The sequence below is a fragment of the Cyclopterus lumpus genome, chromosome 11 (assembly GCF_009769545.1).
Source record: "Cyclopterus lumpus isolate fCycLum1 chromosome 11, fCycLum1.pri, whole genome shotgun sequence".
Classification (NCBI taxonomy): Eukaryota; Metazoa; Chordata; class Actinopteri; order Perciformes; family Cyclopteridae; genus Cyclopterus; species Cyclopterus lumpus.
The window spans coordinates 11,100,161-11,388,518 of NC_046976.1; the positions used below are offsets into that span (position 1 = coordinate 11,100,161).

General features: G+C 42.3%; 17 protein-coding genes across 30 annotated transcripts in view; 12 read left to right on the top strand and 5 right to left on the bottom strand.

Annotated features, from left to right (window-relative positions):
* The window catches only part of sesn2 (sestrin 2), a 9,449-nt gene extending 3,478 nt beyond the window's left edge, over positions 1-5,971 (top strand). For all 3 annotated transcript variants that reach the window (XM_034545187.1, XM_034545189.1, XM_034545188.1), the window contains exons 4-11: positions 2,693-2,875; positions 3,390-3,626; positions 3,722-3,854; positions 3,943-4,058; positions 4,175-4,258; positions 4,835-4,941; positions 5,031-5,175; positions 5,393-5,971. In XM_034545187.1, coding sequence (XP_034401078.1) covers positions 2,693-2,875; positions 3,390-3,626; positions 3,722-3,854; positions 3,943-4,058; positions 4,175-4,258; positions 4,835-4,941; positions 5,031-5,175; positions 5,393-5,479 — 1,092 coding nt within the window. In that variant the 3' untranslated portion in view covers positions 5,480-5,971. The remainder of the gene's footprint in view (positions 1-2,692; positions 2,876-3,389; positions 3,627-3,721; positions 3,855-3,942; positions 4,059-4,174; positions 4,259-4,834; positions 4,942-5,030; positions 5,176-5,392) is intronic.
* An 837-nt stretch (positions 5,972-6,808) lies between these two features.
* On the top strand, positions 6,809-22,065 carry yrk (Yes-related kinase). Of its 5 annotated transcripts, XM_034545948.1 has the most exons (14): positions 6,810-6,986; positions 7,145-7,214; positions 12,788-12,831; positions 13,676-13,936; positions 14,891-14,993; positions 15,411-15,509; positions 15,685-15,788; positions 15,953-16,102; positions 18,111-18,266; positions 18,848-19,027; positions 19,646-19,722; positions 19,818-19,971; positions 20,086-20,217; positions 20,724-22,065. In XM_034545948.1, the coding sequence occupies exons 4-14, from the start codon at positions 13,699-13,701 to the stop codon at positions 20,930-20,932; spliced, it is 1,602 nt and encodes a 533-aa protein (XP_034401839.1). In that variant the 5' UTR covers positions 6,810-6,986; positions 7,145-7,214; positions 12,788-12,831; positions 13,676-13,698; the 3' UTR covers positions 20,933-22,065. The 5 variants fall into 5 exon arrangements, with proteins under 5 accessions (XP_034401838.1, XP_034401839.1, XP_034401842.1 ...); XM_034545947.1 differs by lacking the exon at positions 7,145-7,214 and having other exon boundaries at positions 6,809-6,986; XM_034545951.1 differs by lacking the exons at positions 6,810-6,986; positions 7,145-7,214 and adding an exon at positions 7,223-7,482.
* An 11,820-nt stretch (positions 22,066-33,885) lies between these two features.
* On the top strand, positions 33,886-40,626 carry ahdc1 (AT hook, DNA binding motif, containing 1). Its single transcript, XM_034545353.1, has 4 exons — positions 33,886-35,082; positions 35,206-36,914; positions 37,271-39,005; positions 39,444-40,626. Exons 1-3 carry the CDS (start codon positions 33,886-33,888, stop codon positions 38,997-38,999), a joined length of 4,635 nt encoding a protein of 1,544 aa, XP_034401244.1. The 3' UTR covers positions 39,000-39,005; positions 39,444-40,626.
* Positions 40,627-42,194: 1,568 nt separating this feature from the next.
* On the top strand, positions 42,195-46,608 carry LOC117738962 (methyltransferase-like protein 24). Its single transcript, XM_034545169.1, has 5 exons — positions 42,195-42,637; positions 43,467-43,565; positions 44,378-44,514; positions 44,708-44,975; positions 45,656-46,608. Exons 1-5 carry the CDS (start codon positions 42,317-42,319, stop codon positions 45,959-45,961), a joined length of 1,131 nt encoding a protein of 376 aa, XP_034401060.1. The 5' UTR covers positions 42,195-42,316; the 3' UTR covers positions 45,962-46,608.
* Positions 46,609-47,564: 956 nt separating this feature from the next.
* On the top strand, positions 47,565-54,483 carry wasf2 (WASP family member 2). Its single transcript, XM_034545517.1, has 9 exons — positions 47,565-47,704; positions 49,105-49,268; positions 49,452-49,586; positions 49,774-49,927; positions 50,781-50,898; positions 51,190-51,311; positions 51,904-52,062; positions 52,346-52,803; positions 53,068-54,483. The coding sequence occupies exons 2-9, from the start codon at positions 49,136-49,138 to the stop codon at positions 53,223-53,225; spliced, it is 1,437 nt and encodes a 478-aa protein (XP_034401408.1). The 5' UTR covers positions 47,565-47,704; positions 49,105-49,135; the 3' UTR covers positions 53,226-54,483.
* Positions 54,484-55,582: 1,099 nt separating this feature from the next.
* On the bottom strand, positions 55,583-56,584 carry gpr186 (G protein-coupled receptor 186). Its single transcript, XM_034545981.1, has one exon. The coding sequence runs from the start codon at positions 56,582-56,584 to the stop codon at positions 55,583-55,585; it is 1,002 nt and encodes a 333-aa protein (XP_034401872.1).
* A 4,529-nt stretch (positions 56,585-61,113) lies between these two features.
* On the top strand, positions 61,114-62,720 carry cd164l2 (CD164 sialomucin-like 2). The gene is made up of 6 exons (XM_034545462.1): positions 61,114-61,192; positions 61,584-61,670; positions 61,992-62,084; positions 62,167-62,196; positions 62,419-62,578; positions 62,699-62,720. Exons 1-6 carry the CDS (start codon positions 61,114-61,116, stop codon positions 62,718-62,720), a joined length of 471 nt encoding a protein of 156 aa, XP_034401353.1.
* Positions 62,721-64,773: 2,053 nt separating this feature from the next.
* sytl1 (synaptotagmin-like 1) lies at positions 64,774-71,716 on the top strand. Of its 4 annotated transcripts, none has more exons than XM_034546009.1 (16): positions 64,774-64,998; positions 65,205-65,299; positions 65,900-66,033; positions 67,140-67,291; positions 67,401-67,515; positions 67,597-67,654; positions 67,736-67,772; positions 67,856-67,896; positions 68,309-68,425; positions 68,624-68,790; positions 68,887-68,989; positions 69,221-69,382; positions 69,714-69,792; positions 69,874-69,973; positions 70,284-70,489; positions 71,309-71,673. In XM_034546009.1, the coding sequence occupies exons 4-16, from the start codon at positions 67,264-67,266 to the stop codon at positions 71,449-71,451; spliced, it is 1,356 nt and encodes a 451-aa protein (XP_034401900.1). In that variant the 5' UTR covers positions 64,774-64,998; positions 65,205-65,299; positions 65,900-66,033; positions 67,140-67,263; the 3' UTR covers positions 71,452-71,673. The 4 variants fall into 4 exon arrangements, with proteins under 4 accessions (XP_034401900.1, XP_034401897.1, XP_034401899.1 ...); XM_034546006.1 differs by having other exon boundaries at positions 64,783-64,998; positions 65,900-66,026; positions 71,309-71,716; XM_034546008.1 differs by lacking the exon at positions 67,856-67,896 and having other exon boundaries at positions 64,796-64,998; positions 65,900-66,026; positions 68,313-68,425.
* Positions 71,717-72,287: 571 nt separating this feature from the next.
* LOC117739061 (zinc finger and SCAN domain-containing protein 22-like) lies at positions 72,288-74,837 on the top strand. The gene is made up of 3 exons (XM_034545336.1): positions 72,288-72,428; positions 72,914-73,061; positions 73,736-74,837. Exons 1-3 carry the CDS (start codon positions 72,411-72,413, stop codon positions 74,626-74,628), a joined length of 1,059 nt encoding a protein of 352 aa, XP_034401227.1. The 5' UTR covers positions 72,288-72,410; the 3' UTR covers positions 74,629-74,837.
* Positions 74,838-75,282: 445 nt separating this feature from the next.
* efcab1 (EF-hand calcium binding domain 1) lies at positions 75,283-77,488 on the top strand. Its single transcript, XM_034545167.1, has 6 exons — positions 75,283-75,422; positions 76,334-76,492; positions 76,629-76,733; positions 76,822-76,973; positions 77,137-77,241; positions 77,335-77,488. The coding sequence occupies exons 1-6, from the start codon at positions 75,356-75,358 to the stop codon at positions 77,377-77,379; spliced, it is 633 nt and encodes a 210-aa protein (XP_034401058.1). The 5' UTR covers positions 75,283-75,355; the 3' UTR covers positions 77,380-77,488.
* On the bottom strand, positions 77,399-79,244 carry rbm48 (RNA binding motif protein 48). The gene is made up of 5 exons (XM_034545165.1): positions 79,115-79,244; positions 78,775-78,965; positions 78,534-78,679; positions 77,743-78,299; positions 77,399-77,629 (listed from the first exon to the last, which is right to left on the bottom strand). Exons 1-5 carry the CDS (start codon positions 79,241-79,243, stop codon positions 77,567-77,569), a joined length of 1,086 nt encoding a protein of 361 aa, XP_034401056.1. The 5' UTR covers position 79,244; the 3' UTR covers positions 77,399-77,566.
* Positions 79,245-79,384: 140 nt separating this feature from the next.
* Positions 79,385-89,946, top strand: pex1 (peroxisomal biogenesis factor 1). 2 transcript variants are annotated; one of them, XM_034545860.1, is made up of 24 exons: positions 79,385-79,586; positions 81,036-81,182; positions 81,350-81,433; positions 81,636-81,750; positions 81,930-82,609; positions 82,731-82,850; positions 83,017-83,137; positions 83,255-83,361; positions 83,500-83,579; positions 83,687-83,819; positions 83,980-84,076; positions 84,189-84,359; positions 84,495-84,649; positions 84,733-84,919; positions 85,051-85,217; positions 85,744-85,878; positions 85,958-86,022; positions 86,149-86,291; positions 86,893-86,996; positions 87,154-87,330; positions 87,695-87,937; positions 88,596-88,790; positions 88,983-89,113; positions 89,619-89,946. In XM_034545860.1, exons 1-24 carry the CDS (start codon positions 79,479-79,481, stop codon positions 89,701-89,703), a joined length of 3,750 nt encoding a protein of 1,249 aa, XP_034401751.1. In that variant the 5' UTR covers positions 79,385-79,478; the 3' UTR covers positions 89,704-89,946. The 2 variants fall into 2 exon arrangements, with proteins under 2 accessions (XP_034401751.1, XP_034401752.1); XM_034545861.1 differs by lacking the exon at positions 79,385-79,586 and having other exon boundaries at positions 81,065-81,182; positions 81,350-81,437.
* A 7,192-nt stretch (positions 89,947-97,138) lies between these two features.
* On the bottom strand, positions 97,139-191,681 carry elmo1 (engulfment and cell motility 1 (ced-12 homolog, C. elegans)). 4 transcript variants are annotated; one of them, XM_034545009.1, is made up of 23 exons: positions 191,556-191,639; positions 189,531-189,609; positions 162,423-162,585; positions 156,474-156,514; positions 156,169-156,241; positions 156,019-156,069; positions 155,721-155,890; positions 152,627-152,662; positions 150,937-151,036; positions 150,139-150,290; positions 149,880-149,958; positions 148,427-148,477; positions 147,824-147,946; positions 147,046-147,171; positions 145,133-145,237; positions 144,017-144,125; positions 129,216-129,352; positions 110,877-111,040; positions 107,223-107,335; positions 103,161-103,268; positions 102,090-102,172; positions 99,554-99,631; positions 97,139-98,956 (listed from the first exon to the last, which is right to left on the bottom strand). In XM_034545009.1, the coding sequence occupies exons 3-23, from the start codon at positions 162,498-162,500 to the stop codon at positions 98,756-98,758; spliced, it is 2,178 nt and encodes a 725-aa protein (XP_034400900.1). In that variant the 5' UTR covers positions 162,501-162,585; positions 189,531-189,609; positions 191,556-191,639; the 3' UTR covers positions 97,139-98,755. The 4 variants fall into 4 exon arrangements, with proteins under 4 accessions (XP_034400900.1, XP_034400899.1, XP_034400901.1 ...); XM_034545008.1 differs by lacking the exon at positions 189,531-189,609 and having other exon boundaries at positions 191,556-191,681; XM_034545010.1 differs by lacking the exons at positions 189,531-189,609; positions 191,556-191,639 and adding an exon at positions 188,746-188,897.
* A 3,585-nt stretch (positions 191,682-195,266) lies between these two features.
* rp9 (RP9 pre-mRNA splicing factor) lies at positions 195,267-201,105 on the bottom strand. Its single transcript, XM_034545905.1, has 6 exons — positions 200,790-201,105; positions 200,518-200,548; positions 200,307-200,436; positions 198,607-198,698; positions 198,071-198,132; positions 195,267-196,200 (listed from the first exon to the last, which is right to left on the bottom strand). Exons 1-6 carry the CDS (start codon positions 200,933-200,935, stop codon positions 196,011-196,013), a joined length of 651 nt encoding a protein of 216 aa, XP_034401796.1. The 5' UTR covers positions 200,936-201,105; the 3' UTR covers positions 195,267-196,010.
* Positions 201,106-201,891: 786 nt separating this feature from the next.
* Positions 201,892-219,650, bottom strand: c11h18orf21 (chromosome 11 C18orf21 homolog). The gene is made up of 5 exons (XM_034546114.1): positions 219,275-219,650; positions 215,275-215,297; positions 214,741-214,955; positions 203,376-203,557; positions 201,892-203,057 (listed from the first exon to the last, which is right to left on the bottom strand). Exons 1-5 carry the CDS (start codon positions 219,367-219,369, stop codon positions 202,898-202,900), a joined length of 675 nt encoding a protein of 224 aa, XP_034402005.1. The 5' UTR covers positions 219,370-219,650; the 3' UTR covers positions 201,892-202,897.
* Positions 219,651-242,706: 23,056 nt separating this feature from the next.
* poc1bl (POC1 centriolar protein homolog B (Chlamydomonas), like) lies at positions 242,707-257,385 on the top strand. Its single transcript, XM_034544971.1, has 11 exons — positions 242,707-242,893; positions 245,734-246,167; positions 248,212-248,381; positions 249,573-249,762; positions 249,911-250,096; positions 250,405-250,522; positions 252,075-252,251; positions 254,078-254,209; positions 254,964-255,074; positions 256,229-256,381; positions 256,461-257,385. The coding sequence occupies exons 2-11, from the start codon at positions 245,740-245,742 to the stop codon at positions 256,590-256,592; spliced, it is 1,797 nt and encodes a 598-aa protein (XP_034400862.1). The 5' UTR covers positions 242,707-242,893; positions 245,734-245,739; the 3' UTR covers positions 256,593-257,385.
* A 2,214-nt stretch (positions 257,386-259,599) lies between these two features.
* Positions 259,600-270,085, top strand: galnt12 (UDP-N-acetyl-alpha-D-galactosamine:polypeptide N-acetylgalactosaminyltransferase 12). The gene is given in 12 exon segments (XM_034545392.1): positions 259,600-260,291; positions 260,293-260,458; positions 260,461-260,554; positions 260,858-261,027; positions 262,990-263,179; positions 263,329-263,514; positions 263,722-263,839; positions 264,347-264,523; positions 267,107-267,238; positions 267,476-267,589; positions 268,348-268,503; positions 269,108-270,085. Coding segments are annotated over 12 exon segments (1,731 nt in total). The 5' UTR covers positions 259,600-260,201; the 3' UTR covers positions 269,246-270,085.
* Positions 270,086-288,358: the final 18,273 nt, after the last annotated feature.

Sequence of the window (288,358 nt, forward strand, 5' to 3'; positions counted from 1 at the left end):
AGAATGCACAGGACTCTGGGGAAGAAGCAAAGTTAGTAATGTGCATTAGTGGGATATGAATTCATACAAACGGAGAGAGAAGAGGAGAGAGGAGCTCGGTGTCTCCGAGGAAGCCGCCCAGACGTCTAGGCCTATAGCAGCATATCTAGGGGCGGGACCAGGGCAAACCTGATTCGCCTGATGATGAGGATCTGTGGTACATGGCCTGTGAGTAAAGACATATTGATCCTATGTAGAAAAGAGGTGCTAACTATCTGTAAGCAGCCTAGTCTGGATAGGGTCTAAGAGACAGATAGATGTAGAAATTGTTGAAGTCCATTGGTGAAGGCTATGTTTTACAGATGTTTCTAAGTTTACTGTGTTTGAGGATAGATCGGTGCTGGTTGAGGGCAGTATTCTCTAATAGTTAGAATCTTATCATTAAAGAAGTTCATGAAGTCATTACTACTGAGGTCTATAGGAATACACTCTATCTGCCTGGCTACAGTGCTGAAGAGAAACCTGGGGTTGTTCTAATTTTTCTCTAATAATTATGAGTAATAGGCTCCTCTGACATTACGGAGGGACTTCCTGTATGTTTTAAGACTATCACGCCAAACTAACCGAGGTTCTTCCATAATGGTGAAAGCCATATACTTTTCAAGTTTTCCCGATGTTTACGGGTCTAAGGGTTATACAATGGGGCGAACTTCCTTTTTTTAATTGTCTTCCTTTTTAGAGGGGCAGTAAAGTCTAGTGTCATTCTCAGTGAGCCTATCGACAAGATTATCAATCTGGGACAGACAAAAGTTAGCATAGTCCTCTGGTATTGAATATTGAATTAAATGCAGATGGAATTGCTTCTTTAAATTCAGCTAAAACACTATCAGACAGACATTTATTGTAGAAACTTGGTCAACAAAACAAAACAATATAGAGTCCATAATGGGATGCATGTCCTGCATATTGATTCACTGATTGGTACATTGTTCTGCACGGTTGCTCTGCTCGCCTCTTAATTTATATTTCCTCATATATGTTTCTCCCACGTAACAACAGATATAAAAATATTATTACATTACATTACATTTCATTTAGCTGATGCTTTTATCCAAAGCGACTTACAATCATGTTACATTCATACACTGTAGACACAGCTACAGGGAACAACTCAGGGTTAAGTGTCTTGCTCAAGGACACATCGACTAGGGCGGGGATTGAACCACCAACCCCCTGATTGAAAGACGGACCTGCTAACCACTGACCCACAGTCGCCCCATTATGTTAATTGTTATTCTTATTGTTTCTTAAAAGTAAACGATTTGATCTGCTCTAGATCTATATATGCACAATCAACATTTTGGACTAAGTAAATACAAATGAATCCAAGTAATATTAGTACACATTAATTTTTTTCTTTACTTTAAGCAGATGATATTATTATTAATATTATTATTGTTAGATTTTCCATCATGGTGGAGTTAAATCCTGGAAGCTGCAAATCATAACCGCAAAACGTGTTCTGATCTATATTCATAGGCCTATGAGTAGACATTTTAGTGGTACTGACCATGGGTTAGTCTTGTATTTATTCTATATTAATTTATTTATAGGTCTAATGAGGTAGCTATGAAAACCGGTATAAAAGCCTGTAATTAGGTGCAGAGAGTATCCGTTTCATGTTTAGGGAGATATTGCTTGACTCACAGTTTAGACATTCAAAGTAATGTCAAACTCCCCCGCTATTATTTTTTATTTTTGTGACCAAGTCATGTGTGCCAAATTGTTTTTATGATTTCATTCTTTTATCTTAATGTAATTCTGAATTAATTGTATTATACTAATATTGCTGTTTCCACTGAGGCCCACTTACAGTCTGTTCTGCTGTAGTGACCAGTGAATGAATGCATTCACACTGAGTCATGTGCTGAAGCGGACCTTTTACTGAAGTGGTATAACTATACTATAACTAACTTCCAACGGAAGTGAAGAAAACATCTGCAGTGAATACAATTAATATAGTTAAGTTTGAGCTATACGTGCCAGTAGCGGTAATCTGACTCAACGGATGTAGACTTTGAACTAAACTTGAACCAGATATTTATATGTGATGTCTTTTTGATGTTTCATACAGGTTATTGCCTCATTAATGTTTCTGTGCTCATTACATTATTGGCTGAAATTGAGATCTCTGAAAACTGACTGATATTACTGATATATCAATGAATAGTTGTAGATACATTTACAGATACTACAGTGGTTTAAGTTAACTATTGCACAAAAACGCACAATTTGAAAGCAATAGAAAAGTCAGGAAACAAGATAAATCAGGATAAGTTAAATTATCTTTTCCAAAGAGGAAGATGACAGATGCAAAATGGACTTGGCAGGTCCTTCCCTGCTTGAGGGTTTTTCAGCTCCTGTATCCTAGTGAGCCACTAACAGGGTCTGCCAAGAGACTGATCCTCACATAAACATTTAATGACGCTCATCGCTCAGATATTCATCACATTAGCTGCCCTTTCACTTCAGACATGCCATGTCATTAGACTCAAAATGATCTATTTGTGGAGAAATGTAGTTGTGTTGCTTTAACCTCTGAGCCCTTTTTATATTTATGAGCATGGGCAGTTCTTATGCATTATGACATTGGTATACGCAGACCAGTGATTTAAGCTTTGCTTCTAATGGATGGGGTGATTATGTTTCACAGGCTGCGGCTCGACATCACTGCTTGTACCTGGTGCAGCAGCACAGCGCCGGCTTCCTCGACGCTGGAGGGGAGGAGAGCTGGCTGAGCGGCCTCAAGCATGCTTCCACCAAACTCCAGAGCCTGCAAACCCTCAACAAACTGCTAGCGCACAGACCCTGGCTCATCACGCAGCAGCACATCCAGGTCAGAGACAACACTCGAAGGTTCAATGTTTCTTTATTGTGCCGAAATGTTGCAGCCAAGATTCATACAAAACAGTTTTAGTCTCCTCTGTATTCGGTGGTCATAACTAAACAACAGGAAGTCTCTGCGCTCCGTCAAAAAATCTAATTTGATCATATTTACTGAAAAAATATATTGTAAATTTAACTCTTGTCACTTTATCAGAATTAACCCAATTCCCAAGGTCTCGTGCAAGTTTCGAGGGCTTCATATCGACACTCTCTTTACGCAGTCTGCCATGTTGCACCGCCATGTCTTTCACAGTAGCCTGCCGTCTTTCTCAGTCACGCTTGTGGAACTGTGGTAACGTGAACTGTAGAGCACAAAACTCTGGTGCCACCGCCTGGTTTCCATGTGCAGCTGAGGCTGACATAAATGTCCTTAGTTTTTCAGGTATTTGGTTGTGAACCAAAGTATGAGACAAATCAAATTTTGCAAGCAAATTAATTCCAACGCTTGCCCCTCTACCCATCAGGAGCTGGTGTCACCCGGAGCAGAGCCTCGCTGGTCATTGGCTGAACTCATACACACTGTGATCCTGATGGCACACGCTCACTCACTCTGCTCTTTTGGGTGGGGATGCGGCTTAAACCCTGAACCCAACCACATCGGAGGTTATACTTTCCAACCTCCATCACCCAATCACCTTCCTCGAAGCCCCCACAGCCCTCAAAGCCCTCGTAGCCCCGCTCACGAGGATGGCAGGCAAGAGGTGAGTCAAACAGTCATTTTATACCACAGGTCTTGCATCGGTTTTGTAACAGTAGAAGATCATTACATATTGTTGATGTGCTCTCTCTACTCCAGTTGGGTGACGGGGCGATGGAGGTGGAGGTGTTGATGCAGAGGATGGTGGAGCTGCAGCAGCAGGAGGAAGAATGCACACAGGAGGAGATGGTTACTCGCTTTGAAAGGGAGAGGAGCGAGAGCATACCAACCAGTAAATACATATGTGTTCATCCCATGCGTCATTCACATTGTTTGATGTTTGTTCACTCACTTTTTCCTTCTTTGTCGTGTTTGTCCAGCGGTTGTGCGAGAAGCACCACCTGATCTGGTGCTGCGTCTGGTGGAGGATCCACAGTTCAGGTACGAGGACTTTGCCCCTAAAGGAGAGCAGTCGCCACCCACCATGAGAGCTCAGGTAGTGTGTTCAAGTTTAGGTCACAACATACATTCCCAATGTGTACACTATACAGTGCCTCTTGATTGTTTGTGCATAGACCGCTGTTACTTGATGTTGGCGTCTGATGTGCGCAGGACTATTCATGGGAGGACCACGGCTTCTCTCTGGTCAACAGACTACTGCCAGACATGGGCCAGCTCCTGGATGAAAAATTCCAGGTACCCTCACCTTTAACCTTGTAGAAGTTAAGGTTACAATCGGCGTTCATTCCATGGACAAACGACTCGGCTGTAGTGAAAGTGATTTATCATTACACCAGGGTGGACACGCTAATTTGTGCTCCTTTTCCGGTGCTTTCTTTGTCTTCGTACATCCTTTACGGTCCACCAAAGAGATCAGCAGCACACACTGGGAAATTATTATGACCAAATTAAGTAGAATGTGGGAAAAAAATAAATAAAAAATCAACCAGAATTTGGCTGCGGAACAGATATATATCATCAAATAACGGGCCGGGGGTGCTTTGGTGTTCTTTGTGGAGAAACAACTACAATCGATTAGTTGATAAAATTGTGTTGGTCAACTAAGAATTTCTTTAGTTAAGGACAACCCTAAATATTGTTGAAATTATATGGAAATGTAACCCTTTTTATTTGATTGACGTCTAGGTATAACAGATTTCATAAACTGGACCTCTTTGAATTTTTATTGAATACCCATGCTATGTGTATATATAGATTAATTTATCAGATTGATTGAGCATATTATATTGAGATTTACCGATATTTTTGCAGGTTGTGAGCAACTTGACCTACCACAGGATGGCCATGCATGAAGATGTGGACACTCACACTCTGAGAAAAGCTCTGTGGAACTACATCCACTGCCTTTACGGCATACGGTCAGTGCTCTTAGAAATCATGTGGTCAACAAAGTTTTTATTTTTTAGTCTCTGCTGTGTCTTATATGTATTTGATTGTGTTTGTACAGATACGATGATTACGACTACGGCAGCGTGAACGTGCTGTTGGAGCGCTCGCTGAAGGTGTTTGTTAAAACCATGGCCTGTCACCCCGAACAGACCACGGCTCGCGTTTATCACGCATTCTGGAGACGCTTCAGACACTCCGAAAAGGTACAACGTTTTCAAACACGCACCTGACCCGGCCTCCTCAGCCACAATCAAGAAATCATTTGACATTTTAACACAACATCTCTCTTTGGTACCTTCTCAACAAAGAATGAATCATTTGACATTTCAGCGTGGCCTCTTTCTTTCTTCCTTTTTGAGAAGGAGTATATCATCTAATAACCTGAAGGTAATGACAGTTTTTTTTGTTTTTGTATTACAGGTTCATGCAAACCTGATAGTGATGGAAGCCCGGCTACAAGCTGCCCTTCTTTATACCTTACGAGCCATCACACACTACATGAGATGACACACTCACTCGCACACGTTTTTGCAAATGCTGAGCCAGCTGTGACGTACGACAACCCAAAGCAGAACACAACATGGACACACACGCACACACACACACACACACACACACACACACACACACACACACACACACACACACACACACACACACACACACACACACACACACACTACAGTGAATAATTGTTAATGCATATCCCCAGTTTCAATGTTAATGGATGATGCTGCTTTGCGAACTGGGATATCTGATATTTAAAACGTGTTACTTATTTGCACTGAAATGAATCGAGTTTTGTTTCCCCCAGTTGAGCCTCAGGTGTTGCTGTGAATATCTTGCACAGGCCAATAATCTGTCACCCACAGATACCAGCTGTTTACCCCACTATGACTACTCGTGCCTCTGTTTGTAGCACACAGAGACTGAGATGCAAACAAAAACAAATAACTTGTATTTTTATACACAATAAAAAGTGACTTTATCAAAATGTAAACAGTGTGTTCGCTGGATCTGTGTTCTGCCAAAAAACATCGGACTGAATCATCTGCTTTTTAAATTTGTTATTCTATTTTGAAGGCATGTTTAAGAGACTGTTTTTATGATGAGATTTACATTTCTGTGTATATAATTCAAGACACACACACCCCACAAGCCCAGACTTCTGGATGTGTTGCAGCGGGAGTTACCGTGACTGGCCACAAGATGGAGACAAAGACTTAAAGAAATGTGTAATGACGCCAGAGTTCACTTTGCAAAGTCACTCTTCAAGGTGATTTATAATATTAGTATGACAATATACAGATGTATGTGCATGACCTGGTGTTGATCAAGAGTAATGTCAACACGGGAAGAAAAGTACAAAAGTGCACCTATTTTTACGGATGTCGCACGTTTCATTGCGTCTTCCTGTAGTTCACACCCACACCGCATCAGCACCAGTTACTGTTGGGTTTCTTGGTGTTTGAGTGCTGCAAGCTGCACGTGGTTCCAGTATAACAAGAGTTGGTGCTTTTTAAAAAAAATATATGCTTACAGCTAAAACATCAACTTTAATGTCAAAGTCGCCTTATTCAACAATGATTTAGCAATGTAGCCTGGTGTGGTGTTTTTCTTTGTTATTATGATGGCTCTCAATTATTGTAAAAGCTAATTTCATGTTGTAATGTCCAGTATGATAGTTTAACGCCATTTGTCCTATTTCACGGAAGAATAATTCTTCTTAACTAAAATGAAGTGGGTGGTAGTCCACATTTCTACTAGGTAGCCCATATCGGAATCGTTTCTAATATCTATCAAACATCCGTTTTCTACAGTCTACGCGCGCGCGTTCCTCTGGGTGGACTTCATTGCGCGCTTGAAGTCCCTTCCCGAAGCCTTCCGGACGAGGCGCGCGCGCACTTCTTTTCACTTGCTCCACGAAGGAGCTCGCGGCTTTTTCTCCGTGCGAGCCACTGGACACAGCTGACGCGCTCCTCGGGACACAAGGATACCCGGGACAACGACGCCGGTATGTCTTTTGTTTGTTTATGTAATATCTGAAAACGTGATACACGTCAAATGTAAGTAGGCTAATATTAAAGAACGAGGGGTTGGTTGTGTTTGAAGAACTGCCGTTGCTTTGATGAAACACTGCGTATGAAATGCTTTTTGCTTTGAACCTTTCAGCTTTGTTTTATATGAGTGGAGGAAAGTCACCTCTGACAGAGTGAGAGACTCAACTCTAAATTGAACCCAGGTAGGTAAAAGGAAACAAACCTGATGAACATCTATAGCCCAGACCCCTCTATACCTTTTTGTTAAATGAATATAGTCTGAACCCGGTTGGGTGGTTTCAGTGTTTCTGAAAATTGGGTAACTTTGGAGTTGATAAAAGGAAGTTTAGAGGCTTTGAAAAGTAAATGAAGTCAGCGACCACTAGTTCCACTCTTGCTGGAAGGATACCGCAAATATTTAGAAATCAAGCAGCCTACATTGCAATAATGAAAAAGTGGAATTTACCAGAGGTTAGTCACAAGTGGGACATCTTGCTATCAAAAACCTTCATGGTTGTAGTGAAGGTTGTACATGTATTGTTAAATTGAAAAGCTCCCAGTACCAACCAGTAACTTATAGGATCTGGATGTGTGGCTGACTGCATCTTGTTGGATCAACTGGAGGTTTTTGTCAGTGTTCTACACAAACTTTTTGAGAGATGAATTCTGAAAGTAATTTAGGCTGAAAATCTTTTTGTCTGTCAGTTTATGTCAAGTTTGCTCCAGAGGCTGAATATTCCTTTAGTAAACGTGATTTATTTGGCAACACATCTACAGGAAACCACCTTGAGGAAAAGGCAGGGCTGTATGTTTCCTGAACATGTCCATCTCGCTGACGGGTTTCTGTGGCTTTAGCTGTAGCTGTTTATTTCTTCATCATGACGGGCAGCAAGGAGGATCACATTAATCAACATTAAGCTTTGTTTTACCACTGATTTCATGGCGGCGTGTGTGCTGTGTAAAGTTGTGGAATTTTGAGGGTTGGAAGGGGGAAAGAAGCGAAGGCCGTCCAAGGCCGAACTTCATCACTTCCTGTTTCTTTACGAGGTCAGTTCCTGTCTTTAGTCTCGGGGACAGGCAGGAAGAAGGGAGGCGTGGATATGTTGTTTAGTTGGTGGGGTTAAGAAATGGACGTCAACATCATCACAGCTTTACCACCAAGCAGCTGAGGGCTGTTACGGTGAAGCGCTTGTCCAAGGTGAGCCTTACAGACTGATGTTAGACATCTGGATGGAGGCTGCCAGCTGTATCTCTCATTTTGAACTGGGGCTTTGCTTTTGTCAGCCACCCCTTCTTGTTGAACCCATAGGAGCAGGCCCAAAGCCTCTTGAAAAACAGGATTAGACTGTTGAATTTAAATAATTTAATTCATGTACGCCTTCTAACAAGCAACCTCGGCCACCTGTATCTGGAGGATACGATGACTTCATGTGAAAACAGGACGTTCCGATGACCGGGACACCTTACTTTTCCATTGCCCCACCTCCAGTTGGTCTCCAGTTCCTCTCTGAGTGTGTGTGTTTATGCTCTTTTTGAATGTGAGCTATGCGTGTGAGGGTTCAGTGACAGCTTGCTTCCCATTGTCCTATCATTCCTGCTCCACTCACCCTCTGCATCCTGGAGGGCTTCCTGCTAGTGAGGGGCGATTCAGAGAGAAAAGAGAAAGGTAAGAAAAGAGCTGGTGAAACGAGAAAAGAGGAGGATTGGAGAAAGTCTGGAAAGATCTTGGAGAAAAAATGTACAGAAACTCGACAGATCTGAACAATTGTGTGTGTTTCTCTGTGTTCCCGCAGTGAATTCCCTGCTGGGAGCAGCTTATCTGCAATCCACTGGGCAGGAAAGGGCGTGTCATTTGGATCTGGATGTTTGCGAGTGTGATGATGAAGGTTGACGTTATTGTGATTTTATAAGAGGGCACTGAAAGCGTGCGAATGCTTTGCTTATATTGTTAACAAATATACTGAAATAAACCATTGAGCAGTTGTTGAAAATAACTAAGTATATTTACTCAAGGGCTGTATGTACATTTTTAAGGTTTATGTTACCTTATAATTTCAGAGGGAGATATTTTACTTGTTATACCATTAGGTTTATTCCACAAACATGGGTATGTGTTGCTTGCTTTTCAGATTAATATTTTAAAAACAAACATGATGGATTGTCCTACAAGCTCCACCTTGCATCAATTAGAATGGTCCAACAATGTAATAATATGACACTGAAGGGGCATTTCACATACTCAGTGCTTTTACTTTGGGTACTTTAGTGCACTTCACTGATAATGCTTCTATATTTGTACTTTTGTAATGGAGTGAAGTTCTGATACTTTTACTTAAGCAATTAACCAGAATGCATTTTTTCATTCCTGCTGTTCTGTGATTATCTTTTCTCAAAGGGTCAGTTCTCCTAATAAATACATAAAAAACTTGCAGCTATGCAGATAGTTTTGGTTTAATTTGCCAAAGTTTCGAGATATCCATCTCCAAGATCTCTGCCTCCAACCCGATATTTAACATAATTTGTGTTGCTCGCAGCATTGAGAGATAACAATAAATATTCAGCTTCAACAGTGACAACTCCGTTTGCCCGTTAGATGATCCACTGATTTTACAGAGGAAAGTTCTTTATAAGGTCAATTGAACTGTTTTGGTGTTGGAAGTCCGCAAATTCCAGAATTGAATTCACCTTCATTGTTTTGGGTGGAGGCGGAAATGTCAAAACCTGTATGGTGAAAATAATTCAATTATTTGCTTGTCTTCAGGCCGTTAGCGATGGGCAAGATTTTTTTTTATAGCAACCCTGGAAAAACGTTCAATAACACAAACATCGGAGCTTATTATCTAATGAAGATGGACGTTTTAATCCATGCTGTCGTTGCAGAGAGACTTGTAGTCACAAACCAATAGCTCACTACTCCCCACCAGAGAAAGCTGCTTGTATTCTAATTATTTCTTCCTGCCAGTTGCTCTGAAAATCTGCTGTGAGCGTCAGCAGTCAGTGAAGTGAAGATTTGAAACAGCTAATGGAGGAAATACGGTTATCTCCGTAAGATGAATATGATTGAAAGCTGTTTGTTTCTGGGCTCTACTTGTGGCAAGATGCATTAATGACAGTTACATGATGGAGAAATATTGGCCGTGCCATGTTATTTTTACACCATATGCAACTACAAAAGGCTAAACATATTTTGTGTAAGGTGACTGAAGAGTCAGCTTGATTATTCATTTTTTTATGTACACAACGATATCAATACAGCTCTCATTAGCTTTAATTTAAAATTACATATTTTAAACTCTTTCAAAACCATGGTGCACATGGTGTTTGTTCGCCTCGCATTCTGTATCTCATTTTTTAAATTTTGCTTGAAGAAGCAAAGAGAAACTCACTGTTCTTAATTTACTCTGATGTAATTCTCAGTACGTATGCAGACTTGTTTTATACACACACCTAAAAAGTAGCAACTAGTGTGCCAATTTGAATGTGCAACCCAAATGTTGCACACACACTTTGCTCTACATACCTTTTGGATTTGTGGCTGATTGAAAGAGAAAAATAGGAAACAGATACATACATGTTGGCTTGTGTTTCATTTCACACCTTGGCAGGTTATATGGGGCGACTGTGGCTCAGTGGTGAGCAGGGTCGTCCTTCAATCATAGGATCGGCGGTTCACCCCAAAATTGCTCCCGTAGCTGTGCCTACGGTGTATGAATGTTAGCTACTCCTGCAGGTGGAACTTTAGCCCCTCCCATCAGTGTATGCATGTGTGTGAATGGGTGAATTATGTCATGTAGTGTTAAAGCGCTTTGAGCGGTCAGAAGATTAGAAAAGTACAGGTCCATATGTGAGTGCACAAGTGTTTGGCTTTCTGTGCATGCTTGATTGTTGAAGTCTTTGTGACTTTAGTGTTTGTTTCCTCTATTTATAAAAAACCTCTGGTCAACTGAATTATCAGGTGTTAGAGCAGCTTCTGTTTGCAGAGAGGAAGACAGAAATTTGATCAACAGGAACCCAACGGAGAACAATGACTGTATGGCCGTCAGGCAAACAGTCCTGTGTGTGTGTGTGTGTGTGTGTTGTGTGTTGTGTGTGAGACTACACATTATTGTGCTGTTGATCCTGTCTTTGGTCATCTGCCAATCTTAGAAAAGCAGCAAAAGAAGAGAGGAGAGAAAGGGCAGAGGGGAGATAAAGATGAGGGAGGAGGCCTCTTCTCTCTCACTCCTCTTTTCTAATGTTCATCATAGAGAAAGTCAGCAGCATTGGTCCAGTGGAAGGCTGGATAGAGAGAGTATGAATGATTATTGTTGGAGGGGTGTGTGTGTGTGTGTGTGTGTGTGTGTGTGTGTGTCAGTGGACTCTGTCCTCAGTTTCCAGGAAAAGGGGGGAGTGATCAGAAGGGTGGACAGGAAACTCCAACAGGGCTAACTTCCTGTAGCTCTCCTGATGGCCGATCTGATACAGTGAATGAATGTGTATGTGAGGGAGTGTGTGTGTGCATATTTTGCTCTCCTGGATACAGCCCATAATAACCACTGTTGCTTTAAAGATTGAGAGGAATTTTGTGGGAATTTGTGGTGTGGACGAGACATACCTGACGGTGTTCACTGGGAGCTTTGATGTGTTTTCATAATGAAAGTGAATTACTTTTGTTTTTTTCATTGCTCCCTGCCATAACCTGTATTGATCTTCCTGTGTGTGGCTTCGCTCACATTCCTCAGTAGGTGGGGATGTTTGAATCCTAAGGCTGCTCTAATAATAAATATTAAATATTAAAAACTACAGTGTCCAAAATGACCATAAAGTTCAATCTAGGGCTGTAAATTAAGAGTATTTTCATTATTGGTTATTTTCATTAAGCTGCCAATCAATTGAAATATCTATATAAAATGTTCACGATCACATACGACAAAGAAAAACACCAAAAACCTTACAATTACGATTCTGTAATATTAAACAAAAAATGTATAATAATAATATAATATTTAGTTACAGTTGGTCTTGCTTTTCTCCCCATACCAGTGATCATGCTAAGCTAACTGGTTGCTGGCCGTAGCTTCTCATGAGACGAGAGTGGTATCAATCTTCTCATCCAACTCACTGATAGAAAGCAAATAAGTGAATTTCCCGAAATGTTTGACGTTTTTCCTTCAGCTGTGAGCCGAGTAAACTGTCGACTGGTGCTCTGAGGAATGTCCGTTAGAAAGGCGCTTCGCATATTTGATTTCCTGAAGAAACACTGCTGAAAGAAAATACACTCCTGTTGATCAGGAAAGCCAGTGTTCTCTACCATTACAATGTTTTACAGTTGTCTCTGTATGTAATTTCCTCTTCAAAACTGGAAGTCAGGATTGCGTATAGATGTGCACATCTACTCTTTGTGAAACACATTTCACTTTGTGTCAGTTAGCTGTGTCTAATGATGACATTTACAGGTCCATGTTTACCACAAACGCCACCACACACACATACATGCACATTCGCACACAAACACACACAGCTGCTGTCCAGATAATGACTGAGTACCCTTCTCGAAACTGCAAAGCAAAAAGGGAAGTGGCTAACCTCACATCTCTCTCTGTCTCCTTTTTTTCTCAAACTTCTCTGTATCCTCGTGTCTCCCTTCATGCATCTCTTTATTCACGCTTTAACGCTCTTGAGCCTTACCTTCACATTCTCTAAAACCTTTCCCCTCTCCGGTTCTCTGCCACTCATCCTCTCTTGGCCTGCTCTCTCATTCCGCCACTTGTCACTCCCCCCTCCCCCCTTTTTTCAGTTGCGATGGTGATTGACAGATGATCTGACAGAGGAAGACATCAGGTGAGAAAAAGTTAACTTCTCCTTCTCCCCTTACTGTAGCTCCAACCCCACTTCCCCATTTATAAGTTTGTAACTTCTCTCTGGACAGTCTTCTTAGGTTTAGTGACCCCCTGCATGCTGTTTATGTGAGCTGCTTTCACTTTCTACAAGCTTGTGTTTGAAGTCCAAACGCTTAAATGTACTTATTTATTATGTTGAATCTTGTCATAATCCACACGTTTTATTTCATTTTGTACATAAGCAGTGATAATATATTTAATTAAGTTGGTGAGAAATTATTTAGTTTAGGGTCAATCCACTAGTTGCACACATGAAGTCCAGTACTGCTCAGCCTGTGAAGGCACTTATGTAATTACTACAAAATAATATATATACAAATAACCCTGATGATGTCATAGTGATGGCAGGGTTATCGCAGCTTGGACTTGAGAATTTAAACTACTGTGACAAACTGGAGGTATGGAGTTTGAAAAGTGCTCTCAGGAAAGATCAAGTTGCATCGTGGGAAATCTAGGATCTGGTGGTTTTGGGGCATACCCATACTAGGCACAAAAAGTCAGGATAGCTTGGCCTCTGCTTCAATTTTGACAATTGTTTTTTATGGAAGTGAAATACTAAATCACTAGAGTATTAAACAGGTTAATTTGGCATTTATATATCCTATATTTATTCAAAACCTTGTTTTGTTATCTCTGTAAACAAAGATTATTATATTGTACTTGTACCAGGTAAAAACTGCTTTCATAAACTGCATACAACTTCAATCACTAAAGCATCAACCAAATTGACATTTACATATTTAAAAAGTTATGGCATGTTTCTTTAACTCCGCTTGCTTTCACAGACGTCGTCTCCGTGCTGGTTATCATGGGGTGTGCCTGTTGCAAGCAGAAGAAGTCCGGCAAAGCAGCAGCGGCAACATCAGCAGCAGTAGACATTACAGATCTGTCTCCTAGCAACGCAGATGGAGGGTTGGCCGCTGCCTTGACTCAGGGCCGTTACTGTCCCGACCCCACTCAGACCATCCCAGACTTCAACCAGGGCTTCTCATCCAGCACCATCTTCTCCAACACCAACACACACCAGAGGCCTGGAGTCATAACAAGTAGGAGTGTGTGTGTGTGTGCCCCAATTAAAATAGTATATTAGAATATTAGCTTCTAGAAGGTGAAAATCAATCTACCTAATAACATATTATATAATAATAATAATAATAGAGCAAAGTAAACCCAGCACTTCTTCAGTGATGTTTGTTTCTATCCTAAAATGATCTTTTGCAATATAAAAATAAGCAAATTCTTTATTGTGAGTGTCGTGATCATGTTTCTCTACCAAAACGTTATATAAACATGGTAAACGTGTGGTGTGTTTGTACAAAGTTATCCTTCTTGAGTCCTTCTCTGCCTCAACACATTTAGAGAGGTTAGAGTGGAGAGGTTTAAGTCTGTCTTAAAATAATGCTCACATGTACATCGAAAGAGTTATTATTCTACAATAACAAAATCAATAAAGAGTTATTATTCTACAATAACAAAATCAATACTACTTGTTTTGTGCCAAAATGCATTTTAAATTCAGGAAGTCAATGTGATGCTTCAGTCATCTCATTTAGACAAATCAAGTAGTTAACTGTCAAAGTTACAGTCTGTTTCATTATTAAGATGCAGTTAAGAGACGGTAATATAAAGAGGAAAGTTGGCACGACAAAGACTAACTTTGGAAGATGGACATTTAATTTGTAACTCAGACTCCTGCAGGCTCATAATAGCTTCTTCCTAACTATAAAAGGCATCTTTGCAAAGAAAGAGGACTTAGATGTTGTCCATTAGCTTTACATTCTCATCATGATATCACGACATCTCTTCACAGACAGTTTCTGTTTTTAGTTCGGTGGTAGAAACTAGTGTGTATAACTGGAAACTGTTAACTCCTCTGTCCCTCTTGTGTGTGTGTGTGTGTGTGTGTGTGTGTGTGTGTGTGTGTGTGTGTGTGTGTGTGTGTGTGTGCGCGCCTACGTCTGTGTGTGTGTGTGTGTGTGTTTGTGCGAACACGTATGCAGGTGGTGGAGTCACCCTCTTTATAGCTTTGTATGAGTACGAAGCTCGCACCGAAGATGACCTCACTTTTCAGAAAGGAGAGAAGTTCCAGATCATCAACAACACGTGAGCACAAACACAACTGTATTTTAGTAACATCTGTTTTACAGATGTTGCTAATTTGATGGAAAACACCCCTGATTGTAATAACGTTTTGTCATAAGGTATTGTCATACAAACATTTGAGAAAATGCATCAAGAAATGAATAATTCTGTGTTAAATGTCTTAAATCCCAAAAGGTAATGTTTTGTGCACACATTACATCACATGCCACATGACCTGTCAGAAGTGTCAGCTGCTGCTGGCGATATTGACAAGCTAATTATAATTTTTTGCCACTGTCATTGTTACTTTTAATTTCAACATTTAAAAAAGTATCATGACCCTCCATCCTGTGCCATACCAAACTGTGAGCTGACTCTCTTTGTACCGTATCCCTGATTTTGTCACTAAACTGACTTTTAGTGTGTCTTTTTTTGCAGAGAGGGTGACTGGTGGGAGGCTCGCTCTTTGGACACAGGCCACTCAGGTTACATCCCCTCCAACTACGTAGCTCCTGTCGACTCTATACAGGCCGAAGAGTGAGCACACACACACACACACACACACACACACACATGCGCACACGCGCAGGTCTGCTGCAATATACGTACAGTTTACGTTGAAAGATCAATGATTGACATGTATTCTGAGGGCAGAGATCAAAGGATGCTTGGTGTTGCTGCGGTGACCTGTGTGTTGTTGTCATGGTGACAGGTGGTATTTTGGGAAGATGGGGAGGAAGGATGCGGAGAGACAGTTGCTGGGTAATGGCAACCAGAGAGGAACTTTCCTCATACGAGAGAGCGAGACTACCAAAGGTAAAGATGCCACGCACGCACGCACGCACGCACGCACGCACGCACGCACACGCACACACACACACACACACACACACACACACACACACACACACACACACTCTTCATAGAGATTTTCTGCTCTGAATATATGAACACTTTTCATTTCTTTCTCTTTCTATCAGGTGCTTACTCTCTGTCGATCCGTGACTGGGACGATAACAAGGGAGACCACGTCAAACATTATAAGATCCGCAAACTAGACAATGGTGGCTACTACATCACCACGAGATCACAGTTCGACACAGTGCAGCAGCTGGTAGAGCACTACACAGGTAACATACATAAACACACACACACACATGGACACAAATTCATCCTCTTTATTTTGATTCTACTTCGAAGGGAAAATTATGTTTGTGTTGCCATTTTCTGATGGACTTTCATGCTTCAAGCTGCTGCTTCTATGAACTTCATTTGTTTCAACTCGTTGCTCAATCCTTCTGCCCAGCTGCATGACAGACTTTAATTATGTTACTCTACTTGATGCATACTGTAATTACACTATTACCAGTAGGGAGAAGTAAATACTTTTACTGTACATAACTTAACCTCAATTTTGAGGTATTTTCCATTTCCATTTAATGCTACTTTCTGCTTCACTACATTTCAGAAGGAGAATTGTACTTTTTACTCCGCTACATTTAATTGCCAAATTCAGATTTTACATTGAAAGAGTATGATCAGCTTATAAAATATGATACATTGCTATCAAACTCAATAGTAGACCAATTATCTATAAAGAGTTCTACCTCGACCAACAACACATTACAATTACAGTACATGTCAATACATCAGAAACAATAACATACTGATCCAAAATTATTCTTATGTTAAAGTACACATTAGAAAAACTACCACAAGTATCATAAGTAAAAGTGCTCTCAGTTATGTATTATTATACATATTACATAACTGAAAGAACTACTTTTGGTAGATTTTTCTAATTTGTACTTTAACATAAGAATCATTTTGGATGCAGAACTTTTACTTGTAATGGACATACATTTTCAATTTTAGTTTAGTAAAGGATTTGAATACTTTTCCCACTAAGTTTTTAAGTTAGATTCAGAGCTGTTCAACAACAAGCAGCGTTCACACCCTTCACTTCCTCTACTCTCTGTCCGTGTAGATCTGCCCCCTAGTGGCAAGGAGTTGCTACAGCAAGAATTATTCACTTGACACAATCATCAAAAGCAATAGAGATTTGTCCAGATGTATTTGTTTTACTTATGATCTGTATTGTCCCCGTATGTATTTTTTGTATCTGTACATGATGCTGCTCTGAATGTGTGTTTGCGTCTGTTTTGCTGAGTTTTCCTTGCGCCTTTGTACTTTAGTATTTGGTTAACTTGTCAGTTGCATAAGCGCATAAGCAACCTGTCTTGTTCTTTTTTTTATCTCTGCATTTGCTGCTTTTCCCCTCCGTTTTCTTTCCCTTTGTTTCCTTTTTCCTTTGCCTGCTTGTTTGTCTCTCCTCTCTCTCTCTCTCAGAGAGAGCGGCGGGACTGTGCTGCCGTTTGATTGGCAGCTGCAAGCGGGGCATACCTAAGCTGGCCGATTTATCAGTGAAGACCAAGGATATGTGGGAGATTCCCCGCGAATCCCTCCAGTTGATTAAAAAACTGGGCAATGGCCAGTTTGGAGAAGTCTGGATGGGTAGGAATGGTGGGACTGTGTTGCAGTGGGGGAAGGTGACAGCGGGAGCACACCTGGATAAAATAAAGTATTAAAAAGATGAGCAGGTACATATAATACATTTAAGTCTCAGTTGTGTACAGATGACAAGAACTTCAGTAACACTTCTGGTGTGAAAACACCTGCACTCTCACAAACATACATTGTGAAGCCCTGTATAGCTGTATGTGTTGCTCAGTCTGCAACACAAACACTTATAGATTGGAGCACACAAACTCCAAAGATACACACACAGTTTAAATATGTAGTCTGGACACATTTTTTTAATGGTGTGTATTGAGTCTTAAAACTGCAGCAGTGAAACAAACAAATACATCCCTGTGTGTGATAACAACTGGAGAGGCAGCAGTTAATGCATAGAAATGGCTTTGTTTTACAACCAGGTGTGCACAATTGTTCCCCTCTCCCCTGTTGTTGCATGTGCATGTGTCATCATCTCACCTCACCTATTTGTCACCCCCCCCATCTCCTTTTCCATTTTTCCCACCATCACATCACCCTTTTCTCCCATTCTTCAATACACTTCCACTCTTTCCTTTCTCTACATCTCAACCCTCCTTGACTCCCACTTCCTCCCCATAATAGGCACTAATGATGGGCTGTGTTATTACCTGACTATGCCCTGTCCCAACTCAACCCCACTCACCATGGGCCTTGGGCGGGACGCCTGGGAGGTGCTAAGGGAAACTCTGTCCCTGCAAAGGAAGCTGGGACAGGGCTGCTTCGGGGACGTTTGGATGGGTGAGACTGACACCACCAACCTCTGACGCCCTCTGCAGGCTCAGAGAGAGAACTGTTTGTCCGTAGTGTCCGTTAATGTCCTGTATTGTTAGTCATGCTTAATGTCATTTATTTCTGTTTATGTTAGTGATGTTTTATGTTTTTCCCAGTATCACTTGGTATTCCCATGTGATGTATTTCCAATTACATGTCTTACCAATTTGTTTAGAACATGTCGTACAGATTCTCTGACTAAATGCGAGTGTGTCCGGTTTTCTGAGCCGGGCAAAGTTTCTCCCTGAAGGTGTTGATGTAAGGCCAGAAAAATCTCCCTCCCTCCTAACATCACTCTGTCTCATGTCATGCATGTTCTCCAAAACAGCAATCATGTGCATGCACCAGAAGTATAACCATGTGTGTATTCGTTACAGTCTGTGCATATTGTGTACCATGTTCTTCTAATTTTTACATCTGTATGCATGTACATGTAGCCATCACCATCAGTATGCCAGACAATGTTTGTGTGTGTGTGTCTGCGCCGTATGTCTTTGTGTGTTTCCATGTGCTATGTGTGCATTAATATCTCCTTGTCTCCATGCCAGGCATGTGGAACGGTACCACCAAGGTAGCGGTGAAGACTCTGAAGCCAGGGACCATGTCCCCCGAGGCCTTCCTGGAGGAAGCTCAGATCATGAAGAGACTCCGCCATGACAAGCTGGTGCAGCTCTACGCCGTTGTGTCTGAGGAGCCCATCTACATTATTACCGAGTTCATGAGCCAAGGTATCAGGCTGAGTAAACTGTCATGCCTGTGATGAAGTGTAGATACACAATGAATCCCTCCCGTTGGTTGGAAACCTCACTGACACTGAAAAGTGAGCTCCCCTCCCCCGAGTGTTAGTAGTAAGTGTAGTCGCCGCAGAGAAAATATAGAACATTCTTGGAAATGCCCTATCTTGCATTGAAATTGCAAACATTGGATCTGCCCCTGTCCTAACTTTCAACCATTTTGAGATATAATCACAGACAAACAAACTAATTACATGAAATAAAGAACTAGAAATGTGTCATTTGGAAGAGCAGGGTTCAAGCCACCATGCCTCCCATATTGGGGAAAAAACAAAACTACAAACTCCACGGATTATCTTTCCTCTTTTTACTCTTTCTGAGCTTTGACCTCCATGTGGAGGTGGCCTTGAGGCAGGTAAAATATTAATTTAGTATTCACTAAAAACTAAAAAGAAAGAGAGCAACATTTTGAGTAATTTTGATTCTACAACAAATCTATCTGATTGTGATTGAATTTATTATTTGTACCCGCCATAATACACAGCAGATATGAATTAACTAGAGGATGCAAAAGGTCTGGCCAGTCATGACGCAACAATCTTGGTTTTTCAGGAAGTTTGTTGGACTTCTTAAAAGATGGGGAGGGGCAGAGTCTCAAGCTGCCTCAACTGGTGGACATGGCTGCACAGGTGAGTGACACACATACACACAATGACAGACTTAAAGGAAACTCTTTTACTATCTTTCTGAGCTGTTGTTGTTGTTGTTTCTTTGTTTTTTTCAGATTGCAGCTGGAATGGCATACATCGAGAGGATGAACTACATCCATCGTGACCTGCGAGCCGCTAACATACTTGTTGGAGAAAATCTGGTGTGCAAGATTGCTGACTTTGGCCTGGCCAGGCTCATCGAGGACAACGAGTACACGGCCAGACAAGGTAACAGCATGAGCTATTCAGTGCAACGAGTGTCTGCCTCCGTGCCTATATTTTTATACATAACCTATCCTAATTATATGATTATGCATCTTCACTGTGTTGCCATGGTTTCAGGGGCGAAGTTCCCTATCAAGTGGACGGCTCCTGAAGCTGCATTGTACGGACGCTTTACCATCAAGTCAGATGTCTGGAGCTTTGGCATCCTACTAACTGAACTCATCACGAAGGGACGTGTGCCATACCCAGGTACGGGATGATACCTGCTAGTTCACCCACACATTCCTGATTTTACTGTGTTCTTATACCACAATGATTTCTCGTACAATATGTCACCAAGTATTGCTTATTTGAGACAATTTCTTTAATAAGACTTTTTTTTATCAAATCAATATTTTTCTTTTCGGTTTAAACTTACTATAAATCAATTTGAAGTTCATGTTCCGTTACTCCAGATGTCATATAATAATATATCTTAGTTTATTAATTATCTTTTACAGTAGTGTAATGCCAAAGAAAGCAGCACCACATACAACAAAAGATTTGAGTCTACAAAACATAGACAGACAGACTTAAGATGAATGAGGGTGATAAAGTGTCAGAAAACACATTTAAAAAAAGATAACTTATTACTGGGTTTTTATCCATATCCAATATGTGTGGATTTTTAAAATCAGTTTTATCTGTTTTTCCATCTCTCCTTCTCTGAACCCTCTCACGCATCCACACCCCCCCTCCCTCCACCCTCCCTTTAGGCATGAACAACCGCGAGGTGTTGGAGCAGGTGGAGAGGGGCTACAGGATGCCCTGTGCCCCGGGCTGCCCCGCCTCGCTCCATGAACTGATGGTGCAGTGCTGGAGGCGAGAGGCTGATGAGAGGCACACCTTTGAGTACCTGCAGTCCTTCTTGGAGGATTACTTCACAGCCACAGAGCCGCAGTACCAGCCCGGAGAAAACCTGTGACCACACACGTGTAGGACAGATGTGGAGCAATGAACGGACAAACATAAAGTGAATGACAGACAAACACAAAGGCAGACGTGGATGTATACATGCAGATATACCGATATGCCTTCATTGTATTTGTATTTCTACTGTGCACACACACACACACACACACACACACACACACACACGCACACACACACACACACCACACACACACACACACACACACACACACAGACACACACACACGCACACACACACATGCACACGCACATGCACATTAAGATACATATCATTGCTTTGTTTTATTAAAGACAGTTTCCTCCTTTTGGTTATTGATCACTGCAGTGCAGCTCATTTAGGACAGATCAGTCAACCATGTTGAAGAGTCGGATCTCTGCTGATCAGGCCTTGCAGTAATGTTGCTTTACTCTGTAACCATGACAACAAGGAACTGAAAGAAGATGTAGATGGTTGTGTTGAGGTGGGGGGGAAGTTGAGCTGGTACATGATTTGTTCAGCTGCCATACATTTCCAGGTCTTTTTGATTTCTGTTTCTGAGAAGAGCAGCTTTGAAGGGGAACTGGTTGCCTGAGAAAAATATGTGAAATGATAGAAGGTGCAACAGGTTTCAGACAACATTAAATGATCATTGTGAACTTGATAGATTATGTATGCAGACACTGTAAGATATGACTTACAATCATCTAAAAAGGCTTTTGAACTGATCCATGTCATCACCTAAAGGGGGGAACTGATTACAAACTTGCTCCAACATGTGCCTTTAAGTGGTCAAATAAGGGCTGTTTTAGATTTGAAGTACCGTGCTAGTAAAGTCTGAGACGAGAGATGGTATGCTCTTTGTTTGTCTGATCATTTGAATGACAATTTTGTATGAACTGTCTCTTTTTCTGTTTTAATTTAACTCAGATATATCTGTGCAACACAAAAACTTCTATATTAACATGTATTCAGTTGTCATCCATTGGGAGGACTGGGTGAAATATTACACATCAAGGGGATCAATGTCAGTGGTCTCTGGAAGTAAAATGTTTTAATTCTGTGTTTTTTTTGACAAAAGAGTGTAACCTTTATATGATTTTATGAGATGCCTTGTTATGTTATTGTAATAAAAATCTAATATCTTTTCCTGGTTAAGACATGTCTCTTATTCTATTTATATTTGGATGCTATTTTTCTCACAGGTAATGTCAAAGAGACAACATAGTACATCTGTGTAAACAAATGTGAATTAATAAATTAACCTAAACAGAAATTGCTTTACAGTAGGCCTGACATTTTCCCACTTAATGTGTAGCTTTAACTTTGAGCTATTCTAAAATATCATATAGGATATTCTTAATGTTATTGCGATCCTTGGCACTGGAAACTATTAGCAGAATTCCACCCACTCTTGTCTGTCTCTCGCTCTCTTCACTGACTCCCCCATTCATGCTCGATCTTCAGTAAACTACTTTTCCCACAATTCCACAGGTGTAAAGTGAGGCCAGCTACGGATGCCCGGATGGTTCTGACAGCCAGGCACGTTGGAGAGGCACAACGGAGACTGGGGCGCACGAGAGATAGAGAGCTGGAATTGCAGAGGCAGAGACGCACGGGCGCACGGTCGATTTTCGCCTCCCGCATACTGGGGAGTCCCGTGTCTGTCACCAAAACCGGAGCACAGGGCTCGAGCGCCGTTATGTCAGCACCTTAATTGGGGACAAAACTGTCCCTGCTCACCATTTTTATTTATTTTTTCCCCCTCCTATTGTGTTTTTGCTTTCCCATTTTTGCGGGTGCAGATATTGATGTGAGCCAGAGGAGCGGTTTTTCCATTGAGCCTCACGAGACGGTGGCGCGCGACGACAGGAGGAGACAACGTTTACATTGATGTGGGAGGGCTATCTCCCTCCGACGCGGGGAGCCCAAATGAAGGGGACATGCTGCTCGCCGACGGCTGCAGCCGTCAAGGCAACGGCTCCGTGACCCGGGAGAGGAGACGAAAGCAGCTCCGTCACCGACAGCCGTGCGAGCCTACATCCCCGCCAGCCAGCCCCGCCACCGCAACAGCAGGCAGCGCGAGCCCCCAGACTCTCTCCCTTGGTGAGTGCGCGTGCAGCGTCTTGTGTACACAACACCAAAAATTAGATTACTGTCCGCTCAGCCAGTGGTGCTGCGCACCTCTGGCTACGTTTCCTTTTGAGTTTTTTTACATTAACCTCATCAATGCCGCTCACGGACGGAGCTCTTCATTAGCACTGCTCGTGCCGCTGGGTCATCTGGACTTCACTGTGGGCATGCAGCGTGTATGATGATGCTCCGACACAAACAAAACGCACGCACACATAATGTGGTAAAATGTGCACGCAATGAACCCTGTTAACCCCAATATATTTTTTTTAATTTATTTAATCTAAAATCTTCTTACCTATTACCTTTTTATTATCACTGAATTTACATACAGTGTAGGCAGGGCAGCGGGATACAGTACCTCCCCAGGTAATGGCACACACACACACACACACACACACACACACACACACACACACACACACACACACACACACACACACACACACACACACACACTTGTCTTGTTTATTTGCTGTTTCCCTAGATCTGTGGGTGGACTTTTCTAATACTAAATTTACATGCCAGTGACATACCAGAGGTTTGACTGTGAGTCCAGCTCCTGATGATGGACAGGTGTTTTCTTCACATATAAACAGGAAACCACAAGGTTGGCGTGAGCGTCCGTCCAGTCCCGAGGTTTCCATCCCGGCAGCCCCCTGAGTTGTCAGGGCAGTTAGGCAGGACACAGCACCAGCACATCCTGCAGTGGCAACAGGGCCAATGTGCTGGAGAGACAAGGCGTGCTCATGGTGGTGATTATCAGCGTTCGTCTGTGAGGGGGGTGACAAAGAAAGAAAGAGTGCATGAAGAGAGGAGAGAGAGGATGAGAGAGAAGTCAATGTCGATGTCTGGGCAGTGACAGTTCGTTATTTAAGGGCCCCTCAGAGACGTGCACAGGCTACCCGCAGGTGCCGTTAGTATGCAGAGTGATGCTTGGTCTGTGTGTCTATCTGTCTGTCTCACACTCAGCCAGTCTCACTCTCTCATTTGCTGGTTAAAGAGTGAGTTCTCTTATTGGCTGGCCCACTTGGACATAATGAATAATTTCAGCCCTCTGAATGCTGGAATTCAAAGGAAATGGCCTTACCTTGGCATTCAGCCGCTGTCTGTCAGACTTGTCTTGAGTGCATGGCCCTGTGTGTGTGTGTGTGTGTGTGAGAGAGAGGGAGTGAGAGAAACAGAGAATGTGAACATATAACAGCTTAAGCCTATTGTGCTTCCTACCTGTGTGAGCGGGGCTAGTTGTCATAGCAACGGCCTTGTAGCTCCGTTGATGTTCCTCCTGTCCTCATTGGCAGGGTCAGCGCACCTAACACTCCACAGCTCGTCCCAAAGCTGTGTGTGTGTACTTGTGTGTGTGTGTGTGTAAGTGTGCATGCACTTCCGTGTGTGTGTGCACACTGTGGAAGTACCTTTTGTTTGCGCCTTGCTGCAGTTCGTAGGCATGTGGGTTGATGGCATGACAAGCCTGTGTGTGTGTGTGTTGCAGTGTCACAAAGATACACCCTGCCGATATGACAGCCGACAGCTCAACCAATCACCTGTCTTCTCTCTGTGCCTATCAGCATGTGCGGTTGCTGTAGTCAGATGTCCTCTTGATATGGAGGTCGTCATGGAGATGAAGAAGACATAGTGGACATAATTTACTGTCACTGATGTCCTGGTGTTTCGGGACATTTTCAGTGATGTTCAGGAAGGTGCAACCTGTTGAATGGGGTGTAGTGGTTTAGAGGCAGTTTAAATAGACTAAATCATTTGAGGCTCTTTGTGGTCTTATAAGACCACACAAACCTGCCACCAGACAGAGCTTCAGTAATCTAAATCAGAAAGGATCTCTGACCAGAGACTGAGTCTGTTCAAATGCTGATTCTCCAAAAACAATCTCAGGCTTCTCCTCACAACTACAAATAATCTCATTTGAGGAATGAATTTGGCTTCTAGCTGTGCGCAAGATTTCTCAAATGCAACAAAGAGATTTATTTGGGGTTACAGATGTTTTGTCAAAGTCAGTTGAAGATCATTCTGGCACCCCCCCAACATATATATTACTGCCATTTAAGCAAAGGGAATTTACACCACCGTTGTGATTGAGTCAGGCCATTATTACTCAGAACCTAAAAATGCCTCCCAAAATACACACAAAATTGATTTTAGGTCACAGATTCGCATAAACAATCTATTCATAGTGACAAAAGCTGGTTTACTAGTGCTTAGAGCTATATTCTGATGGCTTAGAGCGATTAGAGGATGGCTTTAAGCATAATATTTAAATGCTATTGATATAAATGTTTCCTCTCTGCTGCTGTTTCCCAATCAGAGATGTTTCCATTGTCTTCTGTTAAAAACATCTTTATATCCTATTAAACCTCTTATTTTATTATTGAGTAATTGGACATTTCAGGAATATTTTACAACTTTTAATATGTACCTCTATGCAACTAGCAACTGGTTTAGAAGAATAAGTCATTACTTTGTCCTTGGAGTGAAGGGTCCTGTCTTTTACGACTCCAATTAATCTAATCGTCACCTGAAGTGAAATAGCTTTCGCCACAGGCAGGTAAACGTGGTTCACCTCCCACACACACACACACACACACACACACACACACACACACACACACACACACACACACACACACACACACACACACACACACACACACACACACACACACACACACACAGGTATAGACACACAGATGCACCCACACACCATTTAGCATTTGTGTAAGCAGTGTTTGTATGCTCCATTCTGTCACCTCCCACACAATACATTCATAAAACGGCTCCTCCGCGTCAAAGCCACTGACTCAATAGAAGAAATCTCCCCTTCTCTTTTCTCTCGCCTCCTTCCCCTTTAACCCCCCACCCCCCCCTTGTGTTTTTTGTCCTCCAGTCAGTCCCTTCTTCTTTTTCCACTTCCATCTCCCTCTCTCCTGCACCTTTCCTATGTGTCCCTCATCATCTACCTCCTCATTCTCCTCGTCTCCCTCACACCAACCCCCCACCCCTCCACAGGGCTGGTTGCAGCCGGTTTTAGTCTGACAGTGGAGAGGAAGCTTCGACCTCTCACCTCCAGAGGATGGAGAGAGGGAGACAAGAGGAGAGGGATGATGGAGGGCAGCAGGGTGGAGAGGGTTGGAGGGGGTGGGAGGCGCTGAAACTGCAAGAGGCGAGGGAGAGGTCAAAGAACAGGAGGGATTTGCGGAGAAAGAGGGAGAGTAGAGCTGGGGGAAGGGACTGAGAGTCGGGAGGGAAGGAGTGAGAGAGAGAGAGACAGAGAGACAGGACGGAGGGGTCAGGAAGGAAAAAGAGTGATAAATGAAGGGAGAGCGGCAAGATGGAAGGATGAGGAGGGAGAGATGGAGCGCATGAGAGAATGAGAAGGAGAGAAAGACAGAGTGTGAAGCTGCTGTGTACCTCCCTAACAAGCTGGACAGAATCAGCTCAATTATTAAAGAGGAGCTAGAGATGGGGAAAACACGCAGACGCACAGATGTACACGCACACACAGACACACACGCAAAATCTCTCTCGGTGTCTGGCACACAACACACACATCTATCTGCAGATCAACATACTTACCCATGTACTATGTGTCTGACTTCCTATGCTTGTGTGTAAGAGTTATCTTTGTTTTTAGCAGCGTGTGAGTGTGCATACATGTGTGTCTGGGTATGTGTGTTAAAAACAGTGAGTCAGAGGATAAGACTTGTTAGTGATTCTCCTCAACACCCCCCTCCGCCCCCCCACCCCACTCACTCAATTTGGCTTCAGCACCGTCTCAACGTTCCACCAGCGTGGCTTCAATGTCGTCCCATCAATATGAACAGATAATCAGAGCACTCAGGGGTCTGTCTATAAATCCCTGCCGTGAATATAGTTTTCACCCTCTTCCCTCCTATCTTCTCTCTCTCCCTTCCTCTCCTTCCTTCTCCTCTTCCCCTCTTGCCCATTCTACTCTATTTTTTTAATTTCCTTTCTTCTTTGCCTTTTCCCTCCTTCTCTGAGGAAGTGTATGCCCCCAAGGGACAAAAATATTCGCTACCTTCCAGGAGAGAAAGAGATTGTGTGTGCCTCTCTCTCTGTGTGAATGTGTGTCCTCCATGTGTGTGTGTGTGCCAGGATGATAGTGTGTGTGTGTGTGTGTGTGTGTGTGTGTGTGTGTGTGTGTGTGAGAGTGAGAACACACACTTCCTGAGACAGAAAGGGAGAGAGAGGCAGGGATGAGCAAGTGAAGAGCGAGTGAGAGAGTGAAAGCAGGAGGCTGTGGAGGGGGAGGAGAGAGAAAGAGATAAGAGAAAAAGACAGAGAGTAGTCGGGGAGAAGGGGGAAGATGGATGAATGTACTGCGCACTGTGTGTGTGTGTGTGTGTGTGTGTGTGTGTGTGTGTGTGTGTGTGTGTGTGTGTGTAAGAGAGAGAGAGATGGTCGAGAGATGCAGGCAGAAAGAGAGGGAAAGAAGGGTTTCTTATCCTCTCAGCAGAAGTCATAATTTCTTAGAGCGTGCACAGATGTGTGTGTGTGTGTGTGTGTGTGTGTTTTTTGTGCATGTCTTATTGTGTTTGTGTGTGAGAGTGTTACCTCTTTCAGGCGTGAGTCCAAGAATATGAGCGGTACAGTACAGTGGCATGGTGTCGGTGTGTATTGTGAGCAGCATGTGTGTGTCTACATGTGCTTTTTGAGCGCTGTGGATGTTGAAGCTGTGGCTGATGAGCTGTCAGTACCTACAGTTGGAATGTTCACAAGGCGGCCATTGTTGTTCAAACAGCCAGCAGCCTTCTCCTTGGCAACGGGAGCTGCAGCAGCGTCTCCCACAGCAACTGTGGAACAGGAGTATGGAGAGAGGAGAAGGAGGAGTCAGGAAGTCAGGGCCGCAGCACAGAGGCCCCTCTCCAAAACACTGGCCTCAAGGTCTAAGTGTGTGTCGGGGTCCAAGCATCTGGTTTGTGTGTCCTCTGTGTGTGAGGTAGATATGCGTGACTGTGTGAGGTTTTTAAGTGCGTCTGTGAGTTTTCGCCAGCGTGACTACGTGGAGTGTGCGTCAGTGAGTGCGTGCAGCTTTGCTTGCAAATGTGTGTTTCTGCCTATTTGTACATGTCATCTCTGTGTGTGCGTGTGCACACCTGTGTGAACTGTAAGTGGGAGATTTTCTGTGTTTGCACCTAAGTGGTTGGTTTCATCTTCCTGTATTTGCATGTGTTTCTAGACGTATTCTTGTTTGTGCGCAATCCCGTATGTGTTTTTGAGTGCGCACATGTGCACACTCCTAGCTGTTCCCAGCTGGCTTGGTTAGTCACATGACCTGACGCAGGGGCGGCCATCAGCAGCGCCAGGAAACTGCCTGCCTGAGTGAGAGAGAGAGAGAGAGAGAGAGAAGAGAAGAGAAGAAAGAGAGAGAGAGAGATTTAGCTGGCAATGAGTTGGGGAATGGGAGAGTGTGTTGTGGGAGACAAACTAGGAGTGTGTGTGTGGATGGAGGGGTTGCTGAGAGATGAGAGATGGAACAGTGAGGAGGGGGTGAAGAGGAAGGGGTTATACAGTCCTCCTCATCTTAAAATAACTACAACATGTAGGTTCCTGCAGAAACAACAGGAGAGAGACAGTCAGAAGGGGGTGGGGGGTCCTGGTTTTTGTTGACTAGTGTTCTCGAGCTACTTCTCCAGTCCCCTGTGTACATCATTGGCTGAGCAGCCACTGTATCTGGTCTGTGTGAAGTATGTTTACGTCAGATGTGTGTCTGTCTGTCTGAACGTCTGTCTGCCTTTTTGTTTGTCTGCGCATATGGTTTATGTGTTGCTCTCTGCTCATTTATATGCTTTGTATGTGTGTTTGTTGCGTATGAGCGTGCATGCACATGCTTGCTCTTGGCAGGAGATACAGCACGCACACTGATGATGGAGATCATTAGGAATTTCCTGCAGCTGGGGAGGTGGGAGTGTTTTTTGGGGGGGGATGGTGGAGGAGAGGTCAGAGTGAAGGAGAGTGTGAGTGGGTGGGGGTGAGAATCTGTGTGTAAATGCAAGTGTTAGTTGGATTGTCTCTGTTTGACTGACGTGCGTGTGCATTGAGCTGCAGCCCACCAAAGCCCAAAGTTCAGCGTTGTTTTTGAAGGTTGCTGTTGGTAATTTGTGTGCAAGCATGCTGGCACCAGTAGTGCGATATATGTGTATAACATTCCTCGCCCCCTTTGGCACACTAACACACACCTCAAGCTCTCTAAAAACCAGGTCTGTTAAGTTTGGATGTGCTTAAATTCTAGCTGTTCAGTTTTATAGCCTGTTGGGCTACAACCCACTGCAGTCAAGGCAAGAACATATATCCTCAACTTTGCTTATTTCTTTATTTTTATTATTTTATTTTTTATTTTAGTTGAATTAAAACTTTGCACCGTAAATATAGAAAACTTTCTCCCCACAGTGGGAAGAAAGATAAAGTATTTAAATACAACAGTATCAGTTTAAGTTAATGTTACTCAAGACTTTTTGAATGTCTCGATCTCGGACAAAGAGACCTTTGAACTCTAGGGATATGATTAAATTGCCTGTACATTTTCTGATTTATTTGTTATAATTACTGTGATTGGTTGTAATAAATGCAACCAATATCTTGATGCATTTGAATTATTTGTTACTATTATTGGCTGACATCTCTCCTTGCCGCCCTTCACACCTACTCCAACAAAGTGAACGTGGGTGACAGGAGATGGAGATGTCAGAAAAGTCTTTACTGTATATTTGAAACGTACCTGAACCACAAAGACTTTATTTGAAAAACAGCTTTGAAAAGGAAATACACAGCAGTATGTAAATTCTGCAATGCAACACTGATTGAGACATCTGCATGTAGAAAAGAAGCATAAAGAAAGAAAGTTTAGTGGAAAGTACGCAGTCTGCCTCGATACCAAAACGCTCGCTTTCCGTGTTCTTGTGTTCTGTAATGCTGCTGGAAATGAAAAATTACATTAATATGCATTACAAAGACATTTCTATTTCTTTATCTATTTTTGTCTACACATATAGGAGCTATATACATAGAACAAGAGTCCTTTGGATTCATAGTTAAGTATTTGATTTGACATTCACACAGTGAGTATTTACATGCTGTGTCATGTCATGTGATGTGTAATGTTTCAATGACAAAGTCAGACAGACGTTTATTACCAGGAATAAAACATGCCACACTTGTTCCCACTGAAAATCCCTCACAGATAACTTGAGAACAGTTTGTCATCAAGTTGTCAAACAGTTTTGTTGATTTAAAAAAAATTATTTTTGGAAGAAAAAGTTGTTTTTTGTTCAATGTAGGTTTGAGGCTGCCGGTGCTGCAGGTTGAGAGGCGGATGGTAGTTGAGTTTCTGCACAGTGTCACTCAGTCTCTGTGGACCCTCCTCCCCACCTCCTCTTCTCTCTTGGCCTCACATACACTTTCTCCATCGCGCTCTGTTTTATCCCCTCTTCTTCTTATCTGTCTAAACCTCTCTGTGGAGCTCCCCCCTCCTCCCCTCACCACCTCTCTCTCTTTTGGTCTCCCCTCCATGTCCCCCCCCCCCTTACACCCCCCCACCCCCCATGCTTGTTTCGGTGCTGCTGCCTGTCTCTTAGCAACAACTGCACACCCGTTAGAGCTTGGTGAGTGCTTTTACAAACACACCCAGGAAGACACACTCATACACGTGCACTCGCAGAGACACACATACGTGCGAGCACATACACATTTCCACTCTCTCTCTCTCTCTCTCTTTTCTCTCACCCCCTCTCTCTCTAACACTCACAATCTCACACACACACAGACACAATCACACACGCGCACACACACACACACAGGCACGCACGCACGCACGCATGCACGCACTCTCACACACACACACACACGCACACACACACACACACACACACACACACACACAGGGTCTAGTTGCTGCTGGCAGCCCTGTGAGTCTGCAAGCCTTTGTGGCAGTGAGATGGATGGGGAGAGAATAGATATGCTGCTCAGCTACCATTTACAGAATGATTGTTCCTCTCAGACTATGCACAACAGGGCAACTTCCCAAACTGGACAATGACAAGTTCTCATCTCTGATTTCCCACTGGCATGAGTGTATATGCATAATAACTCTGTGGTGCATAATAGCACCAACAACTTTAACGTGCAGATAAGAAATATACAAGATCAAAATGTTCAAACAATAATCATAGGAGGCCGGCTCTTTCTAAAACAGATTCAACAGATCATCGTGTGGGAGCAGCGCACACCATCGACTGTTCTCACAGAGACAATGCCACTGAGCCATTCACAGTAAAATGCACCAAACCGCATTTGCTATACGTATGAGGTTGAATTTATTGGAATGGCAGTTGATGGATGCCAGGAGTGTTTGCTTAAACAATGAATCATAGTGGGAGCGTTTGATTGGCTGGTATCTAAGCTCTGTAAGAATACCCCCCGCCGAGCACAGTAGAGAGATATTTGCATGTGTGTCTTTGTTTTGTGTGTAATTGTGCATGACTACATATGTGTGTGTGTGTGTGTGTGTGTGTGTGTGTGTGTGTGTGTGTGTGTGTGTGTGTGTGTGTGTGTGTGTGTGTGTGTGTGTGTGTGTGTGCGCGCGCGCGTATGTCTTTATGTGCAAATGGATGTGTGAGTGTGTGGGAGGATGAAGCTGTGGCGGCATATTTGCATATGTCTTTGTGTGTCTGTGAGTGACAGGGTATGTATGTACTGTATGTGTAGGCACATGTGCAGCAATGTTTAATTAAAGCATGTGTTCTTCTTCCTCTCTCATACATCGGTCAGACGGAGCCTTAATTAAGGCATGCTGTTAATTAGACGGGAGAGAAAGTAAGAACAAGAATGGGAGAGAAGAGAGGCAGGGAGACAGCAGTGGGCACGAGAGGGAGTGGGTGAGGAGGTTAAAGAAAGTATGTGTTGTGAGTGTTTATCTTCTTGTGTGTTTGTCCTAGTTGTGTCATTCCTCAGAGCAGCAGAACCTTGAGTTTGGTCTGCTCCATGTGTGCAGCCCTAAACTCTGCTCCAGCAAAACTCTCTTACTCCACCTCATTCTCTTCCTCTATACTCTTTCTTCCACTCGCCTCCATCAACTTTACTACCTCCTTTTTGTTTTTCTTAAGTCTGTCTGCCTCTGCCAGACTTACCATCCTTTCCATGTCTCAATCGCGTCTATCCCCTCTCTGCTCTTCTTCTGTCTCTTGCCCTCTTTCATACTTTCTCACCCATTCTTGGACTTATTCCTGTCTTTTACGCCCTCCCCTCCTTGTCCCCCCTCTTTCTTTCTCTGTCCCTCTCCCTCCCTCCTAATCAGAACCATATTTTGGAGAGGGAGGCAGAGAGATCTGAGGATGGACAAGATTGTTTTGTATGTGCAGAGTGTGGTACAGTGTTGGAGGCAGCCGTGCGTGGATATGTGTGCGAGTGTGGCACGCATACTTGTGTTTGAATGTGTGCATGCATGCAGTCATGTGTGAGTCTGATAGCAGATTTCATAAGACTTGTGTGTGTTCTGGCAATCTGTACTTCCATTTCCCCTCTGCTCTGGGTTTCCATAATCCCTCTATAGTTCCTGTCTTTCTGTCACCTTCATCTCTCCATCCTCTCAACACCTCTATTCATCACCTCTCTGCTTCCCCCTGGTGGCTGCGATTATTCACACATTCTTGTTGCACCCTCAAAGTCTTGTGCTTTGTAATGTATTTCAATAGTTTGGCCGAAATGTGGCATGCTGTGTGCTTTTCACCACTACTCAACTACTTATAATTTGCTCACACACACATGGTGAGCTACACAGCTCTGTGAGCATGGTCTTCATCATGTAGTGATGATCCTCAGTGTTTGTTATGGAGCACGTTGAAACACAGAATAGCTGAAGTGGCCCTGGTTTACATGTGTGTGCCTTCAGTCTGCTGGAACACATGGAAATGAATTAGTAACCACAATTAGAGTATACAAAAAGGTGTATTGCAAGTCATCCTCCAAAATAAATCTGCTGTGAGATGGTGCAGCCCTCACCAAAATACTGATTATAGTCTGGTCTGATGATGCATGCTGTGACATCATATACTAATCTCTTATTCTCTTTTTCTTTCTGCTCCACCCTCCTCCTCCTCACTCCCCCACCCTCACCATTTCTCCCACTTTTTTCAACAAACTATCCCTTCCTCTGTCTGCCTTGTCTGTCTCTGTCTCTCACTCTAGCAACCATGGGCAAACGACAGGAGCAGAGGGTGAGAGAGAAGTATGTGAGCACTCCACTGCAGTATTGATGACCCAATGATCCCCTGCAGAACAGAGCCAGTCAGGCAGACAGATTGAGGCTCAACTCAGAATCAAAATCCGAATCAGCGCCGTAACCATACGGTAAAATCAACCAATTGAGCAGGGTATGAATGGTAAATGTAATCTAATGTTGTAAAGCTGCTGTGTGGGTGGCACAGTTAATAGAATAGAGTGCATTACGAATTAGGTGTATGGCCCATTGCCAAAAAACCTAACACACAGCCACAATTTTATATGTGCTGCAAATGTTAGATTTGTATTTGTATAGTATTTGATGACCAATATGTTTAGCAGCAAGGAGTTTAGATGAAATGTCTTAAATGCAACAAGGACATGTTAACACATTTGTGTACTTCTCTCCAGTTGGTGATATTGTTTTTATAATATACTACAATATTTCTTGACAATATTGTCTATATTTCTGTCCTCAGTTCACTGAACTTTCCTGCTGTTAGAGGAAAACGACGCTACACCCTAAGTTCTATACATCAGAAAACATCCCTCTTTCCTCACTCAGCATCAGCAAGACTGTCCACTGAATGAGTGGCTTGTCAGCTCACCTACATTCAGGCCAAACTGGGGCTCCAGTAGGCTGTGGTGGGACTCAAGCAGAGGAAAAAGCGTGTGTGGGGGAGCTGGAGGGGCTGGCTGTGCCTGAGCTCTGGAACAGGGAACTCGGGCTCCAGGAGGGGTCCCAGGATCCCTCTAAAAATGGATTGGCACCAGTGACCTCCAACCTCTTTCCCTCCTCTCCTTCAGCCGTGGCGAACGGACTACATCAACATAGAAGGCTGGGGCACAGCACCTGCCCGCGCAGGCAGACGGAGACTCACACTACCGCTGAGACACATACATTTGCAGAGACAATTAGGGACATGCAAACGCACATTGACCCAGATGTGCACACACAGGCTGTTTCGCAAGCACACATGGATAATTGTGAACACATGGAAATCAACCCACCTACAGGTTCTGTAGGACCTGAACACTCCAGGACTATCACACCAGAGGCCATACGCACAACCTCACATCAACCCCTGTCTTTGGAACATGGCAATCATCCTGCCGCCACCAATCAGCGGGCTGCCCCAGTTCTACCTGCAGAGACAGACAATGCCTCAACCTTTTGTCCAGTCCCCGTTGGTCCAAACCCAAACACAGGCTCTTCTCCTCTTCCTGTGGAGGCAGAGAAGAAATATGCACTCCGCAGCTCTGGACGTCCCCGCTTTCCCTGTCACCTGCGCAAATCCTCCCGCCTCCGCCGAAGCTTAGAGGATGGGGAGAAGAAAACAGGACGGGAGAGGGGCGTAGAGGAGGAAGATGAAGTATTGGAGGAGAAGATCTGGAGAGTTAAAGAAGAGCAGGTTGCGGTTGGAGAGAAAGAAGAGCATTCCTCTGTGGAGGCTGTTCTCCCCACGGCACCCTGCCCTACAGAGATTGCTCTTGCTCTAACTGTACCCAAACCTGTACCTAAAGTTATACATAAACCTGGGCCCAGACTTGGCCATAAACCTGGACCTAAATCCAGGTCTAGGCCTGCACCAAAACCTGTCCATAAAGCCGCTCCTAAAAGTGTGAAACAGCGTCAGGCAGCACGGTCCATGGCTCATTCTGCTACCCCTCATCTACCATTTGCAAACACATCCACCATCGCTGCACCTCTAACTGTAAAGCAGGAGCCTGTTGCAGAGGGGGTATCTCCTCCCAAAAACCGGAGACGGGGACGTTTTGTTGGTGTAAGTTAATTTATAGTTACATATCATTGTAGTTACTCTCTTGACATAAAAACAATGTAATTCCATATATGCCATAGATGTTAATACAATTTACAATTTCTCATGCTGTTTTCTGCATTACAGGTGAGGAAGATTGTTGTCAAGGTGGCTCGCATACCTGTCAGCCTGAGCCGCAGACAGAAAAGCTACAAGATTTCCAATTTGGAGACTTTTACAGGGACAGAAAAAGGCAATGATGGCAGTCTGGAAGGCTCAGATGTAGTTCGAGAGCCGACGGCACTTCTTCGAATGAAGAACAATGGAAAGAGTGTTATGGTGATGTTCCCTCCTGGAGAACTCCCGGTTATTCTCAAACGCAGGCGGGGACGACCACCTAAACAGCCTCTGCCAGGAATACCAGGCGAGCTTCCAAATGCTGGGAATGCTGGTGGTAATGGAGACCAGCCCAAGAAGCCCCAGAGGCGAAGGCGGGCTAAACTCCCTTCCCCTTATCCATCGTATGTTAACGATACTAATGATGTGAAAACAGAGTATGGGGATGTTCTGTCCAAATTGGCCTTTTTAAACCGCCAGCCCCCTGCCACTGGCCGCTGCTCTCCCCCGCGCTGCTGGACACCCAGTGAGCCTGAAAGCTTTCATACCCCCTTGGAAAATCCTGGAATATCCACCCTGCTCCACCGGCTCACTGGGTATAGACGCCCCCGAGGTGGCAGAGGAGGGGGCAGTGGAAGAGGTGGAGCAGGAGCAGGGGGGGTTGGAGGCAGTGAGCGCAATAAGAGCACATTCAGTGACTTCTTTGAATCCATTGGCAAGAAGCAGAAACCGAGCCCCATGTCTGAGCATGGATTACCTAAGAAAAGGGGAAAGGGTACAGGTGGTAGGGGAGGGGGAATCGTAGGGACTGAGTCTGGGGGAGAGAAAATAATCAAGAAGAAACGTGTGAGAAAGAATGGTGCTTTTAAAGGGGTGGGTATGTCCATGGGGCAGGACTGGCCCAATGGGGCAGGTGGCTGGGGGGAGGGGGGTAGAGACAAGGAGAAAGGTTTGGGTGGGTATCAGCTCTGTGGATCTCCAAGGGGAGGCTTTTCCTCCTGTGAGGTTGGAAGGGGAGGTGCTTACAGCAGTCCAGGAGGAAGCAGAGGGGTTGGGCCAGCTGGCGAGGACTCACAAAGCCTGTTTGCTGGATATTTCCGGTCACTCCTCGACTCAGATGATTCATCAGACCTGTTGGACATCTCCTCCTCGCAGTCAGACCCCCGAAAAGCTTCAAACACCCCTTGTTATGAGCCATCCAGTCCAGCTGCGGGTCACAGCTGGTCCCCTGCGTTCCCCAAGTGGACCTCCAAGGGTGCAAATTCTGTGGTGGATGGTTTATCACAGACACATTGCTCCTCAGCCAGGCCTCCATACAGCTATAGCAGCCTGGCCCAAACATCCCCCACCACTTCTACCTATCCCAAATCCACTCCTCCATCTCTCTCACATTCTCCTAGCTCCCCTCATCCTGCCTCTTTTGGCCACTACTCATCTGGCTACTCCTCCTCTTCTCCTGCAGTGCCACAGAGATCCTCAGATTGCAGCTTTGCATATGGGTCTGGACACAGCAGTGGCAAGGCCACCACTCTTGGTCAAATGGGTTATTCTAGCTACCAGGCAGCAGCCAGGCGAGGCTTTGGTGGATATCCTGCAGCAGGTCATTCCTCCATGTTGCGGGGGGACTCAACAGGACCCACATCACCAGGAGGAGGATACATGTCTGTGGCCAAAAGTAGCCCCTTCAGCTCCTCTCCAGAAGGTTACAAACAGTACAACACCAATCAGTGGAGCTACAGGTAAATTACTTGTGCGTCCTGTCATTACAAAAAAGTTCAAGAAGTGTTCAAGTGGCCTTTTCACACATATTCTGACCTTTATGAATGAATAAGGCATTAAATGTGTTCCTAGTGTTAAATTATTATACATTATTGTTTTACAAACTAAAGTCCAGTCACAGCAAGATCAAAGAGATGTGAATGACTTATTATAAATGTTTCACTACCTGACACTAGTGGACTCGGGGCTAAAACGTGCTCTTCAGGCTTCTTTCACTGCTTGGTGGAACTGGAACAAAGAGCAGTGGATATTCAAATATCTGCACACTTGAGTGCATTTCATAATTTGTGTTTCTATATTTATATTTCTTTTTCAGACAAGGTTACGGTGGTTGGTCAACAGACGGCTTTGGGCCTCAGTATCACGGCTACAGTGAGTATGGCTCCAGTGAGTCCAAAGACATCTTGGATATCTCCAACTACACCCCCCAGAAGGCCAAGCGTCAACCTTTTCCTGAAAGTCTCTCAGAATCCTCCTCTGACTCCTCACATCTCGGCTCTGCAGCCACTGGTAGTGGACCTAGCTCCACATGTGGCACGTACAAATTGAATGAAGCTGCTTCTGTTAGTGGAGAGGGGGGTCAATCAAGTCTGTCCAGCCTGGAGAAGCTGATGATGGATTGGCATGAGAGTGCTTCTGGGCCCTCGTATAACTGGAGCCAGAACGTTCTCTTCCAGGGCGGGGGAACCAGCAAACCCGGTCGAGGTCGAAGGAAACGGACGGAGACACAAGTCGAAAAAGAAGGAGGCTCTGCTTTACACTCTGATTCCCCATCCAGTCCCTCCCCAACGCCTACTCCTGGACCTAAGCGGGGAGGGGTTGGAGGACGGGGCAGAGGGTCTAGAGGAGGCAGAGGAGGTTTGTCTCCATGCCAGAGAGAGCGGCCTTCAGGGGCCAAAGGCAGGGGCAAGGCTGCCTCTTCATCTGGAGCAGTGACTGCTGGAGGTCCGGAGGGGTCTGGGCTGTTCCAGGAGGGGCTGGACTATTACAGTGGAGACAGTAGTAGCCTCTCTCCCCTGGCCACTCCCAATCCTGCACCACCTTCCAGCTACCTCCAGGACCCCTGTGAGTACCCTTCCCCTTATTCTGCCCACCCCTCCACACCTTCCTCTGAGGAGCGATATCCAGCCTTATACCCTGGAGAATCCTCCTCCTCCCTCTCACCAAGTGTCTCATCTCCCCCTTACCCTCCCAAGCCCACCCCTCCTCCACCCCAGTCTTACCACCCTGTCCCCTCCAGGACATTCTCCCCCTCCTGCTCTCCCTCACCACGGATAACACCCCTCTGCGCCACAGCACTGAGTCCCTCACATCGCCCTCCTCCAAAAGACCCACAGTTCTCACAGTATGACTCTCCCAGCTACTGCAGCTCCCCCTATTGGTACGGACAGACATCGCACAGCGGCAGCCCCAGCCCGCACACCCACAGCACACACTCAAATTCAGCCGTGCACATACACAGCAACCCGCACACAAGTCCTCATGGAAATACACACGGAAATCCGCTCGCTAGCCCAAATGCGAATACACACACACACATGATACCGACCCTCCATGACACACACCATCACAACACACAGCCGCACACCAACACCCATCCCACCTCACTGCTCCAGAGTAACCCCCTCACCCACTCAAACCCCCACACCAACAATCATCCCCACCACAATACACACACCAACCCCAACTCTCACCTAGCCACCCACACACACTCCAACCCCAGTACCAGCCTCCACTCCCACTCAACACCTATGCTTTATGAGGAGTGCAGCCCTCCCTTGACCTTGCCCCCCCACAAGCGGGATCTGACCACCCACAGTATGAGCACAGGCCACCGCCAGGGCCCCTTGCCTCACTCCCCATACCCCAAACCTCCCCTGGACTCCTCGCCCCATCAGGAGGACACTGGTGGCTACTCCTTGTCCCACCAATCCTACCAGGGCATTGGACACCGCTACCCCTCCCAAGCGGCTCAGGGAGGCGGGGTCCTGTGCCAGCTCCTGGACACAGCCAACGATGACAACTTCAGTGTCACCAGCCTGTAACAGCAGGTGAGTTTATTTAACTTTTGCACACACAATGAGGCCATCCTAGAACTAATTAACTAACCACGACTAGAGCTCTTATATGTGCAGAGGAGTGTCTGATTACTGATGACACCATACTTTTGTTTTGAAAACAGTTCTTTAATTTATATATTAAAGATAAGTAAAAGAAATACTTTACCGATGTATTAATCCATTTGCAGACACACCAAATTGTAAAGCTTATCATTACAAATGTACAAATATATAAATCAATAAAAGTAGAGCACAACAGCAACAATGCCACAGGGCACAGGTTACTTTTAGCACCAAAGCAAACGATTGGCTTCACTTACAGTCAAGCAAAGATTTGTAAAATATAGTGTCACGGTTCAACTGTCAGAAATATCACAGTCTCATATTATGCCATCTATCTTCACCTCTTTCTCTCTCCCTCTCTTTCAGGTGCACTCAATTCAAGCTTTTACAGATTTTCAAACTTTTCTTTCTTATTTTTTTGTTAAGGAGACTTCTTTGTGTAGAGTTTGTGAAATGAAGGGTGAGAATTTAGCTGCCAGCTTTGGACAGTAAAGCTTTAATTCTCCAGCATTGACAATCAATATCAACTGCAATTTAAACAGCCAAGCATGCACACACACACACACACACACACACACAAACATACACACACAAACACAGACGCGCATGTGCAGATTAATACACTACCTATACATGGGCACATAAAATCCTACATGTGAACACTCACTCACACTCTGCTGGAACAAGGGAATGGCCAAGAGGAGCTGACAGAGGAATACCAGACGCTGATGGACAGAGACAAACCTATTTCCTCGCCCCTTCAAGTCCTGCTTTGATACATAGAGGACTCCGTTTCCCAGAAGTCTGTATCTCGCCAAACCTTTCTGGTCCTGTTCTGTACATCTGCAATATGGACGAGCACACAACTCTCTTTCTCTTTCTGTTTCTTTCATCTGTTCGCTTTCAACCTACCCTCCTCTGCTAAACCAGCAACTATGTTCTGCACTCAACCATCACTAACCCTGCATTTCTGTCTTGTGCCCAAACGTGAACCACATCTGAGCCCAAATCAACTTTTTAAATACCATGAGCCTAGCAAATGTCCCACTCTGTGCACTCCTTGTGTTGTGTCCCATAAGAGAAAAGTGGACTGAACCAGTTTCTGCTCTTGAAATACCAGCATCTGTACATATGACTCCAGCTCCAAGCCAGAAGCCCCCTCTTCATTTTGAGGGTCCGTCATCAACATGCTCTCCTCAGCGTTCTGCCATGTTTTCTCTGCTCTGGGGGGAGAGCAGACTGCAGCATGGAGACCCGACATCCTGTGTTTTAATGTTTTAACTACAAGGGAAAGAGACATTGAAATCACACAGTGGCCCCAAAGAGACTCTTGTTTTCTGTGTGCGAATGTGAGACAGAGGAGGGTGTGTTTGTGTGACTGCAGTAATGCATGTACTTGTGTGTATGTGTGCATTTATGTTTGTGTGAGCGTGTGTGTGCGTGCCTGTGGGGTCAAAAGGAGTGAAGCTCCCCAGACACCAAAGTCTTGGCGGGGTCTCATTCTTTCTTTCACTCTCTCCCTTCTTTTTTCTGTGGTCTTGTGTTGTTTGGTGGTTTTTGTGATGAAAAAAATTGTATATCTGTCTGTTACATATCATGTACGTATCTGAGGTGCAAAATATTTAAATACACATTCTGTTCTTGCCATTGGTAATCTTGTCTATAGCATACTGCTTCTTTAAGAGATTCTGGTGTGCCTGTGTGTGTCTGTGTGTGTGTGTGTGAGCCTCCCTGAGTATTGGGATCTCTGGGACTGTGAGCAAGAGAGTTCAGTCAAGGACAAAACTCGACAGGGAGTGAAAGGGAGGGGAGAAGAGGACTGGATTGTGGGGAGGGGAAATAAAAGGAACCAGACTGAGGAAATCAAAAAATAGTGTCGGAGAGGTCCTAAAGCCACTGAAACAAAATGTACAAATATGTAGTGTTTCAAAATACTTCCAAATAAGGAACTGGCGTAGCAGCGTAAAGGCTGGTGGTAACCGAGAGCTGAGAGGAAGGGATCCCGTGCTCATGTTATGTCCTCACGGGGAAACTTGCTATAATAGAGCAAATAGTATACACAGACAGAGAGAGTGAGAGAGAAAGAAAGAAAGCGGATGGATGTGGGTGTGGATGTGGGTGTGTGTGGGTGTGTGTGTGTGTGTGTGTGTGTGTGGGGGGGGGGGGGGGGGGGGGGGTTACTGGCTGCGTATTGTGTACAGTTTGTCAACAGGCTGACTAAATAGACTCAGACATGTCTGGAGGAAATGTGTTTGCTGTGACATTCCACTGTATGGTGCAAGGGAACACACACTGTCAACAGCGCCACATGACAGACAGAGAGGAAGAAGATGCAGAGCAACAGCTTTCTTTCAGACTTCTTTTTTGTGTGCTACGTCACGTAAAAGCAGCATTTCATTTCAATGGATTCTTTTCAAAATTACAGCCAACTAAAATCCACAGTTAGTGAGTTTCAAACTGCCACACACTGTAATGTCATTTCTTAATCAGCAGTAAAAGTATTCAAATATTTTACTTGCTAAAAGTAGTAGTAGTAAAAGTAGAAGCCACAATGTTAAAATTAGCATATTCTAACCTGCATTAAAAAATATATATATTTTAATAATAGTATTATGAGCCAAATGTAGCCCCTTAAAGCAAAGTAGTCCTAAAAACTTTGTTATCGCAGGAGGCTCCCTTGAACCAATGAAGCAGCACATTTTAACAACTCAGTGTTCAGTTGGGTTATAGCTATAACCACGTGTCTTATTATGTAAACTAATCATATGTTTAGTAATCTATACAACACGTGAATCTCCTAAGTAACAAATACGACTAGCTGCATCAATAATGATAAATAAAGTCGGCTAAAGGTAAGTGATGTCACCAGATAGGAGTGTTTTAATGTAGCATTTTGCTGAGAAAAGCCTAACGCCTTACATTTCTGGTGAGACGTGTTATGGCCGAGAAGAGGATTTAAACCAACATTTGGGTTAATTTTAAACTGAATGAGTTAGTTATGGGCCGAATAAGGCGGCATTCAGTGTGTCTACAAGGCCGCCTTTGAACGAGGAATGCGCCTCGTCATCACAACTTCCCCCTGGGGGTAAGAACAAGAGGATGCTGGGGAAGGAGGTCGGGGAAGAAAGGGGAGGAGGGGTTGTTTCAGAGGGGACTTTCCTCTATTGCCCGACTGAAAAAGAAGTTGAATCACAGGGCACCGCGCCGGAGATGTCCCCCGGTGTCGCCACGGAGGAGGTATGCGGAGCTGTGCGCGGCGCTGGGGCCGCGGCCGTCTCCCCCTCTCGGGGATACTCCTGGTAATCCCACCGTTCCTCCTAGCACTCCAGCTCCTCGTCGTCGGTCCACGGTTACCTCGAACCACAAGGGCGGGGGTGGAGCAAGAGGTGACCTTTTCCGTTATCAGCATCGAACCGGACAGGAACTCAGGCCAACGGGGATCCCCGTCCCGGCGTCCGGGGTTGGAGGGGGAGGAGGAGGAGGAGCAGGAGCAGGAAGATGGGGAGAGAAGTGAGCTGGCACGAGCCTATGAGGATGAGAACGAGATGCACTCGCGCCAGGTATAACACGGGAGATAAGATTGTATTCAAATGTTTCTGAATAACATTAGCCTATTGCCACAGAACAAACAGCATATGTATCGATATGAATAGACTTCAACTACATATTTAATTTGACGTGAAACTATTTACTCACATCCCGCTTAATTTGCTGCTATATGTTGCGTACTTTAAACCCATTAAACCTAGTAAAAGGTTGCAGTAAAAATGCACTGAATTTGAACTGAGAGTAAGTAGGAGACAGATTATGTAATTCAGGAAACTACATGCTCAGTTTAGGAACACGGATTTAAAAAAGACTGCTGAAGTGGTGTCTTCATCCAGTTTATTCACTGTGGTCAGTTTGTGGATAGCTCTATGGAACAGGTGAAGGCAGAGGGGAAGCACAGTACTGACCCTAGATTAGAGAGAGGTGACAGCTGTTCTGTCTTTCCCCTTCAGTTGGAGAGAGCTCCAACTTTCATCTTTGTTTGTGTGTGTGTGTGAGTGTGTGTGTGTCCTCACCCCCTCTCTCTTTCATTCTCTTTTTCTCTCACTGTCTCTTTTTCTGCCCAAGGCTAAACTCTCTGACTCATTCTTGTGAATCATCAACCCTCCCCACTCCCTGCTGAGGTTACCATGGTGACCACAGGTTGAGTGTGATTTGGATGGGGGGGATTGTTACAGTGCCTCAGGCAAATATCTTACCAGCAGGACTGAGGTCAGAGGCTTTGACCTGCCTCCTCAGCATTCATACCTAAAGTATGGGGTGCAGCAGACACTCACAAACATTACTGTCATTCCTATATATATATATATATATTGATATGTATTGTGTGCATCTTCCCAGATGGGACCCAGAGCACTGGAGGTGCTGCCGTGGGCGGCAGACGAGCCATCCTTCACAGCAGAACTCAATCGTATCATCACCTATATTACCAGGCCACAGGTAGGCTACACAGAACGTCACCTAAAGCACAGTAGTGCTGTCAATGTCTCCATGGTCTGAATGTGCTTTTATATGCCACTAATATCATAAACAGTATACCTAACACAATTTGGACACTTCTAATGTGTATTTACTGTATATGTGAAACTGGCATTTTGTTAAAGAGTACTGACTATCTGTTGGAAACCACTGGTCAAATATTGGACCCTCCTTGAATGTCTCAAGAATACACTCTAGCCAACTAGGGACCTACAGATAGCCAAGAGTTAGATCTTGCTAAGTCTTAAAATTAATCAATAAAACTTCACTTTTTCAACTACTTCACTTCTTCTGCAGACTTCCAGCGTGGGGGTTAACATAGCAGTAATATGATCAGTCAGGCGCTGTCAGTATCCTGCAGCAGAATTCAGAAAAATATGAAGCCAGTGAGGACTTTCAGTTCCAGACTAGAAACTCATGTAACACCAGGTACTGGGGAACTGATAAGAAAAGGTATTAAACCAAGTATATTCTGTTGACTTTACTCCGTAATTATTCAATACCTGCAAGAAGTTGCAATGGCTCTCAAAGTTACTTAAGTTAATAATTATCATCAACTGAAACTCACATTCAAGAGTCTTTTTTTTTTATCAGCAAATAATTTGCATTACTTAATACTTGGACTGAAATGTTCTCACCAATTTTACCACAACTTCTTCTTTAACTTCCTCTCTTCTCAGGGTCAGTTGTATGATAATTATGCATGACTGAGACTGTTCTCAGACCTAGTCAGCCCATCTCATGTGACCCTCTCCTCTCCTGTCCATCTCCAGCTGAACTGCTCCAGGGTTTTGTCTCCAGGTCAGGCTCAGGCATCACAGCCCCCTGCGGATTCTCCCCACTGGCTGCTGTGCGCTGAGGACTGGCTCCTTCCAGCCACAGATAGGCCTTGTGTTGCATACTCTTTCAGGTGTGCCCATATGTCTGTACATTATGTCCATGTGCCTTTGCATGTGCTGTGATGCTTATGCTTATTACAGAATTGGAATAAACAGTGGAATTCATATTTAATCATGCATGCAATAATCTTCAAAACACCTTTTTTCTCCCTTGTCTATCTATCTGTCTGTTTTTTTGTTTTTTTTGTATTGTTGTCTCTCTAGTATGGATGGGTTAGATGCAGATTTTCTAAAAACGGTGTCTGGGCTGGGATGTGAAGTCCACAGTTTTGATCCCAGCAGCACCAGTGCATCTGGTGGTCACCATGGCAACAGTTTGGCAAGCAACCATGGTGATGGAGGCGTGGTCAGCCAGCACAAGATGTGGCTGGAGTGGCGAGCTCCAAGGAAGCACAAGCAGAAGACAAGAGGCAAACTGGGTAGTGTGTCTCAAACACTGGCAGACATCATGGCATCTCTGGGACACCGCACAGTAAGACACACATACAAACACACACACACACACACACGCACACACACACACACACACACACACACACACACACACACACACACACACACACACACACACAGACATTTGGAGAAACAGTGCTGAATAAACATACCGTAGAGTCTTTTCCCCCCAACATATCCAGAAAGCTCTCTTACTTGTATGTTCCCATAGCAACAGGGCTCTGCGCCATCCCTGGCTGCCATGGCAACAATTTAAGTAAGCGAATCACACACTGGCCCAGTTACATCCTGCAGCCACAAGAGGGACCCACATACCTACAGTTTGAGTATGAGTGGGCTGACTTTATAAAAAGTGGTAGAAGACTTCCATTTATGAAATAGTATTTGGATTTACTGATTATGTCTTTGATTCCAAACAGGAGGGGTATGGAAATCAGTAAGCCTTCATACAAGATTAGATGTTATTATTAACAGTGCAGACAGCATTATGATATTGTGCTGCATATGGACAACATTTTTACAATTTTTATCAATTCCAACAAACCTTTCTCTTGCAATGACAACAACAACAACAACAACAGATGCCTGATAAAAAAAATGTAATTAGCTTTTAAGTTCAAGAGCAACATGGTACAGTTTTCTGATATGGACATTTCTAAAAATAGTCTGTCTCTTGTCTATTTTCTCTATTCTCTTTAGGTTCATTTCCTGTATGCGGACCTGCTGAGTGCTGAGTGGCGAGTTTTCCAGAACTGGATCGAGTCGGGAACTCTGCAGAGTGTTTATCATCTGGTTGCCCAGGTTCACCTGCAATGGGCAGGGTTTGAGGTGGGCGGAACCAATGAGGAAGTGCTCCACTATTGGTTCACTGTCCTACAAGGTCTCCAAGCTTCTGGACTCAAGCTGGTTCACAGCTCTGCAGGAGAGGGTCACAGTGTCCTAAAACAGACAGTAGCAAATGGTCACAGCTCTTACATACTCAGTTGGGCCAACACAAGGCGATGATGACACATGAATGAACACAGGTGTACACACATGAACAGACATTGTGGATGGCCTCAAACAAGAAGGAGAAGGTCAAACTCTGCCTTCATATGACTCCACCCTCAGGAAATGCTGGTGCGACTGTCGATAAACTGGCTCATTTGACCAAATATGGAGCAGAAGTTGAACTTTCTGATGGGCTTTTAAAAAACTGGGCAACCATATAATAATTAGATCTACACATTTTATTTGATCTCATTTGGAACATAAATAACAGCAGATAAATGTAAATTGCAGGAATTGTTGGATTGTGTCTTAATTTGTTGTAAATATCAAACAGCTGTCTGGCAGGATTCCAACACATTTTCAGGTTTTTTTTCTTTTCTTTTTTCAGTTGAGTGATTTTATCAATGTAATATATTGCATTGATTTGATCCAGCTGTACTTTGAATGTCGATTCAGCAGATTATTAATGTATTTTTAAAATGTATTTGTGCACATCTCTTTAGGCCTTAAATGCTTTTATGTGCAATAATTATTTACATTTGAGAGAAGATTTAATTATAGTGAGACTATTAGTGCTTATTGTGTAATAAACAGTAAAGAAAACAGTGAAACCATGTTATACACGTGTATTGATACCACAATAAAATACCAAACAAAGCCAGAAGCCCTTGACTGCCATTTTGTGTGTCAGTTTTTGGTTATACATAACACATATACATTACAATGCCATTCGAGGCATCTGGCAGAAACAATGTTCTACACTTTTGTTAGATCAATATTGAGTAAAGGAAGTTTGATAAGTTAAGTATCTCATGTCCTCTCTAGAATGATTTATGTGATAACTAACCTGGTCTTAAATGTAGGTATATGTGTGTATCCACAACATTTTAAAGGTAGTAGTTCAATTATACAGTTTGCGTTTTCTTTTCAATTCAATTCAATTCAGTTTATTTTGTATAGCCCAATATCACAAATTAGGACCTCACATCGGATCAGCAAAAACTCCCCAAAAATAACCTTTCACAGGGAAAGCTCTGTGAAAGACTCACAGCTTTCAATATATTTGCACTTAATCGATAAAGCATAATAAAAGGAGTGTCTGTAAAGGTGTCTTTACTCTTTATTCCATCACATATAAGTCTAATATGTAGGCAGTGCTGAGCAAAACGGCTATAATTACTATACGCATAAAAAAAGTGTGTTTCATTACTATCATTTACCACACGTTCCTATGCTTGGATGCATGATGTAATCTTTACTGGAGACTGGTTTGCCTCTCCCCATTGCAGTGTACTTCCAGTTAGAATGGGCTGAGGTGAAGGATGCACTTAACTCTAACAAGGCAAGGCTCGCAGGACGGTGATATATCTTCATAAGTGCTTTTCTCAACATGCGTGAAGCTTAATGCCAGTCATTCCTCGGACGCGTTACAACTCGCTGGAGGCGGAATGTGCATCTGCCTCCACCCTCCTTTACGCAAGTGACGGACAAATGTTTGCCACTAGTCAGGGTGGAGTTGCGCTATTTACGTTGAAATCTCCACATCCTGTTTTCAGCTAAATCATGTGACAGGCGCAGTGGCCAATCGGCTGTGAGAAACACAGTCGGTCGACCAATCAGAAGTTCACAATCCCGGGACTTTAGAAATCTGTTGGGCTCGTCTGTGTACTGTACCGCCGAACATTTCATGTGGAAATCTGGACACAGGATAACAACCACACTGTATACGTAAGAGAGATTCTCCAGTTGCCATTTACGGTAAGTAAATGTATTTAGTCCGTGTGGTTTTCATGATGTAAAAGCTGTAAATAGATTCTAGATGTCAGCTTCTCCGATATAGAAGGCGCCGACAAGTTACTTCCTGCTTTGACAAGGCCGAGATCCCATGTCACACTGTAGCCCATTTAGCTAATGTGTACGTGACAGCGTAGCGGTTCCGACTGATTCGCTTTCTTATTATTGCATATCTTGGAAACACGTTTAGAGTTTATCCAAGACGGTTAGTTCATTGGTGAAACGTGTATCATTCAGTGTGTCTATTTGACAGAGAGCGGTTGACGTTACTGCCGAACATAACAATAACCTCACAGAGCGACGTTGTGTCAACTGGATACAAATGTAACAAGTTCCACTTTTCAATGAAATATAGTTACGTTATGCTCTGTTTCAAAGTACAATTAAAAATGTGCATGTCCACCTAAAGAAAAGTGCAGACTTTAATCCACCTATTGATGACATTTGTAGCATGGCCTCAGCATTCTTACTTACAGTAAGCTCCATTCTGCCTGCCTCCACTGCCTTGGTAGCAGGGGGAGTCTGCAGTCACTGCATTGCTTTGAGTACCTATGAGAGTTGTCATCTTAACATATTTCATAAGTTAACTTACTTCATTATGTGGGGAGTTTACTTTCTCACACACGCAAACACACACTGACTGATTTAATATTGACATGTCTATAAGCATAATTGTGCAGAAGTCATTACTCCACGGGGGAAAAGAGGACATCATGGCATCCTGACAGAGACAAACTTCAAACTAAAGAACTCATTGTGCATTGACATAACTTTATATGTAGCATTCATGAGTGCATCTCTCTCTCTCTCTCTCTCTCTATCTATCTATCTATCTATCTATCTATCTATCTATATATATATATATATATATATATATATATATATATATATATATATATATATATATCAATTATCTGGTCTTGCATACACTTGGTGGATACAGGGTGGTTTCTGGGTGACATGGCTTTAGGTCTGCTTCTGCTTTCGCTCTGTCTGGCTCAGGGTTTATTTATACATGTGTATCTTGATCACATGAGCATGTGACTCATTTACTGATGTAAGGAACACATGTTTTAGTATCAGGTAATCTGTTGATTATGTTATGATTAATTGCTTTGTCAATTTTATCTCATTTTCATAAACCCGTGGTTTACATTTCTGAGATTATTTAAAGTGATCTATTATCAAAATGGTCGTTGATTAAATATTTGCGAATAGACTAATTGAAATTTTAAAAAAGGTATAATTTAGACTTCTAAGTGTCACAGCTGTATGTAATAGATATCAATACATTTCAGTGCTCTTTTGATCCCTTCATGTTATATGTCTTTGCCTCAAATGACTCACCTCCTCTTCCTCATCAGGGTTGGGGCCCTCTACCCACAACATCCCACCATGCCTCTGGTTACGAGGAATATAGAGCCGCGGTATGTGTGTCGCCAGACCATCCCTTCCAACATCCGCAGTGAACTGGAATGTGTCACCAATATCAGCCTGGCCAACATCATCCGTCAGCTCGGCAGCCTCAGTGAGTGTTGGCTGTTTTGTGTTTATGTGTCATACAATATTATGTGAATGGTTAATGACACGTGAACATGTACATGACCTGTGTGTACTTATGAAAGGTTTTATTTTAATGGATTTATGAAAATGCATTTATTTCTTATGCGTGAGACAAATACTATAATCGAGAAATAATGTGTCTGCATAGGCAAATATGCAGAGGATGTGTTCGGGGAGCTGTTTATCCAGGCTAAAGCATTTACGCTGAGAGTTAATACACTGGGAGATCGAGTGGATCGTCTGCAGGTTAAAGTCACCCAGCTGGACCCCAAAGAAGAGGAGGGTAAGTACTCCCACATGTTTCTATTACTACTGATGTTAGTGTAATAGTTCATTATTTTGAATACGGCTAAATATAACATATAGTGTAACATTTTGTACACTGACTCACACAGCTTCCATATTAAAACCCCTTTCCCTTGAGCACAATGAATATTCAATAACATTTCATCTATCTGTTTCTCTCGCAGTCTCTCTGCAGGCCATCACTACCCGTAAGGCCTTCCGCAGCAGTCTGACCCAGGACCAGCAGCTGTTCACCAGGCCATCTCTGCCAATGCCTGTACAGGAAACCTACATAACCTGTAATCCGCCCCCACCACTCAACTACCTCAGCCAATACCGGTAGGGCTCAGCAGACTCACAGATGCACCTCCATGGCTTATGTTCATTCGTTGGAACATAACATGCATGGAATATTATATACATGCATGCTATATTTTGTCATGACATTATTTAAATTCACCTCTCTCTGATGAATATGCATTAACCCTCTATGGCATACTGTTGCCTGGGTCTCAAAAAGAAGGTGGAATATTATTATTATTTTTTTTTTTTTAAATGAAAAAATTTGAATGACATTTTTTATGATACTAGATATCATGAAAATGTAAAATTAGCTTGTACGTTTCACGGGAGGCATGTAATCCTCTTTTGCATGATCCTTGAGATTCATCATGCTGATGCAGTTCTCTTTTTTAGTGTATATTAGTGTGTCAACATGTGAAAGATAAATTTATTTGGACCAAGTTTGGTGTTCAGGCAGTTTTTGATTTGTTTTGATGGCAACTTGTGTAACCAACCAGCAAACAATTCAGTTAGACATAATTGTATTTATATAGATATAAATGTTTTTTTTGTGTAAGTATACTACTAAATATACTAAATCAAAGCAGCTCTGGGGCTGCAGGTTAAGTCTATATAATCAGTAACTAAAGCATTCTCATCAATGATAAGCAGAGCGAGTGTGTAAGCTTGTACAATTATGTTACAAAGACTCTGTGTGACTGGTCTGAATGTGGTGAGAGTTTCTTTTGTTGGGTTTAAAAGGGGAAGTGTTATTATGGCTTGTACTGATGCATAAGGAAGCTAAAGATATGTTAGCAGACACTGTGTGCTATGTATGTGTTTACACAAAATAACCTAGAGTGTATCTGAGACCCAAATGTAACTATGTTTGTAAAACTGTTGTTTACAGGGATGATGGGAAGGAGGCCCTGAAGTTTTACACTGATCCCTCCTACTTCTTTGAACTGTGGAAGGAGAAGATGCTGCAGGACACCAAGGACATCATGAAGGAGAGACGCAAACACCGAGTGAGACACACAGACTTCCTCATATCTAACTTGTTGTGCAACGCCTTTTTAGTATTTATGATCTCATTTTTGTTTGTAGCTTATTGTCTTGTTCTCCCGTGGCTGGTATCACTGAAAGTTGCCTTTTATGCCTACAATGAAAATAAAGTGACATATTATATGTGCATACACACAAAACAAGTAACATGACAGCGATTTGGTTGGAATGAGTGGACATCATAGGTCACACCAAGTAAAAGCATTTGCATCCAACCCTCTGTGACTCTTTTTCACTCTTTCCTTTCTGAGTAGAAGGAGAAGAAAGACCATCTTAACCAGCGGACACTCAATCCGCGAAAGATCAAGACCAGGAAGGATGAATGGGAACGCCGAAAGATGGGGGAGGAGTTTGTGGTGCCAAAGAATGATTTGATGTAAGTTGTGAGAGTCTGTTAAGTGATTGGGAAGTCTATGTGGTCCAGCAATAAGTAAAGAATGGTTACTTGATGAATGCAGTTGTTCTCTCAAGTTGACACAGTTAAAGTACAGAATGGGCACTTTCATGGTAAATTCCACTCTCTCCTGTCTTATCAACCAATCTGTACACAGTGATATGGTTGGTATGTCCTGTCTGAAAATGTTCTCAGGGGGTTGGGTGTAAAGTTGGCTGTCAATGGCAAATTGCAGTAAACAAATGTATGAGTCACAGCAGGCCATAGTGTTTTTCTACTCTAGGTTTTATATTTGTCAGTGCATTCTTATCAAATTAATAAAAAACACAGATCACATGAACAATAATCTGTTTTAAAGACAAGTCTTACTGTTGTGTAACTAACTATACGTTGTGCTATTTAAATAGCTGTGTGAACTAATCACCACACGTTTCCGTGTCACTATTTGTGTGTGCTATATACTCCAAATAGATCCACAACTTCTGTTAAGTTCTGTAAATGCTATTATTACCACAGTCCTTTCCATGTCAAGGTTTCAGAGAATCAAGATGACATGTCTTAAATTTGTTTGAAGGAATTCTTCTGAGGGCCTAAATGGAAGTATTGGATCTGGAGATGGCTTCAATTCTGAAGGCCTCGAGATGAGTACCAGCTCCTACGCTTATGAACCCGGCTCCCCTCTCTCTCCGCCTAGCACTGATGACTTCCTGCCTCCTCCACCTCCAGACATGGCGTAAGTACCATCTTGAACATAAGCCCACACATCCTGCCTCCCCTGCCAACATGTGCTGAATGTACAGTTACACAAATACTAGTACAATTGTACTGCAGTCCTAAACACATCCTCTTACAATTATAGTGTTCAACAATAGCAAAATAAATTTAAAACCTATTGTTCACTTTCAGCCTCTTCTTTAATGAGCTGCTGAGATTGCAGCTGCAAAGAAATTGAAGGTTGATTGTAGGCAAATGAAGGGTTCATTTTGGCTTTTACTCAATCTTTAACTCACTTTCAGGTATAATGACGGAGGATATGGAGTTCCAACCCCGAAGAGTCCAAACCACCCACCTCCTGATCCCCCCATGGCCTCTCCCCCTTCCAACTCTCGACCCAACCTCGCCCCTCCCCCTGCACCTCCTCCCCCTCCTCCATCCTCTGGCTATGGGGCTCCACCACCTCCCCCAGGCTTCGACAGCGCTCCTTCCCCTCCTCCGTTCTCCTCTTCCTCTGCATATCCCTCCCCACCTGCTCCCCCCCCTCCACCTTCTATGTCCACTGTTCCGCCTCCTCCACCACCACCTATGCCTGCAGGTGGTGATGGTCCTCCACCTCCTCCTCCTCCACCTCCCCCTGGCCCACCTCCCTCATCTTTTGACCACTCTGCTCCCCGTCCTCCCTCCGGTGCTGCTCCAAAACCTGAGCCAGAACCTGCTGATGATGCTCGCACTGACCTGCTGCAGGCCATCCGACAAGGTAAGACACCACAGGAAACAATATAGAATGGATTTATAATACAATTCTCAAAGTTTTGCTTGTAACAAAGTATTTTTACTTTTGCCTAAATATAAGGTAACTAATTACATTTTCCACCACTGCTTAGGTATGAAATATACTTTAAAATGTGCTTTTACTGCGAGCTAATTTGTCCTGAAAGTGGCCTACATACATGAAGAATAAAATTGCTGTTGTGAGGTGTGCACACACTCACTGTAACTGTTCTCACTAACACCTTTTTAGGTTTCAACCTACGTAAAACGGAGGCACAGCGGGAGCAGGAGAAGAGGGATCACTTTGGCAATGATGTGGCTGCCATCCTGTCCCGTCGCATTGCTGTAGAGTGCAGCGACAGCGAGGATGACTCCTCAGAGTTTGACGATGAAGAGTGGTCCGAGTAATAGTCATTCCCTTTTCACATTCACAGCCACCTCTGTTTCTTTCCTCAGCCTGAAACGACATCCTTGTGTTTCCATTCAAATCCCATTCTTAAGTACCAGTGAAGCAGAGGTCCTTGTTCTGTGCGTGTCAGAGTGTGTGTTATGCACATATTGTATGTCAAGTGACCCGTTACTAATCACATTCCTTGAACCAAATATTTTATTTATCCAACATTATTCCGATCAGTGCAAAAGTATAAAGTCGGAGCGTGAGTGTGCCTGGTTGTTTCCCCATTTGCTTTCATTGAATGACACACTGCTGTTATTGATGTGCGTGTCATATGACGTGACACACTGCTGAGTCTCTGTGTAAACAGATCAACTCTGTCTTTATCTCAGTGTCTATTAGAACCGGGTGCCTTTCAATGTCTGATTTCATCTGCTTTAGTATATTATGCCAAAGGATAATAGAGAGGGAGCACAGTATCTGTATGTGCTCAGTAGAAAGACATAAAAGGTTGACGTCAAAACATTCTCACTCATAGATTATATGATAAAGTACATGTAAAGTTTATGTAACATATTGAATCATATCTAAAGATAATTATGCAATCCTTTCATATCCCTTTAAAGCAGGGATCTTTTTTAATCACTTTTCCGTTCCTCACTTTTGAGTTCTCTTTTTTTCTTTCTGTGGTTGTTGTGGGAACAATTCACTTGTGGATGAAACATGGTTGTAGTTTAGAAACAAACTCATTAATTATCTAATCAGCGTGATGGGTAAGCATTGGCTCATGGCAGACACCTGAGGTGTTTGATGAGATCGCCATACTGAACATATGTAGACGTTTAACACAAATATGATTCATTTTGTGTTGTGTTTGAGCTCTGTGATGCATTTCTTCCTGCAGATTTCCTTGTTTTACTTTTTATGGGGATCAACTAGGCTCTGGTGCTTTAATCACTACTCTGTGTGTAGACTCAGGCAGCATTTGGCCAGCTGCCTGAGAAGTGCCTTTTTTATACTGCATTTTAGCATCAGTGCAGTTTTATGTTGCTTATCCACACTGGCCACAGATCAGCTTCTTCCAAAAATATGATCAGCTGTGATGATGGATCAAATGTGGAACTTACTTTAGTGTGGACCACATATTTGTTAAGTGCCTTTTTATTTTAAATCTGCCTGTGTTCAAATCATACAGCATGCTTTGCCAAAGCTTCTCCTGCCTTAAATTTCCATATGATTTATAGTTATTTCAATAAAGAGAGTGAATTACAATGATTGTTTGGATCTCTTTTCTGTGAGATTGAATAATGTGTATACTGCGATGTGTTGCATAACAAAGTTTCCAAACATGTCAAGCATTGGCATCCGCCTCCTCGTGCTTTATCCATGACTCATCTTCTTCATATCAGTGGTGGACACCTTTTCACAGTGCTCAGTGCCGACTGTGTATGGTGTGAGGAAATTAATCAATTGGATTAAGGTTCTAAAATTGAGTAGGGGAAGAGAAAATCCTCTTACATAATCACTTTATCCTCATACCAAGACTGCTTTGTAGGTTTTAAAGGGATGCAGAGTGACGGTAATAATGTGGAATGTTGCTTTAGTCACCAAATAATTTAGGATGCAGGAATAGAGAGCAGCAGTCTGCCTAATCGAGTTAAAGAGTGAGAGATAGAGAAAGACAAACATACTAAAAGCCTCTGCAGCAGTAAAGAGAAGAGTGCTGACATCGCCCAGTAGAGAAAAAAAGCATATTTATTATTCATCGATATAAAATATTCATTCATTTCAAAAAGGCTGTGCAACATGAACATATGGTCAGTACCTCCAATCTGCCTTTAACAGCATGTGCAAAATAGAATCTCAAAGATCTAGAACATTGTGTTTCCCGACATTCAAGTAAATAAAATTGGGCTTTGGATCACATTTCATTACACTGCGATAGGCCTCCATTTAAAATCCATCCCTTCCTCCCCTTATTAAAGTGCCAATGGTGATTAAATCCACTTTCTATGAGTGGGGTTATATAGAGCGTCTTTTTTGATTGTTTCAGGGATCCAGTGGAGCTACAATTGACTGAGGATGAGGCACAAAGTACACAAAAGACAGTATGTTTAGTCCCAAAATGGCTACCAGCCAGGACGGTTCAGAACATTCTGATTTGCAGAGGGACTTCATCTCCCGGAGAAGTGCTTCTTGTGTGTGGGAGTGTGTGTGTGTCTGTCTATCTGTCTGTGTGTGCGTGTGTGTGAGACTTCATGTACTGGATCTGGATGATAGTCAATGCAGCTATGTGTGTATCTTGGCACACAAACAGTGATATGTCTGGCATAGATTGTGTGGTGGTTTGAGTCTGGCGAGGTTTGGCAGTCTACACATCAACAGGGTAGTGTATGTGTGTGTTTTGTGTGCATCTGTGCGGGCAGCAGGCCTGGAGCAGCACCTTTCGAATGTCTTTGTTTCTTAGACTGTAGAGTATCGGATTCAGCAGTGAGCTGCCCGCCGCCGGCACCAAGGTGGCATAAGTGTACAGAGGAGGGCTGGATGCATCTCCTAGCAGCCCCCAGAGGGAGAAAGGCATCCAGCAGCCCACAAACACACTGAGGATCAGGATCAACCGCGAGAAGCCCCTTCCACTGCTGTGTTTGCTTGCATATGAGTGGTTGGCAGGAAGGAAGTGCCTCTGGGTAGCGATGGCGTGGGCATGCCGCCTTGCCACTTGACAGATCCCAGCGTACAATTGCAGGGTTACCATGACAACCACCAGGAATCCACCACACAGCAATGATAGGTATGTCCGGGTCAGAGGTCGCACTACAGAACAGGAGTTTGGCTCTCCCAGACAGTGCCATCCCAATGCAGGGCCCGCCCCAATGACACATGCGCACAACCAGACCAGCAGCAGGAGGACAGCGGCTCTGTGACGGGATTGGCTTGAGCCATAGGTGAGGGCGTGGCTTAATGACAGGTATCTGTCCAAAGCAACACCCATCAGGCTACATAGAGAGGCTGTTAGGGATGTTACCAGCAGTCCTGATGTCAGCAATTCTGACCAATCACTGGGCTCTACGCAGAACAGGAAGAGAAAGTGCAAGATCAAAGCAACACCTGCAAGGAGATCGGCCAATCCGAGGCTGGCAAGCAGCAGGAAAACAGGTGCACGAAGAGATGGGGTGGCCAGGATGGTGGTGACAACTACTGCATTTTCAGTAGCGATTAGAGTTCCTGATACACACAGAGCCACTCCCCACACTGTGAGGGGCGGGACTTCATATGTAGATGAGCTGTCCAGTTGGTCCAGTTGGTCCAGAGGGGAGAAGGGGTCTGCACCTGAGGACTCATCCCAGCCTAACTCAGAGGCGTTCAGGGTCATGGCTTTTTAGCAGTCACACAAACAACCTAAGAGGTAGGAAAAAGAGAGATGTTGGCATTAGCTCTAATGGGCCATTAGCGTCCCCATCTTTCCATTAAACAGCCTTTCCTTGACCAGAAGCTGTGTTTTCATTCTGAAGCTGCTGGAGGCAACATGTGGTATCCGGCAGAGCAGAAGAAGACTTAATGTGCTAATGGAGACTATAAGATGTCATACTCTTGTAATCTAAAGCAGCTGAGCTATATAATAATAGACTATCACTATGAGTGCTTTAAGTGGTAGCCTATAGAAATCGCTGACAAACCTAATACGCTATATGATTTTATTTCCAGTTAAACTAATTTATAGCCTAAAACCATCTTGTCCCTGGATGAGCTACAAAGATGATAATAATAATAATGATGATAATAATAATATTATTAAACTACACTGCAATACAAAATATTAAAGAACACAAACAAATACAACATAGAGATTAGGAGTTAGGAATTAGGAATTAGGATTTTCTTTTTAAATTGCACTTAATTGTTTTTCAGTCTGCAAATGTTTTTTGTAATGATCTCAAATATATATATTTTGTATAGTAATATAACTTGCTGGCTCCTAAGAAGTCACGCAAGTAATAGTCAATCAATATGAAGGCTCAATTCCAATTGATAGACAGAGTTACCAAAAGGATGCATAATTAGGCTGTTTTTTTAGCACTTCACTGTGAATCCTTGCATTTACTGGCGTTCACCCTTTGATTGTTCTCCTGGAGCATCAAACATCTTGAATATCATGATGTGGCTGGTTAACATAAAATCTGTCTGAATACAGTGAAGTTCTCGTGTTAATGTCCAAACATTATGTTCAAGTACACCCGGTGTGGTGTCCCTAGTGGAACATCATGTGTGCACGTGCAGACCTCCGACAGATTCTACATGTATGCTTCATTAAAGAGAGAGAGAGAGCTCGTGCGGTTAATTTGGCTATTTAAAGAATTCGCCCGTTAGAAGGTTAAGATGCCTGCGCTCTCTGGTATGGTATCTGCTTGTTCTTTAGCACATGTCAAACTGTACTGCACACCATACGTGTAAACATTAAGGATAATTTAAGACAATTTATTTGGGGCTTATAAAAGATATACAGGTTTAAAGGCATTATCGGAGGTATATCCTACTGCCCGGTGCGGAAGACCCTGTTGTATAATAGAGTCATTGCGCCACAGAGGATGTCCCCGACACACGCAGACATACACACGTATCGCACGGACACGTGCACATAATAGATCATTCATCTTACCTTATTAACGCGATTGTGTGATTCCCTTGCAAGAGTTAAACAGATGTGCTCTCTCCGCTTACAAGATCCAAGCCAAGAGATGGGGATGAGGTGACGCTGTTCGCAGGGATGCTCGGTACCAGTCTTAATAAAGATGAGAGTCCTTGTGTGTGACACCGCGCCGTGCTCCTGTCTTCATCAGAGTTGCGCCAAATTATCACTTGGCGTCTGTTGCATCTCCTTTTCTTCAATCTCTCATCTGCTCATGGGAGGCAGAATGGGTGCTCTTGCGCGCGGACTCATCCACATGAGAGCCTGTCTGACGTCATTGACTGGAAAGTTCGACCAATGAGCTCGCGACATTGAGGATGCAGGGAGTATAGGGAGGGGGTGTAAAGGGAGTAATTTCATTCAGAAAAATGCGGCAACTCTTTCGCCCCTCCCACTGCGGTTCACTCTTGCTCTCATTTCTTGTAAATAATGACCACCGATAGACCACCTCCCCCCGTACAAACACACAGGTTTTCTCAATAAGACCCAAGGGCCTGATTGAATGAGACGATATTGTTTTGAGTTGGGCAGGGCTCAGAGGTGTGGAGCTGCAGAGCGCAGGACCGGCGCTGTCCACGGTGCTGAAACGCATCAGGATGAGTCATGTGGAGATGTCTTGCAGAGCAACAATAATCATGTAGTTGACACTTCAACGGAAAACTATAGCCACCTAATTGAACCAACAAGGACCAAATTGCCCCCGTTCCATATTATTTGTATGATTATTATTTGTGTAGGCTACAAGTTTGTACACAGAGATGGGCAGCTTCAAAACTGATCAAAGACTTGAATAAACGCCTCATTAAAAAACAAAACATATATATATATATATATATCTAGTATATATTATTATTATTATCGTAACCTCATAATGTACAATTATACAATACATAATTGTACATTATTAGGTTAGTATAGTAATAATAATTCAAATAATAATGAAATAATATCCCTTAAATAATGTAATGTAACTGTGATTGTTGTCTATAGTATTGATTTATCTTTATATTTGAGCATCCTAACACAGGCCATCGTGCCTATCTACAGTATCTTGACAGCAGCAGGGGATTCAAGGCTTCCCCGGTTTGATAGTGAGCGTGGGTGCTGCAGGATGGTCTGAACGGTTGTCTGCGTGGTCGCGCATATCAATGCTCGGGGAATCTCGTCCTTCTCGAGCCATATTAGGACCCACTTCCTGCCAACACAAACCGCCTACGTCATTTAAAGGAACTGATGTGCAACACTTCTCACCTTCAAAATGTCGAGCAACTCTAAATTTCTCCAACATTACAGCTGTTTTTTTTTTACCTGAGGACCTACTTTCCTGCATGTCCAATTTCATGGTACATTTGATGATATCATACAAAAAAATGATATGTTATAACTTAAATAGGGAATATTGGATGTAATATTATTTATTTTATTATTTGCGATTTTCATGTATAAACAACATTGTGGTGGATTCCCATGGTATGTCCTTGCAGTAATGTCTTTTATTGTTATATGTGTATTCATCCTAATACTTACCTATCATTTTGCCACTATTGGCTTTAAATTGCAGCATTATTCGCAATTCTGACGCTTGTGTGCCAGTTTTTTTTTTGCCAGCAGTGGGAGCATCAGCGGAGGAGGAGATCGTGCTCAACAGGGATGCGGAATATCCCTTTGTGTTTTTTTTAGCATGTCGACACACAAAACAGCCACCCTGTAGCGCTGCACAGATGTATCCAGAAAATGTGTGAGAGAGCATATGAGATGTGGGAGGGGATGAGCTACGTCGGTGTGAGTGGAGGAGGTGATGGTGGAATTCATTGCTTAAAGCTACAAACTGTGTCGTGATTCTTTTGAGGGCTGGCGGCCAGGCTCTGACTCAGTGCACATAGATCACAAAGCAACACTTTGCAGTTTAGAGGGCTTGTACTTTTTTGTACTGGTGCATTTGCACACCTGTATACAGGGGTATAGCTGGGAGCTATCAAGCTTATAGGGCAGACTGAGTCACCCTTTTGTTGTCTTATTTCCATGTCACCATTTTATCAGTCAATATCAATAATAGCCGTTCAGACCTTCCGTCTTGGGTCCACATGCTGTATATTCAGATAATGTCTTGGTTGTCACTATTAATTTGTGATCCAATTGGTTGTGATCTTGTCAGATTTGTCAGATTTAGCTCTTGTCACATTTGTGCTTATAGGCAAAAGTATATTAGTAATTATTGAGTATCTTGTCTGAGTTGTTTGTCAAGTCAAATATTGATTGAGGGACAAGTGCGAGAGCAGCACTTCATCACATGCCAATGACACATTTGAGGTGATGCTGGATACTGACGCACAGGCTGTCTACTGTACGTAGTCGCATGCCAAAGTCAGTGTGCGTTTTGAAAGCATTCACACTGAGTATAAATGTAGCGGTCCTGACTGAATCACTGAAAAACATCAGATAAAATATAATGTTGTGTATCAGGGATATACTTTAGCCATGGTAGGTGGTGCACTATGGTCCACACGGATATATTTCACATCTTTGGTTGACACATTTGTGGTGCTCAGAGGATTGAACTGATTTAAATTTGATCCCCTAACGACCACCATGACTGTCTTTTTCTGTCTCCCTGTATCTCTTAATTGATCTTGTGTCCCTTTAGATTTCTCTTGGGGCCACTTGACGAGTCCCGGACCACCAGGTTTGGACCTACTATCTTAGAACATTCTGTCTGAGAATGTGAGTAGTGTGAAATGAAAATACTAAATAAGGGTAAAGATACAGAAGATATATATAAAGATAAAGAGCCACAAAAGTTAATTGATTGCAAATTATTTGTTCCTATGTGCATTTATTGTTCACATTTATCCCACCATTATTTATCTGTTTGTAAGGACATGTGTGAACGCAAGTGTGTGTGTGTGTGTGTGTGTGCCAGCCGAAGTAAACAGGTGTCACTCCCTCCAAACAGGTGTGTATTTCAGGAGGGTTGAGGTGGGCCAATTGGTTGCCAGGAAACCAGGTTTGGGTCATGCTCATGTTACACAGATCTCTGTGTCTCCTGTCTTTCTCTCTGTGTCCCAGCCAGGAGCCATATCTATACATTGGATAGCTTTTTGCGGACTTACAGAAGATATTTTTATTGAATTTATTTTTGTTGATAATAATTCCTCTCCAAGCACCAGACATCTTCAGCTGTCAGTTGCAGGTGTTGGTGATCTGTGGCTGTCAGGATGCAACAGTTGGTGACGAAGGTCCTCTTCTCCACACTGCTGCTTCTAGCAGTGGTTCCCTCTGTGTTCTCACAGTCAGGTATGGGTCCATCCACATGTCTTTATTGTGTTACTGTGTGACCATCTCAGTGTATTTGGTCTTGTCAGAAACCTGTGTATCCTCCTGGTTTCTTGTTGCCACCATTTGATCTCCTTCAAGAGTCTTTCCCTGATAACATCTGCTCTTATTAACTGTGAGGATAGCCTATTCTCCAATATTTCTCACAATAAGTAAAAATGTGTGAGATGAAGGAGAATCGGCTATCTTTTCTTTGGCATTACATGGCAATTTAGCTTTTGCCTATTGTGACATTGTTCAAACTGGCGGGACGTCTTACAATAATAAAGCTGTTAAAATGAGTCTGTGGGAAGATAATTGTGCATCGGCTACTTAACTGGTTTGAGTGACACTTCCATTTGATTGCCAACAGATTGTTCTCAAGCCGAGTCATGTGACCTGTGCGTTGGCGACTCCATGCTCAACCTGACAGGCTGTGTCTGGAGGCTTTGTCCAAATGGTGATGCGTGCATACTCACACACACACACACACACACACACACACACACACGCACACACACACACACACACACACACACACACACACACACACACAGACTCACACACAGACGCACACACCCCTGACATCTGATGGAAATTCAATCATCAAAGCTGCTGTAACATAAGCATCCCTGGTTTGTACAAGATGGCTGAATTATTTAGTATGTCAGGAACGTACAAATGATACAAGCACACACACACACACTCCCGCACACATGCACACACACACGCACGCACACACACACACATACTAAAAAAATGCTTGTTCTCTCTCGTTAAGGTAATGATACAGGCATGTGTTTGACTGATGAGGGCAACTTGGAAGACAATGGCAAGAATTGTAGCTGGACTAGAGTGTCTGAATTGTGCTCAGGTAGCGAACAATACATTCCAGAATTACCCCAACTTCTTTATCTGCAACCTCAGTAACTCTTTTCATCTTTTTTATTTCCCAGTTGTAGAGACTGAGGGAGAAGGTGACTCAGGTAAATTGTATCGACACCATCATCCACTCTCACCCCCTGCCCTCTCTCTTGCGTCAGACATTTATTATTCCTATATGAGCTCAGTAAAATGTTCCACAAGACAACTTCAATTCCACCAAATAAGAAAAAAAGCCTACATGCTCGTCTTTTCCCAGCACCACACACTGCTTTCATGTAGTTTCACCGTAAAGCCATCATCCTCCTCTGTTTCTTTTCCTCCAGGTGATGGAAGTAACACAAAATCGTCCCCAGAGTTCTCCCAGGCCAAGTTTGACATGTCCAGTTTCATCGGAGGCATCATACTCGTGCTGTGTGTGCAGGCAGGCGGCTTTTTTGCCATGCGCTTCCTCAAATCCAAAGAGCAGAGCAGCTACGACCCCATGTGAGTTTGTCCACGTAGGTGTGAGAGAACAGAGAATTTAGCATGACTGTATTAGTTTAAGTATGTGCACGTAAATGCAACTGTGTCACTGAGTTAAGTGACCGTCTGTTGGTGCAACAGCAGCCTCTGGTGGCAGGAGTGATCAACAGCATCCAATGTACAGCGTGATTCCAGTCTATAGATTGTATTTTGATTCTGATCACAAACACCATCTGTCCAAATCCAAATGATGCCTATCTTCATACAGAGAGCAGCCACAATGAAGACAAGATGTATGAAGGGCAAACAGGCGAATCTTGAGGACGGCGGAGCAGTGACGCATCGAGTCCTGACAACAAGAGTGTTTTTTTCCCCGAGGCCCTGTCATTAATTTGTTTAGTCCCCATGTGTACCCCTGGGGGATGGGTGTGTTTTTAAGAGGACACTTTTTCTCAGAATATTACACATTGTGTAATGAGTGTCTGTGCATGTGTTCACTGTGTTTGTATATTATTTATATTCTAGGGACATTTTGGCTGTAATAATACAATCAGAGAAATGAGAAACAAAAAGGCTCTAATTTTCTTAGCGAATCACCTTTGTGACTAAATCCACCATAAGAACATTGATTGTTTGTCCTGTTACAAACAACAAGCAACTCGCTGTATACAGTGAGCGGTTTTAACTGTCTAAATACAGTAGGTCAGACAAGGTCATCACAGTCAAGGTCACTTAGACTTTTTTATCCTAAAATAGACCAAAATGAGACTCTGAATGACTTTGTCCATCATCTCAGAGGACATCTGTGTTTCATGTGGAGCTGCATAACTTTCTAGTGTTTTATTGAAACCAAAATTGTAAAATTGATGTATATTATATCTTTTATATATATACTTGCAGTGAGTTAAATAATTTATCTGGGGACCCTATGGAAACATCTCTTTGGGAAAATGTATACTCAATCATCCAAGCAATAGTAGTAGGAACTGAATGTCTACTTGCAAAATAGCTTTAGCACTTCTCCTTTGATTTGTGAGTGTTTTTGTTTTGATTTTTCAATAGCTCAGAATCTTTTTTTTATAAATTAGGAAATTTCTGTTTTGTATGCTTATGTGTATATCATATAAATAGCAGCTTTAACCCTTTAATATGCTCATGTTTATATCATATACATAGCAGCTTTAACCCTTTAATAACAGTTAAAAGAGATGTGACCCTGTTTATTTGTAATGCTGGTTAAGTTTTAAATGAACTTGATTTGTTTTGTGATGCCATTAGTATGAAAATGCTTAAAAATGCTGGCAACCAGAATAAACTAAGAATAAATACTTGTTTCTTTGTGTGTGTGTGCTTACTGGCATTCAAATGAGGAGTTGGTATAATTGTTGTAAGAGACTGTATACAGTATACAGAGTGAGTGAACTGATTCTGCTGCAATCTGGGTGCAACCAGAGACATACTCAGTATCTGCAATACAAATCACCTATTAATTATGAGTGTCGTAAGGATCCCAGCATGCAGCAGGGACAGAGCCCCGGTGGAGGCCTTTAGGGGAGCAGTGGGATGGCTGGTTGGATGCACCAAGCGCCGTCTGAGCCAGGACCTAAGCAGGCTTGAATAAACTCACACAAAAAGGTTTCCCAACTGGGCAGTGTGTGGCTATCAGCCAAGTTTGTTGACAAAGGACAGGACTGAATACAAGTCTTTCACACTTTGAATGCACCCTCCCCCAACACACACAACACATTTCCAATGACAGAAAGGAAACACACACATGACACATTCAAGTTTAGGCAGGACTCATGTGCTGCTGGCTATACTCCCTTTAAAACAAGCATCGATCTTGATGTTTGCACATGTGTACATGTGTGTAGTAGGCTACACTATAGTAAGCCTAGGTGCAGCAGCAGCAGCTTTAGTATTCAGCCAAATGTGTGTTAAACAGGTGTGGACAGCGACCAGGAGGAACACGACTTCCCACCTCCACCCTGCCATTTGCTAAAACATCCGTGTGTGTGTGTGTGTGTGTATGTGTGTATGTGTGTGTGCGTGTGTGTCATAGCATCAAACAAACACACTGTATCAATCCATAAATCTAAAACACACACGCGCACACAGTGTAGGCTACTCTCCCTCTGAGTAGATTCCGTTTGTTCCGCCTCATGCTCGCCTCCCAGCTGACTGCAGCCTGCGTGCGGAGTAACTCACCAGGGCGTGTTCACTCCGTTTACTCTGCGCACTCACCTCGACACGCAACGCACTCTGGACAACTCTTGCGCACTTAACTTTTCACAGATGCAAGTGTCAGAGGCTCTCACGTAAGGTAGAACCGTGTTGGCTTGAGTTGTCTTTGTGTGTATTTACTCGAAGCGAGACGGGAGCGCGTAACCTTTGGTCCAAAAGGAGAGGCGACAGGTGTCTTCTCTCTCGCGCTGTTCATGGTGAGGAAACTGCTGCTTTTCTTTCTTAAGGGAAAGTTCATGTAAATGATCATGACCAGAAACTTCAATAATATTTAATTATCACAGCAACTATTTAATTATTGTAGAAGAGAACATACATTATTGTTATTATGAGAAAAAACCTACACCGTATGACATCAACTACACACTGGTATTATAATTGTATTCCTTTTGTGTTTGTTTAGGTTTTACGTTGTGAAAGCTGTGTTGCACTTCCATAATATCCTGTTTGCCAAACTCACAAGGAGGATCGTTTTGCGCATGCGTTAATTACTTTGAGGTAACTTGTCTCAGGGCAGTGGCCAACATTATTATATTGTGGTGCAGCAAGTTAGTTAATTTCATAATAGAAGTTTACTTTCCTCCTCCTCATTTTAAACATAATTATCCTCAGTGTCAAAGCAGATAGACTGTTTAAATAATGTTATTAAAATTCATTTTCATGCCTTTTGTAATTTTAGTATGTTAGAGAGTCTACAGTAGAGAGCACTTAGAGCAAGAGCAGATGAAAGATTGAAGCATACATAAATAGTCTACCTGACATAGCATGTGTCCTTCCCCACTGAGACACAAGAACTACGGGGGTCATGATTTCAAAGTGTATTGAGTAACAATGTGGAGGCACAAGATAAACTTGAGGGATCAAGAAACACTTTCACCTCATGAGGCCTCAATACTTATTCAAATTAAACAGTCTGAGAAGGGGTCATGTGACAAACAGGTTGGGAAGCACTAATAGCAAGCAAAATGTTCCAATATACAAGCCATAATTATCTGCAGCAAGACCATATATTGACTTAACTATAATATATAGCATATTTAAAATGTGATTAGATGAATGTCTGGTTGTTTAAGGTTTGTGGTTTTGCCTCTCACTCAGGGATGGAGGAGGAGCGGGTTGACTCTTCTCTTGACTTGAGCCACCTGACAGAAGAGGAGCACTCCACCATCCTGCAGGTCTTACAGCGGGACTTGGATTTGCGTCATCTTGATGAAGGACGTGTAAGGTCAGAGGTGACTGTTTATCCTTTTTAGGTGCTAGTTTTGTCCAGTTATTTAGTCTCTAAAATACAGACAGGTGAGAAATACAAATAAAATAAAACTACCTAAATCAAATAAATATAAATATAATTTCACAACATTTATTCATGAGTTCCTCTAATTCATCTGCTGTCTGTATGTTGTAGTTTAAAGTTGAAAAAGTAAGCTCAAAATCTGCTGAAATAATGGAGGTTTTGATACAGGGAACCTGTTCAATATGAGTCAAGGGTCTTGGTTGCAAACGACCAGTTAGTCAAATGACCACAAATCAGTTGTAACCCTGTGAACCTGCAGGGCTTTTGAGGGCTCTCAGGGGTCTGGGGCTCAGGGGCAGCTGTCCGCTTTGCCTGGTTGGGAATTCAGCCTTGCCTCAGTGAGGGAAGTCAAAGAACTACACAGTAAAATGTATTCTGCCTACGGAGCCAAGCAGCTCCTGCATCTGGGAAATGTTATTGATCACTGGTCACCAGCACAAGTTCAGAGAGCCCCATATCTCTGATTAAGTTAATACGGTCTAACAATCAACTTCTTGTCTGATGTTTGTGATGATTGTGTAGATTAATCTTCAAATTGGGGCCTCAGCTGGCAACAAAATTGTATTACTGTATTCAAGTTTTTTGGTTTATGAATCGATTCATTATTTAGTCTCATCACAATTTCCTAGAGTCAGTGATATGGAACAAAGGCTCACATTTGAGCTAAAACTACAGAATACTTTGCATTTTTGCTTGAGAATTGACTTATACAATTAATCTGTTTATGAATCACAATTGTTTCCAAGAAACCTTCTGCAAAATGGATTAATTGACTAATTGTTTCAGCTCTTCTATCAGGATGTCAAATGTATCAAAGAAAAGTGTACATGTTGTTCATGTAAATATAAACTTTCCAAGCATAATTTAGTGTTTGTTTTTAAATTAGTAGAATGGACATGTCTTTGTCTTTTAAACATTGAATACATTTGCATGACACAAGTGACGACAGTGACTGTTTAGTTTTTGTTGTGGGCCGACATCAACTGACTTTCACATAGTTCCGGTTTGTTTTCTTTTTAACTTGGCCCCACTTCAACGCTGCAGGGTCCTCCAGGAGACAGAGACAGATCCAGCACGTTTGCGCGTCCTGTCAGGATCATGGTTCGACGACGAGCGCAGCAAACGCCATCACAACCAGACGTCGGGCTCCACGCTCGTCCACGCCACCATGCGCCACAGGAAGACCAAGAACAGAGGTCAGTTTTCAGTTAATGCAGTTGTTACTATCACAGGACTTTGGAGCTGTTTTCTTGCTGTTATAGGGACATCCCATTGATGGTTCTGTGTGTGTTGCCATGGTAACAGATGTGCCCCTGGCTGGACTATTCAATGGAGAGAGAGAGGAAACCTCCAACAGCAGTAGCAATTCTCCTGAGGCAGAGAGAAGACTGGAGGACAGCAAAGACGAGGAGAGTGGAGGGTTAGCGTCTGTCACAGAAGAATCGTCTCACTTTTGTTTTGTGTGGAGCTGCGTTTTCCAATATCTTATTTTGTTTTTCAGGAGTCAAGGAAGTTTTAAACCTGTACCCACACCCAGAACAAACATTCCTGTGGTACAGGTCTGTGTGTGCATGTTTCTTTCCTTATTCAATACTTGAAATACAAATCATCTAATTATGAATAATCATCTTCAATTCCAGGGTCTCCAGCATATAAATAGTTTCTCTTCATCCAAAGGTATGAAAGTGTGTCGCTCAGTGTCATTTTTGTCTCTCTCTGAGTGTCATTATGAAGTCATTCTCAATGCATTTGTCTCATAGAGTGCGACAGGAGAAGTAATGGCCACTCAGAGGAACCTGAGGTGAATTTTATTAATGTCTAAATAAATCGCACCTTTCGCCTTTTTTGTTGTTGATGGATTGGTTGATGATTCAATTCAATTCAGTTTATTTTATATAGCCCAATATCACAAATTTGCCTCAGAGGGCTTTACAATATGTACAGATATGACATCCCTGTCCCAGGACCTCACATCGGATCAGGAACTCCCCAACAAATAGAAAAAACCCTTTCACAGGGAAAAAAGGAAAGAAACCTTCAGGGGGGCATCAGTAGGGCCACAGAGGCAGGATGATCATTAGTGATGCTGTATCTGAGAATAATGTGTGTGTGTGTGTGTGTGTGTGTGTGTGTGTGTGTGTGTGTGTGTGTGTGTGTGTGTGTGTGTGTGTGTGTGTGTGTGCGTGTGTGTGTGTGTGTGCATGTGTGTTTAGGAAGACTTCACCAGTCACAACGGGGACACCGAGTCTCTGAGCAGCTGCATGACAGAGCTGGAACAAGCGTCTCTGAAAACCAGCAGCTCCACCGGCAGCCTTCAATCGGGCTACACGGTACACACACGCACGCACACACGCACGCACGCACGCACGCACGCACACACCCACACACACACACACCCGCACGCACACACGCACGCGCACACACACGCACGCACAAACACATTTCATTAATTGGCTATCTAGCGAAGCAGGATGACTCAGCTGCAGACAATGTCGTAGGATCTGATCTCTGTTCTGCGTGTGTTACAGCTCAGTGGAAGCATGATGAGTCTGTTCAGCTCAGGCGATTTTGGAACGGTGGAGGTGAGGGGCCGTATCCAATTCTCATTGGTTTACGACACCCAGAAGGAGGAGCTGCACGTCAAAGTGTATCGCTGTGAGGAAATCGCTTCAGCACGCAAGAATCGCTCTGACCCGTAAGTGACGGTGAATGTGTGAATGTGCACCTTGCAGCAACAACGTCACATACAGAACCAGGCATAAAGGTACATGTGTGTGCGTTTTTTTCACAGATACGTTAAAACCTATCTCTTGCCGGACAAGTCGAATCACAGTAAGAAGAAAACTGCAGTGAAGAAGAACACACTAAACCCAGTCTATGATCAGACGCTCCGAGTGAGACACTCTCTCATTTATACATTATCATTATCATCATCACCATCTCCCATCTGTCCCTCTGCCTCTCTTCCAAGTGTCCTCCAACATGCACAGCAGTCTTTTATTTCTCCAGTAACCAAGACGCATCAAAAAATTACCAGAGTTTAAGTTTACATGTTGTAGCTTATGGTGGCAGAGTATATGCTCCTTTCATGTGCGGCCTGCCTGATTCTGGCCCTGATGTTGTAGTATAAAGTGCGGATTGGAGAGCTGCGGAGCCGGACCTTGAATCTGTCAGTGTGGCACGCTGAGCCCCTGAGCAGAAACGTGTTCCTGGGGGAGGTGGAGGTGTCTCTGGGCCTCTGGGACTGGACGTGCTCTCTGCCACTGTGGCAGGACCTGCAGCCACGGGTAGGGATACATTATTTGCCTTCAAATACAGTTATGTAAAATCAATTAGCATGTGAGCATGAATACTTATTATCTAAATAATATTAAATATTATATTTACTTGTCTATATTTGTTTAGTAGTGCAGTTTGGCAGCTTTGTCAGAGACAGAGTACAAGGAGTGTCTTTTGTGTCTGGAGGAGCTGAAGGGAGAGGAAGACATGCTGTGAATTTCAACGACGTTTTTATGTAACCTTAATCTTTTCCTGCTTCCACACGTCTGCCTCCCTCTCCCTGGCTTTTTCTTTCTCTCGCTTCCTGTGTCGTGTTCTCTTTTCTCACCCCCATTACAGATTCATTTGAATCCAGACTCCATTAGCAGCCGTGGGCTCATCTTGCTCTCTATTAAGTTCATCCCGGACGGATTTGAGGGTGAGCAGAGCACATACATAATAGATGAAAGTCATGTCCCACCGTAATCACGTGTGTCTCATACATTATGTGTGTTTTAAGGTGGTGGACTGCCTCTGACAGGAGAGCTTCACATCTGGCTTCGGGAGGCTCAAGGCCTCCTGACCAACAAAGGGGGGGCGATAGACTCCTTTGTCAGAAGGTGTGTCAGCTCTGCAACATGTTTCCTGATAATCAGTTATCTATCCTGGCAGTTTTATAGCCGTTTAATTTGTAGAAAAATATTGATGTATACTCATTCATAAGTTTGAAATCTCCACCTTCACATGCATATTTATGACTATTTATTTACTGTGTAAATTAAAGGTTTTAACACACAACATTATAGTCTGCATAGTATGATGTTGTGTGTTCAAATATATATATATATATATACTCACAATGTCAATACATAACTGAATCCTGGTTCAAATCTGAATTTATTGTCTCCTAATCCTTATCTACACCTCAAGCTATATACTCCCAGATGCCAGTCGGCAAAGCGGCCAGAAGACGCGGGTGGTGAAGCGCTCCTTCAGCCCTACCTTCAACCATACCATGGTCTATGATGGCTTCCACTCCAGCGACCTGAGGGAGGCATGCGCTGAGCTGACTGTCTGGCAGCGCGAGGGGTTAAAGTCGCACGTCCTAGGAGGGATTCGTCTGAGCTGTGGAACTGGTGGGTGTCTTCACACTAAATGACATTCACATTGACTCATGCTCAAAATCACACAGATCCTGTTTTTATGCAAATATTGATACCATGTGTGTGTGTGTTTTTGCTGGTTTCAGTATGAGTACACATACAAAAGAACATTTTCACCCATTTGTTGAGGCTCTTTCCAGTTTCAGTGAAGCATTCTGGGACGGATGATACAATAAGCAACCAGATAGGGGAACAATGTTCCTTTCTTTACCTTGTTCTGAAAGTATTGGTGATTAGGGACAGTGTTTGTTCTCCTGTACTGTGGTCCTTGTGGAGCCTGGTCTCTACGGAGACTCTTATCTTACCTCTTATCAAGTCACTCTCAGTTCCGGTGCTTTTTAAATGAACTCACTCATGTTTATCTTGGGCTGTCTTCTATAAGTCAATACGTGACTGTCGACTCAGTACAACTAAAGGTGTGTAAGGTCATGAATAAAGCTTGAGCATCTCCTGAGCAGTCATTAGAGAATCAATGCTATCTCATGGGTCCCTTGACATCTCATGCTTCTTCTACAGGGGTCTTTTTGGAGTGGTCTGGTGGTGACAGTATCCCCATCCAGTGCTTCACATTGCATTGCATTTTTTCCAGTTGGCATTTCAGGCATTTCAGATGGTCTTGTCATCAGAGCGGGGTCATTTCTAGGTTACCAGTGTTACCGTGTATTGCTAAATATCCACATATTGCTGAATATTAAGAGGTGCACCATTCATTGGTGTGTGGATTGCGGTGAGGATTTCTGTGGTAATCTCTTCAACTTAAATAATGAATAATGGTGTGTTTTTAAATGGCAGGTCAGAGTTATGGGGAGGCTGTCAGCTGGATGGACTCCACAGAAGAGGAGGTCACTGTGTGGACCTCCATGATCGAAAAGCCAAACCACTGGGTTGAAGCAATGCTATCAATCAGAACTAACCTTGCACAGCGGCCTGAGTGACTCAGAAACAAACCCACCTTGCATACAAACACTCGTTCAAATAATCGTTGGGACTGAAAGGACAGCATCAGCACATTTAACCTCTTTGTCAACTCTTTCTGTTTTTCATATACACAATACACACAAACACACAAACAGAAGTCGTAGTGGTGCAGTATTGGGAATTAATGCCGTTGATCAGAATTATTTTATGTTTTATTTGTATGTTTTTGGTTGTCTTGACAAAGGTGTTGTAATCCATTGTAGTTTATCAATAAAATATGAAACCTGAACTGATGAATCACACAGTGTTATTCTTCAATGTATTTATAATATATTACATCAATTAGATACATCAATTAGATACATAATTTCAAGTAGCCATGTATTGAAGTTTTTTTCCCCGGACCTCTTAAACTCTTTTGAACATGCCAGAAGAATACACCTATATTCCCTTGTCTTCTGATTAGTCTGATAATTGTAATTATTTTATTTTTAGGTGTCATTACTATAATTTGATAGTACAAAAAAAGGCTCTGTAGTTGCATGTATTCATGTTTCCCCTTTTAATGGATTACCTGACTACCACCTTGTGGTCAGACGTTATAATTACTCAAATTACAGAAGGGACACTGCAGACTAAAGTCAAGAGCACGAGAAGAGAAGGCTATGTCCTGAAATGTAACCTTGCTTTTTAAACATCAAAACAAACTGTTCTACATGTCCATCCTCCCACTCATCCTCCACAGGCAGTGGAGTACAGCACTGACCATAAGGGTTTGGACTCCTGTACAGCAGATGGCGATCTTAACATTCCTACTTCAAGATGGAATGACACCGGAAGTGGAGCCTTTTGGAAATAAAGTGTTTTGAGTCTGGCGTTTTAAAGCTTTAACATGTGCAATTCAGGAATCTCTTTTAAAATAAGGGCACATATGTTACAACTTTGTTCATGACTTGACACCAGACCAGACCATGCTATGCTTTGCTTATTCAAGGTAATGCTTACTATTATGTTACTGGACCTTGAGTCATTCCCCGTAGATCTGTACGTTATGTATTTACATTAACACTAATTATGTATTTACATTAACACTAAGAGCCTCGAGCATGATCCGCTATTGATCGTAGAGGGGGCTCTCAATGTACCCGATAAAGGGTCATTCTGGATCCTGTATTTGTATTTACTAATTTAAATGCTATTTTCTAATTTGAGGTAACCAGAATACCTTTGCTTTGCAGTTGCGTACTTTACCCATTCAGTTATGGGTTTATAGATATGCATATACCTTGTAAAATAACATAATCAATAACCATGTACACCACGGATTTCCAAAACAACTGTCGCGCAATATTACTTTTATTTTGTGATTGAATCCGGATGTAGTCGCCTCATTATACGGTATTGCCAATTTGAGTTTGACACAAGCCGACAGGGTGTATGGTCGTCGGTGAGCGTTGAAAGTTGATTAAAATGTCCCAGATGCAGCTGTTGAGGTTGTTCATCCGCGAGCGGCTCAGTGCGGCTGCGGAGGAGATCTTCTCTGCAGTGCAGAGGACGATAACTGAGCGCGAGGAAGAAGCTGCTGACCATCATGGACTTAAACAAGAAGTGCATGTACACAATGACGGTTTGTCTGTTTTCCTACTTCTGTTACGCCTAAATCAGTGTTAAAAGTCTCTTTACGGAGCTCCCACGGAATCCCACTGCATATGTGAAAGGTGATCCTAGCGATGTGTATACCTGATACACTGGAAAACGCTATAAGTGTGTAGGCCAAATCATTGTGATGCTAAATCAGTGGGAAAGTATGGCTATAAGTTAACGCAGTTGTCTGAGATAAAACATGTGCAGTTCCATGAACTTTGACATGCAGTTATTAAAGGGTCATAATAAGTATTACTGTAGTGGAGTCCAAAAAGCTTGCCCATTACCAAATGTTTACCTTTATCAAAGATAAATACACAATACACTCATAATCTCTGCAATTTAGAACCCATTCGAAACAAAGAGAGCTGAGAGAAATCAGGGCAGAGATGGGTGACATATGCAAAAAATGCCCCTGCACAAACTCAAGCCGGGGTCGTTGCGATTGCATGGTCGGCATCTTAAACCCCTCGGCCATCAGGATGCCTACTCAAACATTAAGTCAAAGAATTATGAAAGTATAGCGTTTTGGAAGTGGACTCCCTCTATAGCTCATCTCTCTTTCATGCAAATCAGACATGTTATTGATAATAACATGCTGAAATGAAAGGTGGCAAACCGAGTTGAAGCAACGTTCTCACCTTTTCCTCTCAACAGACACCCCACAGGTCTGTGCACATGAACAGAGACACTTTGAGTGCGAGTGGAGTCCCGCAAGCTGCCAAAACAACCCCAGTGTGGACCAGGATGACTCTGGCCTGCTGGTCCCAGAGCCTGCAGCAATCAAACAGGAACAGCCATGGAGCAGTCCGGATATGGAGGACTCTGATATCGACACTGTGAAAGTGACGCCCACCTACATGACAAGTTGCATTTACTCAGACATGACTGAGTTACAGACTCATGACACAGGCAATGAAGACAGAAAGCCTGTATTGGTTGAGGGAAATGCTCAGTCAAGCAGTGAATATTGGACTCTTTTGCCAGATTGTTCTGTGACTCTGAATAACATGGAGCCTGAGTTGGGTCGAGCAACGCTTACAGGCTACAGCATCGGTAAAGCCCACACACATAGCCCCACAGGGAGAAAGCAGCTGACTAAAAGTTGCAAACCACACAGCCCAACTCCACCAAATAAAGAGACAAAGAGCAGAAGCAGATCATACTGCTGTCGTTTCTGTGGCAAAGAATTCAGCCACAGCGCACATTTGGTCACACACACACAAATCCACACCAGTGATAAACTGTTCATCTGTGAGGTGTGTGGTAAAGAGTTTCGACATGGCAACAGTGTGACTGTGCACATGAGGATTCACACGGAGGAGAAACCATACCGTTGCAGGATTTGTGGAAAAGAGTTCCGCCATGTGGGCAATTTGAACGTACATACGAGAATCCATACAGGAGAGAAACCTTACACATGCACAGTGTGCGGGAAGAAGTTCAGTCGAAATAATTTGATGACGAAACACATGGCTGTACACACAGATGAAATGAGTTTGAACACAAAAAATGTGTTAAGAAGAGAGTCGGTTGGCATGACTTCATGAGAGTTATAGGCACGGATGAAATATCCAGTTTTCTGTGGGACAAAAGGGCAAATCTGTCCTTGGAAAAGTACACATGGGTCACAATTAAAGGCCGTGATTCATTCTTGTAGTAGATTAATTATTGTATACATTGATAATGGTTAAAGCATCAAATGATCTTTCTATATATAAAATCCTGGTTACTAGCCCAAAGCTCAGTATCGCGATGTAACCGGTCAGACCTTGTTAATAAACTTTTATCCTGATTAAAATGTTTTATTTATGTTTTATTTACAATCTCCAATGCTGAACCAATCATATTAGCTCCCTGATAGTCTTAACCTTAGCCAAACACACACTGTTGACTTAACCTTTTTTAATGGAATCACAGCTCATTCCATTCATTATCCGAACAGCTTAGACTATTCAGAGTCGTGGGGCTCTGGAGCTCCCAGCTGACATTGGGTTCACTCTGAAGGTCACCTATCGCAGTGCACATATAGACACAACATGCACGCTCACTTTCACACGGGCAATTTAGAGTCCAATTAACCTGAGTTGCATGTATTTGGACTATTGGTCAAGAATTGGAGAGGGAGGAAGCGTGGGCTTCCTCCCTCTCCAATTCTTGACCAACACAAGGGTTTTCTGTTCTGCCGCGTGGTTGCCATGGCGACCTGATGTCAACATCACCAGTCACGACGATTTGCCTCTGACCGGACGTCAAGTCTTTAAAAAAATTTCAGATATGTCTGCGATGAAGAGAAGGTCGATGAAGAGCCTCGCTGAAACCATCTCAAAACAAGTGGAGCACTGTGAGTATATTCGCTCAAACACGGATCTTACTTAAGCAATAAGGTCCCCGACGGGCCTCCACCACGCGTCAGGTCTAACAACACCCTTGAACCGGACATTATTGTACGATAGTCCTACCTCGAGGACCTTATTGCTTTTATAATACGGTTGCCAGCGACATTATAAACAGTAGCCTAAGTAAATAGTAAGCTGCCTTTCAGTCCAAAATAGTTGTAGCCACCAAACGTTGTGTATCGCATTTCAGTAGCCGAGAGAAAATAGTCCCTGTGTGTGGGTCTGTTGCTATGCAACAGACAAACAGCATTGGGAACATCACGTTTGTTAGCTTAGCTAGATCTCGCACCATCTCATTCATTCACATTGCTCCTTTTATAAAAGTGTCCATTAAAATAACACAAATGACAATACACTTGCTACTACACGTTGTTCATGTTGATTTTGATATCTCCATTACAATGGAGATCCGTGGAAAACGTTTCTCATGTCCCCTTCGTCTCTGATGATATCGGTTCCGACCACTCTTGCTCTCTTTGCCGGTGGCTCGGTGGTGAAGTGCCTTCTCCAGAAGGATATTATTATTATTATTATCATTCCAACGCTGTCTTTCATTTAGATTTGGTGGCAGTAGCTTTGAAGGGAGCTTTTTTTCGTCGCGCAACATTTCATAGGTCTCAATGTCTTTCTTATCTATGGTAGCATGACGTCCACCTGAAGTTCCTCTTCGGCTAACCACTCATCAAAATATTAAAGTTCACACGAAACATGTTTGGTAACTGTCATGTACACTGTCATGTAACATGGTGCCGCCTCGGTGCGTGTCATTGTTTTGGCTTCCATGCAACTCTAACAAAATGCCACCCAGCTTATGAAATGGACTGTGAAATATCTGCCACTATTTAAATGATTCCAGTCAATCAGACCGAGGTGGAGTGTCTTATCGTCGAGTTTAACGCGCTCCTGGGTGAGCCAACTAGTCCCGGAAGAGCAGCGACCGGCCTGGAGAGAGGGAAGTTCAGGAGCATACTGCACAACATCTTTGGGATAACCAACGACACTATGGTGGACAGAGGTAATCCGTCTGTTTCACATTGTAATATATTATATTACAAGTGGACAGAAGGACAAATACTTCATATTTGGATGAGCACCAGTGTTTTTTAACCTGACCGGGTTCTGAGGGTTTCTGATTAGTATCCGTTCCCCAGTCTTCAGGACATTTGACAAAGACAATGACGGCGTTGTCAATACAAAAGAATGGATTGAGGGACTGTCTGTTTTTCTTCGAGGGACCGTGGATGAGAGAATAAAACGTAAGCTCTCAACCTTACACCATGCAATAAAAAAATATTTTTCTTTACAAGCTTTTGAGGTAATAAATTCCCTTTTTGCATGGCTCAGACTGCTTTTATGTGTATGACTTCAATGGCGATAACAACATCTCCAGAGAGGAGATGTTTCACATGATGAAGGACAGCTTTCACAGACTGTCCACTGAGGAAGACCCTGACGAAGGAATCAAAGACCTGGTGGAGATGACACTGAAGAAGATGGTAAGGGGATGAATGCTGCTGGCCTATTGGTTTGATTTATCTCTGCATATGTTCTCTGCTCCTACAAACAAATGTAACATGTTAGTGTTTGAGGGAAATAAGTAAAAACAATCTTAGATGCACATATCTGACTAATTTATGGAAACATTTTATATTTTCGCAGGACCATGACCACGATGGCAGACTGTCTCTCACTGACTTTGAACACTCAGTGAGAGAGGATAATCTATTACTTGAGGTTTTTGGAACTTGCCTCCCTGACCCCATGGTAATCACAAATACAAATGCTTTGGAATAACTAGAATAACTTCAATTTCTACATTAGAAATAATTATATAATATCTTTCACTCTATTTTTCAGAGAATTGAAACATTTGAGCAGCATGTATTTCAAGAACTGAAATAATGAAGAAATCACATTCATGTGCCGTTTCAGAAATATATTCTTTCATAAAAATGTAATAGCTGTTCAAATTGTGGTGCAACATTTGTAAATAAAAGCAATCTGCCAAGGGAAACAGTTTGAAGGGTATTATTCCAAAGAAATAGCAGTAATCTCTGCAGAAACTCCAGTATTAAGGCAGCTCGTTAGATCAAATCCGACGACGTGGTTTCAGCTTTTTCTCTACTGGTTTGAGGCCAGGAAAGGATTCCACCTGAGAACAATGACAACACTGATTTTACTGACACAAATAAAGGAATTAAAGCTACAGTGAAGAATCAAATTGTATTCTGATTTTCATTCAAAAAATCATATTATACTGGATACCTGTTTCATTGTGTTCCGGATCAGGCTTACAGTTCTGTTTAGGGACTCATCCTCCATGTTCAGTTTGGGAGGTTCTGGTAGCTTTGGCCCAATAAGTGGCTCATTGTTTCTAGTAACATCAGTTGCTGAGTGCTCCGCTGCATCTTCCATCTTGGGTTTCCTGTTCTCCAAGTGTGTGGTTCTGGGGACAAATCTGACTACCGCAGAAGACTGACTTGGGGTCAGTCTGTGTTCTGTGTCTCTGTCTGAAGAGGTTTGGCTGGAGCTTGAACTGTGTCCTTGCTGCTGTTTTGTTTCAATGACGGCATTATGTAATGTCCCCATTTTGTCCTCTATTGGTACTGTCCCATGGTAATTTTTATGCCAGTAGTAATCATATTCCTGGGGAGGTAATGGCAGTAGAGGAAAGTCTAAATAGTGGCTGATGTTTGAAGTCTTCTCTGTATTATCATTGTCAGAGGTTTTATCATGTCTGGGGATGACCGTCTCTGATGTGGTTGCTGTGTTTGACGACGTGGTCTCCTTGTTTACGGCCTCCTCCTGTTTCCTTTCTCTTGCTTTGAAACAATATAAGAGAAAAGAACACAGTTCAAGTTCAAGTTTATTTGTCATTCCAACTATAAAAACTAAATAAAACATTTAGTTAAATAAAGGATCCGAGTTTCTTCAAATAGAAACTGCATTAAAAAGTAGTAGAACATGCTAGTATGTATACAACGTATCTACTAATATCACATGAGTTTATTGCTGTTTTCTTTAAGTGTAAGTATATGTATGATGTTAACTTGTACCTTTATTCTGAACAGTTCGGATTACATATCTCCTCCTGTCTTGAAGCTTTAGTCGAGTGTCTTCCACGGTCTCATATTCTGGGACGTAGCACACATGCAGCACACCGCCGTAGAAACTCTTCTCATCCATGTGTCGTTTGGCTGCTCTGAAACAAAAAGTTTAAAGCCAAGTTATTTAGCTAGTCTATTCAACGTTGCCAGTACAGTATAAAGAACGAGGGACATCAGTAACACCCTGTACCTGGCGCTGGTGAGTTTCTGGAACTTGACCAGGTAGACCTCCGTGAATTCCTCAGCAGGGTACTCGTCCAGGGGCCTGTACTCCTCCACAGGTCCGTACAGGGCACACCGTTGGATCAGCTCTGTCATCACCCCAATGGCCGGGACCCCTTGGACCATCAGGTAACAGGACTCCAAATTGATGGTGTACACCTGATGATGCACAAGACAAATACGATGACATATACTCCACTGTGAGCCACACTAGGATTTGTCTGTATTGTCTGACTACGTCACCTTCCAGAAGAGTTGCAGCGTCTCATAGCGAGTGTTTGTATGACTTATATTGAGCACATTCTTACCTTAACAGCTTTATCTTTTCTTCCATCTCTATATTTAGGTCTAGAAATGCATATCTTTTGCTGTTCGTGGTGTTTATAAACATCTGGGACGGCCCAACAGTCTGATCTGTTGTTGACGGGTGCCGCCATGTTTCTAGAAATGTATTTCCGGTTAATACAATTCAAAATAAGAGCTCGTTCTCTTTCGAATACTCAGGCATCGATTGCGCGTTCATGTTAAATATCTTATTTTGAAACGTAGTCGATGTCAGCTGCTTTGGTCTAACGTTCGCGAGGCACCAAGAGCACATCGATCGGCTTTGTTGCACCTTTAACGTTAGCAGAGTAACCTGCTTAGCATAGCTAGTCGGGCTATGTGACAATCATGTTTAGTAATCAGGGCATTCAACCCGTAACTGTTGTTTTTAACAACACAAAAAACTGCTTTCTTCATCTCTCCTCAAAGTTGATATCGCATCTTTCTCTGAACGAGGTAAGTTAGCTAGCTAGCAGAGACCAGTAGTGTAAGTTAAGTTTGTTGAAACAATCTTCAAGGAAAAAAATATCGGCCTGTTTTCAAAAGGGATGTTTCTTGCGTGAGTGAAGGTGTGTTTGAAACAATCTTATTTATATCACATTACTGAATTAATGCTGCTGTCAAAAGTGTACTTTACAAAATGACTTTAGGCTGGTCTCATACCAACGTGCTCACTTGGATTACGTTTTTAGTGACACATGACATGCTCTGCCGAAGACATCTTCTGAGAGACCTTTCAGAGTATTGGATATATACGTACACTACCGTTAAAAAGTTTGGAGTCACTTAGAAATGTCATTATTTTTCACTTTTTTTCAATGAAGATGACATTAAATTAATCAGAAATACACTCTATACATTGTTAATGTGGTAAATGACTATTCTAGGTGGACACGTCTGGTTTTTAATGAAATATCTACATAGGTGTATAGAGGCCCATTTCCAGCAACTATCACTCCAGTGTTCTAATGGTACATTGTGTTCTTAGAAGACTAATGGATGATTAGAACACCCTTGAAAACCATTGTGCAATTATGTTAGCACAGCTGAAAACAGTTATGCTAGTGAGAGAAGCTATAAAACTGCTGCAAATGGAGCATTCTTTGATGAAAGCAAAGTTTGAAGATATTAATATTTCAAATATAAATCATTATTGCTAACCTTGTCAATGTCTAGACTATATTTTCTATTCATTTTGCAACTCATTTGATAAATAAAAGTTTGAGTTTTCATGGAAAACACGAAATTGTCTGGGTGACTCCAAACTTCTGAACGGTAGTGTAGGTATTAGTTATATGTCAGACAGAAAAAATGCATCTGTCATCAATAACACAAGAAAGAGTTGCGTGTTGGCAGCAGTAATATTGGGAGAGGGAATCCACATGGTTTCTGCTTGGGTTTAATAACAATTCAGGTAACAGTAACAAGAAGCAGATAGGAAATACTTTTCCCTAATACATTTTTAGTAGTTCCTTAAATTCTCACTTGGTGGTGACAAAACGTAATATTGTAGATGGACCAGGAGAGTGCTCTGGTGAGCATTATTATACATTCTGCTTGGTTTTCTATCCCGTTTTCACTGTATAATTCCAAAGAACACTATATTTCAGATGATGTTGTGTAATATAATGTGAATGAGTGTAGATCAGAGCGTTTTCATGACAATTGTACAAGCCTTCCTCCTCGTCTGTTTGGCTGGGTGGTGTGGAGAATTATAGGATCTGCCCTCTTCCATTTTGACATATTTACACAGGAATCAAACTAGTACCAGCTCTTTAATTGAAGCTGTGTAAAACAACTTAAATTACCTCAAAAGCAGGACGATTATGATGCAGTCGTTTATAAATAAAGTACCATGGCAATCAAAAAAATACAACAGCAACAACTTTGTGTGTCTCTGGGCAGAACCAGGCGTTGGAGTTGTCCTGGGGCCATGGCTCTCCAGTGTTCCTCAGCTGGACTCAAAACAGAACCTCCTGCAGCCTGGACAGCCATAAAGTGGAACTGTGTCGACAACTGGGAGAAAAGCTTGGCCTGCGCGACGGGGAGCAGGTACGGCTTCAGAATAATCATTTTTTTCTGTGCTCTATTTACTACCATAATTTACTGTAATCTCTACATGACACATGCTGGCAGTCTTTTGACAGCTTAATGTAATTGTCAGTTCCGTTTAGGCTGACTAGGTGTTTGTGACTGAGTTGTTGTGTCGTTTCACTCAGGGCTTCCTGAGACCATGTCACCAAGTCTCATCGGTGCATCAAGTATTTGTGGAGCCACTGTCATCTGATGACTGGGAAATCTTGGTGGGTGAGCATAGTAACTCAATTAGTAACATCAGTAACCTAATGTCTTCATGGTGAAAAAATTAATGTACTGTGAGTGTATATATACGTTTGTGTCTGGCAATCCTCCCACTACAAAATAATACACCAGGGATAGGCTTGCAAACCCAAATTCACATCAAACAATATTTTATTGTCTGTTTTTGGTGACTGACACCTCCAGGAGCTCCACAGTGCTGCACTGGAACAGCAGCTGTTGGATCAGATCAGAGTTGTTTTTCAAGATGCCGTGTTTCCTGTGTGGGTGGGCAGCCACACTGCCATCTACATCCAAATAGGTCAGAGTTAATCCAATAATTACTATCTTTTGTTACTACATAATCTTAAGACGACATGGTTTCAACTAGTCACGCTTACGTATTAAAGTGTTTGTTCAGCTCCTTTTGTTTACATTTGATCTATTGGTCTTTACCAGGGACAGTATTGATAACACAGTATGTATTGTTCTTAACTGCAGCATCGCTTTCACCATCTGTGCCTTATGGTCGCTTGGAGCAGTTCACAGAACTAGTGGTCTCTCCAAAGAACCGTGCTGGAATTGGCCAGCTCATTGGTTCTCCAGTGAGAAACAGCAAGAAACAGCATTTTAACAGACAGCAAAATATGGATCTTTCGAACCCCTCAGGACCGTCACTGGAAAGTACCTCCCATGTGCCTCAAATCCACCAGTGGGGGGGCATAGCTGATCTGAAGAGCCTGCTACGCTATATGATAAAAGGTGCTTATGACCCAGTTAAAGAGCTACCACCTTTACCTGAGGTCCCTGTCCTCTTCACTGACTCTCTCTACAGAGTGTGCGGTGCACCTCCAGACTCCCTTTGCACTATAAGCCATATTGCAACTGCCGTTATTCATTTATTTCCTTGGAGCCGGGGGTTGAATGCTGGGCCAACTGGAGGTCAGTCACTGGTGACTTATGGCCTGCTCTCCAAAGTTCTCTCTCCTAAAGAATCAAGGGACAAAGCCAAGCAGGCTATGGAGAAAAAGAAGCATGCAGGTGTTACTAAAGTTGCGGGAGGAGAGGAGGTGAAAGAAGAGAAAGCTACAGTGGTCAGGGTGGTGTGCCATGATACTGAGAAGCTAGCATGCAAGGAAAGGAGTCCCAGCAAGGGAGAAATCCATAGTGGAAGAGTATGGGTGAGTGTGCTTGCTGTTTATTTATCCACTCTAACCGAAGATTAATTATGGTACTTTAACTAGCTCAGCCCTCTGCTTTTGTATATGCGGTCATATCTCATGTATTTATTGTGATTTTCAGATCCCACAGGCCCTGGCCTTCAGGTTGAATATCATCCCACATTCAACAGTTAGAATCAAGCCAGTCAAATCAACTATCAAAGTAGCCTCCTCTATTCGTCTTAAGCCTCTCATACCACTGGTGAGTGCTGAAGTAACCATATGTGACTACAGTATGGTGCTAGAGATTTGTTTTCATGTGATTTATTCAACCGTTAGTCCTCAAAATGGTAAATTGTCAAAGCTCCATATAATTTAAACTACTTCTATCTCTTATGTCCATGTGAAATTTGACATTTTCTCTCCAGCTCGAGGAGGACGACGAAGAGATCCAGACAGCTTTCCTCGGTTGGCTCCACACTCAGAGTCATGAACCTTTAGCCTGTCTGACTGCACGGTCTGGCACCATCCTCCTACATGGAACTGATGGTGATTCATTTGTTTTCCTCTTCTACACACTATTGTAAATCCACCAATGGCATTTCTATTCAATTACAATACTTTCAGCTGCATTCAATGTTCTACCATCTTTTTTCTTATTTGTAGCAAAGTTAGAGTTTTCCTTAACGGTACTGAAACCGGAACCAGAGAGTGACCCTCCAGACCAGCTGTTTTCACTCACATCTGCTGTTATCCAGAAGGAAAACATACAGGTACAAGCATGCATGTCATGTTGATTGTTCATTAGTATTCTGTAATAAAAACTGATTTCTGCATGCAGGTGATTGATAAAAACTGAATATCTCAAAACTTCTGGGTTTCAAAAAGCTCACACTACGTGTCACCTACAGGTCGACCGAGAACCATTGCCAGCTGTGAATTCTACAACTGGAACGCCCGACCCAGAGCTTCCCTCCCTCAGTATTCTAGGGTAAGCGTAGAGCTATTTGTGAGCCCATGTGTGGTTTAAACATGGATCTTTTGTTATCATTTATTTCTCTCTACATCTCTCACTCCACTAATTGTGTCTGTCCCCAGTGGGATTGATGAGCTTAGTAGGACTGGATCTGACTTCATCTCCCACAGCCTTCTGGGTAGTCCCCTCTATAGAGAGCTTGGCACAACTGGACTGGGACTCCAGGGAGGAGCTCTACTCATCACTGGTGCTAAGGTAGCTGTTAATATAACCATCATAATAAAACTGCTCACAGCACGTTTCTACACTTTACAGAGAGTAAATTAAAATATCTACAATCATTTTGACGTGCTGAATTAATCAGACAGTAAAACCATGTAACTTACTTCATCTCTGTCTCTTACAATCCTCACAGGGAAGTGGAAAGAGCACTCTATCCCGAGCCCTTTGTAGAAAAGCTCGAGAAGATCTGGATACACATGTTGAGCTGGTAGACTGCAAAAAACTACAAGGTAGATACGTTGTAGTTGGGCATGTAGATACTGTGTATCGAATATATCTAGTTGAATGTATTTATCATAGAAATTGTATTTTTTTTCTTCTTTTTCTTCTTCTTTTTCTCAGGCAAAAGGTCAGAAACAGTGAGACAGATGCTGCAGGATATTTTTGAACAGGCGGAGTGGAGGCAGCCATCAGTTGTTCTGCTTGATGACCTGGACCATGTGACTGGGGCACCAAACTCACCAGAGCATGAGCATGGTGCTGAGGCGCTGCTGCAACAGCACATTGCACAGAGTAAACCATGAATTCTTTATTTTGTATTTGTGTGTCGGGGGTGAGGGGATGTCTGTGTTCATGTATGTCCACGGGTAGGATTGGTCATTACCACAGGCCTTGATGCTGACTCCTCTTGTCTGTTTGTGGCTGCAGGTCTAAAAGATGTTGTGGATAAGGTCCTGGTTCACTCCAGTCTGGTGTGTCTGATCATCACCAGTCAGAGTGAGCATTCCCTGCACCCCTCCCTGACCGAGATGCAGGGGTCCCACTTCATCCAGGGCTTTGTACACATCCAGCCATCAGACCAGGTCAGCACGCACGCACGCACGCACCCACACACACACACACACACACGTAAACCAACAGCTTTCTTGTTTGCTATTGTTTGTAGGCTCAAAGAGCTGAAATCCTGCACCGCCTGATTCTCAGAAAAACCAGCATATCTGTTGAGACCTTACAGACTCTAGACCTGGCAGCTGTTGCCAAGGAGACACAGGGATACACGCCCCAGGACCTTTTACTAGTGTTGGAGCGGGCTGTCCATGCCAACACTGTACAAGGAGGGCACAGTGACCAGGGTACCAAACATTTTGATTACACTCAAATTATACAATAATTAATTAAATGTTGTTGATTTCCAGATGTTCTTTAAGCCCTTTGCTTCATGTCTCTGATCTAGTTAATGCTAGTTTATTTATTTATCCCTCAGGTGTGTGTCTGTCGTGGAGGGACTTTGTGCAGGCTCTCAAGGAGTTCACGCCTCTCTCGCTGTGGGGTGTAGACCTCCACACCCCAAGTGGAGTTGGGCTGGAGAGGGTGGGGGGGCTGAGAGAAGTGCAACAGCAACTAATGGATACCATACTGCTCCCCGCTAAGGTCAGTGTCAACATGACTAATAAGACAAACCGGTATGTTTTCAGTCAGATGGAAGCACCACTGTCATACAGGAGGAACAGAAGGGAAAATACAATCATAAAATTAAATGTGATGGCAGTGCATTTATCATTCAATACCAATTATGTCAACACCATAATTATGATTGATTTTGGCAACAATATGCTATTAAAGGTCTTAAGGGTTTTGATCAGCTCTTAGTCTTAGATCTCTCTGCTGCTATTTTATTTGGCCAGGAGCAGGTCATGGAAATTGGGGCCTTCAGGCCAGAAACATGTACAAGTAACTACATTTAAGACGGCTTCTTTTTTTCTTTTCTTTTTTAAAGAAGAACATGCACTTTATGCAGTGGTGTATTCACTCTTATGCGTAATGTTCTTCACAGTTATATTGGCCACATTTTGTAACCCTTAATTAATGTTATATTGGCCTAATAATGAGTGACAGTAATAATAATACAACACTATGTAAATCCTTGGTAATTGATTGAGTCTTTGGTGTGTTGCAGTATCCAATCCTGTTCTCCAATCTTCCTATCCGCCATCGCTCAGGAATATTGCTGTATGGAGCTCCTGGTACAGGGAAGACCCTGCTGGCCAGGGCTGTGGCCAAAGACAGTGGTATGAACTTCATCAGCATCAAGGTACTGGGCTTTGGCTCTGGCAGTCTTTCTTAATCAGAGCAACCTGTATCTTCACTGACACAGGATATTACCTCTCTAGGGGCCTGAGCTTCTGAGTAAGTACATTGGAGCTAGTGAGCAGGGAGTCCGTGATGTCTTCCAGAGGTAAGTCAACAGGGTCACTTGGTTATGACTCCAGCAGTTGCTAGTTATAAAGAGTAACATCAAATGTTTCGAGTAATTGTAAGCTCCACAAACAATAATTCACTGAGATCCGTCTGGTTGCTGCAGGGCGCAAGCTGCCAAGCCGTGCATTCTGTTCTTCGATGAGTTTGACTCTCTGGCTCCGAGGAGGGGCCATGACAGCACGGGTGTAACCGACCGTGTGGTTAACCAGCTCCTCACCCAGCTGGACGGGGTGGAGGGACTGCAGGGTAGGTCATATAGCAGAATACGACAAATTGTGAGTTCTGAATATGGACAGACTAATTTCTTAAGAGCTATGGGCACAGATTCTATTGGCATATTTTACTGATCAGTGCTGCAGTCATGTGATTTTGGTAAATGTGCCATCTTATTGAGAGTTGGATGAGAAGATCAATTCCACTCCGAGCTGCCCACGGTAATTAAAGAGCTTTAGAGGTGCAGGTAGGCAGATTAAGTTGCTTTTGGATAAAACTGTTTCCATTATTTTTGGTAAGATAACCATCTCTTGCCTCCAGCTTCATATTTATCAAACAGACATGAGTGGTATCCGTCCTCTCATCCAAGAAAATGTGTGTTTAGTAGGGGGTCACAATATCAGATATTATCGTGGCCAAAATGAATGGCAAATGATTTAGATAACCGTAACTGGAGTATTTACACAATATTATCATGTGCATATTAAATCAATACCTATATTTCATTTTTAAATATCAGGGTTTTCATCACTACTGGTGTATTGTGACACCCCTAGCATACTGTTGTTTCTCAAAGTGACAAACTATTGCTTTAAGTTAAATGGATAATATTCGTTCATGTTTGTATTTGTAGGTGTTTATGTGCTTGCAGCCACCAACCGTCCAGATTTGATAGACCCGGCCCTGCTAAGACCTGGACGCCTGGACAAATCCCTGTACTGCCCCCCTCCTGACCTGGTCTGTTGCATTAAAATCAGCCACTTCTACTTCTATGTCATTTTGTAACATCATAACACTACACTTTATACTGTAATTTAGAACGTATAAGGGGTAATGCATTCAGTGACTATTCAAGACATGTCCTTGTTGATAAATCCAACTGTTACATCTCCAGGAAGCTCGTGAAGAGATCCTGAAGGCTCTGAGCAACGGCATTGCCCTTGCCGCTGACGTGGACCTTGAGCAGCTGGCAGCAGCAACAGAGCAGTTCACCGGGGCAGACCTGAAGGCCCTGCTCTACAATGCACAGCTGGAAGCGGTCCACAACAGCATGGGCTCCAGCACACCACGTGTAGGTCTATTGTCCTTAAAAGACAAGTCATTGAAGAGCTCATCTTGTTGGGATGGCGCTGCCGAATAGAGCAGGAAGGCAGGGAACTGTTATGTTGTGTATGCATCTCAGCAGTGAGTTACTCTACTTGTTATTTAATCATCAGTCTACACAGCATCATTTAAATGTTGATATGATTGAATAAGTTAAACAACAAGGGCTATCAGAGGCAGGATGAGCATACATTTAAGCTATCTTGAGCTGCAATAACATAGTGAAGCTCTTTGCTAGTCCATATGTAGTTGTTATTTTAAATGTTTTATTTTTAAGAACTACAAAGCCTTGTGTATTTTTAATTATAATCCTGTTTCTGGCTGATAATCAGGAGCTGACCTCCGGCTCAGACAGCGACATGAGCCTGTCCTCCATGATCTTCCCGAACAACAGCAGTGGCTCAGATGATTCGGTTGGTGATGGGGACCCAGGCGTGGGGCTGGACCAGTCCATGATTCTCCTGGAGTCCAGTGAGCTTCAAGCAGAAGACGAACAACATTGTGGCAATGTTTGGAGACTCTACTTTGGAAGCTCATACGAGTCAGAGTTGGAGAATTCACCGATTTCAGAACTGGTGAGCAGTGCTGGCAACACATTTTTGTATTATTTAATTCCATTTAATAATTCAATAATAGTGGAATATATTTTCCAAGCTGAGATGTCGTCTGGCAACTTAACAACTTATGTAAAGGAATAGTTCAACATTTTTGGGAAATGCGCTTATTTGCTTTCCAACCAAGAGTGAGATGAAGACAGTATCATGTTGGTGCATTCACTATGGCGCTGCAATCCGGATATGGTTAGCCTAGCATAGCATAGCATTAATAGTGGAGGCAGGACAAAAAAGTGAAAGACACGCCCTCCTACACCTGATTCTCTTGTGATTCATTCAATAAATCGCAACAGCACATAAAAGTTTTTGTACAAAGGAAAAACAATATTTATTAAGTATATTGATATACTTTAGAGGTTTTACTTTGGACAGAGCCTTGCTGTCTTTACGTTAAGCGAGGCTAACAATGTCTCGCTTCCAGCTCTGGAGACAATAGCTTGATGGTGATCTTCTCATACGCTCTTGGAATGAAAGCTAATCTAAACATTTCAACACATCTGGTACAAAATCCTATCCCGACTGTATCTATACGCATTCACACGGGCCTCTGTAATGCAAAATGCAGTGGTGTCTCTTATGATTTGTGGGTATGTCCATTTTCTATCGCCTCCCTTGACAGAACTCTCGCTGCGTCTCTGGACCGAACTCCGTGACCCAGGACTTAACAAGGGCATCAGGTCGGGAACCTGGACGCTCACTCACCCCTGCCTACATGTCCTCCCTCCGGAGCGGGTACAAAGAACTCGGCCCAGAGCAGCTGGACCGCCTACAACAAGACATCAACAACATCAAGACCAACTACCGGAGAGCTAATGTAGGTGACACCAATGGGCGGGGGGGAATCTAATATCTCTGTTTTGTTTTAATTCTGTTGCTTTCTATAGGCTTCAATACGTCAGTTCCATCCACTTAAATCTAGTTCACTCTATACTACTCTAGCAATTGTATCAACCAGTGTGGTCAGATTGTTACTGGGTGCATGATTACTCTTGTCCTTTGGGTGCAGGAGGCCTGTGTCCGGGTGCATTCAGTCTCCAGCCAGCCAGGCCTCCTGCTGTGTCAGGCTCATGTGAACTCCGCCTTGGCTGTGACCAGACCGTCTCTCAGCAAAGCCGACTGCAGCAGATACACAAAACTGTAAGTATGAGGATACCAGTTTGGACTGCAGCAGTCATAGCAATACAAATTACGCTAATATTGGTGTATAAAAGAAACTGTTTTACTGACGTCTATTTTTATTTTTTATTTTAAATTGGCTATGAAATTTATCAAGCATATTATGAGCCATTTATAGTCTGACCTGCAGGAGGTAATGACAATCAAAATTGTGTGTTATCAAGCTGTTGCCAAGTAGCAGCAATAGAGAAATATGCATTAATCCCTCTCATAGGATACATATTGTCAAATTACTTTGTGTATTTTGTGAACTCACTGAATTTCTAGCTGAGGTGGATGAGACTCATTGCATGGTACCATGTGAAGAAATACACACCCTATTAAAGTTGAAAAGAAAAACAAATAATAGCCTTCCTTGTGTTACTTGAGTCTAGTCTTTGCTATTTCATGGGGACCTTTAACTGTTGTAAGATATACATATCATGAATTAACTGTTTTAATTCATCTTTTCTATTAATTATTTTAGGTATGCAGCCTTTGACAGTGCAGAAGATGGAAAATCTCTTCACTCTGCTACATTTAAACCTGGACAACGTGTGACTTTAGCTTGATCAGACATGCTAGCACACCTAATTTGTTATTTTGATTTAATAAAAACATATATAGCTTATAATCGTACACGCTGTGTAGTTTAATAGCTCTAGAGCTTTGAAGAAAATGTAAATTAATATATTTCCTGCTGACTTGATCCTGAGTGAGACTGTTATCTACTTATAATGTAATCGCTGTATATTTTGTACAATGCCAGGGGATAAATTATGTAATTGTTAGAATAAAATTGTTGTTCAAATCTTGCCAGCATTACTTGATTGAGCACTGATTGTGAATATTTGATTGATTTATTTCTTTCATGACGAAAGTCATTATGTAGGTGAATGCCACAAAACATATCATATCATATAGTATTCCATTAAAAATTCCTCAATTCAATTCAGTTTTTTTGTATAATTACAAATTTGCCTCAGAGGGCTTTACACATACAATATACAATATATTAGGAAATACAACATTTATAGTATAGTCTGCCATGAAACTGGCATATACAAAAATGAGGGTATTGCAGACATCCCTCTCCCCAGCAGTTCTTTTTATTCCTGGGAAATGATACTATCGTATGTCAAAAAAAAGGCATTCAAATTCACAATGTGGTATGTCAAAGAATTCACAGTAAAGTATGTCTGTGTATATATGCTGTATAGTTGAAACAAATAAAAATCACCATGTCATGGTATAGCTTGTCGAAAACTAGTCATCACAAAGTCATAGTATGTTAAAAAAAAAATTGGCGCCGAAATTGTGTTAATCTTATGTTAAAAAAAGTCATAGTATTTTTTTTAAATGTCAGAGATTGCAATATAGTATGTGCAAAAAGTTAAGACATAATATAGTATATCAACAAAAGTAATTATAGATCATGTCAAAAAAAGCCAAACAATTCTAATATAAAAAGGCTAATTAAAGAAAATAACAAGTCATTAAAAAAAAACATTCAAAAATGAATAGTATTGCTTGTCAAAAAATGTAATTGTTATAGTATCTCATATAAAACATAGTATAACATAAAAGTTTCAGAAAGTCATAGTATAGAATCCCTTTACAAAAAGTCACCAAAAGTATCATAGTTAATGTATCAAGTCATAGTTAATGTTGAAAAAAAGTTACTCTTTCAGAAATCTTTTATAAAAGAGTCCATAGTATTCAATGCCCCACCCCTAAATGACACTGCACCTCCAGTATAATTAAATTCACACAACCTGTTTTGACAAATATATAAATTGAATACTATAAATAGCGTTTATGACTTAGTAAATACAATTTATGGGCTTTAATTGTAACTGAATAGATTTTCAAATTTGTAATACCCCCTAACTTGTTGAGCTAAGCCTTTCTCTATAGTAGTGGGCGATCGTGGCTCAGTGTTGAGCAGGGTCGTCCTTCAATAATAATAATAATTACTAATGCATTTAATTTATATAGCTCTTTTCATAATACTCAAAGACACTTCACATAATTAAAACACCCTAAAAGCTTGGTCCTATGTGGGATGGACAGGAGATTGTCATCAGAGGAGCGGAGCCGACGAGATGGAGTGTGGTGGTGGAGCAGGTCGGTGAGGTAGAAGGGGCCTGATTATGGAGGGCTTTGTGAGTGAGGAGAAGGATTTTGTAGTGGATCCGTTGTGGGACGGGGAGCCAGTGAAGGCTCTGGAGAACAGGGGTGATGTGATCACGGGAATGGGAGTGGGTGAGCAGGCGAGCAGCAGAGTTCTGGATGTATTGGAGTTTGTTTAGGATTTTGGAAGATGTGCCATAAAGAATACTATTGCAATAGTCAATCCTGGAGGTGATGAAGGCGTGGATTAAAGTTTCAGCAGCAGATGAGGAAAGTGATGGGCGGAGACGGGCAATGTTTTTTAGGTGGAAGAAGGAGGTCAATCAGGATCGGCGGTTCGATCCCCGGCTCCGCTCGCCCACGTCAATGTGTCCTTGGGCAAATACACTTAACCTTAGCTCCTCCCATCAGTGTATGCATGGGTGTGAATGATTACACGTCGTGTGAAAGCGCTTTGAGTGGTCGGAAGAGTAGAAAAACTCTGTACAAGTACAGTTTTATTTACAGTCAGTTGAGTGCTCTCATGCTCCGAGATTGCCACACCTAGTCTGAAAAATAAAAGCACTAGATGTACCCATATTTTCGAAAAAGGGAAAAAGAAACTTCAAAGATTGTGTGTGATGTGCGCTCTGCAGGAATTCACTGGAGCAAATGACAGAGAGGGGGAGACAAGAAACTACTTGAAACAGATTTAAAGCTATTTGGCTGCCTCAGTTCTTTTCTATATTTCCTGGTTTTAAACCTTGAGAGCAGAAACTTTCTGCATGCTGTGTGTCTCAGTAGCTCTTGATTGAAGGCTCCCAGGGAATCTTAAACAGCTGAGAGTCGTACCTGACTTCAGTCTGTTCCTTTGCTGTTGTCGCAGCCATCTTGACAATCTTTTCCCATTGAGGCACGACGCCTGCTGTCGTCCTACACACACACAGATGCCCAGCACTGCATTTGGCTCGCCTTAGTTTTGTGTCAATCCTACACAATGCAGCATGAACAAATTGCCCTGATGGGAGATTTTGTATCTCTCTTTCTTTATTGATCTCTCCTCCGCTTCTTCCTCGCACACCTGTGAGGAGACAAAGGCAGAATTTCAGAACAGTCACTCCAGGAAACTTTTTTAAAAGACACAAACATCAAGAAAAAGAAACAAAAGTCACAACTATGACTTTGATGAGAATCTTCTCTGTCCCATGGGGACAGAGAAGTGCTAGAAGAACTGGTGGTCTTGAGACAGAGAGAAGAGAGTTTTCGGAGTACTGTCCCGCTACCGATCAGGCATTTGTTTCATTTGGTGCAGGCTTGGGTGGGGCTAGCACTGAGGAAAAGATGTATTGGTGCATCAGACAGACATCCCCTGTTATTCAGTACATCACCATCCATCTTTTATTTCCCCCACATGTCTTCTTTATCAAAGCCCGACCATATGGTGACTTTTAAAGACTCACGAGCAATTAGAGGAGCAAACCTCACACCTCAAGTTCAGCTCCTTTGTTGTCTCCTCTTCATCACCGGGACTCCTCGGGGTGATTCATGGGCTACGCTTGACAACAAAGTAACAGTCAAGAGGCGTCAACCTTCACCAGAATTAGATCCTGAGAGAGCGAGAGGAGAACAAAAGACTTGAGTATGACATGTTCACTTGCTGCGTCTGCTTTTCACCAAAAATAGAACAAACGATGTTGATGTGCATTTGTGTGGGAAACAATGAACGTGGTTTAGTGATATAAAGAGGACATAGAAAAAAAGACAATGCAGTGGGGTTTGATTTAAATATATAAGTTTAAAAAAATGAGGTGACTTTGGGACAGTTTTAGCTTGAACTGTATTAGGTTTTGGTTCTTCTTTACAGGTGTTTCCTGCAGAAATATGACAAAAGGTGCAAAGAACGTAAGCCATTTTAAAAATGCAGACAGCATTATTCGCAAGGTCACGTAATTAGAAGACAAACAAGTTTTGGATTAAGTACTTTTCCACTGGTTTATGATATGTACTTTCTTTGACATCTAATTCAAACTTAAATGTCAAAATAACGATTTAACACAAATGATTTAACAAATAAGTATAGAATTTGGTTTACAAGGTCAATAATTAATTTGTAACTGCAGCTTTTAAGCCAGAATAGAAGTGCATAAAGTGCTCTGCGGTGATATACACACAGAATAAGAAGAGAAGAGCTTGGGCCTGTTTGGCAATTGGTGATAACAAATCAACTTGATTTCCTCTCATCGACAAACAGTTTCTCCGTCATGCAGCGTGAAAGCATCTTGGTGGAGGAGTCCTCTCTCGCTGCCCATTAGAAACACATTAGTCAAGGTGTGCTTGTATAACTCTTGTAAACGCTGACAGACGGCAGCAGTCTCTTCAATCAATCACCACACAACCACCAGCGAAGATAAGGCTTTCACATGTCACTGTTGGGGTGGACATGGAAATCAATTTCACAGTTGTATCCGTTTATCTAAATCACAGTTTTCCACTCTGCTGGGATGATCTTTGTCTGGTTAATGCAATCATTTGCTAATCCTGCCCCAGGTGCTGCAGCTGGAGGAGCAGGCACAGCCACTACAGGAAACGTACCTACTAACTCAATGTTGAAAGTAATAACCAGTCGCTTCTCACTGACTTTACTCACCTAATTGTCATTAAAATGTAAAGCATATAGAGCAGATACACAGAAAGTTCTACACAACAGGAAAAATACACGAGTCCCAAATTTACATTTGTGTGGTGGATTCAAGGAAAATGAAGCCAAACACCAATATTATAAGTTTAAAACAACAACAAAACTCAGCTAATCTACTTCATCAGGGCTACAAGGGTGTAGTCTGATCCACTTTGATAGATGGTGGCCTGGGACCATCGCAAACAATCCCTAATCTAGACGTTTGTGACATCAACTTTTTCCAATTAAGCACCTTCAGCCAGCAAGAAGAGACCAGACAAAATAAAACAGACAGAAATCCGTCATGTAAAATAACCAAATCTACTTTTGAAAATGTTATGTTTATGTATGATCAGATTGCTCATAGTGACACACCTATTGAGGTGTTCAGGGCCTTTCCCAAAGTGTCTTCTCTATTTTATTTGGATTAAAAAAGGCACAAACATGAATGTATCTGTGGCCTAAATCTGAGTTATTAATCCATAACTTTCTGCTCTGCACATTGACATCAGAAATGCTGCACGCAGCATCGTTCTGTCTTCTCTACACTAACTGAAGAGTGTTGCTCTCGGGCCAGGTGAATAATAATGTTCTACAAGGAATATGGATCTGTCCCTCCAGTAATCAATAACATCAGTGTAGCAGAGCCCCTGATGGGTCCAGTAATGAGACAGAGAGAGAACACGCTGGGAAAAAAAGTCAATACAAATGATGAGCAGGAAAACTTCGAATAGCTCTCACACATTTTTTCTATCTGCCCCTTTAGCGGCTACTTGGGCACCATTAGATGTGTTATTTACTCCAGTAAGATGACATTTAGTCAATAACACCCGTAGGAAACGACTGAACTATGGAAGTTAATAGTAAAAGACGAGAAATAGCAAGTACAGTTTCTTTGTTTGTATCGGTTGCACCCTTAAGCCCTCCCTACTGTGAAGCTGCAGCATAAAATCTTTAAATGTTCACAAGCTTTTTGACCTTTATGTGACTATGATTATAGATATAGAGGCAGCACAGCAGCCAGCAAAGAAACACTGAAGAAGGCAGAAGGCGGACGTGTCCGGATGCCCTGTCAACTATTCTGAGAGCCTGCTGTGGAAGAATGCACGCCCATATAATCAGTTGAGGCCATAATCTGCTGGCTGCGGCCTCCAGGCTCCTGTCACTCTGCGTGAAGTCTCAGAGAACTTGTAATGAGGCCAGTCAAGTCCTTTTCTCTCCTCTTTGCCTCCAGCAGCTATTTACATACTGGTTAACACAAAATAAGTGTGACAAATATAATATCTAAATATCTGTTTAGTTGATACTGTTAATAGTCTTTAATAAACATGTTTATTTATTTGTGCCTGCATTTTCTTTTGTTGTACCCATTTCCTGTCTTTGGCATTATGTTGTCATGATATTTGAGACTTTTCCTCTTTTCACTTATATGCAGTTCAGAATTGGTATTCACAATTTGTATGTGCCTTCTATTATTCCTGTATATTTCAAGTACACACTGTTTCCATTATTTGATATGTTGGGGGTCGATGTACTTTTTTTTGTCTTTTATTATCCTAAATTGTCTGTTATGCATTTCTCTGAATCACAATTCCTCTTCCCTCTCTTCCTCTTCCTTTGTCAATCCGTTGTTTTTCCTATTCCATTTTGCTAATGAGTGGCTAATAGTTTCAGTAATCCAATTCACTCAGTCTGCAACATACCACAGCGTCCCCAACAAGGAATAGAGCCATTTAAGTGTGACGGTTGACATGTCTGCATGATGTGAGAGAGAGAGACAGGTGAGTGTATTAAAGACTGGGTGGTAGGAAAGAGAGAGTGTTCTACTTTGCCCAAGAGAGTGTGAGACAGATGCTGTTAGAAACTGACTTACATTTATAACGAGCACAGGGGCATCAGTATCCATTGGTGAATGAACAGTGTTCACCTGAAGACGGAGCTCAGTGGAGGTTCTTGATTTGGGTAGAAGATAGAGCCGCCAAACAGGAAGTGGTGTCACACACTGAGGAGTAAGGGGCTGCTACAACCTGTGTGCAGGGGAATACATATCCTCTGAGACTTGTGATGGGGAAACCCAGGCACCAAAACCCAAGGAGAGAGGCACGCACGCATGCGCACTGTGCTTGCACTGTGCACCTAAAATATTCAGCAGAGAAACAAAAAGGCAGCTTCTCGCTCATTCTGGGTCATCAAATTAATAGGGTTTTAAGGATCCATTTCCACATAGATAAATATTTAAGGACTGCTTGCAGTGATTGATCTGAGCATAATTTGAGTTTGGCATACAAATACTTCTTAATTAACTGGAGTATTGAGATGTAGAGCACATTCTATGGACCAGTCCTAATATCACCCTTTCAAATAGCACGTTCTGCCCACTTTACCATGTAGAACATGTAACATAAGCTAAAAGGAGAGATTTACACAAAGTAAATGTAGCTTTGATAAAGCTGAATACATGAGACTCAAGTAATGTTTCAGAAATGACAGCTCTGAAAGTGACACAACAGAGCCGACCGTGGCGTTTTCATAAAATGCTATTAAGTTAAGTCTGGGTCTGTTGAGGCCAGAGCCACGTTTCATGTGGACACCTGCAGACTGTACAAGCTGGACAGAAGGATAAGAACATGGAGTCTATGGAGATGGAGGTGATGGGATGGCAGAGAAATTGTTTCATCTAATGTAGTGGACTTGGTTTACTGTAGTTAGCAATGAAAAATATAATTGATGTGCCGCTTCCTATGTGTAATTAGGGTCCAATCACCGACAACGTCGGTCCGGGAGGACCCTATTGAAGCTGGTATGTTTATTATTATTATTCTGCCAATTCAATTGCCTTTTTGGGGATTCATTTAGGGATGCCTGCTCTACAAAAAAGCCTCTCAGACATCAGGAGGGAACTTGGAGTCGATGCGCTACTCCTTTGTGTCGAAAGGAGTCAGTGAGGTGGTTCAGGCATCTAATCAGGACGCCTCCAGGGCAAGTGTGTACGATTTTAACACGTCCTTTCTGAGTGTGCACATTCTGCCACGGTTTACCAAAGCCAATTCAATAGTTTCTATCAGCATTTTAAAAATCAGCATTTCAAACATACTCTTCTGCTTCAGTTGTCATTGCAGTATGAACCGACCCTCTTCCACCACGTTCACCTGCAGTCTGCCTCATATCAGTGGCCAGTCCGCAGGCCCAACAGCTAAACAAAGACAGTCCAGAAGTCATTTGGCACTAAATGTCTTTATTAACTTGCTTGGAAATGCATGGCGTATGGTTGGATACATTTAATTAATTATGTTTTAATTAAATTTCTGTGAAAACAAAATTGCCTCCAAGATGATAAAAGTCCTAATCTATACACCATCTGTTACTCAACCGATACAGTCTGTCCACACAAGTCTATTTGACCACTGAATCAGCACAAATGACTCAATATCGTGTAACTAAATAGTGAAAATCAAGCAATGTTGTGAGGTTTTGCACCTTTCCCCTGCATGTTCAAAACACAGGTATGATCCTTTAAGTGACTGAGGTTTATGAATAAAGACAGGAACAGATGGAAAAAGTAGTGACAGCTCTTAAATCTTTAATGTAAACAGTAGTTTTGAGGGGCTTTGAAAAATCCTAAAGAAAACCATCTGAAGCTATTAAATAGGAAGGGGAAAATATATAAATCATACTAGAAATAACCACGATCCGTTTTTTTTAATTAAAAAAGTACATAAACCTTCAATTTTGTGGCCATGTAGTCCTGAACACACAAAAAAAGACAACGTCCCTCGACCAAAACATTAACATCCTCTTTGTAATACAAACTACGAGGCAGATTCACAATTTTAAAATCCCTAAATTATGACTATCTTAAACAGGATGATAAAGAAAAAAAAAGCTTAAATATTGCTTAGGAATGTTGTGTACAGCAGTCATTACAATGAGAGAGACTCAAATGAGGGAGAGATGAGTGTGTTTGTATGTGTTTTTCACAATGGTGGTGCTTTTACGGTTGTTTATGGCAAAGCCACTCTAGTTGTGTACAATATGCAATAAGCAGGACTCGGATAGTAACATTAACATTTTACTATTTAAAAGAAAGGATTTTTTACGAAAGTACAGTGCCTTTATTTTAAGGATTGACTTATTCTAACAGTCTTCAGTACATATGTAGCACAACAGAGCAGATATTAGAGACTATTTCATGAACCATTTCTTCAACTTTCCTTCCAGCCTCGTGGAAAACATTTAGCTGCCACAAATACTGTTAGTGAGAATGTGACAGGAAACACTGCTGGAAAGGTGATGACAAAACACAAACCCCATTCCTCCCTGATCCTGAACTACACAACCATCATCCCTCCCTCCAGAGAAGCCCTGAGGAAAAACAATAAAGTAAACATAAAAAAGGACGACAAGGAAGATCAATTTCTAAACATTTGTCTACCACAATCTTCAAGCATAAGGACTGCAGGTGCCTTCGGTCGAGAAGAAGAAGTGAACGTCTCAAAACGTCAGACACAGGAGGAGACGACCAACGACAGGCCAAACAAATACATACTACCGGTTTGTCTTCTCCATGGCAACCCGATGACCGCATCAAACTCGAGTCCCCTCAAGTGCAGCGAGCCTATTAAATATGCACTGTCTTCTCTCTCATAGAGGTCTAGCAAGACGCAAGAAGAAAATAGTTCAATAAATCCTTTTTCATTCGGTCACAGTTCATTTTTTTTTCTTTTTACATTATATGGTTTTGTTCGTTTTGTTCCAGTTTATAAGAAAAGGGAATTGGTCCAGGGAGTACAGTAGGTGCTGGGTAGGTTTGGGTTCGGGCTCGTGGAGTTGTTCGTCTAGTTACAGTCGTAAACAAAGTCATAGTTGCTAGGTTCTTTGGGAATCGGGGGCGGGGCCTCAGGAATCTGGATGTTCTCTAGATCCAAGAGCCGGAGCTTCATCTCCATGGAGAGCAGGGTGTCCATGTCAGATTTGGTGTAATCGCTGGTCATCTCCTTCCCGAGGAGGGCGTTCAGACCATCTATCCACACGCAGTACTGCAGAGACAAACACAGAGGTGCATACTAAATTAAATTAAATCAAAACAGTACTCACAAGACTCAATTATCCTGAGAAATTAAAATACAAGATTATGGTCAATATATGATTATAGTTTTGTTCAAGCTATCAAGTCAATTGAAATAATAAAAGTCATGCTGTAAATCCAAGCAAGATGTAAATTGGTTTGGCCAGAAATATCAAATTGTTCACCATCATCAAGATTTTAATATCTCTTGGTGTTTTAGGCCGTTACGAACAAAGCAGCAAATCGATGAGAAGAGTTTAATGGAAATATTTTTGTAATGTACATTTCAAATTACTCATATTTGCACATTTTGTCTCTGAATGCTTAACGCTGTATTAAGTGTCTATACATTGCTGAGATTAATGCACACACATGGTCCACTGTGTATATGTTAAGTAAACCACTTAAATACGGTGATAAATCCAGTTTGATAATATCCAGTACATATCGGTCATACACTTGCTGATGCACTCGTATACAAAAATAATTCACTTTCTCTTTGTGCGATCACATGTGTGTTGGTTCTGTGACAGTCAACAGCCGCAGGGGGTTGTCACTGTTGGCTTACCTCATGCTTGTCAGGAGCAATAAAGTTTAAATACTCGTCCGACTCATAGAGGACGGAGAAGGCCAGCTCTAACACCTCCTGGAGAGAGGACAGAGTGAAAGGCAGAGAGGGAGCAGTTAGGAGGAGAACAGAGCAGAGACAGAGCAGAGAATGTGGGATGAAGAGAGGAAAGAAAAGAAAAGAAAAAAGGGTGCCAGAAAAAAATAAAAATAGAACAGGTGAGATTTACACCACAATCCTGCCATACCAACGCAATCTCCCTCTCCTCAACACGTCTTGTCACCGTCTGTTACATCAGCAGCACATCAACTCACCGGGTATCAGCGAGGTAGAGCTCAAAGAGAACATGGGATGCCCTCAGATACGAGATATTGAAAAATGCCTGGGGAGGTTGGGAATATGATGTGATATGATATGCTTTCTGGTGTATTACAAAAAAGCCCACGCTGGTCTACTGTAGAAAATGCAACAGAGAGCCACATTTGTGTCCATGAAAGCAATGCATTAAATACTTGCTTGCAATCTGTGAAAAATTAGCATCTGATTTATAAAGGTAGCAGGTAATTACAGTCAGAGGCTGGCTTAAAATATGTAGTGCAGTGGTGGGATTTGTCTCAGATCAGTAGGCTCAGAAAAGTAAAGATTTATTGATCTTTACTTTTCTTACATAGAATAATACAACCGAACTTAAAAAAAACAAAAAAAAAACAACAACCTTATACAACATTATTTCTCAGTATATATTTTTCCTTCATTGAAAAGTTTACAAATACCAACACTGTGAGAGTTTTGAAAACCTCCAATAAAGTTATAGAGATGGAAAAGCCTTGTCATAAAAGAGTCTATGATGCCACCAGCTCTGTGAGGTTGTATGAACCATGAACGTCCGTACAAACTTTCTTGACAATCCATGTGATCAGAGATATCTTAGTCTGGACGACATTGTCTCCCCTAGAACCGAGATGCTAGCTCGGCTACAAACAAATAAGTGTGTCGGATGTCGGTGACACTGAAACAGCTGAAGTCTCCATAGAGTCACGGGACAACTGCAACCCAAATAAATAAGTAGACCGGTGCAGCTCCAGTTTATGCCCACAAAGCACTTTATTTGGTGTAACATTGTGCTCATTTATCAATGCTCCTTTTTAGCTGTTTTTTTAATGAACTAAACAGCAGCCCCTCTTTCTTGCAGTGGTTTCTCTGCCATTATTGCTTACTATTATATGCTTAATTATATCTGCTATTCCCTTACCTCAGCAATAGCTGCACAATTTGCTCTTTAGAGGATTTCTTACGCAAATCGGACCCGTTGCAAATTTCGTGACGATTAGTAAATACAGCAGAACATGCGAACATGCGATCATCCACACTCATCACAGGTCATTTGGATGGTTCTCCCTTTAAATGCATGTGCAGTACATCCTGGAACACCGGAAAATGTGCGTCAGTCATGAGATGCAAAATGCCACAAAGACCACAAGCAAACTGCACTTCCTGGTCATTAACCTGTTTGTTTCAGATGCCTACTGTGCCTCAAGGCATGATTGTTAATTAGCAAAGTAAAAATGTCCCAGAGTCCATACTCATTAGGTGTATATGTGTACGGAATAATTACAAAAACACTGCTTGCCCCCTCACCCTCCCATCTCGGTCTCAGTGTCCCACAAATGATCCACATGCCAGCTCTGCCTTGGAGCGCATAGAGGTGACCTTGGCTGACCTTATAACAGCGAATAATGAATTGTGCTTGTGTTCTCATTCACAAGGCTGGGACAGGCCTGCTAGACGGCCCGCAGACCCCCCCTCAGGTCATTCCCCTAGACAAGGTGTGCTTATCGACAGGGTAATAAAGGAGACAAAGCAGGCAGGAGGCGTGCTGCTTTGTCTTCAAGGCTATTTATCCAAGATCCAATATATCAGAGTCCCGCGGGTGGGGGGGGGGGGGGGGGGGGGGGGGCGAAGGTTTGCAGAGGCAAAGTGCAGGAGACGAAAGGCTGATGTGTACACAGACAAGATGGCTCTTTCATCCTGGATAAGTCACTGCAAAGGGCAGGCCCGATGTGCTACTTTCACATTTAAACAGCAAAGAAAAGAAGGTGGCATGTTTTCAGCAGCTCTTGTGTGATTTGTGTCTTAAGAACTATTCTGATGTATTTCCTTCACAATGCCTACGTCTCTGAGACACAAGTTATTGTGTTATTACTCAAAGCTGAATTACGTAACTGACATCATGTTATGCAACTCTCATGCACACGTTCTCTCGCCTGGTTACACACACACACACACACACACACACACACACACACACACACACACACACACACACACACACACACACACACACACACACACACACACACACACACACACACACACACACACACACACACACACACACACACACACACACACACACACACACACACACACACACACACACACACACACACACACACACACACACACACACACACACACACACACACACACACACACACACACACACACACACACACACACACACACACACACACACCTTGTTTTGCTTCAGGGCTCCCTTCTCCTTCATATGAGGACAGTCTTTGCCGGTGATAACAGCTTTAATATCAGCCACAGGCACTGCATAGAGAACAGAAGTGAGTTAATAACAACAACAACAACAACTTTATTGTTACAACAGTGTCATCCCAAATGGGCGGTTGGTTTATTCAAGTGATTAAAAGTTTACATTTTCCTCAGATCTGTCTTTGCAAGTAAAACTGATGTTAACATTGACTGTAAAATCTGCAATTGGTAACTATAATAAAAATAGCTTTTTAACATATTTGCTCGAACTGTCACTTGTATTCTGATAGCAATACATGATATAGATAATGTGTTATCACCGTGCAGTTGTTAAGTTTCAGTTTACATTCATGTCTGTTAAACATGTCATCACTTCATCATTTTATCCTATTAGACATTTGTGAAAATAACTTTATAATACATTTTCATAATTAGCATTACATTTATGGCCCAAAGTATGTTGTTTGACCTTCAAATCAGTTCATCTTCGAGTCCAGGTGGACATTTGAGCCAAATGTGAAAAATAATCCTTGTTCCTGAGATATCGCGTTCACAAGAATGGACCCCTCGGCCTGCCTTCTGTACGAAAACATGATGTCTCCAGCCACAGCTGTCGCTGGCGCAGAGGCGGATGAATTAGGTTCCTCTGCCTTCTGCTAGTGCTCCTTATGGCATTTTACATTACAGCGCTCAGAGAAAAACAACCAACCATGGAGTCTCTCATGCAGCTGTCAATCACTGCTTACTGTATTGCTTATTTCTTGAGTGTAAAATGAAAAGGTTTGCTCTGGTTAATGGGCGATGCTTGCTTTTGCTTGACTGTTCTCAACATGGTGGCTGGTCAGTTACTGACTAGCTTTAGAGCCAGCAGTCAGTGCTGATGACACTATATTGTGGGGCTATTTATTACTATCAGAGAGGATAGAGACTGCTGTCAAGTAGAACATACATACATTTGAATGAATATTGTGAGCTGCAATAAAAATGCATACTGTGTCACAGTAGGGGGTAAAGACTATTAATAACGTCAATTGCCACTCACGTTTCTCCTGTAAAGAGTCGTGGGGCACTTCGCCCTGAGGGCTCTCTTCCAAATCGCCGTAGTGCAGGACTTTATGGTTCGGAGACAGACGGCAATACCAAAACTTATCTGGGAAAAAAACACATGGAGAAAGGAAGACAGAAAGAGATGATCAGAGTTATGAATTCAGTCAGCGGCTGGCATAAGACATCTTATGGGATTGCATGAGTCATCAACGTGAGTGAAAATTAGCATGGCAAAAAATCTGTGACCGAAAAAAAAAGAAAACAGCCTTGAGGAAAATCCACAGATGGGCCGTGATGCTCTGCATGAGGGAGGGGTCTTGATGAGCAACAATACAGATGGCGGGCCTTCATTATCTTAATGATGATTCTACAACAAGATACCAGGACAAGGACATCAGGATTCCTTCCTCTGGTGAATCCTTAACTACGACCTGATGAAACTTTATTTCTTTTAAACAGGAAAACTAAAAACGGGTTGTATGTACAAGCAGGAGGCCCCAAATGCAACAACGACAGATCATTTAATACCAAAATAATAATAAAAATAAGTTTAAGTTAACAAATAAGTTTGTTGGTGTTGCATGTATTAATTTAAACAACAAACGGCTTTGTTTACAAGTTAGTAAAATGGAGCTTAAAATATTAACTGAACTACAAAAACCTTTCCTATCCACTTTCTGAGACTCTTTCAAAAGGAGAGGATGCAACTTCACAGCCTTTTAGACTACTCAATGGTTTTGCATTTGTCACCAGTAAAATATTATTAGAAATAGAAGTGAACAAAGGACCCTAAAATGATGTGCTGCATGTGAAGGATAATGTGAACAAAGTGTATAAAGTGGATCTGGCTGTATTATTCCTACACGTCAGGAAGCTCAAAGTCTTTTACACACACTTCCTAAAATAAGAAGCAGTTTTGAGACATAATGTTTTAGTGCCTTGACAAGGAGCGTTACTCCATAATGCAACTGGATATTATTACAAGATTCTAATATCATTATGGCGAAGTTGGGTTAAAGGCTGGACATAGTTTGAGCAAGACACAATGCTCAAAAATCCATGTGCAAAAATTCAGTGTGTTTTTCTCCTGGCTGATACCGTACAGTGCAGCTTTGGCCTCTGTGTCCAGTGTTCGTTAGTGGTTCCCTGCCAAGGTGGGCACCGAGCTGAGCTGGCAGTGAATGGGCACAGACTGGGGAGGTGTGACTGGCGTGTACATAGGTGGCACAGTCCAAATCCTAATTGCTGAAAATAGACAGTTGGCTTTGCCAGGTTGTTGCAGTGTCCAAGGGGAGTGGATAGAGAAGTGTGCAGCGGCTGTGTGGGGAGAAGATGCCATCAGCTGTTCAGCTTAACTGATGATGTGTGTCTGCACTTGAGCGCATATGTTCTTCCTTTGGCTGCAAGACACTGTATTTCTATCTTGGACTGAATTTAACTCTGTGATCATTCAAACTATATTTGTCCGATTCATCTCCTAAAATATGGGCGAACAACATGGTTGTTCATAATCAGCAGCATTTCTACAGGTACGCTCTCCTGAGCCCCACGTTAGCTGTCAATAAGCTGCACTTAAAGGACTGCACAGGTAACTTTTCCTTCCAAACTTCAAAAGACTACCAAGCTGAGCTTTTAGAGAGAAGCACCCCCTGTAATGCGAAGAACAGCACTTTAAAAAGGAAGAGTGAAGAGTCCTCTGCACTGCAGTCAGTCAAATTAATATTTGATAAAGGTGCTTGAGTCCCTTCAAGCTGGAGGACTTTGAGAATTCATACAAGATGTTGAGGGAGAAATGGAAGAAGGAGAGAGGGAAGGAGGAGGGCCACACATTGTATGCATGTAAAAAGATAGGAAACGTTGATTAAGAAGTATTGTTAAAGTTTGAGTGCAAACAACAAGAAAAAAATGACACTAATCATTTTATGTAACCCGAATATGAAAATTAAACTTGCTCCTTTTATTATTGTTCAGCTCACCTAAATTCTGCAAGACAAAGCGCTCTTCACATGGTCAATGCGTTTAAGTACCAGCATGAGAACAAAGGCTCAGAGAGGAGGGAGGGGAGGAAAGGATAGATGAGGATGTGTCGAGGAAAGTAAGATGAGAGTGAGGGGAATGGATGAAGGAAGGAGCACATGAAGGGATATATATATATATATATATATATATATATATATATATATATATATATATATATATATATATATATATGCGTTTATTATGTGCTGATGCGTTCGTATGCACATGTCCTCCATTCCATGGACAAGGATCTCCAAAGTAACAGCAGTGATATGGTAATATGAGACTATTTCCAGAATGTTGCGGAGTAAAAGCCAGACTAGCATAAATCAGTTGACCACACGCAGTGAAGACGATCAGATACTCGATCTGATGATTTCCACCTGAACTTCTGTCCTGTAACATCTATTCAAATCCTTTTTCCCCCCAAACTGTTTTTGTTTGTTTCTGTAATTCAGCTTTGATAACATCTGGATGACAGCTGCCAGGACAAATCGTGACCAGGCTTTCAAATGCCAGAATGCATGGGTGTCATAAGGAAACGCTCTACCTGGTTGTGCTCAATTCTAATTGACTTATAGGAAGTACAGTTCCTGCTGGGAAGCTGACGACAACAATACAACAACAACAAACCGACTTACAACCTGGGTCTGTCACTGTTTTGTTATTTCATGTATTGGTAGAAGTAGACTGGGAGGGGTGAGGGAAAGTGCAAGAGGGAGGAAATAAGAGTGAAGGGTTCAAGTTTAAACCAAAACTGATCTCAAAGTGGTCACAAATGTGTCAACCACCGGTGCATCATTTTGGGTATTCATAAATTTGTGTTCCAATCCACACACAAATACCAAACTATTTGAACATATGTAAAACTGTTTTACAAATACACACCTCACAACTTGATTACATATTCAGATTTTTAAATACAGATGTTTAACTTCCACTTCACATGTTAAAAAAAAAACATGTGAATCTTATTTGTATTTATTTACAGATGGTTACATGTGTGTGAATGAAAGTCATGGATCTGGTTGCATTTGCGTGTGTAGTTTTAAAGACTATTTTCACACATTTAAATTTCTTGGTATTTGTGTATAGATTAAAACACGTATTTGTGAATACCCCAAATGATGCACAACTCATATAATACACACTTGTGACCAATATGCAATCAGTTTCACTCCATATATATGCTGATATTGCTAGAGGTACTACTCTTTCTTTCATCCCTCCTTTCTTTTTAGTGGCAGTGAGTGTGAAAGACGATATTATGCCAAATGAATAAATACGGTCCTATCCGAGCTGGCTGCTGGGTTTTCCCTTTCTATCCATCTGCCCTTCTCCTCTACTGGGAGGAATATTATCAATACTTACACTATATCAAGTCAAAAATAGACAGATATACGTTTGCTTCCTACATATCATGGCAAGCATGTGGACATCTCAAGATATAATCTGAAAGTTGCAGTCTTCAACATCCACTAACCTACAAATAGTCTAACTTTTGTTATGTTTCAGCCAAACATACACTGCTTTAACACTTTCACTACACCCTCCATCCTGTACTGTGGAGCCCGGGGTTACCACAATCGACTCTCTTATCACTTCTTCATTTCTTTTCTCAAAGCTTTATTGAGTCATCACCCTGACAAGTGCATATAAATGTGTGTTCACCCTGCGTTTGGCTTTCTATATCTTTGTAAATCTTTATATTTCTTTGCGTGTCGCATGTGTCTCTGCCTCAAAGACAGACGCAGCCAGAGAAATGAGTGTTTGGACTATCATGACAGCAGGTCCACAGCCAGCCAGTTGCAAAGATCTCCTGTTATACACACTTCCTGAGGGATTTTTGTAAAGCAGAGGGAATAAATCGATGAGTGTAGAGAGGAGGGATGAACAGACAGAGTAACTAGAGAGGATGGATTACCTTTGTGAACACAGCACGCGGAGATGTAAATTTCCATGCCTGTGTGGTTATGATCTGTGGATGTATTGTGTTTTCTATACATGTGTGCATGCATTCGAGTGCTGTGCGTCTCACCTTGCCTCCTGCGACTACTGATTTTCCGGAAGCAGGTTCCATCACACAACCTGTTGAGCCTCTGCTGTTTGATCAACTCCATGATCTCGGGCTGGATCTTCTCCCTCAGCTCCCTTTAGAGACACAGAAAATGAACACATTATTAGTTTAAGAGAAATATCTAAAATTCTATAAACCACATGGAAAGTAGGGCGACGGTGAGGTACAAGATGCTCCGAGATCTGGAAGTGTATCGCTTTACATTTCCAGGTTGTCTGTCGGCGTCCAATATTCATCTCAATACCCTGGATGACGGCCGTCAGGAGGGAGCACAGAATGCCAGATATACAGATGTACTTCCACACAATCAGAAATGTGTCATGTAGCGTCCCAAAAGGCTGATCAGTGGGAATCTGTGCTAACATTATTTCATGCTTCTACATGCATGTGTGTCTGTGTTGCATATGAATGTAGAGCACACAGCACTAGTCAACATACATTATTTATATCATCCGCCCGAGCAGCACTGCTGCTCCCCATCTTTATTTTGTTTCATTGTACTCAAGTCTTTTTCTCTTACAGCCTTTTATTATTTTCTTTAGAAACAGGCAAACCTTGACAGGCTTTCAGCTTTTTTTAGTCACATAAAAGAATTGCATTTCCATCATGTCCATGTGTTTTCCCTTGCTGGTGTTCTTGATTACATTTTTGTCCCTTTTTTCTCTCCCTCTTCTTCTTCAGGCTCATCCACCCTCATCTCACTTCATCTGTCTCACCCGGGCAGTCTTTGCCTAATCAGTGACTCTGGTCATTACATTGATCTGTGGTTGGACCTTCACTCTGGCGTCTTTAGAGGAGCAGCTGGTGGGAAAGGTGTGGCTCATTGCAGGTAGGATGATGATGGCTCGGCTTTACTCCCTCTTGTACTATTCTTTTGACTGAGCTAGACACAGGAGACTGATCTAAGACCGTCAGATGGTTTGGCTGCGTTCCCCTTTTAGGAAGCAGCTCCAGGTTACAGTTAAACTGATTATTTCCAGCAAATGCAGAACATCACAGACAATTGAATTAAAGGGCTGAGGTGTTGTACTGGTAAACCTCTATGAAGGAAGCACTCTGGTTGGTGTCAGGTAGATGATGAAAGAAGTCAGGGAAACAAAACTATTTCCAGCTTTGTATAAATGTATAGTACCTACACCAGTATATAAATATGTACGCAGTGAATCAATAATGAATTACTTTATAACCACTTTTCATCCTAATTTTCCAGGGACTGCATTACAATTAAGTGGTGTATTAGTATTTTCTCAGAAGTGTATCTTCAGCAGTTCAGAGTTGACCTGCTGCATGAATAGTGCAAGCGACTTTCAGTAAATACAAAACTTTCCACTTCCATCACAAAGAACTGCAATATACTAATTAAAGCAGGAATACCTCAAAGAGTCAACATGAAATATAAGACAAAAAGAGACCAGACGCAGCTTTGATCCAACACTATAATAGCTCCTCTTCACCTTCTTCTGATGTCTAAAGTCATTCTCTACATTAATTGAGAGCAGAAAGCACTTACAGCAGGCAATGCAGATCTCCTTTAACTCTGTAGTCTGACATGCTCTTCTCATTATGTTTGCAAGTCATGACTGTTCTGTATTGATTAGAGGAAAATTCCAACCTCGGGTAGTCTCACGTTGTTGAAGAGAGACTCCGTATGTGATGCTTTCCAACACTCATTCTGATGAAATGTAATACAATGTTTAAAATTTATTTTTCATTTTGGCATCTATATTTCAGCCTGAGACTGGGCGTGAACCTGTTGCATTCTGCTGTACTCTTGTTTTGTTAATGTATTTTACACAACCTCTTAACGTTCCGGTGTCCCGTGGACAGGTACTAGTGCCGTATGTTTCTGGAAACCTACGATTCTTGTGATGCTAACTATCCACTCCGTTTCAAGATCGGACCACCACAGCAGCTACAGTCAACGTTTTTGTCAGAGAACAACAAACAAACAAACCGTTCTCTGCCGCGCACATTTACAACACGGATATCAAACTGTTCGTTGGACCCTAACCTTTTGAATGACACCACACTTCAACCAAATCGGAGCAACATTTCGTCTTCTCAGCCCACATTAGCCATCCGGGGTCAGCGTTGAAGGAAAGTGGACGACCCTCTTCTTTCGTATACTGTGCGCGCGCACAGAGGCGGATTTGTCAAATGACGTTGGATTCGAATAACCAATGAAAAGACGAAAACAGGGATGTGCCATGTTGGGATGCCAGATAAGTTAATAAACCCGCAATTTCACTGCGTAATGACAACCTGTCGATTTTGGTTCATTTTGCACACAATTTGGTTTCAATTCGGAGAAAAAACACAATAAAGTGTTTATGCTTCAGTTCCTTTGTGTCAGCAATAGTGCAATAGTGAATGTGTATATGATACCTCTGTTTCACCTTTCATTAGGGCCTAAAATGGAGTCTCCAAATGGCCTTTATTGAAAAACGCCTAAACATACCCTTAGTAAAACATGTGTAAAATCTTCATTTTCTGTAAAATTATAATCTACTTTTTACTTGGACTAGGTAAGGCTTTATGATATGCTCCCATTGTGTTTTCCAGACTATAAGTCACAGCTATAATCATCTGCAGGCATCTATTTCACAAAAATATTTAGGTGAAAATCTTCTACTGCCAACTTATATTACTCAATTATAGCAGCACTTAAAGTGATTCTCACTGTTGAGGGGAAAAACTTCAGAGTGTTTCCTTTCAAAAGAGACCAAAATCATGCATTTACTCCAAATACGTCTGGATAGGCGTTTTTCGTGAATTTTATAGGAACGCTACCACGTTTGTTACATAATTCTAAATGTGAAACAGATAATAAAATTATGTTAGGGTACATTTTCCGCAACTCCTTTCGCTTTTGTTATGGTGTTATTTCTACAATAGGATTAATTGGCTGTTAAAGGTTTGGTCCCTTCCGATATCGATTCAATAAGCCGTTGGCTCAGCATTGATAACTGCTCAGAGGGATGAGCTCTCTCTGTGAAGCAATTTTCCAATAGTGCTCACTACTCCATTAAATACAGGCAGTTCAAAACAATGTTCTCCATTACAGGCCCTGCAACCTTGACCAGTCAATGAATGATCTATTACAGACTGGCTCTTCATGCTTTGTGAGCTGGAGGCTCGTTAATGGACTATTCACTGGGAATGCCATGTGCAGACAATTTTAATTGAATGCACATTTCAATCATGAGGAGAGCACAAAAGCAACCTGCTTTATGTCAGTAGCTGGCATTTAGTTGAAAAATGGAAAAGGTGAAAAAACTATAATTACAAGCATATTAAGGATCACAACACTTTTTTTGTAGATGCAAATGAGGTCTTCATTTGAGTCTTAACCTGTTTAGGTAGTTGAGGAGAAGAGAATATCACTGAGCAGTTCCTTCCACTCTACAGAAAATGTCTCACAGTTTCAGTGGATTTCCTGAACAAATGTGTGAGAACTACAGAATAAATGAATACAGCCAATGGTATTCACATTAACTTCAGCAATTTGTTGCCATCTCGACTTCCCAACAAACTTTTGTGGGTGACTTCAGGCAAACAATACAACCCTTTGACACATGTGTCTACATCATACTGGTCATTATTTGCTTGACTCACAGGATGGGGCGGGACTGGAAGTCTTCCTGATTCATCCTTTCGGACTGGCGTATCTTCAGGATCTCTGTGTAGCTCAGGTTCTGCAGACGACTCTTGAACTGGTCCAGGGAATTAGGCTTAAGAGTCAGCGCTCGCATGATCTGCTCCCTCACCACCTGCATTACCTGCAGAGGAGAAGAGGCAGAGGAGGGCACGATGAGATCATCATGGATGCAGTGTAGAAAGAGAGTGTGTAAGTGTGTGTGTGTGTGTATCAGTACAGGCCAGAAGTTAAAAATAACCCCATCCCTATTGCAAGGGGCAGGGGAGCATATAAACTCCGGTTCAGTTTCCGACAGGATTATTCTTTTTTTCAGAACTTGAGCCTGTAATCCAGTCTGGTGCACTGAGCTCTGAGCTTTAGGAGGAAAAGAATAATAATTTGACAGTGGCTCGTCAACTGTTGGGCTCGGTATCATGAATCAGTGACATGCATGACACAGAACTTGCCTTTAATTCCCCAGCTAGCTAATAGCATTAGTCTGGCTGTGGCTGCAGAAGCATGACATGAGTGGGGTTCCAAGTCATCAAGCCCACTTGATCAACGGAGGTAACACTACAACAGGAAAAATACTTCTATGTCTAAATCAATTTGCCTGCAGTTTATGTATTGCTGTCAAGAGATAATTAAAGTGTACACACATAACTCTGTGTGTGGGAATATCAAATCATCAGCAGTAAACAAACAATACCAATCCTCTTAACTGCCAGACCACAATCAGAAGATATCTTATGTTCATGAAAATTAAAAAAAAGGAATACAATTAGAAAACAGTAGTTAGCTGGTGAAAATTAACGAGACGATTTAACATTGTCTCAATACATTTGTTCAATAATTAATATGCAGTTATGGTTAATAGTAAAAATGGTTGATACATTTGGATTTTTTATGATCCCGTCATACTTGCATTATATTGCGTTCATATTTTAGCTCATGCCATTGAGCCCTGAACACTGGATGTGACCAAACAAAACCAAGGGTCTAAGATGTGAAATGGAATTAAACCCACAGATCTTTAGAGTTAATAAAGCACCAATTCTTATTAAAAGGATAAAATCTCCACACACACACACACACACACACACACACACACACACACACACACACACACACACACACACACACACACACACACACACACACACACACACACACACACACACACACACACACACACACACACACACACACACACACACACACACACACACACACACACACACACACACACACACACACACACACACACACACACACACACACACACACACACACACACACACACACACACACACACACACACACACACACACGTCCTAAGCTGCATCCATTAAGCTTTGCACTCACAATCTGATTCGCAGTCTGGTTCATTCGAATTTAAACACTATCATAATTCAAAGAGATTTATTTACTTTATTTGTTCAGTTATTCAGCCCCCACACAAGAGAGCAAACATTTCATAATGTGCTGAAGAATATCACCTGCAACAGTGGCTTCCCCTCAAAACGGAGAGTAGCTTCCAGAGCTAGGATAGCTGTGGGCCTGCTGATGCACTACATGGGATATTTGGCTATTAAAATAAACTTCACTTGGCTTCATAATATTTCTCAAGCAAGTTTGAGCAGCGCTGTTCAAATTACTGCAGGAGATGTGATGGTAGACGTGACAAGCAGCCCCCATTACGCATGAACTTTGTTAGCAGCCACCTCCGGGCCTGCAGATGCTGATTCACTGGATCAGATCATACTGAGGTGACAGAGAGAAATAGACTTCGTCTTCCCTTCTGATCTCTTTGATGTTACTCTATTGTATTTCTCTTTTCTCTGCGTGCCTGGTTAATGAAATGCTTGAGGACACAGAAAAACGTCAAGCCTGTGCAAACATTTCCTCACACTACGTCGACTCAAAGAGTTTAAGGCGAGGATTTGTGTATTTGTATGAGATGTTTTCCTTATAGCCGGTGTGTTCTCCTTTTCTATACTCTTCCGTTTCATCTGGGCTCCTCAACGATACCAAAACCCAGTGAGCTGAGATGCCAAACACAGTCTTATATAATATTATTCTTGCTGTTTAAGTTTACTGCAAGGCGATTACTCATCAACTTGCTAACCTTTGAACTCTCCATAGAGAGAGTTCTAAGTCAGGGGTGAAAGCATTAAAAATAGATGAATTGAGCTGCCAAAAATGAAATATGAACAACATAAACCACCACACGGCACCAAAAACCCAACAAAGGCGATTGACGATAATCCTCATGAATCAGCATTGCATTCGCTGTGTAAAAAATGTATTAAGAAATGGTCTGGGCTCAAAGTCCCCTTTTGAGATACCACTGTTGTACAGTCAGAGTGCCACCAAAATAAATTAACCCATTTACAACGTTTAGCTGATAAACGTTGAAGTTAACACTCGGCTCCCACCACAAAAAATACTCAGAAAAATGAAATTTTCTCACTAGTTGAATCCAGGGATTATATTTTAGAATGCAAATATGTTCGGAGGCAGTAATGAGTGTGTTTTCTAAACAATGGGCAACAAATTAAATAAATGCACGACAACGGCAAAACAAAAATGGTCTTTAGAGAAGCAAGGATGCAGCTTTTTGGCACCAGCCTAGCTATACAATTTAGTGAACAGATATGACAAACTATTAGAATCACCATTATTCTCAAGAATCGCTTGCAGTCTGGAGCCTGTGTAATCTGATTAACCTACAAAACTCAGACTCAGACGCACATCCGTGCACATGAGGTCCTGTTGCATGTGATCCAAACCTGACTGGCATAAAAGTTAATGCAGAACATCAGCGACTCAGCACAAGTACATCCTTCAAATCCCCTTTGAAAGGGGAAGACAGAAGATCATGATCTTTTCTTTTTTTAAAAGAAGTGCTGCTCTCGGCTCTGTGTAGAATATTAACCTCCTTAAATCATTTGGAAACAATGGCTAATGGTCACAGAAGACTGACCGACCACTAGATGGCGAAGGGCGACATATTCCTTCCTGTTGATGAGTTAACTCTGGTGGTTTTGTCTCCACTGAGGTCTGTTTTCTGTATTCTCCCTGTATTGTGTATGCCACATTGTCATGGGGAGAAACAGGTGTGCCTTTCGGCCTCAGCCTCTCCTTCTCCTTCTCCTCCTGCTTGAGGTGAAAAATGAGCAGACAAATTGATGAAGCCACAGCTTGCAATCATGCTACGAGAGATTCATCACTCATATTCACTACTTTCAATCACAACTTCATGGAGTTGCCTCTCATACATTTTCACACACATACACACTCATATAATCCTGATAATTAAGCCTCAAACTAATTTATTTCCCCATTAAAATTACTAATGGTCTGTCCGTGTGTCCAGAAAGGACATGTTTCCTCAAGAAGCCATTTCAAAATTGTATAACAAAGAATGAGCTTTGATATCCATTTGCAGAACCCCAAAACACAACAATTGTGCCCTAAGAATCATGAAATCCGGAGGACACTTTTGTATTTTATGAGCTTTTGAACGCAACTCGCTTTCCAACATCCTTCTGCTCTCTGGGGACCGACTGCCATGCAGCCCTGGTGTTTCAGCACAGCCATCCCAGGGGAATGTTCATTAATATGCCTTGTTTGCAGTCATGTCTCCGGAAGGAAAACAATTCTGTTGGCCCATGTGGCTGCACTCATGCTAATTAACACCGCGAATATTTATCACATTTAATACAAACACATGGTCCGTTCAGAGCAGGGCGGAGGGGCATTATGAATATTTTATGTTCATCCTTCTTTTTCATCGGCTGACTGCTCAGAGAGCACCTTGGTAGAGGGGAGATGACATCAGCGCAGCAACAAACTTTGCAGGGTGAGCTCACCCCTCAAGGCTCAGTTTTGTACTGCGTCTCGGCTGCACTTCTAAGTGCAGAACAGTTCACCGTCTTAGCTGCTGATCCAAGATTATTCTCTTCGACTGTATCTTGTCCACCCTAATTTCTGTCTCTCTCTACATTCCCTCTCACGCTACCTAATCTCTTCCAGACAACAGGCCGTCGTTCTTTCTTGTAGCTCTTTTAAGGAAGAGTTAGACAGCAGAGCAAGTGTCAGGAAAAGTAATTAAACGCTGTCCCATGAGCCGTCGAGTACACGTAATGAAGAGCTGGCCACACCGACTCGCCTGCCATACTCCTCCATCGTCACTCTCCTCCTCCTTTCCTCCTCTCTGTCTTTCCTCAAACAGGACAGTTGGGCAGTTCCTTCTTCCTGGAGTAAACCCACCATCCATCATCGACAGCGCAACAAATTACCTCCCTCCCTCTCTGACCAGTCGACTGTCACCGGCTCGCCGCTGCTCCATTTACCTAAAAGGGATGCTAATGACATAATTTACCAGCTGTCAGTCAAACGCTCACCCGCCCCTCAAGCCTGGGTGGGGAAATCTGGAGATTGTGCTGTAGACGCACTTTGGTGGGCAAAGAAGGTGGTAATCACAGAATAATTACTTTGCCGATACTCTCTGAAAGCAATCAAAAAGTCCATATCACGTGGTGATAATTGGAGCATTGGTGATGTGTTCATGAATTTAAAAAAAGGTGAAACGTGTAAGATCTGGCCAGAAGGTTTCTTATTAACTAACATTATCAAAAGAGAGCGAAAGACATTTTGATGTTAATATGTCAATGTATTGTGCAGCAGATATTTGTTGTCAACCAGCAAGGTCTGGCCCGTACTTTCTGGTAATACTTGTTCCTCGAGGAGGCAAAAGTAAGTCACTGCAGCCCTCAGGCCAGAGAATGAAGGAGTAGTGCTGTACCGAGGGTGTGTCAATAATACATCAAATCCAGTGCCCGTGTGCACTTTGATAGTTTGACTCCACCAGGAGATTGATTCGTCGGGAGTAGAGTGTGCAAGTCAGCAGCTCCACCACCCTGTTGTGAGTCCCGCCGATGGGGTTTGTGCAGGCTGAATCAGAGTTGCTGCAGCCGCTGACAGGGGTCCTCCTCCCGCAGCTACCGTGTGTAGTGTCGGGTTAGAGGAGCAAACAGTGTTATTTTGATCAGCTCTCAGAGTTTCTGCAGTTTGGTTCAATTTTGCGTATTCCTGCAATGCTACTAATTAGAAGTTGGCTTTTAAAAATGTTTTAAGTGCTTATTCAATTTAGATTGTAGTAAAGGTGAAATACTGACCCCTATTACTATTATTGTTTACACCAAATTGCACCTTTAAAGCCTTGAAGTAGACAAAACATGCCTGCTTCCCGACATACAAAGGAAGCATTATCACAGATGCACATATGCTAATTTCTATCTGAGTGCCTGTATTTTTGAATAATAAGTAGAAAAAGACAATACAGGTAACCCATTTCCCTGTTATTGAAATGGTAATTACATTTTCCCTCGATGCCAAGCAAGTTCCATGTTCAATTAATAATTATCTCCTTCAAAGTTGACCACAATGCCATTAAAAATAAAACAATGCCACACTGATGGATATGAAAGGATGCCCATCTCCTAATAATCTGTACAGAAAGAGGAGTGCTTCTATTATGGTTGTATTACATTTAGAAACTTTGTAATTTGTGATATTGAATAAAGATGGAAAAGAAGGGTTTTGGAGGCTGACAGGACTGAAAATATGACAGATTTATGTTTTTATTACCAAACAAATCTGCAGTTGTTATTAATTATATGTTCTAATACATTAAACAATATTTAACCAGAAGTACCATAGTGTAGTCCAAACTTGAACAAATCAAGTATTGACAGGTTTAAGATGAGACTTGTTTGTTCACTCACTATGTCGGCAACATATATTGTTTAATTGTGGTTTCTGTTTATGAAATGATAGTGACACTAATGTGTGCCAACAACGCCAACTGTGCCGTTTTTTGCTCTTGGTCAAAAAAGTAATTGTATGTTGAAAAAAGTAAAAAACGTCATAGCATAGGTATGTCGAAAAAAGTATTAAAAAGTAATATTTTAAAGTATAACAAGATTATTGTATATAGGATGTTGAAAAAAGGTTTTTCTCTTCAGAGAAAGAACGTCCGCTGAGGAATGACAACACTGATGACATCATCAACAAGCTGTCCTTGTTGTGATGACATCACAACAAGCGCTTTGCCACATGCTGCCTCCCATCTGGTCCTATATACCAATTTTTAAAAAAGCGTTGAAAAGCAACAGACAAAGAAAGGAAGAAAGAGAAGAGGAGAATTAGAATTAGGTGGAAACAAGGGGGAAGGTGAATTCTGAGGAGGAGGAGGAGGAGGACGTCTGTGTGAGAGGATGTTTTGGGGAGGCGTAACAAAACACAGGTCTCCGTCTGACACACTACAGCTTCTCTTTGGTCACAACAGTGTAGAGCTTCAAAGGCTTCCCACTGGGGCAAGATAATAGACAACAGTCCATGTTGTTGGTGTCATCGTTATAATGGTTAGACATTGTAATGACATAAAAGGGGACAACCTTTATCTCTGCTTGGATGGCAGGATTGGGATAGTCAAATGTGGCAATACAAATATACGTCATAACAGGCAGCATGGACAGTAGTACAAGACTGTTGACAACAACTGTTGTATACATAATGACTACAGCTGAAATAATTAGTTAATTAACTGATTAATCTGAAAAAATTACTGGTTTCTAAAATGAGGACTGGCTGCTTTTTCCCAAATATATTTACCATGTTTCTGGTCATTTTTCATTTGTTCATGGCATTTCATAGACAAAATGATTAGTCGATGTTGAAAATATGCAACCCCAGTAATGACCTTTCCCAGCATAATGTATAGGAGGAGGAGAATAATAATAAGAAGTGGATGCTGCAGACAGATTCCAAGATTATATTTAGCATATTCAGCTTTTCTTGTTAGACTCTCCTGACAACCCCGTCATGGCTCTTTGTCCAGTCTGCAAAGAGCAACTTAGTGGAAAGACACTACTTTCATCCATTAAAATGTAAATTATGTATCTACCCCCCACAGCTGGAATGTAAGAAGTCACTGTATCGGAGTATTTCAATCAAACAAAATAGAGTGGCAAGAGGTAACTGTAACTTTAAAGCACAGTAAAAAGCAGCTCTTTTCTCTCTGAATGCCTTAGGCACCTGTTTGACAGTATTACTGCACTACATGGAACAACACATACTGTATCGAAGGCAAGAGAAATATACACACATCCTAATCCATCCCTCACTTACATGCATTATACAGTATGAACAAGTACCAACACACAAACAACAAATTCCAAGCAAGGAATCCGTGTCCTTGGCTTAACTCGAGAACCGCTCATTTGATCTACTTCACACTTGGTGGTTGTGTTGCCGGGGAACCGAGGGAGTGCTTTTGTCAAATATGGTGCAATTAAGACACGTGACAGGTTCAATATGAATAAACTTCAGGGTCAGCAGTCCGAGTCCAGCGTGACGGCCGCAGCATGCAGACCGCGGCTCAAGTCTGCCCCGGGGAGTTTCTTCCTTAACCAGTCCGTATTTCACTGGTGTATCTGACCGTGTGTCGCTGGGACATTCAGCCAGTTCTGAACAGGCATGTTTTCAAGGGGCACTGCGCTACATACATGTAAATTCCCACGCACACACAATACATCTGGAGACCTCCCGCCATCAATCCTATTCTTCCTTCCACATGAGTGATGCAGGGTTGACGCTGGCGTTGCCCCGAGCTGCTGTTGCCATATTTAGAGTGCTAGCACAGCAAGCCTAGACAAACTGTCAGAGGAGCTTCTTTTCAACAACAGGCTACATGTGAGGTGCAGCACGGCCCATATGGATGACTAGAGAGCAAAGTCGCCTGGGAAATCGCCATTTACTGTATGTCAAGAAACACTGATGAAAGCCATGTGCCAACTTTGCATTAATGAGTGTTATATCATGACACGGTTGTTGCAGGAAATATGAATGTTCTGCATTAATTGTAAATTGATTGTGATCAAACATCCATTCAAGGACATCAAAACAGGTATTATTTCATTATATTTCATATAATAACTCCCATCTGGAACAATCCCTAAGCAAGAGTCCACCCATATTGCACTTTTTGTGTAGGAATTATTTCTGAAATATCAGCTTTAATGCCTTTTTGGATTTGAAGTGGTCTAAAAACTGAGGTCAGTCAAATTCTCCATGAATACTACAAAGAGCAACTATTTAGGCTTTTCACACCAAAGGTTTGACATTGCAAAGAGCAAACCCATTTGAGGGTTTAAGGAGAGCTGCACCAACCGTAACAATGGATGTTACGCAGATTTCCCACCAGGTTTTGCAGAAAATTAGCTTATTTCCATGCGCAACGGGACTCTGGGACCGATGTGGCATTGAGGGTTATGGAGCTAGTTAGCTGCTTTGTATAATTATGTGCTGCTCTTCATTCTGCACAATTTGTGTGCTTGGCAAGACGCAAAGAAAGCAGTTTAATTTATGAGAGTGTTGCTTTGGCCCAGCCAACGTTTTGCCTTTTTGCTTTTCGTGTGACTATCAGATATTTTCCTTACATGCGTCATCACCCTCACGCTAATGAATGAAGAGATTCAACAACATTTTTAGGTGATACTCATAATGAGGCCCACAGCAGTCATATTCGAACACAAGGTCCATTATGGAGACTTTTCATTGTCTCCAGGGAGAATCTAAAATATAGACCGTATTTCTGAGCACAAAACTATGACACATCTGTCAAAGAAATGCACACTGACTAATCAATAAAGAAATAGATGTAAATAAATAAATAAGTACAGCAAAAGTAAGTACATTTTCCCTAGCTGATTTCCAGTGAGCAGCTGTGAAGATGGGCCACAGGTATCATTACCTTGAAACACAACAACACAACATGTTAGCTGTGCATCTCTGCTCATGTAACTGATGGTTTGATGCTAATGGTTGCTGATCTCTCTGGTCTGATTAGCGAGCGGAGCTTCTGCGCTCTAAGTGTGAGTGGGCCAACACTGCCTGAGATCAGAGATTCCCCCCCCCCCCTTATAAACACACACACACACACACACACACACACACACACTAAACAAGTCTCTACAAATACACAAAACTTGGCATTCACACTGTGCTCTTGCTACACAAAATTAAAAAAAATAAAAGTAAAAATGAGAAAACCACACACACACACCGCTACAAAGACTTAAACACAACCACACCAATGAATTGCGATGCATGTACAAACACACATTCACACACTGTCCGATTGCGCATACACATGTGCAAAAAACAATAAAACAAACCTTGTTAAGGGAGTAGGAGGTGAGGCAGCCAGGCAGAAAGATATAAATAGCCCGTCTGAATTCAACAATAGAGGTGGAGGGGGGTCGAGAGACAAGAAGGAGGAGGAGGAGGAAAAGAGGGAGAGAGACCACAGGAGGAAAAGAAGGAGAAAGAGCTAGAAAGGTATTGAGTGAAGGGACAGAGAGAGGAAATATCTAGAGGGTTGTAGAGGTAAATACAACCAGTATGGAAAAGCAGCGGGTCTCATTGAAGAAGAGGAGTGGGGGAGGGGCTGGTTTACTGTGTCCTGATAAGAGTCAGACATGTACTGCTTCATGAAAAGCACGGCAGCAGCAGTCACAGTTGTTGGCATACGGCAGCGTGTGCAGCGCCTTCATCAACTGTAGCGAGGTGATTTAAGGAATCCAAACACAGCATCCACCCAAAACCTTTGACACCCGCACTCACATTATCATCGCCGCATCACTTCTGCCCGGACACAATAGACACACCCGTTTCATTAATCGTGTATGCGTGCACGTTAACCTTCTGGCAAAGTGGAGGAACTGTCCCGTTGCTAAAGAGCAGAGCCAGCGTCCTTAATTGATTTGCGGCAGATCAGCCTTAAACAAAACTAGAATGGCATCTCAACAGAGTCATATTATTTCATAGTAGCCAAACATAAAAGGATGCGAGATGGTTGATGGAGGGGTTGCTCTTCTGCAGCTGCCGGGGCTTTTGAGGATCGCCATGTTAATAATCCCACATGGGACAGGTCAGTCTTCAACATGGCTGAACAAAGCAGACCATCTACTCTCCTCTGGATTACCTCAGGCCAGAGCAGAACTGTCAAACACCAACAAAAACTGCTTTGCTTCACATCTGTTCTTGGTTTATTTAGCTGAAGTGCTGGGGGACCAGGTTCAAGGTCTCTTGCTCAAGGGCACTTTTACAGGACACACGCAACAGTGTTTTTTTTCTCAGTGACTGAACGTGGCTTGCCATGTAGGCTTGGAAATGGTATCATCAACAGAGCTGCAACTAATGTGTATTGTTTTACTGTTGGAATAGTTTGTCATTTTGTTGAGTACGCTTGTTAGCTTTCTTGTTGAATCTTAGATGAGGAGACTGATGTCATTCTTGTATCCGTCTGTTCAATATGGAGCTCAGATCCCCTAATTTAGTGCAAGAACTGGAATCGGTTGCCTGGCCCGGCCAGGAAATAGTCCAGCACCCTAGTACAGGATTATTATTACCTTTTGGTTTTGTTATAAGAAAAACTAATTTAATATAACATGTTAATAATGCCCTCGATGGACTGGCGGCCTGTCCAGGGTGTCCCCTGCCTTCGCCCTATGTCAGCTGGGATAGGCTCCAGCGCCCCGCGACCCTAATGAGGATAAGCGGTATTGAAAATGGATGGATGGATGGATGGATGTTAATAATGCTGGTCGATGTATTTCACATTTGAACTGAGCCAGGCAAGTTTGTTCTCATTGTTTCCAGTCTTTATAGACTATCGCTTCCTACTGAACAAACATATACGGAAATCATTTAATTGTCTTCGTCAACCTATTCCTCTAATGTGTATGTATTTTTAGATGAATTAATTATTTGTTGGTAAAATGTCAGAACATTTTGAGAAACGACCATCACTTGTCTAGAGAACATTTATATACAGTTTTATAATAGTAAACTATTATATAATAGTTGTATATCATTTAATAAGAAACACATATATATATGTGAGAAGGTGGAACAGGCAAACAGACTTTTTTGGATGAATGACTAATGATTCAGCACTCATCAAAATTGCTGTAGAATACTTTTTTTGTCAATCAACTGATTTATTAATCTTCTAAATAATCCAGTACAATTTATTATAGTAGTTCATCTAGTAGGCAGGACACAGTTCCTCCATACAAAGCCAGGTTTAAAAGCATATCATTGTACTGTGTATTGTCCATAACAAATTAAATCAGTTCCTGGCAGTATTTCACAGACTCCTGCTCTGCAGTCCGAGGCTGACCCCACTTTAATCCTTAGTCAAACCCCTCCGGCTAAAACATTGGTTGAAGCTCATCCAAGGCTGAGAGAGAGACAGGGTGGGGTGGATGAGATCAGTAGTAGTGGCATTGAATTCCTCTGGTGACAAAAGGTGGGTGTTGGTGTTGTGGAGTAATCCCATTCACAACAACAAAGCCCAACCCCCCATCACACACACACTGTGTACACACACACACACACACACACACACACACACACACACACACACACACACACACACACACACACACACACACACACACACACACACACACACACACACACACACACACACACACACACACACACACACACACACACACACACACACACTGGAATACAGATGAAACCTGGAGTGATGGGGGTAGGTGAGTACGCATGTGGATGAGTGGGTGTGTGTTGGTAAAATTGTAATCTAGCAGATTATGTGTGTGTGTGTGTGTGTTAATGAAGGCTGTGATCTGGGTCCTTGTCGAACCTTCTTACGCCTCGCTGAGTCTACACAGCCCCATCTGTCCCTCCTCTTTTTCTTCCACTTTTCCCCTGTCCCATCTTCTCCATCCCTGCCTTTTCTTCTCCTCTCCTTCCACTCTCCATCCTCCCTCCTCCTCGTCCTCTGCAGCCAGGCAACAACACAAACAGTGCCTCTTACTCCTTTACTACCACCTCCCTTTGCTCCATCCATCCATCCATGCAAATTGAAAACCACTCTCTCTCTTTCTCATTTCCATTCTTACTTACATGTGACCTCCATGTTTCCAAATGTGGTGTGAAACTCTCCACAGTGACAGGTGAATCCTCGTGCTTTTGCCAGAGATGGGGTTGTTAGCGCCCGCCGGGAGACAAGGATGGGTGGAAGGATAGAATTAGGAAGCAGATGGTTCCTAGGAAGAGCGGTCTAGCTGATTGTGGACAGTTAGCTTTAGCATTAGCCACAATAAGGGACTCGTATGTCAGCGCAGCTCGTGCACCTTCTCCTTTTGTGCTTTCCTCTCTTGGCTCTTTGTTCCTTCAGGTTTCCTGTTTAATACTTTTTTAGCATATTCCCTATTAAAAAAAAAAAAAAAAAAAAAAAAAAAAAAACTAACAACAAACTCCTCGTTTCTTCTTTGACAGTCCCCTTTACTATAATATTTCTGTATGCCTCTCTATCTGCCTTCCTCCCTCCCTCTGTGACTTTAAGAGCATCAGCCAGGCTGCTCTGCTTCGCTTATGTTGATCTCCAGGCTTATGCCCTGATTGGACACACGCCACGATCAGAGACACCAATGGTGGAGCAGCAAGTGAATCACATGATAAGTGAGTGTGTGTGCGTGTGTGTGTGTGTTTAGACGGAGGGGGAGGGAAGGAGGGATGAGAGAAGAGGAGAAGGAGGAGGGGTGTCGTGAGTGGCTGCAAGTCGCTACATCAGTGAAGGATTTTTCTCCAAGCGGCTGAGCAGACTGAGATGGAGCCTTTTCTTCTCTGGTGGGGAGGTGAGGGAGGAGACGCTCTCAGTACAGACATTTGGATGAAGAGACGACAGGCAGTCGTACAAGAAAGAGTCTCTGATAGACACACACAAGCACTGATGCATTTTAACACAAGCGTGCACACATGTAGCGTGGAAGTGGCTCCATCTTACCGAAACAGCCACTGCAGCGCAGCATTGGTAATTGGACAGTGGTTACTATGGAAACAAGGGAAACGGTTGCTTGACGGTCAGAGCTGTGCCCTGGGAGCATCAGACTTGCCTCCATTAAACACACACACACACACACATCACGTACACACAGCGCACTCACACACCTCTTGTTCTCAACGTCTTTTACTACGCTACATTCTGAAAGGAAAAAACATGAATGCATAGTGCTATATGGTGTGTGTGTGTGTGTGTGTGTGTCTGTGTGTGAGATGGTGGGGGGGATCAGTGCCACAGTGTTTTTAAGCTTCATTTAAGCCGCAGTGCCTTTGTCTTTAATGAGCATAAATTAATGTAAGAGTCTGTGTGTGTGTGGGTGGGTGGGTGGGGGGTCAGCCATGAAGAGCCAGCGGCTGAGAAAACCTTTAGCGTTTAAGAAATGCAGGCCACATCACCACATACATCCAAATATCGATAAAACCCCAACAAGGTGTTTTAGTATTCCACTCCACAGAAAGCTCAGAGGCGTCACTGTCTGGCAGCGACTGGGGGAGCTGCAAGGAAATCTAGCCGTACAACTAGCTGTGTTATTCTGACACAGCTTATTATCCCTCCACACACCCTTGAGAGCATATAGCGTCATGTACTGTACGTACATGAGGAAATGAATGTTGCATTGCATTTATATTTACACATTACAACCACAACCTATTACAATAAAGACAACACACGACTGTGAGATTGTTGCTGCCCAAGCAAACAGCAAAGCATATTTGTGAATGCCATTGTGACTTTTATTTTACAGTAAAGAGTAATGACTACTTAAGAGAAAAAAATATTCTTAGTCGTCTGAGAAACCAAAAAACAATTATATGATTGATTGCCAACGATGAGGCAGCACAACTACAAAGTTCAATAGTCCACTTTAAATGACCAATTGCAGTTAAAATGACAATAACTGTGCATCAAATCAGTGGAAGTGGGATGGACAGCATTACTATTATGCATCACTGTTATTAGCCTCTTCGCAGTTATACCCTCATCATCCATCATTAGGAGAATGAGCACTTAGCTTTGACATTATTCATCCAAACTTACATGTTCTAACCTTTGAGGAAAGTCATTGTTTCATCCCTTCAAGTAGTAAATTCCATTTGTATTTTACTCCAGATATTTATTACAATTTATTATAACCAACTTTCTTATTACTACCTCTTATAGAAACAGTGCAATCCATAACATGTTTAAGTTCCTTGTGTTAGTTGTTCAGTTAGCTCTTGGTATTAGCCAAATATATATATATATAAAGAATTCGGACAAAATCCCTTTTTCCCCCTTCCTGTAAAACCTTCATAATACTTTTGAGGTCTTGAACTTGGGGACATATATTTATACTATCCAATTTGCTAAAATAGCTAAGCCTCACATCCGACTCGTAATTATATCCCTCATATTCAGCTTCACGCGGAAGGCTAAAGACTCTTAATCCCCGTTTCACTGACTTAAAATGTTGATTCTGGGGATTTCCCTTTATCCTCTTTTAATTACTCACTTTCTTGACCCCACAAAGCTCTTTAACCTAAACTAATTTTCTACTTCTACTTATTGTCATTACTAATATTGACTAATATTTTGTCATTTTTATTTGCTCATGCTAACGCTCAGGATTTAGTGGGATTTACTCTGAGCTTCGCCCGTCTGCCCTTTTGGAACATCTTCCCACCCAAGCGTTTTATGAAATGTGCATTCAATGACAGTTTCAGTTACAGATAAACCATTGTTGTTGACAGAATTGGGTACAAAATGACAACGTTCAGACATCCTCAGAGGGGCTGATGTCTCCAGAGTGTTTCTAAGTTCATAGCAGATACAAACCGAGACACTCAGCGTTGGAGGCTGGCAGCGCAGAGCTCTGCACGCACCATTTAGCCGATAGGAAGCCCTCGAGACCAAACAGTGTTACCATCGACAAGCTGCTGCTGAATTTCAAACTCCCAAGGTACAGAGTGATGAAAGACTAGGTCGGGGAGGGAAGAGGGGAGAGGGAAGGGAAGCATCATCTATCCCAACTCAATCGAAAATGACTCTCGCCTTCAAGGATGGGATTGGATGATAGGATATCTTGCTAGGGGAGGTGTGTGTAAGGTGTTGAATTCTCCTCCAAGGTGAAATAGAAATACAGCTGGATACGAGATGTGGAAGTCATCCCAAGCCCATTAGAGACGGTTGCATCTCTCCTGGCATATCCATCATGAAATAAATAAAGTATTAGTTCATCATAACAACATGTAGGTCAGTGGTTGCCAACCAGTCGATCGCGATCACCTGCAAAGGGGTTCTTACATAGCCGGAGTGTCTCAGCTGTGCTCCCCCGAATGAGGATTCTTAAATTGAACGAGCGTTTTCGTGCACCTGGATTTGAATACAGAAACGCCCCGCCAGCGCCTTATAAGGGCATGCAACTGAAGAGACGTGTGCACAATCGACAGACTCCACAGGCAACGCGAAAGCAACTTCAGACCGATTAAAATCATGTCAGAGCGGAAAGCGAGCACCGGTCGAGTGAACTGACTGAGACCTAACTTCACCGATGCAGAGGTGCAGATACTGTTGCAGAATGTAGATGTGTCCATTCTATTCCACTGTGGCCATATAGTGCTTATTTATTTATTCACTTACATTTGCAGTGTTCGTGTAGTGCTTTTGTTTATTTTATGATATCACGATACCTCGTAGAATCATGACTATGAAACGTAATTGTTAATGATACAAATATTCTCGTATTTATCATTATTATAATTATTTTAAATCGAGAATGTCTGTAGAGTTGATGTGAACGTAATTACCAGCGGTCTAAGTTCAGAATGAATCCTATACGAGAAAACGCCAAATTTGTACCAAAAAAAGTGGAGTTCAGAAAATCACCAAATCAAAGTCCAGGAGCCGGATTACTAACAGACAGCTCACAGACTGCCTCAGACTGGCTGTCTGTGCTGATGAGCCCCACTACAAGCTCACAGACAGTGTTCAGTCACAGACATCACACTGACTCACATGACTTCTGATGGCATTGTGATGGGACACAGAGCTGAACTGAACTTACATTTATTGCACTGACTGAGAATTTTGTCAGTGTTGTGTTGTAACTTCAGTTGATAAATACAACAGTTAATATTGGCAGTTCATCCAGTCATTTAGCGTGTTCACATCAATTTGAAAGCTGGACCAAAGTGTTTGATTTCATTCAATTAAAATTAGGCCAATTGTCACACTGAACAATTCCTTTTTTCATCTCGTAAAATTATGCTGAGAAGTGATCCCACTACCTCAGGTTTTTTAATTGATTGTCAAAAGTAGACACATGGATGGTGGTGAGGACTTCAATAGCCTGTAGGTGGATTCAACAACAGCTACAGAGGATGACTAAATGTTTCTGTTCAGCATCTCGACTGCAATGCGTTATGAATCTCCATTTTGTAGCCTCTTGCATGTTTATAAACACTGTAGCAAGTATCAAAATACCAACAACAATACATCTCCCAATCAATCTGTCATTTCCTTTGTGAAAGTCAGACTTTGTTCACAATCTTGCATTTGGGTGCCAACTTCTGATTGCAATAACATACTGGCTTAAGACATCCACACTGCTGTCTTCCATCATTTCACTGCGGGTGTAATAACGGAGGATGGTACAACTCCAGCGTCACTTCATTTATGCACATGAATCATCACTCCATTCAAAAACTAAAATAAAGATGTGGAAACTATACATTTCATTTTGGGGATGCTGGAGACTGAATAAGCAATTACAGTGTCACTTTCATATGACGCAATATGTGTATATTTATAGTGGTGAGACATATTGTGACCTGCAGAGCAAATGAAGAGGTGAAGACCGACTCATTGATGTCTGTGGAACCGTTTCAATGCTCATCGAAGCCAGTAAATAGGAGCAAGGCTCATGACAGTCTAGTATTTGACACCATAAGATAATACGATAATTAGTTTGACAAATCAGGGAAAAGAGTTACAGCGTCTGTTGACTGCTACATCTGATGCCCAATTGAATTCACAACATACAATATCGGTCATAAACACCTCATTACTATCACCGTCTGGCAGTGACGCGCGCACTTCCTGTGTGAGCCAACTTAACATTAGTCAGTTTACAGGGAGCCTCCAATGAGCTCCAAATGAAGATGTAGTAGTTTAATCAGTGGCTCAGCCAATAGAAGCAGCTAATGTTTCATATCCGAGAGAAGAAAAAAACAATACAAGAAATGGCCAAAGTCTAGAAAGCCCCCGAGATGTGTTTGCAGTTCTTGCTCTGAAACTGTGCCCTTAAAAAGGTAATGCCTAAAGCATGTTCATCTGTGCAAACAAGAAAAAAATATTTCTTTTTTTTGAATGGGACTGTTGGCAATGCCATTCTAATAACTGACTTGACTGTGACTGCTGCCAGTGCAGACAACAGAAATCACTGAAGTGTGCAACACATCCTACTGTGCCGTAATTCTGTAGAAGCACCGTTTTGTCCTCTGTGTTATCATCCATTAGGTTTCCCTTTGGATTATAAACTCAAGTTAGAAACCCATATTAGGAACGTGTCCAATCTATCAAAACGGATTTAAACTTTTCTTGTTTAATGACACCATGTATATCTGTAGGAGCAGCTCAAATCATTAAACATTACATACATCCTTAACAAGTTATGGATCATGTTTCAATATATAATTATTATTATTATATAATTATCAAGGGATTATATCTCCCGGCTGGCCTTGGAACGCCTCGGGATCCACCAGAATGAGCTGGAAAGTGTTGCGGGTGAGAGGGAAGCCTGGGTCGGCCTGCTGAACCTGCTGCCACCGCGACCCGACCCCGGATAAGCGGGTGATAATGGATGGATGGATATATATATATATATATATATATATGTTTAATCAGTTTGGTCACTGGTTAATAAACAACTAAATACAATCTCATGTTGGATTGCACAAAAGAATCATGCTGTGATGTTGCATTTTACTGTGTTCGGTTCCTTCTAACGTTTTTTAATTAGTCGTGTCCTAAATAAACAGGAACTTATAAATTAAAATGGATCATGGATCAAACTGGGAAAAGCAATTAGCCAATTTTAAATTAAAAATATTACACTTTTTTTTCCCTGGAGCCGTCTCATCTGTTTCTACAACTTGTTTGAACCTTTTCCAGCTGTGAGGAGTCCATCAAGCACACACTTAAAACAAATAAAGAAGCTTCGTATGCATTCTGCTATCAAGGGTACTGAATTGTGTCCCTTTTCCAGAGTGAATGTACTACAAACTCACAACCTAGTTAGAGTCGGTATGTAGCATGGAAAACGGTACACAGCGTTTCTTATTCATCTCTAACTCTCATCTCCCTAAACACACATGCTGCGTACCTTGTTGAAGTCCTCGCTCGTGGCTCTCATCTCCTTCCAGGTTTTGTTGAGCAGCTGGATGCAGATGCAGAAGAATTCCTCGAAGGAGCGATCGTGGGTGAAGAACATGGGGTGGAAGTCGTGGCAGTTTTCACTGGCTGTGGACACAAGGCAGAGAAATGTGTCACCTACAATACAGCCACAGTTTAAGTGAAAGCTGATCCCAGTGAATGAAGCCTGTTATTGACGGCAATCCATTTTTACGGTGACACTTGATTTAACACAAAACAAGTTACTTTGCCAGTACATATTGGTATTTAGCCGTACTATAAAAGCAGTGACAAAGTAATGGTTAAGCAGTTGGTTTCAGTTCCAACTTAATGGACATTATTACATCCACCATTTTGTTTGACCTGTGACATCTTTTGTTTACTACCCAAATTTCTTTATTCATGGAGTAAAAGCTCAATAAAAAAGGTAAATAGCTCCTGAGTCACATTCACTACATGTCCACATACACCGACACGACAACCGGAGCCAGTTGGCCAGCAAAGCTCCATTTACTTTTTACCTTTCTCCTCCGTTGAGCGACTCACGCCATATGGTGGCCTTTGAACTAAAATATGTAATTGGGCCCGAAGGAATGTGGCCTGAATCTGAACACCTCACTAATGCACAACAACAACAACAACAACAACAACAACAGCAGCAACAGGGCCAAGCGGCCCACACACAAAGCTACTGCAGATAAACATCACGGAGCTAGAAATCAAACAACTGCAGCTTCAAGGTTCTGCACTGCACTTCAAATGTTTAATGATCACACATGATCATTCTGACACTTGAACTAAATCATCAGGCTTCTTAGATTAATAATCATAATGCAGCATTTTCCAAAAGATAGAGTAGAGAAATATATGATGACAGACAATCTGAGTCTGCATCAAAGACGTTGGAAGAACGTTGATGTGTTTATCGTTTATTTCTGAGAAACAGCAGTTGAGATTGGGATACAGTTCCCCAACGAAGCAAGGCTGCGTGCTATTGAATGTTTAGCTCCCAAAATAGCCCTTGGAGACTAATTGTGACCAGCAAACACAGTTCCAATTGGATTAAGCTGAGATTTTCCATTTTCCAAAGCCATAGATGGTTTATTTTCTTTATTAGCAGTGCACTGAAGCGTATCACTCCCCACTATTTGTATGAGAGTGTGTTTGAAATCAGAATGAGGGGGAAGAGGGAAAGCCAGGACTCTTGAGTGCCCAAACCATATGAACCAAAAGGGAGAGTAACAAGGCTTGACATTCATTTGAACTAAATTCTTCTCCCTCTCGTCGTCCTGCTGAGATGAGTTGTGGCCTTGAGCCAAAGGTTGGTTCACTTATAGAGTTTCAGAGCAGAGCAGCAGGGGCACCGGCCCACCGCAAGCAGCCATGAAATTGGATGGAAGAGGTCAGGCAGCAATTGAAACTTCACAGTCTAATGAGCGATGCCCACATGGCACGGGCACAGCAACCTGAGCCTTGATTTGGAGCGATGGATGGGAGATTAGGGGAGGGTGAGGCGGAGCAATCCGGGGGGGCGGGGGGGAATGTGCTACCGATGCCGGTAGTCACTCAGGAAACTAATAGAGGTGAGCAAAAACAGATGCTGACTGGCTGCTTAGTCAACATTTCATTGCCCTCGGGGACAGAAAAAAAAAAAAGGTACATTTAAAAAAAAAAAAAAAAAAAATTGGGAAGTTTGAAGTGACCTCTGAGCTAAACAGACTGTTTATTGATAGGAACAACAGAGCCTCGAGGTGGCAAGGTTAGGGGAATTACATGTCAAGGCTTTTTTGATACAGACAGTGTCGCAGACCGTTTTATTACCTCACACCACACACACACACACACACACACACACACACACACACTCAGCAGGACCTGAAGCAGCACAGCGAGGGCAACAAAAACAAATCATCATGATGTGTTGATGCTCTAAATAGTTCAAACAGTGTTCTCCATTCTAATACGATTGCAAACTTATGTTAAGTGTGGAGCACTGAATATTTCATCAAACAAACATAATTCATCCACACTAGGAAATAATTTAAGAAGAGGAAATATAGGCGCAGCTGCTCTGCATTTTAATGAGATGAAAATGCAACAGTATGGTGGTGTAATACTTGTATCTATGGAACAATATATTGTAGATAACACTAATTTTCAAATGACTTATTTAAGTTTTACCCTTGGGGGTAAAAATAAAAAAGGGCTACGATTTCACTGGTTCATTAAATGTGGACCTGCACATTAAAGCTGAAAGTCAGCAATTCAACTATCATAGATGTTTCATTTCAAATCCAATGCAAAGGAAAACAATGCTAGCTGAATGATTACAGGCGGCACTTGAGCCTTTACGAATTTAGAATTGTGTTTGAATGTATGTTTTTGCAGAAGAATATTCTACATGGAGGAAAATAAATAAATGTAGTACTTCCTTCTCAGCTGCTTTCCAGCTCGCTGCAATGTCACGCCTGAATCATTCTCACCACTGCACAAATGCACTTAAAATTATCCGCCTGAACGGAGACGGCACAGTGTTAGTGCAAAGTCATGTTACTGGGAGTGATTAGGTAACTCCTGCGTTAAGCCTTAGCCTTAAATCAACCTTGTGTTTTTTTGTTTTTTGTTATATACCAAAGCGATGCTTCAGAATAATTCTGATGATGAAATAAAACATATGCTATGCAATACAAATACTTCACCACCCATTGCACCGATAGATGGGGCTTAGTCGCTGGATTGAGTGGACTAAAGAAAAAAAAGGAACCTGGAGCTCCTCGTTGCTTTTCATCCAAATCAGTGAGCTGCACACAACCTTAATCTGAGGCTGACCGCAGTCATCCTGTGTGTCTGCATGTCTGGGAAACTTCTTTCAATAACACAAACTGCCATCACTGTATTACATTAAGGAGAATTGATAACAATGTCTTGCATTGGGGGACAAATATATAGAAGAGACATATTCAGAAAAACTTTGATTTTATATTCTTTCTTGAGCAGTGCGTGAGCTAGGTATATACATTAATTTCTATTCCATTACTGCAGTGTATCTTCAGATGAATAAAGCTAACACGGGGTCAGGACAGTGATGTCAGTGATGACGCAAAATGCTGATTTGTCCGAAATCAAATTCCCAAACTGCTCAATATAAAGTAAACTAGTGGTTGTCTATCCTGAAGTAGTGAAAGAGTGATTTCTGACATGGCGTAAAGGTATTTCGTCTTTGCAGTTAATGGAAAGCAGTTTTTGTAACATCACAGATTGAGAGGTGACCAGATACAGCAGTGCAGCAACCGTTTCCTTCCTCATCAGTTGCATTCTACCAGCACCTCCAACTCGTCTTTTTCAATTGCTTTTTAATTACAATTATCTTTATATATATATATATTTTTTAAATATATTGAAAAGGCATGGTGCCATGACCTATGTCCCCTTAACAGATACGAAACCTATAAACCACTGTGAACTGGACTCTTAATTGCTTTAAACGGGTTATGTAAAACCTCTCTTCCTTCCTCCCACTTAGGAAAGCCTTTCTCTCCCACAAGCAGGCCACCGCGGGCATGGACATGGGGTGGGCGACTGGACACATCAAGTGCCTGAGGAGTCTGACACTTCTCGATGGATGAGTCACACCAGGGATGTGCACACACACACACACACACACACACACACACACACACACACACACACACACACACACACACACACACACACACACACACACACACACACACACACACACACACACACACACACACACACACACACACACACACACACACACACACACACACACACACACACACACACACACACACACACACACACACGGTACTCTGCTTGTAGCTGGCTGTCACGCCACAAAACAGCAGGGTAGATATGAACGTTCTCTCAAGTCAAGTCAGAATGTATGACTCTTTTTGGCTGAGCATGTGAGTCCACAGCAGACCACTTAGATGGATGGAAAATGGGCTGTAATGAGTTTTCTTTGTCCTGTATGCTTTTCATCCATCTGCACAGCCAGATGTTCAGTGCCTGCACCACCCATAAAGTGGGTAACAGGACACTGTGATGACCGGTTTAGGTTATGCTGGACCATATGCCAGTATTGGATGAGCAGAGCGATTATATTTATGGTTACCCTAAAATACTTTGTAATACAAAATGACATAGATATGATTAGGTGACACTTACTTGATAACAGAAATGTCAATTTTTCCACTACTCTGAGATAATTCAATAAGTACTCACAATGTCCCCCCTGGACATGACAGGGAGTATTATCTTGTGCTTGAGGACACTCAATGGGGTGCAATCTGAAAGCCTTTTCATAATTACTATCCTGCTGACTGGCCTCTTTTGAACAAACAGTGTTCCAAATTAGAAATTGAATTAGCTTGAGTGAAACCAAACAAACATCATAACAGGGACAATGTTTGATGCAGAACCAGAATCTCTTGTCCACAGTAAAGCCGCGTTCACACGATGTCAGCAGAATAAATGTTTGAAGCATTATTTCTCAGATGGTTGCCCCTAGTGGTAGACTCAGCCAAGGCTGATCCTTCAGTGACCAAAAGTAAAACCATATTCAAACAAATAGCTGTTTGCATAGCTGAGCTGAAATGATTGTATCAGTGCCAACATTGGATTTGATTTTCGGTAGATGTACCCGACAGAGATGATAGCTTCGTAGCCATGTTGCAACAACATTTTTGACACTTCACCAAGTGGGAGATGATGTCGCCGTTAGTAATTACAACTGATGAAGCTGATGCTTCAAGTGACCTGAAGGGACTTGGTTTATGTGAATGTATGTGAATGCAAGCGTGACTGAGTGTGGGACAGCTGTCACCTGTCATGCTCTTATCAAAGTCCATTCAACCTGAGTGCTCTGTGACGTCAACTGAGAACTAATTAGTCAACTGCACAGCACACAGAGGAGTGGAGAGAGAGGTGACTAAGCGTGTGTGTCAAAAGTGTATGTGTGTGAGAGAGAGAGAGAGAGAGAGAGAGAGAGAGAGAGAGAGAGGGAGGTAAGGGCTGAATGCCACCCTGACATCTGTCAAGGTCCAGTGTGTATTTGTTTGTGTGTATGTGCATCCATGAGTGTGCACAAAGTAACGAAACAACCCTCAGAGTCACCTTGCAGCTATGCCACATGATGAATACACAGCAAAAAGTGTCATCCTCACTCTAATTACAATACCAGCATGCTCCAATGTCCAACTGTGACAAGGGTAGTGTGTGTGTGTGTGTGTGTGTGTGTGTGTGTGTGTATGTGTGAGAGCAGCGTCAGCGCCATCTTTCCGGTCCAGTCACTGTTTGCGTGTGCAGGATGCCGAGGCAGCAGGTAGATGCAAACCACAGTCGGCTAGATGACTTTGCAGGCTGTGTACTTGTGCTCCAGCAAACAATACCACAGTTACTGGTAATGCATATCCGGCTTATCCCAGGTTAAAATAAGCTCAGAGTAAAGCCATTTATCAAAGCAAACCAACCGTTTTATACTTATTGGGTAATATCTGTAAGTAGATCCCTTTGGTATATTTATAATTTACAGCAGTACAGTAATTGTGTCATATTAGGTAGAATACAATTTCAGGTTGCGTAACATTCTTGCACCCAGAAATACTTTTTTTCCATGCTCAATCACTGCAAAAGAAAAGAAACAAATACGATTTTGTGCGTGTCAATAACACTCTCGCCTTTAATGGAAACGTTATGGCTGTCGTCTAAAGTGCATGGGATGCTGGTGTGTAAGTGCATTGAGGGCTTGACAAACTCTACTTTTGCTAAAGCACATCATCTGGGTGCAGAGGAAAACACAAGAGGCAAAGGGGTTGTATCCAGTCTCTAAATTAATCATAGGTGTTTGGGGCAAAACATAAATTCAAACAATCAGAGTGTTATCTCCCATTCCCTGAAAAGCCATGTGCAAATAGTTTGTGACCACAGTGAATTATTATTATAATAATATATTTTTTAGTTAGATTATATATATATATATATATATATATATATATATATATATATATATATATATGGAGTCATTGGAAATATTTAGATTACACAATCTGATGCAGTCACCCCTAGGCTTTACTTCTTGGGGTGCTAAATTAATGTTGCCGTAGTGAATGGAGGGACAGGTATGTGGTCCTTGGCTGTAATCTCTCCCAATCCTCTGTGCAATCAACAACTCAGTCAAATCTGCATATCGGAGCAAATTAATCGTTAACCTATTCAACTGAGGAGGAAAATGCTGCTCCACTTCCCTGTGTCTATAACTATAGGCACATCCTACTATTTGAATAATGAGCCCTTTAAATACCAGGAGAATGTAAATTAAGTATGCACCATCTTGGAATACAACATCTAGTTTTCTTCATACATACATACACACTATATATACACATCGGTTCAACAGGGACTCACACAGATGCTCTCTCTAAATATATAAAATTGTCTAGCACTGCAAAAACCACCATTAAAATTAGAACGTGGGTTCAGCAGCAGAACTAATAAGCTTACAAGCCACGTTACATGTTGCTAACCCTATTAGCATGGATTCAGGGCCAAATATGTCCCTTTTAAATGTAATGTCTTTGGCTTTTTGAATTTGAAGTCTGTAAAATGAGTCAGTTTTATAATATTCGGGTCCCACCAACAAGGCTTTTTGGTTGTACTTGCTCTTCAATTTTGAGTATCTCTCCCCCTGAAATGAATAATCATTATATATTGATGCATGGACAATGACTGGGTCAAATTGCAAGATAATACAATGCTATACAAGAATAGACTAATAATATTTGTTAACAGAATTTAATTTGTTTTTTAATCTATTTTAAGTGTCAACGTATTCCATTTCAGGGAAGACAAGGAGCATACTGTATACGACGAACCTTGATTAGATAATAATGGAAATAGGGACAAGTCAAAGTCTTATTTCTTCTGTGCTTTCTAATTACGTAACTAAACCATTTTAGCATGCCGTCCCCAACAATGGTCACGATGCATTCGAGGACAGAGGGAGAGCAGAGCACCAGATGGAAAGAAGAGAAAATCTGACCGAGGGAGATATGTAAACCCATCAGCACCCTGGACTGAGACAAGTGTCCAACAAATGAAGTTTTCACAGACTCAAGTTTTCTCAAATACAATGGAGGCTTGTCAGAGCTGCACCAGGATGCATTTATTAAAAGCACTCATATCTCTCAAATCTAAATACATCAGGAGCTACATAACAGACTATGATGTGCACATCGTGCCAGATTGCTGTTGCAAACAAACACACAATCTGATTTTGCTGAAATGTTTAAACTTAAACAAGAATGTGAAAGCACACAAACACAGCATGTGTATGAATTATACCTCTAAAACAAAAAAAAAATAGACTGTTAGAAGTTAAATATTAAGCATGCACTCAAATGTACTGAATAGTCTAAATAAATCACAGACTTTACTATTCAAGAATCTGTGATTGCAATGAATACTAATAAATAAATCATTTTGTATTTTGCAGAAAGAAATTACATTTACATTGTATTTACGTTGTTCTTAATTTGTACTTAGTTGTTTATTGTTTTGTGTGCCCAAATATTTGTTGGTTTTGTCTTGTGTTGAATACAACAATGTTTCCTATTACAAGATATCAGCTTCCTCAGCAAGAACTCAACTTGTTTATTTATGTGAAAACCTACTGTTTTGTGTGATTTCATCTTTGACAAGGTCTGCAAGTAAGGGGCCTTTCGGGAAAAACAGCTTCAGTTTGTTGAAAGCACGGTGTGTAGCTTCTGAAGAAAAAAAAGCATTATAAAGTGACAAGTTGGTGAGAGTTTGATGGTAAATTACATCCAAGAAGTTCAGAGTACACAGCAACAAGTGGTAGCACTATCATAAGCACCGCACCACTTCAATCCACCGAGGGTTCCTGAGAGCCGACGGGGGACGAGAACATCTGAAAAACTACAAGGATGCTCAAAACTTGAGATTCTCAAGGAGTCATCTGTCAGGTTTGTTGTTATTTGTGCCCTCCAATTTAAAACCCTTTTGCTGGTGTATGCCCGAGGCTACCAAGAGGAAAACCCTGAAGCCGGCACCCCTCCTTTAACACAAGGCTCCAACTGACAACTGTGTGAACTGGTTGCTGACTGCCAAATAGCTCCTCACGTCACGACTTGAGGGATACTTGGAATTCTACGCTTGGCCTTTCCTCCCCATCATCCACTTCTCTCCTGAATCATGGAAGGAGACCTACGGGAGGGATTAACAGCTAAAACCGTGAGACTTAACGAGTCATTTTAAATTAGATCATTAGCATACTAATGTTTGATGTCGGACACAAATTCTCTTCCCACCGATACTTTGTTAGTGGAAGCAACAACTTACGGAGGGAGCGCTCTGAAATGATGAATGCAAAAGGACTCAAACATATCATGAGGTCAATTTAATTCACTAGAATTAAGCATGTCCTTCCTTCATGTTTCATAAACCTCTTTAAGAAGTGACAGAGATTTAAAAACAAATATGGAACATTAACGCAAGACTTAATAGTAAGTCATATTCCTTTTCCATATTTTGCCCAAAGCAACGACTCATGTATCATATTAATTACTTGATAATGTAATGACGTGTGGAAAAGACGTCTCTCTCAGTGGGTCAGAAATGTAATTAATCCTATTAAAGTGATACTATAATAGCTTGAAAGTTTTCTAGGCGGAAAAAAAAAATCCAAATGTCTAAAAATAATCATGCAGAATATTATATTTCTCTGCAGTCCTGTAGGGTGCTAATTATGATCCAGACCTTTGCGTTTACTGCACTTTAATATCTCAGTTCTCAAGCACAACTTGATTATCCACGTTAGAGTGCCTGTGTCGGAAAAAGCATCTACTTATCTCATCTCAACAAATGTAGAAAAACTATTCCTTTGTTTATGATATACTAAAAAAACATTAATTTCTCTTCAATTTTAAAGATACCTAATGAATAATTCGATATTACCATTCAACCCAAACTGCACAGCCAGACTAGATATTTAATTTTGACCATGCCTGTGAGCGTTAACAGTAAGTGTCAGTGCATGTGTGCTAAAACTGTATCTCAGTGACACACTATGGGCCAAACACATCACAGCATTTCAATATGACGCTGTGCAATTTCACATATGTGTGTGTGTGTGTGTGTGTGTAATGTTGTTTTTGATCACAGCACAGCAGGCAACTTAGGAATGTCATTACACTGGGAGTTGTCCAGTAAATGAGTTTGGACAACTCTGAATCACTTGCTGGGTTTGGATATACCACCCACACACCCACACACACACCCAGGAACACACGCACCCAGGACAATTGGACATGTACATAGTGAACTGTTTATTATTTTCTTGCAATAGCCGGTGATGGGAAGTATGAAGGGTTGGTGGCCTTTGAGAATAGTGAATAATACTGTGTTAGGCAATTTTTTTTCATCCACTTTTTGACAGGAAGCAACAGAGTTTCTAAGAAAAACTAAGAAAAGAGATCACATCACTCCTGTATTAGCTTCTCTGCACTGATACCTTCAGTTATCAAGCTCCTCTTCTATGGAACCAGCTTCCACTTTCAGTCGACTTAAGACTTTCCTCTTTGATAGATCTTATAGTTAGGGCTGGCTCCGGTTTGCCTCGGTCCAGCCCCTAGATATGCTGCTCTAGGCCTAGACTTGTGGGGGACATCTTAGGATACACTGAGCTCCTCTCTCCTCTTTGTTCTTTGTTACACATCTCTCTCTTCTTATGCAAAGCTCATTACTAAGCAACACAAAGGAGAGAAAACATTTTAAAATGTCAACAAAATACGAAGTAGAAAATCAATCCAAATATTCCACATGATGTATTGTGTTTGTGTGCTATGATCATACCCTAAGCTGTCTGTGGTGCTGAGCATGGCCCTATGTTCTGACCTTGGCTGATGGCTCTTTGATGGAAGACACAAATATGAGGAGATACTGTGACTGTTAGTCAGGAGCCTGCCCAGATCTATGTGTGTGTTCTTCTGTTAGCATGTGTGTGTCCATGCCATGGTTCACCACCCGGCTCTCCATCTCGGCAACAAGATGCCACACCGTGAATCCCTGAGCAGGGCCATTAGTCACAATGCCTGGCCCTTTTCTGAATAACTTCATCAATATTCCATGGACCTGCTTAAACGGGAGAGTTGCGGCTTGGTGCCTCACCAACGCAGAATCCATTAAGCCCCGTGTTGTAGCAGAAACATGGCAAGACAATTAATCTTTTAGGATCTGAGGTTTGACAACAATAAATGCAAGAGGGAGAGACAGAAACAGAAATGGTATGAAGTAATAGTATATGGAGGGAGAGAGAGAGAGAGAGAGAGAGAGAGAGGTGAATGGAGTTATGAATTATGTAGAATCCGGCAGCATGGACAACCGATTCAATCCCACCAGCTCCTGACCTCCTTTCTCTAGACCACATCTGCATAGAAATTAAATATCTCAACAACAGAAAGGGAAAAATGACAAAATATCTCAAAACGAGGACAGCGTTAAATGGAAAAGTATAATCCGTTGGCCTGAAAGAGTAATGACACAATTGTCAAGCCCGACTCTTAAGTGGCTTCGATGTTATTCAAATGAAAATGGCACTCGCTTTTGTACTGGCGTCAATTGTGCTAAACTTAAAAGGAGAAAACCAGAGCATGAAAGCATGAGAAAGAATTACACGTCTGAGAGAGACAGATGTTCTTCAGAACCACTGAGAAGGAACACAAAAAAAAGAGTGAGCCTGGAAGAAAGAGCACGGAGAGTGAGACAAATTAAACTTGAGAGAGAGTTTGAAGAGGCAAGCAGCCACCGGCAAATCCAGAATCTCTGTGTGTTTTTTATCCGTGTGAGGAAACCAGCACCACACTGGCATTTCACACAGACAGAGAGCCAATGAGCCACGAAGACATCTGTCACCTTTTATCCAATGTCTCTTTCTACTGCTTTTATCCACATAGGGGCTAGGGAGAAGAAAAGTGAATTTTACTTTATTTCATTTACCGGGGGGTTTGTGCTGCATTTATAGAAGCTGTTTCTTAAAGACCACTATGACTTTTTCTAATGGAGCTGGTTCTGGTCTGATTTAATTAAGTATTCAGTGTCCATCAGGAGCTTTGCGTCACGGTTTTGCTCTCCAATATTAAATATTGAAAGGTTGCCGCTGTCTCGACGGCATGCTACCATGTCCCATTTGCACAAAACATGAAGTACTAATGTCAGTAGTTTTGCAGGCATTTGGTTATAAACTAAAGTATGGGACAAATAGACATTTAGGCCTGAAGGTGGCACTGAATGAAAAGTCAAAAGGATCACCACATGTTTACAATTAATCCTGAGACGGACATAAAGGTCTGTTACCATTTTTACAGCAATTCATCCATTAAGTCCCAGTAGGAAAAACACAGCTGTCAATAAAATTAATAAATTCTCACTATCGGACACAGACATATGAACAGAACAGAGTTATCATTAATGTTATTGGCAATAACACAAATAAAAGGCCAATGGCTATCACAATCTTTCACTAAAATACAATCCATCCAAAAGTAAAGACCACATTTCAATGGACCTCTTATGAGGAACAACACCCCCCCCCCCCCCCCCCCCCCCCACACACACACACACACACAAAAAGCCTGAAATGTCATTGTTACACTTAAAGTTATTAATGAAATAACGTTTCTAATATTATTCAGACTCAAATACCACACTATCAGAGATGCTAACAATGATACAGAGACCGAGACACAGCTTCCAACATCCTCGTTAGTGTCAGGCATTTCATTGTTTCGCTGCTGAAAGGTCAACTGAATGATGACAGTCGGCGTGGAGCGGAGACTCACATTTCTGCCTGCTTTCTTCTGGCACAGCGCACGCTCATAGCCCTACATTACACACTTACAGTCTTTCTAAGTCACCAAGCATTTAAAAACACCTGACTGGCCCATGTTACATTCATCCCACTCATACATTCATTACTGCATGTTACTGTGTGTGAAAATGCACTTGGACATCAACAAGAGAAGATGGAGTGCAGCTTATGACTACTTTGGGACGTACTGAATTCCTCCCATAAGGATTAGATGCATATAATAATCTGTGAGGACAAGCCTGTGCAAATATTTACTGAAAATGTTTGACAAAGATTTATAGGAACGTTATGATTTGGGATGCAGTAAATACGAATATATCAAAATGTTGTCTTCCCTCTCTTGTCCTCTGTGATTTCCTGCAAGGGATTTGTTGTATTTTATTCTCTTTGCATGTAACATTTTTACAGTTTTCCCTTAGATGACCTACTTGTGTATATGTGAATCCTGTCATGCCTTAAACCAGGTGCATGTGCTGTTATTACAGCAGCAGACAGTATCTATACAGATAAGTCATTATCTGCAGGTTAGATACATTGTTGCAATTCTTATCTTTCCCACCATTTTCTCACACACACACACACACACACACACACACACACACACACACACACACACACACACACACACACACACACACACACACACACACACACACACACACACACACACACACACACACACACACACACACACACACACACACACACACACACACACACACACACACACACACACACACACACACACACACACACACACACACACACACACACACACACACACACACACACACACACACACACACACGGTTCAGACTCCCAGGTGAATAGCTTCAGTAAAGAGGACAATAAACAGCCATTGGGAATGAAAAGGAGTCAAGGTCACTGCTGGACCTCAACTCCAGTATTCAGTCTTGCAGGCACATTTTAGTATCATAAAATAATGCACTCTCCATCTTAATAATAATAATAATAATCCATGACATCTGTTGATGGGAAAAAGAAACCAGGAAGTTTACAATATGGTGTGATGTAAAATCCCACACCCGGCCAAGCTCTATTTATTTGAACAAGCAAGTTTTTCAAAAACAAAGTCTTACTCATAATGATAGCCTGCATTGTATTCATGCAACAATATTTAGCTATATTGCATAAGCCTTCAACTGCTTAGGCAAGCCTAAGAGATAAAGATGTTTCCCCATTTTGGGACAAGTATGGTTGCTTAATCTGCATTAGGATATGAACGAGGTCAAAGCAATATTTCCAAGAGAGACTGAAGATAAGCAATGTTGCTCCACTAAGAGAGAGGATCAACAGGGCATGTGCAGTAAAGCACATTGAGTAAAAACTAATGAGGCACTCAGAATAAAAATAATGCCCTGAGATATACTGCACAGGAAATAAACATCCCAGGCACAAAAACACAGAATTGAGAATAAAAAGCCACCAGATCACTGAAATATGGAAAACTGACATCACCGCAGGAGACATTAGTGGAGCATGACCAATGTATTGGTTGACAGATGTTATCTGCAAATAATAGCCAATCACAGGTATATCAAACTGTTTATATCTTATGCAAAATGTGCCAATGTAAAAGCCTCGATTTTGACAGGATATGATACAGAAAAGCTGTTTGAGAATGTATTAAACTCCTTCCATTAAACAGCTTCTCCAACCTTTCAACCGCAGCACGAAGTGGAGTGTGAGAGATTAGTGGGAGCTGGATACAGTTTCAACCCGACGTCATTCAACATAGATGTCAAGCTATCAATAATTCAATTCAATTAAATTCAGTTTATTTTGTATAGCCCAATATGACAAATTACAAATTTTCCTCAGAGGGCTTTACAATCTGTACACATACGACATCCCTGTCCCAGGACCTCACATCGGATCAGGAAAAACTCCCCAAAAATAACCTTTCACAGGGAAAAAAGGGAAGAAACCTTCACCAAATTAACCAAACATATTGGTACACAATCTGGTACGGAGACAGAAATCTATCTATATAGTATATAGTTTGTGGTTAAAATAACAATATCTAAATCCATTTGGCTACATGATTATGAGCTATAATTTGATGTGGTAGGTGGACACATTTCACGAGCAGATTCTGGAACAAATAAAATCATATAAAAAGGAAAGGACTGTTAACAAGTATTCCTGCACCTTCGTATCTAGTATTGCAACCTAGCCTGGCACTTTACTTTTATTAGCAATGTTAGCAACAGATGAGAGTATTGGGATGACGTTTCTTTGAGCATTTTTAACGGCACAGATACAGGAGTGGACACGATTCTTTCATGGACAAAAGTCCAATGTCCCAGAATGAATCGCCTTGCAATGCAGCCTAAAGTCTAAATCTTTCATGAAGATATGAGCAAATGAAAAGGCCATATCAGTTTAAAGCGGAGCTAAGAACGCCGTCTCCCTCCCTAGAGGGAGCCACAGGGGTCAGTCTGGAGCGGAACAGAGACCAACTCGCCTATTTAAACAAGTAAAGACAAATGAAAAGGGCACATCAATTTGGAGTGGACGTGGGCACAGCGTCTCTTCCTCTGCACAATGTGACTCTCAGAGGCGGTATATTAGGCTGAAAGGGGCTCAATGGGGGCGAGGTGCATCACTAAATAATAAACTCCTTGCGGCACAATTACGGAGTATAATGGCTGCTTTCATCGTAACGGGAAGTAAAGGTGTGTATTTGTGAGGCTTTGGGGTAGAGATGTTTGCATTTTTGTGCATATATACATCTCTGGGCAAAGCAGTGCCTGAGCTCTTTTCTACTGTCTATATGCTCACTCAGCAGAAACTGTGAGCAAAAGAAGATCCTTCAGCAACGGCTTGTTTAGACTTACGAAGCTCGCCCACTTTGAGGATCTCACAGAGCATCTTGGTCAGCTCAATGCTGCTGCGGCCAAACGGACACTCGTGCTTGTCTTCTCGACTGCTATTCTCCAGGACGATCTAGAAACACAAACAATCAAAAAAGCCAGATAAGAAGTATCAGGACTACGCTGTCTACTCTCTGAATATAACAGATGTGCCAATGAAGGAAGAAAACTTTGATCTCTCCTGAAAATGTGATGCCACTTTGGCTATAGGTGGGTCAACAGCACACCATTACATATGTGAAAGATTTCTGAGGCCTCGGCATCAGGTTTGCACTCCGAGTGCTTCATGGCTATTAGTATGTGTAAAATATTTTTTTATTAATTTATGTTGGCAGGTTTGTCAGCTTGAAAGGCCGTTTTCATATAACCACAACGTAATTATGGCTATCTGACCCTCTAACCTAGCTGCTTGGAAGCCCGAAAATAGGGAATGAAATCTCAACAGCAAAAGATATTCCCTCTAAATATGTGTATGTTGGCAGTGTGCCATAAATGAGGCCATCAAGGTCCCAATCATTTTAACTGGTGACAGTTTAATTTAGGAAATTGGAGGCTGTATTTGACTGATAAGGGTGAGTTTGTACTACTACCAATACATCTCTTTTCTCATATTCAAGACACACACACACACAGACAGAGAGAGAGAAGAGAGAGAGACAGAGACAGAGACAGAGACAGAGACAGAGACAGAGACAGAGAGAGAGAGAGAGAGAGAGACAGAGAGACATCCCACTGCAGACAATCCCAACACTGTACTGTAGTTATTCTAAATCACATGAGTCTACTACCCAGGAGTCAAGGTCTGACTGTGAAAGGAATTGAATCATTTACATCGTCTGTGCTGGGCAACTTCATGAAATGCAGTTTTAGCTGAAAGAAAATTTGGGAACAATCCAGAAACTACAAACAAGTGAATGAGCTGGAGGGAAGAAGGTTTGGTAGGAAGTGGAGGTGACGAGGAAAACTATGACCCCATAGAATGCACTGAGCAGAGTGTGTGTGTGTGTGTGTGTGTGTGTGTGTGTGTGTGTGTGTCCACATGGAATAGAACCGCATATGAAAGAGTGTGTGCATGCTCACCCTGATGTAGGCGTCCTGGTGGTGTCTGGCAAAATACAGCATGTTATCCAGAGCCAGCATGCCTGGGGGGATCTGGGTGAAATCCACAGCTGGATTCACGTGGTTCTGAGCGGCAGAGGACATATTAAACTTGACATTTTGAAGATGTATTGATTAACCTGCACAGTCCTCTTGGATAGTGAAGCTATCTTGAATAGAAATGAATTTATATAATAATATTAATATCCAGCAGTGAATGAATCTAAAAACTGACTTTCTCCTTTAAAAATTGTCAGGAAACACTTCAAGTATACAACATTATTAGTTTGGCCTAAAACCACCAATACCTAAAATGTTGAGAAACAAACCCCAAACTTTGCAAATACATTCCTCCCATTTCTCAGGCATCAACACTACAACCTCCCATAACATCTGAATATTGTATGAGATATGCAGATAGATTGCTGCCTGTGCTGTCACAGTCCATCAGAATTAATTCTTTCCAGACATCACGGAAAATTCAGTCGACTAATGATTAAATCCACAGATACACATGCAAACACATCACTCTGAAGCTAATCTTGAGTTTAAAAAGATGAGACAGGATGTTGAAGAGAAAAGCGATGGGAAGAGGAGAGAGGAAAGCAGAGGATGAAAGAGGAATGAGAACACTGAGATCTGGCTCATCACATTTGTAATTCTATCTGACAGGAAGCAAACTTATAGGCTTAAAATGGATACAGGCATGCAGGACCATGCATATCTTAAAAAATATGAAAGATATTCCAGTGTGTGAAACAATCCCTAATTAAAAAACCTGAAGGCCTTAGAAGGCAAACAAATGATGTCAGCAGTGATAAGATCTATCTAGAGAATTCTGGTGTGTGTGTGTGTGTGTGTGTGTGTGTGTGTGTGTGTGTGCGTAAGCTGTCTAGCATGGAAAGCAGACTAAGGATTTTGGGGGGGGGGGGTTTCGCCGCACTAGAGGAGACAAAGCAGTCCAATTGTGTTTATCTTGACGGAGCACACTGCAGCGGGAGTTTGGATGGGAAGAGCCCTGCAACAGCTCTGGGCTTACACCAAGCCACAGTGGGTTTAGTTCAAGTTCTTATGCTATAGTTAGACTGTGGCATACAACACAAAGTCACACACTCTCACAGTATAGTATACACTACATTCAAACTTCATCATGCAAAAGTAGTAAAGAAAACACATTTTGGGGACAAGGTGAGCGAGAGAAGACTAAAATACCCTATTTTAAGATGAGTAAGAGAACTAGGATTAACATACATAAACACAAAGCAACACATACAAACTAGTGGTGGAAAGTGTATTTCTATTTATTTATACTTCAACTCCACTACATGGAGGAGTCACTTTTCAGATTAAAAGCTCTGTAGGATTTGGCGGCATTTAGCAGAGATGTTGCAGGTGAACTGAAACTTCTCCTGAGTGCATGTCAGAGAACTACGGTTAAGTAATCAGACATTAAATAAATTATTAATATTACAATCCTTTACATCCAGCAATGTGGGGGTCTGCATACAAAACATTGAAGTGTCTACTTCAGGCTCCTTTGTCATGTATCACAGATCCGTGAGATTTGTGTGGCAGAACTTTCCGACAACATTCAGCACTTCTGGACCCTTCAGATTTATCTTGTACCCGTTTGAAGGGTGCATAAAGTAGAACACTACACCTCAACCAGCTATAAACAGTCAAATGAGGCACTGATCCGTATTAACAATCTAATAATGTCATACATGTCATTTCTCTGCAGAACTAGCACTTTTACTTTATATTACTTTTATATTTGAAGGATAATTTACCGATACAACTTTACTGCTGGAAATGTTTTGCGTGTCGTAGCCAGAGAAAGTCATGAGAGAATGAGTAAACTTTATGTGACCCTTTGAAAAACATGCCAAACTTACAATGAAGCCAAGCTTCTTGTAGTCGCGGGTGTACATGGACTTGCGTTTCTCGATGCTGCCGTTGTTGGGCTCACACTCCACGTCAAAGGCGATTCTCCGCAGCTCAAAGATGATGTCCCTCTGAGCCTGTACACGCAGAGAAGAATATTAAGGTGCTGCTCATAAGTCCATCCGTCTTTTCTTCCATTCACCATTTTGTAATGTCAGAATACTTCAGCCTCATCTCCGCTGTCTGGGGTCTTGCAGTGCCCAAGCCAATCTGGCCAACCGCCATGACTCTCCACTGTTGGCCCACCTAAAATAACCAAGAGTTTTGTTGTGTTCCCCCCCACCCCCAAAACAAACTGCTGGATCAGGTCCAAACTGTACCTTCTTGTGTGATGTAGGCTACAGTTAAAAAGGCATGTTCTGACTGCTTACTAGTTACTTTTTGTCAGGACAAGTCTGGTGGAAAACTAAACCAACATTAAATTGATTCTGTCTAAGAATTGATCCCTTTCTAAGTATTTTGAGCAGCCAAAAGCCTGATATATCTTACTCCTCTGAGCCAGAGCTCAGTTGTTGCTCACTCCATGAAATGTTGTTTCTTTATGATGAACATGTGCTTGGAAGTCAATCGCACATACATACACTGTAGCTAGTGACTCTACCAAATGTGTGTTCATCATATGTTTATTGCTTTGAAGATAATGATGTTCCCTCCTTTCCCTTTTTGGCATTTCCATTTATGCCTTCATCCATCCATCCATCAATCCATTTGTCAGTCACAGTCCCCCACCTGGTCCTGGGGATCCATCTTGGTCATCATGCGGTCCTCCAGCAGGTTGAAGGTGAGCACCTGCAGGACGTACAGCTGGTGGGCCATCTCATCGTTGATAGGTGTGGGGCTCCGGATCACGTTCTACACCGTGTGAAGGACAAACAGAGGAGGAAGAGGAAAGAGGGGGAGGTAGAAGAGCAGGGGAGAGGAAGACCGAGAGGGGAGTTGAAGTGTTAGATGTGCAAATAGAAGTTGAAGGTGAGAGGATGGGTTTTGGGGTCAGAGAGACGAGACATGGATTTTGGAGGAAGGCGGTATGCAATAAAGTTGGAGAATAAGAGGATTTTGGGAGTGAATTAGAAAGCATAAATCAGATTCAGGAACAGGAGAGGGAGAAATGAGATTAAACACAAGGTAGAGGATGAAAGAGAGAAAAGGGAACAGGTGTGAAACAGTAAGTACAATAGATAATAACCAGCGACGTGAGACAAAGGGAGAAGTGGCAGGTGTCATTTTCCTTTCTGATATCAAGCTTGTGCTGAGGGATAAACCTGAACAGAGATAAAGAAACAGAGAGTCAGAAGGGTACAATGGAGAGGAGAAGGGCACGCGTAGACTTACACTGAGAATGATGGAGCGCAGCTGTTTCTGGGCAAGAATATGGGCCATCTCCTATAGATAGATAGAGAGAGAGAGAGAGAGAGAAATTAGGAAGAACAGAAGAAGAGTGAGAACATAAAACAATCTTTATAGCATATACCAACAAATTATATATTTTTGAGGTTTTCTATGTTGATATGAGAAATGAATCTGGGCAAAATAAACAGAAACTGCCACAGCACACTGCAAAGTATGCAGTGACCTGGCGTATGAAATAAGAAAGCCATCCCAAAGAAGAACTTCATCTTAAAAATGGATACTAAATGCACTAACTGATGTCTTCTACAGTGCAAACTACAAAGTGGGCTGATCAAGGGTGCACTTACTGTCAGGTGACAATTTAGGATGTCCACAATGTGCTCATCAACCTACCATATCGTGTGCAGTGAGGAAACAAAGTCAGAGACAGAGAGACAGAGAGGGTGAGTGAGTGAGTGAATGTGAAAAAACGAGAGCCTGCGAGGAGGTTAAATAAATATTTTTCTGTCAATGGTGCAGCTTGTGGAAGAAGGAGGAGGGCGAGGTAACGGAGTCAGCAGAATGGTGGGACACTGGGGGATCATAACAATAGCTTTTCTTATGGCCGAATCCTTACCATGCACACACACTGTCATCCGTTCTTTAAGACACACACAAACTGAGAACCAAAACAGTGTTGTTAGCACTGTGCATGCTTTAAGATGTGTCCCCTGTGATAGATCTGCATATAAAAAGAACCTGTCATGATGATCAGGTACTATCCCATAATATCACATTATAAAAGGGCCTCTGAATGAAAATGTCTGCTATAAATGGGATATACATGCCTGCACCTGAGCAAGAGGACATGTTGTTCACTTAAAACAACCCAATAAAGTTGCTGCCAACCAACCGCATGAATCCAATTTAAAATAAAAACATTGCGCATTTGCAACATCTGCGTGCGCTACAATCTGTATGCAGTGATGCTGTGGGGCTTATTTCTGCCTAACGTGTCTTTAACTTTGTATGCTGATTCGCAGAAAAGCTGTGGGTTAGCATCATTCATTATTAATGTCAAAGGCCATCGCTGGACCCTATGGTCCCGATTCAAGGGAACATGGCATGAGCTACGGGACAAAGCGTGACATAGGTGAGAGAGGGATGAGTAGAGAAACGAGAGCATCTCGCATGCATGTCACTTCTGCAGAGAGGAATGGAGAGAAAGCAGGGGATGAGGGAGTTTGTTGTGCTTTAAAATCCCTACTGTTCTACTAGATTTTACTGTTTCACTAAACATAAACACACAACATACAATTACAGGCACAGTAAAAATGTGTTACATGTGTTCACATGTAAATGTACCATGTAAAGCTCACTCAATACATCATGATGCTGATGTACGACACAGTAGACTGTATGCAGTAAGAGCTGTGTGTGCACACTGCAGCCTCACCTGTCTCTTCTCCTCAGGAGCTTTGAGGAAGAGAGCATTGATGACAGCAATAGTGTAGGTCTGAATATCTTGATCAGTCCTGGCAATAGAAAATAGCACACACAAGAATATCAACTAAAACATAGTTATATATATATATATATATATATATATACATATACACACATGTTATTATCACCAACATGTGTGGTTTAAAATGCATTCATCACAATGTAAGAGACATTGATAGTGCCAAAGATGAGCCTACTGATCCACTTACCCTTGGAGATGTGGGATGAGCTGCCCGATGGTGATCTCCTGCGCCACCTTGTGGTAAAGATCCTGACTGTTGAGCACCATGGACTCCAGGATGGCCAGGGAACGCTGCAGCACTGCCGTGTCCATGGCCGACTTGTTCACGTAGCTGGCGATCTGCAGGAAGGACAGAGCAGGGGAACTAAAGAATCTGCAGCAGACACTAAATTATTGTTAAGATGTAATGCTTTAGAGACAGAGCTAGTCAAGGGTAACATAGGACAGCTAAAAAAAACCTGCAACCAACAAAAAAGCAAAACTGCCAACCTGTGCTTTTAAGTTGTGCCGTTCGATATACAGTAGCAGATAATTATGTGTCACGGGGAGTATCTGTTTGCAAAGAAGTCAACTGTATACCATGTCACAACTTAATTTCACTAAGATTATCACCATACTGTTTGAACAAATTAAGAAATGCCACTGGTTTGCTTTTTTCATTATGCCTTTATTAGCTCCTCGAGGGGAAATAAAGTTGTCACTTAGTTGTTATTTTCACACATTAAACACACCAGCCAGAAACACACACACATGCACAAACAGGAGCTATACACATGCATCGATGCAAAGATGTCAGAGCGAGGGGGTAGCTGTGGACATGACTGTTTTAGGAGAAAATACCACATGTCACAGAGGGCCTGAAAGACATTTTGTAACTGTAAAATCTAAATTTATTCTAGTAAATTATAATCCTGTTATACTGTGTAAGTAAACAAAGTCCCCCTTAAATCCCTGTCCTGTGAAATGAGACATTTTCTGGGCTGACCTTCTTGATGAAGGCCACAGAGAAAGTGTCCCAGGAGACGATTCCGTGGTCCATCAGCTCCACGAAGGCCGTCAGAGTGAAGGACAGCAGGTCACCAAAACTATGAGACAACACAGACACAGACACTCATAGACCACAGGAAACTTTTTTTTTCAGCAGATGGCTTGAAGCAGTGTATAGCTGCAAAGCCCAGATGGCTTGGAACTTAACGGGGAACGAGCGGTCAGCAGAGACAGAGAGAGGGTGGCGGAGAGGAGGAGAGGGGGCAGAGGATCATGGGATTCATTCTGCAACCAGGCTTACTGAAAAGAGACAGAGAAAACAACTAGAGAGGAAGAAATGGGAAAGGTTTGCAATGCAGTGCAGACAGACTGGCCTTCAAGAAACAGCAGGGGCCGTCTGAAGGCCAGAAGGAGCCGGGCAGCACAGCGCGGCTCTCAATCAGGACCAGAAAGCTACATAACAGAGTGAAGTCATGCAGTTACACAAATATCAGGAGAAATACGTCACTCTGCCTCAGTCACAGGAGGCCAAAGCAGGGACCACATTAAACAGCTGGTATATCCAAGACACATAGATGCTGGAAGTTTTGAATTCATCATTTAAAAAAAAAAGGGTGTGTAATTTATGGTTGGTTTGACAGCTTGAAGTTATTTCTGCTATTTTCTGTTACAAAACGTTCAGATGTTGTTTAAAGGTTTCACAATATTGCCCTCTACAGCTTAAGATTGGCATTGCACCCTTCAGGCTTTTGTTGGTTCATCCTTTATGATACATTTATGGTAGTATTGTCGTACTTGCATTTTGTCAAGTCGACATGAACATATACAAAACCTATGGTGCTATAGTCAAGGCAAAATATGTTTCCATATGTAATATTAAATCTAAACTCCTTGTGCAATAATCTGATGATGCAGTTTCATATTTCATAATGCTAAAGTTAGTCTGCAGAGCTAACACACCATCAGATTCAGCAAGAAAAAACAACAACAAAAGGGTAATAAAATTGAAGAAATAGGTTTTCAAGATACAAATATTCCTAAAGTGGATCAACAGAGAGCATTATGGGTCAGTGTTGCTGCATTGTAGATGATTATTGAACAGTTAAAAGGCGATCAGTAACTCACAGGACAAAAAGATGGTACTGGGCATTGAGATGGCATATTGTGGTAAACTACACAATGCTCCATGAAATCGTAACATTAGAGGATTGCTTAGAGAGAGTAATGGAAACCGTGTTGATGGATGAAGTTCCTGTGGCGATAGAGGCTACTGGTTAATAATGCTGAAGAGAAAAGAAAAGTAGCTGAATAGCCCCACACACACATAATCCCCATGAGCAGCACCGCGTGTAAAGAACACCAAGATTTAATTCAGGGATTACTTGTTCCAAAAGTACATGCAACTGCACTGAACCTTTAATTTAAAAACAGCAGTTCATAAAACATTTTTATTTCACTAGGTTTTTAGAAATAAATCTTGGCTTTCTTTCAGTTTGTATTGAAGAATTAGGAAGGTGTTTGAGTCCCAAAACCACATGCAAAAAAAATAAATATGGAAGCCTGGAAGTGGCTGTGTTATACAATGTCCCATAAGGCACTGGGGCAAAAGTCTTAATCATGCAGACTCAGCCAGCAGGTTAGAAAGAGCACAGAGCCAATGACATTACCCGGCTGGGGGGGGGGCTTACCAGGGCTTCATTATCTTCTGTAGTTTCTGATAGCGTCTGTAAAGATTTAAGAAACTTTGGTGTCACAGTTGAGAATCAAACAACCGGATGTTCTAGCCAGCACAGAGCAGGGAACAGTACACATCACAACCAGAGCCCAAGAAAATCTATTTCACATCGTACGAATGATTTCTGATTGTATACATTCAGACACAAGCAAACTGAAATGAAATGTCAACATGTCATTCAGCATAAACTTTGATACACTGACCTTTAGTGAATATGTTGAGCAAGTAATGCTACTCAGACCTTAAACGCATGCCAAGCAGAAACAAAAAGTAGGTTGCTGCCAACCTTCACTGTCCAAGCTTTGGTCGAGATGCACAGAAAAGATCACGCACTTTCATTTCAGTCTGTATTATGAATAAAATGCTGCTGCAATTAAGTTACACACAAATGAGGACACAATCGAATTAACAAAGAAATTAAAATGATTGAGAAAACTCAAACAGTTGTGTTTCTTCTCCCTGTTACTGTTTCCATTGGGGCTACTTCCTATAGAAATGAGTTTCAATGAAAAGGCCCGACAAACAATAACAAGGACATACTTTCAGGAATTTTCTAAACAAAATTACATTCACCTCCATTTTACAACAGAACTCTCTAAAATGGTGCAAATTTAACAACATCTGTGAGAAAAATGTTTTTGTTTTGTTTATTTGGGTGAACTTTAAAAATACAACTAAAATCCCTTTTGAATGTAATAACAGCTCTCATCAAGCTGGTCGAGGTTGCACTGTACATTCTGAACACCTTCTGAGTCAACGCACATTAGATGTTTCATGTTTTAATCAGCAGAGGGCGACGTCTGCCTTCCACTTGAGGAGCTTGTGTGGGCAGCGGCAGCAGCAGCAGCCTGCCAACTTATTTCCACATGAATACAGTACAACATCATCACACCGCTCTGCCTTCTAGAGTCTCCAGCTCTGAGCCTCTTGAATAATTACAGGTCACCAAGTTGCTTGGCAGGCACACTAATGAGAGTGTGTGTTTCAGACACCGATACCTATATGTGTTTCATAAGCTTCTTCTGTTGAGATGGAAATGCAGCCGACCCAACCACCCACCCCCACCCACCCCCACACACACACCCACACACCCACACACCCACACACACACACACACACACACACACACACACACACACACACGTGCTGAATATCTGATGTGATGGTAATCTACATAAAAACATATTTAATGAAAGAGCCAGAAGCAGAGTGAAGTCAACATCAGTGCTGCTGTGACGGCTCCCAGCAGTGAGATTGAACAAGGGTCAAATATTTGCTAATTTGAACACAAAAAGAAGAAGAGGCTTCAATGACTTTCTGTCAAATAGTAGAAGTGAGTGTAACGCTAGAGCTGCTGTCTTATACCCAGAAATAGGAGATCATTAAGTGGTGCTGCTGAAGAGGAGGCATAAAACATCTGACCAGAGTTTGACCTTTTATGTACAGACATTACAAAACAATCCATTGCATGAAAGGACAAATCAGTCAGTTTAAGAAAGTTTTGCTCAATTAAAAGAATCTAGTGCCAACAATTGTTTGAAATGCTTTGCTGAGTTCCCTGCCAGCGTTGATTAGTGTGTGCTTGTGTCTCCTTAAGCAAGCAAACAATTGTTCTATCCATCTCGTCTCTCGCTACGTACAAAGGGATGAATAATGAGAGATGCATGAGGCAGAAAACAACAGCGTCCCAGACGGTTGGCTGCTACTGCTCTCCCTGCCAGTGTGCACCGTATGTCTGCTTGTGTGCACTCCTACTGTAACTTGCCTCTGGGTTATTGCTCTGACCGGAGCCTTGCACTCACACAGCACGCTACAGGAGCAAAAGCACACACACACGCACACACACACACACACACACACACACACACACACACACACACACACACACACACACACACACACACACACACACACACACACACACACACACACACACACACACACACACACACACACACACACACACACACACACACACACACACACACACACACACACACACACACACACACACACACACACACACACACACACACACACACACACACACACACACACACACACACACACACACACACACACACACACACACACCACGGCTGAGAATTTCCACCTCAGCAAAAAATATCCTCACTTTAACCTTCAGTTGAGAGGCTCCATGCACGCATGCACACACACACACACACACACACACACATGCACACGCACGTTGGATCTGCTGAACAGTCAGAAATCCGTGGAGAGCTCTCTTCTCCTCTTGTGTGTAATGTCACTATCATGGTCAGTAAATGCAAACGGGAGCCCGTGGACATGTTCTTCACAAGCCTGTTCTGCCCTGTCCAGCTTCTTGACGACACCTTTAGAGTGTGTAACCGTATTACGACCAGGCTGTGGCTCCTGTGCCTCCGTAGCTGCGCTGCAGGCTCAACTGGACTTAGCTGAGCTCTTCAACAATGTAACATTGCAACCACAGAGATATTACATGGGGACAGAAAGAATTATGATTGAGGTTGGCACTTACTAATGCCTATAGATTTTGTTGAAAGGGAAGACCACCTCAAACTATTAAAGAGAGGCTCTGTAATGTTCTCCTGTTTGGCATTTATTTTTTTATGAACATGGCCTGATAATGACATGTCTATCTAGTGTGTTGGTGGTGCCATCAAATCCATTTCCAGAGCAAAAGCAACTACAGGGGGTCAGATGCTGCAAAAGACTTGAGCAGGTCAGTCAGCTGCGTTGAATTTAACCAATCAGAATGCACAGTGCAATTCACAAAAGAAACTACTCGATTCTGACCTCAGATTTGTGTAAAACTAACCCTGATAACTAAGAGCGAGACATTCATTACCAAACACACAATGTACTTTCATCGGGTTACATAAGGTTACATCAATACCTCAAGTATAGGAAACCACCGGAAAGCTATATTCCTCTCATCTAGTAATGTTCCTTTGCCACTCTAATAAATTCCTCACACAAAGAGGAATGATAAATGAAAGGAGTGGACTGTAACGACTAAATACAAACCAACAAAAGAGACTTACTCAGTCCCACTCTCCACCATCAGAGTGAGCAAGGAGATGCCGTCCAGGTTGATGAACTCTTGGGCGAAGGTGATGTCCCTCGACGCATTGGCCAGGTCCTTCAGAGACTCCAGCTTGGCATCCATGCTGGATGACTGGATCCGTTCATGGAGCTGGACTGCAGTCTGGTACTAAAGTGCAAAAATAAAAAAGGTAAATAAAAGGAAATAACAAATGTCATGAGATAATAATAAGTGAGTTTCCTCTCCATAATGAACGGGGTTCTTAAAAGGACATTATGCAAAGGAATCAAACTCACAGGAGAGGTGGTCAAGCGCAGGATTGATCCATTCTTAATGTCATTGCGATTCTGTGGAGATTTACAAAAATAAAAACAAAAGTTAGTGAGGATTTCTTTTTTCTTTTCTTGGATACTGCTGCCTGGAGTTGAGAAAACAGATACACAAACCTTTTCTGTGATGTAGAAATTTGTGGCATCAGCAATTTGCAGAGCAAAGTTTTCATGGTTCCCCAAGGACCACCTAAAATCCATTGGAAGGAGAGAAGAAAACGTTGCATTATTGGTATTAAAAGGGGAGAACATCTTGTGTAAAATACAGCTAATATAATCTAAGTATGAAGACAGAGACAGAGAGAGAGAGAGAGAGAGAGAGAGAGAGAGAGAGAGAGAGGGCTTTTTCATGAAGCCCTAAGAGAATTATTTTCCAACCAAAAGGCATACAGACACACATGAAAAGGCCAATGCAGACTTACCCCTCACACACTTCTTTAATGATGGCTGAGAGAGGCTTTTTCTGTGGAGAAAGGCAAAACTACATTTAGACTACCGTCCAACCCAGAGTTCCTAAAATAATAGTCAACTCAGATTGAGCTGCAATTTTTTTATATACCAGGACTGAGAGGCTGTTCTACAGGAGCCTGTATCCAACTGTTTGACTGCTGATGTGGGATCGCTGACCATGTCTGCTGCGCCATCTCCTTTAATATTATTGTGAAACTGCTTCCAGATCAGCAGCTGTGATGTTCTGCTCTCCTCCACAGGTGTGGAAAGCAATTAAGTAGCTTTACTCAAGTACTGTTCTACAATAAGTTTAAGTTAGAGGTCCTTCTTTGCTAATCTATTGAAGATAGGAAACACTGCACTTTTTACTTCATTGAACTTATTTGGCAGATATAGTTACAAACAACACATATGATCAGTATGTGTTTTTATTGATTAAACTTTATTAAGGTTGGTAACTGTTTAAACATTTTCAATAACTTTGGTAATATGGTTATCATGATTGGGGACCAAAAACAAACCATTTCAATGCCTTTTGCTTTGGTCTGTCAATCATTTTCATGTTATCAATTTATCGTGCAATTTACGGAGATCACCTAGTCCTCGATAATGGCCGTTTGTTACATAATGTCACCATGTTAGCGAACATGTTGCCAGAATTAACAGCAGAGTATTCCCCTCCATTATAAGACTTGGACATTGCGCAATAATTGCATATATTAATAATAATAATAATCCATTTAATTTATATAGCGCTTTTCAAGATACTCAAAGACACTTTACATGTTACATTATACACCGTAGACACAGCTACGGGGAGCAATGCAGGGTTAAGTGTCTTGCCAAAGGACACATCGACTAGGGCGGGGATTGAACTGCCAACCCCCTGATTGAAAGACGGGCATGCTAACCACTGACCCACAGTCGCCCCATTATATCAACATTCCAATACCAATGTCTGAAAAATCTAAAATAATGAAAAGTTAATTGCATTAATATGCTATTATATTATCTCTGGGACAATATATCATGCAACTAAAGTAGCCATTGTGACCGACTTTGAGTTGCATTATGGGAAATCTGTAAACCCCTCCAATTCTGACCATGTGTTGTTGTTGTATGTTTTTTTTAGGTTTTTATAAATAAATCTTGGCTTTCTTTCAGTTTGTATTGAAGAATTAGGAAGGTCTTTGAGTCCCAAAACCACATGCAAAAGCAATGTTCAAACTCTGGAGCAACCTGTTCACATTGTGGTACAGCTACTTTTACTCAAGTAAAGATCTGAATACAGTACAGCCCCGAGGATCACAGCCTCATTTACATTTATGTCATATCCACTAGTTGCTGTTTGGAGCCAAGAGGGTTTAAAGGACGGTTAAGGGTCTATTATCCATGCACACAGGCACACACTAAAACAATGATTGTGTTGTTGCCGCCTCACAGGGGATTACCCTGAGCAACGAGAGAGGCTGAAGTGATGAAGATTTACAGCGAGAAGATAATGGAGGCAGGATGATGGGCATACAGTCGATGACAGGGAAACAAAGGCAGAGAGGTGACAGAGGAAGAGAGTGGGCTTTTATGCGAACAGAAGATTTTAAAAAGGAAAAATACGCAAACCGAATAAGATAAAAGGAAAACAACAGCAAACACAGGAAGGAGGAGAGTGGATGATCACAGAGAGAGAGAGAGAGAGAGCAGCAGAGTGCGTGTTGAACAGCGAGAGGAGGAAAAGGACGAGTAAGCAAAGTGCATATGGAGGGATGAGGTGACAAATAAAAGGAGTGTGTGCGTGCGCGCGTGTGTGTGTGTGTGTGTGTGTGTGTGTGTGTGTGTGTGTGTGTATGCATAATGCCTGGAAGCATTAGCCTAATATCTTAATATCTGCCCGCTCGCCACTGCCGTCATCCTTAGGCTCTCTGGGACCTACAGTACGCTGCCAGACTACGCTGAACAAAGTACTCAAAAAGCAAGTTTAGGACATTTGTAATGTTATCTGTAAATTAATTTTAGACCCAAAAAAATGTGTTTAGAACATAAAAACGTGATTAATCTCGGTTTATACAGCAAATGTTTGATATTTCTGAGTTCTACTGGAGCTTTTTAAATGAGCAAATCCTTAATTTGCTCAATCACCAAAGAAATAGCAAAGGGTTGCAATATTTCTGAAAACATTAAACCACTTGTGCTTTGCTAGGAGCAATTCCTTCTCTCATACATGATCAAAGCATTTGAATTTTATTTTAATTGTATTATTAATAACCTAATACATTTAAATTAGTTTGCATTTAAATAACATGAAAGGTTCTAATATATTACCACATGTGGAAAACTTTTTCGAACTTTTCGAAGAAGTAAAGATTTCACATGTCCAACTTCTAATTACTGGTGCAAAACTTAGATCTTTTGCATTCTCCAACAATGAATGTTATCAGGTATTTGATAAAGTGCTACATTTGTGCATTTAAATGTGTTTTTCTTTTGTTAGGAAATGGCAGGTTGAGGTTTTATTTTTAAATGTGTTTGTCTCTTTTGAGATGGCCCTTTACTTCTCAATTGTTCCTCAACGAAGATTAAGATTACTTGACATCAATTTAAATGATTTACATGATCATAAACAGCCTTTTTAGTACATAATTAATTTGGACTGGTAATCTTAATTAATTTAGGTTTCCCCAGTTATTCCTTGAACTCTTTTCTGCTCTTCTTAAAAGCTATAATCTACAGTATACTGAAACATAGATTATATTATATCCGATACTCTTTAGCTCCTGTTATCTGACCCACTTCTCCCTTTTAACAGGGAAGATAGTAGATACACTTCCTCTCTTTCTTTCCAAGGTCATTCAGTTACACAACAATTAAACTCCTCCTGCTGGTATCTCTGACTTATGGCAGCATTGTCTGCGCACTCATTACACTTGAAACCATTGTTACCCACAGGGGCACATTTTGTTGCATAATTTTCTGCTTCTTAAACATTTTAATTTTGCTCCTATTCTAGAGTCATTATGTGCGCACTAACATTTTCCCACAGAGGACATGCAAACTAAATAAATACATTCTCATTTGGGGTTTCTTACACATTCTGTTCCTGTCTGATTTACTGCCACATCCCACTGCAGCAAGAATGCAACCTATTTGTTACAGATGATTAGTCTTTGCATTATATATCAACAAATTGACCATTTATTCATCAGCTGAAGACTTCTTCATACATTTGCAATCTATGAGTCATAACAAAAAAGCATAAAATAAAGACACACACTAAAAACATGCTAAGACCGGCTGCAATGACAAAGCTTTGATAAACCCACTGTATTCTACCTGCTCAGCAAAAAACAGCAGATAGAAAAAGTCAGTGACTAGCTGGTAAAGAAAGTGTAACAATTAGCAGCTCAAGAGCTGGCATTTCCCTCAGGAGTTGGTGGAGAACCAAAGGAGCTACATACGTAATATATTCATCTGAGGATAATGTTGCTCCTTAACAGCTAGATATGTAAATAAGCAACTGTTAATATGAACTCAAAGGGTGATTAAATGTCCGTATTGAGTTCACGCTGCCCCGAGTGCCAAAACAACATCAGTTAATGGAGGTTTAGCAAAGCTGTGTTTATGACAAAGATGTTTCTATAACCAACAACACTGTTGTTATGTTTAATATCCATTCAGGTTTATACTGCCCCACACCATGACATTTTGTTTGACTTAAATTCTCCTGCTTGTCTCAAAAACTTATTTTCTCCCCGCAGACATAAACACCTTGTCCTCTCCCTGTTGTCTATCACATTTCTGGCGACAATAGTCTGCACTTGTACCAATTCCCCAGCGCTCCAACATAAATGTCGGACTTTCGTGCCTTTGGGGCATTAAAATGTATTTGGAGAGATACTGAAATCTCGCACGCACGCATGCACGCACGCACACACGCACATGACTCAGATAGCCATATGCTGCTGCAGGGCCTATTGTACAGAGTAGATGCAGAGGGATGTGGAAGAGTAGGGGGCTGAGGGTGGAGGAGGCAACGCGCAAGTATTACAGTTGCAACAAAAGATGGGGAGGAGGAATGAGAGGGGGTACGAAAAGGAGAGACCGCAAAGGAGGACAAGGAGGAGGATGCAACCGATAGGAGGAACAAGAGAAAGATGACAGTGAGAGATAAGAGAATTATTTAAAAAAAGCGGAGGAAGGGGTGGAGGAGAGGTGGCTGCGTGAAGACGAAAGAAAGACCAAACTGGAGCTAAAGACGTTTAACAATTCAGACGGCAAAAAACCCTGCTGATAACGGGTCCTAAAAAATCACATCCCTAAATGTACACTTGAGTGCCTTAAGGTCCGCATGGCAAACCCAGAAGCACATGTACTACGTAGTTCACCGTTTCATTCAGTGGTTAGTCCATTGAGATGGACAATCGTGGCTCCAGTTGCCACGGTGACTCACGGCTTGTACAATCATTAGCCCATCTGTGAGTCACACGGAGCATGAGCCATTTTACACACTGTATGTGTAATCAATCACGTAACAGTAAACATGTCACCCCCACATGTATTGTTTTGGTTAATTATTTCATTCAGATTTCATCCCCTGTTTATTAGATGCTGATGAACAGTCACGACTGTTTGCTGTGCTCGCTCCTCATTGGTGGAACGAGCTCCCCAATGACATCAGGACAGCAGAAAGTCTCTACATCTTCCGTCGCAAAATAAAAACAAATCTTTTTCGACTATACCTTGAATAGGGAAGGTAGATCCGTAGTAGCACTTTAGCAGCACTTAAATGTCTCTTACTAATGGCACTTTGTAGTTTAACTTTATTGAAGAAATTGTACTCGAGTTTGTACGTCAGCTAAATGACATGTAATGTAATGATCTCACAGCGTGGCCTTTACCTGAGGATCCATATTTGAGCTGTTTGTTGGCACACATGCTCTTAAAGCCACTCATCAGGCAATCAGCATCATGATTACTTTCAAAAAAATGTCACTGGTATGTTAAAGTCAACCATTTTGACAGTGATTTACAGCAACCAGACGAAAATCAATAAGGGTTATCTGTTTTTTCTGTTTATATTTTATTATATCCAGTATCAAATTTATTTTAAATTCTGATCTAGGTTCAGCTTTTATCACTTTTAAGGAATAATGAACTAAAGTTATAAATAAAACAAAAAGAAAAGTATCATTTTAGACCTGGAATCTACTTTAAAACTCTCCAGTTTTATGGCTAAAATTAGATGAAAACCTGAAGATGAACTGGTGATTAAATAGGTATCATTACATATTGTTTTAAAAGTTAATTTTAGCAGTTACAGAATTAACATTAATAAGCCATAGCTGACAAAATCTTCCCTGTCACATTTTAACATCAAGAGTAGCCGAAGATGACAAGCCTGCTATCTTGGATGTTTTGTACATTGTCCTTCTATATGAGATTGTTTAGCCTCTGAGCTTAATGAGTATATACATATATATCCTAAATGTATGGTGTAAGATTAAGGCCATTAATTACAGAGCCTCAACCATCACATTCAATGTAATGTCTTTATAGTTATGTCAAAGCCGCAGCTGTGTTCCTGGTTAGACAACTTCAATTAAGACACATCCTATCGGTAATTAGTATAATTGTTAGGAAAATGGAAAGATGGATTGTGCCCCGATCACATCTGCCTCCCCCTTCCAGACATACACGCACACACACACACACACACCCACACACACACACATTTGAACCACCATAACTGTTTCCACAACAGCGGATTACTGTACAAATACTGTGTTCAGACAAAATGTGCACATTGTCCAAGGTGACAGAAGAATGTCTGCTTGGTTTTGTCTTGTAAATGTAGGTCTCTGTAGATTTAACGGACAGTGACGTGTGCCGATAAGTTGTTTTGTTGTTTTCGCTCAGACACTACCTACCTGGTCTATCTCCATGAGCTTGGGGAAGGCCCCCGGCCACTCAATGGCCACCTTGACGAGGTCTGCTGCCGGCGGCATGGCTGACGGGGGGTGGGGGTTTGGGTGGTGCGGGTCTCGCGGCCTCACCCCTCTGTCACTACTTCTGGTGGTAGCTCATCCACACCTGCAGGAGTGAGGGAGAGGATGGAAAAGGAGATGATGGGAATGACAAAAGTGGGCGGGAGATAACGAGGAACATTAGTCAAGAACTTGGTTTAGTTATTTGACCGATTTGCTTGCATTAGTGTCCGATATGATTATGGAGAAAGGTCAAGGAGTACAGTGCGGCGCTCATCAGCAACTGGGAAATGTATATTGGCAGTAGAAGGTACTAAACAGCTCAATTCAACCACTGCATGCAACATTTAAGGGTTCAGAGGAAATTTGTTAATTTACCAATTACATCACTTTTCTAAAAGTTTAAACACCGGCCCCTTGTATTACAATCACCATCTGAGATCAGCTTCCCAGCTGCAATGTATACGGGTCTATCATCAGTGCCCGTATAGAAACCACACATGCATTAGCTGCCATCCCCTCGACATCAGCCCACAACTAGAACACACTCCCCTGTTTGTGTGCCATCAAGGGTCTATGCACATTCTTACAAATACCCGTTAAAATCATTTTCAAATACACAGTTTATCATCCAACACCAACTTATACAAACTAAAGCAGAGTTGTTGACACACACACATTAGGACATGCTGGTGGGACAGCTTAATTCAACTCAAAGTTGAACTGCTAATGAGGTCACAGCAGGAGAGTAGAAAAGTTACATTGGTTTTATTAATAGATCTACTTGGCCTCAGTTTAGTCATTTAAACTCAGCAGAAAGACACACACCACTCTTCCTCACTAAATGATGTGACTCTGTTTAGATATTTCCACAGGAAGAAAAAGGTACAAGTGTCCCTGCAGTTTGAGAGATAAATCATATATGTGATGATGCAGCACTGTATACACACTAGCCAGTAAGCATGCAGGAAAGAACCAGCTTTAAAAGCAGCTTATAGTACAGAGATTCTTCCTCTGCTTATCGGACTCCTCCTCCAATGTGACACATGAAGGTGAGCACAAACCAGCCCGTGAAAACATTTGTGTAATGTATTCTGTGGCCAGACCAATATATCTTTGGATATTAGCATATTGCAGATATGCAGTATATAGAAATGCAAAATATGTGTTTTAAGTAATTTAGAAACGTTTACAAAGTGTGTCCACCAGAGAGCACGGACAACTTTAAAACGTCTAGCTCAGTACATTTTGTAATGATCAAATTTAAGGGATCTTTATCAAAAAGGTTAATTATACGTGTATGTGTGTATAACCTACACATATTGGCAGATATATTGCGATCAGATCTTTATCAATTCTCAAATATGAATATTGGTGTCCGTATCCAGTATCTGCCACGTTAAAGTTTGGAGACAACACCACAGAGTGTGTTTATCAGGCAGGGAGGGTCATTTTAATTCATTATTTTCATGGCTTTCATGTCGTCGTCCCCCACTGCCCTCCCCCCTTCATGCTGCAATATCAAATCAGTCGGAGTAGGGATGACAGGGAAATTAAAGACAGGAGGCAAAGGAAATGAGCGGAGAGTGGACAAGAAGGGACAGATCGTAAAGCGAGTTAAGAGCCTATGTTGGACACACAAAATATAGACTGGCATGTCTTCCACTAGTCAAAACACAACTGAAATACACAAACAGGCTCTGAATCTGTACTTGGTTCATACGCATAAAAACAGGCACATCAATACTCACTCCTCTGTCATACGAACAAACACACACATTCAAATATTCAACCTGTATCCTCCTGGGTAGCCCCTCCCTGGCTTCTGTCCCTGTGCAGCGGACTACTGTGATATCTGACAGAGGAACCGACAACCGGCTTGACCTGAAACCCTGTGGCTTTCTAAAATAAGCTAGTTAAAAACTGCCAAATCAGTCACTCAGAGTCCCACAGGGGAGCTGGGTGAAGCCACTTGGGTGTGTTTGCAAGGGGTATAATAAAACCCACCGTCACAAAGTTATCAAGTGGAAAAGATAGCAGTAAGGGATAAAGGGTTTGAAGCCTGTTTTCATATTTAATCTCATTCCATAATGCATTACAACTGGCTCAGGCTAATTTCTGGGAGAAAACTAACGACATTAGTGCGAGTGTTGATATAGACGTGTGCATGTCAGGAGTCTGTTTGCTACAGTACATACAGTGCCGTTTGAATATTTGCATGTGTGTGTATGTTTGATGAGCATGTATTAATCTCAAGATTGTTTACGTAATGAGACTGGCCTGGCCTTGTGTGAGTCACCCCATAATGATCCACGTAGCCTTCATTCAAGGGCCCGTTGCCATGGCAGCCGCTGCATCAATAGCTCAAGATGTGGATGCATCTTTCCTTCCAAAGCACGTGTCATACTCAAGTCACGTTTGTCACAACTCCCCAGATATGACTCACTCAACCCCTCTGCTTTGAATTTCAGCCATTGAAATATGACCAAGTGTATTCATTGAAAATTAGAGTGTTTTTTGTATCATTTGTTAAATACTTAGTGAGACACTTTGCCTTCTGTAACAGTGCATGCAACTGTTCATCACTCATCAACCTTATGGAAAGGAAAATCACAATTCTTTAAAAAAACAAATTATATATATCAATATTTCTATGTTAGAATAGAAAATGTCTCTAAAGAAGAGCCTTACAGTACATATACAGAGAATGTGTGAATGGATGATTCACACCGTTATATTTGACAGAAAACAGCATGTTAGTCATCTATTCACAGATTATCCTCCTTCTCAATGCTGGCGACATGGAGAGGAAGTTCAGGCTATAAAACTGCCACTCTTGAGACCGACTGAAATCCCTCCAGACGAAACATGGTTAGGAACTTTGAAAATATCGGTCTGCTGGTTTGTCTGAAATATCTCTACAACTATAAAATGGTTGACTATGAAACTTTGTACAGACAATCAAGTTCCCCTCAGGACAAACTGCAATAACTTTGTCCCTTTTATCCTGAGACTTTTGCCACCATGAGGTGAAACATTTGTTGTTTTGAATGAAATGTTTCAGTTATTGGATGGATTGTTTTTGAGATTTGGTTCAGACCTTCATGCCTCTTCACGATGACTTATACCTGCTAAACTAATGACGTCCCCGTTGGCCTCCGCTGCACTTTGTGTGTTGGTGCTTTTTAGTAAAGGTTTTTATACCAACATGCTCAATTAAGATGACCAGGCATGGGGATTTTACAGTGAAGCCTCACAGTTGTAGACTCCGTCTTTTTTCAACTCCGAAAAAGAGCAAACCTTAAGGGTAATTTTAGTTTATGACAATTCTGGTCATTCATCGTAGTTTTGGCTATCTGCAATGCTAAAATTGTCCCCAATTTTAATGTCAGAGTAAATTTCTGAGGCCTGATGAAGTGCTGCTAGAGATCTGTTGGCAGAAGAGTCAAAGTGAAATTGCAGGACAGATACGCCAAAGATATATTTGAGAAACAGTCACCCACCAGAGGTTTGTGTCCGATGTTGCTCAAAAGTTTGTTTGTGTGAAAAATAAGGATGTTCTTCTGACTGAGAAATCACTTTGGTTTTCCAGTAAAGACAACGTGTGTGTGTGTGTGTGTGTGTGTGTGTGTGTGTGTGTGTGTGTGTGTGTGTGTGTGTGTGTGTGTGTGTGTGTGTGTGTGTGTGTGTGTGTATATTCCGAGCACCTTGTCTTCATCTTCCGAGAATTACAGATAACTCAGAGATGGACGGCCTTAAGGCTTATTGATCTCACACACGCACACACGCACACACACACTAATGTTAAATATCGCAGTAATGATATTATATTACTTGCAATAAATACTATATTCAAGTACACAATATTCTGCTAAAATACTAAAATAATTGCTCATTTATTTAAAAAAAAAAATTAAATATAGAAATCATTTCCTCAAATCTAATGATTCATTTTAAAAGGGCTGTTTTCTAACGATACTCTAACCTAAACCTAAAGTGTGCAATATTGCAGTCTCACTATTCAGCCCACAAGCACGCCATGAACACGGCTACAAATGGTCCAGCCCAGGGAACAACTTCAGGGCAACAAGGTTTCACACACATGTTCTCAAGTGTACACACACACACACACACACACACACACACACACACACACGCACGTCACCATGAGTGTTTACTACAGCCTGGGGAGCTGTGTATCAAATCCCAATCCGTCGCTCTGGCATCTAATCTCAACCTCCTTACAGTGTAAATGAAACCTTGTTATGGAGCTGCTGTCAGAGCGCATCATGTAAGAGCAGGTGATTTACTGCAACCTGGCTCAGTACAGTGAGAGTCTGTGTTTATTTGTTGCTCTGCCAGAGGTATAAACAGGCTAACGGGCTACAGAGCTCACGTCATCTTTTTTACTTGCAGAAGAACATTTTCAGGATTTGACTCCGCTTCCTTCCTCTCCTCTTTTCCGCTGTTCATTCATTTTGTCGACCACATCTGACGTTTTCTTTATTTCCTGCCAAGTCTCTTTCTCCACAGAACATATTTTTTTCCAGAAAGACCTCAAAACATAAATCAAACAATTAAAAACATTAAACAGACTCAACAATCTCTTTTTTCATTCCTTCCGTCGTTTAGTTGCACTAATGTATGCAATACCATGCTGCCAGAACCATTGCACCACTCAAACTGGGCTGCAGTCCAGCAAGGTAGTGTAATCTGGGAATGTGTATGTGTGAAGTTAATCCGTCTCCAAGCACTCGCCCACCTGCCGTAACCAAAGAGGCCTGTGCCGCTGGGTTACAGCGGCCAGGAGTCCTCAGGATTAGCTCCAAAAGAGAGTAAAAAAAAGAAAATCTCATGTTACCCTGTGATCTGATCTGGTGCCCGAGGTCAAAATTAGGAGCAAAATCATCAATACAGAGGGGAGAGAGAGTAAGAGGAGAGCAACAAGGGGAAAGAGAGAAGGCTTGTGATTTGTTGAGCAGCAGCAGAGTGCTGGGTTTCACCTCAATAATTCATGATGTGTAATGTGAGGGTCACACTATCGGTAGAGAGAGGGAAAGAGAAAGAGAGGGGATGGAGCGATGAAGGTGAGAAATAAACATGAGGACACAGAGAGGGAGGAAATGAGTGAGGAATTAAAGGAATTAAACAATGGCAGACAAAGACAACACAAACTTAAGATAAACTGAATAAATACATGAGGATACAATAGCAAGGCAGATGGGAAGGAGAGGAAAATGGAAAAACAGAGCAAGTGAAGAAAAAAAGATGAGAGGGAGGAATAAGAGAGAAGTGGAATAAAACGGTTGTAGAAAGAAAGACACAGAGCAGCTAACGCTTGAAAGCCCAAAGCAACATCCCTAAACTGTACCTGGAAGTGAATTTAAAAATAAATGTAAAAAGAAACAAATGAACGTACAAGTAATACGGACAATAAAGTGAATACGTCTATACTGGCAATAGTTTTGCTCCTTTGGCATTATGGCACTTGCCTCACTACATTTCCAGCTCTGTTACAGAATTCAACACTTTCTAATAGCTTGCAACAACTTTCAAAGAAGTTTGATAAAAACACACAGCGTCGAGAAAAAATGAATATGCCTATTTTCGGTATTTACATGATTTCCCTTTGAAGTGTAATTAAAACTTGTTAAGGACTTGCCGATGGAGAAAGTGGCAAACAGAGCGAGACTGGAGGACATGAATATCAAGGGGGAACATGATCCAAGTGGAGCACATCCTTTCCTGCCAGCTCTCCCGGGGCCGTATTATGAACCCTAATGGTGTGAGAGAACATGAGGCAGCAGTTGTTTTTCTGCACACAATGTCAATGTGACCAACCAGCACTCCGTTTTAGGGGGAAAAAAGAAGGATAGCGGTTTAGGAAAAGTGTTAGAAAAGGCTCCGTCACATGTTAGGAGATTTTAAGATGACCACAGGCTTAACAGCCACAGTAATTAATTTTGAGCACTCTGAGCAGCCTGATGCATGCTAAACATGTCAAATCATTAAAACATGTCAAAATAAGTCACTAAATCTGACACACCACCTTACTTTTCCCCGAGCTATTTGAGTCACAAACTGATGGCTCTAATTTAAAATATAAAGTTGATATATGAATGAAAATTTAACGGACGCCTTGTTCACAAAAGGTTATATGTGCTATAGGTTAAATATCTCCCACCCTGATTCTATCTTTTGACTCATCTCATACAACAAAAATCTTATGGTACTTGTTTCAAACAACCGATACTTCTTAAGAAAATCTAACTCACCTTGACAAATCATTTTAAAACCAATTTGAAGCTGTTATTATTATGATTTTGAGAAGATTTGAACATATTATTATCATAAACATCAAATGTGGGAAATCAAACTAGCAATAAAATATATATTTGTTATTCTTCCACTCACTCACTCATATCATGAAGCAACATGTAGCCACCCTGACATCAAATCCTTTTCTTAGGCTTCAAAAACAAATCACCTTGAACTACCACATCCTGTGATGTGACTCGTGTGCTTAGAGTGTGTGCACCATCAGGTTTCACAATATCCTGTGCATTGAGCCTATATATAATCATGCTCTAGTATGCAGACGTGTGTGTGTGTGTGTGTGTGTGTGTGTGTGTGTGTGTGGTGTGTGGTGTGTGTGTGTGTTAACCTATGTGCTGGGTGGATTTCAAAAGAACCCCTTCTAGCTCTTCATCTGATGCTTCTACAAAGGGTCGGCCTCGCCACAGGGGCCTGCGTGTGTGTGTGTGTGTGTGTATATGTGTGTGTGTGTGTGTGTGTGTGTGTGTGTGTGAGAGAGAGAGAGAAACAGCCAACAAAAAGAGCACCATCCCTTATCTGAGAGCTGATACAAAAGGCCAGCGACATGGTGCTGAGGACTGATTATTGTTGCTCCGAGTGTGACGCCTTCACACACCCGCACACACATAAATACTAGCAACAGGATGGTTGTGTTACACCCTTGAGGCGAGGTGTGTGCATGTCAGAGAAATACGCACACACAAGTAGTAACTTAACACCAATCGTAAATTCAGTGTTTTACCATCTCTGGTTGAAGGTTTCAAACTTGTCTGGTGTTTCCTCTCAGGCCTGTCCGATGAAATGTCAAATGTGTTGATTTCTTATCCATTACTTTTAGCCATTTCAAATCATATATAATGTTCTTTTAGCTTTCCATTTCATCTGCTTATCGATTACTTTTAGCTCTCCATTTCAAACCCTTTATCCATTACTGCTATCAAACTATTTTCTAACTAGATTTGACAGGCTCTTAATCGCAATATTTGTTCAGGTGTTAACTCAATATATGGATACTTTCTTTATCAAATATTATTTAAACAAATACACATCGGAGTCCTGATAGTAAAACAAAGACAAAACTGAAACTAAGAATCTAACTAAAAATGCTATTGTGGAGTGCCCAATCCCTCCCAAATACACATACAAAACCAACACCCAGCCCACAGGAAGGCTGCTGGCTCCAAGACAAAGGGCTGGAAAAACAGCTACAAATAAAGGAAGACAAAAGGAATGGGGGGAAGGTTGAGGTCAGAGTTTAGAAATATGTCTTCTAGATTCAACCAAAGGAGGAAGTGCCATGCTCTAAAAGGCTCGCATGCAAGCAATATGCCAAAAAAACACCAACGATGTTCCTTAAACAACTGCCACAAGGCATCAAATGAGGACATTTGTTTTTATCTAATTCAGAATGACATCTTCTAAAATTTGGAGATTGGACTGACGAGCATGACAGCCGCCTGGTGACTTCTCTCTGTGTGCCTCTTTGTGTCACAAACTGGTTTCCACTAAAATGTTGCAACAAGTATATCCTGTCTAATGTTGGTACGGGCAGCTCGTAACAACGCAGCCGACCGACCTCCCTCAGAGGCGCGGGCCAGTTAAGGACACCAAGTGACTGGTGCACACACGGTACACAGCGGAATCTCCTGCATGTGCATTTAGAAAGACAAAATCTGAGTGAAGCACAAACCTATACCGTGTATTGCTGAACACGGTGCAAGTGTAGCCTAAATAGTGCGTTGTGAGCAGAGCAAGCTAGCAATTTGATGTAAACAAGCTAGTCAGAAACCATTAGGAAGTACTTGGATGGGATCCTGCACGCCCAGATAATCAAAACACTGGAACATTTAGAGACAAGGAGACACTTCCAGGGGACAAGAAAACACAAGGCAAAATTAAACCTACAGGCACAGATCTAATCCATGATGTGTAATGTGAAGGAACCTTCCTATTGCCAAGTAACTACTTTACAATGCAGCAGATTTATCAGCAGTGGAAGTATTCTCTTTTCTCTGTCCTTTCCAAAATCAACTACTGACACCACATTTCCATCCTCCCCAAAACCATGGAGGCCACAACGCTCAACTGTCTTTAAAACACATCCGTTTTTGGATATTTCCATTCCTCTCCGGTTAGATGCGGAAACCCCACGTTGAGTCCCATCTCAGGCAGCAGACATGTACAGTTTGTACCAAGACATTCACATCTCCAGACTGCAAACACCTGACCAGTGTCCGTGCCCACTGGTGACACACTGGAGAGGAGAGGAGGCAGGAGAGAGCACAGCGCCGCACCCTGAGGCCCACTGCATCCTGTGTGTAGCGTGAAGGAAGCGTACAAAAACACCACGAAGACGTGAGGACTCACCCAGAAAACTTGACAACCAACCGGCTTGCTAGTTCTTCTCTGAATCAACCCACGTCTTGTGCAAACAACAGCTGGCGGCGGAGAGATCGCCGACTCTTTTCTAATCAACTTTAGTCTGCCGGCAAGTGAAGTGTCCTCAGCATCATAGGCCACAGACAAAGACCTCACCACGGTTTGTGCAGTGCTTCGCCGCAGGCAAACGAGAGTGCTGAGAGAGACAGACAGAAGGAGGAAGTAGGCGTTTCTCGAGAAAAGAGGAAGCAGGTCAAAAAAGCGCCAACATTTAAAGATAAGTAAAAAAGTCTAGTCTAATCCAAATGTGCAGAAAGAAACCGTGAACCCTAGCATTTAAAAAACACACTTAATTGAGCCGATTGGATTCATTAACGGGATATAATTATGTCATTAGTGTTGCCCTCCTCCAGTGCATTGCTGTGAGAATAAACCTTGAGGCTTTACTTGGGGTTATGTGCTGGACGACCATGAGCAAAGTTTATACACTTCAGGTTTGGTATGAATCAAACCAAAGATATAGAAGGTGTTATGGCTGATGTGATTCCCATAATTACAGCTGATCAGAAAGAGGCTTGATAATCGGTTCCCAACCACATAATACAGAACTAATTAGAAACAAATCTCACAAGTGCCTTTTCCATAATAAACTAAATGCCTCTTTAAAATATGTATTCAGATTGACCTGAAGACCAGAGTGTTTGGCTGAGTCTGCTAAAATGAATTATACAAGGGGAAATAACGGCAAGTACCAAAGAATGAGGGGCAGCTACAGTGTTAATTAGTGAGCTTTAGAGGTGCTTGCAGGTAGACTTTGTTGCTTTTAGACAGAGCCAAGCAAGTAGTTTCCCCCTACCTCCAGTCTAGCTAAGCTAGTCGGCTGCTGACTGTAGCCTCACATTTGCTGGTCATATGAGGGTAAATAAGTGTATTTCCCCAAATGTTGAACAATTGCTTTAATGATTTACCCTGAAAACAAAGTCCACCTATAGGTCTTATTCGGTGAACCTCACTCTTCACAGCAGAAAGCAAAACATGTGAGAAACACGATATAACACTGAAAGAATCTCCAGACATGGAATAAGTGTTTTTACAGCCAAGTGAGATTCAATGAAGCATTTAATACCGCTGTTCAAAGACGGCCAGAGAGCAGGTGATTACCACAAAACACAGTACATGCTTTCACTTCTCCTCTGTCGCCATGATGTAACAGTCAGTCAGAACAGTCAGTCAGAACAGTCTCCAACAGAATGAGTCAGTCACAAACGACCACTGATCAAGAGGAAAAATGCCCGAATGAAACATTTACTGTTTGAGTAGGCCAATGACATCTTCATTTCAGACTGGGAGCTCAACAGGCCATCTGTGCAAGTGTCACAAAAACAGATGTTTACTCCACCCATGCTGAGGTCAACCTTGATTCGCATGAATCTCATAAAAAGGCATGCATCAAGGACTTTCAGTTCTGACTCAAACTCCTTAGAGCCTTAGAAAGGCGAGCATCCAAAACTTTCAACACAGCTACCCCAGCGAACAAATAATAAGCCAATAGAAACCCATTCCATCCTCATTGTGTTTTGTCTTGTGCTAAGCAGAGAAAATAAGGGAAAGAAGACACGGTTGTGCTTGAGCCGAGCGGTCATGTGCTTTGGTTTGGCCAAGTTTCATGAAGATCTGAGGAAGTGAAAAGGTTTAGAGGACCTTTGCCACAAATTAATTCTTTGTGTAATTCTAAGAATTGTTTTGGGTGATTTACACACAACTGTCTGTCAGGGAAGATTAAACAGAGTGAAGTCTGCTGAGTCAGATATCTCCTTGGGGACTCTGCACAACTCCATGACAAAGTTTTTAATAATCTATCTGAACTATCTGAGCTCCCCGATGAGTACCGGCCTCTCCATCCAGGATGCTGCTCTGTTTCGGTCTGCCACCTGTCAAAAGCCCCCCTTCACACTCCCTGCGAAGGCTGCTCTTGTAAAAATTAAAATCATATATGTGGGTCAAACACTACTGAGGAATTTGTATTTCTTCACTTGAGTCACAGTCCACCCTGCCATATTTGAGATTCAGAAGCAAAAAGGTCGTACGGCCATGAAGCAGGGAAGTGAAGTACAGTATTTTGTACCAGTATTTTTTTTAGAAGTTACTACATGTTTTGGGGTTAATGTTTTCCACTATTGGCGTCTACTATGACGAACAGATCAACAGTAAAAGCTGATTGCAGCCGTTGTTCTCCATGAAAAAGGATCAAACTGTTAACAGCCAGCTTTAAAGCCTGCATGTGATAAGTGGTTGATACCAGCGTTTTGAGTGGTGTGTCAAGTCTTATCTGGAAGTGGTTTGCTTTATAAAAAAAAATACATTTATGATATTACATAAGAAAATGAAATTTAGCCTCTGCATTTAACCCATACTTTGCATTTTAGGAGCAGTGGGCTGCTCTGAGGCACCCGGGGAGCAACTGGGGTTTCAGTGTCTTGCTCAAGGACCCTTCAACATGCAAACTATGGGGAGACCAGGGATCAAGCCGGCTACCTTGCGGTTGCAGGACGACGATGAGGCCCAGCCGGCCACAGGCCCCCACAGGCCCCCATCATGACCTGCTACTTATTCTATGTTCAGATGCATGTCCTTTAGTCTGGTTTTATAAACTCCATTAGCAGACCTGGATGATCTTTTTTACTTGCTCAAGGAGCAGCAGATTGGTCAGAGTGCTGTTAACCTGTCTGGGCTGTTTGTTGATCCAATCAGGAGCTATTCAGCCTTACTGTGCAAGGCAGGTTCTGTTGAAGCCAAAAGACATGAGACATAATTGACAGTGATACTAGCAAACATAAAGGCTTAAGTTTGTGAAAATCTGATATTATTGACTGGCAAAACAGGGAATTGTATGCTAATGTCGCAATGATTTAGAAGAAATTGTTTTATTTAAATAATCAAATCTGCGCTGCAGTAAAACCAGTCTGCAGAAGTGTATTCATAATGTCAAGTAAGGCAAATTCTTTTTATTTATATAGCCCAATATAAACTCTGCCTCAGGGGGTGTACAACCTGTATAATACAACACCCTCTGTCCTTTTCAACCCTTGCTGCAGGGTAAAAAGGAAGAAACCTCAGGTAGAGCAACTGAGGAGGGATCCCTCTCCCTGGACGGGTAGACGCTCAGTAGATATAATCAAATAACTACACAGACAATCCATGTGATCATATACGAACACAGATCCAGGAGGAAGTCCCCGTATCTTGGCTCAAACATTGGATCTTTTTTGATCCTTTTGTACTATTAAAAGGAGTCGATATTAGTGAGGGAAAAAAAAAAAATTATTCCAGAGAGTTGGATGAGAAGATCAATACAACTCATGTCTGTTAAACACAAAGCTACAGCCAAGAAAGGCCGGAAACAAGGTAAACAGCGAGCCTGGCTCTGGACTTAGTGCTTCTAAAAAAATAGATGCATAAATAATGATTTCCTGTGGCCCTTCTCAGTTAGAAACAAGACATTTATAAGATCTGTATTGATCATTGTTACAGCAGTCTGACTAATTATCAAAATGTTATTGTACTAGCTGTGGATCTGACTGCTGCCTGTATTACTACCAGATGCTTGTAATATTGGCGAGTCAGATATTTGAGTTTATGATTACACTCAACTTTAAATGTCTCTAAATGAGTGTGTCAGCTGAAAACCCAAAGTGTAAAAATGTAAATGCAGATGCTGGATAATAATATCAGACAGGTGTTGACGTCATTTGCTCAAGGATGTGTTTCGGAGCCCTTTTTCTTTCCCATTTTACAAACATGACTTGAATCTGCACATTCCCACAGTCTGCTTGCAGTCAGGCAAAGATAATTCCACAACACCTCAGGGAATCCTCTATTATTTAAAACCACCTCCAAATGTATTCCACTTGAAGATGAGTAACATGTTTTACTTGTAATCGTCAAACTCCGTTGGTTATGGTTCAACATACCGTGGTCTGCGTTACAAATGGTTACTGGAGACAGAAAACTGGGCCACGTTTCAGTTTCCAAACTGCACAACACAAGTAGGTGTATGAGCTGCTTCCCAAAACAACACAAGCTCAACCTAGTAACCTTCTCCCTTGTTCATGAAACAATTGCCTCTGGCTGGCTGCTAAGTTAACACATGCTGCTAGTTATCTCTATAATAATAATAATAATAATAATAATAATAAATAAACAAAAGCTGTTGGCCTGTAAAAATGCAGAGTACCAGTATTTCCACAACAAAGAGGATACTGGAGAGAGGCAGACTTCCTGCTTGGAAGTCTGAACTGGATACATTTAACTGTAATGTAATTATTATGGGCCATATACACCAGAAGACACTGGTCTTCTTCAAGATACTCCATTAAATTGCAAGTTTGGAGTCCAGATCAACATCATCAACACAGATGTGCGATGAGGCATGTGCATGTGCACATGCTGGTCTGCAAACCATCAACACACACTCCTGCATGACAGCATTACAGAGATGACCATTCAAAACACTGATGAGAACAACCATAATGTCACATGCGTGTGGCATAATACATTATTTTCTGAACACAAATTGGACAAACTGATGAGTTAAGAATAGCCTTTCCGCAGTAAAATACAGTCCAAATCACACCTTTATTACAGAGTTAACCGCCACAGCGGCAGAGTTAACAACCCGTTAGCAACTGCAGCTATTTAAATGGACCAAACACTCCTGGCTCTATGTAACGGCATGAAATGTCAAGTAGAGTTACATTGTTAGTTGGGTCTCGCTGCCCACATGTTGTGTGCAACCTATCCTCCTATTATCCACTGTGATACTTTATAACAGTAATAACTGGAACATGGTCATACAGGCTAATGTGCTGCTGACACCCCACTCGTCTCATCGCGGTAGACTCATTCAGTGAGTGAATGAACTCTGATGTAAATGAACTCAACCCGCATGGCGTAAAGGAGGCAACACACATAACAAACAGCAAGCTCGTACTGCTGTGAGCATTATGCCTGTGCGATTATCGGCCAGTATGCTTAGTTACGAGGGCTATTTTTTATTTTTCTGGGGTTAAATTAAAACCGTTTTGGGAAGCACGCTTACACGTTCTGTTGCCGAGAGCTACTCGAGAAGATTGATACGATTCACGTCTGTATGATAACTAGCTCGACGGTTAGCCAAGACTTGCATAGATACTGGGAACAGCTAGCCCTGCTCTGTCCAAAAGATTTTACTTCCTGCACATTTAAACACTGACAGCGTGATGTTTTTACACCTCAATTAAAGATTGGACTGAACAAACAGCACTGTGTGTGTGCTAGTCTGATTGTGTTACCTTTGGACCGAGTTTCCAGTGTTTGTGCTAAACTAAGCTACGCTAACCGTCTGATGGCTCCAGCTTCATCATTACTCCACAGGTGTGAGAGTGGTATTGATCTTCTCATACACTCTCTGCAAGAATCAGAATAAACGTACTTCCCAAAACGACAAAGTGTTCCTTGAAGTAATACATATTGGGGGTTAATAATTCATCAACAAAAAGTTACATCATCGTGGTCATGGTTGATCTGAAATTCAGTGAATACTGATAAAGATGTTGGGTTGCCAAGTGCCATTATCTCATTATCAACGGCCTGACTGATGACTTCATTTGGATTTGGATTCTAATGGAGCAATTGTTTACAGCATCCAACATCAGATTTACAAAATACTGAGCTGCCAGCAGACAAACATGGTGACGCATTGTTCACAGAAAAGGTCCACCACTGCTCCCTGATCAATCAACTTGTGATATTTTGGGAAAATGTAAGTGCTTATGAAACATTACCTGTAACATTAAAAATACCCCAGTGTGTATACTTTAATCGTCTGCATTCAAAAGTGTTACATAAGGTAACCATTGCACATGTTGTGTTTTCCTCTATTGCCTCACTAATGGAAACACAATAGGCTATGTGCTCTGTTCAAACACAATCTCCTTTCTCTTTAGATTTAAAAATAACAAGCCATCCTCCCCCATTACATAACTCAATATCAGTCAGCATCAAGGTCAGCTGTGAGAGCTTAAAAACTGAAAAGAGGAGCACAATTAGGTGTTTACCCTGAAAGCCTTTTCACTGCCAGTAAGAGAGACTGTGAGTGTGTGTGTGTGTGTGTGTGTGTGTGTGTGTGTGTGTGTGTGTGTGTGTGTGTGTGTGTGACCGACGGTGTGACCTTCTGCTCTCGGGCTTCTCAGCCCTGTTGAAAGCAGCCTATCCAGGTCAAACTGTCACTCTCCACTGTATATTTTGATCTCAGTCTTGATTAATCTTACATTTTTTCCAAACTGACAGGTATAAAAAAGATTGAGTTAGGAAATACTGCCCAATTCAATATACAAACCTCGATCGCAAGTCAGAGTTTTCTGCAGCAGCAGGAAACATTGCAGGAATTGTTGGTTTCTAGCTGTGATGAGAACAACCAATGTACCATATTGTTTACATGGGCAATCAGCAAAGGGACATTAGTATCTATTTTAGTTGTAAACAGGCTGAGATCCTGAGAGAAAGAATTTGCAACATCACAAATAATACGGCGAGAGTTACCATGAAAGACACCACACCATAAGTTTCCTCCCAAAAGATTACATTTAAAGTCTGAGGCTGATAACAGTGGTCTCTAAACCTTAAATTACCTCAGCAAGAGATGTGGCTTTGGGAGATAAAAATGTCTGCTATGCTATGTGCGTCCCCACAAGACTCCACAGTGGCTGGTCTGGCTGCAGGCCCATGCAGTCTTTGGTGTAATCAACTTACATAGCGAGACCATTATGAGGAAGCTGGAAAGAAGAGCCTGGATGCCTGAAGGAAAGAACTAGAACGTGACCGTCATAATACTAAAAACAGCAGCAGACTATATAAAACTAAACACCATGGATACTATGAAGGGGAGTCCACCAAATGTGTATTGCCGTAAAAATTTACTCCACTGGTACTATTAAAGTGTTGCGTTATAGATGCATTTCTTAGAGTGATAACTGACAGTAAATCTCAAGGTCATTCAGAGAAGAACAACGCTGAAGGGTGACTTTTACAATAGTGTTGTGTCTGTAGCAGAGATTCATACATTCATACTCTCATATCCGTTTGATTAAGGCTGTCTAAGCGAAAAGACTGGAAATAGAGGGAAACCATTGGGTCTGTCAAAAGGTAACAAAATCCGTCCTACCAGCATCTATTAAACTCACTAATTAAGTTACATCTCAGTTGTTTATTCCGTACAAAAGCTGAGATGACAAAAGTGACAAGTTGCCAGGCAACCAGCAGAGACTTTAGGAAGTTACTGCTCCCAGCCAAGAAATAGTCAGACTTGTCACCGCCCCAAAAAAAAATAACTTTGTTTTTTTTATAGATTAAATAAACAAGATATAAGATGTTAATTAGTGAGCTTAAGAGGTGACATTAGATGAATTCTGTTACTTTTGGGCATAAAAAAAAAGATGGCTATTTTTCACTGTTTTCAGTGTGTATGCTAAGCTGCTGCCTGAAGCCTTATATTAAATGGACAGATATGACAGCGGTATCGAAGTCCTTCACGTCACATTTTTATTTAGTCATAGTTCAAGTCCACTTTTTTCGATATGGTGAAATATCAAACAAGTGCTAAAAACTGAGGCGAGTTCAAGAGAGTCAAAAGAAACACAACAAACGTGAGCCCTGTTTCCAAAGACAACAGTTTGTAAAGTAGAAAAACACACATTAAAGTAAAAGTCTTCAAAAGCAGCACAGAGTGGGACGAGGAATGGTTTGACCAGAGCTTCCCCATGACTGATCACAGCAGACAACAGTGATTGGAGCCTCTGGGGCCACGCTTCAAGGAACAAGCCATCCTGAAAAAGTTCACTGGACCCCTCTGTGTATATTTGTGTGTGTGTGTGTGTGTGAGAATGTATAGAGGGATGGAGTAGGGACCACACAAAAACCCTGCTAGGTCACGTGACCGAGGCGGGGTTGAATGGTGCTTTTTTGTTGGTCAGAGAGGGAAGTCATGGAAACAGGTCTATAGTCCCATTGTCTAACCGTGAAGCCTGAAAGTATGTCTGTGTGTGTGCATGTGTGTGTTACTATGTGCGCTGGAGGAGGCGGGAGGCGTTGTAGCATCAGAGGGACCGGCACTGCTTTCTTCATTCACAAGCAGAAAAAACGCCTCCATCATAAAGTGATCTTGACTCTAACAGAACAGTGAGCCCATCATAACATCTTTCTCTCTCTCTCTCTCTCTCTCTCTCTCTCTCTCACCCCTCTTATTCCAAGTGGGAGCATTTCAGAGAAGGTGTACAACGGCATAAACATGAACTGCCTTTTGTCTATAAAAAACACTGATGGCTCATGTTATGAAGCTGGGCCCTCATTGAAAGAAAACGTCATGAAGTTATGACCAGCTCAAGTTTCCACATTATGTAACTAATCAAACTGCGTTACTGCGGGGCAAATCAATAACTCTTCTCCAACACAGCGTCATGACAGGCATGTTTTACCACCACATGCCTAGTCTGGCTCAAACAAATGCCATTACGGGAATGAAAATAAATTACTTTACCCTCAGTCCAAAAAAAATAAATGTACAAATAAATGGGTAGATATCCGTAAAAACGCATTCCCTCCATTTTAACTGGCCCCTACCATTCATTCAGTCAAGCACAAGTGTCTTTCAATTTGACCAAGAGTTTAGAAATGAGAAAAAGAGCGCTGCAATCCCACTTCCTCAAAGTGCTAACATTGAATCCCAGACAGCAGGGGGGAAAAGTACCAGACAAAAGGCTCTAAAGGAAGATGTGCTTACACAAACACAAGTGTATACACAAGCAATAGGAGACATCCACTCCCCTCTGCTTCTCATTCATAAAACAGAGTGGTTATCACATCCCAGCTAACTGTATACAGCTCTTGAGGGATCTTCCATCCCTTAACTGGATTAGCGCTGTTCATGAGGAAGATAATAATGACACAACTCTCGTGTGCTAATTGAAAACCAAACGGACAGGTGCTTTGGGAAGCGCACGCACCTCAAAAAGAGCAGAGCACTCTGCCGACCGGGCGTGAGCTGTGTGGAAGTCCCAGAATAGAGCAGCGAGGATTATGCAAGAACAATGCTGTAGCTAAAGGCTTAGTTTCACTCAATTCAGAAAGAAAAGAGAACTTTTCTATGGCAGAGTGCGGTAATTACTGTAAGTGTCAGGCCTCATATGTTATGGTGGCCATCTGTTAAACATGTCTCTTTTCAAAATGTATGAAGACAGAGGGATGGATTGTACCAAGGGTGGAAATGCTGGGCCTCCTCTCTACCACAAGAAGAACAATTGTGTTCACTGTATGAGATCTCCTTGTCTTTCTGGTCACAAAATCCACAACAAACGAGATATGAATATTTAACTGACAATTGCATAAAAACAAGAAAGGCTTCTGTAAGGTATTTAAACATGAAGTCTCAGTAGGCACTTGGCTGCAGCTTCACTTGCATACAATCGTATATAAATACTGCTTGGAATTTGTGTCTGGTGGGGTTCCCCCCCCCTCCTTTCCCCTCCCCCCAAAGGTCAATTTTCCCTAGTTTGTTTTCTCCCACATTAAAAAGCAAAGATGTATGAATATGTAAATATTGTGCATTTCAAATGTTATACAAAAAAAAGATATTTTACTGCATGCGTGCGTGCGGCAGGTTTAAATTTTCCACATCACATTTCTGCAAGTTTCATATTGGACAACAACTGGGGTCCAGATGTTGTTAGTTATATCACAACATGCTGCTTCTTCTTAAACTTTTTGCGAACCGTAAAAAGATTTAAGGTTTTCAAAAAGATGAATGTGAAAACAGAAGTGTCAAACTGTCAAACAGTTACATTATTTTACAGCCAGAGAAAACAATGAATGTTTTGATTGGCAAAAACCCTAATACGATTGCAGGCTTGCTGAACAACATGTGACATCATACACAGAGTATTTTACAATACAAAGTACTACAACAAGCATTACAGTTATACCTAGAGTCTGAGTGAGGTTTAAAGCTAAGGCTCAGACCTGCTTTGTTGCATATGCGCCACAGAGTTAAATGGGATGTGAAGGATTGGGAATTTCCATTGCAAATGCTTGCTGAGCCACCAAGGCCAGGCTTTCATTTTGCCCTGCGTTTAGACAAACATACACAATCAGGATTGCTTTCAGACGATATGGTATCAGGGAAAGTCGTACACACAGGATGGTGGTGTGGATTCTGCTACCGCCATCATTGCACTGCAGTGCAGGTTTTCCCATGAAACTCCAATAAACAGAAGGTTTCTGTTACGCTTGGTGCCTTGCAAAGACAGGGCCACTTCGGTATGATTAGGTTTACTCAAACAGTGAACACTGGCGTTATAGCAGCGCTTCAGCACCCCTCATAATTCTAACATTCAGGTTTGGTACACATACAACGTTAACCTGCATCGCTGCATATGGAGCAAAATGTTGCTTCCGAAGTTGTTAATGTCATTGTGATTTTTGAATCCAAAGTACAGGATGACCCATTTTTTTGGTACAACATGTTTTTGACTGATGTGTATGTAAGTGGGACACGGACACACACACAGACACACACATTACAATAAGTGATGTCGATTATTTTGTCTGCTGTGAACTCCTGCTGCAGTGATGCACACTTCATATACATCTCTTAATGGAAACATGGTCTCCACTTAGCTCAGAGGATTACCATCGCTGCTGAAGCATGAAATAACCAAAAGGTCCTATCATCATCATAACTCAACAAACCATAATCCGCCGGTGCCTCTTTAATGGCTTTTAAAGTGTGTCAAGGCCCGAATCACTGCTACCAGTCACATTTTTAATGAACATGCCCTCCTCCAAAGTGCCAGTCTGCCATTCAGTTTGCCCAGCTTTGAATGCCGTGTCACTCTATCCCCTGTTGGGTTGTGCTAGCCTAGATCGAGATGTGCAAAAAGCATGAGAACATTTGGGATTGATTTGGCTATTTTTACATGTCCTACTTGAACTAAATGGTTCAGATACTCACAGGAAGAAGTCAGGAGCTGAAAAGGCTTATTGAACTCCTGAAAAAAATAACTGGAAAGCTAAATGGTGGCAAGAGATTGGATACTTTAGTGTAGAGCTTTCAGAGGGGAAAGAAAAGCAGGAAGGAATAAGCGATGGAGTACACCTTCTGCCCATCGGTCTATTATTTACAGGCTACTGGTATTGAGGAGTGAAAATGTACGTGCAGAGAAAGACAAATGTCCATGTGAACACACAACAGACAGGTTTAATAAAAGAAAAGTAGAGTAAGCAATCTCAAGAGAACTTGCTTCTTGGTAGACTAGACGCACATAGTAGCAAAGTATCCTCCAGAAGGACCACTGCGCACATACTCCTCCAGAGCAGAAATGACTCCTCTTATTAAACCATAACTCAGGAGACAAGGCCTCAACAACACTCATTACCTAAGCATATAGCAAACAGGCTACTGTTCCATTTTGCTGGCGGTACAATTATGGTCCCACCGATGACTATAATCACAAGTGTAATAAGTGCACTGATATTATGGAAGATCTCTCACTCACTCACTCACTCACTCACTCACTCACTCACTCACTCACTCACTCACTCACTCACTCACTCACTCACTCACTCACTCACTCACTCACTCACTCACTCACTCACTCACTCACTCACTCACTCACTCACTCACTCACTCACACACACACACACACAGTGTTGTGAAAGAATTCAGTCACTTCACAGATCAGGCATCTACTCGCTGCGACTGGCACAAGTGAGTGGGAACAAAGGAGTCACTGTGGCTGTCACACTCGCTCCTCGTTACACTCACCCTTTGCTCTGCCAGCTGTCTCTTCGTCCCCTCCCACAGCTCCCCCTCCCCCCCTCCTTTCCCAGCTGTGGCCATACATCAAGCTACCCTTAATTCTACACATGCAAACACATCCAATGCCACGCATGTGGTTGGGTGGCTTCACCAAAAATCCTCTCTTCCTCCCTGCTGGGTGCTCTTTGCCTACCCGGCATAGTGACCGAGTGCACTGTTAGAGGCACAATGTTATTCATCACCACGACCAGCGGCTCATCAGTATCACACCACTGCACGCAGCCACAACACATGAGCTCATGCTGGCGTCGTTATTCTAAATATTGTCTGTTATTTCGTGCCTTCCGAAGTTCTGTCCCACAGATTCTTGTTATTGTTCTTTTGCTCATTTCTGTCGACTGAGACTCATCGCCCAACCTCCACTTCATGCATGCCACACCCTTTCACCACCACACCCTCCCCACTCTGACAGATGCCCCATAGCCAATCATTGGGCTCACCCATTAATTTGCTAACCCCTAAACACTGCCCTCTGCCTTCCTATTATTTATTTATCCCCCGCAACTCTTTTTTTCTTTTCTTTTTTAAACATATGCTACACCCATGCCCTTCCCTCCCTATGTTTACCCACTGACAGGCTCCATCCCGCCCTGCCTGTCTGGTCAGTCACGAGCCAGTGCCTATGCCAGCTCAGGCTCCACCCTAACAGTGTGGTGGCTGGCCGCTTCTAAAAGACTTTCATCCCCCCTGCATGCCGAGCCCGGTTCCTTCGAAGCCATTTATTGAGGCTTTGCCAGTGGTTGCCTTATTATTGCTATGTTATAGTACAACTGTGGATGAGGGCTTTGCTTGTGGTACAGAGGCAGCCACAAGAAATGTGGCTGAAGTCAGTTTATTTATGGACATGATTCAAAGAACTTCATTTTTGCCTTTTATGGGTTAATTGCATTTAAACCACATTTATGGGAAACAGAGATGGAGAAAGATGGGGCAAAGAAAGAAAAACAAGTGGAGGGCATTCCTCTGGCCAGGCTTTCTTTGCTTTGGGTACAATGTCATTGGATGATGTAATCGGTGTATAGCAGATAACATATACTGTACATCTATTCACTGAATACATGGAAACAGAAATCAGACATGACACGTTGCACTTGTCAGCCTGCCCTGTAGATAGATACTGAAAAACATCAACAACCAACCACATTAAATTGGGTTGTGCCGGAACGTCTTGACCGCTCTCTTCACACTTTGTGTCAACAGGAAATGGGTTGCTTCACATGCAGATGTTGGCAGGAAGTGGCTCTCCTCCCTTCAGTTCAGAAGAGGCGTGTTCATTTACTGAAATCTACTTCTGGAATCTCCTGCTTCGCGCATATATATATATATATATGCGCGAATGTCACCAGATGCCGTAAGACTGTTATGCATCCGGTAGCTGTCCTGTTGTTGGGAAAACGCCACTGGTATTTCCTGTGCCTTTCTTCCACAGCACTGTCTGTAAAACGCTGCCGGACACACCCGCACACACACAAAAATACAAACATAGAGTGTTAAGCTTCCCCTCCAGACTACAAAAGAACAGACACAGCAACAAGCCCTGAAGGCAACATTAAATCCAGCTAGTCTGCCACTACAATACCTTTCTTCTCTCAATAGAGAGCCATGCTAAACCCAGATGAGCAGAGCCATGTTATTCTTTAGCTGGGAATAAGATAAAGGCTATGCACACTGACAACGTGTAACATCCACAGGAAATAGAAAACACTGATGTGCGGCCAGGCCAGCATGGACCAGCCAGGTTAACACGTGGTGAGGCAGGTGGTTTACAGATGGGGAGTCTGCTCACGCCACAAAAAGCAACAGAATCCCGAGCACAACACAATGGCATGGCTGAAGCTGAGAGACAACAAAGCACTCCTTGATGTTTGGTGTCAGATGGCGGGGAAAACCTGTGTCTATAGACACAACGAGATAGCTGTCAGGAATGACAAGAAGCAAAAACACTTATACGCATAAACAGGAAGAAGAATACTCAAACTGGAGGTCTGTCTTCACCACAGAAACACTCTTTACTACAGAGTGTTCATTTTTTAAAAGAGCCAACGGCCTCACACATTGTTTCCATTACTCAGTTCCCAACATCAAGCAGAATGGAGACAATAATAAAGATTTGATGAATTGTTTGTATGTGCTTATGAATGTCCATTCACCCGTGTCTGGAAAATGTAAAATAAACTATTTCAAACACTGTGGATACAAGTTGAAACATCGCTCCTTGTACAGAGTTAAGAAATGATGAGCTATTCATCAGCTCTCTGGTCAAGCTTCACCCGTTTGAGGGCATCAACATCACCCTTGAGAAAGGCTTTGCTGGGCCGAAAAGAAGTCTTCCTCATGCAGAGGTTGTTTTCCAGATGAATTACAGCCACAGATCACACCTTCTTTTTGCTAACCAGGGATGAAAGGCAGCGTCAGGGTGTGAGAGTGATTATGGCTTGTTGGAGCCAACAGAAACACGTCAGGCTGCTACTGAGCCTTAGAGCAGCAGCAGGAGAGAGGACCACTGGAGCCATGTGCAGGCCGATTCATTACAGATGCCCTGTTGAACGCTGCTGATGTTGGTCAATGCGTGGGCAGCAAGGGTCAGGAACTGAGCAATATACACAGAGTTCTGATGGGAAGGTCTTCTGAGAACGTATAAGTGAAACATGGAGAGGAGGTGGGAAAAGTGATGGCAGGATGGGAATGCAAGACAAAAGTGACAAACGAAAGTACATGAAGAGAGAGCAGAAGGACGAGCGAGAGAGAGAGAGATATCAAAGTGTCTTGTTTCCGAATGTCCTTCTGTGTTGTGATTTATTCAGAGACTCAGAGGCAGCCCCCACATAAAGCAATACACCTTCAATCCAAGGCTTGCAGTTCCCCAGCCAGCGAGAGTGAGCAAGCGAGCTGGTGACCTTGGCATGTTATGAGAGGCCCTCCACACCTCCTCAACCTCCTCTCTCTAGAGGTAGCCCTGACTGGTCTCATGGAAAACGATGGCACGTTGACATCGCGGAGGCCCGCTTCCTCCTGACAGAATGGGTTCAAATCCTTAATCTCAGCCTGTACATTAATTATGCAATACGTTTAAATATGTTATTGCACCTCTCCCTGCAGTCTAGCCTCAAGTCTTCCTAACAGAGATAACTTGAAATGAACAAGCTTGCTGCAACCATAAGCAAACAAGTGCATGGGGAAAGTATCTCAAATTAAGTGTTTTTTTTTTTTTTTAGAGAATCTTGCGAGGCAACACCAGCATCAACAATATCGACGATTACACACACTGCTACATATTATTACGTGTCTTTTGTGTATTCTTGCTTTCCTTTCAGTCACAGTAAGGAATAAATCAAGTCTCAGCAGAGTCATTATCAAGCCAATACATAAATCAAAGCAAATTGAGACACCATAATCATTGCTTAGACCCACTCAAAAAAAATGTAAAAGAAGAAACAAACAAGTAAGTCTGTTGGTTTCTTAGAAACAGTGTCAGTCCCCCTCCCCACCCAGAAAAACAACAGGCTAGTTTTATTTCCGGGCCACCTCACTGAACCTCTAGTCATCCGTATGTGCTGTCCACTCTCATCATGGGACGGCGTCGTTGAGGAGATCATCATTGTGTGTGCACCTGTGAGACAGCATGGGGATGACCTCTGATTGTAGCCTGGCTTCAACCAACACACACACACACACACACACACACACACCTTTGGTTATTCCAGGCTTTTTTTTTTTCACTGAGCATATACTGCAGAAGGTAACATGTATTTTCTCTGCTAAAAAAGAAACAAAAATGTGGTGACATTTGATTTATTTTCACTGCAAGCAAGCATCATAAAGCTAAACATAAATGCTGCAGGGGAAAGGACACCTCCTACTATTTGATGCACATTATAAGTTAGCCTCCGGTTCAGCTCACACTAAAAGTTCATAAACTTTCTCTGCACAGTGTGAAAGATTATTAATAACACTGCTGCAATGTAGTGAATAAACACACACAGTTTGAGGAGAGCAGAGCGGAAAACTAGGGCAACTCAGTCTACTCGCACTCACAATCGACAGTAGTGGGCAAGACGGTCAACGTACATTGGGCCTAAATTAACTCAGTCTCACACCTCTGATCTCTTCCAAGCCATTGAGATGAGTGATCTAACAATGATCCATCTGATCAAGCATTGACAGACCACCTGAAATGCACCGGATGGAAGTAATCATGATGTATGGATCAATACATGCATAGCTGTATGGAGTGAGGGACATGCACAGCTGAAACAGAGAGATCTTGTGATGACCCATAACACACACACACACACACACACACACACACACACACACACACACACACACACACACACACACACACACACGCACTACATGGCTGAGACACACACAAGCTATAATTAGGTTGCAGATGAGAAGGGAAAAAAAACTGTGTTTAGCACCTTGGTTACACTAAAACATCAGCATACGACTACTGAGGAAATTATGCAGGCACGCCTTGGAGGAAAAAAGCAACAACGATCTCTCCAGCACATGTGCAAACGTGCCATAAATCCTGTACTGTGTGATGCCAACGACACATACGGACAATCCTACTACAACAGCTGCATACAGTCGAGTAACACCCGCACACAACTTGACAATCCTTACAAAGTACCCGACTCTAAGCACTAAGTCAGTTCAAGCCTCTCACACAGCTGTGGAGGGGACATACCGGTTAGACCGAGAGACTACCTAACTGTTTATCTGATTGGGTCAGTAGGCTTGCAGGCTGAGAAATGCGAACAACCACAAACGCACACATAGCCAGAGAGCTGCCTAACCTCTCACTCAATATTTACAGAGCTCTGCGGCAGTACCACAGCTGGAATGCAGCGGGCAGAGCGAGCACGCAGAGGGAACCATATCAGTTTCTGGGTCATCTAGGGCTGCTTCACTCCGCATAAGGTCTAGACTTGGACTGAAAAACACGCCTGCGGATGTTCTCCACTTAAACAGATTCATATTCATGCGCTCCAACAACAAAACATATACATTTATAGAATCACAGGGCTAGATGGTTAAAATACATTATTGGTGCGTATTCCCATGCGCAACTGCGACAAGATCACAGTTTGCCATAAAACAACAACTTTCTACATCAGTTCCTCTTATTTATGGCATTTCTTTTGGAACAAGTGAAGAAATTTGTCGCTCTGAATTCAGCCCCAGGCAACAATCGGTACACTAAAGAGTAGAACATGGCAGGAACCTCTGAGATCTCTCTCACCCATCTATGTTAGTCTGGCTGTCTGGCACCTTCCCATCGCACCTCCACTACCTACCTGCTGTTTTAATTAACTTCGGTCCACAGGGAGCAATTATGCAAGGCAACGTTCATCTCATTTGGAACAGCAAATTAATCTAACCTCAAGCTGCCAAAGGACATGCGCAGCAGTTTGTACTGCAAGCAAGAATACCAGTACTTCAAATGACAAGTCGATTTTTTCTAAGCAATGGCTGTTAGCACAAAAAGAAAGACAAAGTGGCAGAGAGACGACAGGAATCTTTGGGCCCTGGTTTTTTTTGTCGTTACTAAAATGTTGCAATCCCGAGCTTTGAGGAAAATGAGGAGGAAATGAGTTTATTAAGATGGACAGATAGCAGGCCGAGCATACATCGAGGAGAAAACAATTTACATACCTTCATTTCCCTCAGGGAGCAAAAAATTGAAAGTGAGGAAGTAGATGGGAGAGTGTGCTGCAATGTGAGGGTGAGAAGAAAGTGCAAAGAGAGATGCTAAAGTGAGAGAGAAAGTAAGATAGAATGTGTTAGAAAGCAAGTGTAAGAGAGTAAGCTAATGAGAGAAAGATAACAGGCTGCAAGGGGAGGGAGGAAGGGAGGAAGGCAGTTCTGACACGCAAGAAGGTTGAACTTCGGGAGGTGGTGAGAGGATGCCAAACAGTAGGCAGTGACAAGAGATACAATCAGGAGCGTGTATGTGATGCAACTCAATAAGCGAAGGCAGGCACCAATCCTGTCCCAAAAAGTACTTTAAAATTGCCTGGTCATCTTGGCCTCTTTCCTCTAATCTGATTTCCTGGATTTTGTTTCACCATTTCAAATGAAACATGAAAGCGCTCTAGTTTAATTCCATCAGTTTATTTGGCTTTTGACTAATGGTGCAACTCAAGGCTGCCGTATTTTACCTTCTCACTTTTCATTTACTGCGGTGTTGCAACTATCTATGATTTTTAGGACCCTGTAGGGATGAAGAAATATTTATTTGGGAAAGCCAGCTAACAAGAAATGGAGGTTTGCTGTGGCTAATAAAGACTTGTTTTTGCATGTGTGTGCGCATTTCTTTTGACATGTAGGTCCCTCTGGTGGCTGTAAAACTGAAATATAATGCCTCTGGCACGCTTCAATTCTAAACCGGACAGATACCGACCAACGCTGTGCACACACACACACTAAACTTCACATACCGGTTTAATGGGGGAGTGCGCGGTTTGTTCCAAAGTACGAGTTGAAAATTGCCTTCCTTAAGCTGCGCCAGACCTGGATCTGAAAACAAACATCAATCTCTAACCCACTATCAACCACAGTTATATAGACAGGGTACAAATATAGGCCAAAACCTCATAATGCAAAACAGAATCTCTCAGTTCAAGTATGCCTCCCAGATAGAAACTAACATAAAAGAAGGCTCTTTATACTCACAGACAACAACAAGGAAGAACCAGACAATGTGTATTCGTGCCGGAGTGGTACTTGAAACCAAAACCCATACATCCCCGATAACAAGCTCTTGAGAGCTGCCCGTATATGTTCGTGTCAGAGACGTGGCTGAACATGTGGCGGTGCTTCGAGGACAAGTTTGCATGCGTTTATTGTCGAATTAACGCGGTGATGTGGGCACGCGTGCGGCTCCATCGCCACAGGGACAGCTAACTGGGCGAATAAGTGGACTCTCGCTGCATCAGAAGCGGCCCGGAGGGACCAAAGGACCACGAGAAGATGACAGCGCGCACTGATGTGAGCCACAGTGCAATGCTGCTGTGGTCTCTGACTGGTTAGAGTGATCACAGAGGAAATATTGAGCAACGGTTCTCAACGGTGGGTCTACAGACAACCAGGGGCCCTTTTAGGTACCGCTGTGGGACCAAAGGCATGAGGAAGAACTATTGAAGTTTTAAGTCCGCATCCAGCCCAATAGCACAAATCACACATTTGTCGTGTACAAATGGTTCAAACGTATTTCACGACAGAGAAAACACAGCAGTTGTGGTGGATCAGTGACTGCACATGAATCCATACATCGTAATCCCGAAATGATTGATGTTTAGCCTTTAGCCTTTTTTTTCACCAGTAGGTCTGGTCAAGTTTGTATCTGTACTTCTACCACATGGGGTGGCAGAATTATGTTCAACCATTTAAAGCCATTTGACCACTTTTAGCTTCCAATTTTGACTTTTTTGCCGACGACATTTGAAATACTTGCAACATGAACTGACTCAACTGGTTGGCAGGAAACTATTAATTATTGTTGCAAATAAATTGACTAAAATTAGGCATTACGTCATTTTATAAAACCATTGACATGTACATTTTCCTCTAAAAACCCAAGAATGTAGGTCATTTTCTTTTACAAATTAGTTGAGCTACTCCCCAACATGTCCATGAACTCCACTGCTAAAAACATAAGTACCCCGGGGTACACCAAGGATAACAACTTCATTTGGTTAACTAGCTTCAACCCAAAGGCATATGATCAACCGTTGTCAAGGGGTCATTGCTTTGATTCCAGTTTGGTTAACATGGATCTGACAGACATGAATTAGAGGGGGGGGGGTCACATTAAAAACTTTTTGGAAGCAATGACGTCCAGGTTTGAAAAGAGAGACGGTATGTTAGGCACTAGACCTCGAGAAGTGGGTGAACTGCCTGCCAGACCATAACGCATCCTGACATCTTAGCTGTGCATTTCACGAAAGAGAGAGACTCTCTCACTCTCTCGCTCGCTCTCTCGCTCTCTCTCTCTCTCTCATCATGCGAACAAGCCCGGGGAGCAGCGGCTGCTCGGTGTCTTCTCTGCCGCAGACGCAACACAACTCGCGCACTTGTTTAACAAAACCACGAAGTGAAAGCAGCTCCACGGTGAACGGAGTCACCGGCGTCTGCAGTTCAACGTGTCTGCGTGCGCGTGAGAGCAGAGTGCGCGGCTGCGATGCTTTCATCAGACATGTCAATACAAAAAATAATAATAATAATAAAAAGAGCAGCGCCCAAAAGCCGCTAAGGCCACTTGACAAAAGTAAAGCCAGGCGGAGGGACACAGAGAGAAAAGGGCGAGATGAGACAGCGTATCGCCTCGCTGCCGTGTAACTGACACGGAGACGAACCCCCAAAACACGGCGAAGCCTCAACATGTAGCGCAACAACACGCGAGGGAAGTGAAGCTACAAATACCACAACAACGTGTGCAAGAGGAAGAAAGCGGGCTGACAAACCTGTCGGCGCGAGGACACTTCTTCCACTAACGCGCTGATGTCCGGAGTTTGCGTGTGAGTGTGAGTTTGCGTGTGTGTGTTGTGAGAGAGAGAGTGTGTGTGTGTGTCACCTCGCAGTGGTGTGTCCTCCCTCCCTCCCGCTCCGCCGTATAGAGAGATACTGCTGATGTTTCCACTTCCTCTTTTCTTCTTCTGCCGTCTGCTGGCTGGCTCTGCGATGCCAGACAGAGGACGCATGCAGCCCGGCTGCTCTCACTGAGTCACCGGTTCGCGGCTGAGTGCTGGCGTTTCATTTGTTATAAATAAAGTCAGTAATACACTAGTATGTTTTTGTTTTAGCAGCTCTGGAGTCAGACAACTTCCCCCCCCCCTGAGCTCAATCACAGTATGTGAAACCTCGATATTTGGATTTAAGGATAATAAGTGCGTTTAACATCTCTGTCTGATTTCCATAGGCTGTGAGTAATGTGTAAAGTGTTTAAGTCAAGTTATAGATTCAAAATGCCCTTCAATCAGAAACATGTGTGAGTGATGTCACCCGCTGAAGTTCAACATTTAGGCACATCTCTAACAACGGATTTGACTTTCTTGTAACTTTTGTTTTATTTGTGTGGTGTGTTTATTGTTGTTTTGAATCATTTGTCTAGCTCGTTGTAACCCTGTTTTTTTTAAGTTGCTGTCTAAATAAAGTGATTATTATAGTCTTTATTTGGATCAAGAAGCACATGATGGTTGATAATGAAGACCAGTGGGGTTTGTATTTACTTCCTTAGTCTTTCAACTATTCTGTTTTCTTAGGCAGAATGAGGATGTCACATATTTGTAAAGTGCATTTAAAAAACAGGCTATTAAAAGTGCTTTACATAAAACATGAAATAGAATTCAGACAAAATCTACTAAATATGGCAAGCTGGAAACAAATAGGATTTTAAAAGAAGTATTAGACAAAATATATAAGGACAAAGTTACTATTTTTTATTAATTAAAATCTAAATATCTAAAACAAGTTAAAGAGGGATGCTCTGTTTGGACCTGAATTGATACTTAATCTAAGGGTCATTTATTTAAAACAAAGACTTCAGTTATTATGGTTCTGAGCAGATTAATATTAAGGTCTTAAGAACTGTTAGATTTGTGTTAACTGAGCTAACAATACAAGATAAACAGTAAAATAGGAACATTTTGACAAAATACATGTTCTGTAATGCAATTTTAACTAACAATTTTCATAGAGAATACATTTGTAGCTACTTTTTTAAGTTAGCTTTTTTTTTTTTTGAGAATGAGACAGTAATATGTAATACATGTTACAAGTGAGCCTGAGCTCCCCTAGTGGATATCTTTTCTCTCTGTGATGGGCGACACAAAGATGCAACGGCCTCCAATCTTGCAGCCAGGAGGCAAAGCCAAACAGGAACAATGACTTCAATAATTCATGGTTATTGAACGCTCTCTGGTCTCCACACACATCCACAGGGAACTGTTTGGAGGGTATGATTATGACCTTCTAATGGTACATTACGTCTGGAACCATTTTGATTTAGCTCAGCGTTGGGCCTACAGCATGATGTTCTAGTTTCATTGGATTTCCTTGTACGGGACAGGATATAGGACTCTGCCACTGGGCCACATGAGGCCACTTCCCTTTAATTGTGTCAGTGATTACATACTGTTTCTGATATGAAACCCAGAGTGTGTGCCCATGAGTAAAAACGAGAGTGCACAGTGAATAGCAGACAGTACTGCAGCCCATTCTCGTCTCCACTCAGCAGGAGCAGCAGGAGGAGAATTAATACAGGAGCCCCGTCCCTCCTGACAAATAATCTGGGCAGAAATCTTTCTTTTACCCGGTTTGTTCTTCTCTCTGTGAAAAACACAGGATACAAACGTCGGCCAATTTAAACGCCACTAAAATGGTTCATTTGACTACGCACATGGGCTGTGACGGCAAGTAGGCAAACACAACAGAAGGCAAACACATTATTTGACTCAACGTGACAACAATTAATTTTAGTAAGGACATTTGGAAAGTAAACTGTTTCACATTATGTTGTTGTTTAACCTTTGGGGCTCGCATTAAATTGGAGGGTTGCAACATTCAAACAGTTCAAATTGTGCAAAAATAATGTCTAAATACAACAACAACAACAACAACAACAACAACAACAACAACAATTCAGATTAGGGAACATTAGCAACAAGATCATCATTTGACTTATTGTGACTTTTGCATCTCTGACTTCAGCTTCAGAGCGATACATCAGAGGGCTGAAAGACGATGTGACCTTTTTATCTGAGACTGCAAAGAGGCAGTTGGGGGGGGGTTAGGCCATGTGGTCCGTTCATATGTGAAGTGGGCCGACTCCCAACGCAGCACACTCTACCTCTGATGGACTTTTACCTTGGATTTGATTCTTCTGCACATCCGGTGCCAAGATGACATCACATTATCAACAAAAAAAAGAGAGAAACCTCGTCACTGCATCTTTCCCCGTTGGGCAAACATGATTATTCATGAGTTCAGCGCAGTGCTCAAGTCTCAAAAGACTTAGTTCTTTCAGCAAATATGTGCAGCCTCTAACGTAATCTTCCCATCGAGTCTGGCCTGGCACTCCATCTGACCTGTCCCTTGTCCAAGAAGACGGAGTGCTGCAATAAAGACTACGCGGACCAAATTCTCTCTACGTGGCGCAACCTCCCTCTGAGCAGCTTGTGACTGAATCTCATCTGGAGATTCATTGTTCTACTCAGACAGAGAGAAGTCCACGTGGAACAGACTGCTTCTATGAGGCCGATTTATCTTCGGCTGTTGGTCAAAGCACCAGAAAAGGGATGGACAGAGCCACTCCGGAAAGAAGAGGAAAAAGAGCGAGCTCTCAATCATCCGGTAAAACGCTCTTGTGTATCAGCTGTCGTGCGTTCATTTGAATTCCTCACAAACACAAACACTCCCTACAGCATTTGAGCTACTGAGAAAGCTTAAGACACTAATCTAAATGGAAATCTAGTTTGCTTGTTCCCTGTAGGTCTGCTGTAATTGTCTCTCTATCACAGTCATTAGAAAAAGGAAATATTTCAAGTTCATTTCCACAGGGAGTCCTGCTCACAATGTGCTGCTCATGGAGAGAAGCGCCAGACTTCCTCAAATGTGGTGTAAAGGGTAAGTCTCATGCAAAGTAGCCCCCTCCAGCCGCTGATGGTCGCTCAGGACAGAAAGTGAGGAACGCTCTGAATTGTCTCGGTTACAAACTGTGAGAAGGTTCTTGAGAAACATTAGGAAGTATCCTCAGATTGATAGCAGGGCAAGATCAAAAGAAAAATGCGTCTTCGGTGTGGCGCTGTGCACTTTAAAATGTCTTCTATGCCTGGAGTTCCACAGTATCGTCCTCAAAAGATTAAGTTTATATATATATATATATATATATATATATACATATATACATATACACACACACACACAAATGTCTCATGACTTAAGGACTATACTAGCTGAGAACTGAACCAACACTCAATGACAATTGAGGAAACTGTTCTTCTGATGAAGGCTCTAATTTGATCATATTAATTGTAATATATATATATATATATATATATATATATATACATATATACACATACATATACACACATACATACACATTCGTTTATATAAATAAGTCTCATACACATTAATTAAAAGCCAACATTTGTTTTTGCAGCCTTCAGCAGGGTAAACATTGGAGAGAGAGACATCTTTATTCTCAGAATAAGGGAGCACATTCACATACATTCTTTCCCATGTCTGTGGCTTTTTTTTCCAGAGCAAATAAGCATATTCAAACCTCAAATAATTTCAAATATTTATGTACAGTCACAGGCATTCAAACATTCAGGCTTGCGTGGAAGACAAACTATAACTGTACTAATTCTGCCTTTCCCCCCCCCCCACCTCTCCGCCTTTAACACACTCTACAATCAAAGTATTTAATACGAGCGAGGTGGCCGGGGTTAAAAAATATGGTGGAAAATACAATCTCTTAATAACACGCTGTATTTACTGACATGCCATCTTATTGGACCCCGCTAAAGAACATTATCTCTTACACCAGCGGGCTTATTTCATATCACTTAAGATTCATTACACATGCAGCTAATGCTTTTTGACACACATATGCACAAACTTACTTAAGCAGGAGGGCCATATGGCTCTGTGTTGTTGTACGATCCAACAGAGAGGATGCAAATGAGAGTTGTCACCCTGGAGAGAATTAAACGTCTGGGAGAAGTCATGTGCAGCAGACTTAGTGTTACAGTTTCAACCAGCAGAGGCAAGGCTTAAACAGGTCTTCAGAGTGCAGTTCTTACTGAGGCACTCTGCAGAACACACGTCACTACGGCGAACACTCTACCATTGCCGTCTCTTCCTGTGTTTACAGCGCGTCGTATACAAGTACATGTAGTACATGTTCCAAACACTCAATTTGAATCTGAGCAGTCAGTGGTTTTGGAGGACTTGTGCTTTTGTTTCCCTTTTCTCTTCTTGTCCTTCTTCTTTTTGTCCTTCCTCTTTTTCCTTTTCTTGCTACGATGGTGGTCGGACGAGGAAGAGGAGCTGTCTGAACTGGAGGAAGTGGTGTCTTGAAGCATCTGCTGCAGCTGTTGGATCCTAGAAACAGGAAGGGCAGGGAGGAGAGGAGAAGAGGGATGAGCACCAATGAAAGAAAACACAACTGATGCTCACTGGGATGCCTGATTTTGGCAAGCATCTGAAGTGTCCTTGAACAGTGTCCTTTGTCCCAGTACCGGCATTTTTGGACTGTTAGAACAACTGCCTACTTGTGTTACATATTGCCATTAATTTCCTCAACAGTGCCCAATCGGACATTAAAACTGCAGGTGTGTGGAAGCTTGTCAGAACACACAAGGACACACCTGGATAATGGAGTCATCCTGTTGCTTAAATACGAGGCTCGAGCTCCGATAACTAAAATAGATCAGATCATTTAAGATAATTCAGAGAACTGCACCTGTTCATTCTGCGGTTTTGACCAGTCAAGAGAGACAAAGTCAATAAGGGGGTTACTTTTATATCTGGTGAATAGCCACAGCTAAATACGGCTCAAGAAGGAAGATTAAAATCAACACATCACAGAATGCGAGGAAGAACCACACCGCTCAGTAAAATATTAATATTTCTTCTGAGAACCCCCCCCCCCAAAAAAAAACCCCAAAGATGTACAGTATTCAAAGAGTCATAAGGACTGCGGAGAGGATCACCGGGACACAACTTCCGTCCATGGACTCTCTGCTCCGACAAACACTGCACATACAACCTGAGACACAGCAGAAAGGACAGCATTGTCACCCACAGGACACGCTTCTTTAACAGTCAGACTGATGGCACAACAGAACTACTGAGAAATGCACACTCCTTGAAAGTGTGGAAAAATGTGCAATACCACAATCAGTGCAATACCCCCTCACAACCTTCCACCAACATCTGAACATGTGCAATATCCCCATATAACTGTCCCCTTCCCCCTCTTTCTTTCTTTTTACAAGCTAGGTACAGCACTAGCCTACAATTTACTACTACGGATGTACTACTTACCTATTATCTCTGCACTCTCCTTTCCTTTCTTATGTTTATTTTTGATAACCTGTTCCTGTACTTAATACTATTAATACTGTAAATACTAAAAACTGCATACACTTTACCACTATGTACAGTGTGTCTTTTGTACAGTGTTTTTTTAAATATATTTTTCATATTTCTATTATTATTATAGTGTTTGTTTTGTACCTCTGTTGACTCGGAGAACCCTGCAAAAATAATTCCGATGTGTCTGGACTGCTTGTCTAGGCACAGATAGCAAATAAAAAAAACCTTGAACCTACAGTATTGGAAGCCACTGGAGTACATGACCTTTAATTAGCTCGGCGAAGTGTGCCGGCACACCGAGAGCGCTGATATCAGAAATGTACAAGACATCCAGAAACTGTTAACTATTCAGCCATGAAAGTGTTTGAGAAAAGGTTGACATGCTCTTGTGAAGTGTCCATCACGCCTTATTACGGCGGGGTTGATCTCACAGAGCACATGGGATGTCGTGCTACTCCTTAAAGCGTACCGCTCATCCTCAGAGTGAACCGAAAGCTAAATTATACAAATGTCTCTTCCCTCAGCTCAAATACTTTGGTTTACACACACACACACACACACACACACACACACACACACACACACACACACACACACACACACACACACACACACACACACACACACACACACACACACACACACACACACACACACACACACACACACACACACACACACACACACACACACACACACACACACACACACACACACACACACACACACACACACACACACACACACACACACACACACACACACACACACACACACACACACACACACACACACACACACACACACACACACACACACACACACACACACACACACACACACACACACACACACACACACACACACACAGTACCTGGTTTCTTTTTCATTCCTTTTGTTTTCCCGAATAATGTCGTACATCGGGTCTTCATGAGCCTAAAAGATCAAAATGCAATCTGTCATGACCGACTGTGACGAAAGAGTAAATATCATACCTAGTTAAAATAAGAGTTGCTACTATTCACAGAAGATCCAGGAACTTATCCCCTCAACACATTCCACCCATTGTGCTGATTCTAGTGTTACGTCAGCATTTTTGTATAAAATACGAGGTATGAAAATATGAGTTGCATTTATGGTAATCCTTGCACTGGCTGTGTATTCCTGCGGTGGGTTTTGCTCCATTACAGGTACATTGGAACCGGCTGTGTGAAGAAGGCTGCTCCCCACATGTTCCTCAGTGTAAGCTAAATATGACCCAGATCTATTGTGAACCTCAGCCCAGCTCTCAGACACAAACGTCTCTGCCACTGCTCCTTCACCTTGCCACAACCAAGCCTACATTCTTTAATACCCTCACGAAATAACTATGGGTGGGCTCATGTTTCTCTAAGCAGTTAACAAACTCACCACTCTAAACTGCTCAAGTTTCTGGTTGCCTTTGATGAAGAACGGACACTCCTTGTCTCCTGTCCTGTGGCCGTAGTTCTTACATCTCCAACCTGCAGCGAAGGAAACAAATATAAATTGGTGTAGTTGGGAAAAACGACTTGAAGAGACAGGTACATCATTGCTATATTGGAAACCAATCTTCTCATCTGCAAACAGTTAGCGCATTAATTAAAAGCCAAAAGAAATCAACTCTAATTCACACTCAAACCAGCCAGCTCATCGTGTGATGCGTTGCAAAATGTTTGCCTTGTTATACAAAACAGACCTCCTCGAACAAATCATAGATCATTTGTTGCTTCACTGAAAAGTAGTGAAGAATTTGTGTCCTCACTCTAACACTTTTGGTGAGAGTGTAGCTGCCATGAATAACTTAAGAAACTCTATAAAGTGAGACTTTAAAGGCTGCGTTTATCCTCGGTACTGTGTTCAAACATTTCCTCAAAGAATGAAGCAGAGCGAGCGATGCTCAGATTCTGTAGAACAAATGCCATCTTGTGTACAGGGCCTATGTGCATGTGCGTCGGCTCCCCAAGTCCCTGACTTCATGCAGCATGAAAATGAGTGGGACGAAGGAATGCATGGACACTGAAAATAAGGACATTCTTTGTCTGACCAAAAAGACAGAAGGTAATCGCCACCATTATTATTCTCTAGCAATAGAACAGACATGGTGCTAATTGTTAAGTTATTGTGGTTAAATTTGTCACATGTGGATATTTACACGAATCTCCAGCTCCTGAACTTTAAGTGCTGCTGTTCCATCAGCACATGTTTAGACCTTTCAAAGCTTTTTAATCACATTCAATTATTATGAGAGTGCAATTGTGGACCTATGAGAACAACAACAACTTTTCCCACCAAAATTAACACGTATATGCTGGTTTTCTAAACATGGGAAAACACACATAACATTTTTTGCCAGTGGTCAAGTATGCCGTTCTGTTTTCTTTTTGGTGTGTAACATTCAATGTCACTTAATTATAACTTATTCAGTGTCTCTTTCAAAGTCTCAAACCAGAGTTGGTGGTTTTTGGAAGAGTGGAAGAAACCATTACTGCGGTGTGACTGGAGTCTTGTGACTTTGAGCAGAGCATGTTAATTGTATGTTTTGTAGATAAATAAATAATATTAAACCTACAAATTCCTATTACTTTGACTGATTATATATATTAACTTCAGAAAATGGGGGGTGGGAAACCAGTGTGACCAGCCAGGTGTCATGTTTCCACCACTAGAGCCAGTACATATCCAGGACTACTGCAGATTGTTTATCCCAGGAACGAATGCCGATTGTAACCTCTTCCACGGACTGCAAAAGCCAGATGGTAATCGTGTTACGTTTTGTTTTTTGTCCAGTGAGAAAGGGGCTTTAGATGAATTAAGCTGTATTCAAAACAATATAAGCACTCAACCAACAACACTGGCGAAATCAATTTTAAGGAGGAGAGATTTTTAATGTTATTTTAAGACCAAAGAAAACGAGGCCTTAAAAAAACAACAACAAGGTGCAGTAACATGAGACAGAGCTTCAACTGTGACACCCACCCGTCACTTCTGTGTGTCCCCGGAGTTTGTGGAACATGTCACCAACTCAATATATGCAGGCCTGACTGCCAGCAGCACCTCTCTCATTGCTTCATTAGAGGAGCTGTACTCACACTGCATCACCTTCACCTCCTTCCCCAGAGGCATCCACAGGCCCCTGGTGGGGGCGTTTGCCAGGAAGCTGCGGGCTTCTTCATTTCCTGGTTCAGCAGGGATACAGTCCTCGGGTTTGTCCTCGTGCTCCTGCAACAGCAACTGTCACTACCGAGTCCAAAACGACCGCTTTCTTTAAATCTGCGCGGCATGCACTAGAGGTAACGTTACCTTGATGAGTCCCGGTGGAGGTTTCTCATAGCTGCACAAAGGAAATACAATACTGACGTTAATTCTCACGGGACTGCAGAAGTTACTATTTTCAAGTCATCTGCGGATCCCAAAACGAGTTCACCTCACGTGAACGCGCATATTAAATACAATAAGTATGAGGGTAACATACTTGCAGTAACGAGACACACGTGGTGAAGTAGTTACATGCATCATTCAGGCATAACTTTTTAGCCCGTTTAAGCAGAAACGCTCCCAGTAATATTACTCACAACGTATCAACGTGTTTCAGCTGTTGGACTTCCTGGTTGAGTTTTTTCGTGTGTGTTTTGAGTTTCTCCAAATCCTGTTTGGAGGACTTGTGCCTCTTCTGGTCTCGTCGGTCGTCTTTCTCTCTTCTTCGCTTTTTGTCCGACATGGCGCTGATGTTGACAACCCGCGGCCCCGGAAAACCATTAACTTCCAAATAATGCTGCCTTCAAGGTGAATGTGTCGGCTTTCGGGAGAAAAATATCGGCCAGCGTGCTAACCAGCAGCTAACTAGCGGACATGTCTCTGGTGCTGCGGGACTTCCTGTGCAGCCGGATTGGTTAAAGTCCAGCGCCACCTGCAGGACGCGGGCGGTAACACGCGAGGTGCTGCTGGATTGATTGTTTCAGTGTCTCTGAATACGACAAAGCACACACCTGTCTCCTGTTAACATAATTACGCTAGGCACTCAATTGCACCTTCCTATTGTCTTCAACATGCTTTCATCTAGGCTTTGGTGAAAGGTAACTTTACTCAAGCAGTGAATGTACAATTTTGAGGAACTTGTACTGTAGCCCAATGTACTTTTTACTGATTCAGATTAATAATAGTAAATATAATTAGCAAATAGATTATGGTGTATTATATGGATAACAATGTGACTTGATTGGTGAAAGTCTCCAGCTACCTGGGAGGGAATCAAATGACAATAAGAAACACCTTTACCAGATGCAACATTAAAGCGCATAAATCAGTCATGCGTTATTCTGAAAGGTCATTCTCCATGCAGAAGTATGTTTTGGTGCAAATACATGACTTTTACTGTGGTATTGCAAACTAAAATATCCAAGGATTTCTTTGCACCGTCATTTTAAATTATTTATTTGAAAATGTAAATTAATTTGTTCTGTTTTCTTTGAATACGTATGTTTTCAATTTCACATCTTTAGCTCAAACATTTTCTGTATGTGTCAAGTTTATGTTAAGTATAAAGAATGCAGCTGGATAAACTACATATATTGTACATCTATATTTGCAGAGACATGGTCGTAAAATCTGCAAGATAGAAGTTGCAGTACAAGACATGTTCAAGTGCTCATTTCAGAGAATTTTTTAAGAAAAAAATTTGTTTCGCAGACTGAAAAGGTTTTATTTCAGAGAATCACAGTGTTGGAGGAATACAAATGTGAGGTATTTCTGGATTCAAACATACTGAACATTGAACAGCTATTGAAAACAGGTATTTCAGGCAGTACAAAACGCAGTAAATATATTCAAAATTCCTGCTCTTGACAAAAAGATATTAACCTTTCAAAACCATGTGGCCAAAGGAAAAATGTACAGCCTTGACACTATTGAATGTCAAGTACTTTCTGTACAGGTTTTAGGCAGATATTCAATGTAAACAGCAACTGGTGAGTCATTTTAGATAATAATTACAAATATCTTCACTGACTATGCACGCTTTCAAAATCATGTGCATGCATGTACAAAAATGCAACGACATATACATTTTTCAATCTGGTCATGTTTAGCCACAATACCAAATTAATTTACACAGACATCTCCCAATCGGAGAGAGACAACAAATATAGTAAGTAAATAAATTCAAATACAAAAAAAAAGTAATATGAATATGCTAAAGTTGTATATATCAGTATCATATACATGTATATTTGTAACGTTAAAGAAAATTGATCTATATTGGAAGGATATTGGCATGTGAACCCGCTTGTCATGCCACAAATGTTTGCTGCGATGTTTGAGCCATTTGATGAATACTGAATAATTCCTCAATCCTTCCACTTAAAATAACATCTCCAGTTGAGGAGATTACACGAGGCATGTGCTAAATTAGACAAAGAAGCATTTTCCTCCAACCGGCTCAGCAGAAGATGCAGTAACCCTGATTAATAGCTGAAATAGCCTCCCCAGTGCTCCCAGTTGTTGCATTCAGGATACCAGGAGTGCCATTCCAAACAGCCCAGCAATAGCTGTGTTGGTGGGAAAGCTGTAACCCTTCCCACACCGGCTCGGACACCAACGTTCCCTCTTCGTTTTTGGTGTTAACAGGTTACAAATGTTGGTCTAACCCCTTGTTTTTAAGAGTTTTCATAAAGACAGAGGATATTCAAAGCGAGGAAAGAAAATCTTTCAAGCCCCCCTTTCTTGACTTGCTGCCCTGGTTGTCCTCTCGCATTAATATCTTGCTGAGACGCTGGACGACCCAATTTTTAGGTTTAGAGGGAGTCTTGGAGGAAGATGAGCCTGACCCTGAAGTGTTGGAGGACCTGGAGAGAGTTGGGAGGAGAGAGAAACAGAAACAAGGGGGAGGGAAAAAAAGTTAAGAAAGGGAAATTGTTTTTGAAGATTTTGTTGGCTGGCAGGAAATGTGTGCTGTGGACAAGTATATGATCTGACAAGCGCGGATACCAACACGTACCACCCATACAGCAAGCTGCCGTTCTCTTAATGAAACGTAATCATTCGAATGCTAAAAGGCCGGACACATCATCCTCTCGGATGTCTGAGACACCTCCCAAGTTTAGTTGATAGGTTGAATTTTTAGCTCAGGGAATATTAATACCAGGCACCTTAAAATAACCTACCTAGGAGTATGAGCAGGCGTCTTGTCTTTGCCAGGAGTCTTGGGGGATGTCATGTTGGCTCTGTGGGTTGACTGAGGGGTCTTGTGTTTGACAGCGCTCCCTGGGGTGCTGTGGGTCGCCATGAACTCCCGGTTCATTCCTTTGTGTCTGGACGTCTTGCTGCAAGTGTGGCAGGTGGCCATCTGGATGAGGAGAGAAAGAAACATTCATTAACATTGCATGCCTCACATTCCTCCCATACATAACAAGGTTTTGGGGTAAAGGCATACAAGGTATCCCCCATGATAATATTCAGCGACAAAAAAATTAATCTAAGTTTTCTGAACGGTCCTTTAAAGCCAGAGCTGTCTGACTTTCTCAGGGGCACGCAGGAGTTTGTTTGGACACAGTCTCGATCGATTGCAGTGACAGAATGCCTCCAGGGACACAGAGCAGGACCAGTGGCCCTTCTGTAATGTGAAGGGCTCAGAAGCCCTGTGTGACATTGGTTGGCCCAAAGCCTCACAGATACCAGACACATCTATAGCTGAGGAATAGTTCACAATGGAGCATCGGAAGCAAATTCATGAGGAGAAGAGTTACTCAACAGCGGAGGCTCTTCCCATCAGCCCTTCTAAACATCCCTTCAATGTTTGTACAGACACGAAAATAACTGGATTAGTTAAAGAGATGGGAAACATTGACTTGCCTAAGAGAGGGCAAGGGGGGGCTGTTGCCATGCAGTTTCCCCCCCACTCAGGGTACGGCTTGCTATAAGAAGCCGTCACACAACTTTTTTCAGATAAATCTCTATGAACCGTAGGCAATCAATAGCAACAATTGCTTTTGTCAGTCGAGTTTACACTTTACTGCGCCTTGCATGATGAATTATAAGCAACTTCCTGACCCAGATTACACAATACCCTATATTAGGCAACGAACACAGACACTCATGAGTGTGACCAGACGCAGCTGCCGCGTTATGAGATCCTCATGATTCAAGACAACAATAAGCATCCCAGACTCCTGACACACCACGGTCTTGTGTCCCAATAAAAGCCATTGTGCATGTGAGTAGACTAAGACTGGGATAAACTAAGGTGCACTGCAGAGGTCAGCAAGTCTGAGCAGAGCCGTTGACAGTCCAGAATGATGATGAGATGGAAAACTCACCGACACGAAGGCAGCCATTTCAGATTCTGACAGGTGTCTGTTGGTGTCGGAGAGTTGGGTTCCTCGTTCTTTCTACGTGGCCGCGTATGAAGCGTTTACTGCATCAGCCTGCATGTCCAGCTTTATACAGACCAAGCCCAGCAACAGACCCACCCATCTTTGCAGAGGGGTGTGGCTGAAAGGAGGAGTGACCAATGCACTGAGGTACACAGTCCTGGGACAGTCAGCACTCTGCTGCTGCTGCTTTGCCCAATCTGGACTCATTTGGTTGAAACTGATTCACCCTCATGTGGAGAAAAAGTCAGACCAGTCACTCAGCATCTCCAAAACACAGGCAGTATGGTTGAAGATATTGTTGGCATCCAGAAAGATTTGAAAAGAAAATGTAGCTCATATCATGATATCGTTCTGTATTCAGAATTTTAATGGGAGCGAATTCAAGAAGGATACCTTTATTATTTACAATGCAGCACACAAACAAAAGATTGGATTAAAAGCTGTGACAAATTCTATGAAAGCCATTGTGATCATCATTGCTGGTGATATTACTTGAGATATTTTCCTAATATTGTAAAGTTGTAGCTGGAAAGAGAATTCATCACAAACACAGGCCAGTGTGCAGATTTGATTTTCAACGCTGCCTATCCAAAAGAACTGAGTGCCTGTTACATTTCCACAGAAACATTGCCCTGATCTTGAACAAACATTTTGCTCACAAACATTTTGACTACATATCAAAGCATCTTCTCTCTGGATAAGGTTATTTTTGTTTCTGTATGGTTCCTGATTTATCGAGATAATTTAAGTGTTAGAATATCTCTAACTCCCAAATAGGCAAACCTCTATTTCAGCAGATGATGTATCACACTGAAGAGAACATTCACCAGTAAAAGCCTTCTCATCAAACTCATTATCTCTCCTAAACTTGAAAGAACTAGCACACTGTTAAAACTTTGCAAAACTATTTGTGATTACAATCGTTGTATAAAAAAACACGTCGGAACAACTCCAAGCAGCTATGTTGATGATGCAGATAAAGCTGGAGCAGCTGGTTTTAATCCACAAAGGATGGATTTAGCTGGAGATTGTAAAGCTTTACAAACGTATCATTCAGGGACACGCTGAGTCTAATGGAGCTTAATATTCCAAATACATGGCAGAGGATGTCATACTGGCACCACGTTCTGGTTGTATAGAGGTATTTCAGAGAAACCGACCTATTAGAGTCGAGTGGCACTCCACTGGAGGATCTGGGTTCACGGTATAAGAGTAAATATCTCCTCAAGCACAACATTGAATCAAATGATTCCAGGGTGTTCCAGCACTTTAGCATTAATACTACACAATTCACAGTTACAATAATATTTGCATGTCAAATATGTACTTTCTTGCATTTTTCGAAAAATCTCCAATTGAGTTCCTGCGTGCATCAACTTGACGTGTTAAAAACAAACATTCTTGCTGCTTGACTTTCAAAACAATAAGACGTAGAAAATATTAAATGTTGTCATGTAAAATCACTGCAAGAGGATTCCTTGCTGCATTGAAATGGATGGAAAACTGGCCATTCCCTGAAAGCAAATTGTAAACAATAGTATGATTTGGAAATCAGCGTGGAACATCATATTCGTAGATAACAGGCTACAATGTAAAAACGGATCCTTTAAGACTTTAAAGTCATCAACACTGTAGTTTTTGTTTTAGAAAAAAATGACACCTGTCTCTTGCTAACAATCTGCAGCAAAGTCAGTGAAAAGTTCTTTTTCTGATGACGAGCAGATGACTCTGTTGCTTAAATTGGATGCTGCAGAGTGCATGCATCCTTCCAATGTCCCCCACATTCCCGTTTACATGTGTCATGTCCATCTGAACATAAGTGTTATGTGTTGTTGTAATGATGAGCAGCTAATTATATTTTCACACTTTTTTGGTAGCTGCAACCTTTCCACCACAACTGCCCGTTAAATCCTGCTGCAATTGCCCAATTCCCTCCTGAAGATCATTAAAGTTTCATTTAATAAAATCTTAACAGGAACATACAAGACCTATTGGTTCCCCGGTTATAAATGGTGCAACAGCCGCAATTGTTACACTGTAAGTGCTCAGGGCCGTGGTCATTTAGGCGACAGTGTAGATTGTACTGGTCTGAACTCGAACTATCCAATGATTGCCAAGGAAAAACAACATGCCTTAGTCAGCAGAAGTGTGTGGCTCATTGTGGAGTGGATTAAACACACACACAGACTGCAGAATGATGATTACGACTGGAATGACCTGCTGCTGTTTATCCCAATGTTTATCTTCTTATCATCCAGTAACCACTAGTGGCCCCACTACCATCACTAATAAGACAGGCTCTGTGTGTGTGTGTGTGTGTGTGTGTGTGTGTGTGTGTGTGTGTGTGTGTGTGTGTGTGTGTGTGTGTGTGTGTGTGTGTGTGTGTGTGTGTGTGTGTGTGTGTGTGTGTTGTGTGTGTGTGTGCATACACAAAAGCACAGCAGAGAGACTAATCAGACTCAACAATATGAAGGAATCAATAAGGTGTCACTGTCCACTCCAAAACAACAATGATGGTGGTGTGGCAGCTGTGTAGCGAGGATAAATCACGTTAACCTGAAATTTAATCTCACCCATCACGTGTACACATCTAATTAACGCTAATCCTTTGACGTGTATGCACTTGGAGAGACACACATGAGCCGGGGCTACACAGAGATTTGTTTTCTTGTCTGTTGATCCTGGGAGCAGACACCGTGGCCAGTCAAGCAAATGGCAAGAGACACAAATTGGAGCTTCTGTGTAGGAAGAAGATAAACAACCACCTATACACAGCTGGGGGAATATTAAGGACAGCTGGTTTTATGCAGATAGTTGATTTTCTGAATCTAGGTTCATCATATGTTCAGAAGAAGACTACAACGTTAAAATGAAATCCACCTCACAGGAAACTAGTGAATAGCAATCTAATATTGCCTCTAACAGGCATATACAGTATATTTAAGAGGAGCCCTTTGGTTTCAGTCTACACCTTATGCATGCTTGTGTTTGTGAACCTTTATCACTTGCACGCACACTATATATATATATATATATATAGACCTTACTAACAGAAAAATAAACCATGGTGTCCGTGCAGTGAAGGGTTTAAAGACAGAAAGTGCTTGTCAGCATGCCGACAAATCACAAGCAAGGCTTTATTATATGAGCTTTGAACTGAGATATGCATTCTTTGTAAGTTTACATGAGTACAGGGATACACGTATGGTGTTTAAGCAAAAGAGTGCCAGATAACTCCAAACACAACCACTCTTTGAGGTTCTGCAGCTGAAGCTGTGGCCTGTTGAGCAGGTGGAACCCAATATTGTTTGCAAATAAGAAGACTGGGAGTCACGAGTTAAACTCGCTGAGCTTCTCTTGTCCTGAACCTCATCAACACAGACATCATTGTCTCTGCTATCCTGGACCTGCCAGGTCTTTTGTGTCAAACCCTCACATATCTTTATTTCTGCCACCATATGACACGCTCACTTATAGCCTGAGATTACTCATACATGCAACATTGGTTCTAAAAATTAAGAGAATAGTTGCATGTGAAACACACAAACACAGACAGATGCACATCAATTCTGCAAATGGACTCTTCCTTCTATTAATAGGCCCTGTTCCATAAATACCTCCCTTCCTGCCGTTCTCTCTCTGCTGCTAGAGGTCAGTTTGGGTTGATTCATGTGACCTAGGCAGAACAACACCACCCAAGAGGGGAGCGATAAGCAGAGTTACAGAGGGAGTGACATACCCCGGTGCCAGTAAGCATCTTTGAATAGAATAAAACATGAACAAGTTTGAAATTGTTGAATGCTAATTGCGTGCAGTTTTCAGAATGCCAAAAGCACAAATATCTGCGTGCACTGTGTGCGACACTCATTTGAGAACACATCAATACAACACAATAAAGTGGAAAGCAGAAGAGCCACTGGGGGATCGATACAAGGCCGGCTGCGATGTTGCAGGCAGCCACTTAGTCACACTGTTTGGAGGCAGTAAGTACACAGAGGCACTCGGTCTGAATGCAGAGCTGCTGCCATTTAAAAAAATGTCTGTTTCTCTCTCTGTCTTCCATCTCTGCTGGTACTAAAGGTCACATTTCATCCTGCATCACAACAGCAGGTTTACCGCAAAACAAACCAGAGCAAAAGGCTGGAGGAAAAGATATCAACATGTTCAATTCTGATTAATATCGCATAGTAACTCACTGTTTGCTAAGCTTATATGTAACCTGGCTCCGCCAAGCCTGCAAGCTCCTCCTCCTCAACTCCACCCTCTCGTTCAAATATGGTTGGTTACTTACGGCTCCAAAAAACAAGATAGTGAGAGCCAAAATGCCAAACTCAAGGCCTCAAAACCATAGTCCACAAACCAATGGGTGACGTCACGGTGGGTACATCCACTTATTTTATACATTCCATGGTTTATCCTCTTGTCAGGACTAATGGTCCCACTATCATTAGCTGACCCACACTGAAGCACTCAGAGCAATAATAATCCATTTAATTTAGCGCTTTTTAAAAAGGTACTCAAAGACACTTTACATGTCATACATCGTAGAACAGCTGCGGGGAGCAATTCAGGGTTAAGTGTCTTGCTCAAGGACACATCGACTAGGGCGGGGATTGAACCTCCAATCCCCTGATTGAAAGACGGACCTGCTAACGACTGACCCACAGTCGGCCCCAAATATGACAACAAAAACAAACCTGTACACATGAAGGGGTTGTGTGTGTGTGTGTTCACATAAAACGCAGAGCAGAGAGATCATAGACTATATGTTAAAAGGAGACGTGGTAACCGTGAAGACACACATTGGTTTGTTGACCGCCGTTTTGGAGCTTCAACTTGTCATTTTGGCTGTCGATATCTTGTTTTTAAGAAGAGACACAAGAGGGTGAAGCTAAGAACAATTGAACACTGAATACAAATTTAGGCAACCAAAACTGATACAACTAACACACCCCACTGTGAAAGGGTTAAATGTGTAAGATGTAACAGACAAGACCCAGTGCAGACAACACCATAGTAGCAATCTGTCATTCACAGGTAGCCACGCCCTAAAGCAATACCCTGCTTTATTGCCTATTCTACTCAAAATGCACCATATTTTAAAGAATGAACATCTGGCTGTGATTGAGACCATAAACGCATGTTTACAATGTTTACTGAGGTAATAAATCAAGTGTGAAGTAGGGTCAGTTTTCTCATTGACTTCGATACAATCAGATTCATTTTTGCAACCAGAGGAGTCACCCTGCTGGCCAGTAGAGAAAATGCACTTTTCATGCTTTTTCACATTGGCTTCATTTTTTTTTGTTGAGTTTTCTGCCTGGCACACAGACTCAACCATATGAAGGAGTCGACGAAGTGACACTGCCTTCTCCACAACAACAATGATGGTATGGCTGCTATAAAGTGACATGCCATGATAACCTGAAATGAAATCCTAACCATCACATGCTCCATCTAACGTTGGCATTTGCTAAATCTGTGACATGTAGTGTATGAACTTGGAGGGACACGTGAGCAGGTGCCACAGAGAGATTGGATTTCTGTGTCAAGTATCCAGTTAACTACATCATATAAAAGAATGTCGAGTGAACATCTGGAAGGCAATGAATCAGCAATATCACACTGGAAAATCACTTCACAAGATAAACTAGGACAACAAATCCTTGTTTTATTATCTGTGGAAGCTTTCTCCGAGGCATGCCCTTGCCCCTGCTTAAAAGGCCTTGTGTATTTGCATGTATGGCACTTCAAAATGCTAATTTAAATTTCCATTTCCATTGAAAGAAATATTCACATTCAATGTTCATTACGAGCAGAGAGACCAACGAGGTACAAAACGCATACGGGATGAATGTCTGTTTTCTTTAGACATACCTGTGGGTGATATGACAAGGTGGACCTAAAATATAAGGAGGAGAAAGATATACGTATTATTATTACTACATTGTGGGACAAGAAGTTCCACAATGATTGAGATGTATAAAACAGAACCAGGCGTACGTGTGTGGCTGTATGAGTCTGACAATAATCACAAATCATCATAAATAATTATGGTCTTTGTGCTGTAAATCTAGACTGTGTTGTGCTCCTGGCCCCTGGATGGACCAGCTGTACTTTTCTGAAGCAGAGTTCTGTTTAAGAATAAAAAAACACAACTTAGAGACAAATCTAGATTTGGGGCTCCTCTTGGCCATTAAACTGCAGAAGCTGTGTGGGTTTATGACAGATATGCGATGAATGCCATTAATGTTCATGCGTGTCGTCATAATCGGTTATAGGAGCGATATACTGTCAATGCTGGTGAGTGAGGATCCCAAAACTGAAGCATGACATCCGTGCCAACTCACGATTGATCCTTCGGAAGGGATTGCCAGGTTCCAGAATAGGATTTTAATAGTGGTGTGGAAGCAGAGCTAATTGACAGTTGACATATTGTTATAGAGCAGCATCGAGTTCTCTATGGGGTTTCATCCTGTGACATGCTGGGCTACCCAGCAGAGCAAACTGATCCTAGCGCAGCTTACATTGTGTGTGTCGGAGGAAAACAAACCGATGTGCAGGCATTCTGAATATGTCACAAACCCAGCTGGCATTGACTTGCTATGACTGCTGCTCCTCGTGTTAATTAGCCGAAAGTACTTTGATGCATAATAAATTCCTACACTGAGACAAGTGAGTGTTTCCACATCCCAGCAAGTCTATGTGTTTGTATCTAAAAAGCCCAAGGCCACCACCACTGTTGCAGAGTCCCTGCTGCTCTCTCTTCCCAAACACGTCCCCCTCTTGTCATCCTGTCACTCGCTGCCCAACCTTGAGGTGTCGGAATCCGGGGTGGAGCTTTTCCTGTTCCCTGAGAGCAAACAGCATAGAGGCATCTCCGTCTCCTGTTTCCTGTCATCTCCTTAAGAGGCACATTCTTCTACATCATTACTCCAGTAAAGACAAACATGACATAGGGATGTGGTGAAGACATGGCCAAGAATGGAAGGAGGAGAAAAGAAAGGAGGATAACATGAAGGGGCGGTCAGTTTGAAGAGTTGAGGTAAAACACAGAAGAAAAAGAAGGGGAGGGATTGAGGGGTGCAAGAAGGAATAAACAGAAGAATAGGGAATGAGAAGGGAAGAGTGAGGTCACGAAGAAGTGGTGACATAAATTACAACAAGAGGCTGGACCCACGTCAGAAAGAGATGGCCCTTCTGTTCTCTTTTTTCCATGCCCGATTCATCTGTTATTCTAAGCAAGTGTTGTTTCTAGAGTAAAACAGGTGTTGCATAATAACAGCATGGTAACTGCGCATTCAGTAAACGTGCCTATCTACCTGTCTCAAAAAACAGCTATTCTTCTGGTGAACTACCAGTCAAAAATAATTTGAATAGTGAATACTTTGTTTCTTGTAACAAGCAACTCGGCTGGCCAGTATATACATCGAGGCCCAGGGAGGAAGAGCATCAGAACGGAGGAGGAGGAGAACGCGCTCTCCTTTCGCTCCATTTAGGGTCTCTGCTTCTCTGGTGGGGCTACAACCCAACTTATCTATTAATATATGCAACCTGCTCAGCGTGAATAAACATGCCTGATTTATAAGAGCTGGAAAACACAGCTTCACAGCGCTGAGGAAAGCATATCCTGCGCTGGCATCCACCCAGGTTCATCCTGAAGGACGAGCAATATGGAGAGAAACGACTGGGAAACACCCTGGAGTATGGAGTACAAATACTGTGTGAATATCTACTGCTCATGTGTGTGCTTAGAATTTGTGTTTTCATTATTTATCAACACATATTTTAACTATGTTATGAAGGAACAGTTGAAAGATTTTATGAATACAATTTGGTCTGGAGAAACTACTTAGAATAATCAACATATGAGATCAACAAAACAGCCGTGAAATAAATAAGCTCTTCGCCTCAACACCTCTCATCAGGAGCAAGACTCAACATAGTTCAGACGCCGGGAAGAAGACTGAGAAGACAAACATGGACGTCTCCGTCTGCCGTTACTCACACCCTGTTCTGAACAAAACGTCTGCCTCGGTCTGAACAATACAGTCACACGACAGACATTCTCCACAAGAAGAGCAGAACATTGTGTGCACATCCATAGTGTTCAACTCTGGCGCACACAAATAAAACAATGAAGGCTTCCTGGACACTGTGGCACATTATTTCACTCAAGTCTGTGCAGAAAATCAACAGCAGCATCTTGTGAAAAAGACAACTGGCACGTTAAAGAAATACTTCTTCCATTGCATCTGATTTTCCTGTTATCCTAACTACCACACGCTTCTATCTCTAAAGAGGAGACGAGTGGATGCTAATCTCATTATATTCAGGCCCTCAGGGCTGCTGCTATGCTCTGTTCATCAACAGCAAAGCAGTCCCCACTCCTTATCTGCCCACTCCACCACGCTGGATTTTAAGTGTTGAGTCCCTCGGCCGAGCACATGCCACTTTCCTTGTTGCCCCTTGAACTGCCAGTTCGTGAGGGGCGAGTGACTGTGAAAACAGAGGGTAAAAATACCTTGAAGGACATGCTCGGGGTGTATTGGTTTACTAGGAAGTCACGTGATGAGCAAGCATCGACATTCTCCATCGTGGCCAAAACACCGTTGACAAATAAGTGAGAAAAGAGGTGCAGTCACGGCAGAGAGTCTGCAAGAGGCCTTCAGGGTACAACACACAACATGTGTATGTTTGACGTGGTCCTATCTAGTTCTAAACTGAGAGGGGTGTCTTCTGAAAGTCTATGTGACAACTAAATATGATTAGTAATGCCAATTCAGGGATCATAACATTTCTGATGTGAGCAGACTTCACAATAAAATCATGATTCACAAAAGCCGTTTCAGATGCTGTGGAATATTGTGCCTATTGGTAAGATTGTTGCTTTATTCTTATTTTTTAGGCAATAATATGTTGTTATTATTGAAAGGATTCTGTCAAATCACTTTCTCCAGCTGACTCCCCTATCAGACCCTGGATCTGACCTTCACCAGTCAACAGGAAGGAGCACACAGCCACCGCTTCATACTAAATCCTCTTACAAGATGACAACTTCTTCTCTTGCAGTCTATCATTTGATTTATCCTGTCTTATCTATCTGCCTCTCACCCTCTTGCTTTGATTCACTTTTTCTGTTTCACTCCCCTGTGTTATTCTCTCACGACTACATTGTATTCTCTCTCTCTCTCTCTCTCTCTCTCTCTGATACGTAGTGAAGAGTGGGTTCAGAGTGCCTCGCGGTGAACACCTGCATATTAGATCAACCGGACCAGATTTGAATAAGGCAGCAGTCTTCCCACTAGAGCTGCTCTTCGTCAGGGCTGATATCTGATGACCAGAAGAGCTCTCAGTGGTTTTCTCCTGTCGCTGCTCTCTGATGCAGGGGAAACTGGCCCTAATGCCACAAGCTCCAACACCGGATTCATTAGAGTGGGAAGGTCAAAATAAGCTTTGCATTCTGTCTGCACCTGATGCTATCAATGGGGAAGACAGTCAAAAGGACAACTCTAACAGTTTAGGGGGCTGTGGGAGGGAACAGGGTGAGTGTTAGCAAAGCACTGTCTGGCAACATTAAGTTCAGCTTAATGGGACCACTGCAAAGACTGAACCATAAGGGAACCAGGCACCTTCTGTGGAATAAAGACAAGTTACTTCATAAATCTAAATGGCAACAAAGGCTAGAGGCAATACATTAAGAGCCAATGCAGAGGCTTGTTATGGTATAATAAATAATACATCTTTGATCGCCCCTGGGTGAATATTTGGTGTCTCTCCTCCATAAGACAAAGGTCAACAGTGGCCACAGAATAAGTGTTCAGCTCAAAGACGATACGACCCGACAAATATGTCTTTATGACCAGTAAAGCACAACCGAGACATCAGAGGAACAATATTATCACTCACAGAAACACCAATTACCAACCATATATGTAAAAAATAAAATAGAGACAATCCACTACACATGTTTGGTGTATATTAGGAACTGTGACATTACAGTTTTCCAGCAGGTAATATTGCTAAACACTAATATCAGCATCTACCAGGCTGCCCCTTCCCTTAGTTCAACACCACTGAAGTTGATGACACATTTCAGGCATATGCCTCTGATACACAAGCAGGTCAGTGGGCTTGTAGTGTGTTGTCTTCTCACCAGTACTGAGGAGGACTTTTGGAAGCGTTGCAGCAGATTTCTCTGCACCAGACTGAGCCGTTTTCCCCTCGCCTTCCTGCGCAGGACACTCTGCAACCGTGCTGATGGACGCTGCTTGGGCCGCAGCCGGACCCGGTGATTGTCAGGCTGCAGCCACTGATAACAGTACGGACACACCGAGGTGCTCTGCAGCTGCCTGGAGGATTTCTGCTTTGCTGGTGGAGAGAAGAGGAGAGAAAAAGTCTGAACACTAAATGGAAAAATTACTGATTGATGAGGTTTTGGCTGACTTGTGTTCGGTTGTGTGTGTGTTGGTCCAACAAGGCAGTCTGCTACAGACAGCTGGCTGACTCAGTGCCCCTGGCCGTTCAGTGAGGTTTATCAACCTAGACAAGTCGGTGACAAGGTCCAACCTACTACTGCATTCAGCTCTCTGTGGCTATTACGCTCTATGGCCTCACCGATGGAAACGTGCAAAGAATTAAAATAGTCATTAAAAAGTAAGATCAAGGATGTGCAGGTTTCTGAACTTACCCTTAGCCTTCGCAGGCCGCTGCCTAGGGGAGAAGAAGAGAAGATCAGTTCAGGCATTTTGAAAAGATACCTTAAACAGATCAGAGTCAAATTAATCAGGAACTGAGTTTCGTGTTAGTAAACATTAAACACAGTAACTTTGAAGTAATACTTTAATAATTACAGTTTCTCTTGAATAGATAACGTTGTTGGTTCTATATAATACTGTAGAAAAGCTAAGTAGTTAAACATGCTTTTTTTATTTATTTGAAACTGTTGGTGAAAGAAACTGGCGTTTAACAACTCTGTTAAAATACATGAAAATAAACACATTACAACACCAAGATTATGCATTATTGGAAAACATGCAACCAGACAATCAAATGGGTCTCTCCCAAACAATATAGGGCAATATTCCACACCATGTCAATGGCCATCTCGCCTCTCCCCGCTTACAGGGCTACCTTTGTGGCTGCTATGACACCTCCAACGTTGGCACGCTCACAATGAGATATTTGTGCTAACATGTTCACTAAGCCTCTGCTAAGTCCCAATAAAATTAGCCCTGGGCTTAAATCAATGAAGGGAAATTCACAGTCCAGAGAGAGGTGGCAGGGGGGCTGCCTGTTTATGGAAAGGAGGGGGCATGGGGTCGGCTTTAAATCTGGAATTGACCCGCTGGCAGTTTGTTGACACTCTCCACTTGCACCACCCCGTATGCGAGATGGTGCATCATGTTGCTGGATGACGTTGGCTGCAGCGCAGGGTGGAGAGAGATGTGCAACATATCTGCCATCACTCATCCCACAGTCACTGTCCCTTGATTCCACCCCCCTCCCTATTTAATCATCAGTGGCTGGATTAAATTGTCAGATTATATAAAGTCCTGTCACAAAATACTGGAAATGAAGAGAAGTCGTTTGAGGACGCCGTGGTGGTTTGTGTCTCTGCAGAGGACGAACAATGACTTACAGACCTTAAACAATTCCTCTAAAACCCTTCAAATCTGTTTAGAAAGTTAGCAGGTTTAAAAGATATTAGTTACTTACTTACAATAACATTACTGATAATCAATAATCATTATGGTGCACTGGACACCACATAAAACAACATATTCTTCATCATTTGAGTACTGAAAAAGCTAATTCTCTGGCAATGCTGTGAACACTCATGTGTAACCAAGCTGGATTCTTGGGAATTTTGTTTCACCATAATCTCTCTTCCTGCTGCTCCCCCGATGGGCCAACTCTCAGAAACTGCACACCGCAAAGACCTCTTCCGCCGCACTAATCCTATTATCATACTTGTCACGCATCTCCTTTTAAGTGCACACTCAGTTGTGGTGATGAACACTGAAGATGCAGGTCCTCCACATGAACTGCTCACCACTGGGAGATGCAATCAAGAGACCCTTAAAAGATGCAAAAGTTTGGAGGGTAATGGGGGGGGGGGGGGGGGGGGGGGGGGGGGGGGGGGGGGGGGGGGGGGGGGGGGGGGGGGGGGGGGGGTAAAGACAGAAGTGCTGGCTGAGGCAAAGAGCATGATGAACATTTCCTTGCTACCATCAGGGAGACCAGTGCAACTGCTGACATATTCTGAAAAACTTTCACTGATGCTTGTACCTCGTAGATATTTAGACACAGCAGTCGGGCTAAGTTCATGGTGTGGTCAGCGACATTTAGTGAACACTCTACATATTGTATCCCTCTAGAACATGGACAAGCAGGGTTCCCATTAATCAGCTGGATGTGACAGAGAAAGAGGCCAGCAGATGCCTCCCTGCCTAGAGCTCACTTGTCTGGTTGGAGACATCCTGCTGAGAGGGGCCGTAAAACGAGGTCAACATTTGACTGTCCTTTGTACTGTGTGTTTGGGCCTATATATATTAACATGCTTGCATGCTAAACTAAGATGGTAGACATGGTAAACATTTACCCGCTAAACATAGTGATGTTCTCATCGTCACACTCAGTCGACATCACCAGCCTGACAGAAGCTGAAGACAGTGGCAGAAGGCAGTAACACAATCTCCAACAAATATGTGTAGTAGTATGTATGAGCACAGACAGACACCCACGACACAAACACTCCAGTGACGCATGACCAAAACCAACTGGAGAAAGACAAGACACTGGAAACCCCCAGATGAACACAGAGAGACAGTTGTGGTTCATTACCTAAAAACATCCTCAATGCACATTTGAGAGGATGCTGACAAAAACATTTTAATTTCCCCTTAATTAACTGATCAACTGTGACCAAGGCCTCTTTTTTTTAATGTATACAGTAATTTCCCTCCTGACATACCATCCATATTACCACTCTGGCTGAAGTTCAAATTCAGTATTAAATTAGCTCATCACACTTGGTTGTGGCTGCAGATCGTGTCTTCTCTGCCAGGCACTTTGGCATGAAACCAAGCCGGTCTTTCAACCAGTGGTCCAAACATTCAGACTCATGTCTTGCCTGGAGGACAGCTGGTTATAGTTAAAAGTGGTCAAAACATTCTCTATAGCCCCGACTAATCATAGCCAGGGAATCTGGGGAACAGATCGATGTAATAAAAGTAGCAGTGGGCGCACACGCATCCGTAAAAATAACCCTGACTTGTTGTTTCACTATTAAAACCTCGTTTTTTGCCCACAGATTTCCTAGCCCAGGTGAAAGTGAAACCAAGATGGAGGATACTGGAACCCCACTCAAACACCAGCCACAAGAGTCCACACACACGCACAGAAAGACCAAGGCTTAACTGTTACTATCAACAAAATAAGGCAATCCCCACTGTGTGGGATACACCACACATATATACAAATACATTCCTATGTTGGAAAAAGCAACAAAACTGAGGCAATGAACAGTAAAAGATGACAAATTAGAAACTGCCATTATTGACTTTTGTGTTTCATTCTAATAGGAACACTGCCCGACTCCTCCACTGGTAAAGGGGATGGTCTTTGGCTGGCAGCACTTTGTTTATGCTTGTTAGTCGGGTGCTGAGAATCATCAATGAAATGTGTGAGACTGAATTACAGGAAAGTTAAATTGAATTCATCAGTTTCAATAGCTCACATATACTGCACAAACTCATTCACGGCAGCTGCACATGAGCAGCCACTGGACACATCTCACTCTTCACAATAAAAAGCACAACTCATTGTTTGAATGAACAACAATATCTTTGTTCTCATGAAAGAAAAAAGGAAGCAACAGCCAAATCGTACTCGTAGATTTGGTTGTCTTTTGTAGGTACAAACACAATGAGAAACCAAGCTGTGAATGTACACCAGTCACTGATGATCCGTCAACAAGATGGAGGTAACACATCCTCATGTGAGCAAATTCACAAAAGGAGTGACAATATGAGCGTGACACACAATCAAGCCTTATACGTATTAAGATGAGCAACACAGACAATTCTTCAAAACAACTGTTTTAGCAACTTTTTGACCAGTGGTTAAATGTTAAGAGAGCAATCACAGCAGAGTGTCACCACCTCCAAAGTGCTCTGCTACCACGTGCAAAGTGACTGACAGCTCTTTTTAAAAAACTGTGCATAAGACATCATCTTTTACAGATGCCTCCTGTCACTGTAAAAGGTCTGTTAAGTTATTATTAACAAGTCATTATTATTTGTTCACGTGCCAGTAAAACGAGCCTAGAATTCGTTTATGATCACAGGAAATGCACATTTTTCATTTCTATGTCAAATTTAATGTGTAAGTATTTCTGTATTAAGTATGCTTTGTTTAGGTGGATGTCTCATCGACTGTATGTCACTCGAGGAGTTGCCTCAAGTTTCAGCCCTAACTCTCATCCCTCTGGGACAAACTAATGCAAGAAAATACAGACATCCGTTCTGACGTTTCTATCAGTCCATAAACAGCTGTCGTCATATCCCAAGACCCGGTCGAGCTCCTCCACCTCGCGGCGACACGCTGCCGTTACAACAATACAGGGGACGGTGAGGACTCACAGATGGAAGGGGAAGTGCAGTAGTGATGTAAACAAAGCTTCTTACATGAAGAACCGGGAGAGCTCCGGACACGAGTCCTTATACAGCAGGGAGGCGTCGAACAGAAAGCTGACGGATTTTGCATCAGAGATATTCTTCATTTTCAAGCACTGGTAGTGCGACGGCGACTCGTGACACAAACTGGACCTCCACCGAGTAAAAGAAAACTTATTCTGGAAAACGTTGACTGGTGTAAATGGAGGTTAAAAGACCGTTAACACACACACACACACACACACACACACTACTGGAGCTGCAGCGGCCACGACATGCTGAACAGGTCTAAATATTTTAGTCTAACTTAGATAAAGCTATCGCTGGGCTGTTGGTTCCCGCAAATCCACGTTGGGTCGCAGGGTTCTGACGTTGCTCTCGCCGCGGTGCATTGTGGGAGCTTGAGTAAGTCAGAGGCCCACTGCGGAGCGAAGGGATCGTTCCGTGTCTTAACGAGTGTTTACAGGCACAGATCATTCTCTTTAACTTTTTGGCTAGTCCTTAAAAATAGACATTAGACAAATAGACAAATATAAATTACCCTTTATCCTACCAAAGGACTGCAGAGGCGGCTGTTTGTCGTCTCTGACTGCTCACGTGCTTTATGCGTGACTTTGTTAATAAACAATTTGTTCCTAATGACTTAATATAATTGTTTTCTATTTATTTTTATATAGTGCTTATTCAAAATACGGGGTTATGGTAAGCCCACTCAAAACTAACACATTTCGCCTAAGCAGTTTTAATAGATGGAATTATTTATATTTTTAATTTAAAGTACCCAAACTATCAATGGGGCTTTTTAACGGAGACTGAGGCAGACACACATTCCCTCTTTTGCTCTGTCTCGACATGAACATAATTATTAGATTATTATTAAATTGTTAATTTATTTATTTTTAGTCTGCTAATGTGCTAATTTATCAAACATGTTAGTCTTATCTACAGCCACAGTTAAATAGACTATTCACCACACATGACTGCATTTCTGAGATAATTTACCGCAACCTAGTTCTATTGGACAGATATCCTTTGATGTCATCATTCCTTAGATTTTATTGGACAGTAAGAATTACCAACGTCAGTCCAAGAACACATTATGCCATCCGACTCGCGGTATCGCTCAACAAAACTCTTGCAGGATCCAGTGAAATTATTGCATCGGGTCTACAAGAGATTTTTGCTTGGAGGAAAAAGAGCTACAATGTGAAATTGTATATATTAAAGCAGTGGGAGGGAGAGTATTGCCCATCGATCTGGGTACCATGGGGTGCGGATATCAAGTGAAGCAACCTGGTCAGACGCCCGGTGAAACAGAGATGTGAGACGACAAGGCATAAGTTCCAGAGAGGTTTTGTTCCACACAAGAAGGGATTTCATTCAGCACTTGCGACAACACACAACGCTCCTGCTGCCCGTGCCCAGGACTGATCGCCGGACCGGTGCGTTTTACGCACATCTTTTCCCGAAATATCCACCCTGCTTAACGGTAGGTTTTATTTAGGACAAATGCTGCATTTTTTATGTGCCAAAGGCAGAGAATGTAGGGTTATCATAGCCCTTAATAATGTATCATGTTCCCACGTGAACCCGAGTAAATATCCTCTGACACTATTGCCAAGCGATCATTTTCATATATTTCTTCCTTTTGGAACTTTGGCATGCGGGCTAAAGGCTAGTAGTAATCCTCTTTTAATACTGAGTTAATTTTTGTATTATTATCTATAGTTTATGGTTTGATTCAATTAATATTTTTAAATATACCATTTAGCCCATGCTTGTGGAGGCTGCAGTCTTCTAAAATTATGTTCTTTACAGGTCATAACGCTTTCTTTGTTTGTTTGTTTGTGTGTGTGTGTGTGTGTGTGTGTGTGTGTGTGTGTGTGTGTGTGTGTGTGTGTGTGCGTGCGTGCGTGCATGCGTGTGTGTGTGTGTGTGTATATGTGTGTGTGTGTCCGTTTATGGAGGGTGAGGGGATGCCACCAGACACTGAAGAGATATTAAATCACTGGGCCAGTGTCGAGCGCACATAAACTGATGGAGTAAGCTAAAGTGTGAGGGATTGCTCCCCACTTTGTCTGCGGGTAAATCTTCACTTTATCAGGCGCTGCCTCACAAGATTGAAATAGCCGAGCGGTGCAGCTCCTAGTCCGCGGATAAACGGATTTTCCTTCACTACCAGGATTAAATTGACTGGTGATTCCGAGGCAGAGAGGGACAGAGGCAGACAGACAGGCAGAGAGGCAGGCAGGCAGGCAGACAGACAGGCAGACCGAGAGGCAGACAGACAGGCAGACAGACAGGCAGAGAGGTAGACAGACAGAGAGGTTTATATTGTGCGACCACATCCTCATCCCGTTTTTACTGCTGGTGCAGCTGAAAGGAAGAGGAGCCAGGGCAGTGATGGAAAGGTAGGCGGACTGTTATTCACTGATTCTGAGGTCTCACAGTAAATTGGTACAAACAAATGCTGTTGTGTTGAGATGATGAAGTTGTATGATCAAAGACTTGTAGAATACTTCTCAACTGATCTGTGCAGTTATAGACAAACCTCATTTTCCTGCGGGGCACAGGAACTCTGAAGTCTGTGAAGATCAATCGTTTAACTGTTGGGCAGTTTTGTAGTGTTAGTATGTGGCTGCCTAGAGACGTGAGGGAATTTATTTCAACACTAACAATAGAAATACGACGGATGCTTTTGCTTTTGAGTCCACAGTTGTGCGCATTCTTAGAATCTTTTTCACCCTAAACTTGCCGTGCTCGGCACTGACTCACAGATGATGGAACCTGCAGCCCTTACTAATGCACCACTCAAATTCATGTATGACCCCATGTCTCCATTGTGCTGTGGTGAGACGGGTCTGGTGCCGGCAGGACTCTTTTTTCACCCATGGGTGCAGAAGGGGGAGCAGAGAGATCCCAAAGTGTCCTGTCAGCATCTGCAGGGAAAAGCCGCTCCCAGCAGCCATCAAGCTGCGCTGTCACTTCTGAAACACAACACCAACTCCAATTGTGCCGAGAAAGCTCTGGAGAAAAGGCATGATTACAGTCAGTTGTGTGTTGTACATCTTTGTGAGGACTCCTCTCTGTCGTGCAGCTATAACAACTCGAGGGTCCACTTCAATCAGTTTTCTCCTGCATACTGATGAGTATCGCAGATATGCATTTGTCTGCAGGTGTTATCTCCGTTCATCCCACTGCAGAGCTCCCTGACTTCACACATCTGCAGGAACATTGCTGAGTTTAATAGTCTACACTCTGTAATGGGTATCCACTTGAATTAATAATTAATAGCAATAAAGTCATTCGGTGAGTCAGTTTTTATGCTAGGTCCTGCATTTGTTGCATTCCTTTAACATCTTGTGAGTGCAGTCGTGCTGATCCTGGGCTTATTTACTTCTTTTCACCAGCTAGTGCTCTTGTCTTTCTTATCACAACATTAGTGATGCTGTGATTAATGTGGGTGATCACATGCAACTTTTCTTCGAATCACAGTGTGGATGAATAGTCTGATGCAGGAATACAGAGTAAGAGAAGACCAAGGTCACACAGCATCATTTGCTCAAAGCACTTTTTTTTTCTGTGTGCCGGTTTGGGACTTAATACACAATCATATAAGCATTACTTCAAGGACTCCACATTCTGCTTCATTTGGCATCAGCCACTGTGTGACATAAATATGATTTATTATTCAATATTTGAAGTGATCGCCCCTCCGTGGAGATTATTTGTGAAGATGGCTGAGTCACTCCACTCTTACTGGAAGCCGCACATATGCAGGCCAAGAGACTTTGCTTTTCCCTTCCAATATTTTCAACAAAAACTTTTCATGCACTGTACTTCCTAATGGAGGACTATGTGAAAACTCTAAAGGAGGTAATCTGGTTATTCGGCCTGATTACAGATTCCTATTTTATCTGGTTCTTTTTAAAAGTGCCTTCAAGTATTCCTCTTCATAGATCTCAGTATTAAAGTACATTTTTAGGCAATGATAGGATGTGTGTTTGTGTGTCTTTGAAGCATTCGTGAACATATGCTTGGGAAGCAGAACTGCTGGTACCAACTACTTTGCTACACCATGCATAATCAGGTTGAGGAGGACAAAGATGTTGGTTCTACAAACAGTGTTTGTTCGGATCCGGATGATACGAGCATCCAGAACCAAAGAGAACAGTGGCTCTTTCACAAGACACCAAGGGAAGGGACCCAGTGGAGGAACCAGCTAAGGTCTTTGTGATAGGTTGTGTATCCCTGGAGAATAACAAGGAGAGGGATAGCGAGGAATAGCAAATACCTTCTTTCATTATGTGCTTTTCATAACAAGATGATAGAGGGTAGATATTGTTCAAAGAAATGCCCTGAAAGGCATTGAAACGCTGTATATGAGTACACAAGTACTATATATATATAAGCTATATAAGCAAACAGTTAATATTGTCATTGTTAAAAGTTGCCAGTCGGATGGTTGGCTTAAAAGCTATGTATACAATCTTGTGTGGAAAAATGATGCCGCATGTTTATTTGCGGCCTTGCTTGAAGAGTAAATGAATGGGTACAGAGCCGCACACCCTAAGTGGCTGCCAGACAAGACTTTTCTTTCCCCCCTTAAATCACAGACAACTGAGGGACTGTTGCAGAGCCAATCTGCAGGGTTCAAAGAGCTCAAGCATACAGTCAGCCATTCAACATATGGATTCACATGCAATTGAATGTGTGCAGAGATTTGTTACATTTCAGATGAGCGATCTGTTTTGCCTTATGTGATAATAAACAGTCTGAGTAATTGCCATGAGTAATTTGACAGCTATATTTTTTCCTTTGGCTCTGTAGACTGTCTCATATGAACATGTTTATACAAGTCATTGTAAGACACATAAAGTCAGGGGAAAGATAGAGGCGCTGGCATTATGACAATTTGTGAATGTAGTATGCTGATTTTCCTTTGTTTCTTCAAGCACATTCCTCGTAAATGTAGGAATCATACTATGTGTGTTTTCCTCGCCACGGTTCCTCTCATTATGATCTGCCAGCAAACTAAAATTACAAACTGATCAGAGGAGCCACACCATTGTTACAGCAGACACAATGCACCATTGTTGAGTGGTCCATTGTGTGAGGCTTTGAATAGGGGAGGATCTTTTAGAATTATAAGGTTTTGGTTAAAGTGATGCACTCTGTGTGATCATTGTCCTGATTATGGATAATAAGGGAGACTTATTATTCAACATCAATATTTAAATTCTAAGTACCATTAATTGCACTCTGTGTCTGCAGCAATTTTCGTCTGACAAAGTAATTTCAGTTCTTTTCCAAAACCCATTGTTGCCACGGTAATAAAAGGCAATCCACGTAAACGATTAAATGAACAATCTGGGTGGCCTCTTTCTCACCAGAGCCAAATGGCCTCGAGCAGTTTCTAGTAGTATGCCATCCTTTATTAGTCACTGTTTTTGACAAATGTCCTAGATGAAAGGAGAGATGCAATGTAACTTTACAAAAGGAGCCAATGGCCAGGATTGCCTCATGCACTTTGAATGAGGAGATCAGCTATTCCTGACAGCATCCTTCAAAAGCTTCATTTCCAAGTGTCGGGCAGGCTTTTCTCTCTTATAAAATATCTGTCATTGTTTTAAAGCATCCCAAGAATTTACTCTGACCTATTCAAAATCACAACTGTATCTTTTATTTTATTTTATTTACATACTCTTTTACAAGCTTTAACATAAAAAGAATAGATGTTGTACTAAGAATAGGAAAAAAGCATTACATTAATTTAATTTACCCCCTGGCTCTCCTCTACTCCTCCTTCTTTTGCTTTGTTTCATCCTTCAGCTCCTTTCATGTGTCCTCTGAGTTCATATCCCTAAAGTCTCAAATGTAGGTTGAACCCATTTTCATACGAGGAACGAGGCGAGAAAAAGATAGTCGTGTAATTTCCTAACCCTACTATATCACAAAAGCAGCAGCCTGGTTTAACCAGTGAGGCTGATGCAAGCGTCTCTGAGAGGACTGGGGATTGGAGAACAATCATGACGGGAATGCACCACATTGGAAATCTGGGCTGAATGTCAAAAATAGGGTGGTTGCTTATCTTTGTGGTTTTGTCTGTTGATATTCCATCTGCAGATATGATGACATATCTGTGAAACCATTTTCAGACCTTTGTTTGTGATACACGCAACTTTGACCTTTTAATGCCAGTTATATGGCAAGAGAGACGAGTAGAAAGCTAGAGAGAATAACTTGGGGGTGGTTTGGGAATTGATTACATGCCGTCTGCCTCTTTTATTATGAACTGCTTCCCCATGAGATCCATAGACAGCTATTTGCTTGCACACATTCCTTATTTTTATGCCCCAAATCATCCCCCACAGATCTAATTTATTTTCAATACGCAAAGCAGGAGGATAATAATGATTACATCTATTTCCAATGACATACTACAAATCTGCCACAAGGCTTCTATATGAGGACATTTCAGACAGACCTTTTTCTGTGGACTCATGGCACTCGTATTTATTAACTTTATAGTCAGGCAATTTGGGCCGGAGGAGCCTTTTTCTCTGGGTGTCGAGCGAGGTGGATGTGAGATAGCTGTGAAGGCCAACCCCTGCTTTACAAGGCGAAAAAGGGTATTTTTATTGGCCAGGTGATGAATGTGGTGTCTGTGGAGGTGTGTCTTATGGCGCTCTCTTTCTTGTCTCTTATCTCATTCGCTCTCCATTAGTATTTCACTGCATTCTATTACCCTGCTCGTTCATGTTCTCCTCCGCTCCCCGTCTCATTCTCTGGTCCCACCATCCTCTGTCACTTTTTCTCCTCTAATTTTCTCCCGTCTGCTCCCTCTGTCTCTCACACAGGAATCTATTGTAATTGACTTTATCTCTCTTTCTGCCCCTCCCCCCCCTCATTTCCTTCCTCTTTGTCTTCCTCTTCACAGAATCTCTGCTGTCACCGGCCTGAGCTGAAGGTGGCCTGTTGGCTGTGCCAGGGGCTGCAACACAGGACATGGGTCCTGCTTCCCTATCTCCCCTCGTGTCTTGTGTTGCAGCCAGTGGAGCAGCCTCTCTGCCTCTCTGCAGGTCTGTCTGCCCAACGCTGATGGACCAGAACAGATGCATCCCAATAATCATGGACCTGCATACCCTGCTCTTCACTTTACAGCGAGCTTGTGCCTTATTGTTGTCATTTTTAGTTTTCAAGGTCTAAATATCGTGCTTTCTCACAGTTTAAAATCAATAAAGCACTTCAACAAAGAACATTACTCCTATTCTATTTGTAATGACAGTGGGATTCAAGGTTTATTTGTTTTGGACTACAATGGGGGGGTGCTAAGTGTTCCCAGTTAAGAGTTAATACTTGTTTCAGGTCAAGTCTTATCAAGCGTATAGCTGCAGCCCGACGAGAACAACTCCCCGGTGACATTTGCACTGAGACATTTATAGCGAGGTTACCTCCATTGAGGATCATTATTATTTTGAAACTGTAAACACAAGGTGAGCCATATGGGTTTTTAATGAGCCATGTCTTCAAACTTTCCCAGGACCCAAACATCATGGTGAAGTAATGGCTCCTGACAAGGTCAACAGTGGTGTACCTCTGGGGGAGGCCGGCAGGTGCTTTGGAGGCACGCGTGGGCTGTCTGAGCCCCTTTTAAAGGCTTCCTCATCTCCCCTCAGCTTCCAAACGGACAGCACAGATAAAGAGGTTGGAGCGCAACACGAGATAGCCTTTGTCTTTGTTCTCATCTCAATAGCAAGAGGGGAGATGAGGGAAGTAGAGGAGGCCGGGAAGAGGACAGAGATGCCTTCGTCTACTAGATTTGACCGCAATGCAGGCTTGGCCAGAAATCGCTGTGTGTGTGGTGTGTTGGGTGGGGGGAGGGGGGAGTAGAATTGTCTGTCTGTATGTGCACATCATGTGTGATACATTTCTTTTGTATGTGTAATAATTGAATATGTGGAGAAAATGAAGACATTTTCTGACAGGGGTGTCACTCGATTGGAATGTAAATCCAGGTGCGGGTGCTCGCTGTTTTCAATCTCCCCCAACCAAGATTGTTTACCAGAGGGATTGAAAGGAGGATGTGCGCTGAATGCTGTGTGAGCTGATATTGGCTGACTGTTTACCACGTGTTGGTGCAGATGTCTCAGAAGCAATATTATTTATTTACCAGTATATAGCCCAGAGCGCCACCAAATATTCTTGTGACATACCTCCTAGAGCAATAACCTGATCTAAAGGCAGGCATGAGGTGAAATAACTCTGAAATGGCATTTTATAGCCAGTGTACCACATCTTTTCGTGGCCTCTGCTAGATTAACCACAACTCCTTTAGGATAACCTCTTTTCAGATTAAAGGTTTCGGGGTTTGCGGTTGACATTTTGAATTCAAAAGATTTTGGTGGTCTCCTTTTGGTGTGAAGACTAAATTAAAGGAATGGTTTGACATTCTGAAGTTAGAAAAGACAATCGATAACACTTTTGTGTCTGTGCTAATCAGTCATTTTGGTCTTAATCAACTTTGTTGAATGACTTATTTCTAAGAATCATATCTGGTAAATATAAGCTTCAAAGTGGTGCTTTTGTCTGATTCTTTCTGGAGAAACTCAGTTTTATAGATCTGTCGATTAAATCAATTAATCAATGAGTCGACAAAATAGTATAATTGCTTAAGTCAAAGAAGCAGAGGCTGGTAAACAGGATTTCTTCGCTAAGCTAATCGGATGATGTTCTAGTGTTAAATCTTCTCTGACTTTACAAAGAAAATACGCGTTAGTAAGTGAGTTTTAAAGTTTTAGCTTAACATTTTGTTAGTTTTGGAAAGAGCCCTTATGCTAAGTTAAGCTAAGCTAACCTGCTGCAGGCACTAGCTTCTGCTACTGTACAGATGAGTATGTTATCGATCTTCTCATCTAACTCTCGGCAAGAACACAGAGAGGTGAGCAGGACCAGTCTGACATCTAACAGATTACTGGGTATTACAAGGATTTGCAGTGCTGCATATCTTTACACACCAGTGCTCTTTGTGTCCGCAATCAGCAATTACACAGTGAGCAGGGGAGAGAGAGCTATCTCCTTGCTACTGACGTTTTAACCCCCATCCACAGCCAAGTTCGTATGGTGATGCTACAGCAGCAATATCAAGTCAAGGAATGTATCTGGTTCACAGCGGGGTAGATGCAGACTGAAGGAGCGGTTGGGAGTGGAAAGTCCTTTTGTTACAGGTGTCTTATCACTTTGTGTTAGATTGGATATGTGTGCAGTGCACGGCATGGCACTCACCCCCGGGCTAAAGGTCAGCGACCTGCTTAAAAAGTTGTTTCATAATTACATGGGGGTGATATATGGGCAGTGTTGTTCTCTGAATGAGATCAAATACAATTAGAAAAAGAGTGAAAAAGTTATACTTATATCACACATCTCGCATCTGTGTTATTCAACTATCTTTCACGTGCAGTCATTCATGCTGAATTGCAGGTATAGAAAAAGGAATAAACGATCCGGATGCTCATAATCAATTACAGCATATTACATGTAGTCAAAGACAAAGAGTGGACACCAAGGCCTCATAAAGTCTGGCTTTCTCACTGTGATGAAAGATTGCCAATATACATCATTTATGGCAGCGTGATCAATTCCGCAGTCATTCCTGTGGCAGTATATCTATTCACACTCACATGTATATATACACATATAATGTGTTCTAGTGGATGGCCAAAAGTCAAGCGACTGGGAGTATATTGAGAATAAGAAAAAAGAAATGTACACTTTTATTAACCCCACAGTGGGGAAATTCTTCTCTGCATTTGACCCATCCTTAGTTATTAAGGAGCAGTGGGTTCAGTGTCTTGCTCAAGGACACTTCGACATGCGACTATGGGGAGAGCGGGGATCAAACCGGGTACCTTGTGGTTACGGGACGACCACTCATCCCCATGAGCTACAGCCAACCCCAAGACGAGAGAAAAAGAGGAGCGAGTGCATGAGCGACGTCCATACCTCATGCTATATGCAAAAGTGAGGAATCCACAGGACCTGATTTCATCCAAAGACCCTGAGCTTTTAGAACAAGCTCAATCTACCACCACTCCCAGAGGAGATGACAGAGGAAGTGGCTCTGAACAACTTAGCAATGATAAGAGCTTCTCAAGAGAGACCGGAAAGGAGAGAGAGGAAGCTAAGTATTGAAGCAGGGGAATCGGAGATGGAAGGAGAGGGACAAAGAGATTGGCAGCGGGAAGAGATAAAGGGGAAAGTAAAGAGAGGGAAAGCGAACAGAGATAAACTGCCGAGGAGGGAAAGGCAGCGGGCTTGGATAAGAAGTGAAAGGGACGAAGCTGGAGAGGCTGGGGATTGAGAGGGAGAGAGTGGGGAATAGAGTGACGGGATGATTTATTTAAACTGAGCGAGGCTGCACTTCAGTGACAGCTGACACTTTTCACAGACTCTCAGACAGGGCGAGTGACAGTGACACATCAGTCAATAGAAACAATAACTTGTGCAGCACAAAACGTTTAGAATAATCTGGCTGTGGAGGTCACTGAGGATGCAGATACCCAGAAAACAAGACATTGAAAGTGATGTGGTGTTACAGTAGTTAGTAAGCCGACAGGACATGGCCATTGCCCATCGTTTCTGTTTTTGTCCCTGTGTTCATGTAGTCTTTCCAATGTGAGTCTGTTTACCTGCAGCAGAGCAAACACATACAAAGAAATATTAATGCAAGCTCTGACAGGAAGAATGAATGAGAAATATGTTCACCCATTGCACCGTCAGCACACAAACCAGCATTATAATAATGTGTGCACAGACAGACAATATAAAATCACATTGGAAGGTTCAATGCTAATATTTGTCAGGTTTGAAAGCAGTCGGCACACTTTGATGTGAGCTTTCAAAGCAATACGAGATGACTTTGAGAGCTGGAAATAAAGCAACTCATTCCCAATGTTCAGGTGCATTAATATGCCAAGATGAACCGTCATGGATATTATCAGAACATATGCCAAACACAAACTGCGTTGCCAGTTTGTCTGTGTTGAAGGGCAGTTAACGAATGCTGACATCCTTATATGATCCACTTTCATCCACCAGTGTAATATTGGATATAGTTTCTTCAAATTGAATGTCATTTTTCATAAACTATTTGCACATATGCGTCTGTATTTCCATGCGTGGTTGTACGTGTCTGCATGTGTGTGTGTGTGTGTGTGTGTGTGTGGGGGGGGGGGGGGGGGGGGTCCTTGTGCTGATTGATGCCCTTGAAAGGTTCATTGAGTTGATGGAGAGATTCGGATCACAGATTTCCTGTAAGACCCATCGAGCCGTGTCGCAGGAACAGGCAGACAGACATTTTGTGTTGCCCCTGAAAGCACTGGTGAGTGTGACGTTGATAATACAAATGTCAACATATGCTAAGCCTCACCGGGCTGATGGCATGGAGTTTGGGGGAAATTTGCTTGGGATTTTAATGAAATCCGATATTTCATCACTGTGTGTTGACTCCTGAGGTGTAACAGATATAAAAATCACACCACTTTTGAAGGGATGTCTCTTTGAAGAGAAAATAAATCGACTTGAGCTTCATTTCCCGAGATGAAGCAATTTAGGCAAAGTAAATACAAATCTAAGGTCGTCTTTTGGATCTCATGTTCATAGCTGACTGGCATCCACTGATGAGAAGAAATCAGAGGAATTGGATGACCACTGTCTCTCTCCATGTCAGCTCCCACGAGTACCACTGTTCAGCTCAAGGGCTAGTGGTGCGCATGGTGGGGGGAGTGGGTGTATAAAGATAGAGAGAGGCAGACAGACAGATAAAGAGACAGACAAGGAAAGGCTTTCAATCGTTTGACAAGTGAGGGGGAGAGAAGAAAAAAAAGGTCAACTTTATATGAAAACTTAATAAAAAAACATGTTAATGGAAAGTCATCGTTCGGAGACAGAATTGAAGTGTGAAAAACAGACAAAATGTTCCTGAGGTAGCAAATATGATACAGGCAAAGGGAGGGAGACCCAGGGACAGAGGACGAGAAACAGAGGACCGACGGAGGGATACCAAAAGATGAGAAATTAATCTCCAGTTGACAGTAGATAGCGGTCAGTATGATACGTGTGCCCCTCTCTGTCCTCAGTGGGAGTCCAGTGCTGAGTTATAAGCTGCCAGTATCCTTGCTCAGGTCCTACAGACGCAAGGTGACCTTCTGTGAATCAGGCAGTCTGTGCCAGGAATCTGCAAACTGCTGACTGTGACAGGTGTTCACTTTCAGTCATTATGGTTTATTCATTCATTTTGAATGCCAACACATCTTTAAAGGGTAAAGGGGTCCCCTGCAGGGCGGATTTGAATCAAGCATTCTTGCACATACACTAACCCTTGATTTGTTGTAAAAAGGACTGCGATGTTGATTCAATGAGGGAAATCACACCGGACGGAACAAGGTGCGCGTAAATGTCAGATTCACTCAGAAATGATGCAAGGCCAATTATGAGGGAGTTCCTTAAAGGGCCAGAGCTTTAAAATGGGTTAAGAAGACAACAGTGATGAATGGCTGCATTTCTTGACTGCCTGGGATAATGTGTTTTCAATTGACCCTGTTTTACCAATAGAAGTGATAACGATTATAATACATCAGTGAAATGTGAATTTAATGTGCTCATGTTCCAAAAGGTGACAGTAAGGGTTTTATTTTATTATACAGTCAAAACACAATTTTCCATTCCATTATCAACACATTATTTGTTTATCACCAGCCACATAAAATATATCCACCTCGCAGTTACCCTCCTGTGCAGAAATATAAATGATCTGAACTCATCCTGATGGAAATAAAGTTTGGTAGACAAAGGTATACGATATTTTCAGGTGCAGTGAGATAGCAGTCACAACCGGGGTGGAAAAGTAGATATTAAAAGTCCTCAGTCAGGCGCTGGCAGTCACTCATTAGGAAGCAGGACTTCAGCAGCCGCTGATGATACAACAATTGCTGCTGGTGGGGATGTCTTTATGAGTCCAGTGGTGAAAGCACCAGTGTGGGGACCAGTGCTGAACATTTGTATTCCCAGTGCTTTTGATTCATGTGAAGGGTGGCTGAGGAACAATTCCAGCAGTTATCAGCAGCAAACAGAGGGAGACAAGGGACACTCAAGCTTGGCAGGGGGCCCATCAGTGGGTCCCCATGCCGCATAGCTGTGACTCATACAGCTGGATTGATAGTGTCTGATGTGGGTGGTGTTTATGTTTACCTACGTGTGCATGTGTGTGTGTGTGTGTGTGTGTGTGTGTGTGTGTGTGTGTGTGTGTGTGTGTGTGTTTGCGCTTGTGCTCGTAGATGGGATGGAGGGAATTGTAACTGTGTTTACCCAGTGATTGAACATCTCTCTTCCTTTGCACTTAACTGCTGATTGGTTTGACCTTGCAGACACAATCCTTTCACTTTACCCACTTCATCCGAAAAACACCTTCCATCATGCTGCATTTCTCAGCTCAACCTAAGATGTAAATAGCTTGAACTGAAAAATAGATGATCCGATTCTTGTTTGCCTGATTATTGAACTGTTGGAGTTCCTTTGAAGAATAAGCAAAGACAAATATCATCGTGATTTAAAGTCTAAACATGCACTTCTATCTTTGGCAGCTGTGCGATAATTCTCCGTGATGATTATCTGTCTTGCTTCTAATTACAAATATTATACTCTTTCCCTACAAATGAGGCTTGAACAGCTCACTCTACCAATCCTTTGGACGTTTGCTACCAAAATGATGTACCGAATGAAAGAGAGAGAAAAGATTCTTTATCACAAACTCCCTCCTTGGAAGAAACCATCTGCAGCTGTCACATTTAAAAAGGAGCCAATTATAGCAATTTGACATGTGCTCATTTTTTAACAGAACCCGTTTCAAAGGCACCGACCTGGCATTCTGCCTGGCGCTTAGAACTGTGTGCCTGTTCTGGAGAAGCAGCTTCGTTTTCTCTCACCCTTTTCTGACCCCCCTCCTCCATTCCCTCCAATTGTGAATCAGAAGTGAAACAAACTAATTAAATGCTCTGCTGGCTGAATGTGAAGCGCTGCCTGGGCAACGGAGGGACAGGCCTAGGGAGTCCAGTGCTGGATGAGAGATTGGAGAAAAGTAAGGAGCTGGATGTGTGTGTGTGTGTGTGTGTGTGTGTGTGTGTGTGTGTGTGTGTGTGTGTGTGTGTGTGTGTGTGTGTGTGTGTGTGTGTGTGTTTTAGACACTTCCATTGAGTTTGACGAGGACTGACTAACTGGCACATAGACAACACCCCCCAAACCATCTCCTCCCTCCTCCCTCCTCCCTCCTCCTCCCTCCCCCTCCTCTCCCTCACCCCTTCTCCTGCTCAGCGGCCCTCTCGTCTTCCTCCTCCCTCGTTCCATAATGCTGATGATAAGGCTCCGGCTCTACTTCAGCTGGAATGAGCAAGTGGATGGTGCTTTGTCCTGCAACCTCGGTAATGGTCGTCCAACATACACACTACAACAAAAAGACAAGCATGCACACAGTCAACAGTCGACAATCCACCCTGACAGATTACATCATAGTCTGTCTTTTTTTTGCAACAGACCTTTTGGCTTCTCATTGACTTGTAGGAGGAGCCCAGTCATGATGGCCCCTTTACTAGAGCTGAATTTGTACTTCTTGGTGATCTAAACTGGGACATGTTCAAACCACCTGGCAATGTTTTAGAGCAATATGATGCACTTAATCTACATCAGATTATTTGCTCTCCCACCCGATATGACAAAAAAAAAACCTGAAAAGGCAACTCTGATTGATGTTATACTCACAAACGCACTTCATAAGTACCAATCTGGGGTGTTTTGTGCAGATATCAGTGACCACTGTTTTATTGCCTGTGTCCAAAAGGGCTGCTCTATCAAGCAGCCAGCTCAGATTTGTTGCAAGTCCGTCAAAAGCTTCAGCACAGTTTTAATAAAATCCAACAGGCTTTCTCTAGTCTGCATCTACAATTAAATGCCTCTAAGACCAAAGTAATGTGGTTTGGTAAGAAGGGACGTGCACCCTTAATTACCCCTAGCATTTCTACCCTTGATGGGGCTCCTCAAGACCAGGTTACTGAATATAAATATTTAGGAATCTGGCTAGATAATACTCTCTCCTTCTCCATCCACATTGATAAACTGCTGTCCAAAATCAAATCAAAAATTGGGTTCCTCTACAGAATGCGCTCTGCTTTCACCGCCTCTGCTAAAAAAACACTTGTACAAATGACCATCCTTCCCATGTTTGATTATGGGGATGTCGTCTTCAGATCAGCATGCAAGGGTTCGCTACAAAAGCTCGATGTTCTATACAACTCTGCAATCCGGTTTGTAACAAATGCTCCCTTCAGAACACACCACTGCACTCTATATTCATCACTAAACTGGCCATGTGTACACGTCGAAAAATTCACTGGTTCTTGTTAATCTATAAAACTCTCCTTGGTTTATCTCCGCCCTACCTGTGTCAGCTGCTGCACATCTCATCCCCTGCTTACAACACTCGCTCTGCTAACCGTATTTTGTTGGATGTCCCTAAGAGTTTCTCTGCACTTGGTTTGTCTTCGTTTAATTTTGCCGCAGCTACAACCTGGAATGAACTACAAAAATACTTGTAACTTCACTCCTACGTCTCCAAGTCGGCCTTTAAAGCCAAGATCACAGACTTGCTGAAAGAAGAATGCAGCTGTTTCTCAGGCTGTTAGCATGTTGCTTTCTCCACTCCTTGGCACTTTTTAAAACTTTTATTTATTTATTTTATTTTTTAAGAGGTTTTCGCCTCTTGTCAGGCCACAGTTGAAAATAAGAATTTGTTCTTAATCTCTTTCGCCTGGCTAAATAAAGGTTAAATTAAAACATTTTTTAAAAATGGCAGTGTGAAAGAGAGCCACCATGAACACTGCTAACAAAGCTGAAGTGCTGGATCAGAACATCTGTCAAACTGCATTTTAACATCATTAGACAACGAATAGCACAACAGAAAGACCAAATCACCGTGACAACAATGAAGAACATGAATCACTAGTAAAAGTTATTTGACAGAAATACACAACATCTAAATTGTCGGCTGCTGATTTGCACATCTCAGTATGCAAGACTGGTGATTCAGTTCAAATCTTTTTAGTTTGATGAAGTGTTTACATTATAATAATATAACACAACCTCTTTGTCCTATTTATGAAAATGATCCATTTCTTTGTTCACTGAGGTTTAGGAAAACTTACTTTGTCAATCTACTTCTTACTATGAGCGTCAGGATCCTACATGAGCACAGAATGTAGGAAAAGTTATTTCACTCAAGAGATTTCTGTCTCTTCAGTGAAATAATAATATTGTTTTGTGTGGGCATTTCTGAGTGGTTTGACGTGGGCAGCCAATGTCAAGTATTTCTGTCCAATGTAGCTTTGCTATATTGGAATCAGTATCTGAACACAGTTTTTCAATTTGACAAAGCATTTGCCTCCAAGTGGAAAAGTCGGTCACTAATTAACTAGTCTTGAGTTAGGAACACACACACACACACACACACACACACACACACACACACACACACACACACACCCACGCACACACACAAACACACACACACACACACACACACAAATACACGGCAGCAGCAGTCTCTGGCTCAGAATCAAAAGGGGCGTGTCAATCATCTTATCTGTGACCATTCAACACACAGCAGGTGCTGTGCACAACTCTCCTTACAAGGTGAAAAATGTCAAATCGATAGCAGAATGGATGGTTCTTTCTTCTTCTTCTTTTTTTATCTATCATGCCCTTTTGGCCATAAAGACCAACAGCTTTTTGTTCTTGTTCATACAGAACATTTGAACTGTTACTTTAACTCTCCCTGTGTGCGTTACAGTCTAAACCACTCATGTATACACCCACATGTAAAATATTAACCAGCACTGTGAGCATAATGCACACCCGTCAGTTTAGGGACACGTAGGTCAATGAGTGAGATCTGACTTGTCTATGTAATAACAGGCCATACACTCATATCGGGGCCAAGGTCATAAAAGAGGCCTACCCTTCACTTCCCTACTTAATAACCACATTCAGGCCTTATGGATGAAGGTCACTGTGTCTTCTGCTCTATGGGGAGCTAATAAGCTAAGGGAGTGTGTGGGCCAGAATCCATCTCCATTAAATTAAAGGAGCCGGGACCCACAATGTGACCTCTATTCGCTAAGATTTATTGCACAAACAGAGTTAATGAACATCAAGCACAAAGGACAACCAGCTAATGAAATCATTGGCCCTGAAGTCAGTTCATATGTAAATAGAGCTGTAATTGAATAGAGATGTAGAGAAGAGACGCACTCCTTGCATCAAGTCAAGTCACTGATATTTGCATTGCTCGATACCACAAATCACAACTTTGCCTCAGGGGCTTTTCATCTGTCCACCAACCACAACCTAAAACGCTCGCCGCAGATAAGGAAAACACATACCCAACAACACCGCCAGCAGTTTATTAGTTGTTTGTGTTTCTTATTTTAGAGGTTACATGATTTACTCAAATACACAAACACCAAGTGAGATTGTCGTGAGATGGTTTTGCAGCTCAAGATATGAACCCTTCATGCAAATAGATTAGAGGACGCTGAGTTATTGTCTACCAAAAAATAGGGGCATGTTTCGTTTAACTTCGTATTTTATTTGTTTTCTTATATTGCATGAGAATGGGAAGGGAGACAGAGAGCAGGGAAATGTTTCTGGTCGGTTTCAGTACAAATTGGCTCCAGAGGGATTTAACTGACGTGCTATTTTGGGGTACCATCCTTTTGTGCTTGTTCACTTCTGTAACCAGCTTGGATCTGATTGTTTTTTTCCCCATTAAAGTGGTAAGTCATGACTGACTGGGTGAGGTGTAATTTAATAGGAGGTATTCCATGCAGGCACTAGATGGCGCTCTTCACTTGAACTGTTTTCACCTGATTTACTGCTTATGGCACCAGGTCAGATACGGACTGATGTGGTTTTCCAATCCGCTTGAGTCTTGTTGTTCAAATCCTTCAAATGAGAAAGATCTCAATCATAAACTCTGCTGAGCTGAGTCCAACTGCAGATTTTCATTAGGGGCAGTAATAGTCTTGGTTGGCCACTGACCAAAAAAATCAATATCCTCAACATCAAAAACACTGGAATTTCTCTGCATTTCAATAAAACCACTTATTTTACTCTCTTTTTTGAGAAACTAAGTAGAACAAAGTTGTTTTTTTCCAAAGTGGTTTAGCTTTATAACCTGAAGCAACATTTACTTTTGTGGAAAAGCAGTTTAATGCACACAATGGAGAAAGTAAACCAATACCAGAGCTGTGAGTCCACTGACTTCTGGGACTTCCTGTATCTTGCTGAGTATATTCTTTAAATAGGTTTCTCTGCTATATTACTACTGTATCTGCTGTATTTAGGTATACTAGAATGCTAGTCTGTACTGTCTTTCTAATTTGAACATTTTGAGCTGCGATTTCTTGCTTTTTTACACAAGTGACTGAAAAGTCAACGAAACCAGCTAGGAATTAAGTATTTGCTCTGTAATCCAAATCTACTAGGGACTAAACTATATTCTACTTTTTACCTTGAGGTAAAAAGATCTTTGTCCTTAATCAGTTTGGCAAGAATTTCACATTCTAGCAAACTGAGACTTCACTGGTAGCAAGGAATCCTCTGCCTGAGTGCCGACTCTTACCAGTATCGATCGATAAGTGGGCAATTCCTTCAACGACCTGAGGGCGGGCTCGACACTGCTGTAGCTAATTATCACCAACTCTGGTATAAAACCAGGTGGGGGCTTGAAGCATCAGCTGAAGCGTCAGGGAAGACTCCTCGTATGAAGACTCGGAGGATAAAGACCTAGAAGTCTTTCGTGGAAGTCTTCGGTGGTGGCTGAGGGCGGCTGAGTATAAACATTTCCCTGTGATAATGTGTTTTCTTTCCATACCTGTGTGCACATCTACTCGTAGATACTATAGACTGCGGACTCGGTCACACATGCATCAAAATCCCTCCTCTCTTATTTATCCCACCCGCTCCACACAGACCCAGCGCCTCGTCACAGGGGGCCTCTGGAACTGCCAGTCAGCTAACCGCAAGGCGGACTTCATCTCTGGCTTCGCTATCAAGCAATCGCTGGACTTCCTGGCTCTCACTGAGACTTGGATCACACCAGACAACACATCAACCCCTGCTGCTCTCTCCTCGGCCTTCTCCTTCAGCCACACACCCAGACCCTCTGGTCGGGGTGGTGGCACAGGTCTACTCATCTCACCCAAATGGAGTTTTGTTCTCTACCCGCTTCCATTTACCCCACTGTCTTTTGAATTGCATGCAGTGACGGTTACTCATTCGGTTCAACTAACCATTGTTGTTCTCTATCGTCCACCTGGCTCCTTGGGAGACTTCTTGGAAGAACTAGACGTCCTCCTATCAAACTTCCCAGAAAACGGCCCCCCGCTCATCCTTCTGGGTGACTTCAACATCCAGACAGAGAAGTCATCGGACCTGCTACTCTTACTGTCTTCCTTTGCTCTCTCGCTCAGTCCATCCCCTCCTACTCAGAAAGCTAGCAACCACCTTGACTATATTTTCACCAGAAACTGCTCTACATCTAACCTCACTGTAACTCCACTTCATGTCTCTGACCACTTCTTCATCTCTTACTCTCTCCCACTCTTTGGATCTGACAACCCTCCCACAACGGACTCTGCACCTGTCCGTCGCAACATCCGCACCCTCTCACCCTCCTCTCTGGCCTTGTCTGTTCTGTCAGCCCTCCCTTCAACTGACTCCTTCTCACTCATGCAGCCTAACTTTGCCACGGACACTCTCCTCTCTACGCTGTCTTCCTCTCTTGATTCTCTCTGTCCTTTTATGACTCGAAAGGTCCGCAAGTCCTCTCCGGCTCCGTGGCTGTCCGAACCAGTGCGCGCCAAGAGAGCCACTATGCGAGCATCGGAAAGGAAATGGCGAAAATCCAAACACGCCAGCGACCTGCTCACCTATCAATCTCTTCTCTCCTCCTTCTCTGCGTCTATCTCTGCAGCCAAAAGTCTGTTCTACCAATCCAGAATCGAATCCTCTTTGTCTAACTCCAAAAAGCTCTTCTCTATTTTTTCCAACCTCCTTGACCCCCCTGGTCCCCCCCCTCCCTCCACCCTTCTACCAAGCCACTTTGTTGACTATTTTACAAAAAAGATAGACGACATACGCTCCTCATTTACTAATCCATCTTCTATAACTACACCTCCAGTAACTTCATCTTCTTCCCCCTCGTTTTCCTCTTTTATCCCCCTGTCTCCCAATCAAGTTCTTACCTTGGTAACCTCTGCCCGCCCAACCACCTGCCCCCTTGACCCCATCCCGTCTCACATTCTCCAGTCTATTGCTCCTGACCTTCTTCCCTTTCTCACCCATCTTATTAACACCTCCCTCTCAACCGGCTGTTTCCCTAACTCTCTGAAGGAGGCAAGAGTCAACCCTCTCCTGAAGAAACCCACTCTCGACCCATCTGAAGTCAATAACTACAGACCTGTCTCTCTCCTCCCCTTCCTTTCCAAAACTCTAGAGCGAGCTATCTCTAACCAAGTCTCCTCCTATCTCCACAGCAACAACCTTCTAGACCCCCACCAGTCTGGATTCAAGGCAGGCCACTCAACAGAGACTGCCCTCCTTGCTGTCTCTGAGCAGCTTCACACTGCTAGAGCAGCCTCTCTCTCCTCTGTCCTTATCCTTCTAGACCTTTCCGCTGCCTTTGACACAGTGAACCACCAGATCCTTATTTCCTCCTTCCAGGACCTGGGTATCTCAGGCACCGCGCTCTCACTCTTCTCATCCTACCTCACCGACCGCACTTACCGGGTAACCTGGAGAGGATCTGTGTCTGAGCCTTGTCCTCTGACTACTGGGGTCCCTCAGGGCTCAGTCCTTGGTCCTCTTCTCTTCTCTCTGTACACCAACTCTCTTGGCTCTGTCATTCGCTCGCATGGCTTCACCTACCACAGCTATGCTGACGACACCCAATTGATCCTCTCGTTTCCCCAATCTCAAACACAGGTAGCAGCACGAATCTCTGCCTGTCTCACTGACATCTCTCAGTGGATGTCCGCACACCACCTGAAAATTAACCCGGACAAGACTGAACTTCTCCTCCTTCCAGGAAAAGGCTCTCCCACCCACGACCTGACTATTAACTTCAACAACTCAGTGCTGGCTCCGACTCCGACTGCCAGGAACCTCGGTGTGACACTCGACAGTCAACTCTCCCTGACTGCCAACATTACCGCAATAACACGCTCCTGTAGGTACATGCTGTACAACATCAGGAGAATACGACCCCTTCTCACTCAGAAGGCGGCACAGGTTCTGGTCCAGGCTCTGGTCATCTCACGGCTAGACTATTGCAACTCCCTCCTGGCAGGTCTACCTGCTAATGCCATTCGACCTCTACAGCTCATCCAGAATGCAGCTGCTCGACTGGTCTTCAACCTCCCGAAATTTACCCACACTACTCCGCTCTTCCGCGACCTTCACTGGTTACCGGTGGCCGTCTGCATCCGCTTCAAAACATTGGTACTTGCGTACCGTGCTGCGAACAGATCGGGTCCGGTCTACATCCAGGACATGGTCAAACCATACACCCCAGCTTGTTCACTTCGCTCGGCTTCTGCCAATCGGCTCGTAGTTCCTTCACTTCGAGCTAAACACTCAACAAAGTCACGACTGTTTGCTGTGCTGGCTCCTCATTGGTGGAACGAGCTCCCCATTGACATCAGGACAGCAGAAAGTCTCTACACCTTCCGTCACAAACTGAAAACACATCTTTTTCGACTATACCTTGAATAGGGAAGGTAGCGCCGTAGTAGCACTTTAGTAGCACTTAAATGGCTCTTACGGATAGCACTTTGTAGTTTAACGTTATTGAAGAAATTGTACTTGTTTGATTCTTGTTGTTCTGAGTTTGGACTCATGGTTTAATGCACTTATTGTAAGTCGCTTTGGATAAAAGCGTCAGCAAAATGACATGTAATGTAATGTAATGTAAATTCTAAATTGATTAAATAGGTTTGTTACTAATCCAGGAACGAAGAGCAAACTGGGCATGTTGTATTGGTTATCATTTAACAGTTTAAATGGGGGACAGGTTGAAATGCAAGACCTGTACAAGAGGCCCCCTTGTAGCTGTGAAAGCTCCAGATCGCTATCACGGAAATGGGACGTTTTTTTAGTTCCGGATGGGGGCACATCAGTCTCACAGAGAGAGGTGTTAATTTGTTTATAGAGGGAGGGATAAAACACATTGGCAAGTTACCAAGAGGCACAGGTGTTGGCCTAACAACAGGCTGCACCAGTGCACAGCACACTATAAGTGTCTACTGTGAGCAGGACATAGAGACGATGGGAAAACAAAACAAGCTTATGACAGAAAACATACAGAAAGAAGGTCTGTTTGTCTCTGAGTGTGTGGCACATTGTCCATTCATGCAGATCCGTTCAACGTTCTTGTGGATTTTAAAACCGGATTTAAGACACTTTGTGACCTTCAATTTTGTGAAATCTATCCCAACCTTAAGTAAAGCTGAATGCGACTGACTGCCTCATTCAAATAAGTCTGTGGTCTGAAAGAAAAGAAATGTCTCGTGCTTAAATTACCTGATGTATCAAATCAATCTATTGCATGAACTAAATTAATTCTTTAAACTTTTGATCCCATTTAAAATTATCTATGTTCTGTAAAAAATAACATTTAGGATCATGCCTAACGTGTTGCAATTTAAACACATACGACAAAAATAAAAAATAACTCATTGTTAAAAGGTGTTTACTGCACACGTATTACGTTATATTGTGGTAAGTTGACATTCCAACTATATTTATGGTGTACAAACAGTGACACTGTTACAGATATCACAGTTTATAGCTCTATAATTTAATAAATTACAGATCTTTCTAGAAATTATTTAAATCTCTGTCAATTAAAGGAGAAACTTCAACTAGGGGTGTGAGCTATGGACACCATAAGGCACACACACACACACACACACAAACACACGCACACACACACACACACACACGCACACACACACACGCACTGACCGTGTGCAGTATTCATTGACAAGATATTAAGATATATATATATATATATATATATATATATATATAATATATATTAAGATATATATATATATATATATATATATATATATATATATATATATATATATATATATATATATATATATCTTATGAATACTTGCACACGGTCAGCTTGTATTTCATGTCTGAGAGGTCTTAAAATGCCACATGCCCACAGGTATTTAAGTATTCTATTTGTACTGCCGATGTTGTTTAAACCTACAGTGTCCATCAAACGCTAAGCGAGTCGCGTCGTGCTTTTATTCTGAAAGGTCGTTCCGGAACCTCTATTGTTTCTGTGGCTGCTTCAACCCAGGTTAGAAACCCAACAACGTGTAGAAGAGGATGTGGGCATGCTGACATCTGCAAGCCAGAGGTTTGACTGGAAGACGACCGCAGTCAGCCTGACGAACACGGGACAGCGGCCATCGCAACCTCCGAGACATGTAACTAGTCCTGAAGGTAACTTTAAGAGAGTGTGGAAACGTGCTTTTGTAACGTCAACCGTCGAGTCGGTTGTGTTCAAAGTGTCGCTTGTTTGTTGGCGGTGTCACTTCCTTCCTTATTTACCGGTAATTCACAGTTAGTCGGTGCTGTGATTTCACTTACTGGCGGTGAAAAGCAACATTATTATTTGGCGTTAGCTTATGGCAACTTTTATTGTTGTTGTTGTTGTTGTTGTTGTCGCAGATGGCCCTTTGCCAAATTGAGATTATTATTATTATTATTAAAGTCATTCTTCTTCCGTGTCCCGACTGTGCTAATGCGCATGTTTCAGAGCTATGACACCCAGTGTGCTCCTCACATTGGGTGTCTTTATTGTGGCGTGGGGACCTGTTGCTAAACTACAGTTGTTTAGACTGCAGCTCTCCTCGTGACAGGGTCTCTTCTTCTCCTCCTCACACCTGTTTTTTTTCTTCTTTTCCATGAACCCGAAAAGATAATCTTCTTCAGATAAAAGTTAGATCACAAGGCCACAGAGAGGCTGCCGTGTCATTCACTATATTTACTTTTGCTTAAGTGGAGCATTTGTTTTTTTTGGTCATCTGAAGAGAAGATAAAAGAGCATTTGTCAAAGCTCTCTGTTTTATAGCACAGTTCAAGTCTGTTTGGATTCATTTGGAAGTGTGTCAGAGACATTGGGATGAAAAAAAACCCTCTATCCAGCTTTTAAATTAAGCCCATCATCCCTCATCACAGCTCGGCTCCTTTAAAACAGGTTGCTGTCTGTATTGTGTACAGATAATGTAAGCAACAACGATATGTTTGTCTTGTTGAGAGGAATCACTGATCCTGTGTTACAACACACAAGCTGAAGACGGCCAACCAGTTAGTGGGAAGTGTATAGCTTTTCTATTCAGCTGCTGTGACCTGTTCCACTGGATATTTGTCGTTCGCTCTTGAATTGCGGGGGTGGAAATGAGCCATGCCTCTGACAGCGTGATGTCCATTCCACAATAACTATGGAGAGCACTGGTTGTCTCTATCATGTGCCACTATAGTTAATCTGACATATTAATCAAGTGCCTCCAGCATCAAGCCTGGCTTGTTTCCTCTGAATAACTGTGCCATTGATAGTTGACCCATCTTTTTCATCACTCTCCCTTTTTAAAGTCCTCTTCGTGTGACGGGGCGAAACATGCTAAATGCAAATCTTATCCCTTGCCCATTTTTTAATTTTTTTAATTTACTTAGCCAAAAGAAGTGGAGCAGGATTTAAGAATTGTAGGCCTCTGTCCCCCTACGGCTCGTTCCAAACGGCTCCCAAGTAAGGCTATCGGATTCAGAGCGAGTGGAAGGTGTGATGGATAGCCAATAAAAGGAGGTTTTGTCCTTCGGCGTCTCCATTTTGTAAACTCAGGAGGATTCCCGAGCCCTCTGGCCAGGGCCCAGGCTGGAGTGAAAGGGCTGTGCTGCCACTTGAAGGACCGCAGTAGAAATTGAGTTTCCTCTGATTCTGTACCATATATCTAGTATTTCACACAGCACTTTGCATGCATACCTTTATTTGAGTGTTTTTCTCTACAGCTGCCTAAAGCCTCACTCTTCTCAGAATGAACCATTGATTTGCAGTTAGGAAATCATTGTGCTCTGTGAGGAAGAGAAAGCAGTGCGTGTGCGTGTGGGTGTGGGGGGGTGCCTGTGTCTGCTTTGATATTGTTGATAAGTCTGTCTGGCACTGGCTGGCACTGCTGTAAATGGCACCCTGATTCAATATTAATGCAACACAATCATGTGGTTAAATTCAGTTCAGTGTCAACATGGTGTGTTTTTATCCCAACCCTGTTTTAAACCATGGCGAGCTAAGCTGATCTGTCAGACACACATCCACACATCCTGGCTAATCCTGTAATTCAGCAAACAAGGATCCATTCCCAGATATTCCACCTAGATTGTTGACTTACTACTTATATTTTAACTCAATGGAATCTAAATCTTTAAATGAGGAACCCTTCAACATGACTTACTCTTAATCTTATTGTACACAAAAGGCTTGCTTCGACCTGACTGATAATTATTGTCATTCTGGTTTTTATGTGTACGTATGCCATAAGAGCTGGGAATGCTGTCGAACAGATTGTTGTGTGGACTATATCAAAATGTGTGATTTATTAAGCCACCATTATTTTCCAGATGTTTTTTTAGCTATACCTAAAAGTGAAACATCTGGTTTTCCTTTTAAGGTTTTCCTGGTAATGCTGCTGATGAAAACAAATGTGCAACAGCACAGTTTGGGTAAAACCCCTCCTTATTTATGATTTCTGTGATGCAGTGTGGATAAAACTGCGCCCATGTAATAAAGTTCATCAAGTTAACTCATCTCTCATTTGAATGCATTGCATACTCAATTTATTCAGCACATTACTGTATGGTAAAGCATCATTTAGCCTCTTCCATCTCGATGAGCATCTTAATGCAGCCCTGAGCAGGCAATTATATTTATGATGTTGGTGTTGATTACTACCGGTCTGCTTTACAGGAGCTGTGTCCTCGGGGCACTTGCAAATTTAGAGGCAAGCAATCTTTTAGTTGTGCGTAAGTGTTTAGGTGAGTAACCTCACTTTATTGTGAATGGGTTTGTCCTAAACCTCTTTCTAATGGAAAGAGCTTTGATTACAGAGTTCAATCTTGTAAATCTCCTCCTGTCAGTGGTAGTAATTTGGCGCCATGTATCGATTTCTCTCACAATACCTACACTTTTCCTTCGCCGTCTGTTTTATTGTTCTTACATATTGTAAAAAAAAAAAAAATAGTACTGATCGTGTGTTTGATTTAATTCTTTGTCTCTTTCTGTTCTCCAGAGCCCCATGAAGCTCAGCCAGTCACGGTGCCTTCCTAGACTTTCTCTCATGAGGGGGCGTTGCTCTCGAAAACTTGGTGTGCTGGCCAAGGCTGGCTTCCTGCTCTGGGTGCTATGGCTGGGCTACCTTCTGTTAGCGCGCTCCTCATTCCCCTCCTCTTCCTCTCCGGAGGAGGAAGCTGAGGACCACAAAGTTCTGGCGAGACAGCTCTCTGTAGAGGAGACCGAGGCGAACGGCCTGCTGGCAAGGCCCCTCTACGTGAAGCCATCACCAGACCACAATGCTCCAGGGGAGATGGGTGGGGCCACACGCCTCAACCTCAGCCCTGATGAAAAGAAACAGGAACTGGACAGTGTGGAGAGCTATGCTATCAATATCTATATCAGTGATAAGATTTCCCTCCATCGGCACATCCTGGACCACAGGATGAGCGAGTGAGTAAAGCAAAAAGGCACCTGAAACCAAGTTCACTGAAATTGTTTTATAGAAAATCACAAATTCTTCTCTTTTTGCTCGGCATTTTCTTTGATATTCTAGCATATATGTGTCTCTGGCCTTGAAAGCTGCATGGAGCTGATATGCTACAACTGTGTCAGGGATGTGTTACTCAATGGAGATTAAATTGAGCTCTTTACTGGGATCAGGTTTCCACTGACAGTTAGAAACAAGGATGAAAGCTCTCGGGATGCATTGCAGGGCTTATTGAAGCTGGTGTAAACAGCTCCCTGCCTGAATGGATTGTTTCCATCCAGAATTATTGTCCACAGATATTTTCAACCCAGCCTCTGTGATGACACACAAAGAATGATGTCTTTTATTAATAGTTTCTTACCTTACTGGCTCCCATCCTAATGCAACCCAGATGTGGTCTCTGTCCGTATGGAGAGAACCATCATATATGTGAAAGTCATGTCATTGTTTTATATGACTGGAGTGTCCAAGTTAAGCTTATATTCTCTTTAGCAGTCCTTTTGATAACGTCAACGGATACATTTTCTACGTAAGTGCAATGCTAAATCTTCTAAATTGGAATTAAAACTACAGACCCGGAGAAATTAATCTTGCCTCGGTGAAACAGGAATAAACCATTTTACCAGCGAGTATCCAAAGGTAGTCTGAAAAGATGCTTTCATCTTCTTACTGGGCTGAGGAAACTGAAGGGTGGAGTGAAAGTCAAACACTGTGCTAATGCAAAGATAACTAGAGATATCTTTAGCCAGTGTTATGATATGTTTGATGGGTACTTGACCATTTGGGCAGAGTGACAGTTTTGACAAGTGCACATTTGAAAAGACACGGTAAGGAATGAGTTAGCGGGGAGGAAGTGGTGTGCAGTTTTTCGTGTCATGGAGCTCATGTGCCTCGCTGCTCACACCGTGATGGAGGAGCATGACTCAAGACACGGGGGTCTATGTGCTGTTTGCATGGACATATTCTATTCCTTAACAAACAGACTAAGTATTGTGAGGAATAAGATGTCTTGTAACTATAAACATGTGGCTTGAGGTGTGAATGATCAGCATATAACTGCCAATTACTCATTATGGGCTTTTATACATAAAGATCCTTCACATACATCCGTTAACGGCTGTTGAATCCATCAAGCTGTCCCAAAAGAGCTTCTGTTTCTGTTTGGCTTCATGCCGAGTAACAATGTAAGCAAATGTGTAACGCTTGTCCCTTTTTTTTAAGGGCGGTGTGTGTATACACTCGTGGCAGTACTGCACCTCCTCCATAATTACAAGAGTTCCCATCCTGGGAGAAGAATATGTGGCATGACAATCTTGTTTGCTAACAGTTTATTTGATAGGTTGTGACTAATGCCTGGACACATTTGTTCTAATCCAACAGTGTCGTAGTTGTGGGTTTAGCCTCAGGCTACAACAGCCTGGGACAGTGGTGACACTCTCCCAGTGTTATTTGCAGAGTTTGCATAATAATAAAGCTCACTGACGACAACGGTTCCTCTGTTCCCATGTTTTTCTCTCCCCCGTGTCTTCTTTTGTGCTCATTCCCCTCAAGTTATTAGTTGACAGTTTTTCACTCTGATTCCCATCCTGTCCCCTCTCTCTGTTCTGCTCTTTTTGTCTCTTGTTTGCTCAAGGTCCTCTGGTCTCCCCCAGAGCACTGCTGTGGTATGTTTCTCACTGGTGTGATACCCGCCCCACCCCCATCCATATTTCCTAGCCTCTTTATTGTTTTAATGACCGCCATCTGGATTAAGACCAGATACTTCAATCTGCCACAATACTTGCTGAAGCTGCTCTGGCCATATGAAAAAAATATTTCTTGCTTATATGAGTTCCTTTAGGATGCTGCCATGTTTTATTTTGTATAAATTCGTACCATACATGTGTGCTGTTGCTTAAATCAACTCTGTCTCTTCCCCCACCCCACACACACACACACACACACACACACACACACACACACACACACACACACACACACACACACACACACACAAACACCTCTCAGATGCCGAAATAAGAAGTTTGAATACCGGCGTTTACCCACAACCTCTGTGATCATCGCCTTCTACAACGAGGCCTGGTCCACCCTGCTGAGGACAGTTCACAGTGTGCTGGAGAGCACGCCTGCCATCCTCTTGAAAGAGATCATCCTCATTGACGACTACAGTGACCGAGGTCTGACACCCCACAATGATAAAAGAACAAATCTTTTTTCTTTTTTTTTCTGTCTATAAAAATAAAACGGGCGGAAAAAATAACTCTTTTAAGCTCAGAAACAAAGAGGACTGACAGCCTGCTAGTTAAGTAAAGCAGAAAAGAAAAAAAACCTCAGTTGTGCTTTCTTCACATTGACAGCGTAAAAGAGACCAAGTCAAGCAGGACTCTGCTATATATAGAACATATATATAGAACATATATGCTATATCTAAGGAGCGGTGAATAGATAATGCCACTGGATATAATCCTAAAGCAATTACACCTTCAGAAACTCCTCTGGACACATTCCTGTTAATGATGACACAAGGTGTAGTGTTATCTCAAGCTATTTTAAGACAACAATGCTGTGTTTTTTTAAAGAGCAGCCGGTTTTCTTTTAATTCAAAGCCACGAAGTATTGCATATCATGCTTGAGTCTAGAACATAGACATTCTTTTATGTGGTCTAAAATAGGATCAACTCAAAGGTCTACTTACTGGCTTTTCTGAGCTCTGTCTGTCTCAATGGATTTAGTATTTGGTCCCAGCTAGTCTAGTCGGTGTGTATCGGAGACATTACACCATAATGGTCACGTCAGTGTGCACTGAGCTGCCATGACATCATTTCCTCTCCTCTCACTGACCGAATGGAATGCTGGACATGCCAGTCCCCGAGCAGGACGCCTACGACAGACAGACAGACAGACAGACAGACAGGAGCACAGACAGACAGGCAGGCAGACACACATACAGGCAGACAGGCAGACAGCCACCAACTGGAGGACTGACTTTGATGACTAAATTTGATTAAACAGGTTTGAGCATACAACGCCTCCGTTACACCATAATAGGCGTGTTTATGCCACTCACGTGATATTTAATTTGATCTTGCTGGGAAAGTAATTATAGTAGTAATTCAAATCGGCAAATGCTTTAATGCAATGAATTAAATGATTCGAATCAAGATAAATGTCTAATTAAGAAGGACCCGCTTGTATTTCTCCGGGAGAGAGATAATTATCACTCCTTTCTGGCCATAACAAGTTAATTTGGCAGTACCTGTGTTTCTTTCAGGTAAAAAAAGTTAAATAAGTTGTAGGACAAGGAAATATTATAACTTTAATGTTACAAATGATGATTATGTGTGTGTTTGTTGTAAAAAAAAATACAGGCTACCTGAAATCCAAACTGGCCAACTACATCAGTGATCTGGATCGCGTGCGGCTCATCCGCACCAACAGCAGGGAGGGTCTGGTCCGGGCACGTCTCATTGGGGCCACCTATGCGACAGGTGACGTTCTGACGTTTCTGGATTGCCACTGTGAGTGTGTCCCTGGTTGGATCGAGCCTCTGCTGGAAAGGTGGGTTCACCAGATGAGATGATTAGGAGCTTTCTGGAAGTCATGAATGCAAATTAAAACTCAAATAAAAAAAACAAATACTAAAGCAGACGTGTATACATATTTTCTCCCTGTTTTCTACATGTTATTGGCGATGCGTTATGGTTAGGATTGGTGAGAATGCCACTACCATTGTGTGCCCTGTGATCGACACCATTGACTGGAACACCTTTGAGTTTTACATGCAAACAGATGAGCCGATGATCGGAGGGTTTGACTGGAGACTCACCTTTCAGTGGCACCCGGTCCCCGAAACGGAACGCAAGAGGCGCAAGTCTCGCATCGACCCCATCAGGTAACAGTATGATACCTCACAAGATCTGACCTCATGGAGATCACTTCATGAGTTTGGCATGTACACCTTTCGCTGCTAAGTTGCCACTGTACGTGTTATAATACTGTATTACTTTCTACATTTCCACTTACATTTAAGTTAGTTGATTTCAACAAGCCCACACTGAAATCAGAAACAACATTAAGTGGTGATTATTAGCTCAGGTGTAGTTAAAGGCTTCTTTTTATGAAGAAGGTGGTTCCCGCAAATTTAAAAAAGACTTGAAAATTACCATAATACCGTCACCTTATTTCGACTGTTTCTACCAGGTCTCCGACAATGGCAGGTGGTTTGTTTGCTGTGAGCAAGGCCTACTTTGAACATCTGGGCACGTATGACACGGGCATGGAGGTGTGGGGAGGAGAAAACCTGGAGCTCTCCTTCAGGGTGAGTTGTGTTCTCCCTCAGTGAGAACCACAGAGTCACTACTTTACCGTTGCGATGGCACTTAGCAATATGAGACGGCTTTAAAAAGAAAAGTGTGGGAACGGTCACTAATCTGGCTCGCTTTCTTACCAAAATGTCTTACTCGCAGACAGAACGTCCACTGACTCCGCTTGTTTGTTCCTGTGACAAAGAGCAGAAAGATACATCAATGAGGTTGATTGGCATTTCAGAATCAGGATCTCTTTTTTCATCGGGTATTGGCCCTGATCCATTGATTCATCCATCTAACAGCTGACAGTCGGTGGGTAGTAGGAGTGAGAGATCACACTCAGCCGTCTGAAGCCGCACCCTGACATTGGCTGACACCTTGTTGTGACATTCGTGTCGCTTTTCACTTGTTTGCATCATTCAAATTGGCCTAGATTTGAGGTGTGTGTGAGTGTGTAGCCGGAGCCAAAGGTAGGCAATGTAAATTGCGTGTGCATGATTCATCGTGTGTGCGTGTGTGTGGTTTCAGCGTGAAGACGAATGGGCTGTTCCCCTGAGTGATGTGTTATGCATGTGGAAATAAAAATTCCTCTCGCTGGGACTTTTTGCCATACATAATTTATGTTTAGTGAATTGGTTTTCAACCCTGAGTGCAAAATAAAATAAAAAATAGAGCGGGGTAAAAATCCCAGTGAATTAAGATGGAAGGGGCTGTCATGTAATGGCTGTTTGGCTGTGGATATATAATAATGATTTAGCTTTGTTTGATTGAAAGATATCTCATAGCTTCAAGTACCTTAAAAACATCTGGCCAGGGACAGCAGATGGAAATTAGTCTCTCTGGCTAACTCTGGCTCACTTACAGTCCAACTGTTGATTGGTGTGCATTGTCCCTGCAAAATAAATGAATAAATACATAAATTAAGAAATACCATGGTAACAATATTTCATACTTTAAAGGTGTTGTTTTTTCCCTTTTTATTTTCCATGGTGGAAGGTCAAGCAATTATACAATCCAAATGTAAAGCATAAATCCAAGCTGTTTTTAAAGGCAGCCTCTTGACTCAAGAACACAGAGTGGGGTTGAAGCTAAAACACTTTGTTTGGTATTCAGAGAGGAATTCTAGCATTGCATCGCAACAATCGTGCAAACACGTCCTATTGGCAGGTAATTCAAACTTGAATGGCAGACAAAGTACACAGCGGTACATTTAAGTGCCAAAGTTCACTTGTTATCGGTTCGTATCACACATGGTGTACAATAGACAGCGTTCTACTTGGTCAATGATCTGTGTAACTGCTGGTTCTCTCTTTGTACTTTATTGTAAGAGCTGAGATGTGGAAAAATGCATACAATATATGCTGGTACCTATAACAGTTCTTGGCTACCATTAGTCTCTATTTCTTGATATTGTATTATCCAAATAAACTGAATAAAAGGGTTTGATAAACCTGCTGATTATTTAACCACACAATATATGATTTGTTTTCCATGAAGTATATGATGTTAAAGGCAACAAAGAAATGAGCTCATCATTGCTTGCCATGTGTTTAACCCCCCCAGGTGTGGCAGTGCGGGGGCAGCCTGGAGATTCACCCCTGCTCTCATGTGGGCCATGTGTTCCCCAAAAAGGCCCCTTATGCACGGCCCAACTTCCTCCAGAATACCGTACGAGCTGCAGAGGTTTGGATGGACTCTTATAAACAGCACTTCTACAACAGGAATCCCCCAGCCAAAAGGGTAGGAGAGTTACGAATTAAAGGAACCACGTTTATAAACAGTCTGTCTAGCTTGACGTGCTGTTGTGAGGAATGCAAGAAGCTGACCTAAAAATACTCTCTGAATCATATTTGGACACATGCACTGTCTTGTTCGAGGCTTGTTTTTCCGATGCCATGCTACACGTAGCAGCACCGTGTTACAGTATCTTTAGTGATCGCTGACCCAAAAGCATCTAAACCCTAACTTGTGTAAACATGACTTAAACAAATGCACAACACAGTACAAACACATGTTCTGCTTTGCACTTTGCAACACACTTCTTGCAAAACACTACGCACATTTTCTTACACGTTTGAGAATTAAATATCTTGCAATCCTTGGGAGAAAAAAAAACTCAAAACATTTCTTATTCAAAATGCAAAACATACCTTAAAGTGGCAATGCCCAATTTAGGTAGAGAAGGAAGAGGGAGACAAGGATAAGAAGAAAGGGAGCAGAGATGACATTGCTTGTGATGTGGGTGTGGTGGTCTGGTGATATTTCTATGTTTACTATTGCACTGTAATTATTTTTGTTTCATTGCATTTCCATCATTGAGTACTGTCATTCTACTTTTCTTTGTTCTGTGAGTAGGTACTGTACTGGGACAATCAGTGTTTCGGGTAGTGCATCAGTGTGTCGCTTCTTCAAAAGAGTCATTTAAATGGTGCATGTGTGCATTTTGTGGCAAAAAATGCCATTTTGATGAAGGATTGTTGAGGGTCTTATTAGGCTTGAGTTTTGAAACAATGAGCCGAATCACGTAAGCGTGTCATATGGACTTATTAACCGTATGTCAGATTGAGATTTTTATATATGAATCACCTGTCTCGGTGTCAACAAATGATGAAATGCTGTCCGTGTGCCTCTCAGGTTCTGAGCATTGGGCACCATCAAAAATGTATGTATCTCAGTCTGAAAAAAGTCCATTATTGATGTTGGGGATCTTTGATCAAACAATATGTTACCTGATCAGGCAGATTGAGCACAGCACTGCCAGACCAGATCACCAGCTGTAAGTATAATAGTATGTGAACAGACTGCAGAGCCACAGACAATTATAGAGTTTGGGGAAAGTACTCAAGAAGCAGCTCTAGTGTGTTTAAAGATGTTCAAACAGTTCAAACTGTGTCCTCCAGATGTATCCCTAGATAAGGTTCTTAGTTACTATACCTGCTTGTTTTCACAAGAACACCCAGCATTCATTTTTAATTCTATGAATATTTGTATCCAGGATTTGGAGATTTTGATTTATTTATTTAGGATTCAAGTCCTGTTTGTTTGAGAAACTGAATTCCTCCATTGTTTCTCCCAGCAACAGTTTCTGTGTATTTTGATCTTGAAATGAAAAGTTAGCAACTGCTGACCCCCCACCTGAGGCAGCACAGAGGTGTTTGAGTGCGCTGGCCTTTTTCCTGAAGGAGTTCACTACTTCAGCAAACACAGCTATTTGATAATGCTAGTTAATGTCCTGGTGTAGACATATCCAGGATGTACATATTTACATTACTCTGTTGTGACTGTTGCCCTCGATGGACTGGCGGCCTGTCCAGGGTGTCCCCTGCCTTCGCCCTATGTCAGCTGGGATAGGCTCCAGCGCCCCCGTGACCCTAATGAGGATAAGCGGTATTGAAAATGGATGGATGGATGGATGGATGTTGTGACTGTTTGTTTTGTTTTAACAGCTTCAAATATAACAGAAAATGTGCCAGAAAAAAACTGTGGTTATTTTAATGCATCACATCAAAGGCTCGAGATTAAATGCTTGTGAAAGATGACTTATTCATTGTGTGCTTACTTTCCAGGAGACCTATGGGGATATCTCAGAGCGGCTGCTGCTGAGAGAGAGGCTGCAATGCAACAGCTTTGACTGGTATCTGAAGAATATCTACCCGGAACTGCATGTTCCTGAGGACAGAACGGGCTGGCATGGGGCTGTGAGTGTCTGCTATCAGGATTCCATTATTTGTCTTGTTACATCTGAAGTGCAGCACGAGTGTTTCTTTCACACTGATCGCAGAGCCCAGTTACTGAAGTGAAAAAGAAAATGGCATTGCAGTTGTATCCTGCTCTCCGTGTTCCATTCACGGGGAGTCTAAACCTGGGTGTTAGTTGGAGCAGACATGGGAAATCCTGTTGAAAGTGAGAAGGCTGCACTCGGACAAAGGGCTTTGAAAGCCATTTAGACCGGGCTCCAGACCATTAAAACCAGACACCTGGTGGAGTATTCCATTGCCCATTCAAACAAAAACTGCCATGTTGCCACTTGATTCACCTTGACAGCTGTGAGTCACCTGTTCCATGTGACCAGGGCATTTGCTCAAACATCTGGAATGGTATTATTATCAAACATTTGTACGGACGACAATAGCACCGAAACTCAGTAACGTTGTCTTAAACTATGGCATCTCCTCAAATGTAAAGAAAATGTTGGCATGTTTTAATAGTAAAACAAGAGGAAGGTAAAACAGGTCTATTTAGTATCGATTGGTTACTAGGTGTGTGTGTGTTTGTATTTCAAAGTGATCATTTGGATCATTTAACCGATTCTAGCAGCTTGAGTGCTGCGGTTCTGAACGTGACCTCACAGTCGGACCTGCCTGGAAAGAAATAGCACCAACTAGAGAAACTGCTCACATCAATAAACCACAGGATTTTAATTTGAATTGCATATTGTTCTCCTCCTGCCAGGTGCGAAGCTCAGGAATAAACTCTGAGTGTCTGGACTACAACTCCCCAGAGCACAATCCCACAGGTGCCCACCTTTCTCTGTTTGGCTGCCACGGCCAGGGAGGCAACCAGGTACATTAGGCATTTCACACCTCGTTTACTTTGTATTTCTCGCTCCCTCTCATGCACATATTCTCTCTTCTCACAATCTCGTGGCCCAGTGGGAGATGTGTCTTGAAATGTCAAAGCTCTCTTCTAACCACTAAAAGGAGCTGCGACAGTTGATTCACAAAAGAAAATTGCTCCCTGCTGGTGTGTCCACCATGACTTGAATTTAATGAATGTGCCCACATCGTCCCCAATATTGGGAAATTGAATCACAGGTACTTTTAAACCGAATGCCTGCCAACTCCAGTGGTGGATAGTTGAGAACACATATTTAATGTTGGAGTCAGACAATAGGCAGGGCTCCTGTCAGTGAATCTCCAGCCCGCTCGATATCTCTGATTACCTTGCTGATGGGCCGCATCAGGTGTCCCCAGTCACAAAGAGCATCATGTGTGACTGAAAATCAATGTTTGGATGGCTCCCCGCTGAAACAAAAGCCTTGAAGGCCCTTCATCGCCTCCCTCCTGCTCCTCATTCGCCGGCCCACATAAGAACCACGTTCCATTTAAAAGATACATGAGCCTTGTCAGCAGAATCAATGGCACAGCCTGAGTAAATAAGTTTAAAGCCAGACACGGGCCAGTGAGTCTTTTATTAAGCACTACCATTATGGGCCCTGTTGCACCTGAAAGATGTATGAGATGTAAAGAGAAGGATGGGGACGATTGATTACTTGACCCTCCGTTTAATGGGAAGCCCGGGGAGTGTTGCATGGCCAGGATGTTGAAGTGACACTGGAGAGGGGAGCCTTGGGTTTGTGTTCACGTCTGGTGGATTGAGAGGGCCAAGGCCCCGTCTTCACTGATGAGACGCCTTGACGCGCCATGCAATGGCGGCTTAGTGAGGACTTGATCCCACAGCAGCATAAGAGGAAAGAATCCTGTAATCCTGGTAGGAAAAAACATGCCAGGCTGCACTGTTGTGCTGCTGAAAGGCTTTCTTAATACAAAAAAGAGAGATTAAAGTATAAAGAGAGTATGGAGTCAAACTTTGAAAGGAGGTGGAGCTGTTTATGCAGTTGGGTTTCTTTTCTTTCCATAGCAAAGAAACATAAGCTCACACATATGCATTCTATATGTGCAGAGCAAATAACCACACAGGTCTTTCTTCTGCTCCAGTACTTTGAGTACACAACTCAAAGGGACATCCGCTTCAACTCGGTGACAGAGCTTTGTGCTGAAGTAACTGAGGGACAGACCTCCATCAATATGAGGAACTGCCCAAGGGACGGGGAGCTCATACCTCCCAGTATCACCTGGAACTTCAGAACGGTATGGTTTTAAACTCAAACACACACATTCCCTTCACACACTATCGTATCCTCCCTCTAATCTAAATGTTCTCCTTCAGGACGGCACCATCTACCACCCTCACTCAGACATGTGTGTGACAGCCTACCGCACGCCAGAGGGCCGCACAGACACCCAGATGAGGCGGTGCACCCCAGGAGACAAAAACCAGCAGTGGAAGTTTGAGTGGTAGGAGGAGGACGTAAGAAAGTAGCAGGGAACCTCAAGTGACCTTCGTTTACCATAGTGCAATTACTACAGGGGTTGTCTTCCAGCGGGAATGGCGAGCAAAGGAAAGGTGGTGAAAGTCACTTTAAGCCAATGAATCGCCCAATTCAGAGCTTTTGTACCCGTTTGAATGACTGAATAAGTGCAGATCGTGGAAGAATGAATGAGAATTGCAAGGCGAGGTATATTTGGTCTTCTTAAGGAGACTGAACTAGAGACTTTCACTTTTGTGTTACTTCATCCAAGTGCCTCTGCAACCAAAATGGAGTCAAGGGCACATCTTAAGTGTCATTATTGTCTCTAACGCAACAACGTGAAAGCAGTGAGACTGATTTGACTGTCCAGCACAAGAAGTGCCTTTCAAGGAGATTGAAGCATTTTTCGAGAAAACGACACGCAAAATCCCGCTGTACTACCGTTGCCTTGATGTGCAATTAAGATGAATTATTACTGTTAAATAATCATGTTTGTGAAGTGAAGTGAAAAAGAACCCGTTTTTAAAGAAAGCGTGCCAGGAATGTACGGTCAGCTGCAATTTGCCTCAAACCAGCTACTTCCTAACGTGCTGCATCATGTGAGTGGGAAGAGAGCGCTGCGGTCGTATTAGACTGCTCATCAATTCTATCTCGTGTCTGTGGAGCCAGTTTCATGGCCGAATGCTGCCCCAACAAGACTTGAAGCATTCATTACAGCATTGTACTAAGTGCAATTTGGCCCATCGGGCTTAGTGATTGACAGGAATGTTTTAATCTATTCTTCCCTGTTGTGTAAAAATAAGAGCACCCTCTAAACTCATCTATGAAAGGTTGTCACTCTTAAAAACTACTTTTTTTTACGAGATGAAATGTGCCAGAGAATGTCAAACGTATGTAGAAATGTGTTTGAATGCTAAAAACTGATGCACTTGATTTTATTCCAACACAAAACCCTTAAAGGGAGAGACATTTTTAATTCAATCATTCAACTTGGCAGTGCCTGACAGTTTGTTAAGACTCCTGTGTGTAAACCGTACTTGAAGAAGCATCCATATAACACTCGTTTTTTTTTTTTTGCCACTGAAGACCAATTGGCCTTTCTACTGGGATTCAATGACCAAGAGATGCATTGTTGTTTAAATGTTTGTTGAATTGCAACGGAATTTTCCGAAGACTGCTTATCGCTGAGCAATGTTTGGCGTCTGGGATCCTTTGAAATTATAAAAATGAAATATTCCTACTAGTCAATGGATACATTAGATAAACATGTTTTGTGTTTTGTAAATAATGTTTGTTTTAAGGGACCAAAGTGGGACAGTGCTATTGTAAGCACCTTTTAAACTACTGATAATGCAGAAGGGATGGTGATGATAATGATTATTTTGATATGAAGAAGAGGGTGACTGAAATGGGATGGATGTTACAATAAAAGCTATTTGGATGATTGAGAGAATAAAAAAAAAAAACTAACCACAGATGCAGTGTCATTCTCATTGTTTCTATCTCAGCTCAGTAATGCGACAGCAACATCTTTTATCTTGTCTGCTGGTGCAGCAAAAGAAAAGTTAATTACCGGCTCCTTTTCATTGTGTGGACAACATGAAACAGATGTGTCCATTTTCTAAAGACTGACATCTACTGAAACTCTGCCACAGCCTCCCAGTGCGAATTCCACTCCAGAGAGATTTCAGTGTTCAGTCATTTGGCACCACCTAGTGGTAGAAAAGTAATGACATGACTACTGAAGGCAGCGCATATAGAGTCCTTTCACTAACTTTAGAGTCATGGTCAGGAGGGGAGTTCAAACTGGTGATGGTGGAAACCAGTGAGACCAAATGGTGTAAGATTACAGTCATGTTTTAGTTGCATATTATCCACATTACTTTCTGTCCATGGGTTCAGGTAATGATAAAGTCACTGTAAGCAACAATGTACTGTGCATTAAACTTACGGGACGTTTATTCTGCCCTTGATTATTTAGAGGACCTATTGTTTGTTATATTCACAGATGCACAGATCTGCATTCATGCTATAAATAGCACAGTAACTGACTGCATTCTCTTGATGCTGCCGCAGCTTTCCTCGTGTGAGCTGCTGCATTAAGTTAATCTTCTCCATCTCCTTCACGTGATTCCTCCAGCTCTGTGGTTTCTCTAACATGGAATCTGGGAAAAACTTTTGGCTCCATCTATCTGACTAAGAGAGGATCATACCTAACCCAAAGGTGCATAAGGAGCTTGCCATTGTTTCATTTCCACGTTAATATGTTTGCACCAAATATCTGTTGCATGGAAAATGTTTTCCATCATCTGGTCCTGAATGAAAACGCCCTCATGCATCAACATTAATAATGTGTCTCTGAAAGACGCGACAGGCCCAGTCTACCGTGATATATTACAACACTCCGGATGACTTGTGGCCTTCCCGTGTCTCTTTGTAGTTTTCACAATATGAGTACTCGATCAAACAGTATGCCACTCAAATGACCTTCTCCCCTTGAACGATATGGTCTTAATTATTGACTATTTACATTTGCTCAACCAAACATTTTGTGTCGGATTTCATCTTTGGTGTCAAGAGTTTTGATATCAGTTTCATGAGCGACAACTGGAACATCAACTCAAGGTAAATAAAAGATGTACGTGCCGCTGGCAACTTTCAACTTTATGAAGTTAGAGGAGCTGATGTATTTACTTTCCCGTTCTACTGTTTTGCATTAAAAATAAAAGGGCGTTGCAATCCGAGGACCAAAATAAAATTGACAAGACCTTTCATTTTTATTTTTGTATTATATGCCTCTAATGTCATCATCCATTCAACATGTAAATAAATGACGTATTATTTGCCTCCAGTCTGCGTGTCAATCTCTTTTTTCGTGGCTGCAAAACCAGGTCGTAATTGCCTCATTTTGCTCTGCTTTGCAGAATTTTACTTTGACATTCCTTAACCGGAAGCGCCGTTGCGAGCACCACTCACTTGATTTTTCTTTTACGGTTATTCAAGTTCAAGGAGCGCGAGGCGTTACGGTTTGGTTTTACTAGAGTTTGTATATAGAGAGGAGTTGGACACTCGTCACGACGTTGAGGACAAGTGGAAATGTGTCTTTGTTTAATTGTAACATTGAATGTCCTCAATGAAAACTAATACATCGTTTTAGACGTCACCTGGATTTGTTCCCAGTGGGAGCCCGCAGGTTAGGCAGCTAATCCCATGGGATAACTAGTTGGTTTAATCCGAGTTAGTTAACCCCTTCACATTTCTCCAGCACACGAGTCGAGGAGGGGGAGGAGTGTCCTACTCCCAACGTCCGTCAGCAGAAAAACTTCAAGGTTTCCGCTCAACAAGTCACCAAAACTCTCGGCCTGGTCGATGGACACCTCTCCAAGACCGCAAGGATGACTTAACTTCACTTAAAGTGCACGTTCATCGCGTCTCAAGGAATGCGCACTTTACTTGAAGTCGTCAACGGAAACGTGGCGAGGCTGCTGAAATAAAAAGAAGCGGTCACGTCACTCGGGCAGTAACGTTAGGTGTCAGCGGAGTGCAGCTCCTCGGGGCATGAACGTGCGCACCGAGGAAGGAAGGAAGGACGCGACACGATGGCACAGTGCGGAAGAAGGAATCGACCTAAATTGCTTTTGTTCATCTTTGGCGTCACTCTAGTGGGATACCTGATCTTTTTCCGACACAACTCGGGGGGACGTGAACGCGACGAATCGACGAGAGGCCCCCGCAGAGCGAGAGGTGAGCAACGAGGAGCTGAAGAAACCCGTCTACGAGAGGCCCCCCTTCGATGCGCATGCCCTGGGGGAAATGGGGAGAGCCGTCAAACTAAATCTGGACCAAGAGGAGAGAAGAAAGAGCAGGAAAGCATCAATAAACATCAGATCAACACTTATGTCAGTGATAAATTGTCGTTACACCGGAAGCTGCCAGAGAGATGGAACCCGCTGTAAGTTTAATATCCAAAACAAACACTATTAACACACTACTGGAGTTCAAGAGGAATCTCTTGCACTGTGAAACAGCTAAACAATCCAGTTCCCTAACTGCTAGTATAGTTCTTTAATGAGTATTTGTTGTTGGGGGAATAACTCGCCTTATCTAAATGGTTTTTTTGTGTTCATTTCTTTTATTGAGTATATTTACTTTAGCAACCAAGCTTGAGCTCCACGCCACTGTGTTTGATCAGAATCAAACTTGCATCATCCTCTTCAATCTGCCCACTGACGTGCACGTTCTCCCGACATCGCAGTTGCAGAGAGCTGAGGTACGACTACCGGTCGCTGCCCACGACCTCCGTGGTCATCGCCTTCTACAACGAGGCCTGGTCCACCCTGCTGAGGACGGTGCACAGTGTGCTGGAGACGTCGCCCGACATCCTGCTGAAAGAGTTGGTGCTGGTGGACGACTACAGCGATAGAGGTACACAAGCACAGACTGATGGAGGGGGACAGAGACAGACAGACTGATGGACAGGCAGAGGGGTCTTTGGGCTGGCAGGTTGATTCATTGACAGTCAGAGAGGACAGAACGGTTGTCAGGGGGACACACAAGGAAGCACACAGACAGAACTGGTTTGTCAGATGGTGAGCGGGGACGAAGACAGAGTGACGATGGCAATAAGGAGTGTCAAACAGTGACACAAGGACTGGTGACAGGTGTTGCGTCTAAGATGTAGATAAAGGGACATTTTATTTGCATCGAGGGAGATGAACACAGATCTCGATGTCACATGTCTGGACAATTTGTTATTTTCCATATACAGATCCAAAAATCTCTTTCAAAAATTATTTGATAATAATTCCGAACAGTTTACATGTAAATTGCACGGATGGTAAATTGGATGTGTGGTAAATAGTTTCAAGCACAGTGCTACTAATCAGACTCATCTGTGCAAATGACCTAAAGAGGAATTGTGAAAGACGTGTTCTAATCTGAAGTGATTCATTGTTTGGTCTTGTGTACTCAGACTAATTTGTAAGGAGCTGAGCCATCAGAGGGAGTGGTTTTAAAACGCTTTGGCTCACGACCAATCGAGTGAAGCAATGCTTGCCTCTCCTTCTGCCCTTGTGATGCTCCTGCTTCAGACTGTTTCACTTGAGGAGGAGGAGGAGATGTAGAGGCCGAACATTATGCACAGTCACATTTTGAGAGATATAGATTTGTACATGTGTTTGTATCCTATTCCTATCCCATAAATCAACATACAAACTCAAGTCATCAAGGAGTGATCAATACAGCATAAGTGAAGTGCTGTTATTTTAGTGACAAGACATGAATGATCTGAAAGTAGTTATTGTGTATCGAACGTACATTTCTATAAAAGGAAAGGTCAGAGAAAAAGTAAATACAAACTCAACAAAGAAAAATTCACCCGAGATAATAAGAAAATATGTTTACATGTCAATGAGAATAAGAAAAGAATCAGTCAGTAAGTACTAGTTAGTACTCTACAATTGGACTCCCCAGTGTTGAGTCCTCTTCTATGCTGTGCTCTGCTGGGGGGAGGCATTACTCCGGATGATAAAAACAGGATCAATAAGATGATCAAAAAGGCTGGCTCAGTGATTGGCCTTCTTCCCCCGGACTCACTAGAGGTCACTATACAAAAGAGGACAAGGGCCATGTTAAAAACAATCATTTCTTTTGAAGGCCATCCACTACACCGTGTTTTTAATGGACTCAGAAGTTCATGCAGTGAGCGACTCAGGACGCCTCAGTGTTCTACTGAACGACTCAGAAGGTCCTTTGTTCTGCCAGCAGTTCGGTTTTTTAATGAACACCTTTAGGTGTTTTTAGATTTAGACTTAGCATCTTTCTGATGGTCATATTTTATGGGGTGTCTTCTGGTTTTGTTTGTTCCTTGTAGTGTGTTACTTGTCTGTTGTGCTCTGTGGATTGTGTCTATTGTTGTCTGTATGAATGTTTGGTGGCAAATGAGTTTCCCCACTGGGGATTAATAAAGTTTTCTAATCTAATTTAATCTGAGTACGATCCTTGTGATGCCAAATACATTGGGAGGTAAAGGTTTTCAATTTGTTTAGTTGTGTGAAAATTAACTTGATTAATTACAACAAAGAAACATTTTAAAGCTTTCTGGCACTCACTTAAATTAATTAAAAAATAAATATTTGAAGAATGTTAATATCAAGAAAAACTCTAAAACACTATTTACCTTTTTCTTAATCAGCTTTACCAGCTGACAGCAGATTGTAATTGTTGTGGTCTACTTGTTGATCTTGAGAAACAAAACAAAAATGCCCTCAATACAAACACGCACACACACACACACACACACACACACACACACACACACACACACACACACACACACACACACACACACACCTGCCTTTTAATTTTTTGGTACTTGATTTCCTGAAGCTCATCTGAAGGAGCCACTGGAGAGGTACATCTCAGGTTTGAGGAAGGTGCATCTGATCCGGGCCACCAAGAGGGAGGGGTTGGTGCGGGCACGGTTGCTAGGGGCGTCTATTACCACGGGTGAGGTGCTGACCTTCCTGGACTGTCACTGCGAGTGTCATGAGGGCTGGTTAGAGCCCCTGCTCCACAGGTTAGAAACACAATGTACTCATCCTCTTTACTATTTTGTCAACGGTGAGGTTTGAAAGACTGTCTTTTAGCACAACTGCAGTTTTACGAAATCTCCACCAGCCAGCTGAAGGGGAGCCGTCAACTGCTTTTCTCTCATTTCTTCTCCAGGATCAAGGAGGAGCCGTCGGCTGTGGTGTGTCCCGTTATCGACGTGATCGACTGGAACACCTTCCAGTATTTAGGGAACTCTGGTGAACCCCAGATTGGGGGGTTTGATTGGCGGTTGGTCTTTACCTGGCACTCTGTCCCAGAGTATGAACAGAAACGCCGTCACTCGCCCGTTGATGTCATCAGGTGGGTCTGCGGGACCTGTTGAGACAACAATCACATCTGAACACTTTTTAAAGATAACTTAACAGAATAGGCTCTAAATCAATAGTTGTACCCCGACTGCCAGCTGGTATTAAAGTATTAACGTTGGTATATTACTTGTCTCATCCAGATGATTCATAATTCATAAAATGCAGGGGAATTATCGTTTGACGTGTTTTTTCTCCTCAGGTCTCCTACTATGGCAGGTGGTCTGTTTGCTGTGAGCAAGAACTACTTCCATTACCTGGGGACATACGACACGGGGATGGAGGTGTGGGGAGGAGAGAACCTGGAATTCTCCTTCAGGGTAAGAAAGTGTGCGTGTGTGTGTGTGTGTGTGTGCGCGCATGTGTGTGTGTGTGTTACATGTACACATTCTGCATGTGAAAAGCCCTAGCTTGAAGCAAAATAGGCATATATTGACATGAAAAATGCACATTTTAGCACCACAATAAATGGCATCCAGATCTGGTTTACATTTACCGAGAACTGCATCACGTGACGACTCCTCATTCTCTGTGAAAACCATCCTGAAAGAATTATAACTTAATAACCAGTGAAAACTAGCCAAATATTCTAATATTTAAATTGCAATTTCCCAAAGGGAATGAGCCAAATATATATATATATATATATATATATATATATATATATATATATATATATATATATATATATAACAACAAAACTGCTTTTCTGTTTCTAAGTTCCTCAACAACAAGGCTGTGCTTTGTGTTGAGTGATTGAATCACAGCTGAGAGTCTAACCAAATTCTCGTGGTGATGGTGGTGGTGATGTTGTTGATGTCTCTTAGATTTGGCAGTGTGGGGGCAGCCTGGAGATCCACCCGTGCTCCCATGTGGGTCATTTGTTCCCTAAAAAGGCCCCTTACTCGCGGAGCAAAGCTCTGGCAAACAGTGTGAGAGCTGCTGAGGTCTGGATGGATGAGTACAAAGAGATCTACTACCATCGAAACCCCCACGCACGACTGGTGAGTCTGCACATGTACATGTATGGTGCATGTATTTGGTAGCATTAGCTCATATACAACAAATTATTTAAGCAAGCGTTGCAAATTACTGTATTCCACCATTGTACACACTCGCAGTTCCACGCCTGCTCAAATTAACACGTCTTCACAAACTACACACACAAGCACACACAGACACACACACACACACACACACACACACACACTGCATTCCCGCTGTGGTGTAAAAGCTTCCCTGATTAAGTGACACTTGGGATACATGAGCGGCAGACGCCCAAGGTGACAGGGCTGTGAGGGCGTTCCGGTGTGTGATTACCACCTTTCCGTGCCACTCGGTGCCAGCGGGTGTCACCCACCTGTCCTTGACGGGTTGAGAGCAGTGCCCTTCTTTGGTGTGTGTGTGTGTGAGGGTGGGGGGGCAGTGTAGTTAAGAGGAGAAGCTCTCTAAACACAGATCAGGTGGCACTCATCTCCCTGAGAGGAGGTAGCCCTGCCAACCTTGCTGTGGCTCGGCGAACCCAATACACCAGAGCCTCCAAACAAACACTGCCGCTCCCAGTAGATAGTAGCATGCTCATTCATACAATGCAATATGTTATATTAAACAAGGTTTCAAAAGGTTGTTCCTCTGGCATTTGCAGTAGTTTTATGAATTCCAGATACTCAGGGGATGATTTAATCCCTGTTGTAAATTTGAATAGTAATTTCTCAAAATATTCTTTGCATATTCCTACTTAATCTCTTAAACAGACGCAACACACACCCTTCAGGATCCATAGACTTCCTCTGCTAAAGTTTAACTCCGGCAGCAATATGTTTATTTGTGTAAATTAGTGCTTCAGGTCTGTTAGGACTACATTGGTTGGTTCTAACCCCACAATCTAGGTAATTTGAGTCAGTCTCAGCATATATTGATGGCTTATTTTAATATTTCAAGTCAGTTAATGAGTCACCTGTCAGTCCATGTGAGTTCTTGTTTTAACCTCTTGGTTAATAAATAATACACATGTGTGAAATCTAAAATATACAAGATTCAAGAAGCAACAGCGTATTAGTTTCAGGGATGACTCGAACAAAAGAGTGACACTGTAAGCATGTATCTATTGTTCCCCTAGTGTCTCCCCTGATTGGCCTCTTGTGTAAATCAGATTAGCTTGTAGTTGCTACTTAAGTTTCTTCAGTGTCCTCTTACTGATCCATAAACTGGATAATCATCGGACTGCTAAACACTCTTACGTTGTCTCGCACCCGCCCTTTGCTGTGTTCTCTGATGGTCCTTACTGGTCCTTCCCATTACGGTAACAACGAACTCTCTCCTTCGGGAATCGGTCTCTGAGCTAATAAATTGATAAAGTGCCAATTAAAGCGGTGTTTGGTTAAAGCAGCAACATCCATCATCCTGCGCTGCTTCCTCCAGCAGGGAAGGTCTCACCCGCAAGTGAGTTGAGACTGTATTCTTCTCTGCATTGTGAATCACACGTCTTGACCACCGTTGGTGTGTGGGTGTAACTGTGTAAATATGTATGCACAAAGGCATTTGCATAAGCACACATCCTATGCCTAAGCTGACTTGAACATACAGATGCACGTTGGTTCTCTTGCTCTGGTTTGATTGGTCTCCCTTCAAAACTTGCTATTTCACCCAGTGGCGGGGCTTACAGGAGACATCCTGCTTAATTGTAACTTCCAACTTCCAAAAGGAGTTTTTAATTTTTTGTGATCATACATGATGTGATCCAATTTTGCTCCCCATCCTGCTGGCAGCGCTGCAACCGTGACAAGACTACCCTGCAGATTTTCAAATGACTTTTACCTTAAATTGACCATCATAATAATGAAAATATTATATATAGTGGCATTTAGATAGACTACATTACAACCAAATGTCCTTAGTATTCTGATATCAAAGTAGTATCTTGCATCAATAGATGCTCAGCCCAAATGGGCTTATAAGGCAGACCATCAATTTCCATGTACATAAGTTTATATGCCCTTGTATATACAAATATACAAATTATAGGAAAACATGAACAGCATATTCTGTATGCCTTTATACTTGACTTACATGAACTAAACGTATATACTCATATTGTATGTGTGTGTCATTCAGCTAATTTGCCTAATTTCTCAAGCTTTAGAAATAAAACTGAAGCCCATAAATTGCCACTCAGTTCTCATTTTCAGCAAACGAAAGTTCAGGATTTGTATCCTTCATTCTTCCAAACGGACGCTGCAATGCTATGTCCTGCAAAGCCACACCCACTCCGGGTGAAATGCAGAGTTCAGGGAGACCCCTGTTAGACCAGAATGAAGGAGTGGTTTTCTTTTTGTTATCAGGGATGTAATCGTGTCGAGTGAAGGAACAACTATACATATTGTGTACCAGCTGGGCCTCTGACACTGACTGCGTCAGGAGCACACACTCTTAAGGTCTTTATTTGAACGTAAGATGCCACTGAGTGATAGTTATTGTCATTTTATATCCATGTAACAGCAGTTCTGTTTGACCTACTATAGTTAAGGATCTCGGGTTATGATGGCAGAAAGATGCAGCTAATATAATGTGGTGGTCTTTGTTTCTAGGAGGCCTTTGGAGACGTGTCCGAGCGAAAGAAGCTTAGAGAGAAGCTGGGCTGTAAGAGCTTCAGGTGGTATCTGGATAATATTTACCCCGATATTCACGTCCCAGAGGATCGGCCAGGCATGTTTGGAATGGTGAGGACACATCACTGATCGTCAGGTTTTACCTAGAGTATGAGTTTAACCATTCTCCCCAGTTTGATTGAATTGAATCCAGCTGAGCAGTGCAGTTGAGAGGCAAATAATAAACGTGTGATATTTACAATACGATTAACTGTGGCATGGATTTCCTCACCCACATATGTGCTTCTGTCATCAATATTGTATCAGTATCTCAAAAGATTTATTGACGTGACTTTTTGCTCATTATAGCTGAAGAACCGGGGCAAGACCAGCTACTGCTTTGACTACAACCCTACAGATGAAAACAAGGTGGTGGGCCAAAGGGTCATACTGTACTCGTGTCATGGCATGGGTCAGAACCAGGTAATGGACTTTAGTCTTTCAGGCCAATAGCTTTCAAATGTTTCCTGATGTCTTGTGAAAAGTCACTTCCGTCTGTTTTATTGTAATGGACGTTAAAATGTCTTAATTTTAGCATTGTGAAATGTATTAGTCTTCGTTTTATGAACTAAAGATTGTTGTGTTTCCCCTCAAACACACAACGATATATGGGCGAAAAACCCAGCGTAATGTATGTTTTCTATTTACCTAAGTAAGTCATATTATTAATAGCTGCTAGACTCTCAAAGTGACACAGCCATCTTATTTCACAGTAAACCACGAGGGGTTGTAGACGTACAAGTCTGTGAATAGTGGACTAGTTTACCTATTCCAGGCTGAATGATGATATGTTGGCCTGGTTGATACAAAGGAGAGTGCTTTTGCCAACAACATTTTCCTCTGTAGTTGATGGTAGTCCAGGAAGCACTCTGAAATGTACCTTTGTTATTGCAGCAGCTCTCTGTGGACACACGGATGTCTTCTCTGTGGGAAGTGGGCTCAGCAGTGCTTGTGCTGTCTGTCTTAGTTGTGTTTCCATCGGTTGATTTGAAGTGAAAACGTGCCTCTTGAGACACATGCTTAAATCATGATCTGTCCTTTACTCTTTTTTCTTCCTCAGCAAAAAACTTTTTGTATTTCAAATGAGATTTAAAGCTTCCATTTGAAAAAGGGAGTTGAATGTTTGTTTGACGTTACGCAATTTGCATGAAAAGATTTCGAGCTCTTCCGTCCTCCCGCAGTTCTTTGAATTCTCCCCGGACGGTGAGATCCGCTACAACACGAGGGTTCCTGCTGGGTGCATTGTGGGCGACAACATCAGCAGCTACCTGAATCTCCAGCTGTGTAGAAAACCAGGACAACCTCTACCTGCAGACCAGAAGTTTGTCCTCAGAGAGGTAAGGAGGTCAATCCTTCTGTGTCCTTCTCCTCATACAAGGGCAGAGGGAAATATAATTATGTGAGGAGTTCATTTTTGTAATCAGTTCTAAAGATCTCATCATTAAGTCGGATTGTGGCAACACATGTATAATTACCTTATCAATGAGAATGCACTGTACAATCTGCAGAATGTGTTCCTTTCAAATTCATACAATAATGATAACTGGATTGACGCTAAGAGAATTGAATTGAATCCCGACGCCCTAATCTAATTCATGCTACAGTCAAAGTCATGCCAAGTACAGAGCTGAGCTACTCCACAGTTGATGAGCAACAGTAAGGCTGATATTATAACTATAAACTGTAAATGACGGAGCACTAGCAAGCTGGCTACTCACCACACACTGCCGCAAGTTGCTTAACACAGTCTAGTCCAACCGCACTCATGTCAGTGGCTAAACTGCACTATGGGCAGAATATCTGTTCCAACAGGAAGCTTTGGTCTTAAAACAGTGAAGACGACGAATCACGGTGTAAAACTGATAGAGTATATTATACTCTAGATATGTATTGTATAGCCCTAATAGCTACTTTTTTAACCCTCTACCTGACTGTTTTCAGGATGGGAGCCTGCACCACACGTTGAGCCAGAAGTGTGTTCAGGCGGTGGAGAAGACGGACAACGGGGTACCAGCCCCCTCACTCCAACCCTGCTCTGACAGCCTCCTCCAGAAGTGGTTCTTTGTGGAGAGAATGTAACGCTATCGAACGAGAATATCTTTTTCATTCAGGGCTGATATCCCGAGGAGGGATATGGGTGGATTTTGATATGTTTACCGTACCCTGAAAGAAAGGGGAAGCTTCCATGCTCTCTTCCAAAATTCGACATTTGCACATGTTTGTGCTAGCTGGATATAATGAACCAATAGGAAATGATGTATGAAATCTGCTTTCTGAAGAAATTTGAGAATATATATATATATGGGAATATTTTTTCTTGGATGCTGTTGCTGGGAGACAGGAGCCTACTGAATATGTATTGTTTTGTAATCATGGAGAATCATTGAGAACCTGCACATTCTGACATTTTTCTTGTGTGACAGTTAGCCACTCCGGCACTGGTACGATCTCTGAGATCAGTTTAGCTCATTTGCTTTATGCAAACGCTGAAACGTGTGGACATCTGTCTAAATGCGTTAGCACATTGTGAAGCATTTTTAAAAAAAATTGCGTCTTCGCCTGCAGAGGGTGCCAACACTCCTCTCTGCAAGTTTCTATCTTTCACTGTGTTCTCTATTTGTTGAGAGAAAGTGGGACAAATCTTCAGGTATTTTGTTCAGAACCTTTTTAGGCCTTTTGATTGCTTTGTACTCTTGCATACCAGTGGCTTAGAACCAGCCTTGGATCCCGGGCATTATGCAAGCACCTAGTACCTCACCTAACTGCTGATAACAGGAGGAACTCCAGTCGGCTTCTGTTCGGCTTTGAATGTTACCTTTTTAAAGTAAAATGACATGGAATTTAATATATGTTTTACAACATAGTGTACTTGCTTATATTCTGTGCTCTTTGAATTATATATATCTTCAGCTGACTTAATCATATCATATTTTCTTGATTTACTTTATGTGTCATCAACTATGTTTATTTAACATTATGTTTTTAGATAAGAATACATTACTTACTATGTTATATTTTAAAGCTAAGATGTAGACATTTTAAGTCATAAATACCAGGAAATGTATTCTCTTAATGTTGGTAGATGCATATTGTAAGAACAAGATCCTCTTTCCCATTTTTCTTGTACACTTGAAGCCAATAGAAAGTGCCTAAATGTTAAAAAAAGCATAAGAGTATCCTTCTATTTTAAGATTTCCCTTCAGGAAGATGTTTTTGTACTGAATGTATATTTGATCACACAATGAGATAGAAAGCGAACTGTAGTGAGAGTTGTGACAAAGTGTTACAATATGTATGCTCTCCTGCTGACAAGACGGCACACTCCCCTCCTGTGGCTCGTACTGATTCGTGCTCGCCACCTCTTTTTCCATCGGTCAGAATCGGAACTATAGATCCGTCTGTTGTTGTGGTCACTTGTGAGGCGGCCCGAGGGAAACACAATCGAGGAGGAGACAGTTGTTTGTGTCTCCAGAGTGCTGGGGATTTCCAGATGGCGTCTGGATGGATTTTCTGTTCCTCTCTCAATTCTTTATCGCCCCCTTCTCCCTCTCGGTGTCAGAGGGGTGCAGCGGCGGACTTATCTTTTGGACTTGCGCCACCCACATCCACCTCAGATGAGCACTTGTTTCTTGTGCGCCTATGGTTTGATTTATGAATGGAAGTCATCAAGAGTACCGTTTTTGGCAGCATGGGCCGATAGTGGAGGAGACTGAATGAAGCAATTTGTGACCTCTTTCTAACCATTAACCTTAACAGGCTGTTGGCCGGTTGGTCTCAAAGGAGCTTTGCTAGAGGACGATCGTACTGAAGTAGATTTTTGGCTATTGATTCAGAATGTATACTGGCAGTAAGATGAATGGGAGAATCCGAATTCCTTCATCTGCCGAATATAATGAATGAAATGTGCAGGAAAATGGTAACATCTGTGCATATGAACTCACATAGGAGAAGCCTAAAGCTTCTTAAAAAAAAAAATTCTAAGCATATTGGATAATGGATGTCATTTGTGGGGTTAAAGTTCTCGGTAATCCATAAAGGTTTTTGCTATGCGTGGTTCATAGTTGTGCAGACAAAGCTTGCTGAAGATTATCGTGTGCTACATAGAAGGGGAGGGGGAGGGGGGGGGGGAGGGGGGGGGGGCGGGGGGGCATGTGATGGCCGATGAAGCTTGAGCTTGGTCACCACATGCCACAGAGAAGTTGTTCTTCAGGTCTTCATGGGCCCAGGCAGTCCTGCACACTGCCATGGAGTTTCCCTGCTATGATGTAGGACTTCAATGAGTGTCGACCATGAGAGATAAGATTCAATATGAACGGGTGAAATTGCCCTTTTAATACAGTGTTCATGCATTTTGCAAATTGCAACGCTTAGAGATGAAAAAGCTGTCACTTCCTATCGGTTTGTCTGTGACTGAAGTATACATATGATATCCTGCTATTAAAAGAGTTATTTATTGTCCCAGTGGCCATCTGTTATGCAGACACGTCCTTCATAGTAAAATTATGCTGCAGTTATATTGTATGCTAATTTGATAAGGTGCATGCAGCGGTAATACAATTGATATTCACCAGTCGAGGATCATATCTCTCTGGCAGGTCATCAGAAGCTGATCAACCAGACCCATGTTGTAAACAGTTGTGATATTTAATGGAGCACTTCAACCTGTCAAGTGGCCGATTGTCACCTAATCCCAACGGACCGTGCTGCCGCTTTACGATAGCATGGACTTGTCTTCTGCTTCTCACGGCAAACAATTCCCAATGGAGACATTTCAGTTCAGTGGTGAACATGCACAGATACCAATGCTGGAATTTAACACCGTGTCTGGTGTATTAATGCTGTAAGTAATTCTAGTGGCCTTATATTGAAGGATTAATACAATTTTTTTTGTATTTGTTGGATCACTCAATGGACCAAATCTGATGTCAATGTACCCGTTTAATTGTAAACACAAATGTAATGTTGGCTTTTTGTATTTACCTGTTCTCGCTTGTTATATCTCTTGATTTTAATATTTGTTTGTGTCTCTAAAATGTGTAAAATCATTGGCCGGCTTTTATATATGAAAAACTATCCTGAAAATACTTTTGCTCTCCCTGTACTCCTTTGTATATCCATTAAAGTGTGACTCACCAGCATCCCCAATGAGAAAACACAGGCTATCAACCACATTTAACTGTGATGGAGACCTGAATCAAGATGCTTGGAGGGTAATGAGAAGAAATAGAAAGGGGGGGGGGGGGCTTTCCAACCATATCTGATTGGTTTGATCACCAGCTGCTGAGTGAGGTGGTGAAACGTCGAGCCCTGTTTCCCCTGGTGTTGATGCTCCGGCCTGCAGTCGCTCTCAAATACTCATTGATGCTCTGCTGTTTCTTTCATATGATCACATGTGTGTCTGCCATGTCTCTGACACCGGCATGGTGAATGGTTAATTTAAGCTTTTTTCTTTTTAGGATGGCAAAAAATACCAAAGAAATAGTTTTTTTTTCATCATTTCAGGAGAGAGGTAAAAGTGCGTCATTCCACACTGCTGGAAAAAATAGCATTAAACATTAGTACACGGCATGAGACGAGCTGGTTTCTCTCCCGCGCAAGCTGACATGCTCTGATGGAGAACTTGCCAGAAATCTTCACATTCTGACAAATGCGGCCTAGACGCCACTCGGCTGCTTCCCAGGAAAATGAGAAGCATTGATGCTGCTGTCTCTAGAGCCGTCTCATCCTAATCTTCTGGGTGCTCTCCCTGGGAGATATGCAATGCTAAATAGCACTATAAAATATCCTGAAATTCAACTAATGCGCCCACGGAAAACGCTGCAAGTCGTTGCAATCTCGGCACACAGTGTGGGCCTCCTATTTGATCCTGTGGCAAACCTGCAGCACTAGTCCGCAACACTCCGCGTGTGTCTTTAATGATAATGCAAAATAAGGCTCCCCACGGTGCAAGTCTTTGGAGATGCGCAAGCTTCAGTTGTCAGGGAGCGAAAGGAACCGTAGGAAGACGCAGCACATGCACACACTCACTGACGGGAGGCCATTTCCACACTGTGTCTGTTTAGTTTATGTAATCCCCAATACCCAGAAGAGCTCAGGAGCAGTGACTGTTGGCTGCATACATTAGATGACACACTTTCAGGAGGGACTCCAGACGGCGCAGTAAACATGTGAGGCCTAGATACAGAGATAGCATTGCATTTCTGATGCACCGCGGCTGCCTGGCATCAGATTAGGTGGATCATGTAGTGAATAAAGCAGCAAGTCACTCAGTCTGTGCATTATTTAAAATAACCAGAACCAACTATTCTACAGCTCATCAGTCGTATCTGAGCGATATTTGCAGTTTTCTATGCTGGATCGTGCCCTTTCAATCCTGGCATCCTTTCCAGGGTGGAAACTATAACTCTGCTCGAGTTTTTTACCACCGCAGGCATTCAGGGTGGTGAGCGCAACTGGGAAAAGACGGGCTTCATCTCGTGGATGTTGCTGTGAAGAGTGACATAGCATCAGATAAGGTTAGACATGAATTTAAGGGTTTTACGGTTTCCACGAATAACATGCATCTGTCGAGCAGCGATGTGAAAGACAAAAGTATGCATTGGAAAGAATGATTTTATACAAATGATGCATATGGATGGTTCCACAGACGTTCCTCGACTTGAAGCCTCTTTCAGCTGAAAGCCTACTTCAGTGTCGGATCGGGCGGATCCACGTCAGTGAAACAGCCGACACAGCATCAAAGGCAGCTTTTGAGTTCCTCCGGCTGCTCTTACAGTCGAGTTGGACCTCACCACAGGAACCAGGAACCTTGTCTTGGCTTTCCAGAATATGACATTACGAGAACATTTTTATTTTTCAACTTCCGCGCATGAGTGCTGTGGCTTGAGTTCAAAATATATGAACACAGCAAATGCATCGCCAGAGAGATTGATAATTTGCCAACTTTGTTATTATATTATTAAAACAAATGTTATGATCCCATTTTCAATCTGAGCAGCGTGAACACAAGTTCAGTCGAATCATTGAAACAAGTAGATGAGAATATTTGTGTTTGATTATGAAGGTGATTGTGGATAATATCTCCCCCTTTTCAATTACTGTCAGTGTCAGAGTGTAGCTATAAATGAAATGGACGGGTGCTCTGCTGCAGACGAAGGAGTCCAACAGGTTTGTTTAGTTGCCGTTCACGATTTGTTTTTCACAATCGAAACACAGATGAGAAATGTTCCGATTGCGTCAGTTTTTATTCGCGCTGGTAATGATGTTTGGTTTGTTCATCACTTTGGTCTGGACTGAAATATGTCACCGACTAGTTGGTGGATTGCCATGAAATTGAATAACGATATCCACGATGCCCAGAGATTAAATTCTAATTACTTTCCCTGTACCGGCAGCTCAAACTGTCACTTAACCCGGCGTTATCCTAACATCTAATACCTACATTGTGGGAGCAAAAATGATGCCATAACTTTTTTATTGACCTATTATGGGTTTGATACTGTTTTTTGACTAAATCCCTGCCAAACTAGACATATCAGCCTCAGCCGTACGTTGTGTTTATTAGTAGTTAGCACACGTTAGCATGCTAATTTACCATGGTGGACGTGCTGAACATCCAACCTGCTACACGACTTATTGTTTGACAGTTTCTCAACAAATTTAATTTCAAACTTCAAATAATTCAAGGACAATTAGTTCAGGAGCATCAAAAATCAGTTTGAGATGTAACTTGCTCTTTCATACAGTGAAAGATTGTTTAAATGCCCTTGAGGTTAGAGGGAAAGTTAGACAATCAATTATAAAACAAACTGGCTTTTGTGCATAACATTTTGGTTATTGTGCCTAGATGAAGCTACTGTTGTTTAAAACAATAATTCAGCTTAGTTTAGAAAATTGCTCATAACCATGTGGCCACCTTTTCTTCGTAGTGTTGGATGTGTTTGTAATCAAGGCATTTATTATTTACAGGCAAGCAGTTTCTGTTGTGATTTTCAAATTACTTGATCAACTAACAGGCAACTAACAGGCACTGAGTCTAGATGTTGTCACTAACATGACAACATCTAGACTCAGTAAATGCAGTTGCATGTGATACGTTTGACTCTCAATAGCTATACATTTTGGAGTGCATTCAAACTCTTTTTCATGATGGTTTTGCAGATGTAATACAGCAGAAAGGAATGCAGATCTTATATTATGTTGACACTGCTGATGCATATAATTATGGCAAGCATTAGCATGGTGCGCTTGAGGAGGACAGCCACAGCACATATCACACTTGTCCCACAGCGAATGGACATGGCAGAGCCGGGGAAATGTTGAGTATGTGTCATTTCTAATGTAATGTGATGACATGGATTGGGATATAAATAGGAATCTAGACAACTCTCTGTACTGTGTTTTCTTATTTTCCTCTTCACATTCTGATTTATATTTCTCTACTGCAATTCCTTCATACTGTTATGCTGGATGCAATGTTGAAACTTGTCTAAAAGCAAATCATATTCGGCCGAAATGATGTACTCTGCTAAAGAGAACACCAGAGTCACATTGATTCACACTCCGGCAGACTGTGATTTTTCACATCCTCCCCCAACATTGCCTACATTGACAGAATACCTCTTTAATGTGTTCTTACGAGATAAAATGCTTCCACAGGCGATTAACCATTCCACCCCACTCCCATTCATTTCACTTCATCAGATTACTTGATTGCTTGCTGAATGCACTGCCTCTAGCCCCAGGGAAATCTACTGTATGTATTTCCATTGGACAAAATGAGACGTGGTTGATTTGTTTTTCTTTCCACACTTGTGTTTTTAAGCCATTTGATCAGCTTTACTTCATTTCAGACAAGCGCATCTCAGGTTTTGAGATATTATTAATCATTTCCAACACATATTTTCGTATTCAGGTCTACTACGTAGCTCCTGGCTCCATCTTCATATTTAAAGTTACTGTGAGGAACTTCAAACTGGTAATAAAACGGTCCCATTATAAAACTGAAAACCTCTAAATGACCGCCATAAGTAATTGAGACCATCAGCCAAACAATTGACTATTTCTATGTAGTTATTCTTAATACATGCCAGTGGTGCTACCGGGTGGGATTCCACTCATAATCAGACAAAATCACTCACGTTCACCAGAAAGTGCTTCAGCTCAGACTCCAGTCAGGCCTCCAGCAGCAACCAGCCTGCTGATCCGGCTTTGCTGCTGCCTTCGACCTGCAGTCGGAGCCCAGGCAGGAGGAGGAGAGGCCTGAAGCAGCGTCTCCTCCTCCTGCCTGGAGCAGAGCTTCTTCTAGCTGTTGGAGGCCCAGGGAGGCACGGGAGAACCAGAACCAGGGCTGAGCGGGGCAGATCCTGTTGCAGTAAAATGACAGGTTCACTGGATTTTGGTGCTTCAGAAACACTACCACCTTTGTACAAAAGGGCCGCCATAATTAATACAAAGATAAAGTTCCTTGTGGTAGCTTTAACAGAGTGGTTTCAAGTCAGAGGAGCATGGATCATCTACTCCAGATCATTAACAACCTAGGTGAAAGGATATTGTAATCTTCAATTACATCAGAGAAATATGTTAGAAAACAATAGGATACTTCATTTTAGCTGTTCAGAAATGTCATCAGGCGCCACGGAGATCTTGGGGCCTGATGCTGTTTTCTCATCTATCTCCGAGGAGATGAAATAAGTCCCACACCATGACGTGCTGCTGATTTGAAGTGCTAAAGACATTGACATTGCTTTTCAGTGTATAATTAAATTGAATTCTGCCTTCTCTTGAGGGGCTTTTTCACTTCAGGGGGGTAGTGATGCAGGTCAAATGAACGGATCCCTTGCTGTCTGGGTGTAGTCATGTGTGAATTAAACGCTCCGTCACTTTGCAGAGGAAGTGTCGCTGTGTGGTAAGTTAATTGTGATGGTCATTCACATTTACAATTTACACATGAGCATGCATGAGCCTGTACATCAAATACAACCCTGACACACCTGCCTCCGAAGTCCCATGCTTTATTTTATGCAGCAGTAAGTTTGGGATTATCATATTCTGAGCTCATTCTGAATGAAAATATTTATTTTAAGAGATAATTTTCCTGCCACAGAATTAACTACTAGTCTATCATTGTATCTGTTGAAGCAGCAGAGGCTGTGGATAAGAAAGTGGTGAGGAAGGAAAAAAGCAGCAAGAAGCAGACCAGTTTTAAGCTCAAGCATCTGAGAACTGGCTAATGTTCTTTTAAGAGAGAGGCAGCACTTTGAGTTCTTTAACAGTCTCCAAGTCTGGGGAAACAAAACAATCCCTGCCTCTGCATAATTCATTACTATGTGATGATGATGTGCTTGGTCAGTCAGACAACCAACTGGCAATGGAAATGTAACTTAGATTGAAGCAGCATACACATATTAATCATGCAAGTCAGTGAACTGATGCTTTAACCATGTGCTGATAAAACAACATTAATCATGGGATGTCTCTCAATGTGGGTACACTGCTCAAGTTTTAAGAAAATATTAATGTAGTAGATGTTAAACAATCTAAACACAATGACCCATTCTACTTGTTTCTGAGGCTTTTCAGACAAATCTCTTGGCCGGATGGCGTTGAGCTGGGGAAGTTGACAAAAGCCAATAGATGCTCTTGAAAGCTCGAGAAAGCACCTTGGACCTTAATAATTGATTTCTTGTCATGCCGCCGTTGGGAAATGTGCTAAATGAGTTAAATGAGAAGATTGAGGGGGACAGTATCAATGTTTCCCTCTAATTCTCAGCAAGGAAGGAAATAAGTGGACCAAAATGTCAAACTAGATATAAAAAAAAAAGATATATAAAAAGAAATGAAGATATTATCAGAGATAATAGTGTTAGTATAACAAACGAGAGCGACACAGTCGTCAGGGCCCTGCATAAGGTGAGTAAACCCCGGTGATGACTGAAAGGTTACACGTTTCCCTCGGCAGCAGGGTATCCCTTTGCCACGCACCCGGTGCCAGCCTGGTTGGGCAGCAAAGCTCCAGTGAATGCCAGAGCATGGGGAGGCTCTGGAAGTGGGCCAAATCACTGACCTTTCCAGCGTGCCGATCGATAAGGCTCAACATCACAGGGATCCGGAAATCTCTCGGCAAAGAGACCAGAAGCAGAAGATTCACACTGTCAGATGATGCTTTAATTGCTTGTGGTTGCTAACCTCACTTACCCCTGCTGGGTGGATCTCAGTGGAACGATCCAGCCCCCCTGCCTCTAGGCCCTTCTTTACAGTGTGGACCCACAAGTCAGTGGGGCTAGGTCACTTAAAGTGGCATCTATATACTGTACATAAAAAACTGGGTCGCATTAGCCTTGTGTAAATACTGTAGTTACTGTGGTAGAAATCAGTTTTACAGCCTTCATTAATACTGAGGCATAACGTTCTGTTATGAAACACACATTTTCCTTGGATGCCCGTGCACTCCGATATTGATATGATACATGAAAAACATAAGCCTCCCTGGATAACAACATCTGCTAAATGCAAAAGAAATTGCACGTGTCAGCCCGCCCTTTCAGTCCAGAAAGCTAAACTGCCAGTGCTCACCAGTGCTTTGAATAATAGTGCCCCAAAGTGACATGTGAGGAATGCTCAGCGGGTAGCGGTATGGAAATGGTGCATGTAGGACTGCGCTCGCTGGTAATGAACCTGCAGACATGTGGAGGAGTGGCAGCGAGCAGGGCCAACTCCTCTCACTGCCTAACGCTGCTTTCATCACCGCGCTTTCATCAAGCTCAAGTGCCACAGCTATTAGACCTTTGTGCGATGTTGAAGGGGGAGCTGAATGTGCCAGCACGGTTGGCTAGGTTACTTCCAAACTGCTTCCCATCGCAGCTCTTTGATTAACTACTCACAATTATAATTACCCTTAAGCAATTTGATTTCTTAAACATTCTGCATGGATATACAATATGTGGTGCCTTTTAATTACTTTTGTTTTGTGTTGTACTGTATTATATACCATTTACCTTTAAAACATAAACAATCCCATTTACACATCCTTATTTTGAACCCAAATAACACGATGAGACTTAAGAAAAACACTTTTCACCCACTGTATACAATTTATACAGGTTTCTCATCTTTGGCCTTTTTAGACATTTCCATTCTCTTCCCTTTGAATGGAAAAGGTTGCTCACCACCTGTTGATGCTTGCACACACAATTCACTTGTCTTAGAGCTGTCACTCTATTTTACTCTTTGCTTCTTTCATTTTCTCTCATAATTGCGTCTTTATGCCTCTTGATTTCTGACTCTGAATGGCATGGCTATGGTACACAGTTTCTCACGGAGAATCAGAACACTTCTTCACATCCATCTCAGAATGGCAGGATCGTCCATACCGGAACAGTGTTGAGGGGTGTCAGCAGTGCGGCAGGTACAGTATGTCGTATTTTTCCCTCTCAACATGTTTCACAAAGGGAACACACACAAAATGCCAGCGAAGACATGGAAACACAAACTTTATTGAGTGGAAGCAGCCAGAGGCCGACTGTGAAGCTCTTGCCAGAGAGAAGCCGGTGAGTGAGTGGCAGGTGGCCCGGCCCCAGGGACACTTAATGAAGAGAGGCTGCCTGCCTGCTTATTGATCGGGCCACATCAGCCGATCTGGCCAGATCAGGGGGGGGTGGGCACCTGGGGCCATGTAAACACACACACACACACACATACACACACACACTGGACAGAAACCTCAACAGGTGTGTGTGTGCTTGCATTATAAGGGTAATGTTTGGAGATGTTCAGTAGAGGTGAGTCGTTAGAGTTTGTGACTCGTGAAGGCAGAGAGTACTTTGATGCATTTATACACATACAGGTCAAGATTGAATGGGTGCATATAAGCGTCAGTTTGGTACAAAACATGAAGAGACGAGACAGAAGAGACACCAGCTGTCCGCTTGTCACATTGTAACACAGCATTTCTAAGCCACTGTCCAGCAAAATCGACTCAGACACCCCCCCCTACACACACACACACACACACATACACACACGTACACACACACATACACACCACCTCTGCCATCACAGATGCTCCTTCAAGCTCATTATTTCTGAGATTGTCAACTCGTGGCTTGTTGTGCTGGTTGGGTAATACATCTTAAGCCCGGCTATCAAATATAAATAAAGCACTGACTTCCTCATCTATCTTTCATGGCTTTCATTTGTTAAGCTATCTGCCTGCAAACATATTTTGCATGTCCCCTTTCTGCTGCGAATAATTTGCTCAAGCAGCGGTCGGTCTATTATAAAACTGAACATAGCGTTCTGGTTCATGTGAATATTATTGTTGAGGGGGGATTTAGTTAAAAATATTTGTCTGAATGAGGTTTTATAATCATAATTGATATTAAAAATGTTAATTTCATGGTTTTTATGGCATCATAATTGAGACTTCATATGCAGGGCTGTGTTGGAGGGGGGGGGATTTTACTGTGTATGTGCTCGTCTTTTTCATTTATCAGCGTTGTGTGTGTGTTAGTGTGTAGGCCCATGTGCCCAATTATGTGCGCATGCACGTGTTTGTCTGTATGCATTATTATCATTTCCCATGCATAAATGAGATTGTATAAAAATACATACATTTGATATGCATTCTATATTTGAACATGTTAACACATACATCTCCTTCATTTTGACTTTCTGACAGAGAAAGATGTCCCTGTTCAAATCAATTCAATTCAGTTTATTTTGTATAGCCCAATATCACAAATTACAAATTTGCCTCAGAGGGCTTTACAATCTGTACACATACGACATCCCTGTCCCAGGACCTCACATCGAATCAGGAAAAACTCCCCAAAAAACAGAAAAAAAACTTTCACAGGGAAAAAAGGAAAGAAACCTTCAGGAGAGCAATAGAGGAGGATCCCTCTCCCCGGATGGACAGATGCAATAGATGTCATGTGTACAGAATGAACAGTGTTCAGATCATAGCGTCTGTTCTGGATTTGCAAACGACACAGCAAACAATTCTGGGGCCGAGCTGTTTTCTGAACAAGTGCGCATGGACTTGACACTGCACTCCACAGTTCACATTGCTAAGCCATTAGGATGACGCCGTCAGCATTCCAGAAGCAATCACTGATCAATACTCATGCTGGAGCTCAGAGAGGCCTGGGCATCTCCTGTGTCCATTAGTGCATTCACCGGTGGTGAGAAATGGTACAGCTCTATCAACGGGTGCTCTTCGTTCAGCCCGTGGAGCCATCTTTGTCATGGAGAGCCACACCGATCAGCTCACACATTTATAAATCATCCTCTGGCTTTTAACGTCTTAAGAGCGCACACTTATTTTTCCTAGTGGATGGAAGGAAGGGGTTGTGTATAATTAATGTTGGTGGGGTGAGCTCAAGTGGGAGGTCTTGGAAAGCTGCCGCCAACCCCTTCCATCTCGGAGCACGTGCGCTGCGGGGCGGCACATGCCATCGTCTGTCATTAATTCGACCCGCAGAAATGCCTGGAGATTATTTTTTCTGGCACCTTGTTCTTCATCTCGCTATCTTATTTCCCCTCAACTCCTCCCTAGAATGTGGTACTCTCTCCGCCTTCGGCTCGCTCTTCTTTTTACTCTCTTGGAAGTGTGTTATCACTTTGAGCAACAGTTTGAACACAATTTTGTGTGCGGCAGAATTGCCATGCATGGGATGAGTGTGTGTCTATGTGTGTGTTTGTGTGTGTGCCTGTGATCATGTTTGTGTAAATCAGTATACTGGTGCTTGCTTTTGTGTGTACATAGGCTATCACTTCATAACCACTAATTAGAGTGACACATTGTATTAATAGTGTGGGGCTAATATGCGATAGCGTGACTCCAGCTTTCCCACCAGCTCCTTTGCCCTGCTCTATCGCCACCCCAGGCCCTAATTATCGAGCCTACGATCTGACATCCGACTACGAAAACAGAGACGGCACATTGACATATTGTCACTTCCGACTTTAGACTGAACCTCTTTAAACCTGAGGTTACTCTGTATTCCACAGACTTTCTCCATCTCGTCTCTCCACCTCGAAGCATGTTTGAATACTGTGTAGAGCCCAACTTATGAAACAGCATCATCTTAAGTCTGAAAATGTTATAAATGAATTCAAATGATTCAAGATTTCCAAGTCTCATATTATATATGCATATAATTCTGCATGTTAAGGGTGGTTAATCGATCTCTCACAAATATTAACACTAGAGCAGGCAGTGGTTAGCTTTCAGTGTGTATTATTACGAAAGGTTAGTAATATTAGGTGGGTGAAGTATTCAGCCAGCATGAATCAGGCACAGCAGTTCTTTCTGGTATATAAGGATTATTCTTACATGGTCAAAATTCATACCAAACACAAATCCTTGCATGGATCACACATGCATGTGGTAAATACATTACACTCTCTCACAAATCAATTGTACACCATTATACCACACACAATTATTTCCGGTAATATCTATCTACGTATGTGTCTACATTTGCCTGGCACACACACAAACAATCTGAGCATGCGCTCTGTTTTAATCTTGTTATATTCAACCTGCAGGCATGTGGAATTGCTGCTCAAATGATCAGCCTCGCTATAGAGCATCTATGCTGCGGCTGACGTTGAAAACATTCATTGTAAGTGTGATTATGTAAGACATAGTTCTTGCTATTACTAAGACTTGACAGTAATCAAAATAGTGTCCTCCCACAGCACAGCCACAGCCAAAGCTCTTTTGAAGGCAGTGGCCTACTTTATACAGTCTCTTCTCATATTCTTGATTTAATTTCGGAATGGAATAAGAAGGCTATGATAACCTCTTATGACCAGGACAAATGTAGCATGGCCATTTAAGATTATCTCTCTAGGGTGCACAGCAGAGGACATCCCTTAAATCAGAAAACATGCAGTGAGCATTTTCTGTCCACTCTGACACAACAGTGGGCCTGGGAATCCTGGGAAGGCTTACTCCATGCTGTGGTGCTGTCAGATTAATTCGATTTGGCATAGTTGTTGTCTGTCTTTCTACAAACCACAGTTGGTGCTTTTTGCATTTGGCACTTTTGCAATGGTAATTACCTTCAAGTCACATAGCTAAGCATCCGTTATTTCCCCCCAAATAACACCCTGGTGCCCCGGTAGCTCACCGGGTAGACCTCAGTGGCATAGGTTCAAGTCCGGCCCAAGGCCCTTTGCTGCATGTCGTGCCCTCTCTCTCCCCCCTGCCTTTCCTGTCTATCTGTCGCTCTATAAATAAAGCAGAATCCCCCCACCAAAACTAATAATGATAAAAAAGAGGGAAATACCATTATGAACTCATATATTGCTGTTTTGAATGCATTTCCAGATCTTAACATATTACTGAAATAAAAACAAAATAAAGAATATGTTACTTGATTCCCCAAGTTGTGCATTAATAATATGAAACATGATCAAACAGTATATATGTACAAAACAAGAAAATAATAATATTTATATATTATATAATAATATCATACTATGTGAAGATTAGTGCAGCTTTCTCTACCTCTTCACAAAGTAGGATGGTTGTAACGTTACTTCAGTTGTTGTCATGCTAACACATAATTGTCACCCATGAGCTCCTACACTAAACTAGCTTTGGTAAGGCACAAAGCGCGAGGACACGCCGAAATGGATCGTCAATTCCGGCTGAAGATCTTCGCTTTTTTGAAGGAGAGCGTTGAAAATCTGTAATCCGCCAGTAAACTTCTTCTTTATTTAGCAGTCCATAGACTAACTTCGGTCTGAGATGCACCGAAGAGTCTTTTTGCACAGTGTGGACTTCCCGTTACCTTCTGAAGAGAGGTAGTGGTCACGTGAGGTGTTGTCATCTGGTTGGCTTTTTAAGTTTGGTTTGGATTTGTCGGGCACAGACTGGAGCTAACTCTATCAGCCAGTTAAGGCACTGGTTACTTACAACGGTAACGTTAGCTGCGTGTGTTTATTTTGTGCGAAAAATGACTCCGCTCCAGTAGTAAATATTATGCTCATTGTTGCTACACAGTTTAATTCAGCTATATTCCCAAGCAACTTCTCCCCCTGAGATCTATGCCATTTGTGTAACTCTAAAAGGTGACTCTCAATCTCTTTTGTACCATGCACACATGTGCGTGCTAGTTTTCCACTGCCTCAAAAAGGAAAAGCAGCACCACGCATTGATAATGTAAATATCGTGTTTATTGTCTCAAAATAATAACAATGGTTTGTACAAAATGGGCTGACGTTCAAGACAAAAAACCCTCGCATATACCACTTCAATTGAATCCGGATTACACGGTCATGGTGCACCCACACAGGTGTTTTCACTTAATTTCCCTGATTAGCACTGCGTCCCAAATCACATGCTTCTTCCATTTGTACTTTTAATACATACTGCAGCTACCCTTAGAAAGCATGCTGTGTTGCATGCAGTATGCATTCAATTGGGACATACAACTTCCTCATAACGTGGCACCTTGACTTTTTGACACTCTTGTTCATGCATCTGCTGCGCAGAGGATTGTGGGTCCGAATGCTGGCGTACGTAAGTGCAACTGGATGCAGTACCATATCCTGGTCTTTGTTGGCTTAGTAGTGCATTGGACATAGTAGTATTGGGCCATACTAAATCATTTTCTGGCATACTAAGTATGTGTATCGAAATACACCACCGATCTCTCCTTAGGACTTTTTCAACTCGAAGGAATACTTGACCCTTGAAATTACCATTTGTCTATCAATTATTCACCCCGCGTTACCTTGAATTCTGAGTTTTTCTGCCATGCCTCCACGGGGAACGGGGAATTAAAAAATGGAGTTGAGACATTCACCATGCAGGCGTGCGAGAAAAGCAACGTTTTCAAGAATTATATATATATAACTTGTAGGAAGGATGTGTCCTGATGATTTGAAAAATAATCACTGTAGTGTTTTATATCTTATATATTGAATTGGTCTTGTATTTGTAGATAGCCAGTGAGGAAGGAATGGTAAAATGACGGAAGTGTGAGGAACTTGCCCATTTCTCTTCTTGTCCATTTCAAGGCGAGTTCCTTTTTGTGAATATGTTCTTATTTGTTATTACAGAGTCTGCATGCCACACGTCTAATCTCCTGTATAATACATAGTTGCTATGAACTCCAGTGACAGTTGAATAAAACAACCCAGTATAGCAAGATTAATGTTAAGGCTTAATATCCCAGATGTTGCAGAACAGTTACTTAGAAGTTTGACTAGTAAACTTCTCACCAGTTCTGTCATGCAGCATATATCACAAAATGAGTCCCACAAACTTCTTTAGATCACAACTAAAGAAAATTCTCATTAGCAAGTTTCACTGCCGAGCAACCCAAACAGTGGCCAATCTCAGGCATTCCTCTTCTTCATCGCAATGGGAAATTTCCCAGTCGACAGCCTGCAGGGTTTGCATGTTTTCCAAGCTCATAAAACATGCATTCTCCACCGCCGTGCATGAAACGCTCCCCGTTGAAGAATCGCTCCTCAACTCGTTGGTATGCATGGAATTCGCAGGACTTTGACTCCAGATTCTAAAACCAATTATTGAAATAGCTGCCACTGTAAGTGGCAGGGCAAGCGTGTCAAGAACAAGGGGAAGAAGCATCTCAGATATTCATAATAGATTGTTCACTTCTGTATAGTAGACTTACTTGTCTGCGCCATTTCAAGATAAAAGTCTGTTATCCTTCGTTTAGTTTTGAGATCAGTCATGTGTGTGAGATAACTGCAATAAGTTGTTGATCTGGGAAAAGCTCAAACCTCTTCTAGCTTTTACCTTGTGTGTGGTTTTGTGCTAAACCAAACATTCATGAAATCACAGCGAAGATCTTATAATGTGCAAATCGAATGTGATATCAAATCGTCTTGATGACAGAAAAACATAATGGCCCACTGCCGCTAATTATTGAATTAGTAATGCGATAGATAGATGGATAAATGGGCAAACCTTTCCCTCTCTTCTCCACACACAGAGTGGTGTTATCAAGTATAATAGAAACCCCCAAACCGTTACAGAATGACACACCATGAAAGTAACAAAGTTGATTGATTATCCTGGCTGTTCAGTTACCTGCTCATTTTGTAAACGGGTTACAAAAGAATAACATGGACGTTCCATCTGAGCAATGGAAGATGAGTGGATGGGAAATATAATTTTTCATTCAACCTATTCTGAATACCTGGCATTTAAAATTCATAGAGCATCTTGTGGTGTATTGTCAGGGTTTTGGTGAGGGATGTCCTAAGGCCACCCCATTAATCTCTATTAAACAGGGACATGTCAGCCAGCGTTGTGTGTGTGCGTGCGTGCGTGTGGTGCGTGCGTGTGTGTGTACACATTGGATTGGATGATGCACTTGTGAGTCTTTTCTGCATTGAGTGTTTGGCAGTACAGTTACATAAATATATTCTCACTACCTGAAAGGGGTTGTCTAATTTGCATCATCACTAAGCATGGTCATAATATATAATAACATCTCTGATTGCTCAAGCAACATCTGCATAATTATTTTACCATGTGCCCTTCATACCACACAAGTGTTCAAATTAGTGGTGATATATTGGCTTGACTTCTCGTTTAGTGAGGATGGGCAGATTGCAGAGCCGTGATTGAATGCTTAATGAATGATTCATAATGTGAAATGAAATGGACATTTTAATTTGGGCATTTGCAACAATTGTTCGCTGGACACATACCATTTTTACATTAAAAACAGTCAATTTAGAGGTTATCCTGATTCCTTTCATTCCCTTGAGAGGTGTACCGACCTGAATATATCTGTAGGTGCTGTTTTTATTACAAACCATGTATTAACCTCATTTTCAGAGCTCTTCATTGCCAGTTAAAATATAGTTTACTCACTTTGCATTGAAGCAAGTTTAATTTGCTGTTTGAAGCTGGGACTGTCTGCCGCAGCCCACACCGTTTGTACTGTACGACATATTGCTAACTCGCTGCTGTCTCGATATTAGTGGAAATGTTTTGAGCAGGGAGGAATGTTGTCTTGTGCGAAACAAACAGATGGGATGAAAACTTGACCTACTTCTTCATCTGGACCACTCTGAATAGAAAACAAGGATGACTAAGAGGAGAGAAAAATAGAGCTGTGTGATGAATGTTATTGTGTGGCTGAATACAAAGTGCATAAAATACAACTTTTTGATCTGCTTCATTGTTTTATTATAGTGTGTTGCTTACTATACTTCCACACTCTTTGCACTCTCACTATGATTGCGGCAAACTTTCCTTGCCTTTTATTTCAGCATGTTATTTCTGTCACATAAATTAGGAACTATGACTTCACAGATCAAAACGTGGGTCGAGGCAATAATCAACCAGAAATAACAAGACTCTTCCCATATTAGTTTCCTGAGGAGTTAAGATCTCTGTTTTGGGAAAATCTCCTGAGACCCCATTCAGTTCAAAGTCTCTGTGGAGTCGGGAGCCTCCTCCTCTTCACCACCTGCAGCATCTCCTCCACTTCCTCATCCTCGTCCTCCGAGCAGGGAAGCCACCGCCGACACGCCTCCCAGTCCAGGACCGTCAGTCTCTGCAGGGTCGCCCCTCAGGCCGCTCCTCTGGAAACTCACACTCATCACCCTCCCTTAGCACTTTATTAATGCACTGCACTATCTTGCTCAACCTGTAGCCCTCCTGCTTTGTAAAGTTGTTCACGGCTTTATCGGCCATGTGGAGCCGAATAGACCTAGCAAGCCTCGGCATGTCAGAGAAGTGTCTCTCTATCACAACCCTCTGGTTCTTAGTCCTAACAAGATACCCCCTTATTCTGCCCACACTGTACACTCCTGGGCACTCCTCAGTGTCATCAAAGGAATCACCTTCAGCATAAAAGTACGAGTCTTCCTCCATACTGGACCAAGACTCCTCGTCCCCTCTGCCCTTCCTCTTCAGACGGTGAGCCTGACACTTCTCCTCATCCTCCTCCATGTCAACCTCACCGTTCGCCAACTCGACAACTGCCCCCTCAACTTCCACCTGCTGAGACACACCTGCCCTGTCTTCCTCCACTTCCTGAACCACCTCTGCCCTCTCTTCCTCCACTTCCTGGGCCACCTCTTCCCCTTCTTCTTCACCCTGCTGGGCCCCACCCAGCGACCTCCTGAACCCCCTCTTCACCCTGCTGGGCAGCACCCAGCCCCTCTTGAATCCCCTCTCCACCCTGC

Excerpts from the sequence above, each read along its gene's own strand:
- cd164l2 (XM_034545462.1), top strand. The coding sequence starts at position 61,114 with ATGCAACAGTTGGTGACGAAGGTCCTCTTCTCCACACTGCTGCTTCTA. Across the intron at positions 61,193-61,583 it reads CTCTGTGTTCTCACAGTCAG|ATTGTTCTCAAGCCGAGTCA; the intron begins GTATGGGTCCAT and ends GATTGCCAACAG. Across the intron at positions 62,579-62,698 it reads CAGAGCAGCTACGACCCCAT|CAGCCTCTGGTGGCAGGAGT; the intron begins GTGAGTTTGTCC and ends TTGGTGCAACAG.
- LOC117738962 (XM_034545169.1), top strand. The coding sequence starts at position 42,317 with ATGCGGAGCTGTGCGCGGCGCTGGGGCCGCGGCCGTCTCCCCCTCTCG. Across the intron at positions 43,566-44,377 it reads CCTATATTACCAGGCCACAG|CTGAACTGCTCCAGGGTTTT; the intron begins GTAGGCTACACA and ends GTCCATCTCCAG. Across the intron at positions 44,515-44,707 it reads TGTGTTGCATACTCTTTCAG|TATGGATGGGTTAGATGCAG; the intron begins GTGTGCCCATAT and ends TTGTCTCTCTAG.
- LOC117739061 (XM_034545336.1), top strand. Across the intron at positions 73,062-73,735 it reads AGTGCATGTACACAATGACG|ACACCCCACAGGTCTGTGCA; the intron begins GTTTGTCTGTTT and ends TCCTCTCAACAG.
- rp9 (XM_034545905.1), bottom strand. The coding sequence starts at position 200,935 with ATGTCGGACAAAAAGCGAAGAAGAGAGAAAGACGACCGACGAGACCAG. Across the intron at positions 200,437-200,517 it reads CTCCACCGGGACTCATCAAG|GAGCACGAGGACAAACCCGA; the intron begins GTAACGTTACCT and ends TTGCTGTTGCAG. Across the intron at positions 196,201-198,070 it reads AGGAATGAAAAAGAAACCAG|GATCCAACAGCTGCAGCAGA; the intron begins GTACTGTGTGTG and ends TCCTGTTTCTAG.
- efcab1 (XM_034545167.1), top strand. The coding sequence starts at position 75,356 with ATGTCTGCGATGAAGAGAAGGTCGATGAAGAGCCTCGCTGAAACCATC. Across the intron at positions 76,974-77,136 it reads AGATGACACTGAAGAAGATG|GACCATGACCACGATGGCAG; the intron begins GTAAGGGGATGA and ends ATATTTTCGCAG. Across the intron at positions 77,242-77,334 it reads CTTGCCTCCCTGACCCCATG|AGAATTGAAACATTTGAGCA; the intron begins GTAATCACAAAT and ends TCTATTTTTCAG.
- c11h18orf21 (XM_034546114.1), bottom strand. The coding sequence starts at position 219,369 with ATGAAGAATATCTCTGATGCAAAATCCGTCAGCTTTCTGTTCGACGCC. Across the intron at positions 203,558-214,740 it reads AAAAGTCCTCCTCAGTACTG|ATGGCCACCTGCCACACTTG; the intron begins GTGAGAAGACAA and ends CTCCTCATCCAG. Across the intron at positions 203,058-203,375 it reads ACGCCTGCTCATACTCCTAG|GTCCTCCAACACTTCAGGGT; the intron begins GTAGGTTATTTT and ends AACTCTCTCCAG.
- rbm48 (XM_034545165.1), bottom strand. The coding sequence starts at position 79,243 with ATGGCGGCACCCGTCAACAACAGATCAGACTGTTGGGCCGTCCCAGAT. Across the intron at positions 78,966-79,114 it reads GAAAAGATAAAGCTGTTAAG|GTGTACACCATCAATTTGGA; the intron begins GTAAGAATGTGC and ends GTGCATCATCAG. Across the intron at positions 78,680-78,774 it reads CAGAAACTCACCAGCGCCAG|AGCAGCCAAACGACACATGG; the intron begins GTACAGGGTGTT and ends TTTTTGTTTCAG.
- pex1 (XM_034545860.1), top strand. The coding sequence starts at position 79,479 with ATGTTTAGTAATCAGGGCATTCAACCCGTAACTGTTGTTTTTAACAAC. Across the intron at positions 85,218-85,743 it reads CCATACTGCTCCCCGCTAAG|TATCCAATCCTGTTCTCCAA; the intron begins GTCAGTGTCAAC and ends GGTGTGTTGCAG. Across the intron at positions 86,997-87,153 it reads ACTGCCCCCCTCCTGACCTG|GAAGCTCGTGAAGAGATCCT; the intron begins GTCTGTTGCATT and ends TTACATCTCCAG.
- gpr186 (XM_034545981.1), bottom strand. The coding sequence starts at position 56,584 with ATGACCCTGAACGCCTCTGAGTTAGGCTGGGATGAGTCCTCAGGTGCA.
- elmo1 (XM_034545008.1), bottom strand. The coding sequence starts at position 162,500 with ATGCCGCCGGCAGCAGACCTCGTCAAGGTGGCCATTGAGTGGCCGGGG. Across the intron at positions 151,037-152,626 it reads CAGAAGATAATGAAGCCCTG|TTTTGGTGACCTGCTGTCCT; the intron begins GTAAGCCCCCCC and ends GTTGTCTCATAG. Across the intron at positions 144,126-145,132 it reads ACCAGGACGCCTACATCAGG|ATCGTCCTGGAGAATAGCAG; the intron begins GTGAGCATGCAC and ends TTGTGTTTCTAG.
- ahdc1 (XM_034545353.1), top strand. The coding sequence starts at position 33,886 with ATGAGTGGCTTGTCAGCTCACCTACATTCAGGCCAAACTGGGGCTCCA. Across the intron at positions 35,083-35,205 it reads GACGGGGACGTTTTGTTGGT|GTGAGGAAGATTGTTGTCAA; the intron begins GTAAGTTAATTT and ends TCTGCATTACAG. Across the intron at positions 36,915-37,270 it reads ACCAATCAGTGGAGCTACAG|ACAAGGTTACGGTGGTTGGT; the intron begins GTAAATTACTTG and ends TTTCTTTTTCAG.
- poc1bl (XM_034544971.1), top strand. The coding sequence starts at position 245,740 with ATGAAGCTCAGCCAGTCACGGTGCCTTCCTAGACTTTCTCTCATGAGG. Across the intron at positions 249,763-249,910 it reads ATCGAGCCTCTGCTGGAAAG|GATTGGTGAGAATGCCACTA; the intron begins GTGGGTTCACCA and ends CGTTATGGTTAG. Across the intron at positions 252,252-254,077 it reads GGAATCCCCCAGCCAAAAGG|GAGACCTATGGGGATATCTC; the intron begins GTAGGAGAGTTA and ends CTTACTTTCCAG.
- yrk (XM_034545947.1), top strand. The coding sequence starts at position 13,699 with ATGGGGTGTGCCTGTTGCAAGCAGAAGAAGTCCGGCAAAGCAGCAGCG. Across the intron at positions 14,994-15,410 it reads TTCCAGATCATCAACAACAC|AGAGGGTGACTGGTGGGAGG; the intron begins GTGAGCACAAAC and ends CTTTTTTTGCAG. Across the intron at positions 18,267-18,847 it reads CTTCGGGGACGTTTGGATGG|GCATGTGGAACGGTACCACC; the intron begins GTGAGACTGACA and ends TCTCCATGCCAG.
- sytl1 (XM_034546006.1), top strand. The coding sequence starts at position 65,902 with ATGGAGGAGGAGCGGGTTGACTCTTCTCTTGACTTGAGCCACCTGACA. Across the intron at positions 67,292-67,400 it reads CAGGAAGACCAAGAACAGAG|ATGTGCCCCTGGCTGGACTA; the intron begins GTCAGTTTTCAG and ends CCATGGTAACAG. Across the intron at positions 67,773-67,855 it reads TAGTTTCTCTTCATCCAAAG|AGTGCGACAGGAGAAGTAAT; the intron begins GTATGAAAGTGT and ends TTTGTCTCATAG.
- wasf2 (XM_034545517.1), top strand. The coding sequence starts at position 49,136 with ATGCCTCTGGTTACGAGGAATATAGAGCCGCGGTATGTGTGTCGCCAG. Across the intron at positions 49,269-49,451 it reads CCGTCAGCTCGGCAGCCTCA|GCAAATATGCAGAGGATGTG; the intron begins GTGAGTGTTGGC and ends GTGTCTGCATAG. Across the intron at positions 52,804-53,067 it reads GCTGCAGGCCATCCGACAAG|GTTTCAACCTACGTAAAACG; the intron begins GTAAGACACCAC and ends ACACCTTTTTAG.